Source organism: Pyrgilauda ruficollis, unplaced genomic scaffold, assembly GCF_017590135.1.
Source record: "Pyrgilauda ruficollis isolate IOZ18807 unplaced genomic scaffold, ASM1759013v1 scaffold33, whole genome shotgun sequence".
In the NCBI taxonomy this organism is placed as follows: Eukaryota; Metazoa; Chordata; class Aves; order Passeriformes; family Passeridae; genus Pyrgilauda; species Pyrgilauda ruficollis.
Genome location: NW_024524711.1, coordinates 2,504,451 through 2,792,808, shown reverse-complemented (window position 1 = coordinate 2,792,808; position 288,358 = coordinate 2,504,451). Strand labels below are relative to the sequence as shown.

Genomic DNA, 288,358 nt, shown 5'->3' with positions numbered 1-288,358 from the left:
CTTTTGAAAGAAGCTTGTGTTGAGGTGTGTTCTGTCCTGAAACCTTTTTTAAAAAGTAGGTATTTATAGCAGCCACACTCTCCTCGTTGGTGTCTTTTGGTTTGAGAATTCGGCAAATGAAAAGAAACTAGAAATTTCTCAGATTAGGACTGAGGTGCTGGGTAGTCATAGTGAGTATGGGATGTTTATTTGTTTATTGAGGTGTATTTCTTGCTGTGTGACTGTTGTTTGATATGATGTAACTGACAAAAAGTTTGAAAAGAGGCCTTTGCCAAGAAAGGTTGGACCAAATGTTCCTCAAGGTGCCTTCCTGGTATTCTATGATTTATATAAATCCTCTGGGGATTCTGCCATTGCTAAGGCTGTTGAACCAAGTAAATCTCATTAAGATCTCTCACTGAGTTAAGTGATTCATACTGGCCAATAAAGTAGGAAGAGCTGTGGCAAGTATTACACCAGTGCACTCCCCTGAGTTCACAGGCTAGGCCAAGACTGTGGCATTATCCTTATAGGTACCAACACCAATTGAGTTATAAAAATCCTGTTTAAAGGACCATGTGAGCAAGTCTTGAGAGAATAGTACCAAAGCACAATAGTGAATATTGATATGCAGCACAGCAGACCAGTGACCAGGAAAGTAAATTTTTAGTTCATGATGTTTGACTTTTGGAAGGTACCAATCAAAGTGGCCTTGATACTCCCCAGTCTTCTATTCATTCCTAACTCTGATTAAATAACTCACTGTCATCCCATCTTGTAACGCTGATTTTCTTGTGACTAATAACAAGTGTGATTAACAAGTGTTTCTGTCTTTTCTTTCAGGAAAGAGTAATTAACCATGCAGCTGGCAGCCACGGGGTGTCAGGAATATTCATGAAATATGACATCAGTTCACTTATGGTGACAGTGACAGAAGAACACATGCCTTTTTGGCAGTTCTTAGTGAGGCTCTGTGGCATTATTGGTGGAATTTTTTCAACTACAGGTGATTATCAGTGCATTCCTTCTTAAGTTCTATTGCTTTTTTTTTTTTTTTATCATGGTGATTGCTATGGATGAGTTGCAGGGAGTCCTATTAATAGGTTTAACACTAAGTGCTCGTTTGTGTGCATTGAAATGTGCCATGAAGGCTACTCAGTTTTGGTGTCCCAATATGGCATTTCTGGTGTTCTCAGGGCCTCTTGTTTCCTTTTTGGTAACTACAGCAAAGTTAATTTACTTCTGGAAGAGCAAGGCTACATCTGTCTGTAGATATACAGATACCTATGTATACGTGTATACACACACACACATACTGATATTCTGTGTATTTCCTATTGTTGGGATCCAGTAATTAAGTCAGTGACAAAAGTTGAGATAAAATTTCCATCTGAAGTAATTGGGAAGATTTTCTTTGTCAAAGCACTGCTGGATTTGCTTCATCAAAGAAAGTAAACTAAGTTGAAAAGGCACAATTCACTTACTGGTCAAGTCATAATAGGGAGTCTGGATTACGAGTTATTTCTTTCCTTGGCTCTCATTGGAAGAGAGCTCAGTAAAGAGGCTTCAAACTAAGAGCTGCTTTTCAGAGCAGATATTTCTGTCCCACAGAATGTATTTTCAGCCATGAAAGCTGGCAGAGGGAATTACATTTACTTGGTAGCTTTGCTTTCTTGATGCATTTTAGAATGTTAGAGCTTTCCCCTGCCCTGCCCTTGATATATCCATTCTTCATGTTGATTTCTCAGTGTTTTATGTATGGGTTTACTGCACTGTGTCCTGTCTAAGTATGGTACATTAGCTTTGTTGCAATGCTTCCATAAATAATACATTCTTACTACGACAATTTAACTCTTGTTTGATGTTGCAGGCATTTTACATGGCTTTGGAAGATTTGTGGCAGAAATTATTTTTTGCCGTTTCAGACTGGGCTCTTACAGATCCACATCGGTAAGGAAAGCTTCCTCTGAGTATTTCTCTAAGTGATACAGCTGAGGATGGATGATAAGGACAACTTTGGGACTTGGTCACAGTAGAATTTATGATATTTGCAATAGACCCTCCCCTTGACATGCATATTAGCAGAGATTCGACAGCTTTTAAAAATAGCTGGAAAACTTAAAATGTAAGGAAGTAGAGTTCTCTAACGAACTGAATTAACACAGCTGAGTCTGTTAGATGTCTTACGTTCCCTTCACTGTCCTTACGATATTCTTTTTATTTTCATATTTCTCCAAAAATTACATGTTTCCCAGGTCTGGTCAGTCCCCCTGTCCTGGTTTTGGTTTCACATCTCCTTTTGCTTGGCCTGCACACTGAAGAAGGAGCACTGTGTGCTGGAGGGGTTCAGCGGTGCTCCTTATTGCTCTGCAGGCTACTGCCTAGCAACGTGAAAGAGCTGAGCCTTCACCTTTCCCTTCTTTAGGCAATAAGAGAATTGCTTCTCTAGCAACTACTTGGTTTTATATTACTTTGATTTTTCCCACTTAAGCCTGTAGATACTTTTCAGACCTTTGCCTTTCTCTCAAATTTGGTTGAAGTTTGCCAGCTGGCAAGGTTATGTGAGTGGGGAGAGAGGAAAGAAGGCAGCCAAATTTGTATAATATTTCTGTGAGAGGCTGGGTAAAAGGCATCCAGGAAATGTGCAAGGATAAAGAAATGCATGCTTTTGAGGAGGGAGGGTGGAGATTCTGTTTCTGGTCAAGCCATTAACAACACCTTGTTTTACTTTCGCCAGGTTCCACTTCCTGATGGCCACACAAGCAACCACTTACCTCTAATTACAGACAATAGTACACATTAGCCTCCTGAGAAAATTTTTTTCTTCCTGCCTGATACAGACTTTTTTTATAATAAAGAAAACATTGTGCAATATCCTGAGACAGTGCTGATGGGCAGCAAAAATTGGAGCCTTTACAAAAAAAACCTCCAACAAAACAATTTGTGTAATTTTTTTGTCTTTGAGTTCACATGGACACATAGGAAATTGTGAGACCAGTGAGGTGGATGATCTTCTGGAGAGTGAAGGAGTGTTGCTGCCAATACAGTATTCGTGGTCGAGCTGAACGTCTTTGTGGTGGCTGCCCGTGACCACTGAAGCATCTTCGTGATGCCTGGGAAGGCTGCAGGCCCCAAGGAGAAAAGAGTACAAGTGGGATGTGTGGAAGGGCTGCCAGCAGCCACAAAGGGACAGTAACAGAGCTGGAGTTTCTCCTAAGTGTGCAAATGGAAGATTGGCTTTTCTTGTTTTTTTATCATGCTGGGACTGAGGGCTAAGATTCTTTCATACAGCTGGGGAGCAATCCTAGAAAATCCTGAAGAAGATGGGAACAAGGTGGAGCCCAAGCTGTGATGTTGGTCACAACCACTGCCTTTGTGCAGCCCCACCATTCCTTAGTGGAAGAAACGTGGAGCAGAGGAGTTCCTCTGTTTCCACACAGTCACTGTGCCAGCAGTGAGTGTCACTTCTGGCATTGGTGCAGAAGCGCCCAAGGACTCCAAGAATGCACTTCAGCCTGGACAGATTTTGGACTTGGAATAAGAAGTCCTTTAAGTAAGGCATTTGACTGTGGTCTTGATAGAAGGCAAGACTCCCTAGTAAAAAAGTCAGGACATCTTTGTATCCCTCTTTCTTGGTAAAGAAATTGCTCTGATGGAATCTTTGTTGTAGCTGTGCTGCTCATGTGGGAGCCATGGGAACATCTACGTCCTGGAAATGGGGAGGGGAAGGGAGAAGGGGGCAAGAAGCTGCCAGCTCAGGCTGGATGGGAGGTCTGCTAGGCCAGGCACGGAGTGTGGAGCTGGTGGTAGGTGACTTCAGGGAATCTGAATCATATTGCTGCAGGCAGGTGATGAGACAGGATCTGCAGAACTGATCCTTGCTGTTCATTAAGGTTTTTGTAAATTAAATGAAGAGAGCAATATTGTATTGTAAATAGGCTACTGAGAAAGAATGTTATTAATGCAAATGGTGCTTTGAGAAATGGAACATCGTGTTACTGCTGAACTACTGGTGTACACCTGTGGTTGAACAGTTACTCCACCAGTGTAAAATAATTATTAATACGATTCCTTCTCAGCAAAACTGATTTAATGATATGCTAGAGGATGATGCTGATCCTGGCCTTACTCACCATGGAATTAATATTTTAATTAAGAGGACTAATTACAGAAAAATAAAAATCTCTGTGGCATTGTCAGATTTTGCTGACTTTCATTAATGTACTTTCTAGGACACTTGGACTTTGTTGATGAGCATAGTGTTAATAACACAGCTGATTTCCTATGCAAAGTGAAGGGCTTCCTAAAAAGAAATGGAATAGTAAATAAAATGTGGGAAATAAGGAAAGACTTTTGTTGAATTTGGCTCTTGAGAAAAAAGTTCAAGGAAGCTGGGTCCTTGGGGATGACAGCCAGGTTTGGGGTTTTCTCTTTTGTGCTTTGCTTTTTTAACATTGATTAATTAAACTCCAGCAGCTTGAGAAACTCTTTGGTTCCCATTTCTCTTTGGCATTTCCTTCTGAGGTTTCTTTCCTACTTCTGCTCAGACTGGTTCTGCTTTGGGCTTTTCCTAACACTTGTTTCTTATCTGCCTGGAACAGACTGTACTGGTGGGAGAGACTGATCTCAGTCGATTTTCTGTAGCAGAACGTTAAATGTTTTCTATTCTCACATAAAAGAGCCAAGTGGCTTGATGTGTCTTAAATCCTTGTGTGGCATGTTCATGTTGTTTTATCTAAAAAAAACTTACGTGAGGGCTGGTTGCTAATGGAAGAAAATTTATGATGAGATGTGAGGTGCTGCATTGCGAAGTGAATGCAGGATCAGTTTGACACCCTGTGCTGTTTGCTTTCTCTCCACAGCGAGTTTGGTAGTTGGAGCAGTTCTGCTGACCCTGGTACCACGTGTTGTCAGCGCCTTAACCACCATGTGCAGGGAAGTCCTGGAGAAAATAATAGTTTATTGCAGGGGCTTTCTTTTGGGTAACATTTATTTGCATTATGCAAAAGTGAGTGTAGGATGAAAAAATGGGAGGAATGGGTGTCCCAAGGGAAACAGAAGCCCAGAGGTTAATGTGATGTGTATTTTCTGAAAGGGGGATAGCAGATGAAAATACTTCTTTTTGGGTTAGGAAAGATAGTCAAAATTATGTAATTTTATCCATTGCTCTTACATGATGGTGGAGAGAGAGCCCAGGTGAAGACAGTTTTAACCTTTCTAAGGTGTGTTCACAGCACACCATTTGCACACCAGTGTCTGCCTGGCCAACAACTCTTCCCCACTGCCCGGCAGCGTGGTTTGGGCTGTGTCCTGCTGCTGCCCTGCTCCCCCAGGGAGAGGCTGTGTTAGCACAGCCCTGTCACCATGCCTGCCTCTGAGACCTGGAGTGCTGTGCCTGCTGTTCCCTGGGGCCCTGGAGCCTCACCCCAGTGTTGTGGGAAGCTGGTGCCAGACCCAAGGGGTGTGGAGGGGATGGGAAGAGATACTGCTCCAGTGAGGGTTTTATGGCTCAAGGGGAAGCACCGATCTGGGTTTTTAACAGAACAGACCAACTTTGGCCATGTCACCTGCAAGCCAGCACCACACAGCATTGACAAGAAGTTGCTATAAAATCTCTTGAGTTATGACCATACTTCCTGGGTGTGTTTCACAAGAAGTTTCTGATTAGAGAAAGGAAAAGGCAAGACTAGCCATCCCTGGCACTGCAGGACTCCCTCAGTAAGGGGTTGCTGCTTTATGGTACAGCAGAAGGTGGGATGAGATTTCAGTGTGCAGGGAGGCTCTTGGGGCAGGTACCTGCTCTGTGGACAAGGCAGCAAAAGCAAACTGGGCAGAGGCAGAGACAGGCTGTGATCAAAACCTGCAGCTGTGAGAGAGAACATCAGGGGGAAAATAAATCATGAGCTGGGAGAAGGGGTAAATTAATGTAACTTATAATAATAATAGTGCTTCTAGGGGAGGCTGCTGTGCTCTTGAGTTGTGTATGAGGGGCCCTGGTGGGTGTGGGTAGGCAGCGTGATGGGGAAGCTGTGGGAGTCAGGCTGGCATGGATGCCACTGTACTTTATGGCTGCCATCATCTTACCACCTTTGTTTTGTGCCTTGGTGCCTACTGCAGGACACACCACAAGAACACAGTGAAGTTGGTGTAGGAATGGAAATTTCTCTACTTCAGGCTCTTTTCATTCTTTTCCCTGACTTTTCTAGCAGATGTTCTGGAACTCTTGCTAGTAGAGAGATGGGGAGGAAAAGAATGTCTGCAGCTGGAAAGGGATTAGGTTAAGAGATGTAGCAGGCATTTTTTTAAAAAAGCAAACCCAAGCTGCTTTCCCCTGAAATTCTCATCCTAGAAATAGGTAAGTAATTTGAAAGAAAACTCACCTCTTTCCCTGTCAAAAACCTCTGTGGCAGGGGACCTGTACTGCAGGTATGGGGCTCAGCCTTTCTCTGCAGCCGCTGGCTCTGCCTGGGGGGGCCCTTTGGGGTGGTCCATGGCAGTACAGGGACATGTGCTATGGAACCAGTCCTGCATGGAACTGAGCAACGACCTTCCTTCCTGCCCTGTGCAAGCTCTTTTTCAGCTTTTCAGGGACTGATCTGACAAACCAAGCCCTAAGTAGAGGGGTAGTTGCTTAGGAAGGGTCAGAGGCAGATTATATTTGGTGTATAAATGCAGCTGTGATTAACTGAACAGACAAAACCAAGGTCAGGGAGGCAGCTGTTGCCTTGTCCTTTTGCTAATGAGTTCTCTGTGAGAGGATCTGTTGCTAAGGATGTCTTGTGTAATGGTGCAGTGACACTGAAGCAGGGGGATGTGATCACCTTGCCACATCTCTGGTGGCACTGATGCTACTAAATCTCTTTTCTCCCTGTTTCTTCAGAGGCAGCCAAGTGCTGCTGCTTTCTTCTGGGAAGATGGGAAAGGAGAACAGCTTTTTTGGGGATGCTTGCTAAGACCTCTGTTTTTAAAAGGCACCCCTGAAGCTGGGGTTCATTTGTGCCTTCCTTACTCAGATTGGTGCAAAGATACTTCTTGTAAAGACATTTTTTTTTCTGCCAATGCTCAGTGAATGCAAATTGGGTCTGATATTTGGCTTTGGCAGTGGACCTGCTGGTTAGAGAAAATGTCCATGCTTGCAATACAGAGTTAATGTTTAGCAATTAATGCTTCAAGAAGCCTTAAGGGATTTTGCCTATTGCCTTTTGTGCACTGGCAGGGGTTTCATGGTGCAGGTCTGTCCACCATCTGCCCTTGAACACCTTGCTAGAGCACTGGCATGCATTTGAGCTGAGTTAGTTAAAAGCATGTGAAATACTTCATATTTTCCTTCTGCCATAGCTTAGCATCATTTCCAAAGCATTTCTGGTTGCTGCTGCTCCAGGAGAAAGGCAGTGTTACCTTTTTCTGCCTTCCAGAGGAGTTGGGTAAGAGCTGGTCCATGAATTAATCAGAACACGAACCTTCAAGGCTGAGTAGTGCAGCTTCCGCTGGGTGAGAGCTGAAGGCACGCTCTGGAAACATGTGTCTCTGTGATGCTTCCACTTACCAAAATTCAAGCAAAATCTCATTGTTGCTTGGTTTGGGGTTGTTGGGGTTTTTTGTTGTTTTGCTTTGCATATATATATATATATAAATATTCAGAGTTGCAGGACCAGTAATTTTATTTGTGAAAAATGAAACAGAAAGCCAGACTGGTTTGGGGTCAGGAGGACCCTGGTGTGGTCTGGGCACAAGAGGCCATGGCAAACAGCTGCTGGCCAGCAAGGCAGATTTCAGACTCACAGCAGGACCAGTTGCTCTGCAGCAGCAACTTCTGAGTCCCTGCAGAGCCCAGGTGTTTGTGTCTCTTGCTGGGTTTAGCTGTAATAGCCATAAAAATAGATCTCAAAGGGTTTGGGATTGTTGGGTTTTACCCCTTGAAAATTTTCCTGTAATTATGAGGTGAGAGTGCATTTTGTCACAAGATTGTCTAGTTGTAGAGTGCTCAGCACATAGGACTATTTTGGAAAAGAAAAAAAAAGCAGGGGGAGCTGAGTTTTGACTCATGGATAACACTGAAAATTACTGTTTACCAAAGCTTAATTTCCTGGCTGGTGGTTGGTTATTAAATGTGACTGTGAACAACAGTGGCATTCAAACTGAGCAGGGCCACTGCACAGGGCAGGGTGGCCCCAGCCTCGGGCTCTGCATGCATCAGGTGGTGCTGTGCTTCAGCAGGTAGTGTGGGCTCTAGTGGGCACCTTCCTTGAAGTTTAGAAATTCACTTTGCGAATTTTGAACTTCATTGGAACAATAGGAAGCTCATTAAACCTTTACTTATGCATATGTGGTTTAACAGCATCCTTTGAGTTTTGCTTGAACCTGATGGTGTTTGACTAATGCAAAGGAGTGGTCACTGTAGCAGTCTCTGGAGGTTTGTGGAAGAGAAAATACTTTTTACATGGCTAACATCACCTCAGGGGGAATGGACTGGCTTCCAGTCCTCCACCAGCAGCACCTGAACCCAGCCTCTGCTGCTGCTCCTCCAAGGGCTCATAGCTTTGAGAACAGTTCTGCAGCTTTTAAAAAATACTTATTTCTTGTGATCTCTGAGGATACTGGTATGAAGTTGTAATTTCTGGGCCTCAGCCTTAGTTCAATTGATTCAAAGTCAAAATTGCAGAGCCCAGGAGCCTGGCAGATGGTGGCGGGGGTGGATGTTTCTTGTAATTCCACAGAAAACAGATGTTTTCAAGGCAACTGCAGAGGTGTCGTGGCAAGAAAAAGCAGAAGTGAGACTACCGACCTTACACTGGTGTATTTATAATGAAAAATGCCAGCTGTTTCTGTCGCCGCTCCATGGGGCACTCTCCATGGCCGGCCGCACCTCGCTGTGTGCTCAGGGCACGATGGTGCTGGGCGGGCTGGGCTCTGCCGGGACCCCGAGCCGGGGAGGAGGCGGCGGTGCTGGAGCCGTGTGCCCCTGTGAGCCGCGGCACTGCTCCCCGGTCACTGCGTGGGGCTGACCGGGGCTCTCCCTCCCTGCTGCTTGTGGCTCATCCTTCCCTCAAAAAGGGAGCTTGCCGTGAAGGGCCGTGTGCCCTTCGCAGCCCCGCTAAGCAGCTCTGCAGAGGTGAGGCGGGGCAGGGCCAGCGCGGCCGGGGGTGCCCCAGAGCGGGAGCCGCGGCCGGGGCAGGCCGGGCTGCTCCTGCACGGGAGCTGTTGGCACAGGAGGAGCTGGAGGCTCCCTGTGGGATGCAGCCCCATGTTGCTGGAGGGGATTCCAGCCTGCTCGCTCCTGCCCAGGCATCCTTGAGCACCGGGCACTGTTTGGCCGCGTTTTCTGCCCGACCTCGCTGCTGGGACGGCCCTGACGGGCTCCGTGAGGCGGCGCTGGCAGCGCCAAAGCCGGGCCTCGGCCCCGCAGCACTGCGGGCTCGGCTGCTGAGCACTGACCCTGCCAGCTTCTGCTTGTTGTTTATTTCTGTCTGTCTCTCTGTCTCTCTTTCCCCCCTTGCTTTCTGTCCCGTCCCGCTTTCCTGCAGAATGGTTTCAGTATTCTTCTCGGCTGGGGGGCAGCGGTGTCACAGCCCCCAGCAGAGCCTGCCCCTCTCCCGGGCACAGCTGTGCCGTCAGGAGCCAGGGCCAGGACATGGCGCGGGAAAAACGGGAAAAAATGGTTCAGAAAAGGCAAAACACTAAAATGGCCCCAGGAGATTTTAATTTCTTTCCCTTCTTCTGTCTGCTTTAACTTTTCAGGTCAGTAACATTAATGGGCCGTGGTGAAGTGAAGTAAATAATCACGTACGCCAAAGACAGCGCATTGATTTTTAAGTCTCTCCTCACTAATTAGCGACAGTCTTTGTAGGGACTGACAGCAGCACTTAAACCTCTGGCAGCAGAAAGGCAAAGCAACACAGTAGAAAGGAAAAAAGAAAAGGCCTTTGCTTGCTTTTTGACTTTCATCATGTTTTTACTAGAATCATATTGGTGTAGTTTAAAAAAAACTACTGTTTTTTGAATCTATTGGTGTATCATAAATCTGAATAACTTTAACAAAATTATTCCAGTTTACTGCTCAGTCCAAACAACCTATGTAAAAAGGTAGGTACCAGTCAGCATGGAGGTCACTGCAGGGGAAAAAGTTCTATCACCATTTGATAATTCTTGTAATTCTGCTAAGTGAACGAGGACCAGGGTAAGTATTGAGGAGTCTTGCTGGGGAGCCTAAAGCTCGAGGCACACCTGTCCTCACATCTCCCAGGTGCAGCAAAGAACATTCCTGAAACTCTGTTAGAAATTTCACCTGGGTTCATTTCTAAATTTTTTGGTAAATGAGGTTTTCCTTTGCTAATACAACAATAATTAATACATCTTGTGGTTTCTTTCTCTTAAAATAATGAATTTTAAAATACAGATATGCAATAAGTATGATTCTCCATTTTCATGTGATTGTGCTACTCTGTATTTAGAAACTAATTATTGCAAAGACACATGCCTATCTAACAAAAAAAAAAAAAAAAAAAGAAAAAAAAGTTACCAAATAGTATGGTTGCAAAGACACATGCCTACCTAACAAAAAAAAAAAAAAGAAAAGTTACCAAATAGTATGCTGGCAGCCAGTGAGTTATACCTGTTCAAAGGCCATGAGGAAGACTTTAAGAGAATGTGCAGGTCAGTACAGTCCTGGGATAGGTTCATAATATGGATGAAGAACTAATTGAGACAGAAAGAACAGAATACTTGCTAGATCAGGAAATTTGGTTCTCTTAAGGTAGGTAAGGGGAGCTCTTTCCAGATTTAAAAAAAAAATAGTGACAAAAGTCAGAAAATAAGTGAGAAAAATTGCTCATATGCTTTTCTACTTGCAAGACTAATAGAAAAATATGACTGTCCCTGTCTTTTCCTCATTCACTGAGACTCAGTGTTTACCCTCACTACTTTTCTCATGTCTCTGGTATCTGAAGTGTTCATTGTAAAATGGATTATTTGTCTTGCAAATGCCCACATTTGGGGGTTAAGCCACACCTGAGAGGCCTCATGCTCTCACCTCCTTTGTGTGTCCCAGTTTTGCCCCAAAGTGGTGCATGAAGAAATAACAGGGTAATAATATGGAACACTAGAGGCAGCGTGAGTTCAGAGCAATGCCAAGACATAATACCAGAAGTGCATTAAATCAGGCTGTGCAGCCTCTTGTCAGTGGAACTGACAGGAGCTGCTTGTAAAAGAAATGAGGTTAAAATTAATGACCAGGTGAATCTGCATATGTAATTTATCAGAGCAAGCAACCAGTAAAAAAGAATTACTCTAATTAAAGTCAGTAGCACAGGAGGGGAAGGATACTTTAAAAGAACCCCAACAGTACCCAGTCAAGCACTCAGCTCACTGTGTGTGTTTAGTCTCCTTGTCTTCAGGTTTAAAGCCCAGTACCCTTTAGGGGAGTGAGGGACATGGGGTGACTCACCTGTCCCAGCTCAGGTGTTCACTCACACCACACCATGTGCTTGTTTCCCATGAGCAAACAGGCTCTTGTCTGAAGTAAGGGTTATCTGTTTTCACATGTTGGATGTTATCCTAAGCATGCAAAAAACTGTATCTGGCAGAACTTGTCCTCTCATGTGATCAGCTTCCACTGGTTTTCAAACAGCTCCACTGAAACCAGAGTGAACACAAAGTTATGGGTATTTTTTTCCCCCTTTCCTTACAGTCAGTAGAGATGTTCCTGGGAACAGGTTTCCTTACAGTGCAGGTTTCAGTGGTGCTGTTCCTGCCCTTGGTGGCAGGCGCCAGCTGGGGAGGCAATGCCAGGCCCTGGGCGCTTCTAACAGGAAGCGCCAACACAAGATATTCTGTAAATATTTTCTTGCAGTACTATTTTTAGTATTTGGTGAGGGTGCAGTGGGATCACTGTGCCCTGTGTGAATGAGCACTGTATTGCTAAATAGTCCCAGTGGGTTACCACCATGACAGAATTTTTCTCTCCAGCCACAGATAAATCAGCAGTGGTCAGTTGAGTTGGGTTTGCAGTGAGCTCCTGACTCTCTTTTGGCTGCTGTTTCTTTTGTTCTTTGCCCTCCCTGTAATACAGAATGCATGACCCAATTCAGTCTATGGATCCATGTTATCCAGAGTCTTGGAGAGGTGATGAATGACTGCAGGGACAATACTCCTTACAGGTCACCTCCCATCTCTGGGGAAGGCTGCAGGAACACCACGCAGAAGACAAACAGGGGAAGGGAAAAGGGCTCAAGATGTGCATTGTTACAGAGCAGTGTGCAGCAGGAATGCAGCTGTGTCAATAATACCTACAGAGCCAGGATTTTGCATCATCCTGAAGGAATTAAATGCCACAAAAGCTGCACAGAAAAGCCCCTCCTTAAAAATTCAATGATGAAAAAGTAGACTTACATTATTAACAAAGCACAGTTTTAATAGAAATGTTTAGGCTTGCATTTCAAAATGACTTACAAATAAATTTAATTACAATGCACGTATTCTTTTCTTTAATAAAAAACAACCATATTCATTCTAACATAATATATATTTTCTGAGTTATAAAATCCCATATAAATAGCAAATTCTTCTCAGTACACAGATTACAGGAATTCATAGAAACTGGGATGCATATCTGACAAGAATCCTGAGTATGCATTCCACAACTGGCAGAAAATAGAACAATGCAAGAGTGGGACAAAAGAAATGCTGCTGTCCCAGTATGTAATTTTCTAAAAAAAAAAACCAAAAACCCCAACAAACAAAAAACTGAGAACTTTTTGGTTGCTCAACCTTGTTCAGCTCCCTAGACTCAGGAATGGCTCTGGATGCTCCACTCCCTGAGATTTTTGGGAGCACCCTGTGGATTCTTCTGGATTCTTCAAAAATAGAAAAGAGTGTCTGTCTTCAGGTGGACAGAAATAAGGCACTTCCTTAGAGCAGGTCAGTGTGGGCTGTAAGCAGCAGCTTGGACTTACAGCCAGAAAGCAGCAAAAAGTGACTCTTTTTGAATGATGTGTAGAAACAAATTTGGAAGAGGCAGCCAGTTCTTACACTCCTCAAGGTTCCCCTGATTGTCCCCCAAAACAACATAAATTCAAACAAGAATGAATAAGTGGAAACTTTGCAAGTTAGAAAAATCAAAGCAAAAGTTCCCTTTTCTAGACTGAGGTAAGCAAACAAGCAAGTTGGACTAAGAGCAAGTCATAGCAGCATTTAGATCAGAGCATTGACCCCATGCTTTCTGTTCTCCCTTCCAAGAGAGCTGCTCTAGAGAGCTCGTGACTGGCAGCGTTCCCAGTGCTGCGACTGCATCTCCTGGGAGTGGGCAGACTCAGCGCTGCACGAGGACACCGACGTGCGGAAGCCTCACCGTGTGTTTAACCTGGAGCTATTGTATTATAGTAGCACAATGGGGTTTTTTTCTGGTCATAATGAAAAAAAAATTTCAATTATTCATGGAAGAAACACAGACAATTCTGCCTGCTGTTTTCAAAGAGTAATGCAGTAATTACATATTTCTTTAAATACTGCGTTAGATAAAAGATGACGTTTCTTCATAGGGTCACGAGCTCTGACATTACAAAGCCATGAATCACAGGAGCAAATTCATACATGCAAACTGCAGTAAACACATAGAGGTTTACATTTTGCTTCTTATTAGAGGGTCAACTCATAGAGATAATGAAGTAAATTAGAGCCATTTATAGTCTCCTGGCTTATTCCCAGTTTAACTGGGATCAAAAACTGGATGAACGATGTTATACCGAAGTTGAGCCATAGCTGCAGAGAGCAGAACTTCACAGGTAAACAACAGATCCATGATAGCATTTTAGAATCAGAAATTCCCAACAGTTTTCTGTCCTTTTGAATATTAAAAATAACTTCTTTCTTCTTGGCATTCTATGAATACTCTCATGGTAATTTTCTTCCTGCCTTAGGTTAAAAACAACAGGAAGAAGTTGTAAATATTGCACAGTATGTTAGGATGGAAGACTAGAAAAAAAAATGGCACTTGCAGGGTGACTTTTCAGTCCAAAGAAAAGCTCTTCATTTTTTCTGCTAATTCCTGTCTCATTTCTATGTGTTTTTTCAGGTTTTGCACTTCATGGGGCAGGTTAATGTCCCACACTGACACGCAGGATTGTAGCTCTGGACAAAAAAAAAAAAAAAAAAAGAAAATTTGAAAACTGCAACAGAGATGAGTTATGGCATAATTAGAAATTATTTTGCTTATCTATCTGCTTGTTCTCAATTACTCATAAATTTACACAAAGAAGCATTATCTTTAGGACCCAGAAGATAAATTCCATGACACTTTGTGTGTGAGGTGATGCAGTTATGGGTTACAAGCTGTTTGTACTTGTACAATTATTTGCATTCTAGTTCCTAAATTTAGAGTATCCCATTTAAATTTACTTGAAAAAAAACATTTCTAGTGCCTGTGGGCCTTAAGGAACTGACCTGAGCTACAGCTAATGCCAATACTGAGGTGCCTGCTAAAATTTCATCTCTGTCTTTCCAAGCAGGTATACCCTAAATGCCTATGAGACTCAAACCCCATTCACTGTAAAATAAAAACTGATTTCATAAGCTAGTGAATACACTGAGAAAAGGTTACTTCTACAGTCTCCATTCATGCAAACAACTCTTTATTCATTAAGAATTCACACTGTTTTTGGTGGAATAGGGACAACTGAGAACACTTACATGAGTTGAGGCTTACAAACTAAGGCCCCAAGGATTTTGGAGTCTCTGATTCTTCTCTGTAATTAATGTCACTCTTAAATAAAATAAAAATGCTAACAAGACAATACATGTTCTTATGGTTACAGGAATTTGGGAATACCACAATGTAAACCCAATGCACTAAGTTTGACTAATTTCAGTCAGTTCATCTACACTTGCCCTCCTTAACTGTATACTGCCATTGCCACATTTTTAGGAGTCACTGAAATTGGGATGAGATAAAGATGAGGAAGGGCATTGATCAGAGCATCAGCTTTAACTGTTCTTAGAAAAATCTAAGGATGCAGATCTTTTATCTTCCAGCTCTTTGCTGTCCTAATTGTCAGGAAGCTTTTATCAATGTCTGACCAAAATCTCCCTTGCTGTAACAGAAACCTGTTAGTGCTTATCCTACCCACAGGGAATATGTACAAGTCTTTATTCTCTTGCTCTTCATTTACATATTTGAAGCCTATTGTCATGTCCTCTCTAAGCTTTATTTATATTAACCAATTTAACTCCCTGCAACATTTCCTCACAGGGTGCATTTGTCTCCTCTGGACTATTCCTAATAGTCCAGATCACTCAGCAATAAATGGTGAGGCTCCTCCAGCAGAGACCATATTAGCACCCAGCAGAGTGTAAGAATTAGCTCATGCCTTATAGACACCACTTTCATGGTGTGATGTGAGAGTGGTGTTTGCCTCATCTGCACCCACGTGACAGGGCTGATTCATGACCAGCCTCTGATCAATTCTGACCCATTTTCTGCAGCAGGTGCAGATTCATGACCAGCCTCTGATCAATTCTGACCCATTTTCTGCAGCACTGCTGTTTAAGCTGATCATTTCCTCATGCTGGTACAGCAGATCATTCCTAATTAAATAAAAGGTCTTGCATTTGTCCTTAGAGAATTGTATCCTATTTCCTTCCAGACCATTAGTTCTATTGTCGGGGTCACTTTGAGTTCTAATCCTACCCTCTGGTGAGCTTGTCTTAGCTGTGAGTTGTCTGCAAAACTAAAAAGTACATTCACTATTCTTTCATTCATAGCACTCATGAAAACACCGGGGACTCCTGACCTAGCACAGACATCTCTGGAAATCCATTTGATACATTCTCCAATTAGACAATTACATTTACTCTCCAAATACAGTTTTGCAACAAATCTTATTATATCTTTTGAACAGTGGCTTCCTCAGATCCATTTTTAGAAGTTACTTTCAGTCTGTACAAGCCCAGATATGCGAAAGAAAACAAAAACTATTTAACAGTAGTGTTTCAATAAAATTTTGTCAAATGATGATCAACTCTTCACTCTCAGTGAGTAGTCAAGCACAACAGTGTCTCCTCCACTAATAATACAAGCTAGTAAAACACAATTCAGATACCTTTGTGATATTTGCTGTCTTCGGTGTCACTTTTATAGCAGTATCCCAAAACAAGGACCACATTCTTGAGACTCCCTTTTTCAAAGAAATAAAATGTCACATCTTCATTTCAATGTGAATTTTGTAATTTAAGGACAGAAAGAGTAAATGGCATCAAGGCATAAGAGCGTAAGAGGACAGAAAGCAGAGTTCAATCAATCAGACCCTTTATTCAAAATCATTAACCATGAAAAACCCAGACACAAAGACAATATAGTTCCCATCTCCATTTAATGTCAGGGTTTATCAGGGTTCCAAGGCATAAGCGCAGGATCAGCCGACCAGCCTGCTGAACAAGCCCAAGAACAAAGCACCCCATTATACAGCACAGGCAGAGGTGGTAGAGTCACAGGAAACAGCTGTCACAGCAAAAGGACAGGCTGCAAGTGAAGTCCCAGTGCACAGCAAAACGTACCAGTTCAGTTATGAAAAAAACCAAACCAACAAAATATGACAAAATACTGAGTAAAAACTATGAACTAAAAGTTTTAAATTCATGATGGCATAGGGGTGGGAAGTAAAAATAGGAGACAGATCATAAGAAGATGCCTACTGAATAACACAAAAAGACCTGGAAGATGGTAGTGGTTGGATCACAAAAGGATAAACAGAACGTGCCAGTGTTTCAATATCAACTTCCTGCTTATTTCCAAGACATGTTTGTACATGTCTTGCAAAGATAGACAGAAGCTGTTCCGTGTTCTCCTGCCACAGCTGCTCCCTGTTCCTACTGGCAGCACAATGAGGGTGGAGAGCCCTTGGCTTTCAGCTAGCAGAGGAATACAGGGCCCAGCCCAGATCCCTGGTGAGGACCAGGCCAGGGAAGGAGCAGCCCCCACTGTGCAGACACCCCCACAGCTCACACTGCTTCAGGCACAGAGCCTGATGCTGCCAGGGCAAAGATGAGGAGGGGAGCAGCTTCTGGGGCATGAATAGACTGGAGTATGGCTCAGCTGTGAAAGCTGCAGTTGGGAAGTTTTTTAACATGCCCAGGACTTCTGCAAGGTAGAGAGAGGTTTTTCCTGCCCTGAGGTCAGCACTACATTCTCCTGTGAGAGTGATGTACACCTGGTTATAGTAGATGAGGGATGGTGGGAACCATACATATGCTCCATGCTCAGATTTTTCATAAATTTAATTTTTTTCTATAGCCAGTCCTACCCATACTCCTTACAAAAGTGATTGGAACTTAAGTATAATGTTTCTTATTTAGACCTAGTCCTGTCTTACTATATAGAAATTTAAATTTGCACTTGCAAAATAAACTACAGATTTACATCTAAATTATTCTCTGTGGTAAGTCTCATGCCTATTGAACATCAATGTGTTAGGTGACAGAGTAGGAAAATGATATTGTATTTCCATATTCATATATGAAGTACAGATAAAACTAATGTCTCAAAGTCTGGCAATCTCTTTTTCCTGAAATATTTACCTCTGCTTGACATGACATGTTTTAACCTTAAATGAAACTATTTCACACAAATATTTAAAAAAAATTCCTCTATCTTTTCTTATTTCGTATAAGCAACATGGTACTGTTGAAAAACTGCTCAGCAGCCTCAGTGCCATTTTCAGAGATTCCAGTAGAAACCAAGTCCTTGAATTTAGGAAAAAAACCCCTAGCCCTTATAAATAATTGCTGCAAAAAGATGATCAAAAGGAAAACTACACATCAAACTGCATATATCAATCTTATTTTCTGTTCTTGAGATTTGTGCAAATGCAGCTAAACTGCTGAATATTAATTTTTCTATAAATAAAATATGGATTAAAAATGTTGACGTGACTGATCCTCAAGGCTTTTTAAATCACACTATACTATACAATGTATTTTCCCAATCAATGACAACAGCAAAGCAAAAATTATTATGTTTTCATAGCAACTATTCTTTACAAAATGCTGGAAATAAAATGTCCCTTTATGATACTAACATTGTAGCTATCAGGACTAGATGGAATGATAATGCTGTGCTATAGCTGGCACCACTAACAGCTGGGCTCTGACCAGACTGTAACACTTGCTGTTTCAGGCAAAGGAAAGTCAGAGGAAGGTGAGGTATGTTTGACTCATATGATGTTGCCAGTACTATGACCAGACTGTAGTCTATGGATTCTTCTGGTGCCAGAAAGGAAGAAACAGCCCGCGGAAGAAGTTCCTGATGGCAAGGAGAAAATATCCACAGCCTGCAACTGTGATATTTGCTAGCAGAATTACAGTGTGCTGCTGAATTCACAACAGCTTCAGTGTTTGGTTGTTTGGTTTTTTTTGGACAGCAAACACACTTTAAATAACACTGACAGGGAAACTCCAGAGTTTTTCCAAAACACAGTGGAAAGTGATGGGAATCCACATATTGTGCCACAAAGTACTTTTCGAACTAATGTGTATTTTGACTGTATTCACCACCACAGTACCACAAACTTGAGTCTATATGGCCTTTATTACTTTTGGGAACAGTGCACAGGTGAAGGAAGTTTCGACAGCCAAGGAGTGTCCCTTCCTCAGCTGCATTCCTGTGGCTGTTTGTGGTCACCACTGAAACCTCACAACTCCTGTCTACCTACAGCAGCTCAAAACAACTGCCCCTGGTGACAGCAGCAGCACATCTGTACAAGTCCACACCCCACGTCCAGGTGTGTAGCACTTTACCAGCTCTGCTGTGATCTGCCTGTGACCCAAATCTAAAAGAACCATTCCTGAATGAGGATGGGAGAAGAAAACTAGCCAATAAGCAATGAAAGAAAAATTATTAAAATCCAATATAGTCCACAGAGACAAAAGGAAGAAGCGTAACACTTGAGATGGAGAAAGAACACAGGCAGACCACGAGACAGAGGATGGTGAGAGCTTTGCTGAAGCACAGCACAGGGATGCAGGGAAGGTGGGGAGTTCACATGCAGACCAGTGACAAGTCAGGGAAGAGCTGCTGATTTATGTGGGCACAGGTATTCAGCCTACTGGTGTTCAGTTTACACCCTAGAGTGACACTGATGGAAGATGACAGCCGTGGAGTAGAATGAATGAACAAATCCTGGATAATGCTAATCTGTTCCTGGAACACCCTAACAAGCAGTACAGAGCAAACCTAAACTTAGCAGTGATTTCAAAGTACTCATCACTTGAGGGTTTTACTCACCCAGCTGAGCTGTTATCATGACTCGAACAGAATCACAGAACTTGTCTATGACTCGTACAGGACGACGCGTTGACAAATCGAGCAGCAGGATATGTCCTCCTCCTGTCCCTATCCACAGGGCAGTGTTTTTCTGCAGACAAATGGTCTTCACTCTTCCAGAATAAGCCAGTTTGTGTTTTGATTCCTTATTTAATTTTTCCACTTTGTTCCTATAAGTATGGAAAGAATTTGCATTGGAATTTGGTGGCACCTATTCTGCAGCTACTAAAATGACACTCTGAATACCAGACTTTTAAGCAATCATTCACAAAGCCAAACACAAAACTCTCATGCAAACAAACTGGGATGAAGACTATTGGGCTCCAAAGAGCCATCTGGTCTGCTTCAGAAGACCTTTAAATAGAAGGCAGGAACACTTCTCAGTTCTCTCCCAGTCTGCAGGAGGTTAAGGTCACAGCAAAGCAGGAAAAGCACACCTACACCTGCTCCTAACTTCACCAAAAAAAAGAAATGGATGTGGCACGCTAAGGCAGAGGAACAATTTAAATGCACATGAAAAAGCTGTCACAGTTAATAAAAATCTGATTTCCTACTGAATTTGTGCACTGTAAAAATATTCTTGTTCAGGAGATGCAGGAAGTAACTGGATTAGCCTTAGTACCTGTAGAACAGCAAAAGATTTTCTTATTTCTCGAGCTAAACAAGCCTTCTTGACATCATAGAGAAATTGGGGAAGTACAGTAAGGGTCTTTAAAAAGTGGGATTCTGCATGGAATATTCTGAAGTTCTGGGCCAAAAGACAGGATAGGAAATCCACACTTGCCCAACAAACTGGACAAATGCCTTACTTCTGTCAGGTTAGGGTACCACACTAGGGAAGGCAATCTGATATTCTCCTTCCTATCCACCAGGCCAAAAATCTGAAATAAACCACTTACTTAAGAAAATGTGCACAGTCGATTAATTCACTAAGTTTTTCTGTCTTCTTGTCCCAAATTTCCACAAAATGGCTGTTTTTCTTTGCCAAGTAGATGGATTTGTCTATTGCTATTGAAATAATGTTTGCATCACTGTAAGCATTATGACAGAACCTAGAAGAGAGAAGAACTCCAGTCAGATACATAGAAAATACCTAGTAGAAGAACTTCACTACTTTGAGTGGGATTAGTTTCCCTCTGACTCTTGCAGAATCATTCAGCCTCAAAATCAAATTAGGCTAAGATACAACTGAAAGGCTTTGCTTTAATCTTCCTACAGTTCAACATAAATTCTCATAGTAACAGAGTTAGGCTGATGACATCCTTGGAGGCACATTAATGCTCAAAGTCTATTAATAAATCTTTCTCATCAAACACTGTTTTCCCTACTCAGGAAAAACTCCCCTTAATTTCAGAGTAGGGTTTGTCCATGTGAGAATTACATCAAACACTCCCAAACCCTCAGTCAATAATTTCTAAGTAGTGAGAAGTCAGCAACCAGACGTGATTAAATATATATAGGGCAAAGACATGCACTCTATCATACTGACAAACATGGAAGGACAAATACTATGATAAATATGTATGTATAATTCTAAGTAAAGTAAACAGGGCCTGGACTAGGCCAACTGGAGATGAAAACTGATCAGTTGCATAGATATTGACTTCACCTATCCTTTATGGAGTAAAAATGTATTTCCTTGTTTAAAAGCAGCAACAAATACTTTCAACATTCTCACTGATACTCCATCTGTATTATGGAAAGAAAAGAACAGAAATAAGCCATCTCAAAGAATGAACTCTAGAACAAGACATTACCCCAAAGTACTGTCAGAAACCTTTGATGAAAACAAATCAGCCAAATAATATCACTTATAAAAGTCAGAAACTTACAGTTGACTTGTCTTTGTTTCAATGAGCTTTTGAACAGAGAAGTCACTGGTTAAGGCCATGATTTTTGTCCCACAGCCTCCCCAGATTACATTTTTTTCAGATAAGCATGAGGATTCATTTAAGCACATCAGGGGTGTGCTAACATTTCCTATAGTCAGTATCTTCAAAGGTGTAGCACCCTTACACTGCAAGAAAAAATATATTCTGCATTAGAAACAAGGAGGATGCAGACACTCAGAATCCTGTTAAAACAAGGCCACAGAGCCTGCTGAATTAAATTTACTCATCCAGATTTTCTGATGGCCCAGACCATTTCCAGAATGTTACTGACTGAAAAGCACCTTATTCCCATTATAGATATCCCATAGGAGACAGCCTGAGAAGAACAAAAACAGGCCAGAGCAGGGACTGACACTTTCTGCAACCCCTGGCACAATTCAAGGACTGGCTGGAAAGATACATCTGTGTGTTTGAAGATGTCCTACACTGGACCATATTCTAATTCTGAAATGCACTGCAACTCCATAACTGCTCTAAATGCATATGGTCAGGAACTAAACCTTCAGGGGCCAGATGATATAAACAGCTCCCAGCATTTCTTCATCTGTTCTGTGAGCAGAACTCTGATCTACAGAAAACCTAAACAATATTTTATTTTTTAACACAGCTGTTATATAGCTGTTATACAAATGAGAGGAAAAAGGAGCTATCACAGCAATAAATAAAGGAGGTCAAAACTATTAAGAATATTTTTAACAACAACCAATAATATCAGTCTCTACACAGTTTGCCAGGCCTTTCAAAGGAATTTTCCAAGTCTTAACTCTTTTGTTTATAGCAGTTATTGTAAAGTGTGCAGTTCCTCTCAGACTAAAATAGAAAATTATTTTTAGTTTTAGAGAAGCAATTAATTTTAGTTTTAGAGAAGCAATTAAAAATAAGTGGCATGAAATAAAGCTACTCTTGGTAGCTGCTTTGGATATTACTGATAACTCTGTAGAACAGACAGAAAAGTTGTCTACCTTTACTGCTCTGTCTTCAAAAACTGCCAGTTTGCCATCAGCTGTGCCTACCAAGAAGAAATTCTTCTGTTTGCTGAAATAAAATAAAATAATTAATTCTAGAAGTGTCTTAATCAGGTAAGAAAAATTAAAATGAGAAGTCTCTAGTATTTCAAGTATTCAGTTAAACACTAAAAGCAAACACAACCCCTGTGATCATGAATGTAGTCCCGAGTTGCATTGGGTACAAAATTAAGTGGAAACACAGGCAAAATAAGCAGTTGTCAGAACAAAAGTGCAATGTGTACAGATGTCATTTTCTGAACACCTCAGTTTAGCAGTATTTTCAAAATGTAACCCAAAACATTTAAAATTCATTTATACCTTTGCTTTGAAAGAGAATTACAGTATAAACAAGTGATAGAATCTGACATTTTCTGCAGACGATGCCTTCTTGTTTCATCTTCTGTGTTAACTGCCCACAGAGAACCAGACTGGGTTCCTGCTACAATCCAGTTTTCTTTCTCAGTAGGAAGAGTCACTAAGGCCAAACTTATAATTTTACTGTCTGCAATATCCTGAGTCAGAAAAGAAGAAGAAAAACAACTTGATCATTATTTCAGTAACGGTAAATGCTAGAAATTTCTGATGATAAAAATATAGCATAATCTTCTTGGACTCTGGACAGACCCTTGGCCTAACTTTCCCTTTAAGAAATCTAATTCCCTATTAGCAGAATACATCATCAGCTGGGCCACCTATCTTCCAAGTGCTGGGAAGGACCCCTCAAACAGCACACAGAAAAATCTCTCAGCTGAATACTGACAAAGAAAGGTACTCTATTCTAATCAAGATCTTGAAGCTATCAGAGAATTGAACAAATAGAACTCTTGCAATACTAATTGCTAACAATGAAAATACTGCCCTAATATTTCTTCTTCTCATTTTATTTTTAGAAAAACAACCCACATAATTTATACCAAAGCTACCAATTCAGATGTATCATGGTCAACAGATGGCAGATGGAAATAGAACTGAAAGAACTTTGATGATGAATCATGCTCAGTTCTGGCACACATGTTCATCACAGCACATCAGTCCTGGGTAAAACCTTTCCCTTTTGCTGATGGGATACAACTGAGATGTACAAAATCAAATGAAAGGAACTGAATACAACTGAGATGTACAAAATCAAATGAAAGGAACTGGAGGGCATCACCAAAGAGGCACAAGGAGATGGCATTTGTGGGAAATGAGAAGTTGTTGCTAAGAGACAGCCTGGATTGTAGAAAGGAGGTAGAGATATGAAGGTCTGCCTAACTATTAACTCCTTTCTGTAGTCTCCATGTTAGCAATAATTTCCATCTCAGTAGAAGAAAGTAATCCAGTAGTAGAAAGACAGTATTATGAGAAAGTTCAGGCTGGATAGCAGGAAGAGAGTAAAAAGCAACTGCTTTTCTACTTCATTTCATGGATACAGTGATGACTCACTTATGAGCAATCTTTGTTCTCTCAAAGCTTAGCTTTCCAGAAGTAATATCCTGCTGTAAAAATGCAATTAATTTTTCTGAAATATATCTGTCTGCCAGAAAAAACAGAATAAATGTCAACTTTCCCACATACCTCACACGTGTGCCCATCTGTGTTTAGGTTAACAAATGAAAGTTGTGCCTTTTCTGTGTTCCCATTGCCTATCCAGACTCCTGCCTTCTTGCAGCTTTGATTAGCAGCCACCATGCACTCTGCTGTAGATGTGCTAGGTATGGAGACATATCTCATCAAACAGATAAGCTCTGCAGAATTCAGGATCTCATAAACCTATAAAGAAAGCCACAGCATGCCCGTGGTGACAACAATGGCTTGCACAGCAATAAATAACAAGCAACAGATAACAGCATTTTTTAGATATGGACACAGTATCTCAGCAGCCCTGGCCATTTGTACTGCCACAGAACAGTGTGTAACTGCACTGATACTACTTAACAAAGACTTTTTTGCATAGCTCTAGTAAAGACCAAGAATTAATCTGAATCATGTTTCACTCCAATTGCTACAAAGCAACACAGGGAAAATAGCAAGCTAGAACATGTGGTTGGTAGATTTCAATGGAACAGTTTATTCTGGAAGGTGAGAGCAGGCAATATTTCATGGCAGTTTCCATTCCAGAAAAGAGCAACAGAAAGAAACCTCTGCTTCTCATTAACTTAATGTCTGATTCCTTTTCAGAAACCACAACTTTGTACTGCCATCTATCATAAAAAAGCAAATAAACTAAGTAATACCTGGCAAGATGTTGGTCGTTCCTGAGGGTTTTCCTTTAAACACTTTTTAATTAAGTTTTCAACTTCAGGCCAAGGGGAGCACCCATATTCTTTGACAGGATCTAGAATGTAAAATTACATAACTTATTAACCAGCATTTACCATAGTTCTTACTAACCTTCTTATTTTTAGAATTCATCTAACTTCTTACTGAGCTCTCTAAGAAATATCACATTCTTAGGTAAAATGTCAGCATGAACAGCTTGGAATTGCTCATCTGCCATTATGGGCTAGAAATGCCATGAAATGCTAGAACTAGAGTCCTTTTAATTAATAGCAGTTAAAGGAAATGGATTTTGCTTTATCTTTTTCTTTGATGTCCCTGTGCCTGGGACTGAATCACAGATATACAGGGGCTGTGTTTCCATTAATGCTGACCATTCAAGGCTACAGCACTTCGGTCAACAGTCTTTCAAATTCCTGTAAACACTGTTTTCCACATTTATTCTTCTGAGTATATGGAATACAGATGAACTTCCAATAAAAGATACAGCAAATAGATAAACAACTCCATATAGCAATTACAGGATATGGAAATTTAAATTTCCACTTAGTGCTTGGAATATGTATCCTATGACTACAGCTGCTGAACTCTCTGAGAATAAATCATTCATGATGGTGCCTGTATTGCTTTTCCTTTTAGTTTATCATAATCCACAGCAAATATTCCAGTCCTGCCTCAGACAGAGTAACATTAGTGATGAATACCTGCAAATGAACATATTCAGTGCAGCCAAAGACAGGCACTGTTTGTTTGAGAGATCAGCCAGCTCCTCATAGAAATTATGAGCACAAGTGGAAGGAACTGCACTATCTCCAGAAACTAATACTTCAATTATTCCACAGGGCTTATAATACAGTCAGTACAGCTGCATTTAAGAGATACTTAGTCATCAGTTCCTGGGATATCCTCTTCAGGAAGGGGGCGAAAACTGTCTGAGCTTAGAACTGGACTGTTCTCCTAAAGGAGCAGAAAATGTATGAACACTCTGTCTCTCTTAATAGAGAAGCTATGCCAGACTGAGTGATGCTGTTCTTTCCTAAATGGAGCAAAACACTCCTTAAAGAATGTTTCATGAGTATATCCACTATTGCTGGGCAATCAATAAGAACACCAGACATTCAGCTTGTAGTGCTATAAAAATTCAACAGCTCTCAACACTGGCAGAAGGTGCCCAAGTTATGTTGTCCTGAGTTATATTGTCCAGATGATTACATCATGTCCAGCCTGGCAGCCTGTTCAATCTTCCTTCCAGCAGCCAATAATTACATATTGTAATGCAGAAGGAATATGAAGAATGTTGTATTTTTCTAAGTCTCCTTCTATGATCACTGTTAGATACAACATAACTCATAAGATATGCTATTTCTGGAGGCACGACAAAAGCTAAAACTTTTAGAAACAAGGCATACCTGGTAATTTTCCTTGTATTGCTAATTCATCAAATTCATTTGGAAACTTCAAGCCTTCCATTATTCTACCTCCTCCTGTTAAAATGTCATAAAGCAGCAAGCCAAATGAATAAACATCAGCTTGCTGATTGTAAATAACATTTCCTCTGGCAACCTCTGGCGCTCGAAATCCTGCAAATAAATCATTCATTAATAAGTATGCTTCATATCAAGATGAAGCCAACTTTGTACTTTAAAAAGCAAACAATTATTGATAAAAATGGCTCAGGAAGTGCGAGGAAAAACATCAAACTATTTCTGGGCTGGCAATAGCTTGTATTTGGCAGACCTCCAAAAATATCAGCAGTAAGTATAAAAGAAGGGGACAGTACATCAGTTACAGAGCTCCTGCCCCTTTTCATGTAAAATAATTACTTTATCAATGAGTGCTGAAAATCAAGGGCGAGTCTGCAGTTTTTATTGATGGCCTAACATTTAACACTTGAAGTGACGGTCCCAAGAACAATTTAAAAGACCTAAAGGAACTTCTCAAAGTGCTTGAATTGTTCAGGGCTTTAGAATGGATGCTAATAGGTTCTCTCTAAAGTTGGGGAACAGTGAAGATATTCATTGCCTTTAAAAAAATTAAGACTTATGCACACTTTACTAGAAATTAAAGAAAAATATTTTAGCAGTATAATTTCAATATCACAATAACATTTTTAAAACCAGACAACAAAAAATTATTATGAATGCATGTAGTTTAATTTCTTCTTTTCAAACCTTTAATATACTCCTTGATTCTTCTAAAAGGTCTTAAAACATGAACAGGAGGAATGGCCAAAAGGCATAAATCTGGCATCACAACTTGTAATATGATTAGGACTACTTGTGATTTTTGACTAGAATATAGATTTGAGTTACTACTTACAGACTACATGAAAAATATATTAGCTATTTTTGGACATAATGGACTTTAAATCAAATCCTATTTCCATACCTGGTGTGCCTTCTGAGGTTTTTATTCCCATTCGGCAGCAATACTGGGCAATGCCATAGTCAGCTATTTTTGCAATAACAGCTGAATTGGGATATAAGGTAAAGAGCAACACATTGTGAGGCTTTAAATCACGGTAGATGATCATGGCTGAATGCAGGTACCTAGTAATCAAAAAATATTCACTGAAAGCATTCACTGAAAGTTAGGGATGCATCTGTATACACACACTGAGTGCATTATTCTTGTAACAGTAAATTGTGCTTTCTAACATGAAATTTTGTGTTAAAACCAACATGACACAGCCTTTCTGGATAATGACTTTAGAATTGTTCTGAAATACTATTTACTGTTTACTACTTTACTATTCACATTGCAGTATTTTAGTACCAAGTTTTATCTGAAGAGCCACTGATAGTTTGAAAAATGCATCTTAGAACCTTAAACTTAACCCTCTTGCAGATTTTATCTTTGTAAAGTCACACTGCAATGAGGTGAGGTGAATAAAGGACTTTCAGAACTTGAAAAATGCACTAAATTAATTTATTTGACATTTCAGTAAGAAATCAACAAACAGCTACATGGAAACTGCACCTAGAGTCTTGCAATTTCTCTACTTATATGAGCATCACTCAATAGCAGGAAAAAAACAGGTAATGAAAGTCTGCATTACATAGCAGCCAATCAACCATAAAAATACAAGCATTTGTCTGACCCAGGAAATATTCTGCTTGAGATGTGAGAGAACAGAAGCTTTTCATTTGCAGTATATCATCTTTGAAGCTATATCCTGTTTTTACAGCAATGCAGAAGTCACATTTACCTTAAGCCATCTGCTACATGTAGAGCTATCCTGTGCTGAAGTGTTCTAGTCAAACTTGCATTGTCCTGCTGAAGCAAACGATCAAGAGATCCTTTGAGAGCCAATTCCATCACCAGCATCCGGGGACGGATTGCAGCAGCCAGCAAAGACACTAAACTGGGGTGGTGGAGGTGACAAAGCACTGCAAGCTCCTGTAAATTGTAAAATCAGATGAAATAGTGCAAAAAGCATAATCTCTACAACTGAAGTAAACTGAGGAATGTTTTGGAACGAGGACTTGCAATTTACTTAAACTTTTAAAACTCTTTGCTAGGGCTGGTATTCCAAGAACATCACTACAGAAAAAAAAGACAGGATTTCTTACTTGTCTTAGGAGCCTGAGGGAAGTATGTTTATTGAAAATCTTTACAGCAACCTCTTCACCACCATAGGATGCACGGTACACAGATCCAAACCCACCATCACCTTTTGAACAACAACATTGAAGAGTATTATTAAAAAAGGGATAACGACCATTTCTCAAAAATAATAGCTGAAAGGGTTCAGTTTTAAAACATGTGGAACATTTACTATGTTAAGATTCACGATCAATAAACTAAACACATAAAAACTAGTGTCCTAGTGCACAAATTAATGGAAAATTCAAAACTCAATAACCTGGAATTCAGAATACCTTAAAATAATACATTTCTTCAGAAAATAAATCTCTAAAATCCTTTTCATATGTTGCAGGACTTATTTCAATAAATTTATTTACATAATCACTATAAAAAAAAACACACCCTACAAAATAATGCTTACCCAAGAGAAATTCAGGAGCTTCATCAAATTCCAGGTCATCATTGTTCAACATAATATTTCTAGGCAAATCAGCCAGTATCAGATCAGGAGCAATCTGAGCAATTGGAATGGTCTGTCTTGGTTGATCTGGATTTACCAAAAGGTCACCTAAGAAAAACAAAAGAGAAAATGAAAAAGAAAAAAAAAAGAAGGGTATCAGTGAAAAAGCACTGAAAGGCATGAGGACCTCTGAGAATGTGCAAGATCAATGTACCTAAAATAAGATTAATATATGTGCTTATATATATACATACATATATATGTCTGTATATATATATACACATACGTATGCACACAGACATACATACTAATTAAGTTTGCCATTCAAATTCTTGGCTCTCATGTTTAAGAATTTTCAAGGTTCTATATATGTACCTATCAAATGTGAAGAAAATGGCTGCAATGTAACACTAACCAAGACATCATTTTTCTGTCTGTAAAAAGAAAGAATGCTGTTAGTATGTAGAATGCCATACTGAATATTGTCTTTTAAATTACTGTGCTATGTGATCCAACCACGAGATCAAATATTAGTTTTATTATCTGCTGGATTCATTCCAACATTGAAGCTGCATTATCAGTATTATGACAAAATGATTCTTTCCATTATTGCTATTTTTATATAACTTCACAGAGCAGATGCAATCTGTCTCATATTCTATTCTCATATATACTAGGCAGCTCTGACATAAAAAAACCCCAAGCTGCTTTTGACTTACACTGTCATTTTTTTCTTACAGAAATGAAACATTTTTAAATAACATGAAATACCCAAATGTTATAAAGGGGATGTTGCATATTATTTGTGTAGATACAAGTGTACTTCTATATACCTCAAATGGCATAAATATATACCTTCTTCAGCTTTCCTAAGCAAGTCATCAAGAAGTATTTTTTGGTGTTCTTCACCATCTTGAAAGCTGTACAGAGCCCATTTCTTCAACAGTGTTTCCCCTTCACCACAAACATCTATTTCCAACAAACCTGGAAACCATTCTTCCATAAGAGAATCTATGTGATCCACAACCTGCCCCAAAAGGATGCACCCTTTAAGAAACAAAAAGAAGGATATTACACACCCAGTCTGCCATATTTTTAATTGCAAAGACAAACTCTATATTCCAAAGGCAGAAGCACAACAAACCAAAATGCCAAGCTGCAATCAAACTGGAGCAAAATTCAGGCTCAGGAATAATTAACCTTTTCTGCAAGAAGGTGCTGTAATTTTCAAAAAACTGTCTGGGTTGTTGTCAAATAATGCTGATTCCACTAGACAATAAGCTTCAGGAGACCAGTTCAAGTAGATGCCTTGTCTCCAGTACATTCTGTTTGGACGAAGAGCTCGCTCTAGAAAACACAAAATTAGATTAAAAGTCTGATCTCCAATATGAATGTCAATTTTAAAATATTCAGAATAATTCATGGTACTTTGAATATACAACTATGATTGTAGGGTTATACTTACCCAAATAAGAAACAAAATAAAGGCTACAACTGTGCAGCCAGCACAGCCCCACAAAAACTAAATATATGTCAACTTGTGTTCAGTTCTAGAAGGCATACCCACAAACTGTAAGTATTTAACCAGATGCTAAGTCATGCAGCAGGTAGGCATTACAGAAATGCTTAGGTATGTTCAGGTTCAAGTACAGAATATCTCAAGCAAAATATGAAAAAAAGCTGTGATTTAAATTTTTCCTGTCACACACTCATGAAATAACAGGATGCAACTGGAATTTGATGCTCAGAAGAAACTCAAATGTCAGGACCTCAGGCATTTACAAGTGATATTTGTAGAGTATTATCATGTGAAAGCATGGAATTCTTGGAAAAAAAGTAAAAACATATCCCCTCTTTCTGATAAAAGCAAAGCTTTGAGACTTAAATAAAGGGAGAATTAGTGAACCTGAAGAAAAGCAATTTGTATTTCTGTGTGGAAGACAAATCCCTTCCTGTATTCTTTGTGGAAGCAAATAGCAATAAAGACCCCCTATCTCTAGCATGTGAAAGAGAGAAACAACCTTTGCTTTCTTTTGCACACAACTGCAAGATCAGGCACTATCTGTTCCTGGATACTTCTAAATTACAAAAACGACCACTGTCTTTTTCTTACATTTGTGAAGTGTTCAGAATTTAGGTAAGGCAAAACAGTGTTGGGGACTAAATGTAGGTATTTAACATGCAGGTGTTGGCATTCAAGGCAAACTTGCACACTATTCCTTTTGAAGATAAAGATTTGTACCTCTTCCTGATAGCATGTAAGGAGATATCTCAAGCAACCTGTTGATGAGCCTGGACCAAAATCCCATAGGAAAGTATGGCATCTCATACAGCCTGATGATAATTTCCGAATTTTCACAGTGGGGAAGTTCTATAACAGGTCTGTGATCAGACAAGCTGAAAGAAGAAAGATATTAAGACAGTACTTGATGCTGTAATATATCTGAGTTATGACATATATTACTAATAATGTAAAATGTATTATTTATTAATGAATGTATGATTCAGATGGTCAGGAAGCTAACAGATGGTGTGTTTGTTTATTATGCTTGCTTGTGACAAAGTGAAGTTCTGACTGTAATTTAAACTCAACAGTATCTCACTAATGAATCATTAGATATTTAACGCAAATATGAGAAAAATCTGAGACATACATAAGGCAGGTAAAACATTCAGATAAAATCTTCCTATCCCAGGGCTTTGAAGGACATAAAAATCAATGCAGCCAGCCATGAAACACTCTCTCCACTTGGCAATGTAAACTTTACTAAACACATTAGGGAAATCTGTAACTGAGGCAGAGAAACTGAGTTATCTGAGTTATCTGCTTCAGATAAAACAAAAATACCACATTCAAAGTCATAACACTTTTTTTTGTCACCACATTTAGTATCTACACTTTTTGAAGGAGACAATGCCTCTGAGTAACTTGGTGGTTCTCACTTCATGCAAATAAGTTATGGTTATCTTTTACATTTCAATAAATATCTGTAATGCTGGCACAGTGCTCTAAATTATAACCTCCTAGCTGTAGTCTTGAAGCATGGTTACTGTAAAAGAAGTCCTATCCTCATAAAGTGTTCTATCATTTATAGTTTCCATTTACCCACCATGTTGATACAACATAAGCTTTATCTGCTACAAGATCAGCTTAACATATCTCTTCTGAAAGCATTTACCAAAATGTAATATACAAAGAGTATGTCATGCTTTCATGTACCAAATTGCTCTGATGATCAGTGAACCTAGTCAGCCTGATGGGAGGTTTCAATTTTGATCTATCTCTATGGCTGTCATTTGTGGATGTAGCTCATTGCTTACCTGCTTGGGATTAGTAGCTGGTCCTCCCCTAATGGCAAAGCAATCTGAAACTTTTCCAGAAGCTTAAAGTATTGTGACATATAGATTTTAGGGAATTTGCTCTTCTTCAAAAGGAATTTTTCCACATCTGAACGCCTCACAATTCCCTTAGGGTATTTAGAAGAGCCTTCCACTTTCACCATCAGAATCTTTTAAAAAAAGTGAAACAATTTCAGATGTACATTCATCATTAGATGAAAGTTTCAGAGGTTAGAAAATCTGAATATATATAATAAATTTTGAGAGTGTTTCTAGATCAACATTTCAATGATGGTCTCACTTAAACAGTCAGTCTGCTGCTCTGCCATTCCAACTTCATACCCACTCACTTGTCTCTGCCATCTGTACCTAGCATACAATTACAATTCTTCCCCCCTTCTTAAAGCCTTTAGCCCAAAGTTCCAGCTTTCATCCCAGCCTGTGGCAACATATTGCAGGATTACCTTGCATCCATGGGGTTTTTCTGTTCTACATGTATTCTTGTGTCTGTTGCAGTTTAAATGATATTCAGCATTACAATGTAAGAACAGACAAGCACAGTTGCCCAGAAAGCAACAGAAACAGAAAGAACCAGGTTAAAAAAATGGTGGTCCTTGAGAAAATTCTAGATAATGAAACAATAAAGAAATGGTGAAGAAGGAACACTGAGGAGTTACAGTGGCTTTAGACAGGGGAAAATGTACCATAAACGCATACACAAAAAGCATTCAGTCTGACCTGTGCCATGATTTTACACAGCCACTTCGGATCTACAAAATACAGATCTCTTAGCTGTAGTGCCGGGTCTTGGAAATGAAGGAGAACACCTGCACAAAGAACACAGTAATTAGCAATGCATTGCTCAAGAGCAATATTAAGCAAAGTAAACACTCCACACTGGGCTGTTTTTACTATATGACTTGACATATACAATTTGAATAAATACAGCTATATTGATGTCAATATCTCAGAACAGTAGAGTGCAAGCACAGCATGCTCAGCTTTACCTTTATTTTCAGACTTTTTTGTTAGATTTTTAATCTGACTTGCTTTTTTACTAAGATCTGTGTGGTTTATTATTGAATCTTAGGAAGTCAGTACTGCACTGTGATAAGCTGTTACATGTATTCCTCTAACCACAATTTTATCTGAGTGATTGGAGCAATTGCATCTTCCTTCAGCAACTGTGCTGCCTAACCAGCAGTAGAATGTTTTCAAGGAGGAGTAAAAGAGAGCAAGAGACATAAACTGTTACAGTGCTGATCCTTCATGTCATGGAATTCCCTTCCTAATAATGTGGTTTAACAAACTAATGTTATCCAAGCTTAGACACCTCAGCTTACCATTTTGTGGCTACCTTGTGAAAGATGTAAAATCATCTACAGATCTGTCAGCTACAGATTTGCAACAAATGCTAACAAACACACAATGAAGAGAATATTTTACCTGATTCATTCAGAAAGTGAATTGCATGAGGGAGCTCATTTTCATCCAGCTGTAACTGGCCTTCTTGTACCAGTTCCAGCAAGCGTTTCTGATCAATTACAGGAAATTCCACTGGGACGTTTTTACGTTCCAGCAAAATTCTCTTTTCCAGCTCCAGGTAGCTGTCAGGAATTAGCTGACCAACCACTGGTTGATCTCTGATCTGTAAAATTAGGAATAATAATCTTAAATGTATTAATTTATTCATGTGAAATGAAGAAAATAAAACTATGATATAAAGTGTATGTCCACTCAATAGCAGCAGAAAGGAACAGGAACACTAATTTATTGACTAGCATGGCTTCTGAAGGGTAGATGTAAGTAATTATTCTTTCAGAATTATAATGTCTTTCTATAAATAATTACTCACAGAAGAAAATATTTCCATATTACTTGTATGGAAACATACGTACCTCCTTATATGTACTCCTTTCTTCACACATGCTGACCTACTAGCTTTTTTGAGGAAATGGGAAACAGCTTTCCCAATATTTACAAACTGGCTTCTTAACTGTAATCTTTCTCTCACCAATGTACTGTGATGTTTTTAATGTGTCAAAAATATAATTGGTACCTTGTGCAGATGAAATTAGTACCTTGTGTAATTTCAAAGGCTTCAGAGTACCTGATGACAATGCTGAATACTTAACCAATGTTGTCTAATCTCTAAGCAGATACCTTGTAACATTCCTTTCACAAACTACCTACATCATTTATGGTAATTATCTCATTTCCTTCAGGCCACCTTACATCTGTGTAGAAGTTTAAACATCAGTTGAAGTCATAGTCTCAAGAGATGTAGACATTAAAGGAACAACATTTTTCAAAAAGCAGAACTTCTCTGGGGTATTCAATAAGTGTGGTGAGACACAGAGCCACATAAAAACACCAGCTCAATTCCTGCCTACTGGATGTATGAAAGGAGGAATTAACCCATTCCACTTGAGAGGGCACCTCCTTGCCATTTAGGACTGGTTAGCTGCTCCTTGCACTATGGAAGGAAGGTAGAGAGAATTTGGATATGGCTAAGCTGCTAATTCCTGAGAGAAACAAGAGAGGTGTGTACACTTTAACTCATTTGTAGCACCACTGGTGTGAGGCTAGTCATAAATACATCATTTGCTCTATAAAATCTTCCAACCAGTCAATCAAAAGAAATTTGGGTTCTGGTATGATTTATGAAGCTCTGCCATTGATTTAAGTAGCACAGGATATCACCTTTTCTCTTTAATGTGTTATGACATATAAGAAAAATGTGTTGTTGCATAAATTTAAAAAAATTATATTATTTTTGTTACAGATAAGATCTTGTGTCTCTACAAGCTTCATGCCTGGGCTGGTCTCTTCATTCACACTTAGGGCTTCATGTTGTGGCTAAGAATAGGGCAGGGAATGAGTTGGGATGACTTTGGAGACAACAGAATTACAAGTGCAGATATTCCAATCTAGGAGGATCACTCAGTCCACAGGATCTTCCTTTCCTGCTTTAATTCACTTCCCTCTTTATAGAAATAGTTTCCTGCTATGTAAACTGAAATCAGTTGGTTTTCACAAACCACAACACCATATTTCCTGTCCCCTGAAATCCTGCAATACTTACTGTAATTACGTGATGCAGCCCAAGAAACCAAGGTTTTAATTAAATTTCTTTGTAAGACAAAGATGGCTCATTTTTAATTAAACACTTGATTTATGGCCCTAAGTGCCTGAAAACAAAACTTAGCTTGGATTTTTACTAAGTTGAATTTTTGGGAAGAAAATCAAATTAAAACAAACCTGGTGATTTTCCTTCATTGTTTTGCTGTGTGTAACATTTTATAGAAGGCAAGATGACTTTGCTATCACACAGGAATTTATTTAATTATGTATTAATGTTCAAAAATGTATTCACTTAAGTAAAACAAGGATATTTTCAACATTAAGACACTGTGTATCTTACCTTGAAGTGAAGACTCTCCTTTATGATAATTTTCCGAAGTCTGATAATGGAATCAGATTCTTCTGTAGCATTGACAAAGTGGTAATCCTGGATTGCTGGGAAGCCTCGCTTGTTCAGCAGCTCTCTGGTGATTTTACTCATGCAGGCCTTTCGTTGCATTTCATCAGAAACATCCAGATGAGTGCCAACAAGAATCACAGGGGATGTTGATGCTCGAGCCTGTTAGTGAGATCCACACTGCTGATTAACTCAGTGCTGATTTTAGTGTTTTATATTCACATAAAATGTGAGCAATCTAGTCAAACACTCAGACAGCCATCTATTTCAAAACAGAAATATTAAAAAAATCAGCCGTTCTAAAAGGAAGGAGTGTACATCTGTATTTCATTCTTTGCAGATTAACACTATTGGCAGTAAAATAGAGGGACATTATTTGTTAAGAACATCCAACAAAATGGAAAAGCCAAAAGAAATGGCACTTTGCTAGCTGTCATTGGAACAGGGCAGCAGGGAAACACCAGCAGCAAAGGAGAACACATCAGAAGTGATGTTCAACAACACTATACTGATTGCAATGCTGTGTCCTGTATCACTGCCCAAGGGGAAAAGAGTGGAAAATGACAAGTTCATTAACAGGAACAGTAAACAAAGTCAAACTCCAGTCATGGCTAAGCATCCTATAAAAGAAAAGACAAGTAATGCTCACTCACCATGGAATGGCTCCATAGATAAACACTTAGAAAAAATGACAAATATACAGGCAGATTCTCAGGTCAATTCCCTACCATAGTTCTGGAATAATTTCTATTAATAATAGGATACTAAGCATACACTTAATAGCATAATTTCAAGCCTGTATCTAGTCAGTTTTAAATTAGTCTAATTCTGATTTCCCTAAAATTTATACTGGAGTAAAAGAAAAATGCAAGTTTAACTCATTATTTCTTTAATACTATTCCTTTCTTATTTTTATCAGTAAATTTAAAATATTGCCAGAATATACAAACTATTCTTTTGCACATCACTTTGTATAATTTCAAGTCCAAAATGGTGCTGATCATGTCTTTTTATATCTAAAATTACTGTTATATCCAATACATGATGCATTTCAGCTCTTGTTTAATATTACTATTCTTACTTTTTGAAGATTTTTTTTTTCTTCTTCCCCTATATAAGTATTTATGGTTAATTTGCTGTTCACCTACAGCTCCCTGGAAAGGAGAATTCCATTCTGTATGTCTTACCTTGATGTTAAAAAGCCATGGCTTCATAGCATCCACCTCTGCTTGCCCTTTGCTGAGATCATAAACAGCAAGATATAAAGCCCTCTGGGTCATGAAATGAGGATGGGTACTGTAGAACTCTTCTTGTCCTAATGATCAAAAATTTCCATTGATTAGTACTTCCTTGACTGAAGATCTTCAGATCACAAAAGGCAGAGGAACATGTCCCCAGAGCACGAATTCATAAATTAAATTAATGTTTGCAGAAATTTATATAGATTGACAGGAAACCATAAAAACTACAAATTTTAGGAAGGCACTCTGTGGTAGGCATTGACTGAAGTGTAACGTTAAAACACACACACTGGTTTTATATCAAGTGTAAGATTTAACTGGATAAACACAGTTGCTGCATAGACAACTTACAAGGTTGTGATTCTTTTAAAACTTCAGTACTGAATTTCTCCCTCACTCTTTCCCTTTACTTTCTTCCTTTCCTTTCTCCTATACTTTCAGCAACTTCAAAATAAATTCACATAATTAAGCACTTAAAATTACAACTAAAGCTGGACATCCAGCTTGAGTGGCACTGGTCTGTGCTTATGCATTGTGACAGACTGCATTTAAATGATGATAGATCTTTGTTTAAAAATAAGTTTTCTATAGCCTCAAATAGCCCTGGATTTTAGAAGTGCTTCTGTACTCCCCCAAACTTAGAAAGTTTTCCAGAAACACAAGGTTCAAAGACTCAGGATGAGTCTTTGTTGCTTGTGATCTTACAAACCTGTGACATTGCAGAGCCTAGAGAGACCTGGACTAGAAAATGGAGAGAGTTTAATGAAAGATTCTTCTGGTGATTACAAGCAGTTTCTTACTATTCTGAAATGATTATTTTAAATATTATAGTTGAAATGAGTGGCAAACCACATTTGGTGATAAGAAATTCCTGGGGCTTTGAGGGATTAGCTGCTAATTTACAGAATCCACTGATTTATAAGTGGTCATTGGACTTTGGGTGTACATTTGTGATTCTACTGTCCCCAGTCTGAATTACTACAGGTTGACTCTAAGAATAGGTAATGCATTAAAATGTTAGGAAAGACAATAGTAAAGAAAAATAAACTCAGGAAATACCTCCAAAGTCCCACACATTTAATATAAGCTCCTTCTTCATTTTGCCTTTCCCTTGAATGATCCAGTCTTTTACATCAATGCCTACTGTAGCTTTTGGAGAGCCCAGTTCTGTTCGTTTGCTTTTCATGAGCTGCTGCAGCAGGGTAGTTTTCCCACTGCCAGTGTTTCCAACAATCATGAGCTTCATTCTGTTATAAGGCACAGCCTTCTTCAGTCGCTGCTGAAGAAATCTGGTAGAAAAAGATTTGCAAAAATCACAGAAGTGTGTAACAGAGAAAAAGACCAAGAGAACTCAAGAAGAAAGAAAAATCTAGAACTATTTTCTTCAAATTTTCAATATCTGTTTGATATTACTGTTCTTTTAACTGTCTACTCTAATTTCTGGTTTGAAAGCTAAAGTTTAATTCAGAGTATGTCTTTTTTTTGCTTTGTAACTATCCCAAAATTGTGCTCTGTGCAGTGCACAGAGGAACTGCGGAACACAATGAACATATTACAAATAATTGGCAAGCACCACTTATTGCACAGTTTATGGAAGCATCAAATTCAAGAGGTAATACTAGCATGGTCCAAACCACTCTATTTTATCTGTGTGTGTTATCATAACCTCCCCACAACAGCATGCTGGATTTCATATGACAAACCAGCACGCCTTTTCAAATCAGCATGTTATCTTCTCAATAATTCTCTTTTTTACTGCAAATCCCAAGAAAGCAAACCAGGAATATTCAAGAACAATAGGGCAACAAACCTGATAATGTCTCTGGCTTTGCATCCCACATGTTTGAAGTCCAAATTAAGATGGAGTCCTTCCAAAGGAAGATCCCAGACTTTGGACAGTCTTCCCATTTCATCAGGAAAGAATCTCAAATCAGGATTATGACTTACATCCAGAGAAGTCAAGTTCTCTAGGAAGCCAATCTGAGGAGGAATCTAAATAAAACAACATTTAAAGGGCAATTCAATGTTAAAAAAATGAGGAACACGATCACATTAATTACTTAAGAGAACTAGGTATTATTTTTACAGCTGTAGTTCATTTTTTTTGTAATAAACAGGCCTAATATCCCACAGTAAGAGAAAAAAGGCTTTATAAGTAATTCAGTATACAAACTGATTATATGACACATTACAAGCAGAAAATCTGAATAGCATATAGCAATTTTCCTTCACAGAGAAGGAAATATTTGCACTTACATACCATTGCACTAATACAATGCAATTGTATGAGAGGTGACACAAAAATCAAATGAACATTGAAAAGCTGCATTCAACTGAAAAGCAATTAAATTTTCTTTAGGTAGAATCTTACACTTTACCTCCTTTAACTTGTTGTGGGAGAGGTGTAGCTTTTCTAGTCTAGACCATGCACATGCCTTTTCACTCAAGTCCAAGACATCTATTTGATTATGATTAAATAACAGCTCCCTTAAATTCAGTGATTTCCAGTGCATTGGTCCAGGCAGGCTTGTGATCTTGTTTTGGCTTAAATCTACTGATCTCAAACTAAAAACATGAAAATAAAAAAAGAGAGAGGTTAGCAAATGAAAAAATAAAACCCAGATTAGGTGAAACCAAACCTGTATTAATTTTTAATAAACAAGTGGATTAACTATCAGAAGAGATGGTTTTCTGACTGAAATCCAAATACAAATAGACATACTTGTATGCAAATATATGTATGTGCAGAAATTACACAGTTCACCTAGACCTATTGGACAAGTTTATGTTACTATGAAACATGAAGCACACAAAAATGCATGCAACATCTTCTTCACTTGTCTGAGCTGGGAGATGCAGAACCTGAAAACTGCATTTTTTTCAACACAACCATTAAATCTGAAGCTGTGAATGTTAGCATGCTGAAATTGTGCAATATCATGTTAATTTCATTAATATAAATTCCCAAATCTGTGGATCTGCTCTCTCTGTGGTGCCATCAGCACTCACAACTCCCCACACCTATCACCCCTTCCAAGACCCCACACCTATCACCCCTTTCAAGCACTCCCTCCACAATCTCATTCTAGTGATCTGTTAAGGTCAGCAACTTCTATAAAAAAAAGCAAAAGTCCAATTTCCACATAAGTAATGCTCTGAAGGTATAGCAAAATAAATGTCACATGCATCTTTATCACAAGTCCTTCTGGAGGAAGTGATTTTCTTTGAGAATAAGTATCTCATGTTATTTAGGAAGTGAAAAACTAATCTCAGTAGTCTTGTGCAAAAGTCTGTAGAATTCAAAAAGGAAAAATTACTGATATATTTTTATTGTTGGTTCCAAGGAAATATGAGATTAATTCCAGTATTCTCAGCAAGAATTGTCAGCTTCAGCTGTCAAGGAATATATTTTCAACAGTAACGATTTATATCTGAGGAACAGAATTTTTCAGAATCATGAAGAAAATATGACTAATTTGTCTTCAGTTTGAAAGCTACCATGTTATGGATTTAACCAGTGAGGATTCCCTGAAAAACAGTAAACCATGCAGAATTTTCTGCATAACAACAATTTTGTCATCAGATTTTCTTTATCAATAACTTGACATTAGTATCAATGAATAAAAGAGTAACTTACTGTGGTAGAAGAAGAATTGCTTCTGGAACATTAATAAAACAATTCTGGGATAATTTTAAACTTGTTATGCTGGATGACAAGTCAGGTATCTTTTCTAGAGCAGAAAAAGGGGTTAATCCTATGATTTTAAGAATTGTTTATTTTTAAGACTGGAGTTTAGACAGACTAAAAGGTCAGTCTATCCTTTTCATACAAATATATCACCTACCAAAGGCAGAGTTCAAATCCTTTTTTTTAAAGCTTATTAAAAACTAAAGTCCCAAAATTAATTAATATATTGTCTTTTAACAAATTATACATTGTTATCCTTCATCTCCTGGTGGCATTAAACACCAAAATAATCTTACTTACACTTTACTGTACTGCAAGTATACAAAAGATTCCCATGTGACCTAAGATTTGTTGGGTCTTATTCACTTATTCATCTTTATAAAAATGAATCTAATTGTTCAGCTGTGTTTAATGCAATTCTAAGAGTTAACTTCTGAAAGAGTGTGACACTAATTCCTAAATGGAAGATTTTATGTCTTGAAAGAATAAATTTGAACAGTAATTTATGAACTCTCACAGTATCACTGAAAATCTAATTTGTATAATTTTTATCTTGCATAAATAAGTGCTTTTGACACCGTTACAAAAAATGTGCTAAGCCACACTGACCCACACTCTGGATGGACTCAATTCAGTTCCTTAACACTGGGTTCTAGTGAAGGGGATCTGCCCTGTGCTACCTGAGCTGTGTGCACAAGGTTTAAAGATAAAACACAGGAGCTAGGGGTATAAAACACAGATCTGCTTTTTCTGGACCAGAAGCTGAAAGCGCAGGGGGAGGATTCAGGCTCTCAAACGACACCTGCATGCAGGCAACTGAACCAAACATTCTCTCTTGTTCTGAAGATAATGCTGGATACAGTGTGGCAAATATTTAATTATAGCATCACCACATAGGTTGGAAAAGACCTCTAAGACTATTGTGCCCAACCACTAACCCTACACTGCCAAGTCCACCACTAAAGACCTAAAGGCCACATTCACATATCTTTTAAATACCTCCAGAGATGCTGACTCAACCACTTCTCTGTGCAGCCTATTCCAATGCTTCTTTCACTGAAGAAATTTTCCCTAATACCCAATCTAATCTCCCCAGGCACAACTTGAGGCCATTTTCTCTTATCCTATTGCCTGTTCCTTGGGAGAAGAGACTAACCCCACCTGGCTGCAGCCTCCTTTCAGGCAGCTGTAGAGAGTGCTAAGGTTCACCCCCAGTGCTCCTCATCAGACTTGTGCTCTAGACCCTTCACCAGCTCCTCTGTCCTTATTTGGATTCACTCCAGCAGCTCAACATCTTTCTTGAAGTGAGAGACCCAAAACTGAAGATGTGATTTGAGGTGTGGCCTCACCAGTGCTGAGTACAGGGGGACAATCACTGCCCTGGTCCTGCTGGACACTGCTGCTGCTACAAAGGATGCATCTATGTATTACAGTACAGTATTAAACCTGTATTAGTACTAGATCTGCAAGCTAAATCTCAATAATTTTCTCTTCTTTGAACCTTTCTCAAGAGTGTGTACAATCTCAAGTACACTCAGTCATTTTTACAGCATCCACTCCAAATGCAGGAACAAGAGGAGTTGGATGAGTCAGATCAAATGACTGGAAGCATACTCTACGTTTCAGTGATCAAAAGCTGATGCTTAGGAAACTGTATAAACAAGGACTAGTACATGTGGTATTACTCTTTTCTGTTCTCCCAAGACTCTAAATGTCAGTGGCAGAGGAATTTTGTGACTTGGATTTCTAGAAGGTGAATCCTATTTTCACAGATACTTACCGAGAACATTCATCCTGGCATTGAACTGCTCCAGTTTTGTACAGCCCATGAAGACATTCTCAGCAAGAGATGAAATACTGTTCTTACTAATGTTTAAAATTTTCAGGTCTTTCAAGCATAGGGGTGAACACAAACATGAAATTTTGTTTCTATGATAACAACAAGAAAAAAGACAATCCATGTTTTATTTAGAAACTGTTAATTAAAAGGTGAAAGTAATGTTGATCTGACAAAGTCATCCTTACACCAGTAAAGCAAAAGAAAACTTCATCCACATAAAGATTGAGCAAAACAGCAAAAACACTAGTATATATAGCAACGTGGAATAACATGACTGATATTAAAATTAGTTTAATTAATTTGGAGACCAAGTGTCAAAATGTATTGTAAGGTTTAATTTTCTGATTACATACTGGAGTTCACTTCCATGCAAAGAGGCTTGCAGCATTTGTAAGAGATTCTGTGTACTAAAAACATGTGTTTGCAATATCATAATTACAGAATTGCTAATAACCTACAAAATTTTTTAAAAAAGGATTCCTGTATGGAATGCAATTCAGGATGAGTATATCATTTTACAAAATGTATTCTGGGGAGAAGAACACTAGTAAGAGGAAAGAAAGGTCCCAAAAATACAGAGATAAAAGATCCATCCACTGTTATGCAAGGGTAGTATTCCTAACAAAGTTCACCGTCTCATTTAGCAAGAACTGTAGGAAATGAATGAGACAGTCTCTGCAGTTTACAGAGCTATCACCAATTGCATTCTTAAGAATTCCACATAGGTATGAATTACCTTACTAAGAAATAGGATAATAAGTGCTGGCAAACAAAAAATGACATGTTTTACCTGTTTCTGTGGTTTAAAATATATCCGTACCAATACCTAAAATTACATTACTACTACTTCCAGAAAAGCTTTTATGCATATGAAATACAGTGGAAACTGTATTGTGTATACAGAAAACCTAATTGAATATGTCAGACTACACAGCCCTGTGGATTAATAGTATGGCAGAAAGAAAATGAGCTACAATATATTTAGTATGGTAATGGAACAACACTGCTACTAGATTCTATCAAGGTCCCAAGTCATTCTCACATCTTGTACTTTGCAATCCAACTACAAAAACTGTAGCAATTTGGAAGACAATGGCAGTATTTTACCAGTGACTAAATAATCCTTTACATGCTATAAGGAGTCATCATTCTGCATGACAAATCTACTATTTCCTATTATGTTTGTAATGCTACACTCCATTTTCTCATGCTACTCACCCTTCCAGCAAGAGCTGTTCCAGATTTTCAGCAACACTTGTAAGAAATTCAGGAGTGCATACCAGCTGATTGTACGAAAGGTTAAGTTGCTTTAGAGTTGGACATCTGAGGCAGGGATCCAAAGCAAAGGAAGGCCCAATGTCATTTCGCGAGATGTCGAGATTCGCGATACAATTCATTCTCAGTAAGTACGTCGGGAAAGAAGTAAATCTGTTACTGTGCAAATCCAGGTAAGTCAGGCATTTCAAGTTCTGAAAGAAAAGGATAATTTGTTTGTAAAAAGTTAAAATATGAATTTATATGTTTGCAATTGAGTTATATTTTTATACAAATTATTAATTTATGCATATTTATCTCACATGGAAAAGTAGCAGAAAATAGCAATCACATCAATGTAACCTATAATATTTCTACAAAAAAATAAAGTATAGGGCATTATTCAAAAACAATTAGCTCCATTTCATAAAATTTAAGATATTCATTGCCTGCAGTTCCCTGTTCCATTGCCACTATTATGCTACTTAATATCACACATCTTAAAGCAGTTCTCTGCAGTAAGTTACTTAAAACAACCCCATAAAAACACTTTTATTTCTAATGAACATGAATCCACTGAGAGAAAGTTGAGTAAATGTATGAGGCATGCCAAAATATACACCCATTTTCTTGAGTAATATTGCTATGGATACATTATTACAATATATATGGATTACATTATTAGAGATCAACACTTTATTCTAACTAATTTCAACTTGTGTTACATAAAATTATGCAGAATTACTTCACACAGTTGTTCTGGAATGTTTGTAAGAGCATTTTGGTGGAGCTCCAGTTTCTCAAGGTGTTCCAGATGACTAATTAAGCAGCTGTTCTGGCTGATGGCATCAATGTTCTCCAGCTCATTTGATGAAAGATCTAGTGATTTAATATATTCTTTCTCTGAGATCAGTGAAGAAAGACTGTCTGATGGTCTTATATGTGATGACAATTTTGAGATGCCTTCTATTAAAACAAAAATGTGAAAATACCATGATTTAATTTATCACTTAGGTAAAATTATGATCATTTAGCTTGGGATCTAAAGATGCAGAAGAGAGTGAATTTTGGATATTCGTTAAGATCCAAATTCATGAAGAATTCTATTAAGACACAGAAATTATAAGACAGTAGAGAATGGGAAGAGGTGAATGTTTATGCACTGCACAACAGAAGGAGCTTTTGAAAGCTAAAAGAGGCACTCATGAAATTTCACTGCATACATAAATTATTTGTTGAGTCCAAGAAATAAAAATCTCTATATATGCGTTATTTGTACTTTACTGTAGTATTTCCAAAATGTATCCTCCTCTTAAACAAATATATAATGTGTCTCAAATCTTTGCAGGCTATGCTTGTGAAAGCATTAAAGATGCAAAATCTGTTATACACCTCAAATTGTACAATTTACTTACTGGGGGATTCATCTGAGAGCAGGAGTTTTCGTCTTTGTTTCATTAATGGTTCATAATCTGAGCCAGGACCCTGCAAAATCCAAGAGAAAAAGCATTTAGGAACGTATGCATGTTCTGAAATCATCCAAATTCAGTAAAACTCTTTTTACTGTGATTTCTTTTTATCAGAGCTTATAGGGAGAACACAAAAAAACTATACACTTGAACTCAAAACAACAATAGGTCACATCTTTATAAAACATATCGATCCATGAAATATGAAACAATGGTAGATTTAAAGTGCAATGGAAGTAGTGCATTTCTGGCAACCCAGAATGACTTTCACTAGGGTGCAGTAACAGGATGGAGCAGAGTATTACAAAACAGAACTTTCTCTAGGAAAGCCAGTCTCTCCAGTTTCCCTTTACAGTCAATGGAAAGACACAAGCTCCTTCCAAAGGAACCTTACTTCTAATTCCACCAATTTGTCCTCTAATGTCTTCTTAGGGAATCAGACTCTCTCCATTGATCATTACTGAAGATCAGCTTCACTAAGAGGAAGTTAAGGTTTTGTGACTGGGCCCATGAATCCTGTATTTCCATTTGAACACCAGACTGGAAATTTGAACACTTCAGAAGGGTGTCTACTCTTTATTGATCATAAACTTCTGCTGACATAAACTCATCCACACAGTGCACCACAACAGAAGGAAACACTGAATGGCAACGGTGAGACGAAGCCCATATGGTTACATGACCATTCCTGTGCCTTGATTATTAACAATTTTGGAGTAGGCTACGAAGATGGACTTAAAAACCTGGAATGAGCATGGATCTGACTTACCACAGAGTAGGAATGTCGCGGCAAAGTAGGAGAACCTCTCTGACATGCCATTTCCCTACAATATAAATCAGCAACTGCAATGGAATTGGACTTCTTTTTTGTAAAAAGTGAACCTTCACTTCCTTGAAAACAAGAACAGAAATAGGTAAGAAAATGTATTTAGAGATGAGGCTCAGAATTCAACTGTGCTGCAGATGCTGACATACAAAGTAGAGATGCATTTCAAAAGCATCAATACTGCAAGATCTCACTGGTCAATTCTGTGTGCAATAGGCCAAGAACGCTGTCAGAGTGTTTTAGAGCAGAGGGGCCATACTCACTTGACGTTCTTCAAGTTGGACCTGCAAGTGATTGCAGGACCTGCACTGATGACTTATGACACAACATTTCCATTGGGTTGGGATTGTCATGCATGTTTCATAGCACACGTTTCTGCTACTTCAGTGTAAATAACTTCTTAAAATAGGAAAAAGTTGTATTTCAATACATAAATTTGCATTCCCACATTTATTGAGAATGAAACATCAAATGCCACTCTGGATTTGGTGATTTAGGAGACATTTGGGGAGATATTTGATGTATCTCTTCTCAAAGCTACTTTTAAAACTCCCAAAACCACTCCTGCATTTTTTTATGATAATAAATATTCTACATGGGGCAACAAATAGACCTACAGAAATTAAAAGTGGTGCTGAATGATATAAGGAAAAGAACAAAGCAGAATAAAAAGTTCCTTAGGATTTTCTGATTCCAAAATTCAAATTCTTCATCTGTGTTGATTTTAAGTAACCAGCTGATCTAAAACAAGAGCAACACTTGAACAACAAAAAAGATACGTTAAAAATTAAGGCTATTTTCATTATTAAGTTGCTGGTATTATAGACAGAAGTGCTGTCTTTCTATAAGTTAAAGGCATTTAAATGTCCTGATTACAAAGAATGGTTTATGTTGAACATAAACCTGTCATTTACTCTTTCTGATCAATTATTTATCTTTGGCATAGGGCTTGTTTCACCTACTTTATTTGTTAATAACATAGTCCTCTGTACCAGATCTGGTTGTATGAACTTTGTTTACAGACTACCCAGGGAACACAGGAGTTTCTAGATCACAATACACCTGACTTCATGATGAGACAAACTGGGCTCTTGAAGCTCTTGCTTTTTGTCATACATTATAAAGGCAGCTCAGAAATAGACAGAAAAAGTCAAAATCTAAATTCAGTTGCAAGAATCTTACTCTTTCTCTCTACAAAAAACTGAATGCATGACAAACTAATTCTAAATGTGTAACTGTGTAAAATTCTTCAAGATCTTAGTTTTGTAGATGAAGCACATACTCACCACAAACTATTTTCCAATGTTACCCCAAACAAAATTTTAGATAGAAGTTTTTTTCTGCATGGGAGGTGTTAAGTCTCAAATACAAATAAACAACTGATTTATGGCTATATCTAGCCCTAGTACATTAGATTTGGATTATAAAAAGCAAAAAAAAAGAAAAGAAAAACAATTACCTTCACTATCAATATCATCACTCAAAGGAAAAATACTGTCCACTAATGGGTCAGGTATGAAATTCCAGTCATAGTTTCTGTCCACTCCATCTTCAGGCAAGTTTGGATCAGAGGAGGCTCTTGATCTATCCTCTGAAATGTTCTTCATCTGGAATTTGAGCACCATCCTTGCCAGTGCAGAACCTGCATCTATATGTACAAGAAATGGAAAAGATAAAATAAGCACCAAGAAATCTAAGTAGCTTCAAAAAATAACAGAAACAACTTGATTATTTTCAAGTTTTGCCAAACTTTCTATAGCAATGAAGAGATTCTCAACTGAAAGTCTTCACCTAAAACACATTCATAGTATCATCAAAAGATATTGACACATTTTGTACAGCAATTCCTATATATACTCACTCTGTTTCCTTGTTTGAGTAAGTTTATCTGGGAACAAAGGAATGAGCCAGGAAGGCTCTAATCTGCCAAAACCAAATCCTCCAAGACAAATACTGCTGTTGGTGACATCAAGGCTAAGCTTCTTTAAGAGCAAGCTGATGATCTGGCTATCTCCTCTCTTTATACTGATGGTCAAAGCATTCCGAACATCCTGCTCTCGTGCACCGCTAGCTAATAACAATTCCACCAATTTAGGATTGCTTCCTTTCTCACAAACCTAATAGAGAAAAGCAATTAAAACAAACCAAGAATATGAAGCATTCAAGTAACAGCTCAGACTGCATTAAGACACTTGTCTCAAATTCAGAGTGACTTTATTTTTAGGATTGTGTCTCTTTCTCAATTACGCAATTCCTCACTCCTTGAAGTATATGCCTGCCTATGTGTCTGAGTACCAATCCCAACTTCCACGAAGGCTTTGCCCAATCTCTCAAAAGCTTTAGATCTGCAATTGTAATTTTTGTCATGAGTGCACACAATTTTCAGGCAGAAATGAATGGTAATTTATCCAGTTTGGTTATTGTATGTGGCCTATTGCAACTGCACTTATTTATCTGTTTAGTGGAAAATAGACACGTAGGGGTTATCATCTGGATATTTAATGAACAGGTGACAGTAGTCAGTCTCATCAAGCCTTGCCTAATGATAGTGAGCTCAGCTCTACTGGCTTTAACTACCTGAAAGGAGGGTGTACCCAGGCAACTTCCCCCAGGCAACCAGTGACAGGACAAGAGGACATGGCCTCAAGCTGCTCCAGGGCTGCTCAGGCTGGACATCAGGAAGAGCGTCTTCACTGACAGGGTGGTTAAACATTGAAACCCTAAGTGGTAGAGTCCCCATCCCTGGAAGTGTCCTAGAAACAACTGGATGTGGCATTTAGTGCTCTGGCTTAGTTGACAAGGTGGTTTCAGCCAAAATTTGGACTTCACTGTCATGGAAGTCTTTTCCAACCTTTATGTTTCTATGGTTCAGTCACCTCCTCCCAGTCTCCAAGTCTGCATTGCTACACAGACCAGTGTTGATTGTGAGTATTAAAAACATTTTCCAGAAATACTTTCAGTTACTTCAATAAGTCCACTATGGTTTCCCACACTGATTTGCCTACCTAACACTCTGTGAATGGATGGTCAGGTCCAAACCCAGCTGTGCTGCATCACCCAGAAAGTTCTACCAGCAGAACTGAACACTTACTAATTCCCTTAAGGCAGTATTGGTGGAGTTCTCAGACTATTTAAAACTTTGACACTAAACCAAAATAATGAAGTGATTATGCAAATCACTCAAAAAAAAATTAAATTTAAAGGTGGTCACAGTTAGCAGGAAGCACTGGTGGGCATGTGGGAGCAGCATCTCTGTTCTCTGTGTTCTGCCAAATAAATATTTACATGACAACAGAAACGAACCCAAAAGCACAATTTTTTTAAGGAATAAAATTGTATATATATTTCCATGTATTACCTGATAGATCAAAGAGTTTGTCTTTGTCTTCTTATTAATATCAGCTCCCAGTAGAAGTAAACATTCAGCCATAATAGTATTGTACTCCATACATGCTTTTTCCAGCATTGTATTTTTTAAATCATCATTTTCAGCGATTTTAGCAAAACACCTACAACACAGGCTTTGAAACTGAATGGGAAGACAAACAATAAAAGTTAGGACAATAAAAGTGCCAACATTTTTCAGCTGTGGAACTGTCAGAGAAAGAAGATACCTGTTGATCTCGCTGGTCAGTGAAACACATAGACATCTGGTAGAAAATGACTGTGTCAAATGATTCATTTACTAGCAGCTTTGCAAAACAAGGTGACAAACCAAGAATTGCCAAGATTGCGTGAAATCCCTAAGAACACAAGGAGAACATTGAAAGAAGTACAGGGTTAAAAAGTGTCACTTTAAAACAGGTCATGCAACAAAATCAAATTTCAACCAAAAGATTCGTGCTTTAATTTTTTTATCTTACTTTTAAGCATGTAATAGTCAACAAATAGGAAAAGTTTGGGAGAGAAGGCAGAAATAGCAGGTGTCTCTGTTCATATAGCTCTAGTTACATGCTTGTTTAGCTGACCCACTTAAACAGATATTAACCGACACATTGAAAAGTCAAATATGCACCATAATATCTGACAACATCCTGCCTGGAAGTGACAAATATACTTGTGACTTCCTGAAAATGTAAAGAGGAAACAATCTCCTCTAACGATATGGAATGAAGATACATCCCCTGTTCCAGTGTGTTGCTCTGTAATCCCTGAATTTGAAAAGAACTATTAGACTAAATGAAAAAATTAAGAGGTGTATCTAATAATTAAGAAGAAATACAAAATTATCCCCTGATTTTTCAAGTAAAGTTCACCTAGAAGGATGAACTGGGTAAATTATGGACTCTTTGTCCAAACTCAATTGAAACTAAATCACTTAAAGTAACTTCCTTATTATTGTTTTTATTTCTCTCTACATCGGTTGCTAAACTAAATGTGGAAAGCCTGGGCAAAAAACAGCAGCAAAGAAGGGAGGCTGTATTTGCAATATTTTCATATTCATCTGAAAGAGAAATATAGAAACTCTCACAGAAAACTGATGTTACGTGCAAACCCTATCCCACTAGAAAAATGAAACTGGTAACAAACAGGGAAAACTTCTGAAGCAGAGGAAACAGAACTTCACACAAGGATTAAATGTGTGTTTGCAGACAAAGAACTCTCTTTCCATATACAGATGTGGGTGAAAGCCTGATAGTATTCCAGTAATATCTTTTCTTAAACACAGCATTCCTACACTAAGTTTATTCCTGGTGACAAGGCTGGGAACTAAGTTATCTTCTATGACTTCTCAAAGAAGGGCAATCAGTACTCTAATGATGGTTACTTCACGAAATGGCTACAGATTGACAGAATGATGGATCATGACTGAGAAATTTGTTCTAGTTTGCAGATCTCAGAAGTTTTAGATAAACACTTAATCTATGCTTAGACATTCTAGATTGAATATATGCCTCCAAGAAAACCATTGCTACAACAAATGTCTCTGTTTAATGACAAAGGTTTATACTAATCTAGTAATTTCAATAGAATCAAAATCAAGTAAGTAAAACACAGAATTATACTCAAATATAACTATAAAATATAACTATATTAAAATAATTTTCTATGGTTTTGAGTTTTGTTTTCATCTTCATAGACAGAAATGACACATACATGCATCTGGATTTCAACGACTTCTTTAAATCGTCGCAGAGTAGAAACCAGAACTGCTGACAGGACGTGCATGGTTGCAATGCACAAACTCTTCCGTGTAATCAAAGAGCGTAGAAGACTCAAACCCAAACACTGTATGTCTAGAAGAAAAACAAATCTTATTCAGACACCAATAATTCAGACATTCTGAGAGGAATAAACCTATGATTGAAGTATTCTTTCAATAACGTTCCAGAAAGTTACTTCCACAAGCTATTATAGGGCCAGGCGTAACTACAGGGTGGGTGAATCTGAGGACTGTGCAACACTGCAGCCTTCTCTTGCCTACATCACATCCAGCACTAAAGAGAGCAACAGATCTGGTACAAACCTCCTACCATGCCATTCTCATTTTGCTGACAAAACACCTTCCCTACCTTGTTCATCTGGATACATCTGTAGGGTGTGAAGCACAGTGTCAGTAGCTCCTTGCTGGGTTAAAATTTCCAGTGCACCAGTGCACTCAGCTACAGAACCAAGTAGTTTCAATCCACACTTCTGAATGCTAGGATTTCCAATAAACTAATGGAGAAAGGAAGATAAAATCAGATCAAGATTGTTCTGTTTACAATGGCAACAGAGGGGTAGCTTGTTCTTAAAGCTACTCTGAAATAACAAGTGATTGTTTTTCCTAAGTATGTGAAATTACAGCTGATGTGACAATAAATAACAACAATCACAATTCCAAAAAGATTTTCCTATCAACCATCAGTTTCAGCTGTTCATAGCTTCCCCAGATTTTTATCTTTGATTCTGAAAATATTCCTTAGCTACTTTTCTGATGAAAAATTGTATTTTCTCCCCTCATTCTCACTGATAAGTTTACACCATTTTTCTAGGTCAAGCAGAGGGAGAAAAGGTATTTCCTTTGTGGTTAAAAAGGAAAAAAAAAATGGGGTTTTTTGGTTTTTTTTTGAGAACTGGAAAGTCCCCAGTGTTTCCTTTGCATAGAGTGAGTCTGCTTCAGCCTTTCATTTTTCAGCTTCTTCAAGGCACTGTGATCATTCTATTTTACAGGGGCTGGAAAAAGTTGAACAGTGAAAAGAATGCAGACAACTGAGTTGTCCACTCAGTTCTATGTGTAGCTGAGGTGTAGGCATGAGGACACTTTTCATATATACAGTAGTCTGTTTTAAGAAAAAAGAAATACCAAATAAACTGAATCCTTGAAAAAAACCCTAGCTTTTTTTTTAAAAAAAAATGAAATATCCTTTGGAATTACTGTATAAAGAATCACCTAATACATTCCAGAAAAGAAAGTAAGAAGCAACCCTAAAGGATTAATGAAACTTGGATGTTAAGATTAATTCTATCAAATCAGTAGGAAAATCAATGCAGAACTAAAACTTACAAATGATTCACTGTTTCAAGTGTAAAATAATGACAAAATTAAAATAAAGCTTTAACTATACCCTGTTTAAAGCATTAAGCACCAATGAGTGAGTTCCCTCCAACAGACACTGGCTTTTAATGACTTTTCCTGTAAGTGCAAAAGCAGCATCTCCCACATCTCTGGAAGAACCATTCTGGTGTTCATTTTTTGTACCTGCAACAATGGAAAACAGCCTTCCTCAGAACAGCAGATTTCAAATTCTCCCCACCGTTAACCCAATAATACAATCTAACAATCAAATGAACACTGAGGTGTCTCAGAGAGCACATTTCAGATCTCATGGTACTTTCACAACATTGTACTGCAGAAACTGGAATCCCTCCAGATTTACATTGTAATATGAGTACATTATGCTTGAAAGGAAAATTTCACCACATATTTGCTCACTGCTTACTATGAAAATACAAAACCATGCCAAAGAATCTGTTCTAAGGTACATTGCAATCTATTACTTTTTTGAGCTATGGAGTTCTCTGATACCTACTTCAGAGTGCCTCTTCCTTCTGGTAAGGACACACTGTAGAGAAGCTATAAACTATTTGCCCTTGCTCACTTGGCAGCACATCATGGGACAAATTTTACACACAGATGACATTAAGTGGAATGTGAGCATATACAACAAAAACAGAGGAAGGTCTTTCAGATTTACTCTTCTTGTAGCTTTTGGCACTTGCAGTCAAGTGACACTACAGAAAGTACCCAGAGATCCTTTCAAAGTCACTTCAGCATTCATATTTATTGTGATTATTATTTTTCCCATGAATTACTTTTTTATTCCCCAATTAACCTGCAAGTTCCAACATCCAGTTGGTGCTCTCTGTGTTTGATTGCACTTCAGAAGGGCCTCACTTCCAGGATACTGGCAAGCAAAGCACCTTGCCTCCAGGTTAGAACACATATATCAAATCTAAATCTTGCTCTTCATTGAAAAAATAGGAAAGTATTAGGATTAAAACTCAATTAATAGAAGTAAACTGAAAACCTGCAACCAGTCTGCATATTGATCAGGGTATTATTTTCAGAGTTATTAGTTTTGGAAATGTTCAGCTCAAACTGCTGAGAGATCCTTGCAATAAGTTGCTCTGAAAAAAAAATCAGTACCCATGTCGGTACTCCTACACTCAATATCAGAGGAAAAAAGCAAGATTTACAGCAGTACACTGACAAAAAGAGTGACAACTTTTCCAAAATTCTACTAAAACCATAAAATTAATACAGAACATTTTTCCACTCTGGATTGCTGATAAAGAGGGGTTTTTTTGGAAAGGAATTTCTAATTAAATTAGTCAGTTTGGTTTCTCCTTTTTGATTGAAAATAGTATATAACCATATATTTTACATCTTTAAATATATAGATCACTGTCCAGTTTTTATGTTCCTTCCAAGAGACACTATCAAAACAATTGCATTTTGTGGTACAACAATGTTTGTGTCACTCTCATGATTTGCTCTCACTTAAAGGGCATCGATGGTGCAAACCACAATGACACTGATAGCTCCACACCCATTCCCTGAATTCCTTAGAAGGAATTAGAAGGAGCTAACTCTTCACTGATGAAATCAAGGGGAAATCAGCAGTGACATTTTGGTCTGTTACCTTCAATACCTCAAATCTTTTCTCCCATCTTATATGTTCTTAAAGATTTACAGCTTTTCTCCGCTACAGAACTGCAATAATTTTTTGAAGTTCCATTACAGGCAGTCTCATTAGATAAGAAAGACTAAAACCCAGCTATCTGATGCTATTCTCTGATTTGGTGTATGCCTTTGGATGACTTACTGGGCATCATGAAGTGTAAAAGGACTCGAAGTGCTTCCAGTTGTACAGAGAGTGATTTTTCATGTTTCCTCATGGCTTTTACAACTTCTGATACTGCTACCGTCATTACATCCAGATGAGGGAAACTGAAAATATTGTTCATAAAATAAATAAAGAGAATGCATTTCCAAATTTCACACATATTTGTCCTTAATTAGCACTGTGCAATAACCCTTTGGGACACTGTAAATCTAAAACATAAATTAAACTGTGGTACTTTTCTTCATCATAGCAAACTATTTTAATCCCATTCCATTAATTCAGTCTATGTAAAAAAGCATCCTAGCTAGCAAGAAAGTAATATTAACAAAATACTATTTTAATAATCATGGGTAATTTTGTGGGAAATTTCTTATCTCTCAATGGAATTCAGTGTGGCTAACAGAAGGGGAGACCACCCAGCCACTGTCTATTTGAATCTCACTGCTCAAGAACCATGAAGGCAAGAACATGCAGCTCACTCCCTATACACAGCCACTCAGGCATTTGACTACAGGGCTTACCAAATTCCATGTCTGAAACAGGGCTGTCAGTCTGTGGTCAATTTTATTACCAGTTAACAACTTAAATGTAATCACTCATGGCACAGAATCTCAAAATTCTTCACCATGAAAGTGGACATGCATTTCTAATTTTATTACCTTCCTTCAAAAACGTGATTCAGAATCCTGCAGGCACTTTCGACCATTTCAGGAGAATGTGGATGTTTCCTCATTATATCCAAAACATTCATATGTATGCCTTTTGCCAGTAGTGTCTTCCTAATATTTACTAAAACACAAAAGAGCAAGCATCCTATAAGTAAATCTTTCTTTCTGTATAGTTCTCAAACACAACTTTTTTTCCTCCTTTTTTATTTCAGTGTTTTCGCCTCATGAAATAGATATTACAGTATAAATTAAAATGGGAAACAATTTGAGTTGAAGCTGACTTATGTTTGCATAGCTTAATCAAACACCTTATAATTTCTGACTGCCTAATAAGTTTCTATACATCTGCTATTTTTACTTAGGTAAAGTGAACATATGGGAAGAAAAATGTATAGCCTCACTTACATTTTCAGAAATGTTTATTCTTAGACATTTTCCTTGTAATTGCATTCTGTGATCAAATAGGAAAGCTAGAGCTTAAAACTTAAAAAAATTAGAACATTATTAAAATTATCATAGTAACTACCACCAAATCTTGTTATTCCCAGTTCAGTACTTCAGTACATCCATTTCAGATGGTTAGTTCAAGCAATACTGCATTATGCCAGAAGGTTTTACTAAGCTTCTCTATGTCTATCATTTCTGCTGTAATCGCATCCATTCAGGGGAAAAACAAAAATAGTAATAATAATAATAAAAAAATAAAAAAAATAAAAAAAAAAAAAAAGAAAAAAAAAGAAAAACTTGCTTTAGACTTGTCAGTAACATGTTATGAAAGTACCTGGTATATGACAATAGTATGCATACATTTATGAGATCTATTTCTCAGTATAGATACATATTGATCTCATAAATAATTATAAAACCTTTTCTTTTTTAGGTTTTATGTACTTGGATGGCTCAATAAACTGGTGATAAAACAATGCTTTCTCACCTAGAGAATGGTAATTAACTGCTAGGACTTTTCTTCCTATCTAGCCAGTGATTTTCAATGTGCAGTCTGCAAACCACTTGAGGTCCATAACCATTTCAAAGGATTCTGTGAAAGTTATCTAATAAAAGCAGGCCAACTGTCAGTAGGCTTAAATACTCTACTCAGGGGTCCACATCTCCACTGAAAATTTTTGAGGGGGTCTGCAAACTGAAGAAAGTTAGGAAACCATGTTAGGGACACAATCAGGAGTAAAGCAATCTTGAAAACTGTCATGCACATGCTTAACTTTCTACACAATTTGATCCACTGAAGTCAACAGGACTGTGTTAAGCAAGAAGGTGGTATTTGTTGGGCTGTGGTCCTTATTCATGTGATTTTTCAACAAATGCTGCTCTTGACGAAATTCAAACATGTGATAAATATTTAAACAAGCATACAAAGAGAGCACAGTTTTTTTTCATGGTCCTGCTCCAAAAAGTAGCAATTGCAACACATAATGTGGCAGAGAGCTCTTCATTTCCTCATATTTTTTGATACTAGCTAACAGTAACTTTTTCAAAGCAAGGAGTAAACTTCCAACTCATCACAACAACATAATCTAATCACAGGAAGTACTGTATTCACTCAGCAGTACACTAAATTCTCTTTCATATTTTTGCAAAAACTTTCTGCTGAATGAGAAAGAAAAGATAATTAAAGTCCCTTACCATTTTGTTGTGACAAAATTGCCAAGGTACTAGCAGCTGCCTGAAACACTTCTTTTGAAGAGGAGTGCATCAGCATGGAGAGCATCACTGCTCTGTCTATTGGGAACCTTTCAGAGAGAAACAAATCACTGCACATTGACTGTATTACAGCAGTTACTTCATAACTGCGGTTCAGCTTCTTAAAAAGGTATTACATAACATAATTAAAATTTCAGGTGATTGCTCTTTTGTTTCTAACATGTTTCCAGAGCAACAGCTGACAGAAAACCCTTTTTAACCTATGCAACTTTGTCTAGTCTGAGTCTCACTGAATTCTTTGGAACCATGCTTTCCAAGGGACCTGAGGTCCAGAAAGGAGTATGAACAGGCTTACTAAAATTTTAAGGAACTCTGAGAAATAGTTCAAGTAAAATGGAAATTTGTGTCTTATCCATGCCCAGTAGATTCTCCCTAATGAGGTAGCATTCCCTCTACAATGCCTTTTCATCTGTTTTGTGGGAAAATGAGCACTGCTTTTCTAAACACCTTACATGCTAGGTATCTTAATCTTGTCTCTTTTCCCAATTCTTACATTCTTTATCCTTATTGCAACTGAAGACAAAATTCCTCATGAACTGTAAAAATTAGCTCTAATAGGCCATGTTCTGACCCTTTATGAAAACACTAGCAGATTTTCCTGAGTCAAGGTTAGCACACTTTGGAAGAAACTTTCCCAGGTGTGGTTGATCATCATGCATTTCATCTACTACAAAATTAAACATAATTGAAAAGTGAAACATCAAATGGCTTAATAACAGGCACTCATTTTTTTTTCATTTCCGAAAATCCAGTTTAAGACAACACTGACTGATTATCTCCATCTCCAATCTTCTCATGAAGGTTGCGTTGATACAGAAACAGATTTTTCAAAGCCCAGCACGCAGCCTCCTAAATATAAGCCAAGATAAAAAGATTAAGAAAATATACCTCTAGAAGATTAAAAATATATGAAAAAACTTACATAGTTTGACTGCTTTTCAGTTCACAAAAGAGGTACAAAGTACTTTATGTAAAAATAGAACAAAATGTACACTGTTACATTCTTTATAGCTCACATAGGCCTGAGTTACAAACATGTGTGACAGTCTCATTATTTGATTTGCATTTTGATATCTATTTTAGGACAAGATTAATTTTTCTGCTGATGGGCCTGTCTTTGGCTGTTGGATACAAAGGAGGTATGCAAACAACAATCTTTGCATGGCCAAAGTTTCAGGTATAAGCCTCATCTTAACTACCTACATTTGATCTGAAGAAGTAACTAAAACCTCTAAAGATGAACAAAGAAAGGCAAAAAAGGTAAGATTTATTCTAAATCTAACCCAGATATTAAGGCCTTTTTTTTTGCCTGAGGATATAAATGAGAAAAACATGTTTCTAAACATTTTATTCAATACATAATACAGTCTTTCCATATTCCCATCACCCATAATTTCTCACCAGCACATCTGTATTTTTTCGGTGCAGTTCTAATGCTCTGTAACACGCTTCCAACCAGCATAACTTTTCTTCCTCCTCCTCTTCTTTTCTTTCCTCTAAGTCCCGGTTTAAGAATATTGTTTCAGCTTGAAATATAAAATATTTACAATAAATTCTTACTTTGAAAACAAAACACCTATGTCTTTACCTTTCTGTAGTCATGCAGGCACTCACACTGGCAATGTGTGAAAATCTATGGGAAGATAAGACTTTTCTGGGAAGGGAGAAATCTTTTGATATAAACTCTGAGACAGACTTGAAAATGTCTTCAAGGTTATAAAGGGAGCAAAAAACTTGAGTGTAGTGTAGTAAATGACTCACATACTTACAGATCAGTCTAGGCTTTGGCTCTGAAAAGACCTGCATGTACCTCTTTTTGTTGTGTATTTACAAACACAATATCACAGACATAAAATCTAACTGTGAATCATTTGCATGGAACTACTTATTACAGAGCCATCTACACTCTGGAGCAATGCTGTTTAAAATGAAATGCAAATTGCAGTTGCTAAGACAGAAATAGCTCAGAAAGCGCAACAAAATTTGAAACATATAATTTTCTACCTGTGATTTTTCAGCAATTAAGGGAAAGAAAGAAATACCAACACTGAGCATAATATCTGAGGCATAATGGAATGCATACTGATATCTAATATTTGCTATTTGGGGGACTCTTAAACAGCATTTCTACTGACTTTAATATGGAACAATTACAAGGACAAAGAGGATCAGATTCTTAGCTTTTTCCCACTAGCCAACTAATTTCTGTCTGAACTGTACCCAAGGAAAAGTTTACATCTTTTAATGGATTTCAGAACTCAAGCACAAGCATTGATTTGTTGCTATCAACTGCCACAATATGAGTACTGTCATACCTGGCAAACACAACATCAAATCAGTGTTGTTATCACTGAAGACTTTATGTTAAGAAGGGTTTATCCAAAATTTGTCTATGAATAAAGTTTGCTCTGTTCAGATCTGTCAACATAACTTACCAACTCTGAACACGGTGCAGATGTTGGGCATATGATATGAACACAGTCTTATCATAGTGAAACAGCAAACTTAATCATGTAGGAAATCCAGCTTTGTTGAAGCTGTCCTGCCTGAGGCTTTTGTGTTAAAGAAATGGAGTTTAAAATTATTACACAAACTTACTAGAATGAAAAAACTAACAAGCAGACAGAGATTTACTCACTTAGAAGAGCTAAACAACTGAGAGCTGCAGCTTGTAACTTTGCATTTTCAGGATATGTTGTAACAGCCTTCACAATGACTTCTGGAACCTTATGTAATACAAGGATATTGAAAAAATTTCCTGAAACCAGATAAGATATCAAATTATACAAACACATATCTAGAGCTTTACATGCATTTAATATAAATTTCTCAGCAAACAATGCACAAACTTTGTAACAAATACTGTTTTCCTTACTACAGGGCTTTACACCAAAATTTTATTTGTGGAAAGAAGAGGTTAAGGATAAAAAAAAAGTTGGACCTTTTAATTTTTTTTTTTTACAAGAGGCAGAAGTTTAATGCAAAATGAAACACACACTGTCATCAAAATAAGAAAAATACAGTTGGTGTATTGCTTACAGACTTCCTGCCAGGAAGCAAATGCAGTCCTGGTCCTGAATTCCTGCAATTATTTGATTTATCCTCTGACACAAGCAATTTAACCCTAGTTTACTCTCTCGTCATTAAATAAATCAAGGCCAGCATTATAAATATAGAATAGATTCCTTCTGGAACAGAAGAAAGCCTTTGGATAATAAATATATTTAAAGCATAACAATTATTCTAAGTTGTACAATATTTTGTATTATAGGCTGAATACAAGGCACTCTCCAAAAAGCAAGCAAATTCAAATAACTTCCTTGTTTGGAAGTATGCAGAAAAAAAATAGACCAACACTCACTTTGTCAAATATGGTTTGATAGCTATGGCTTCTATTTTGATATTCAATTTCATTTAAATCTTGATAAGCAAAATTGAGAATTAGAGTAGTAACATGAAAGATCAGTTGTGTGGTTATGTTATATCGCTGTTTCTTAACATATTTTAATGGAAAAGGTATGTTTGTGTAAATGCATTACTTACCTAAAGAAATTAATAAACCTAGGCTATGTGATGAGTAATTCTGTTGGACTTGGGCTGGCCAAACAGGTATCAGCCAGTTAAAGTTCCAAAGACAGTCAAATCTAGGATAGCCATTACCAGATTAGCAAGAATGCATGATGGCGATTTTGGAAGCTAGTACATGCTAACTTTACCATTTCACTGCCAGTTAAGATGGGTTTAGGAAGATAGTGTCCATCAGAATAATCTGGGAAGCAACACTGGCTATACATATAAAAATCTTCCAGACTATTTCCAGGAGCACCTAACAATTTCACATCTGTTCCCATAATTGCATGGTGCTGTGAACACCCCTTCCATAACTCTACTACAGTAGCTCTTTATTAAGATGAAGGGCTCAAAGAGGAAATGGATCTTGTGGCTGCTTTTCTGCCACTCTTTGTTGTTGGTCAGTATAAACACATGGCAAACATCTGATTGAAACCAGGCTGGTTGCACTCACAGCAAGATCAAGGCCTGTCAACTAAGCTCCTGTGTTCCACAAGTGCTTGGTTTCCCTGCCTATCTTCAGTTAGCCTTGCACAGCAAACTGTTCAAGGTCAGTATCACCTCTTGCCAAAAAAACCCTGCAATTACCACCTCAGCATCCACCACATTTCCTTAAAAATCTTATCTGGCTTTGTGAAGGGGAATGGGAAATTGTTCTGGGTTGCACTCAGGTCTGATCTGTATTTTCTACCATATCTGAATGAAGAAGTGGAAACAGTGAAAGGATGGGACCAACTTTTTTATGGGGAGTCATGCACTGATACCAGCATCTGCAGTAGCTTAGACCACCACCTGCAAAAATTGGGAAGTCTAACTCTTGTTTAAGAAGAACCAGCCATGGAGTGAGGGCTGCTCAGGCAGCTGCTCACAGAGAGCTTGCATGCAGCAGGGGGGAAAACATCTTTATTTTCATTTGAACTTCCTACTACGTGGGTCTTGGCAAGTGCTCAAATGGATTTATTACAGTCACAAGTGTGAGAACAGAGCTGCTAAGAGGCACAACTTTTTGCCACTGACATACTTTCTCTTGGTGTGACACTAGCCCATTTTAGCCCAGACAACCAAAGTACTTTTGCTCAAGTCAAGGCAGGTCCAGAACCCAGTGATTTGCTTACTACTGCAGCACAGGGGGGCCCCAAGACAGGCATCATCACTGTCAGGAATGCAGCACAGGTCTCTGGAGATAAATGCACTGCAAGGAGGAAAGCTATTACAGAATACTTTTCAACTAATTCTGTAGCACCAGTTGTTGAAATCTCTAAGTAATTTTCTTCTTTTCTATAGTAACTTTGTACAGAATCAGACCTACTGATTTCCCATTCTCCTATTGTGCTTCTCACCCTTTTTCGTCTCCTTGCTTCCCCCTAACTTGAGTCTTTTATGGCAGCTGCTCATTGTTACTTACGTTTACCACATAAGGACACCATATTGATTGTGGCCAGGGTTTTGCATCATTAGACAAAAGGATCTATGCACCACCCTAAGGATTTACTGGAATAGTAGTTGTTGTCTGTAAACGCTCCCAGTTAACTCCAACTCTTACATAGTCAGAATAAGCTGACTTTACATAAACAACTTTGTGAACTTACCCAATGTAAGCTTGTGCAACAAACAGCAACTCACTTCCTGAACTGCTTCACTACTGGGGAAACTTTCCATCATTTCCACTATAACATTGTAGCAGCGAACATTTCCTGACATGAGTACTTCAACATTGCTGGCTGAAGAAAGAAACAGAAACAAAAACTGCTTCTTAAGAGAGAGAGAAAAAAAAAAGTTGACTGGATTCTAATTCAGACCTTAGTTAAACAGATTTATTTAGAGAACTGTGACTATATTGCAATTTTTACCTTGCATCTTGAAAGAAAAGTGGCTTTATTTCTTGATATGGTTATAAAATGATGATGAACATTTGGAAACTATTCATTAAAACAATGCTTTCTCACCTAGAGAATGATAATTAACTTCTAGGATTTTTCTTCCTATCTAGTCAATGGTTTTCAATGTGCAGTCAAATTCACATTAACATTTTTGGCTTTTTCCCGTTCTGTATCAGGCATGTAACAGAAACCTCCTCCCAAACTAATCTTAGGTAGGTTTTTTCTTAAATGTGAACAAGCTGTTTTATAAATACTATATCAATCTTATAAATGGTGTTTCTAACATGACTGTGATCAAGTACACATTTTACAATATTTCAGTAATATTCCCAGGGCCATAAAATTAAGAAAAAATTTAGAATTTTTTTTCTCATAAAATTTATTCTGTAGTAATTTATTTGATTAAATAATGTATTTCTGAGTTCTCCTTCTTTTTTTAGGGGGCAAGTTAGGAAGTTATTATTTTAATACAAATTAGTTCTACTGTACACCTTTTGTGTACTGAGGGTACTGAAATTTTCATCTAATGTTCCTGCAATATTTTGAAAGCCATTGCACACCCTGTATTTCACAGAATCACAGAAGACTGACATTGGAAGGAACAGCTAAAAGGTCGCTGTGTCCAACCCACATGTTCAAGCAGGGCTGCCTACAGCAGGTTGTCCAAATGGCCTCTGAGTATTTCCAAGGATAGAAACTTCACAGCCCCTCCAAGAAAACTGTGCCAGAGCTTGGTCACTCTCACCCTGTTTACTTTTTATTGCTCAGGCCAGATACAGAAACCAACGGGACAATCATGTGAGCCCATACAGAGACAGAATGTATCCATTCCAACTGAGGACAGAGTGATCCTACATATAGTGATTTCAAGTGAAACAGCATCATGGTATGCAAAACACAGTGTATGAAAGCATTCTTGTAGTATTTCTATCCAGGGTATGAGACAGAATATGAACCCAAGAAATCTTGGCCAAAATCCTGGCCCAAATGAATGAAAGGGAGTCCTGTCACCAGCTCCAGGTGAGTTAGCATTACTCTGCTGAGGTCTATAAATTTGCTTAATTTTTCTTTCAACAGCTTGGCTTCCCTGGATACAACATAAGAGAAATATTCACAACTGTATTATTAAAGATAATTACCCTTTTAAAAAGAGCAGCAAATCTTTAAAATAATACATCTCTAAATATTAAATAATGACAACCTACCAGATGAAAAAGCAAGCTCTGAGTGAGAAGCATTTCTGAAGCACTCTATTTGATAGTGAAGGAAGGTACCTTTCACAATGCTTTAATAGGACAGCCATTTATCATGCCATTCTCAACTGAAAACACACATTCCACAAAACAGTATTGCATCACTCCACAGAAAGTTATGATTTCAAAGGTGATACTTATGAATATAGTAAAATAGATGATTCCAAAATTGATCACTATGGAGATGGCATAATGAACTGCACGTTGAAATCTGCAAGATTCAAGCAATGGCGCATCTCCAGCAAGTCACCATATCCCGGAACAAGTTAGAGAAAAAGAGGTGGAACAGATCTCATTTAATCCTAACGACCAAAACTTGGTCATCTAGGTTCTCTCAAAAATTGATGACAAGATCTGAGCACTCTGTATGGAGACTCACCCCATCTGGTTTAGGGTTAGGTAAATTTCCTCTTGAGGTGACTGTTCCTCCCTACTAAACAGAGCCCAAGCCCGGCTGGCTCCCTGTGCAGGCCATTTAGATGGGTAACATTCTGTGATCCACCACTCCACTCTGGAGGACAGTCAGCAGCAAAGCATTTTTTTCATGCCACAAATACTACTGAGATTAAAGAGTTCTTGTATATCCTTATCCTACAATTTCTTATAACATGAGCCAGAACCAAGTCTAAGTATGTATTAATGAAAGAAGGCCTAGTGAGGTAGTCACTCATTTCATAATAGAGAACTTCAGGGTATGGGGACACATTTGCTAATGGATAAGTAACAGTGTGTACTTAACACTGAATTATCTTCTCAGTGGTGGCATTAAAGGAATATAATTTGTTGAGTTCTTGAGGGATATCACCAACCAAGAGTATGAACACCAGCTTTACTCACTCATGTGTAAGTAGTCTCTGTTCCTCTGGCTATTTTCAGTCTTTCACATTAGAAATGAGAGAAATACCTACTTTAGAGCAGGTCTTTTTCATGCCTTCTCTTGTTGCACTTTGTATAACTATTTACTGCTTTAAAAAGGACTTAAAATGTGGCATCCTCCTCCCTAGAAAACAGCAGTAACTTTTGGGTTAGGGTAAAATTATTTCTGACTCAAGGGATACTAAACTTTTAAAATACTAACTGGAACAGCAAAAATTTTAAGAAACAGGAACTAGATAGCTTGGAGTCTGATGAAATGCGGGACACTTCAGTCTAGTTCTTGTTCAGTGGGCATTCATGGGGCCATCACAGTTCCTATAGAGCCAGACAGGATGTAAAAGCAAGGCTTTGTAAGTAAACACATTTGCAGGAGGTACAACATTATGCACCTCATGAAGGACATGGAGAGCAGAACCCTGCTCTGTGCTTCCCTAAATTTGTCAGCAGGAAGCTGACAAAACCTGCCTCTGGGTCAACAAGATCAGATTGCTGTCAACAAATTGACCCAAATCATCAAACACATTTCTCAGGATCTGATTTTGCATAGAACAGGGAATGCTGTTACAGGAAGACAAGAGATAACAAAGACATTTCCTTCCAGTCTTACTGCACAGCACCTGAGGACACTGTAAGACTACCACATGCACATGTTTGCCATTGCAGCCACCACTAAATTACCACAGCAGGTGTCTGAACTCAGATATTTTTCCCAGGCCTGGCCGCTGAATTTTTAGGGGCAACTTTCCTTTGTGGGACAGACTTTGCCAAAAATATTCTTTACCTGTGACTCGAACTCACTGAAGATTTATTTAGTCAATAAATATATCTTATTTTTCAAGTAATAAAAGATGACAGGGCAGGGTCTTGAAACTTCAGTCTCTACAACCATGATAAGCATCTTTGCTACCACTTACTCCAAGTAGAAGAAAGTATCTTTCTGTTATTTACTAAAGATTTATGCTTTAATGGTTAAATATAAAAAATATCCTGTTTAAAAAAAAAGGTTATTTCCCAAAGAAAACAGGAAGGTGATTTGTCTGGCAACTCCCAACCGGTTCTCAATGAGTTTTTGCAATCACACAAAGATTACTTTTTACAATTACAGAAAGCAGAGCTGATACACACTGTGGGAGAAAAGGAATTGAAAATAACTTCTAATACTTACGCGGACCCGCTAAGGAATGTAATGAATAAAGTGCAGGAAGAATCACCTCTTCTTTCTCTGGAAACTCTTTAAATACTTTCAATATGATCATATGATCTTTGCTTTCAACAAATTCAGTCAGCTGCTCCTCTGGAACTAAATTGAAAGGCAAAAGATACAGTATACTTTGAGGAAATAATCCTTATCCTGGTGCATCATGAGAAAAGACAACTGCTTTTATCAAGTTTCCTTGTATTTATTTTCTATGTTTCACAGAAAGTAAAGTACTCTCCATACATATAATCTTCCATGATTATGGCTTTTTAAATGAACAACTGAGCTTCTTTACACCTTTTTCTAGCTTACACTTTATGTAATTGAGTTCTGACTTCTAAATGCTACTTTGTGAATCTGTATTTTAGAAGTCTTTTAGCCTTTTTCACAGAATGCTAGTCTAAACCAAGTTTTCACAGATAGTCCAAACCAAGACAGTATATAAGTGAGGGAAAAGCTAAGCATACAGTGGGAAAAAAAAAATAAAATTAGGGAATGCCAGTTTGCATACTCTGATTTTATTTAATTTTTTTAATTTAATAATGGACTTTTTTCCATAAAGCCACACTTTAATAACATCTCACTTTAATGGCTTAAGGTTTTTCCCTTCCTGGCCCCTGTTATTCATACTGACATAACTGTGTGGCTGTGCAGTCAAGCAGATAAGGGAACTGACCCAGGATGAGAAAGAGCACCTCTTAAATTTCACAAGCAGAATTGTTTTCTGAATCTGGTTAAAGATAAGGTTATGCAAACATCCACATAACAAAAACTGACAAGGTGGCTCAGAGGTAGAGAAAACAAGGCAGGAGCATCCTAGGAACTTGCCACATTGGTGCTGCCATCAAGAAGAAGGTATGAAGGTCTGTACCTGCAGCCAGATCTGTGAAAATCTGGCACTTACAAAAAATATGCACAGAAAACATAAGTTCAGACTGCTGTGGAGACTGAAGAGAAAATATAGCAGGGCAAAAGGATTTAGGGACAGGAAAAAGAAAAGGAACAGAGAAGATAATTCCAAACACACATGTGCTAGAAAGACTTAAAAAAGCAATATAGAATGGTGCCAAAAAGAACCAATCTGAAGAACTGAAGACTATCTTCAAAGCAAAGAAGTACAGCAGAGTGATAGCATTTCTCAATATTTATTTTGAATCAAGAAACTCAATTCAAAGCAAGGGGACTACAACAAGGGGACTTCTGGCTGAAACATGCACAGTTTCTGAGGTTTCTACAAAAATTCAATACATGGTGACTTCATTTTTCAGCATAAATGGGAATATTGTATGGACACATGATCACTTTTTAGCATTGCCAGGGTAAAAAGCAGACACAGTATTTTTCTAAAGTACAAACATTTGTTTGATTTTAGAATTGTTCACATTACTAAAATTTACCAGTCTTAAATACACAATCCTGTTTTTGAGAATTAAAATCAAATGCCACTATTCTTTATTCCAGTTATTGACCAACATTAAATCTCATCTCTTCAGTTAACTCTGGAGTTAGAAATTAAGGGACATTTTCATTTTTTAAAAGATGTCATATTCATTGCTCTAATTTATAGAATTAGATATTTGTGATATTTCTTGGAAAGTCTGCTTTGTGCTAGCTCATTTAACAGACATAATCCGCAAACCAATCTGGAATGCAAAAATTCATTTACTGCCTTTAAATTAATATCTGTCATCCCTCCCAATCTATACATTTTTCTAACATCATAAACTACAAGATAAAATACCTTTATCAAAAAGTTTGTGTAACACTTTACATCCATGCTGCTGGATCTCTTCATTTTTAGGGAAGGTGTGCATGGCATTAAATACCAAAGAAAACACATCCACCTCTTCTTCCAAGAGCAGGAAAGCAATTATGTCTGAACAGCAGAAGAGATTACATATTGCACTGATTATTTCTCAATATTTTCAATATTTGAAACACCACAAAATCCAAAATTCTTTAATACTGTCCTTAAAGTTTACACTGACAGTTCAAATCTAGTTTTGTATAACCCACGACAAAGTTATCTCTTAAGATAGCATTTTACAATTGTACTGATGGTCTAAAACTTTACCACCAAAAGACAGTTCATAACTACCTGGTAAAAATAAGTTCAAAATAGCACTCTTATTATTTTGTATATATTAAAAATGACAAGTGATTTCATGGAGTAAAACAGAGAGAAAAATCCAGTCTGCCCTGTACAATCACCCACTTTGAATCAGCTCTGTGTTTTAAAGCTTAGATGAAATAGGAAAGTAAAGCACACAATACCTGACATGAGGAGTAGATTTAATGCTTTTAGTCCTATTACAGAAAGATTTATGTTTCCTTTGTGGACTGTAAGCATTTTAAGAATCTGCCTAAAAATTAAAGACAAAAAAAAAAGGGAAAAAAGAGTTATAGCTAAAGAAATATTAACACACACAAATTTTTATCAAACATTTACTTTGAAAACAGAAGTAGTTACAGAAACTAGCAAAACCTTAAAAATCTCTCAATTAAAAAAAAAAAAAAAACAAACCAAAACCAATTTTTATTCAGGTTACATTTTTTCAAGTTACCAATGAAGTAATAATAGAATTTCAGCTATGATCATAGTTCATTAAAATACTGATGTAGAACTTATCCAGTTTTCTTTAATTTTCAGTCAGTTATATGAATTAATTCTGCAGGGTCATTTAGGAGGTTACCCTGCAGAGCACTGGTCTGTGGAGTACCAGAGTGTGGACAGCACAGCACAGCTCTGCTTGCAGCAAGAGCTCAGTTAAACTGAACAACCAAGGGTCTGGTGGGAGAGAAGCAGCACTTTCCCAGCTGAAGAACTTGAACAGCATCTTGATGAACTCTATCCTATGTTTCAGCCTTACAGCACTTATATGATGCTGGACAAACTCCTAAAAATAAACATTTCCTAGACTGCCAGTTGCACACTGTGTACTTTCTGTAAGTCTTTTCTGACTTGTTAAACAGAGAGCCAAACAATGCCAAGTACTGCAAAATTCAGGTCATGTATCAAACTGGGCACAGAAAAATCAGTAGATATTTTCAACATACTTTACTCAAATTAGTATCTGTAAATTAGTGACTAAAAATCTGCAACACCTCTTCAAAAAAAAAAAATTTAAAGCATTGATATCATACTGAATGAAGCCTATATCAAAATGGGGGGGGAGGGAACTGTAATTAAAAACTAAATTAAAATGCATAGACTTACACACAAAAAACTAAAGAAAATTTTTTTTTACTTTTCCTTATTTTAGAGAGCTTGATTCTGCAATTTTAATAATCTTCAAATGTGAATCTTTGCATATATAATATCTAATAAAAATAGACTGTGCAGTATTTTGTAATACTTCAGTTGATATTCTTGACCTGTCTTGAAAAAAATAAGCAGCACTTGAAGTTTCACCCAAATTTCATACCCCAGCCCAGGCAGTGATGTTGTTTTGCCTTGCTGAAGTCTAAATTTATAAGCTCGAACGAATCACTGTTTTCCTTTCATACTACGATGCTGCTAGTTTCTCTCTCCTCTGTTGTAGCACTAGTGTTGTAGCTATGATGACCAAAGTAGGCATGAGAGGCAAAATCTGACGAGAGGTATAACATCAGTTATAGACATACCATCCACTTTCCAAATTTACTTTCAGAGAATTCCCTCCCATATATCCTCCTATTTCAAGTATAACCAAGAAGGATGTAAACCTTTCTAAACTTCTGCTGTTGTAGGAAAGTTCAACATAAGAGATTACAAAACATCTCATGAAGGCTATTTAAGCTTGTGGAAAGAATGCAAATACACTGAAGGAAACTCTCTATCTCTTCACAGTGCTATCACTGTGAACTATTTAATTATTTATTACACTGTCAAAAACACCTAAATCATTAGCAAACTATCATTTGCAAACATAACTGCAGTGAAGTCAAGTTGGATCATAGCTGAGAGACAAAAGAAAGAAATGCTTTTTCTAGTTTAATGTTCCTATTCTCCCAAAATAGTTACACATACAAAAGGAAAAATCTGCAAAAAAAATGACCTTTTCTTCTCTATTGTAACTGCTTCCTGCCTTGCTGTAAACAGCATGTATTCATTATGGTGTTGATTTGCTGCAATTCTAGTACAATCCATGCTCAAGGAACATGAGACATAACTCAGCTGGCTTGCTCTGCCTTTGGCACTGACAGAAATGCCTGAACCCACTCCCCCACTACGCCTCTCCACAGCAAGGAAAACTGTCAACATGTCAGACAGGGATACACAGTTGGCTAAAATGATGGTACTGAGCAGGAATCATGTACAGCAATGCTATCATCAGATCTTTAGTGAAGTTTGAGTTTGAAAAGGATGCCTTGTTAACTGCACACACTGCGTGGGTGCTGAGGAGGCTGTAGCAAAGATCAGTCCCAGAACGTAATTTTTCTGGGACTGAGAATGAGCAGCAATATCTCCAGCTCTCAGGATAACTTTCAGTCAATTAACAAGCTTTTAAGCTGCCAAAGAACCTGTAACCAGCATGTGCAGCTTCAGCTCAGTTATTTCTTGCTCATGAAAAACAACCAAAATCACTTTTGCTTTCCAACAAAAACTGCCAACTCATCTTTCAGGGGAGTTCATTCCCCTACTGACCATGTATTCAAGCCACTATAAAACAAATCCCCACAAAATCAAAATGCATCTTCATGCTATTTTTCAATAGCAACCTTTCAAAGGAAGAGTGTGGTAAGAACTATGGAGGCAGATTCACAGGGTTATAAGGCTGTAAGTGCTTGCTGCTGTCATTATCTGAAGGCAGCAATCTGCCCAAGAGTGAGAACACCAAACCAAGCCCCCAGACCAATCCCCATGTGCATCTACAATTAGCATTTGTGCTACTGGGCAACAATTCAGCCAACCTGTGTGGGTGTTCATCCCAACCAACCACAGACATCCACAAAACACTTGCTTTGAAAGCTGATGAATGAGAGCTGAGCAAGTCCAAATCACAATTTGCTCCATTTACTAAAAAGACAGAAAAAACCATGCCTTCTGAAGGTAATTGTATCCACTGAATTCACAGGTAGTTGAGGTGATCAGTGTAAATACTTACCTTTAGACAATAATAACAGGTGTGACAAAACCTCCTTGATTTACACTACTTTAGGTTTGTGGATATAATTCCTCACATTTGAAAAAATACACACAAACATCCAAGTAATACTGCCTCTGCCAAAAAGGCTACTCAGGACTTTTTTTTGTTTTAATGTGTAAGTGGAATTTTTTATTTTTCAATCCAGGCCCTTTGCTTTTTGTTCTGACACTGAGTGGCACTAAAAAAGGCCTGGCTCAATCTCCTTTACTTTCTGCACCAGGTATTGAAATACATGGAAAAGATCCCTCTTAGTGCCACATTCTGAAGATTGAAGAAATGCACAAAAAAGCTGATGTAATAACTTTATATATTTCATTGCATATATATGCTGCCAAAATGACCAAGCATTCTGGCAGACTCTTTGTATACAAAATACTTACTGGTGAACACCCAGTACTTCCCAGTCCTTCCCAACATCCTTAGGAGCTATGTTTTGTAGAGTACTTGGACAAATTTCTATTAATTTACAAAGAAGTGACCAGCCCATCTGTAAAACAAAAAGGCAGCTATTTTAGAATAGATATTCCGCTTGGAACTTCTACATTGTCTTCTAATATCCTTGGCTTTTGCAAGACAGCTACTCTGTTACCTAGCTAAATCAGTAAGGGAAAATTAATTAACACAAGACAAGTGGCATGGAAAGTTAAAAGATGGAAGTAAAACATATGCTAATGATTCTGATTGCATTGCTTGCAGGAATACATCACTCTCAATCTGCTTCAGCACTGCTTGAGGATAAAGGGCACACAGTTAAATGAGTTGCTGACAGACAGAAAGATATGATGTGATCCATAGTATGTTATCATTGGCCAGGGAAACCCCTGCACTATTGCAAGTGTATTTTAATGAAAAATGTGTGTTTTTGTAACAACTTGCTATTTAATTGCAAATTGTATGGATAAAGTATAAGTTTTTAAAGGCCTTCAATGTTTTAAATGGGGATGAGATACATAAACAATTACTACACATTTCATATTCTTGCCATCAACCCTCAGTAGTGTGTGCTTTCAAAATGTAATGAAGACAGTAGAAGTTTAGAGATCATAGGGAGTGAAAGACAACTAAACCCAATGTATTTGTTCTTAATAACTACCTGTTTCATCCAATGCAAACTCTTTGACTTTCAAATATCTGTAAATAATGCCAAAAGCTAAAAATGCTCCTCTTTGATCTTCTGTATTGGAGAAATCTACTGTTCTATGAATTTTCACAGTCAGATATGACTGAATAGGCTGCAGTAAGGAAGCAGTAAGCAAAATCTGTGCAAAGAAATAACTGATGAAAGAAAATCCCTCTGTATTGAAAGAAAAGTAATGAACTGTGAAATGTCAAAACTCAAGATGAAGCAGATTTTACAGAAAGGAATTATAGCAAGGCATGTCAGTTTCCTTGAGACTATAAGTAAATAAAAAGGTGGAAGCAGGCCTCTGTGCTTTAAGTACAGAGTCAGGGCAGAAGATAATATGTCACAAAGACTCTATACATAACTGGATCACTTTTTCACAGAAGAGTTATGTAAAGCAAGGAGGTCAAGATGGGACAGCCAACAACAGGAATGTAAATGGCTACCTCCAAAGAGTTTAACAGCAAAGTTCATATAAAGTGCATGATCCCTAACCCTGCAATCAGTAAGACTAGAGACATGGAATTACAAGCCTGGTAGTGTAGAGTCACCCACAGGAACAGCAGAAACTTGAATTTAGACGGCTTTCCTGACAGCTCTGTAGAGTGTGCAAAAGGTGATGTAGCTGCCTGGGGACTGGAATTCCACTTTTGTCTTTCACAAACTTGGTTGCAGTGTGAGCACAGCCCATATCTGCAGTACTTTTGCTTCTGTTTCAGTTTAGATTTGCAGAGACAAACATTTTAAGCCAATTACAATCTTAATGTCTGCAGATTGAGCTGGACTATGAGCCAATTTCCACACACTTTAGCAAGCTGCCTTGCCCTGCATGAGACTACAAATCACTTACTATGGATATTCAGGGTGGTCTGTGTAACTGAGTCCTAACTAAATGTAGGTACAATGAATAGTCTTAGTAAACATCAGTCCAAGATGAGGATATGTAATTCCCTAATTTTCCATATTCCAAGCAAAATAGAGTTTAATGGTGATGGTCAATCAGGTACAAATTTCAAAAACATTGTAGAGATGACTATTAATTGATAAATGACTTATTCTTTAGAAAACTTTTTTTAAAAGTCTCACTTTCTAGGAGCATCCTAACTGTTCTTATAAAAATTAGAATCTGATGAAAACTTGTTTAATTACTTTAGAAAATTCCTTTCTGTATTAACTGTTTCTGATGAATTTTATATTCCCATTGAACATTTTTATTTGGATTGTTAGGACTCCAAGTATTGACAAACATTTATCAGAACTATGGGTCCAGAGAAGACCAATGGAAACATCTGACCTGCTGATATGTGGTCTATTTTACAATATTAAAATCACAACCTCAGGTAACAGGGAGCTTATTAGCTGTTTGAAAATTAAGTAAGAAAGCAAGGGTCTTTTAAAAACAGAAATCCTAAAGGTTACAAAGAAGAGAAATAAAGCAAAAAAAGATGTCCTTATGAAGACTTAAACAGGTCCCTATATACAGAAACAGTTGGTAGCAGCAATGGAAGTCATTATTTTAAATCTGACCCTTTTTGTTGCTAGCACACAATTAATTTATATTACATTAGGTCCCAGCATTTACGTAAGACAACAAAGCTCTGCTGACTGCTCTTTACTCAAGTGCACTCATATTTTGCTCTAGAGTTTCTAAGCTGCTCCAATCACTGCCAGAGAAACTGCAGAAAACTACCCTATTTACTTAAAGATATATTTTACTTACAGAAAGTACTGGCTTTCCACACCAGTACCTCCCTATTTCTGAAGGAGCTTGCAGGGTTTATGCCTGCAGTCTGACTTGGGCCAGCTTTGCAATATTGATCTGCTAGGTAAATGAACCCTGTACACGTTAGTGGAACAGCATCTAGGGCTCCAACATCAACCCACAACGCTTTGTAACCAGTTAAGGAGGGGAGGTGAAGAAAATTCTCACCTCAGGTACGTCTCTGACTGTATTTATTCTCTTATAGGAATCAATTTTTTTACAATGCCAAAAGTAAAAGGAGGATAATTAATTATTTATTCAATAAAAAAATCATTAAAAGTGCAAAGAGACTGCACTGAAATCAGGACCTCGTTACTTGACCACTGCTGTAAAGTGAGAATTTATTCACAAAGATTATAAATAAGTAGCAGTGAATGAAGCAAGAAGACACAGCTCTGTTTACATAGTGTGAATGTTTGTAAACATCAGAACTGAATGTCAAAGAAGAGCTGCTCAAGACATTTTATGAGGAATAGATTTGAGATTTGCACTGGCTATGAATTTCCCACTGCAACACAACATAGAAATGCAAAGGAGGTCCAGAACTTCTAAACTGAAACACTGTATGACTGCAAATGTAGGCAGGTAGAAGATTAAAATTAATTTTAAAATTTTGCATTAGAATGAAGTATTTTAAGAGAGTTAAAATGAAAGTTAATCACTATCTTCTTTATGCAGTTCTGAGAGTCTTGCGCTATCATTTCACACCTACTTCTTGTTATGATTGATGTTTTACTTCCAAGTTTAGATTTCTGGGCAGAGGTTTTATAAACTAATGAGCTTTGTCTTGAAAAAAAACTGCTGTTTCATATTGAAAAAAAAAAAAAAAGCATCAAGTGAGTTATACAGAAATCTGAAGCTTATAAACATCCTTTATGCATACCATAGTCAGATATTTAATATATGCCTGCCAGGAAGGAGCTGCTCTGTATGACAAGTCTGGCAGCTGTACCATAAGTATAACATCAAATTGTGCAAGTGCCACACCTAGTCCAAATGGGCCAATGGTAAATTACAGGAGCAGGTAGGCAGAACCTTAAATTGCAGAACTTACTCTTAACTAAAATATTCCCCCCGCCTTTAAAAAACTGTGCTAGCACAAGTCTCAAGGATATGGCTACATATATACGAATTCATAGTATCAAATCGTGCTTTTTGGAAGTTTGTCTAACCATGGCAAAATTCAACACGGACACGTCAAAATTATACTAGATAACACTGGTAATTTAGAACCCTACATTACACAGTATTCGCATGGCTTAATTTTTATTTCCTATTTCGCCTACTTCTGCCGGTAAAAACAGAGACGCAGCCAGTGGCGTCTGCAATAAGTTGGAACGCTGGGTCCCTTTAAATGCCAGCGATGACAGCGTCCTTCTACAGCTCAGAGCACTTCATGAAGCGGCCCGGGAGACGCCCGGCAAGTTAAGGAGAAATCAGCAAGCGGAACAAGAACTCTTATCCCGGGAAGGGCCGCGTGCTCGCTCATCCCGCGGAGCGCGGCCGGAGCGGGGGCAGCGGCCCCGGCCCCGGCCCGCCCGGCCCCTGACCTGCTGCACGCCCGCCGCTCCCGGGTACAGATCCACCACCAGCAGCAGGGGCACGTGGACGTTTTTGCCGCTGAAGAGCCGGGGAGCTGTGGGGGGACAGAGACAGAGAGCCCGCGTTAGCGACCGGCGGCGGGCGGGACAGGGCAAGGCAGGGCAGGGCTCTCACCGCTCTGCCGGGCCGCCAGCTCCAGCAGGTCGCTCAGGGTCTGCACCAGCGTCTCCAGCCGCTTCCTCTCCTGGACGTTCTGGAGCCGGACGACCAGCTTCCTCAGGGCTTGTTCCTCTCCCGCCACCGCCTCCCCCTCCTCGGGGCCGCCGCTGGCCATGGCCGAGCCGCTGCCCTCTCTGTGCCCATCCGCCGCTCGGCGGGACCAGCGCAGGGCTGGGCTGGGCGCTGCGGGCCTGTCCCGCTGTGCCGCAGCCCCGCAGTGCCGCCGCCCGGCCGCCGTCACCCGGCCCTCCCGAGCCGCCCCCGCCGCGGCCTCCGGCCCCTCCCACGGCGCCGCTCCATGGACACGGCCAAGGACCGGCCCCCGCGGGCGGGCGGCCCCCGGTAACCCCTGGGAAACGCCCGAGGGCCTCGCGCAAGCGCCCGGCTAGCAGAAGAGACCCGCGGGCAGCTCCCCCCTCACCGTGATTGACGAAACAGCTGCCCAATAGAGCTGCCGAGGTGGAGCGGGTCCGCCCGGCAGGGCCTCGCTACAAACACCGGCCGAGGGGCGCTGTGGAATGGGTGGTTTTGGCTTCGGGGTTGGGTGAGCTTTGGGGGGCGAGGATTGTGACCCTGTGGGATACCTACACTGAGGTAGTCTGTTCCTGAAAGGCTGTGCCCTGTGGAAGGGTGTGGAGTTGAGCCTTGGAAGAAGGGAGGGGTGAGGTGAAGGTGTTTTAAGACTCATTTCCATCTCTAATTGCCCTACTCTAATTTGTTTGGCAATAAACTAATTTCCCCCAGTTGACTGTTTTGCCTGTAATGGTGATTGGTGAGTGATCTCTTCCTGTCCTTATCTTGACCTATGAGCCTTTTACAATGTTTTCTCTCCCTCTAGATAAGAACGTGAGTTAGAGAGTGGCTTTGCTGAGAAGCTGGTGTCCAGTGGGGTCAACCCACCACAGTCCTTTTTGGCCCCCACCACATTCCTCTTGCCTGACACCACAGATGTCTGAATCTTCAGTGTGCATCTTCGATACACCTTCATAGTAAATACTGTGTGGTTGAAGTCTCTCTGCTTGTTCCAGGTCGTAGCTGGCTTGAAGTCCTGGATCACTTGTGGTTCCTTCAGTAAATAATTTGTTGCAATTGTAGATTCCTGAGCTGGACTTCTTGAGCTTGAGTTAATGTTTCCTCTTCTTTCCACTTATGTTGGCAAAGAATAAAAAAAAACTGTACTAGTGTTTCTGAGGTTCCTGAATAAATACAGGAACTAGCTTTTAGAGATCAGGTGTCTCAAACACTGATCTTTCAACATGTCTCCCAAGGTTCATTCCTCTGCAGGTAGCAGTTCCCTGGAGTGCTCGTTGGAGAGGATGCCAGCTTCTGCTAAGTCTCTGGAAGTCTGGTAGAATTTGGCAAAATTCTTCTGAAGTATATTAATTAGTTAGACAAGAGGAGAATGGAAAGAATGAGGTAGTCTTGGTAAGCATCTATATTGTAGTTTTTCTGGATTTTTCTAGGAAAATCCAGTGAAGACATTAATTTATCTTCACCAGAATGAATAGGGAGAATGGGTTCAAATTCAAAAACAGAAAGTTTAGGTTGAGTACTAGGAAAAAAGTCTTTACTGTGGGGGTGGTGAGGCACTCTAAACAAGCTGCGTGGGGAAGTTATGGATGTCCCATCCCTGGGGATGATCAAAGCCAGGCTGGATGGGGCACTGAGCAACCTGGTCTAGTGGAAAGTATCCCAGCCCACAGAAGGAAGGTTGGAATGAGATGGTCTTCAAAGTCCCCTTCCAACCCAAACCATTGTATGATCTGTAGAAATTATTAGAGATTGTGACTGAGCTGCCTTGTGTTGATGTCTGGCAGGAAAATTGAGGTCTGATAGTAAAGTGTAGTTGTCTGAATGTAATTCTTAGCATGAGAAAAGGGCCAAGGACTTTATCTCTGGAGCTCTTAAATGTTTTTCTGCTCTGGAAGTTTCATATATTTCTGACCTCTTTCTAATGTTCCATCAGTGAGTGTGGATGGCTTACATGAAGACCACAGCAAAGGGCCCCAGATCTTTAGCTAATTTAAACAATTTGTTCTTTTTCTGTGTGTTCATTTCATGCCTTCTGTTCTCTATCAGCTGTAGCATGTTGTGTTGTTTTATGCACATAGTTTGAAAAGACAGAGTCACAGAATTGACTGGGTTGGAGAAGACCTTTGAGATCATTGAGTCCAACCTATGACTAATACCAGCTTTTGAACTAAACCATGGCACTAAGTGTCACATCAAGTCTTTTTCATTTTAAACACCTCCAAGGACAGGGATTCAAATTTCTTTTTGGCCACAGGCTATAATTCCACATCAACAGTCTTCTGGTATGATTTAGCAATTTCCATGGTCTCATCATCCAGTGTAAAATGCATATTGTTATACTCTGTTGAAATCAGTGTAATGTTATGTATGTATGGAGGATGCATTGACTCTTAGAGAAACTAAGTGAACATAATGTTAGATTTGTGTTAGATTTTGTGTTAGACTGTGTTAGATTTTGTATTGTAACACGATGTTACAGAATACTGTAACTGTATTGTGTTTTACCTCCATGTAGAAGTTGATTGGGGTAGGAGCTTTTATCTTACTCTTCTTGGAGTAAGGCTGCAAAGGGGACTCCAAAGGAAGGGGCAAACTGCTAGACAACACACCAGAAGACCCTCAAGAACTTTTTTTGTCTGAGTTATGGCCCATGCCTGGGCCTAAGTCTCATTCCCTTCCTAGGATTTGTTTTAGAAATGAAATACCGGTTGGAACTCCAGGTTGATTTGGGTTGTAAAGGGGCCGTTTTTGCCTTCTGTTCTCAGTCATCTCTGATGTCTCTTCTGAAAATAATTTTCTTGTCTTGGGCCCATTTCCCTCTCTTGGCTACACACATTTTCATGTTTGGAATAAAATTTTCTGCTACATGTTTTAATTCACTCTGTCCTTGACATTAGCCATCTGTGATTGGCTTTTGCTATCAGCTGTGTAGCAGGTCCCTCATTTCTTCACCCTTCCTAGCTTTGGTGTTGACACTTTTAAATGTTCTATGGTTCATAGAGTTATCAGGATGCAGAGAGAGAATTGTGGGTTAGCTGTGAAAGGAGTGTTTGTTGCAGTGTAATACAAGTATTTTTCAGAAGCTGAAACTTCATCTTTTTGACAGGAGAGGGAGGCTGTGTGCAAGGAAAGACTGTAGGCTGTTGTTTCTGCCTTGCTGGAAAGGAAGGTGTTTTTCTGGAACAGCTCTTTTCCCTGGATCCTTGCTAGTTCAGTTGGGCTTTTTGGGGGCTGAACTCTCTTTGGATTTTCATTCTGTTTGGTTTTGTAGGGGGGAATGTATGTGAGAGTGAGTTTGGGTTTTTGTGGGGGAGGTTCCGAATGTTTTATTTGGCTTTGTTTTCTGAGGGTTTTTTTGTTGTTGTTTGTCTTTTGTTGGTTTTTTCCCCCTTCTTCCTGCTCTCCCATTATTTTATTTGCGGTGCTTTACTCCATCTGGTGAGCCTGCAGAAGCTGTATTAGGTATTGCCTGGGGACTCTCCTTTGCAAGCTATTTCTGACAGAGAGCAATGTCAGTCAGGTCCATTTTTTCACAGATTTGTCTCATCATGCTTCCCCCAGAGAGGAGAATGAAAATTTAATTACACAAGACTTTATAACCACCCTTTTTGGTTTTGAAATCCGCTTTGAAGAGCCCATGCATATTTATCACTGAAGGCATAATACTCTGAATAAATATTCTTTCCATTGTTGCATCCCCATTCTGTGTGTTTTAACCCTGCAGCTGGAGAGGGGGTGGTGTTAATTTGAATGACAGAGAGTGCTCAGACAGAACCTGTTCAGAAGTGATATGACAGTTATTTAATTCACCCCTGGACAAAATGCTTATAAATGGACCCTCTGCTTTTATGTTGTAACCAGCAGGGGCTCTGTGGTGTTAATGAATTCATTGCTTCAGAAAACAGTGGCAGAGCAGGTATTCTACCTCAGCCTTTTCAGCTCTCGTTTTAGCTATTGGGGATTTAAATTTTAAAAAGATTAAGTACTGTGCATAGGCCCATACTTGTTCACTGCTCTCTGTGTGAAGGTGCCTCATCTTCACAGCTTCCAAGTGGATGGGCTTGGAGAAGCACAGTCATTGCTGGGGAGGGAACTGGCTGATGGCTGGGCCCAGAGAGTGGTGATACATCCAGGTGGTGGCTGGTCACAAGTGATGTTCCCCAGGAGTCAGTATTTGGACCAGCCCTAATACCTTTATCAATTATATGGACAAGGGGATCTTGTGCTTCCTGTCAGTTTATGACAAGTTGGCACCAGAGTGGGAGTGTTGGTCTTCTGGAGGGTGGGAAGGCTCTGCAGAGGACACTGGACAGGCTGGACAGGATTGATGGGCCAAGAACAATTGTGTGAGGTTCCACAAGGTCATGTGCTGAGTCCTGCACCTTGGTCTCAACAACCCCTCAACAATGGAATGCTGAAGGCTGGGGCACAGTGTTTGGAGATCTACCCAGTGGAAAAGGACCTGGGGGTGCTGGTCAACAGCAGCTGAACATGAGCCAGTGTGTGCCCAAGTGGCCAAGAAGGCCAATGTCATCCTGGCCTGGATCAGAAATATTGTGACCAACAGGACCAGGGCAGCGTTTGCCCTGTACTCAGCCCTGGTGAGGCTGCACCTCAAATCCTGTGTTCAGTTTTGGGCCTCTCACAGCAAGAAAGACATTGAGGTGCTGGAGCAAGTCCCAAGAAGGGCATGGAGCTGGTGAAGGGTCTGGAGCACAAGTCTTACGAGGAGCAGCTGAGGGGGCTGGGGGTGTTCAGCCTGGAGAAAAGGGAGCTCAGGGGAGACCTTATTGATCTCTACAACTGCCTGAAAGGAGGCTGCAGCCAGGTGGGGTTCAATGTCTTCTCCCAAGTAGCAAGTGATAGAAGAAGAGGAAATGTCCTCAAGCTGTGTGATGGGAAGTTTAGGTGGGAAATTGAGAAAAGTTTCTTCCCTGAAAGGGTTGTCCAAGCCCTGGAATGGGCAGTCTAGGGAAGTGGTTAACTCACCATCCCTGGGGATATTTAAAAGACATGTTGATGTGGCCCTTAGGGTCATGGTTAATGGTAGACTTGACAGGGCTGGGTTAATGATTGAACTCAATAGTTTTAAAAGACTTTTCCACTCTAAGTGATTCTATGAAATGTACCTTTCTGAAAGCAGCTGCTCTACTTGCCTTTCAAAAATATTTTCATTATTAATTATTTAAGTATAACAAAAGCAAAATGTTATTTAAAGAAATTTCTGCATATGTTAAATTGGGCTGACACCTAGTGGTGGGAATACTTCTAATACAGTAGTTCATGGCCTGTGGTTCCTTTGGTTCTGTGGGTATTTTAAGTTAAAAAAAGGCAGCTTGAAACTATGCTGTTCTTAGAGGAGGCCAGAGAAGACCTGGATTTCCTCAAAAGAAGGGCTGTCCTTGGAGTTCCTGCCCTTTTTCTTTCCTGAAAATCATCTTCCCTCTGCCTGCTTTTCCCCTCTCATTGTCCTTTGGGGTACACTGCATTGCTGTATACTCTATACGGTCTATATGTTAACAGAGCAGATGAGTACTTCAAAGCCCAAGTAAGCTTTCCTGCTGTTTCCTGCTGAATAGCTGATGATGCACTTTGTGATTCTAAATTAGAAACTGAAGGAGATGTTCAGGATGTTTTCTGCCAGTATCCAGCTGATCAAACAGCTTCTGTTAAAGGGACAAAGCTTTCACTTCATAGAACCATGGAATGGTTTGGGTTGGAAGGAACCTTAAACACCATTAAGTTCTGATCCCCCAGCCATGGGCAGGGACTCCTTGCACTAGACCAGCTTGCTCAGGGCCCTGTCCAACTTGCATATTTCCAGGGATGTGGCATCCACAGCTTCTCTGGGCACCCTGCTCCAGTGCCTCACCCCCTCACATAAAATAATTTCTTCCTAATGTCCGATCTAAGCCTGCCCTCTTTCAGTTTGAAGGCATTCCGCCTTGTTCTGTCACCACATGCTCTTGTGAAAAGTCCCTACACACCTGTAGAACCCCTTCCAGTTATGCTTTGCAACCCTTGCCAAGTCCAGCTCCCATTTCACCTTGGCCTCCTCCCCATCCCTGTACAGCTGGACTGTATCCCAATGCTCTTCCCGGGTTACCTGCTCTTGCCTCCTTTGCCTGTGCACGTACTTTTTGCCCTTTAGCTTGACTAGCAGGTCCAGACTCAGTGATTCCCATCTCTTGCCTTCCTTGCCAAATTTCTTGTGCCTGGGGATCACTAATTTGTGTGCACCATGAAGATGTCCTTAAAAATTTGCCAGCTCTGTTCTGTTCCCTTGACTCCAAAGAAAGATTCCCAGGGGATTGTATTGATGAGTTCCTTGAAGAGCTGGTGTTTACCTTCCTGATCAGGCCTTTAAGGGGAAAAAAAGTCCTCAACTGAAAAATTATAAAGTGAACTTGTGGCTGATCTCTAAGGAGGTGTAATAGAAAGCCTAAATTTCTGGACCACTGGCTTCAAGGTTATGTTAAAGAGAGTTTTGAGGAAGATGGTTAAGAGCCACCCGATCCAGAGTATGTAGCACTTGGCCATGACAACTAGCAAACTGATGTAGGTTTAAAAATGAGGCTCCCACAGCTGAGCATAAAACAGCACTGACTGCTTGAAAAAAGGAGTATGAAACAATCATCACTTTCAGAGTGGCTGAAATACATGGACCTTGGATATGATGGGATATATGAGGCCACTGCTTTATGCAATATAGTGAACTTCATAATGCTAGGTCTACTAGAATGTACTGCCTCTACTCATGCTACTTCCTTATAGCATAGACACTACAATGCCTGCAGAAGTGAATTTGCTCACCAGATAGAGGCCAGCACTGTGTCTGACTTGGGCAGCACTGCTCATCTTGGGATTATTTTACTTCTTATTTAATTTTAAAGTATTTTCTTAATAACTGTAGCTATTACTATACAACACCAGTGGGTTTACAGGGCCATGTATGAGGCATTTTGCTTATGTCTAGGGTTTTGTACATCTTTTCTAATTTAATTTTTATGTGTCTCTTTCATTGTACCATAATGTCTATCTCTCATCAGCTTTTATAAAGAGTACAAATAAAGATGGGGATGCAAATGAGTGTAAATCCCTGATGCAGAATTAAAGAATGTGGCACTAAGGTAAATCATAATCGAGCAATATATTTTTTCCCCTCTCTGTCTATTCAATTATTAGTAGATGGATCACACTGGTTTTAGTAAGGAGGAAGGTTCTTGGCTCTTATATGGACAGTTATTCATATGGCTTAATTATTTACTTTGGCAATTTATAGAAAAAATGTCTTATTGGGTTTGCCAGTGATTAAATATAAACTTTTTAATTCCTACAAAGCTTTTTACGTTTGTTAGATGTTTTTAGTTCTTCCAGAGAATGCATTGTTGTCCAGTACATGTTTTTGCTCTGCTTATAAATCAAAATAATTTTCTTTATAAGAATGAAGAGAAGGCTTCAGGGTGACCTAATTGTAGCCTTCCAGTAGCTGAGGGGAACCTACAAAAAAGTGGGAGAGTGATTTTTTTAAAAGAGTATGTGGTGACAGGACAAGGGGGAATAGCTGAAAACTGAAAGAATGCATACATATAAATTAGATATTAGGAGGAAATTTTTTACTGTGAATGTGGTGAGGCACAGAAACAGGTTACCCAGAGGAGCTTTGGCTGCCCCATCCCTGGAAATGTTCAAGGCCGGGTTGGATGGGGCTCTGAGCAACCTGATCTAGTGAAAGGTGTCCCACAGCAGTGAGGTTGAAATTAGATGGTCTTTAAGGTCCCTTTCCAACCCAAGACATTCTTTGATTCTACGATTTCATTAGTTTAAATGTAAAAATTATTCTAAGTAGCACTCACTGGATTTGCAAGTATCTAAAATGATGACAATTAATCAGAAAATCAGTGCTCCTATGTCTGTCCAAACCTTCTGGTGCTGTATCAAGTAACTGATACAGGATAGCTCAGCTATCCCATAGCAGGTCCTAGCTTACCACTGAAATGGCATAAAATTTCCCATTCCCTTCACCAAGCAGACATTTTTCTGAATCAGTTGTTTATCTATTTATTGCCTTTTTCAAACTAGAAAAAAATTCCAATCTACTAACATTCTCAAAGTAACATAAAAGAGTACTAGCTGATAATGCTCTTAATTAGCCAAGTACTTTTCTTAAAATATTAAAATTGATTTGGCCTTTGTCAACAATGACAGTGGCAAGGCCTGTCCTCATTATTTCCTCAGTTAAAGTAGCAGGAGTAGTGTTAACTTTATTAATTTTCTTGAGAAACTGAGAACTTAAGTGCTTCAAACTTGTTTCTTGTCACTGCAAGAGGCTTCTAATCAATATTTTTTCTCTTCAGAATTGGAACAGCTTTAGTACAAATAAGTTTTACTGCATGAATCTTTTGACAAATTGCCTACTGTATCAAACACAGTAACTATTTTTGCACAGTTTTGTGTACCAGCATGCTGCTCAGATTAAGCAATGCCATTATTCTAGTTTCACAGTAATTCTTAATTTCTATCACCAGTAGCAAATCACGAGTGAAGCAAATAACAGGACTGGAAGGGAATAGTCCTCTGGTTTAACCCTAGTTCATATTTTTCCAAGGATATGTTAGCATCTCTCTTTTCTCCAAAGAAATACTCTGCATATTCTCAGTCCAACTTCTGGCAGATTCTCCCACCATTGTTTTCTACTCCTATTCTTGTCCCTCAGAGGACTTTTCTTATGCCCCAAGACACTTCTTGACTTTGGCATGTTTGTTTCCTCTGGTCCTTCACCAGACTGCTGCAGGCACAAGTGGTGCCTGTCCCAGTCCTAGGACTCATGCCAGGCATCCATGTGGCAAGAAGGTCCAGCCCTACTGCCACATCTGGCTGCAGCGTCAGTCCCCTCCCTCTTCCTGCTTGGCTCAGTGCTTGCCATCCCTGTTGCTGCTCCTGATAGTGATTATCTTGGATCTTCCACAATGCTGATACAAAAAAAAAATATTGTGACACTGTCAAATACTGTGATATATCATTATTAAACTGATTTGAAAAGCATTAAGGTGTATCAACTTCCTAATGGTACAATTCCATCTACTGTGGGTAAATGATTGCAGTATTGAAATTGCATTGCAGTTGCTAGAAAATTACTTCAATCACTTCAGTAAATGCATTGCTGTGTGAACAATATGTTGTGATACTCAATATGCTGTCACTGAGCATGTAAAAAAATTACTTCAATCACTTCAGTGATTGCAATGCATTGCTGTGTGAACAATATGTTGTGATACTCAATATGCTGTCACTGAGCATGTAAACAGAGCACAAGTAGGTAGCTCCTGTACCTGTGGTGATAGACTACAAAGTCTGCTTACACTGGGTGTTCTTATCTTAGCAGTAAGATAAAAACCATAAGCCACAATAAAGTCAGTCAAATATCTCAGTTAATGTTCATTGCAAGTGTGCCAAGTCCTCCAAGCTTTTGCCTCATTCCAGAGAAGGTATGTGTATCAAAGTGCTCATGAGAAAGACAACTGAGCCTTTGGCACCAAGAGTGCAACACCAAGTAGCACAGCTTGCTGTATGTGCAATACTTGCTGTAATGTGCATTTATCTTGGTGTTATCAATATTGGCTGTGGTTGGCTTCCTGGCAGGCTTCCTACCACATCCGTGGGTGATGTTCCAACTCTGGAAATGAAAGGGTACAATTTCATTTCTTTCCCTTGCAGTCTGTTAACAAGAGTACTGAGTACAAAGTCCTTATTATTTTAGTCAGTATTGCAGTGTAATTAAGCCTCCCTCAGAACTGATTTGGCATTCACTTCAGCCACTGAACAGCCCTCTAAGTCAAATCAGGGACTGGTTACCTACAGCAGTAGTGGGTCTGTTCACCAGCCTCCAGTAGTACCTGCTAGAAAGGGAACTGTGCAATAGGGTCTGCATGATTACAGGGAACAAAATATTTATTTGGAATAAATGAGTGGCCCTTTTTCAGTCGTGTTGTTAAAAGAGAAAAAAATTAGCCAGATGTTCACTATGGAAAAATATTAGTTTAAATAAGCTTTGTCCCAGATGAGTTCTTAAATAGAAAGGAAAATGAGGCCTTCACGTGTGTTGGTCATTGCCCTGTGCACCTAAGCAGCGACGCCTCAGGAACAACTGTTCCCAAGCCACTGCTCAAGTCCTGGCCCACGTGATGTGTGTGGGTGGCTGACAAAGAGGTGTGAGGACCAAAGAAGTTTGGAAACTTGGAAACTCAGAGGCTCTGCATTGAGGAGAAGGAGGCAGGCCTGGCTGGGAGAATGTGATTCCTTTCAGACCATGGTCAAGTTGAGGGCCTGACACAGAGGTCACATCACCCTTTCAGTCCTGAGCCTCAGTAGCAGCAGAAGGCCTTAGACCAATGGCCATGCACAATCAAATGCTCCTGCATCTTCTTGCAGTTAAACAGCTCATCAGAGCAGAGAAGGGCAGCTGGCCATGCTTCCTGGTGTGTTAGTAGCTCACTATTCCTTTTTTCTGTGTGATGCTGGTTTAGGCTGCAGCATTGGCTCTGGTGTTCCCCTGCTATGGTTGCAGAGATAGGCTCTGCCCCAAAGTAATGGGTAAGGCCCTACGCAGTTTGCTAAGTTGGTTACTCTGTGGCAAGAAGGAAAGGATGGAGAGTATGGTGTTGAGATGTGTCAGAGCTTGGGAAGCCACAAATCTATTGACACAGACATGGTGATGTGGTATTAGAGAGATCTTGTCCATGCAACCTCTGAAAAGCAATCCCTGCTAGTATCTTACCCCAGTCATTCTGGGGTTTCATTCCAGACTGAGCCACTTGAATTTCTGGGGTATTTAATATGTAGATGAGGTGTCTGGCTACTCCCAGGCTTGCTTCTTAGGTTTATTTTGTAACATGAACACAGCTTGTAAGTACTACAAATTACCTATGGGAGAATGGTTTCATCAATTGAGAGTTCATATGAGTCTTGCAATTGTATGCAAAGTGACTCAACTGTTGCTGGTTCAGAAAGTTTGCAGCTGTTCATGTGAGAATCTCATGTGTCTCATTCAAGGTGAATAAGATTGTGAGTGACAAAGTACCTTGCAGTTATTTTTCTTTTCTTCCTCTAAGGACTGGGAGGAAAGCAGAACTGTTCCTTTCTGCTCCCCTTATCCCCCAAAAGAGCAAGTCTGTATTTGATCTATTTCCTTTTTTTTTTTCCTTTCTTTCCTTAATGCACAAAACTAGGTCATGAAATCCATCTGCAGACTGCTTGGCAAATTTCTTTTAACTAGTTTGAAGAACCAGCCACAGTTTTGATGCAGTCAGTGTCTTTAAACACCACTGGTTTTAGAAGGTGTGTGTTGGTATAGACAAATGCAGCATTGCTTTCTCTTGGATAGTCAGCCAATAGTACCACACAAACCAGCAGTGAATGTCTCAGTCACAAGTACTGTTTAACAGTATTATTTGAGCTGATTTTGTCTTCTGTGTGCAAGAGTCTAATACTAAAGACTCACAGACTTCTGTTACTATTCAAAACATGGTGATTTCCCTGAAGATTTTCTGGGTGGGTATTTGATCTTGGTGTTTAACAGTTTCAGGAGGTCTGGCATCCCCCTCCTTCTATGGTAAAAAGTGAGATTTGGTTCCTGCAAATATACTCTGTAATAAAACTTTCAATTTCTTTATACTTTTTGTAAACAGTGAAGTGGGACTTCCTGTTGATGTATGGCCTCAAGCTTTTGATGAATACTGTCCCAACATATCTATTGGAAAGCTAAGATTAGGCCATATTTAGATGCATTTTGGAGTATAGTGACAGGAGTGACTGCCTGGGTTGTCAATATATTGGCCAGTAGTTGTACTTTCTATAAGATCAATCTTCATAAATACTCTCAGATAATAACTCATTTTTTCTGCACAGAATAACTTGTTCCCAATAAAATTTGTCCAGTGCTGGAGAGAGTCTCATTGACAGCAGCCACCTCACCATAATCCTCTTCTCTCACTGCAAAAAATCTCTTTCCTCAGTTATGGCTCATTTGCAAAGCCCAAATCTCAAATATATCCATTCTATTAAACGAGGTCAGTCCCAACCTCCAGCTGGATAATCTCATTCCTTAGTTGTAGATTAAAAATTCTTGGTCTTTCATTAATTATTTGCATTTCATTTCTGATCCCTCAGGATTCATGCACATTAGGGCTCATGTCCAATCCATGTGCAAAACAGTCGTGTTTCATGAAAAACTGGAACAAAATGGACATGAGCAAAGTTTTGAGCCTAGATGATTAGTGTGAATTATTATTGTTAGGACTACTTTTAAAGTATCAGTGAAGCAAAAACAGTTCAAGTTTTATAAGCTATTAAAATATTTATGAAAAGCACTGGACTGAAAAAAATCCTCTTTTATGCTGACTTTGTGTGTATTAGTGGCTGACAAATTTCAGTAAGTCTTAATCTCCACATATGTTATATTCAAAGATTAAATATTGTTTCTTAATTCTGTGTGGTTTTGTGCCAGTCACCCGAATTGCAGGGTCAGCAGCCACACAACAATACCCAAAATCCTGGTCCAGTCTTGATGATTGGCATTGCTTTTCAGTCTGTCAGAGGTTTCCAAATATATTACTCTGTCCTTAAGTTATTAATTTTTAGTTGGAAGACTCTTTTCATCATTTTTTGTCATGTATTTAATTAAATCCTTGTTTTGTGCATCTCCTTGCAGTTGTATTTTGCTAACCTTTTCCCACAAAATAGTGGAGAGAATGTACTTCTAAATGGATTTGCAATCACTAAGAAGTCTTTGAGGCTGAGAGTTCATTTTAATACTCACAAGCTGAAATTATTTCACTCTTATTGCAAATATATTTCTTCATGTGACTCTATTGCTTGCTGCACTGAAATAATGTTAAAATACCTTGTACTGCTACTATAGCTTTACTTTTCTGCCTTTGATCATAGAGGTTACAAATGTCTGCAGATATCTTATTCCAATTTGATCAATTATGCTTTGACTTAGTCTTTTTATTGGTAAAAAAATTGGGCTTTGAGCTATTTTGAAGTATGTGCACTGGAAGATTTTGGATTTAACAATTTTTGGCATATCCTATTTTCTGCCTGTCTGGAGATTGTTCAAGATTTTTACTGTACAATTAATCAGATTTTGACTTGGGACAGAGTCATAAAGAGAGACTGTGAAACACTTTGTATCACAGTCAACTCCTCCAAAATCTTTTTCATCATTCCACCATAAATGGATTTTTTTGAAAATTAGGTATCTAGGACAAAATATTTGTAGTGGAACATAGATTACAGGAATATCCAAATCTGGATTGTGGCACATGTAGATATTGATCAATTTCCTGTGTCAAAGGCCTTTCAGAATTCAAGATACATAAGTTGTTTTTCCCCTTGTTGACTGATCCATTAGTTCCATTGTAGAAGGCCACTAGGTTAGTCAGGCACTATTTGCCCTTTATGAAGTCAGAAATCCCAGAAAACAAATATACTCTAACTTGCTAGGATTAAATCAATATACAACAGATGTCTTTGCTGCAAATGAAACTTAGCAGAGCACCAGTTGTATGTGTGACTGGTGGGCTATGGGCTAACAGTCTAGATTGTCCAGTCTAGATTGTCCAAATCTCTATAACAATCATATGGTTGTTATACTAAATCGAGTCATTATCACAAAAAAAAGTAATTCAGTCAATATTCAAATATAAGTTTTAAGGTTAGGGCTGCAAGAAGTGTTTAATAGAATACCTATGATGACAGTGATTTGACATTAGCATTGTCTCTGTCAGATTGGTTTTCTTTAGGAATTTTTAAAAATACATAAATCTGCATTTGATGCCAAAATTATTACTGTTCCTCTCTTTTTATTTGCTAATTGAAAAATTCACAGATAGGACTTAAATGTGCCATGCTATCATATCCATATTATCCTCTTACAGCAGAGAGGGTTAACAAAAAGTTCATGTAATTCATGCTCATTCATCAGCCTCACTACACTTGCTGCAATAATCCTTATATTTAAAGGATTTAAAGCTTGTATTTAGCCTGATATTTATTGTTCAATCTTGCATTGTTTTTTCATTCCTCTCTAAACATCAGAGGTAAACCTGAAGTTTTATTTTAAGAGTCATTCTCTTTTGAGATCTTAATTTTCTATTCTACTTGGAAGTAGAAGACCTGGAAGTGTTTATTAGGACAAAAATGCTCACTGTGCACATTGCTTGCAAGAGCTGCTGAAAATAATCAGAGTATTGCTTTGTGAGATTGCTACATAAATATGTTGAACTATCTTTAGCAAATTAAAATCACTGTTTATTTGCAAGAGCTTTCAAGCACCCTGGATTTGCTGACAGGTCTGCATTTCCTGCTGGTGAATACATCTTTGAAAAGTATGAACATGTTTTGGAGATAGTTATCATGAAAATCTAGTGACTGCTGCCATTCCGTGCTAACATGATATTTTACAGGCTTCAATTGCTCTGGCAAACAGTGGAAGCATAAAACTGATGAAGGTAGCAGTCTGAAAATAAAAGAAATGTGTAAATTTTCTGAGAAGAGCTGTTCTCCTGGAGACAGAATAAGCAAAATTTGAGTGGTTGCCAAATTTTAAGCCAACCTAATTCTGCCACAGACCAAAGTAGCCAGCATTTTTGTGAATGGGACATGCCTGTGTGCTGTGGTAGAGTCAGGGAGGTTTTATTAATGTCTTCACAAAAATCTGAAGCCTTTCTGCCTTCTTGTTTATAAAAGTAAGTAATTGGTCTCTTGTTTGATATATTTGCTGATGAAAAAAGACTGCATTAGGGTTTTTTTTCTACACAGAGGACCAAAAATTCAGTTGGTGTTGTATGTTCTTATTTCATTATACACACAGTTGAAAAGTCATTGCATAATTTCAGCTGTAACTTTTTTTTTCTATGGTCTTGAACATCAATACTGTGGCTATGGCTTATCTCATGAATATTTAAATTCTGTGGATGCTACTTGTTCCTCTCTTTGCAGCTGCTGTTTCTGTCCTTAGAGTCCTTTTCAGCGCCTTGTGTAGAAATGCTGCATTTCCCAGGCTTATTCACAGCTCTAAAGCCATCATGCTCCATTGCAAAGCTTAGATGCAATTAACATCATCCTCTCTCAGCAACATCCTCTGCCCATGTGTTTTTCTGTCTTGAACTGTTCACCACTAAATGGATATACTGCTGTATAAATCTATGGTGTACTGACATCTTGAACACTTTATAATTTGTGTTGTTATCTCAAGAATATAGTAAAACTGGAAACATTCTACTTAATATGTGTCTGATTTTGTGATCAAGGAATTGAATGATTCCTGTATGGGGGACAGTTTGCTGAATCCTCATCCAGGCTCTTTGGTCTCAAAGAGAGAACTGGGTTACACATGTGTAAAGCTGTGAATGGCACAAACTGCATAGGGAACTTCTTCCACTCTCATTAGTGCCAGAGTTAATGGGTGTCAAAGCCACCTAGCCCATGGTAGGGTGCAAAATATAATTCGTTATAACATGCTATTCAGCTGTGGAACTGGTCATCACAGGACATTGTGGAAGCTAAAGATGTGTTCCAAAACCGATTGGATTAATTAGTAGAAGAAAAATATCTCAATTACTATTAAGTACAAAAATTCACTTTTGACTCAGAAGTCCCTGAGATGATGATTCCTGGAAGCAGTACTGTAGCTTGCACGGCTCAGATCAAACCTTACCATCTGGCAGGTCTGTTTTTACTCATTTGTGTCGTGCTGTAATCTGACACCCAGGACTCTACTCTGTAAATGCTGGGGAGAAATTTGTCCCAAAATGTCAGTATAGCTGAAGAAATGAAAGGTATCATCACAATGAGAAAAAGTCCCAATGGCTCAGTGAAGTTGAGGGGGAAGAAATAAATATCACAAAGTGGTTGAGATTGGGAGGAACGTCTGGATGTCTTCTGATCCATCCACCCTTAAGCAGGGCCACTTAGAGCTGGTTGCCCAACACTATGACCCTGTATCCAAAGAGGGAGATTCTAGCACCTCTCCAGGCAACAGTACCAGTGCTCAGTCATCTTCGTAGCGCAAAAGTGTTTCCTGATGTCACCTCTGTTTCAGTTTGTGCCCCTTGCCTCTGGTTGTTTCAATGGGCACATCTTGAAAGAGTTTGACTCTGTCCCCTTTTCACACTCCTTTCAGGTCATTTTCTGAAAGCTGCTTTCCTAGCTGGGTGTCCTCTGATATCCTGGTGCATGGGGGTGTCCAGCTGCAGGGCTTTGCACTTCCTATTCAACTTCCTGGCGTTCCTGTTGGCTTGTTTCTCCAGCCTGTTAAGCTCCCTTGGGATGGCAGGATGGCTCTTTGGCCCCTGCTCTCAGTTTTGCAAACTGGCTGAGTGTACACTTTGCACCACCACCTAGTGAAGGTGGTAAACAGGATTAAACCTAGTATTGGCCCCTGGGGTACATTGCCAGTTACTGGCTTCCACTGATCGTTGGCTCTGGACCTGGTCAATCAGTCAGTTTTTGGTCCACCTCCCTGTCTCCTCATCCAGCCTATACTTCAGCAGCTTCCCTGTGAGAACCTTGTGGAAGAGTGTTGGAAAGCCTTACTAAATATCTACTGCTCCACCCTTTTCTACCAGGATAGTAATTTCATCATAGAAGGTTGTCAAGTTTGTCAAGCATGACCTGCATTTGGTGAATCCATGCTGAATCTTCCATATGATTCTGGTCTTTCATGTGCTTGGAAATAGTTTCCAGGATTAGCTACTCCATCACTTTCCAAGGGATCAAGCTGAGTCTGACTGGCCTGTAGTCCCCCGGGTCCTCCTTCTTGAAGATAGGATGACATTTGCTTTTTTCTAGTCTTTGGGCATTCTTCCTAATTTTTGTGGTGAGTCAAGGATTATACAGTAACATTACAATGGCATCAGCTAGTTCCCTCAGGTTCATCATCCGTTCCACCATGGAAGAACTCCATGATGTTTGGGCCATTCAATAAATAAAAGGGAAGTCTAGAAGCAGCTCTGTCTTGTAAGTTGAAGCAGGAAACAAGCAACACTGAAGCAAGTCTAAGAAGTGGGAGATTATTGCTAGTGGTTGAAAATTACTGACACATAACAAATGCGTTCAAGCTGGAGTTGGTAAGTGTGGTGCTTATGCTAAACCACTACTGAAATTAATAAATAGCATCAAAACTATCAGTAGTTCAGCAGGTAGAGTCCCTGGATGTTATTGAAGATATGGGTAGTCAATATAGAAAACTCATTAAACTGGCCTATTTAGCTTGATTTGTATGCATGAATTCTGTTACTGCCAGCTGCAGCAAGTTTTGGCTTTGAAGGATAGCACAATGACATGTTCTGGAGGGAACAGCTACCCTCTTCTGCTCATCAACAGACTTGAAGTGTGGCTCTGGTCTTAAGAGAAAAGGTTTTCATGCTAGAGTCCCTGTCTAAGCTCTTTAATCTTTATTCCCTGCCTAAATCAAACTCAACAGAGTAATCTGTTTGGACAGATGGAGGCAAAGGCTGTCATTTTATACAGTTTCATACTGTTGATATTCTGAGTGTTATTCAGTTTGACCGGCCCACAAACAGCTCACTTTATCTTTCCCATTCCTAAATTCCCCTACCTGAAATTCAGTTTTGTGTGACAGCTCTGACACCACAAAGTTATTCTAATTCCTTTCCTCCAGCTCTTGCTCAGTGTCACAAGAATCCAATACATCTGCAATGTTTCTTAAGAGAAGTACTGCTTCTCTGCTTTCTCAGCTTTACCTTGTGCTACCACAGATGACAGTTCAGCTGACAAAATAAAAATTTGCACTGCCCACTGACTGTGCTAACTCCTGACTTCTGGTAATGGCCATGTTCTTCCAGAAGCTGCAAAAACATAACCACAAGCGTGAAAGTAGTAGGCTGCAAGAATTGGAGTGTGTCCACTGACTCCAAGGTATGTAAGTAAAGGCTTACTTGCCTTAAAGGACTAACTTCTGTGCATATATTTTCAAGATTATTGGAAGAGTGTAGCTTGGAAGAGTGTCTACTGAATATAGTTAAGCTTGAGTATGTAGATATTCACCAGATTAACTACTTTAAGGACTTGTAGCAAAGGAGGAGGAGAATGCTGCCTTGATGCATGACAAAGTGGCATGTTAGCAGCTTTTTTTTTGAGAATGTTGAGCTTGACTAAGATGCTCAAGCTAGTGGAAGCAGAAGCCATGGTCTCCCTGCAGCCTTATCTAGCCAAAGTAGAAGCAGATTAGAAAAAACACAGAGATAACATAGAATTGGACAAAATATCCAAGTCACTCATGCATGAGAAGATTCCTTCTGGATACTGAAGGCAGGTGCAGAGATGAGTCACCTGATACCGAGATGAGGGTAGAATGCAGAAAAGCTGCACTTTTATGTGAGTAGCATTTAGTGATCATCAGCTGGACCCAAGAAAGAAAATGTTTATGTCTTGGGCTTTTGAATGGATACACTGAGAATAACAGTGGCATGGTGGGCACTGATGCTGGCATTTCATTGCATCTGTAAGCTTCTCTTCAATGCAGGATGGAATGTCTTAGAGCTCATCTTTTGAGGTAGAGGTGACTGGATTTGTGCTTAGAGCCCATCTTTTGAGGTAGAGCTGATTGGGATCTGTGATGTAAATTCTAATAATGAATGCTACAACAACTGGAAAGGAGATTCTTTTTCAGAATTAGAGCTTGTTGTTTAGGATGATCTGTTCAAACTGCATGGGTAGATGCTGGCCTCACTGATCTCTCAGCCTGCCTTGGCAGTGCTTAAAATTCAGTTTTCTTAACCACAGATCTGTATAGCAATATCTTCTGCCTCTGAATGTAGGCAGAAATATCATCTCCTCAGGACTGCCAGGATTCTCTACAACTTCCATGGCTGCCAGACTTACTAATGCCAGCTGCAGAGTTTTTAATCTTCAAGGTACAAATTATATCTGGAGCTGAGCATCTGAAACTGTTTTACTCTCCTTGTGACTGCTTCTTTCAGCATGAGAGTTGTATGCAAATGGCTCTTCTCTTCATGGCACTGACCTTTCAATTTGAAATCATAGTAATTTCCTTTGGGAAACTATCCCAGGGGCTGCTGCAGAACTTTTACATGTTTGGGGAAGCAGATCCCACTCCTGGGATTGGGCCTGTTGGTATTCATCCAGCCTCTTAAGGTTTGCCATCATGTAGTCAGCTGACAAATGCACTGGGCAAGGTACTGGGGTGGTCAAGGCTAGTGGGAGTGCCTCAGTGAGTGCTTGTGTGTTTTTATTAGAAGGAGACACAGTGTCTGTCAAGCCTTAGGGTGGTATTTGAACCTTGGGTAGGCTGGTGTGTCTGTGCCTGGGAAAAAGACCTTGGCTTTACCTTCCTGACCTGCTGCAGCTGCTGTATTAATTTCTCTCAGCAGTCTTTCAAGGGTGATGGAGCCTTTGACATTTATTTCTTGGTAGGAACCTCGTGGAAGATAACAAATAGAATTTGGTTCTTGTTGATGGCTCCAATGCAGCTGAGGGGCCCCTAGGTGGTAGGGCCTGACCAACCTTATGTTATATATATTTGGGAAACCCATACCCACCAAACCTGTTCATTGTTGACATACATGGGTTTCTCTTTCTTTTATTAGTGATGGCATAGCTCTGGAGGGCAGTATAGTGTCCTGGGAAATGGGGTGTTAGTGCTATAAGGCAAATGTTCCTTGACATCCAGAAAATTGTGGTCCCACTGTTGTCCATCCTGTGTGTATACATAAGTCATTCCTATCAGAAACGCAATAGTGATGGCTCAGGTGAGCTGGCCTACCACAGCAGTACCATATATCTGAATGGGCAGCTCAGGCCTGTGACCTGGAGTAAAACCTATGATGTGTGAAGCAATTCTTGTGATCCCATATGCAGGAAAAAGCCAGGCCCACAAACTGGAAAGAGAAGACATCAGAGACCCTCTGGAAGAAGTACAAGGAGCAAATGCAGCAGATGTAGAAGAAAGATCAGTGAGAGCAGATGTCATGGTAGAGAGTGCTGCACAAAGGTAGGAGCCATCCTTTAGCATGGCTGTCTGTTTCTCTGCCCTGAGCAGGCAAATGCACACAGTGCACATGCTGTGTTGAAGAAGTGTGCAGGTGAGCACAGAATAGATACTGAGCACTACAAGTGCAGAGTGAACATGACAGAGCAGGTTTGGTCTGTATGGTGCTCTTAGGGCTGCAAAGAGGAAATTGCTGCCTGGGGAGATGTTTGTGGTTGTGTAGATGTAACCTAAGGTAACTGCAATGCAGTTCTTGGTACCTAACCACATCTAGCTTAAATATGCACGTCTAATGAGCTAAAGACATTATTTAAATGCCATTTAAAACCAGGTTTCTACAGAGACTTGCCTTTTACCTCTGGTCATCATAGTGTTCTTCCAAACCAGAAAAAAGATTTTCTATATGTACATTATCATGTACCCACTCAGGCAGTGTTACTAGCCTGGTATGCCAAATCACCTGCAGCCATCACCATTCAACTTCTGAAGAAAGGAGATAAAGTATGTGTACAGGATGAACTGTGTTAACAGACATAGAGATAGATATGTGCAGAGAGAGACCACAGTAACAAGGAACATTTGTTCTGAAAGGAGGTCTTTTTTAGCTCTAGTAATAAAGTTGCATTTTTGTGCTGTGGATGTATTTTGAACTTGTTATGCAAAATCTGCGTTAACAAACCAAATAAACTGGGTCTGCTTTAATAGCTATTAGGTGGAAATTAGTGTCTTTTGGGGAACAATTAGAGCTCCTCCTAGTGCCTTTGGAGCAACATTGTAGAGGAGCTGTACCAATTACACTCAAAATATCTTGCAATTTTCACAGAAATAAAAAGTAATTAACAGCTTGCATTAGTGTTCTCATTATCTAAGTTCTGAACTGCTTCAAGGCTAGGATTTTATTTGGAAAATTATTGGAAAGCTTTCCCTTAAGAACTATTCCCTTTTTCTTTTTACCTCATTGTCTTATATAAACAGATTTTAGAATGGTTGTTTGTGGTACTGTTGCTGGGGAAAATAGTTACATCTTTGGTTTATTGGAGCCAGACAAGACAACTAGGAGAACTGGATAAACCTGTGCATTTTCATGATGAGACTGTTTGAAATTACCCGTCAGCATGTGTAATTAGTTTGTTTATCTTATATTTTCAAAACAAATATATACTCTGAAGGAAATTAGCTAGCTAATTGTGGGTAGAGCCTAAGTTTTGTATGCCAATAAATCAAACTGGGAGGGAATTCTTCTAGCCTATTTTATTTTATATTATTCTTCCTGAACTCTCAATTCTTTTGTAAAGAAAAATTTTACTATAGCAAAGACATATAAATGCTAAGTAGCACTTTTGTAATAGAATAGCATTAATATTTACCATAATCTTTATAAATATAAGGGTTTGTTCAGCCTGGAAAAGGGAAGAAGTTTAGGGATGACTTTATTGTGGCCTTCCTGTACCTGAAGGGAGCATACAAGAAAGATGAAGAGGGACTTTTTACAAGGGCTTGTTGTGACAGGATAAGGGGGAATGGTTCAAACTCAGAGTAGGTTTAGATTAGATATTAGGACAAAATTTTTTATGATGAGGGTGGTGAGGCACTGGAGCATGTTGCCCAGAGAAGTTGTGGATATCTTGTCCCTGGAACCATTCAAGGCTAGGTTCAATGGAGCTCCAAGCAACCCAGCCTAATGGAAAAGTGTCCCTGTCCACAGCAGAGGGGTTGGAACTAGATGATCTTTTAGGTAATTTCCAATCCAAGCCATTCTTTGATTCTATGAAATATACTACAATTTCTATTACACAGTTGAAGCATAATGGCAAATTTAGTTTGAGAAGTTCCACGTGTTCTCTGTCAAACTAGGGGACAGGTAGTTACTGACTTTGCTCATGCTAAAATCACACTGTTGCCAAAAGGTAGCAGCAATTGCTTTAAGACTGATGTGGAATCCTGTTTTAATGAAGTAACATTATGGGCTTAAAGCTGGTGAAAGTATTGATATGTGTCAGCTGAACTGTTCTTGAGCTTGATCAAAAAAACTGGCATTGCATTGGGAACTTTGTCAGATGGTGTAACAGAACTGTCCGGCTTTGGGAAACTGGGATGTTTTGGCAATTGAAATCCATTAAAAAGAGATTAAAAAACCCCAAAGACCTGGAAATTTTTTTGCTTCTTGGAAGTGTTGACTATGGTTTTATCTCCTTGTAGGTATAAATTCAGAATGTCTAGGTAATTAAATGTACTGCTCAAACATTTTCTCTGTGAATTAGTCGCCTTGAACCATGCTTTTCTATTTTCCTGTAGTCTTGAGAGAGCAGTTTTAAAAAGCAGACAATTATTTTATGTTTGAGATAACAGAGGATCCAGGGCTCTTGACAAGCCAGTGGACTCATTAGGACAATAGCAGATCACACTAATGAGTGGGGTACCAGTTCGGAAGTGATGCAGCGCATGGTGCTGCAAGTATGCATGGGATGAAGATTGACTTTGATCGTATTTCAGCTCAGTATTAAAGTGGTCCCACAGACCACTTGGACAGTTTGTGCAGTGCAAAGACTGTGCTTGTGGCACTAAATCAGGCAACCTGTTTTCAGAGGCTGTGATCCTCCTTGCTACTGAAGAAGCATTGTGCCTACCCAGAAGGCAGTGTTGCTAGGTTGCCATGATAAAACATTGCTTATGTAGGGAGATAAAGAATGGGAATTTAAGCCTTAGTCTTTGATTTTCTACCTTTTGAGGCACTCCTAGTCTTTGAAAGGAGCCCAAAATTAAGCAGAATTACCCAGTCCTGGAAACTCAGTGAGAAGAGGAAACATCTACTTTTCAGGGATGGCACATTAATGTTTAGGGCTATGTATGTCAAAGGAGGATTCCTTCACTTGCCAAAATAATCTGTAATGAAACAACATATTTTTCATGGATAGAAAAGTCGACTGTCTAAAAGGCAAGTGGTTTTGTTTGTTAATATGACTTCACCAGGACAGTGAAAAAACCTCAAGTTTCTTTGTAAAGTCAGGTTAAAAGGCAGATTGGTGTAGGGCACAGAAGTATACTTAGCAATAAGCTAATGAAAGCATCATCATTATTAATTGCACTGTTTACATAGAGGATATTGTTCAGTTTGGGTGACTGAACTGAGATATTTCTGAACCTGCTGGGACATAATTTTCTTAAGATGTCATTTGGCTTGCAATAGTCTTATCTGCATCAACAATCACAGCTGAAAAAGGAACCATATATCTCAAGCAGACATTGAATTCCCGTATCAGTTGAATCTGAAGCTGTCACCACTCTAAATATCTTTTTAGTCTTTCTGTTTGAATTGTGGTTAACTGATGACATTATAAAAGCAACCACTTCCAAGTAGATGTAATGACAAATTTCCTAAATTTGGGTATCTGCTTCACTACACTTACTTCTATTTGCATTTCTTCAGGACTTTTTCTGGCTCCTATTACCACTTGAAATGTTTCTGGTGAATCTGTTCTCATGTGTGACTTTTGACTAAGTGAATGGAAATAAAGTGAAGGATCAGCCTTTTACTGTGAAAGACTCTGGTACTTGTGCACATGTTATGTTTGTCTTGCAGAGAATGATTAATTAAATACTAAAAGAAAGCTACACTTTTTCGTTTCAATTTAAGGCCTAGTTCAGGGGTATTCAAAGTATGAAAACTAATGGAGCTTTAGTTGCATATAATATTTTGATATTATGATAGTTGCTCAGATATTGAAGCCTGTACTCTTGCACAGGACTTGCTGGACACAGCAAGATGTTTACCATGCGTTAACACAATATATTCTAAAATACACAATTTCTGTCAGGTAGTATTTTGATTGCATGATTTAACTAATACTCTCCTGCATGCTGTATAAATACTATCCCTGCCAGATCAAATTCAAATCATTAATAGTCACATTGAATTTTGGTTGTTGCTATTAGGTTCAGGTGTTATCAATAGATTGTAAATCTGCTAAATAAATTGTATTGCTAGAACATGGAGTGCAGCTGTTGCTATTCCTTAGATTAATCATACAAAATTACTTTTGCTGATGTACAGGTTACCTGGAACAATCCATTTGGATATTTAATATTCATATTGTCACCCACTTATTGTAGACAAAAAACTACCCATTTTTAGAATTCTGTTCTTGTATTACAAAATACATTTGACTGAACATATTTTGAGAAAATATTTAAACAAAAATACAATTGAGACCCCTGAAATTTAGGTTCTAATTTTTTCCCTTAATTTCTTCCTCCTGTATCCTTTCCTATGCAGATGGTTTCTAGCATAGGTTTTGATAGGATTTGTACAGTTCCTGTCAAAGCCCTGTGATTTACAGCCATGCAAGCATGGCTTCTGAATGCTTTTCTTCCATCCTAACAGGCAGCATACAGCCCTTTTTCTCTTGGTGAATTGCATCTGTTCCGTAATAGATGGAGAGCTGGCAGAAAAAAGGCTGGAGTAGTTATGAAGGTGAGAAAAAACCCGAGAACTATCCTGCCATGATATGCATTTTATATTCCCTGTTCTTTTCTTTCCTTTCAGTTTTGCTACTTTCAGTGTTCCTAAACCAATGCATTAAGAAGCACAAGAGCACAAGGATAAGGTGTGACCTTAGACCTCTTCCCATTAATGTGTAGCATAACTTTGTCATATCTTTTCTTTGCTACTGCTGCTGTCAGACTTATTTCTTAATAGCATACTTCAAAGGCTTAAAGTAATCTAAAATATCTGTCAGTGGCAGAAGAAAACCATTAAACAATAGCAAGCAAAATTCTAAGAGCTATCTTAGGCTAAATGTTACCCACATCAGTTGGTATACTAGAAACCTGATTTGGAATGATCTTGCAGTCTGGATTAGAAAATTATTTTTTCCCCCCCCATTTATTGATCTGGGATGATATGGAGGCATAATTCCTGAGCACTTAAACTAGCTCAGGCTATGACTGTGCATTAAAGTAGGTAATGAGAGATTCTCGTTTTTGGGTTTCTTAAGTTTGTCATTTTAACTTAAACTCCTGAAACCATCTCACCAGGCAACTGGCTTTTTAAAAAGAGCTTGCTCTCCTGCATGGCAATTTCTCCTGCTTCAAGTTACTTGTTCATGTCTGTTATTCTTAAATGCCATGTGATTAATATGAGACATAAAATAAAGGCTTTCTCATAGCCAATTCCTAATAGCTGACAAATAGTACTGAAATGTGTAAATATAAAATGATTGAATTAAGAGAATATTATTACAAAAAAAACCTTGCAGAAATTGTATCACTTACTGGGTTGGTTTCATAGTATGAAAAGCACATGGGACTCCAAATATTGAGAACAGACTGCTCAGAACACCAAGCATTGCTCTGTCAGACTTGGGTCCATCTCTTGGTTCATGTACTACAAAATTTTAATAATGTTCTAATTAGGCTAAGTCAACTGGAGAATTAAACTTTCCTTCTGATATCCAGCTTAAAGGAAAGAAAGACATACTTCTTTAGTAAATACTGTATTTAATCTCCACAGTTCCATGTAGCTCTGAGAATGACTAAGATCACTTGCTTTCATAATGATTATTAATGTTTACTCCAAAGATGGGTTTGCAGATGGGGCCACCATAGTACCAATATAAAACAACTTTTTCAGTGATGACTAATAATATAGGCAAGCTGGGTGGACCTCGTGGGCAGTTTGAAATAAATAATAAGATAGAATTAAAGATCTGCATTTTGTGTATTTAAATTTTATTTGAGACATTAATTTTCCTTTCTTTCTCTTTCTATTACCTTTTATGTCATGTGTATTTTAGGATATTTATAAAAGATAGTGTTAGATAAACATCACAGAAAGTGAGTAAAATATAAATTCAGTTCAATATAAAATACATTTATAATATGCTACATTGTTTTTAAACATATTTCACTGACTATACATTCAGTCAAAAAGCCAGGCAGGCCTCTGGGCACCAAGGAGAAGCATCAGAGTGTGAGCTGCCCTTGCAAATATGGTTGAATTAGGCTAAGCAAATCACTGCTGAGGCAAATGAGCACCAGACTTGGAATACTAATAGAAGCTTCTGGCTGCAGCCTGTAGTTCATCCAGGGAGACATGTAGCTGGGAGAGGGCTAGGAAAAAGCATCATGGCAGGATCTGATGGAAAGGAAAAAGTGAAGGAGTTTCTGTATTGGTACAGATAGTCTAGTTATTTCAGATTGACAAGCCTGGGACCTGTGTCTACCAAGGCTGTAAAAGGAGAAACAACTGCTAAAAAGCAGAGTAAGAGAAAGAATTTTGAAACAAAAAATAAATCCAAACGAAACCCTACCCAATGATGAAAGAACTCACAGAAGAGCAATTGCAGGGCCTAGGACTGAGAACATAAGGTTCACATTGTGTCTAAGTCTTTACTTACCACTCTGAAGGAGCAGACTTGGTTGAAAGATCATGTCAGTTACTTTTTAAACAAAAGAGGTGAAAGAGAAACTGATGCAGCAAACTGAGATGAGGCAAGAGCAATGCCAGATAGTATACTTGGGGTGATGCTGCTACTATTTTTTTCACAATGGGATTAACATACCTTTCACCACTGATTCGTTTTGAGCAGAGCAGACAACCCTGAATGCCATCTGAGTCTGTTTTTCTTGTTTTACAGATGAACTTTCTTGGTATAATAACTCCAAATACTGCTGAGTTTAAGAAAGCCACAAACAGCTATTTGAGGACTTGCTCTCTGCCCCAATAGAGGTACTCAGGTGCTTAAAAACAACAAGTAATGTTTGTAGAACGAGTGCTGGTTTTGGGTGCTGTGTAAGAATCAGTTGAAGCCTGTTGCAAATTTCATTGGGTTTCCCAGAGTTCAAGAAATGTCCTCTGGTGTGAGACCAGCCTCTGATGGTGGAAATTTAAAATGCTGTTTAGGGAGAAAACACAAATCTAGCTGTTTTTTGCCATCCATTCCACTTTACTATCCACATTCATTGTGTGAGGGATGCTGGAGGGGAAAGTCCTGGTCTGTTCCTTCAGTATCTGGTACAACACCTACTTGAACCTTTTGCCTCTACAGCTTTCTATGGCAACAGATTCCACAAGTTCACTACAACCCATGGGAATAAAAAGCAGTTTATACATTTTAAATTGATCCCCTTCTATCTTCAGTGAGTGAACTATAGTTCTGATACTTGAAGGATTTGGTGGAAAGCTTGTGCATGTTACTTTTCCTCTGCTTTGTGACTTTGTAAGCTTTACTTGTATGCCCTCTCAGCATTTTTAGTTCTCCTTGCAAAGCAGCTGACCTCTCCCTGTCATCATTCAAGTTGCCCTTCTGTGCTTCTTCCCTCTCTCTACCATTTCCTTCCTGATGTGTGGAGAGTGGGGTTGCAAATTGTGCTTGAGATGAGAGCTCGGCAAGGTTTTGCAAGGAGGCAGAACGGTGCCCTCTGTTTTGCTCTACTGCCTTCTGGGCTCAGAAGACAAGCTGCATCATCAGCTGTTCAGTGCTGCAATGGGCAAACCCCTGTCCCAGCCATTTTCCTTTGGCGTCTTCCTGATCTTGAGGCCATGTCTTTATGGCACTCCCCAGAAGTGAAATAAGCAAAGACCCCTGGAAATCCCTGACTCCAGCACAGGAATGAATGCTCCTTTTGGAAAGTTGCAAATAGGATTTACTCCTGCCAACCAGAGGCAACCACCCTTTCTCAATAAGGGCTTGGTGACCATAATGATTGCCCATGGATTATGTTGGCTCAGTCACAGGGGTGCAAGGAAAGACTCCCCAGAATCCTGCTTGTGGTGGCTCTTGCCTTGTGGTTGTTCACACTGCTGGGTAGGGAGGGAATTTCTTATTTCTGGCAATGAGTATTTGACTGAACATCAAATCTCACCATTTATTTGGATTTCCATATTTTTCTTTTATGCAATGTTTAGTTCCTTTGCATCATAGGCTGTTTTCTAAATTATAAATTCACTTTAATATCAATTGCTTTTGAAACTTCCATGTTTTGAGAAGCAATCAGTGAGGCTGAAATAGTTTACATGACTGGAAACTGAAACCTAAAGGTACTCGGTCACTGCTGCAAGATTTTCATTAACATTTATCCACAAATAATTATGGATATTTCATTCTGAAAAATAACATTCTTAGAGCTATATTACTGCAAAGCTGTAAAATACACTTCTTTGTACAGACATTTCCAACCCCACATCAAACCAGTCTTTGCTTTAAAGGGTCCCTTCTACAGAAATGGTCCAATTAATACAGCAAATGGCAAAAGACCAGGCAGTATTGGCTCTTGGAAGGTGTAATACAAAGGAAAAGCATATAGGAGCATCCAGTGGGAGACCGAGGCCTGAAGCCCTGGGATGAAGATATGTGGCTGATGTACTCCCTGTGTCACCAGCAAGGCCTCCACGGGACATTTGCCCAAAGGGGATCAGCTACTGCTCCCACAAGACCTTCAGGCCATCCCCTCCTCTCACCAACAGCCTTCCTGAGTTTCCATAAGGCACTTGCATCTTATTGCTTCTGTTTCTCTGTGCTCCCAATGTTCAGATGAGGCACTTAGAAGGCAACATATGATTTTGGGGTGAAATAGACAATGCATATATTGGTGGATTCATGAAGCTTGGTTCATGAAGCTTTATTTCAATGTTTTTCTCCCTTGAAGAAAAATATCAACTTAAAAATGGGAGAAGAAACATGGCTTTTTTTATACCTGTTTTTTCTCTTTGTGTAGTTTACTATTCACAAACTGCAAACATGTTACTTGAGAGTCTATTTTATTTCCTGTGATATTTTTGTAGCTATGTGATGTGAACAGTATTTGTGTCTGTCAGAGCCATGCAGAAGGTAGAAACGCCTGCGAAGGCACAAGGAAGCATCTGGATGCATGGCAGGTGTTGGGTTTACGCCTGAGGCTGACAAGGACTAATTGTCACTAATAGCTGCCTGAAAGAAGCAGAGCAAGCTTACAAAGCATGTAAACTGTAAATTCAGCAAAGTGCTAGCTCTGCATAGCTGGAGAGAATGCAAACCAGACAGAGGGTGTTCCTCTGTGATATCACCTTGTTTGAGTTGTTTGATAAGCCATTCTTCAAAGCAGTGAGTTAGAAATTACCTGCTATAAAAGAGATTGAAACAGCAGGTTGCCTTACAAAAGTCCTATGATTTGAAATAGATCCCTCAGCTTGTCTGCCAGAGCCAGATCTCTGCCTTATGAACACACTGTGAAGTCACCTTTATGGGGTTGGGAGGAGGATTTATGTACCATGAAGATGCTTTTGATCCTGTGGGTAATGTTCTCTGGTCTGAAAGCTTGCTTCCAGGGAGCCTTCGCTGCAGTTTTGGCTGTGAAGAAGATAATCCTAGCGACATTGGTGTAAATGTAATGCTTTGTATGTTCAAACACTGAATGCTTTAAAGCATTTATTAAGGAAGGTGGAGGAAGAAGAGTGAAGATGGGAAGATCAGTACCAGCAACAGATTTAAGTTCTAAGGGCTGTTGCTCCTTTTCTTTCAGAAACCCTCACAATTCTTCAGTTTGTCACAGGGTTTTGATGTCCAGCAGGGGAAATGTGCAGGAGTGTCTCTTCTGCATTGCACAGAATTCTGATCAGCATTTTGAGAACTGTAAGCTGTTAATTGCTATTTCCACTCTCTTCCTTTTATTCCTTATGATAATTTTAGCAACTGCATAGGAATGCTGCATTTCACACAAGAGCTCAGTGTCCCTGGTTTCGAGCCTGCCAGCCACAGCAGCTGTACTGAATGAGGAGAAGGAAAATTAAGGAAAAGGGTATAGATTGTAGGTGTATCATCTCCTTTTTAGTCCCAAAGCCAAGCCAAACTTAGAAGTAGGGCCTTAGCCTGTTGTCTGACTGCCCTTGGGCACTATCTTGAGTCTCAGCCCAGCCCTGGGCGTAGCCAGGGCTCCATACAGAGTCTCTGTGTTAACAACCAGCCAGCACAGCTGGTTTTGAAGGCTGGCAGTTGTGAAGGTAGAGTTTCAAGGCTTCAAATCTTAGTGCTGATTCCTGGTAACAAAAATGTTGTTCTGAACCCAGTTGTTTCTTTTTTAGCCTTTCACTCAAAGCAACTCTTTTAAATGGTGAAGTGAAGCACACAGGAGAAAGATGTCAGGTGCCTCTTACTGGGCATGACAGTGAGATATTCAGTATAATGAGCATGCTCTGTTTTTTCAACAGGACATTCAAACTGCTGGATAGACACTCAAGAATATTTATTTAGGGCTGCTTGATCCTCATGTTTTCACTACTTTACTTCATAGCTAAATATTGTTGTAAATTGCTGCTAAAGGTACACATCTATTCACAATTTCTTGGCTATGCTGCCTCCCAACATGTTTTCAGAGTCATCTTCAGACAGAAATGTAAGTAGGGCAAAAATATCTATATTTAAGAAACACATCCATGTGTATAGACTGAAAATTGTGTCATTGCCAGAAATAAAGCCAGAAAAAAGAAGAATTTTAAAATAAATCTTTCAATATGAAATGTAAGAGAAGTGATTTCTTCAGCTTTGAGGGTGATTGATAATATCATATAAATGCTTACATGTGGGAATGAGAAATTATAAACTGCTCAGTGTTTTAGAAAAAAAGCACAATAGCTTTCAGGTGAAGTTTCCAGCTGGAAGCTGTAATCTAGTAAATGAAGAATAAGAAATTATAAACTACTCAGTGTTTTAGAAAAAAGCACAATAGCTTTCAGGTGAAGTTTCCAGCTGGAAGCTGTAATCTAGTAAATGAAGATTTCCACGTGAGATAAATTTTCTGACATGTGTACACTGTATAGGGACTTAAAATGAGATTAGACAGCTTTCTAAAAAATTATTGTATTCTATCAATTTTAAAATTCTTTTGACTGCTCAATGCAAGGAAGTTTAAAAGAGAAGAATTGCCCCCTCTGGCATTTGTCTGTGTGTTCTATAACTAAAAATGCTCAGTTAACCCACCACACCTGCACATGGCTTCCAGAAGCTGAATTTGACTTGAAAGTCATGGGGCTTTGCATTACAAATTCATTATGTGGAAATAAAATATCAGAATTTCTTGGCATTTTTTAGCTAATTACACCACCTGACACTTTTTCTTAATATATTGCAATTCTAAATCAGCTTTTAATGCTTTTTAATTCATCCCAGTATCTGGCATACACTAGGTTAGTTTTCTTTTTAAAGTTAGAATCTCCATATGGCAGATGTTGATACCAAAATAGCAGCTGTAATACCATATTCTTATATTGAATCAAGAAGGAAAATGCTGTTGAAGTTTAGTAATACTTAAGTGTCAGCATTATTAGCCAGAAAGAATGTTACCTCTTACAGTCAAAACTTCCTAACCACTTTTCTTCAAATTGGTGTTGATGTTTTTCAAGCCTTGAAAGTAATGGATGGTAGCACACAAGGTCTATAGCAGTTTACACATTCAATACCTCTTATGAAACAGTTTCTAGAATTTAGCTAATAAAATTGCTGGCACACTTTTATGTTTGTTTTACTAGCCTACAATGCTGAAGGATAGTTAGGTTTATATTTGCCCTGTATAATTTTGTTCAGATAAAGCCAGTCCCAAAAGAGATTGACTTTTATTGAGACATAGAGTTCTTTTTTACCAAAACTAGTTATGAATTTAATACCATTTGTCACATGAACTTCAGCAATAGATTTTAGTCTAACAGGTAGGTTCAGACACCAGACCATAACAGCAAGAATTCATTTAGGTCCCCCTGGAGAATCTATCTGATACCTTTATCAGGTGACTTTTGTTAGAGAAAGCCAAAGGGTCCTACCACATGCTACAACTAAAGGAACATGCACCTGAATTACAAAACACTATCTCCACTTGTTGTTTCCTTCTCTCTCAGTCATGATGCTTTGAGTCCCATCTGAAGCATATTTGAGCAGCTCTTTTTTCAGTTATATTTGAGAATATATGACAAGTGGGGCATAAAACACACCAATTACTTTTTTTTTTTTTCATTTTGTTCTTTTTGTAGTCAGGCCTTGAGCACCCTCACTGCTGGTGGTTTGTCTGCCTGTGCTGAAGTTTGGTGCCCCTGTGTAATCTTGGTTCAGGTTAATTGTGTTTAGGTGAATTGTGTGAGAAAGAGCTGCTGCAGTCTGGACCTTCATTTCAGCTCAGGCCCCTGCCCTTGTTTGTGTCTGAGCTATGTCACAGCCATGTCCATGTCCCCTGTCACTGCACTTGACTTCTTGGCATGACCTTGGATCAGCATCGTTATCACAAACTTGTCTAGCTATCAGTGACTCTTGGCTGTCTTCATTACTGGTTCACTGGAACTGATCCTGACCCTGGATTGCTGACTTGATCATCCTGCTTAAATTGGTGGATTGACACTTTGGACCCTTGGCTGACTGTAGCTACTTTCACTCAAGCTATTTTACTCATCTTTCTCAAGTACTGGGGGACAGCACCCTTGGCTATGACATTCCTGACTGTGCTCGCTTTGCTCTCGCCCTCCAGTCTAGTCTCCCCTTCCCCAGGGATCTGTTCCTAGAACTTTTCTCAGGGAATAAATGTAATGCCTTTATTTTTAGTTTTCTTTGGTGAATGCTTATCTTATGAAATAACTTAATACTTTCATTTAATGCACTATCTTCTTTGGCTCATTATTGTATCCAAGTGTATTTCTGAATATTTACAAGCCCTGTTGAAAAGCCCAGGGATTTTTTCCTGCAGGATAGCAGGTGTGAGCAAATGTGAAGCTTGAAATATTCATACATATAAGTAGAATCCCTTGAAGCAATTGTGACTTCTTGGTTGAATTTTTTAAATGATCAGTCCCCAGGATGAATTCCTGTTGCAGAACACATCTGGTGTGGCAGTTCACTGTTGTAACACCACTGCTTACAACAGATGTAATCCTCTGTGCAATTGTTTTACTCTAGTTCATCAAATATAGACAGTTTGGGGCCACAACATTCCTCATGACTGAATAAGAAGGAATTAATAAATTACTCTCCTGGCACAGGGAAATTTGAGGGCCCACTGTTACTATTTTCAGGCAAAGCTTATTAATAGAACCTATCTCATGTTGCTTACCTGCAGTCAGGGTGTATTGAGTGGCTTACATGAAATGTCATAAATGGAAAGACACAAGACAAGGGCCAGTACAGACATGCTACTAAATATCTAGAGATTCAGTGCTACCTGGGTTGCCTATTCAACCTGCCTTCATTGATGTGGTGCTCAACACTACATTGACAAAGTCTCTGTCTGAAGGACAAATTAGCCCGAGTAGGGCTCTGTGCTCAGGTGGCAGGGTGTGCCCTGCTCTAGTTCAGATATATGTACTCGAAGCTGCAGCATGTGCTGCAGATGTACTCTCACCTCTTCAGGTGCCAGCCACAGTTAAAGCTGTTCAGTGCTGCCCATTGGAAATAAAACATGGCTATAACTGTTAGACTTCAGTTTGTCATTTGTCTCAGTCTCAATTTTTCCTGAAAATGTCAGTAAATTTTTCCAAAGAGCAGATTATAGAAAAATACGTTGATTTGCCCATGTCAGTAAGCACATACCCCATCCCTAAAATCTTAGGATGGTGAAGACCAGCTAGGTCTTTGCTTTGAACTCATGAAAGATGATCATTGCTGGATAGAAAATGACACAGTCAGCTGAGTTGGAATAGATCCTCAAGGATCATCAGGTCCAACTCCTAGCCCTGCACATGACAACCCAAGAGTCACTCCATGTCCAAGCACTTCTTGAACTCTGTCAGGCTTGGTGCTGTGACCACTCCCCTGGGGGGCCTGTTCCAGTGCCTGACCACCCTCTGGGTGAAGAACCTTCTCCTCATATCCAACCTAAATCTTCCCTAACACAACTTCAGGCCAATCAGCTCTCTCTTTTGAGATTTCAAAAAAGAGACAAAATTTTTTCAGGAGGCAAAAGTGGTTGAGAAAAAAGATTTTAACAGAGACTGGTGAGAGATTCTTAGCTGCTCAGAAGATGAACCTGGTGTGAGTATGCCCTAGTCCAGAAAGTGTGGCCTCAAGCAGGCAATTGTATTGCTCCTGGGCAACAGGTCTGTTTTGGTGCTTTTCATAAATTCATTTGTTTTCTCAAAGGGTGGGTCAAAGTCTCACTAGAATGGAGAGTTCATCCCTTTCATCAATGAAGAGACCTTAAATCAATGGTCCAACACACCAAGGTGACCAATTAGAAAATAAAACTAGAACAGGGTATTGATTCTTAATGTTGCATGAGAAGGGGAGGGGGAACAGAGGTTCCTAGAGAGCAGTGTACCCATACAGGCATCTCAGCACCTGGAATCATCCCCCAGAAGAGCTCCAGCTGCCCACCCAATGTAATAGGGGATAGAGTCAGGTCCCATCCCAGGGTACCAGTCTTGAACTTCTTTCCTCTGAGTCTAAAGAGTTGTGTTCCAAGCATCTTTGTCAGGAAGAGGCTGACAGTAGCAGATTTGATGGCCACAGACAATGTAATACCTGTGAGGAAAGAACATTGCTCGTTCAAAGTCCTCCCCCATACAACAAATCACTGGTCTACTTTAAAAGGTTTATTTGCTTTAGTTAGTAATTCTTCTCCTTGAAGATTTCCCACACCCATGGGGACCCTCTCATCTCCTCTCTTATCCTAGGTCTCAGATACTTTATTTCATATATGTTGATGAACCCTATTACCCAAATCAGTTATGAGTATTTGATGACTAAACATGACTTTTTTTGTCCATTCATGTAACTCCCAAATAACTGATGCAGAAATTTCAAATGGCAGGCACTGATGTATTAGTACTACAGGAAGTTCCAGTGTAATTTGCAGTGCTTCAATGCTGTGCCTCTCTTCCCTAATCATTTTTCATGAATGAATTTGAGGAATCAGCATGCCTGTAAAAAAATAATCTATCTCACAGCCTAGCTACTTTCCCTTCTATTTCCCTGGTGGGGAACAAGGAGGACAGTTTAGCTAACATAACTGCAAACTCCATTTTCCCTATCTCTGTTTTTGCTTAAATGATAAACTTTCAGAACAGGATCTGTTTTCTAATATTGCTATTTGCTCAAAAACCTTACAGTGTTTTGAGGCTCTGCTGGCCCCAAAACACAATGTAATACACACAGCAAGCTTATTAAGGAAAATGGAAAGATCATTGTGATGCTGAAGTAATATTTCCTGTTCAAACAGAATTGTCAGCACACCACTTTGTGCAAAATGTGCTACTTGAGGAACAGGAGGAATGGCATTGCCAGAGAGGTCATTTCTATTGAGAGCTGCAGACAGATTAGTCTGCAGGGACCAAGGTGCATCTGCCTGGAAGGAAGCTGCAGCTGATGAAAGCCATTTCTCATGAGGAGGCTGATCCCTGTAGAGGAGTCAGAGCCCAGCTCATAGCTGTCTTCATGAGAAACAAGCCCATCCTGGCTTCATCTCTTTGTCCCATTACAACGGTTGCAGAAACCCACGCCTGGTTTGGTGGTCCCCTATCCTCTTCCACCAGCAAGGAAGGGCAGGAAAGGGCAGGTAGGAGGCCCAGGATGGCAGGATTTGCATCAGATGCACAGGCCAGGTGGGCTGCCCCTTTCCAATGGGCTCTGAACACATTAAGGGGTGGTACAAGAGCATTGAAGTCTTTACCTACAAATGGCCACTAGGATGGTTGATCTGCTCCCATGTGCTCTACATTGGCTCCAAAAAGAAGACATGTGTGTGCTGGGCCAGCCTGTATCCTCCAGCAATTTCAGCCTTCAGGCATGGGTTGAACTCTCAAGCTGGGAGGGTACTAATAAATGCTGCTCCTGATGCAAGCTATTATCTGAGTTGGAGAAGGCTGGTGATGTTCAGAGAAGGAAGGTTCCAAGTAGAAGGTTCCATTCCCTTGTCCCTGCCTCATAGAAAGACGGGGCTGGAGCACAACTCTAGAGAGCAAAAACCAGCTGTATTGTGCCTCACAAAGGGCCCAACCCACATAAAGGCTTGGGAGAGATCCTACTGGAAAATCCCCTGTAGGCCTGGATGTGGGGTTGACACTTGGAGGCAGATCTAAAAACCACCCATCTGGACTGTGTGTCCCTGCAAAGAAACCTAGAAAAGGTCTCTGCTTCAGCAGAAGATTTTCTGGAAGCTCTTTAATACATAGCTTCACCATCAGATGACAAACACATGATGTTGGGCTCTTAAAGCAATGTCAGTCCCAATAGCAAGAGGGAGTAGAGGGAGGGATTGTGCCACAAACAATTGCTTATTTACTCCACTTCTTTTTCTTCAAATATCATTGATGTTCAGAGTTTTTTGCCTCAAGAGCAGCTTTTCTCCACCTGTCCTTCCCAAATACCGTGCATCCATCCCTGGCCACATTCCAGCAGTGTGCAGCACACCACAAAGTCTCTGTGTCCCTGACAGCAGCCCCTGAAACTGTGCCTGGCAGTGCAGCTGCTCCTCCTGATTGCCAGGCACCGGGCATCACTGAGGGCACCTGAGGGAAGCCTCCGAGTGCCTGCCTTTAGATGCAAGCAAAAATGGGATGGGCTCAATCTGCCTCATATAATTTGTAGCTGTAGAGAGAAGCAGGTGCAGAAAATTTGCATCATTAGTGAAAAGAGTCAGGTACCTTGGAAAGCTGCTCAAAAGAGGTCCTGTGTGTTTAACTCCCATTCTTTCACACAGTGCACCATCAGAAGTGCCTCATACACATACCCAGGGCCATGTGTTGTTAGTGCTATATTGAAAGCAGAGTCCTCACTGAACTTACAGATGCTTTTTAAAAGTCAGTGGCATTGCTTTGTGATGGGTATTAGTGACTGTCCAACACTTCCTACTAAAAATCCGGCCTTCCCAGGGGATTAGCACATCCACATATCAAATCCTTTGAAGTGGTCAAAAATCACTATTAATGCAATTTTCAAGAGTCTTTAATGTTATATTTAATGTTATCACCTTGGCCACTATGCTGCTTGTCAAGGAATTGTTAAAATTTCTAGAGGAAATCTAGAAAATCTAGGAAATTTCTGTTTCTACAGAAAACATCTCACAGAGGATCTATTCTAAAGTGCACAGATTTTAATACTTACAGCAGAACAAAATAGATTAAAAAAACCCCATACAGCTACATTGGTGGAAATGGGACTTTTGAAGTACAGATAGAGAAAGAAATAAGCAAGGAAACAGTACAAATGACAGCAGCTACATCCTCTTTTCCAGCAATGGAAAGTGCTGGTTTTCAACTTCCATGTTCCAGTATGATGCCTGGCATGTGTCAGTAAACTTTAGGCACTCTCTGAATGTATTTTGTCTTTGTACAGGTGTTGTAGTGTGCTTTTATACTTTGTAAAACTTTGTAATAGTTTTGTACAGGGAATTCACATGGTACAATTTCCTTCTCAAAATTGCCTATCCCTCATGGTACAGTCCCCTCAGAAAAAATCCCACTAAACAAGTTTTGATGGATTCATAGTCTGTCAGATCCAAAGGGTCGACCAACTTAATGAGTCAGTGACTGGATTCTTCCTGGTCTGATTCCATTTTCATTTGCAAACTCAGAAAAAGCACTTCTGTACAGTGTTCTGCTCTGAGGCAATGCAGTGTCAGTGCTGCCAGCAAAGCCAGCTTTTAACTTGCAGCTTACAGAATGTGGCTTGCATTTCTTGGAACTTTAATTTGATGGAAATACTTTGCATTGTTGAGGTGAGAGTTTATAAAGTAGCGAATTCATACCAGATCAGATGCTACTTTTCCAGGGATGGAGAATAGCATTTAGTCATAAATAAGCCTGAAAGCCTTTCTGATTTATTTTTCATTAAATGATAGACAACTGACGTTCTGGTCTTATATAATCTGTAGAAAGATTTGGTTTAGAAGTATTGTCCACCTTTTATGGAAATGGGCTCTCATAAATAAAATTTCTTTAGTGAACAATAGAATGAATGAGGTTTGGACCAAAATTAATTGGTGTGCATGTAGTTCTTTTCTTCCTGTATATGTCTTCCATGTACACCAGATGCTAGGTGTGTGCTGGAATAGAGCATTACTCTGATTCCAGAAATCTGAACTGACTGAGAGATGGCCTGTTGTTATTCTGGGCTTACCTGCAGCACTTGAGGAGGTTTTTGTTTGGCAGACAAACAGCTCTGTGTTGGCGTACATCTGTTTGAAGATACAGTGTATGAAGAGCATTCCTGGTACCCTTGGAATCTCATGGGTAGTGTTGTGCCAAGTCCTTGGTTTTCATGCTGCCAGATGTTGTAACTAAGTGATTATAACTTTTACAGGGTAATAATGACTTCATAACGATTGTAAACTGGCAAAGCATCTTTGCAAGTACACAACTGTAAAAAATCTGAACTGTGCAATGATAAAAGTCTGCATCCCACTCCACCCCCACTCCCCATTTTGCACTGCCACTGGCTTTTAGCTGGGCCCTGAATTTTAGAGCAATGTATTTAAATGCACAGCCTGACCCTCACCCCTGGACACCTGCACAGATGACAGTGCACAACTCTCTATTTCATGGCTGTAGACACAGCCATTGGGGCACACTGGATTTAGCAGCACGTTTTCACACGTGTTGCTGCTGCCTGTACCAGAGACTGTTTCAGTCAAATCTCTTTAAATCTTCCTTTCAACAGTCAAAGGAAAGCCAGAAAGGAACTGTTCTCCTGCCAAGAACTGAGTCCCTGCTCTAAAGCATAAAAAAGTTGTAGATTTTAAAAATAGAGAAAAAAAAAAAAACTTTGAGAAATGTGCTTCTTACAATTGCATTTTCTACAGGACTGAAGTGGGTTTGCTGGAATTCATATTTATAGAAAGAAAGAGAGTGAAATTATGCAAACTATGAGCTCAGATGGTTACTTTGGTAAAGTTACCTGCGATTGAAACAGCCCACAGGATGTGATGTCTTAGCAGCCTTAGCTGCACTGTGCCAGTCTGTCAGGAAAAGAATGCCTCATCTCCCAGTTTGTCAGCTTCTTTGTGCCATCAGCCATCATCCATACCCTTCTCCGGTGCTAAGGCTGTAACTCTTCCTACTTTTTAAGCAATTTGTCTCTTAACACTTGACCAGTAGGATTAAATACATGGCACCAGTACATTCCTTATTAATAAATTCTGATGCTATGTTGTATTGTGTTTGTTATATTATATGCCGATTTGGTTTGTCCCTTACACCCCTTTCTGTTGTAAGGGTTCTGCCCTGGTTCTCTCTCTCCTTGATCGCCCTGTCTGTCACCTCTCTCCTCCCTGTTACCCCTAGCAACCATTCTATCCATTCCCTCAGTCCCTCCCTGGTTCCCTGTCTGTCACTCAGTGCCCCAACCCTTCTGTCTAGAATCTTCCATCCTGGGCATCGAGTGATTGGATCAGGGGCCAGGACTCCACCCCTGCTCTTCCCCCATTGGTTTTCCTTGAGTGTCTGTTATCCTCCCACCACTCCCACCTCAATCCTGATTCGCTGGAGACCACCTTTCCTCTCTGTATCCACCCCACTTTAAAAACCCAGGTCGGAGCCCAGTTGGCTTATCTCCAGCCGGTAGCTCCCCTGGACATTAAACCCAGACTGCACTACCGCCGGAGTCCGTCTCTTCATTTGCCTCCTGTGGGTTAGCAGCCCTCTCTCTCTTTACCGCGGATCCTTGTCCCTTAAGGCGAAAGCCTTAGGCGCTCCCCTGACCGAGCCCCGGATCGGGAGAGTGCCCCTGTGCTGCCGGCGGTGCTGGCTGCAGCTAGCCAGGACACACCTTAAGGTCAGCCGCAGCCGCTGCAATGCTACTTTCATTTTGAAAGGATCTTACAGAGGAGGTCAACAGTGATGTCCCAGTTTACAGCTTCAGATAACTGCAGTAGAAGGTAAACAACAGGCTAAGAGTCTCACTGCAGACCAGGACACTCAGGAATAAGAGTACCATATAGCAGCATCCAGTCAAAGAGAGGTTGGGTATATGAGAGATGACTTGTGTTGAGATATTGGAGAAGGATCTAATCAGGATCTGTACATATAAATGAGAACACAAATCAAACATTGGAAGGATTACAAACAACTAAACTGTATTGAGAACTCAGAGACAGGCACATTCAGATAAATTAATGACTATGTCAAGATAGAGAAAATGGCTGGAAAAGGAATGTTATATGGGGACCAGCAAACTATAGAATGTATCTAAAAGTGTCTTCTTTCCAAAGAGACCAAACAACATTGTAGTAGGATGAAGTCTGGAATAAAAAGAAATCTTATAGCAATACACTGCTTATTTCAAATAATTTCTAAACTGTTTTCAGATCCTGTTTTTCTCTTTTAGAGAATTCCTTACAGTCTCAATGTTATATTACCCCTACATACCTGCAAACTCAACAAACTAGTACGATCATGGGTCAGGGTTTGTGTCTTAGCAGGAAGAAATAATTTTAGTAAAAAGTTGTACCCTGCCATGGCACACTGATAATGTAAAATATTGTGTACAGAAGAGGTTTATGAACCTTGAGACTTCAAGCAAACTTAACTTGTAAGAAAAGGTTATGTCATTGCTTTTCCAAGGTTTCAGACATTATGTAAGCTGCTGTTATAAACTGCATTTGATGATATATTTTTTGCATATTCAGCTAGGTGATTTCCCTCAGCCCAGCACAGTAGTATTTCTCAACTCATATAGCAACTCTGTTTGGCAAAATATTGTGGCAAAATAATTGACTATCAAAGCAGTATCAGAGTTTAAGGCATCATAACAGTAACAAATAAGTAATTAGTTTATGAGCCTAAAAACAAAAGGGGTAGGACATTGTATTGCTGAAACCCACATGAGGCTTAAGACCTCATGCCCACTCCCACAGCACCAACTGAGATGGGAAGAATTCTTGGTCTGAGGATTTGCTCCTTGTATTACTTTTTTTTTTTTTTTTTTTTTTTTTTTTTTTTTTTTGGGAAAAATTTTTTTAAATAATATAAGCATCATTGATAAAGCTGATCTTCTTTTGCCACAGAATCACATAATTTTCTGCCTCACTGTCTGTCTAGCCCCACAACTCTTACATTCTTGTCTGCACATCATCCCAATTTCCTTTAAGAATCCATCTTTTCCCTATTGAACCTATAATCTTCTTGAGAGGTGAGAAAGATTTCCTGGGTCCTGACTCCTGGCCTGAAGCAAATCCATGAATCTGGCCTCCCACTTGCTGGGTGAAGCTACTGACCACCAGTCTACCACACAACAGACCTAGAGCTTCTCTCTGTGTGAAATCTTGGCTTGGAGATTTCAGCACTCATCCATCCACCCACTTCTGAGTGTCTGCAAAGACAGGAGCTTACTCCCCCTGTTCTGGTCTGGCAGAGTTCTGGGCACATGTACAAAGTTCTCAGTAATTTTCTGGAAGACATTTTCTGATGTATGCCATGTATCAACAACATAAAAGCAGTAAAATCCTGTGATTATTCCTGCTCTCTATGAAATGCAAAACTGAGTTTTTGAAAGCTGGACAAGGTCTTTGATATACTTCACAACATCCCGGCAAACAATTGTGCGAACACACCTTAACGAGAGAATGAGAAAGTGCTGTGAATCTAAACAGTGTTTCAATTAAATATTCAGTCTCTTGAAAGCATAGCATCATACCTAAAATCCACTCAAATCATTCTTTGAATCTGATGCCTTGGCTTAGATTATTGATAATACCTACTGCATTTTGAATTAATGTGAAATAATTTATAAGTCAGCTTTTATCATGAAATGCAGTACTATAGAGAGATGATCTCAATAATGAAAATATACAAACCAAAGAAATCCTCCATCTTTCTCATGAAGTCAGTCTTCACTGTAATGCATCTCACAGCTGAACTTTTTGTTGTCTTTCTTCAGGGGATCCTTTTAAGAGAGAATCTTGACAGCATGATCTGATGAGAAATTATGTCTGTTAGTGCTTGTGTTGGGCCATCAATTGAAAAAAATAAAAAGCTTTTTGTTAGCTCTCTTGAGTCTCTATTAACTGCAACACACAGAATGCCTCCAGCATCTGCAGTGGCTATTAAAAAGACAGGTTGTTTTTGTGACAGCCAGCTGTTGTGACAGTATTCTGTAAAAGCATTCCTTCTGGCTGGCGAGGGATTTGGTGTGAATGTTTTCTGTTTCATGCACTGTGTCCCACATTTTTATTTGGGGCTTACATAAAAAAACCAAAAAAAACCAAAAACTAGTGAGTGTTGTGCTTGTTAGGCAAGTCTGGAGACTTCTGGAAGATTACAGCTTCTCTCCTGCTTGTGCTGTAGAAATGTAAACCAGTCTGTTCATGGAGAGCTGCTGGACCTGAGGGGACAGTTCCTGGTAACCCACCTATTTGATCAAGGGAAGATGGTTGATGTAAGCTTTTTGGATTTCAGTAAAACTTTTGATACTGCCTCTCATAATATCCTTCTGGACAAAATGTCCAGCATTCAGCAGTTCAACCAGGGAAAGTGCCAGATTCTGCAACTCAGATGGAGCAACCCTGGATGGACAGATTGGAGAATGAGAGGCTGAAGAGCACTGCCACAGAAAAGGACCTGGGGGATCCTGGTCGATGGAAAGTTGCATATGACTTAGCACTCCCTGGCAGCCAGGAGGGCCACCCGTGTCCTGGAGGCATCAGGCACAGCATCACCATCTGGGCAAGGGACGGGATTGTCCCGCTCTGCTCTTTAGTGGGGCAACCTCATCTTGAGTGCTGGGGGCCACTTTGGGCTCCACAATATAAAAAAGACATTAAACTATTAGAGAGTGCCCAAAGATGGTGAAGGACCTTGAGGAGAAGCCGTATGAGGAGCGGCTGAGGTCACTTGGTCTGTCTGAGCAAGGGACGGGATTGTCCCGCTCTGCTCTTTAGTGGGGCAACCTCATCTTGAGTGCTGGGGGCCACTTTGGGCTCCACAATATAAAAAAGACATTAAACTATTAGAGAGTGCCCAAAGATGGTGAAGGACCTTGAGGAGAAGCCGTATGAGGAGCGGCTGAGGTCACTTGGTCTGTTCAGCCTGGAGGAGACTGAGGGGAGACCTCACTGCAGTTACAACTTCCTCATGAGGGGAAGAGGAGGGACAGGGATCTCTTCTCTGTGGTGACAGTGACAGGACCTGAGGGAATGGCCTGAATTTATGTAGGGGAGGTTTATGTTGGATATTGGAAAAAGGTTTTCCCCCAGAGGGTGTCTGGGCACTGGAACAGCTCCCCAGGGCAGTGGTCACAGCGCCAGCCTGACAGAGTTCAACAAGTGTTTGGAGAATGCTCTCAGGCACAAGGGGTGACTCTTGGGAATGGTGCTGTGCAGGGCTGGGAGCTGGGCTTCATGATCCCGGTGGGTCCCTCCCAACTCAGCACATTCTGTGATCCTGTGATAACTTCATTCCTGATGCTATAACCTGGAACTGTTTCTTGCTTTAGTACTGGGTTGGCCCCTATTTGTCTTTACCAAAATAAGGAATGCCTTGTGCCAATCATACCGTTACCCAAATATTGACTAAAAATAACTGAATGTTAACGTGCATTTAATTATTATCTAGTTCAGGCTTCTCCCATGCTCAAACATGCAACCTGACCTACTGTATTTAGAAATCCACTGTCACATGTGTCTCTAACTGGATTATCTATATAGACATTATTATACTTTTACTATAATTCATTTTGCTAACTACAGCTCACTATTTTATTTAGTTGGTATTATCTGGACAAGTATCAGTATGTCACAGCTTGCTTTGACGCAGAGGCAAATCACCAAAGAGGCTGTGTGCAGCTGGCCATGTTGGACTTTGCTCCCCCTTCTAATTTTTAAATTCACATGGCTATGACTAGTACTGCTCACAAGTTGTGGGCTGGTAATTGATCCAGCTAATTACCAAAATTCTCTAGGTACTGGCTGGCCTCATTATGAGAATCTCTACAGAAGACAGTTAAGTCAGAAGGAAAATTTTGTTTTATCCATGTATGTGCCAATATACAAGAAGTACAAATTATAATATAGTGATGTTATGACATATACATTTCCCCAAAAATGCATTGCATCTGGAAGGGCCTTCCATGCACACTGGCAGTAATGCTTGCCTGGGTCCTCCTGGAGCTGGGCACCTCTCCCTGCTGACAGGATCCTCCAGGCTCTGCATCTCGTGAAAAATCCCCAAAAACACTGTTTAAAGGTGGAATTAGCAAAACACGATGCTCTACTTCTCAAACACGAGAACAAGCTCCAAACTCTGCTCCTACATGGTAAGAAACCTGTCCCCCTTTGAACAACAGCTGGCATTCTCCCCTTTTATTTGGAACAGAATCACAGAATTGTTAGGGCTGGAAGGGACCTCTGGAGATCATTCAATGCCCCAGCTAAGACAGGGTTACCTAGAGCAGGTTACATAGGAACACCAGGAAAACCAGGAGAGTTTTCAGTGTCTCCAGGGAGCGAGAGGTCCCTGGGCAGGTGGTTCCAGGGCTCTGGCCAGGCTCTGTGGCAGCAGCGCGGCGCTGGCTCCAGCTCCCCTCCGGGCGGGCAGGGACGGGGGCGGGCAGGCTCGCCCGGAGCCCCTGCAGCGACAGCCAGCCGCTGCGAAGGCATCAGCGCCGAGGGCTCTTCGGAGCTGTGCAGCCCCAGGGCCCTTCCTGTTCAACACCCTGAAAAGAGGGAGAGCAGGGGAGGTCGGGGCAATCAATCCACACTAACGATCTGAAATGGTCCCCGCAACTGGACTCGGAGAGCCGGGAGATCCCAGCACTGAAAACCCGCTACTTCTGTGCTCAGCAGCACAGCCAGCGTCACCCAGTGCTTCAGAGAATGACGAACGCGGAACGCTGTCTCCGTTCAAACGATCCAGTTATTAAATCAACTGCGATCCTTACGCGCGCCCGGCACCCGGACAGCGCTCCCCAGGCAGTGCGGAAACCGCGCGGAGGGCAGGCGGGCAGCCCCGGCCGGCGGCCCCCTGCACCTCATGCAGACGAGGGCTGCCGGCGGCAACAGCTCCGCGGGCTCGGGGACCGGCACCCGGGCTTGCGTGGCGCCCACCCGCCCAGGGCTTCCTTCCCGTCTTCCATCCCGACTTCCTTCCTGGCCCCAGCACACATCGCCAGCCCCGCCGCCCGCGAGTGAGTGCGGCGGGGGCGCTCCGTGCGCAGGCGCTCCGGGCCGCGCCTGCCCCGTACCGCGAACGGCGGGGGGGGCGGCCGAGCCCGCCCCTACGCCCGCCGGGCCGCGCTCGGCGCTGTCCCCGCCTGCCTCCGCCTCCAGCTCCGCCCGGGCGCTGGGAGCGGCGGCAACTTCCCCTCAAGTCCGCCCGGCGGCTGGGGAACGATGCGACCCAGCTGAGCGCGGCCCGAGAGGGGCGGGCGCGCTGAGGACGGGCAGCGTCGGCAGCAGCGGCAGCCCCGCCGCCCTAGTCTGAGTAGCCCGGCAGCCGCCCGCCTCAGCCCCCTGCCCTCCCCCGGTCGGGGCGGGAGCCGCCGCGGCCGTCCCATGTCCCGCAAGGCCAGCGATAATGTGGAGTACACGCTGCGGAGCCTGAGCAACCTGATGGGCGAGAAGAGGCGGCGGCAGGCGGACGGGTCCGCCGGCTCGGGCGCGGCGGCGGGCGAGCGGAGCCTCATCGCCGCCGAGTCCTGTTCCAGCCTCAACAGCGCGGCGTCGGGCGGAGAGCTGGAGCGGGCGGCGCGGCGCCAGTTCCAGCAGGACGAGACCCCCGGCTTCGTCTACGTGGTGTCGGTCTTCTCCGCCCTGGGGGGCTTCCTCTTCGGCTACGACACCGGCGTGGTGTCGGGGGCGCTGCTCCTCCTCAAGAGGGAGCTCAACCTGGACGCGCTCTGGCAGGAGCTGCTCGTCTCCAGCACGGTGGGCGCCGCCGCCCTGTCCGCCCTGGCCGGCGGCGTCCTGAACGGGCTGTGCGGCCGGCGGCCCTGCATCCTGCTGGCCAGCGGCCTCTTCACGGCGGGGTCCGGCGTGCTGGCCGCCGCCCGCGACAAGGAGACGCTGCTGGCGGGACGCGTGGTGGTGGGGCTGGGCATCGGTGAGTGCCGCACCGCCCGCCCGGCTCCCTCTCCCGCGGGGACCCGGCTCTTGCCCGGCGGGGGCAGCGCTCCCCCGGGGCAGGTTTAACCGAGCCGGCAGTCGCCCGTCCCTGCACGCCCGCAAACCCCTTGCGGTGCAGCAGAAGGCGAAGTAGTGCCGGAGTGCCCAAGGCTGGGGAGCTGGCGAGGGGAACGCTTGGCTGAGCGAGGTCCGGGGCGGGGTCCCATGGCCATCGCAGCGCGGTGTGCAGGGGGTCGGTGTCTGTGCTTGCCCTCTTCGATTTTATTACAGGTGGTGTAGTCCTGCCCCGTTGCTGGGATAGTTGTCTGTTTTCTGTACGAGGAGAATGGTCTCGCATCCTTTCTGCGGTTTCATGTTTAGGGTGGTCTGTCAGTGTCTACACCGCACGCCGCAGGCTTTGCATTTGAGGGGGCTCTGGGAAGTCAGGGGCGAGGAGATCATGCCTGTCTTTCTGAACAGTAAATACCTCTCCATTCCCCGCATAGCTTTACTTGGGCACTGAAGGAATGCCTCTGGGGCAAAATAAGGTTGTAAATCTCCCTGGTCTGAATAAGTTAACGCTTGCTTTGGAAGGCTTTGGATTTCATTAATGATATACTAAACGTGAATTGCTGCTCTTGATTTGCCTTCCTATATGGGTTGCAAGCAGTGGATTCTCGTAAAACTTTGTAGTTGTCCCAAGTAACTTGCAGTGATGAGGGCTGTTTTCTCTGACCTATGAGACTGGTTTCTGTGCCGACTATATCCTACATAGCCTTCAAGTTTGAGTTGCTCTTCAGCTTAGGCTGCCACCCTATCTTGCAGTAATTGAATTATACTCATCATCTAAGATGGGCTGTATGAGGTTAATCAGAGTTCTTGGACTATAGTAGGTATAATCTTGCATCCCTTTCTATCTGAAAGCACAAGGACAAATTGAGAACTAAGATTGTTTTCATCTGTGTAGCAAAGTTATGTTTTTTAGCCATTGGATAATTTCCTGAGTCCTCGGGCTTGTTATAGACACACTTTCTCTGATGCAAATCGTGGCCTTATTAAGGAAGAAAAGTTAGTGAGTCATAATGAGGGCTGTCAGAAATAAAATTGTCTCCATCCATGAAAGGGCTCATGCTGGTTTTCCCGTACAGCAACATCTTCAGGTTGCAGTTTTCCTACCTCAAGTTGGATGGTTCTTTTTTTTATTTTTCGTTTTGGATGCTACCTCTCTGCATGTTTGCTGTTTTTTCAAGACTTCAGACTGCAGAATGTTGATAATATTGGTCATAAAGTTCAGGAGGCAAAACTGAATTTGACTATGAGATTGCATGGACAAAGGAATTTTGATGGCAAGATGTAGTACATCTATTTAGTCGTAGATACTAAAAATACCAAATGTGATGTCTTTCTGTGTTTGTAAAGCTTGTCATGTTCCTTTCCTGTAACTGATTGCAATGACAATTTCAGGGGCTGTAGAGAAATGAAATGGATGGATTGTTTGCTTGACTCCTGCGTGTGTGTGTTTCGTAGAGAGATACCTAGACATGTTGGAATTGTCTGACAGTAGTGCCAATAAATGCTATTCAAATTGTTGGTGAGATATGAGACCTGGGACTTAATATAATCAATAAATAACCAGAAATGAAAACTAGGAGTCCTAGATCTCTTGTGTGCCTTGGGGAGAGCAATCTTTCTTTGGCCTGTGTCCACATCAGGGGCAGAGGTGGTGGTTCTGCTGGGACTCTGGAGAGCTAAGTAAGAAAGGAGAAATGTTCTGAGGATTTTGGAGCACAAAGACAATACTTTGTGTTTTAAAAATGTGATGTTTTTGCTTGTTTTTTTTTTTTTTTTTTCAAATTACTGACTGCTCTTCTTTATGTGATGTAGTTTAGGGCCAGAAACAAAGCTTTACCTCAGATTGCTGTAACTGAAGCATGACAAGAGACTCCAGGAATTGCAGAGTCCACCCATAACACGGTTTGTTTTACAAAAGAAAAAACCTGTTGTGGTTCAAAGCTGTTCTCAGATAACAAACTGGAACAGTTTCTACATTAAATCCCCCACCAGAGGGAGCCTGGATAATTTCATGAAGGCATTAGAAATTAGTGCAAGTTTTTTCTTCCCTTTCATCTCTTGGAGACTTCTGACTATCATTTTACTGCCCAAAGTAGGCCAGAGCTTCCTAGTGTTGGTGTGGAAAGTCTTTTCAGTAATGTGACATTTCAGCGATAATATAAACTGCTAAAATGTGGGGGTGCAGTGCTGTAGTGTTACAAATGCTTTCCTACCTGAAAACCAGTAAAAAACTTCTTAACTGTGTATAATTTTATACATTTCTTAGGTATCTTTGCTGTAGCTCTCTGCAAATTGCCCATCAAAAGATCTACTCCAGACACATGTGGGTGTTTTTGCATTTACTAAGTGAATTACTGTGTTATGATCAGTACTGTGGTGCTGTAAAAGCAGATGTGGCGATGTTCCTTCTGCCCTTGCTGGTTGCAGGGTAGATCAGTGTTAATTTTGTCTGTGTGAAAAAATGGCTATTTTTCTTGTGACTGTGATTTATAAAGGAATAAAGTTAAACTTTCAAGGATGAAAACCAGAGGATATATGCTGAAATGAGGAACATCTCTCATTTGTCTGTCTTGTCCATTTTTTACCATTTTCTTTAGAGGTGTTTTGAAATGGAAAAACTGTCCTTTATCTACAGCCATTACAGAATGAGATGTTTCTGGAAATAAAGACTTTTTCTCAAGGACAAGCCTAAAACTTCTTTTATTGTAGATATTGAATAGATTTTTTTGGTGGAAACAGTTATGTTCCCTTTCTGTCCCTCTTCCCACAGTATTAATACAAAATATAGAGAATTCATAAAAAGGGAAAACATGTTCAGCATGAGCTTAGAAAGAATATCCTTAGATCTTTTCAGATGTCAATTTCTAAATACATAGTTCATTACAGTTCCAGACTAAATGGCCTAAGAACAAGGTTATGGCTGTTATTCCCTCCCACTTGCCCATTTCCAAGCAGTTCTGGTTCCCTGGACTCTTTAGGAATTTGTCTGAGCCAGATGTCAGGAATGCAACACTTGGGCAGATATTCGTTACAGCAAATGGGGGCAGCGTGCAAACATTTAGGAAATTGGATTGCATGTGCTTGGTAACACTTACTATGATCTTCGCTAGGTAAAGAAGTCATTGTACAAAGTGCGTTTGGACCTTTGGCATCTGATAATGGTGAAGGCCTCCTCCTGTTGTGTTGGCTACTGTAGTTTAGCTGCTGTGCTTGACAGGAAATCTAGGTTCTTTACTTGGCTCGTATTTGGTCTGTCCCAAAGCCTGAGGTCAGGCCAGAACTGAAACAATAAAAGCAAGAACCAGGTATGACTGGAGATGAGAGTTATTTCTACTGAAAACTTGCTGTCTTGAGAAGGAAGGCAAAGAGTGAGAAGAGTAATCACTGGGGCTAAACCAGAGACCAGAAAGGATAATAATAAACAGCCATGTTTGCAGAATCACTTCTTTCTTGGGCTGTGATCAGTCCAATGTCCTAATTTACCTGAACCCATTGGCCATGGTTTGCCAACAGCTCATCTGTCTGCAATGGGAGTTGTTTATCCTTTTGCCATCTGGGGATGCTGAAGGTTTTAAGCTTACAGCTGGTGTAGGTGGGTGTTGGCATGGTGCTTCAGGGAGTGAGCTGTTCAGGTTACTTTTTCAAGAACACTTGCATACCACCTGTGGAAGGAAAGCAGTTTGAGCAGAGTTCAGGAAGTGACAGCATTAAGCTTGCTCCTCCATAGCTGATCTCTGTCTTGATCTACAATCTTTAGCTGGATAATTAGATCCTCCTGTCTTGTTTGGCAGGCAGAATAAACGGTGCTCAATTAATGATCAGCTTTTCAGGGTTTTGTTTTCTTGCTCAATGTGTGGCTTAGGCATTACTTAATGCACACATTACCCAAGCTCCCATGAAAGCAGAGTTACTTAGGATTACAGAATGTGTGTGTTAGTGAGTCTGCAGTGCAATGGGGACCTGTCTGGTTAGGTGCCTTATCTTCCTGTCTCTCATACATGAGGTTTCTTCGCAATGTAAGCCTACTGCTCAGTGCTTGCTTTGTGCTCAAAATGTCTCTAGTATTTTTTTTAAAGGCTATATTTGAATCTGACATATGTAGTGCTTCTGGTAGCATCTTTTGACTACATATGTAGGTCATTTTCTGAGCAGAGGAAGCAAGACTGTATACAGAATTAGGCAGGAGTGAAAAGTTCTGGCATATGGTTGTGGCTCCCCTGGTGGTGTTGGCTTCTTTTGACAATAAGGTTCAATGCCAAATGACAAAAATAACCAAATAACCAAAGGACTTGCATTGTGTAGTACAAACTCTGTATGATATTTGAAGTGGTTGAATAAAGGTCTGCCATATAATCTGGACTATGCTGTGGAAATACTAGAAAATAAGTGGTATGACATGTTGCCTATGAAAGGTTAGGGTATGTGTGATGGTTTTTATTACTAGTTTTTTGGGTTGGTTTTTTTTTTTTTTTTTTTTTTTTTTTTTTTTTTTTGTTTTTTTTTTTTAATACGACTGAGCTTTTTCAGGTATTTTTCAGTGTATTTTTATCTTGGAGAACCAGATTAATCTTCTCATCCTGTCTCAGCAATCTGATATGGGAAGCTCTGAAGCTTCAGTCTGTTTTTGTAACTGAGTGTCCACCAGCTTTTTTTAAAGGAGTTTATACCTTTTGGTACATTTTGGAGTCACCCTCAATGCCCAAATATGCTGTGCTGCTTCTGACAGATGCTTGTAATTTTCAATCCAGAGGTTCATAGGCTATTTTTACCTCTGGAGACAGTGGTTTGTTAGTATAAGCTGGCAGTAGGGATGGAATGGGATGGAGAGACAAATTTCTGGGTTGTTGCAATTAATTCTTGTGCTGTCATTGCCCACAGATGGTCACCCAAGTTTCCAGGATCTAAAGGTACTGACATGACTGTGTGTGCTCAGGATTGAATCTCTCTATCTTAAGAGCTTAATCTATTCTTGTGCAAAAGCATCTGGAAGGATATATTAGCTTCTGATTGGAGCTGAAATCTTTCAGGGTACCAGGATTAATTTAAGATTAAAAACTGTATATTTTGAAGTCCTCTGATTTTGTATGCCTTGGACAGGATACACAGTACTATGCTCAGTTCACTGTCACGACTGCACTGACTCCATGAATGTTTTGTCTGATGGTATAATACAAAAACCAACAATTTGCACAGGAATGTTGCTACCTTATATTCAGTGACTATTTTAGAATAAAATATTAAGTACACAAAGTTATAGCTAAGAGAATTTTTGAATTTTTGATTCTTCTGGACACTCCTTAAAGTCATAAGGGAGCTGTTTTGGCCTTTTTGCTATTGTTTTTAATTAACTTGAGAAAGAAATTAATTCCCATAGTTCATAAACATTAAATTTGTTTTCTGTCTTTAAAACATGGGAATTTTTCTAAGATAATTTTCCCTGTACTTGGTCAAACTGTTCTATTAAAACATAATCCCTGTTGGATTATAAGAATCTTTGTTTATTTCGGAAAAATATAGAAAGCATCCATTTCATAGGTGACATAAAATTGAAATTATGGTCTTCTTACTCCTGATAAAAAGGCAACTTGAAGGAAGCTTGTAGTGATAAACACAAGTGTTTTCTTACCTTGAAAAATTAATGTGGGCACTGTAGGTGGGCTTATTTTCAGAATGCTTTGTTTGCTACAGGAACAGGAGACCAGTGGCATCCACTTACTGTGAAGTTAGAGACAGCAGATCGTTCAGCTGGAACTCTTGGGTCTGAGTGACTTGTTTGGCTGAAGTTTGCAGCAGTCCTGTCAGCAGAGGCACAAGTCAGGATATCTGAGGACAGTGCAGGCAGCAGATTCGAGGTGCTGGCTGCTGTCTCGTGCTGTGCACTGTCAGAACTGGCACTTCATTTTTGTCTGAGCATACTAGTCTGTACTTTGCCAATTGTATCCTGAGAAGCAATGAAAAAAATGAATCACTGAAAAGGAGATGCTGAAAAGAAGAGGTCTTTTAAATTATGTTTTTCCTTATTTCATTATCAGTAGACTTCAAGATTAATTACAGCAGATGTATGCTCTTAAGTGGAGTTTTATAGAATATATCCTATTTTGAAATACATTGGTTTCTTTTTGAAATAGTATTTTAAGAATCTTAGGGATTATTACCTTCAAATATGGTAAGCTTTTGGGTTGCAAGTCCTGCAGAAGTCCTGAAAATTGGTGATTTCTGCTTAAGATGGTTGGACTCAAAGTGAGAAACTGTGGCTGTGTGGCATGCTGGCACCACAGAGGTATAATGGGCCTGATGGATAGCTTTGTTTGCAAAATTGCTTTATGGGTCTTCATCAGTGGGCTTTCACACCTGACCTGTACAATCCGTGTTTCTGGTGTGAAGCTTGTGAAGAGCATGGGTCTGCAGTGAGCTGCTGGAAGCCTGAAACCAGTGACTGATGAACATCAGGAGGGCAGAGTTCCACCTTTGGGCTTTTCTTTGCAATGATTATGCCTGTGAACAAGTGTCAAGAGAAGCAGTTGTTAACTCTGTTGTAGAGATCTTGTGTAACACAGCTCTGGATGAGTCTGGAGCCATTTGATTACTTTAGCTAAACTCTCTGTAAGTCTTTTAATGCAACTTGGGTGCAAACTCTTCTAAAATGTATTTTGCACATGATCGTTGTAGAAATGAAGGTTTAAAAGCACATGTTCCTGTTCTTTCAATTTCTGATCTTCCTCTGATTTGTTGTCAGATTCAGACTGGTTTTGTAAAGGATTTATTCAAAGTAAATGCATGTTCTGAAGGGGATTTTTTCATAGGTGGTTTCTTATTTTGGCTTTTTATATACCCAGTCACTGAACTTAGGTTTCTTAGCTCAGATAGTCTGTCCCTCCTTCCTTCACAAGTCCCTTCCAGACATGCTGCTGGCACGGATGAAATGCCACACAGTGACCCCAGAGCCCTCTGCCCCATCTAGCTGGCTGTGGATGGGCCACAACACACTTTCAGCCATGGGGTTGGCCAATGTGTTCCCAGTTCCCCCTAGGTTTGGTCTCTTACTCAGTAAGGGTGTCTGCCTCTTCTGCAGCTGGGGACAGCCCTCCTTTTGTGTTCCTCCCTTTCAAACCACAGATTCTTGTTTGAAGTCCCCATGTGTGCCCTAGGGATTGCACCTGGCTTGACTTTCTTTGGACTTCTGCCATCATTTCATATGAGTGTGTGCTAGTGAGCTCAGACACTGAAGCAGTTGTGTAAATTTAATAAATAAATAAAGAGGTGTATGTTTATTGATAAATGCAACTTTTTGCCTTTACCTTGGGCTTGTCCTTTAGTTGTCACTCGGGGGTTTTTCCCCCCTCCTCTGTAGATGGGTTTATTAGTTGTGTGAACTCAGGAGTTGGCAACCCAGCTTCTCTGCCTGAACTTTTCTTCCACTCTCCTCCTTGATTTTTCCAGTGTAATTCAGCAATGGAGCAGCTCTCTAGAGGAGGTTTGTCCTTTGACTAATCTGAATGGCTTCTTGGTTCTCATTAGAGCTGATGTTTTCCAGGACCACCTAGCACTGACCTTGGGGTTCATTCTTTGTGAGTGTTCTACAGCAACAAGCATACTCTACTTCTACTCCTGAGTGACAGGACAACTTTCAGCCAAAAAAAATTTTCCAGGCAGTGTGGAAAACCACAGGAATACCTGATGCTTTTAGCACATGAGCTGTCAGACACTGCAAGGCTGAAGTAAGGATTCCCTTTCTTCTCCCTGAAGGCCTGTGGCAATTGCTTCAGGCATCAGTTCTTGAACTTTCTGGTCTCTTTTCAACACTGTGTTTGGGAAGGTCTGAGTTCCACAAGTCTCATCTCAAGTGGTGGCTTTGAGGAGCTCTCTAATCCAATGAACAGCCAGCCAGGCACATACAGCTGCATGCTCAGTTGTCTCTGAGGCAGGAGTGGTTGTCAATCTCCAGATGATAGACACAAAACCAGGAGATGCCAGAAATGGTGGAGAATCAGCTATGTAAACAAAAATGTGTAGCTAAAATTAAAGTCATCAGGAGATGCAAGAAATGGTGGAGAATCAGCTATGTAAACAAAAATGTGTAGATAAAATTAAAATCACCTTGACATCACCCATATTTTCATAGTCTAGACAAAATTAAATAGTTCTAGAAACTTGGTACTATAAGTGGGAGCCCTATGGCAAGAGTTTTCAAGCTGTTCCCAGAAGTGGGAGTTTCTGCAGGCTAACCTGAAGAAACAAGAAGCAACAGCCCTTTTGTTTCCCTTTTCATTTATTTAGGAGCCTCATGTACATGGTTTTCTGTACTGTTGCTCCCCTTGAAAGGGAAGCAAAACCAGTGACTGTGGCTTTAATGTGCCTATGCATATAATCACTTTGGAAAAAGATAGTTTTCCAGCAGCTGGAAGTATTAGATATGTGTTTGTGTTCAGCCACAGCTCTTCTACTTTGCTGCCTTTCTCTGGAAATACAAGGGCATGCATTCTAAGTTGGAAAGAGCAGAAGAGCCTGCCTGGGGTTACTCAGGTTGTATTGCCCATGCTGTGGGCAATATGGCCTTGTAAATAGGGAATGTGTTCTGGTGAGTGCTGCTCTGAGAAACATCTACTGAATTGATTGCTGGCATGTGCCAGTGGAAGAAGCTTTTTAATTTCTGTTTGCTCATAAGAAATTCTTTCCTGTTCCTTCTCCTAAATACTTTTTCTGTGCAAGAAAGACCAATCTTCCTTTCTTAGTAACATTGGATAGTTCTCTAGATATGTTTTTGTAGTTTTAGCACTCCTGCTCTTGGTTCACCAGATAAGAACTTTGGACTTAGGCCTACGTGAAGGTACCAATAATTTGAACTTTAAATCCATCTTGAACTCACTACACTTCTAATAAATGGGTGGATGTCAAAGTTTCGCATTAGGTTGTTTGTTCTTTTCTGGCTGTCTTCTTTCCTTCAAGTTGAGAGTCATAAAAGCATGAAGGTGACCTTAGTGTCATTAAATAACTTCATGTTGTTAGGACTGATACATTGCTGTTGGAGCAGTGCCATTGTTCATAAGTCATCAATTACATTTTTTCTAATAGAAAAGTGAAATATTGATAGTATTTGAATACTATAGCAATTGCCTTGATTCATGTCCTTCCCTGAGCTGTCTTCTGCAGTTCATCAGATCTTGTTTTGCATTTCTCTCACTTCCAAGGGCAAGAGATGAGCAGATCTAGAAGTACTCCTCCTTTTTCCCTAGTGCAGTACCAGAGCAGGCCTGCTGTGCCCAGAGGATCAGGCAGGGAGGAGGAGCACTGGTGCCATGCTGTTCTCTTGACTTGTGGTGCAGTTTAGCTTCCAAAACAAGACCAGACCAGCTGGTGGAGATGGGCAGCTCCTGTTTGCAGCCCTCTGATTTCCTCCCTTAAATTACCATTCATTCTTGTTCAAAGCTTGTAGTGGTACTACAATACTTGGAATCTGTGATTCTTTGGAGTTTTTAACTACTATTATGAAAATTCAAACACTATGACCCTTTAGGTTTTGCAGCTCTAGCCTTGGAGGAACTTTCAGTACTTAACCTGGAAAAAATAGAGTTGTTGATTTACTCTGTCATAAGCTCACAAAAATTAGTAGGCAGTCAGGATTCAATAATTTCTTTAAGGAAGCGTTAGATGATCCTGATGCTGAATACAACTAACTTCTGAGCATGTTGCAATTTTTTTCTCAGGCTTTTGTAGCATAGGTTTCACATTCCAGCTGTAAAAATTGTCCAAATTCCAATTGTAAAAATTATCAGGAGTTATGAAAGGGGGAAAAAAAAGCTACTATCTTAAAAGTGCCTAAAGAAATTCAGAAGCAAAACCTCTTTATTGAAGCTAATAAATATTCTTAATAAAGTACTCATGAGATTTTTATTGGAAGAGTGGTAGATAACTAAATAAATTATGATGAAAGCCATGACAAGAAGGCTGGAGCAACTTCAGCAATCTAGAAATCTAATGAGCACAGAGCCTACATGAGGTGTTAGAGCCAGGGAATATTTTTACTGCCTCTTTGAACATCTTACTGGAGTGCAGGTAGGAACAGGGAGAGCTGGGAGCCTAAATTCTTGTAGAGCTGGTGGAGGATGGTATACCAGAATCCCAAAGTCGGAGGACTCGAATCAGATTTAGTACTCCCTTTTTCAGTAGGTGATAGTAGGAAAGAAATACCCATTCTTATGGCATTTTTTGTATGTTTAAGGTTCAGGTCAGTATGTTTTATTTGCTGTTCCTTGTTGTATGAAGACCTACTCTGCCTGTTATTTTGAACTTTTCTGCTTGTAGCTGCCTACCTGGGAAGTTTTGTTTACGAGGTTAAGGAGGTAAAAATCATAGGGACCCACCACTAAGTACTTGCTCTCTGATTTGTTTAGTTAATTTATTTGCGGTGTTGGTTGAAGCTCTGATGGAGAGTGTGGAGAGTCTTAACATCTGAGGAAGGCAGTGTGGTAGTGGATGAGCTGCCGCAGGCTGAGCATGGAGGAGGTAGTGGATAAGTGCAAAGCTGTGTGTACTTTAAGCATGCACTTCAGCAGATGTTTGCATACAAGTGACCTTTTTTGTTTGTTCACAGGCCCTTGATTATTGGACTGTTGAGGTCAGTAGTAGCTATGTCAGCACAGGAATGGGGAATCTGCCTGAGGGGAAAAGGTAAGACTGGTTTTATTCACTATGGAGTTCAGCTAAGTCTTTTGCCTGGTAGACTCCCTGCTCCTGCATTAATCATAGGTGCTGCTGACCTCACCAGTCCAATTCACATTGGAACAGCTTGGTACAAATGAAATCCAAAGCCACCTGGGCAATTTCAGGATCCTGAAGATAGAGGTGGAAAAGGCTAAAATGTTGCACATAGGCATTCATGATGTTTTACCCCAAAAATTCAATCACTGTGAGAATATTTTGAGCTTGTACTTGTGTCTGGTTTTGTCCTGTGTGTTGTTCTTGGTTAGGAGGAGAAATAAAGCACAGATCCTTCCTCTTGTAATGATTGACTGGTGTGTTCTTGGAAAAAATCACTGGTGCATTTAGCAGAAACATGGGCACACACTGAGTAGAGCATTACCCAAATAATGTTGACTTTCCTTTAAGTGAGTGGGAATGTACTTTACTAAGTTACTTGAAAATTTGGATGAGAAATCCAAATCCTATTTATCATAAAATTTAACATTGTGTAGGACACAATATTTTTTTGCACCTGTGTGGTCTGTATGATTTCCTCTGTTCATCTTGCCATCCTGCAGGTTTAGGGCTTCACTCTGCTCCTGACCCCAGTCTGCAGGTTTTATGGCTGGGGTACACAAAATATTATCATGTTCAACAGCCTGTGTGCTTCTGAAAAAGCTGGAGTTTCATGGCATATTTTTTAGGTCATGCTTTGTTGTTTCACCTTCTGTTATGTCTCTGATGGCGACTTTAGAATAAGAAGAGATGCTGTTTGTGTTTTGGCTTTGATTCTGCCTACTCTGTCCCCACCTACTCCTTCCCTTCATTCAAAAGCTCTCTGTTGAATCAGTCTGCAGGCCTCTCCTTGATTCAAAGTTAATTGCTTTCCTGACACCTATGTAATATCTGGGCTGTTAATCATTATCCTCTTAGATGTGGAGTGTTTCCTTGCACAGGAGGAAGCAGTACTCCAGGCTTGTTACGCAGAGTGCAGAGAAGGCTTTTCCTCAGAGCTCAAGACCAGCAGTCCTGTCTCCTCTGTAATACCAGCTGGATCTTTAGCAGGATCTGAGCCACCCGTTTAGAACAGTTGTGCTTAATCTATTCAGAAGTTAATTCTCAGTTATTCACCTTGTAATGGTGAAACTTCTAAGGGACTGTGTGCCTGTTTTCTGGTGTTCCTTGTCTAGAATATTAACACGTTTCTGGCTGACTTAATAGAGCCTCTGCTTATATGCTCTCTTTGATCCCTGAGTATGGATTTGTGTGTGGCTGTTTCAGATAGGTTGTTGGGACATCAGTCTCCTTGGCAGCATGCTGGTTGGATGAGCCTGAGCCTGGGCTGCCTGTTAGCCTGTTATCTCAGGCTTTGGTATTCATTCTGCTTTTTTTTCCGGGAAACTCTTCATGGGATACACGGAATGGAACTGTGCTTGTGTGTTAAGTGTGATGGGGACTTCTTGTGAACTACTTTGCTACAGTCAAATTAGTCAGTTTTTCAGTTTTGCTAGCTGCAATGGCTTCTTATCCCCAAGTTTCTCCAGGGAATTTCATTTGGGCTGGGATGTAGGGAAATCAGTCCTTGCACTGGTGCATAGAAGGTGGAACTGGAAGTGTGAGTGCTAAAGCAGCACTGTTTGAACCTCAGTAATTCATCTGCCATACTTGTCTTTCCTGGCCCACGTTGGTGAGAAATGATGTCTGATCCTGGCCTTCTAGACGGCCACCTTGGGAAGTAGGAAGGAATGCAGACATCTGGAGAGTTCCCCATGTGTGTGTATGCACAGAAGGAGTGATTAAATAAAATTATATTGCTGAGTATTTTAATTAGGAGTTGATGGTATTTTTGTGGTGAGAAAAAAGCAGATTGAAGATGGTTATGCAAGAGAATACTGTAAAGTGTACAGATTTTCAGGATTAGTGTGTTTGAGACAGATTCTGCAGCTGTGCTCTGGAGGACGGGAGAAGATATGAAGAATGGCTTTGGGGTATGAGGCCATTCTTTCTGCTTTTAGTGGCTGATACTGCTGACAAATAGAAACACAAACAAAAGAACACTCAGAATAACTGTGGAAAGGAGACAGACTAAAGCAAACGCTTCTCAACCTATTATTGCTTTAGGGATACGTGAAAGGTAGATCTCAAGATGACAAGCAGTAGACATTTAAAGTGCTGAAAGCACACACTGCATTGGAAGCATAGTCCATGAGGAGCTTTTCTAGCTGTTATATTATTGCAGTAGGTTACAAGTGTTAGGGAGGAGGATTCTTTTATTAAGAAGGTTTTATTTGGTGACAGGAAGAGTAGCATTCTGCTAGAGCAGTTTATTCCCAACCTCATTGACAAAAACCTGTCACCAACATGTGTGCTTTGCAATGGATAGTAAAATTTTATGGGGAAAATACTGTGGTTTTATTATTTTCTTACTGTATGCAAGTATAAATAATAGTAACTTGGCAGGTAGGAGTGGGTAGTGACTAATTCAGAGATCTGGTCACCTATGAGCTGTTTTGTACTTCATTGTAGGTTCCTAGTGCTTTTTTAGAAGCTGTCACAACTGGTTCCATTCCTACTCACAGTTACTTTATTAGTGCTCAGTTTAATGATTCTTCCCTAATGGGTAATTAATTCTGCTTTGTGATGTTGCTCTCTTGCAGTATTGTCAGCAGTCCCTACCTTTTGTTTTGGGAAATAAGAAAGAGGAGGTAGGCCAAAAGTGTTTTAAAATGTAAATAAAGTGAATTTTACTTTTGAGTGGAAATTCAATTATATGTAGCTAGGTTTTACCATAATTGATGTTTCAATTAAATCTTGCTATATGAAGATTTTATTAAATACTTTAATTAAAAAATCAGGTGAAATGTGATATAGGGAAAATCAAGATGGGAGATAATAATTACTCGATAGAGTTTCTTTGGAAAGAGTCCTGTGAGGATTCAGACATCCTTCCCTGCTCTGGTCTAAGACTTTTCAGTTATCCTCAAGTATGGAAATTTCTTCATAAATTTTTCTCAGTGAAAGTGGAGTAATGCTGTAATCACAGGGCTTGCAAAGTTTATTTTTCAGAGAGATCCTGGATTTAGTTATTTTTCTCAGTGATAGCTTGTGCATGAAATCTTTTCCCTTAAAGCTTGAACCTTACATGAGAATGTCCTGTCACTTCGAAGGAGAATGTGGCTTCATTTTTAACTGTAAACTTTCCAGTTTTAAGGATGGAATCCACTTCAAAGTGGGAGCAGGTATGAAGGAGTAAAAATTTCCTACTCTCCAGTAGCTGTGCCTCAAGTACAAAAAAGCTGGGTCACTTGGAGGCTGGCAGACAGCAAACTGAAGCAGTGGAGTATTTCATTGCCCAGCTTGTTATCTGACAGCTTTCACTGATTTATTGCAAGTTGTGTAGTGCAAGTCCCAGGAAAAGCAGATTCTATCTTAGAGATACTTGCTGTCTCTGTGTTAATTGGGACTGGGACTGTCAGATATACTTTTTAATTGCAGCACCTAATTTTTCTTAAAATTTCTCATTTTCACTATTCTCTCACTGTATAGGGGTAACACAGCAGACTGACAGATAGGAGAATCAGTGCAGTGCCCTGAGTTGCAGAATGGCACTTCAGATACCCATCTTTATTTCCTCTTAATCTTGAGGTTATCTGAAGTTGTCAAAGTCTTGTATCACTTAATGAGATTTACCAAGAACAATGCAGTGTTTGCCCAGCTTTCTCTGTAGCTCTGACCTGGAGCTCTGCCTGAATCCTCCCCTGCTAATGTGCCTGGAGGATGAAAATAGGGCAGGAAAGAGCTGCTCTGCAGGGGGACCTCAGGAGTTGTATGCAAAGGCTAACAAAGTGCAAAGTAAATGTTGAAGTAAAGCAACTGCTACCAGAATTACATCTGCTGTTTGGAAAATGACTGTCCATCACAATGCATCTAGAGAACTGCAAGTTGTCAAAAACTGAAAGTCATGAGAGCAACATTTCCCAGAAAGCTCTTTGGCAGTCCATTTACCTGACAAAATTTAGCAGTAATTTCTTTCCACCTGCAGCATCCATCCACTCCTGGTTGGCTGAGGCTTCCTCAGCTTTTTGTCCCTTAGATGTTGGTAATGGAGTAGTTGATCTGTTCCTTTTTTCCTTTTAGCACTTGACACTACTGTCTTGCTTTTTTCCCCCTCAAGTGCAGCAGCCTCATTATTCACTTGTAGCTTCTTTTTTTTTTGTCAGTATAAGCCACTGGTGGAAGTAAATACACATCAAAAATGTTTAAAGTAACCGTGTATCCCTTGACAACTTGAATATTACACCATGAGTGCTGCAGTTGTGATAATCTAGGAGAGCAGTCACAAGTCATTTCCATGTGCAAACCTGTGTGACATGAAGAAATTGGCTTATCCCTCTGCTAAGAGCACCCTAATGCAAGATCCTTGAGCTTATAGTTAGAACCCTCTCTGAGACTACCACTTGTCTTGAGAGATCTTTACTTGTGATTCCTCCACAGGATGCTCTTCTATTACAGATATCACACTTAAATATCTAGTGCCAGCTAGATGTTTAAGCGATCTTTACTTGTGATTCCTCCACAGGATGCTCTTCTATTACAGTTGCATTGCAGTGGCACTGAGCAGCTGTTACTGAATTGGTAGCAGGGAAACTCCAGATCATGAAGAGAAGGACACTCCATATCACACTTAAATATCTAGTGCCAGCTAGATGTTTAAGCTGAGCTGCTTCTCTTAAAGGAAAGAAGTGTGCAGCACTGGTTGACTTTCCCATGTGCACTGGGAAAGGCCTTACTCTCCCTGGCATGCAAAATGTGGGTGCTACAGGAGGTGCCTTGAGGAAGAAGTACTGTACTGATTTCTACCATCTCCCACCCTCCAGTACTGCATATTTTCCCATATGTCAAATAGAAAGGAGTTTTGTTATCTCTACATGGATCACTTGTGTTTGTAAACACAAGCTTGGTTGTATATGAATCTGCTAGTGTAGAAAGAAACTGAGCAATTGCTGTGATTCCTATATTTTCATTATAACTGTAGTTATACTTACATTACTGTCATGAGTGCTACTTGCATTATAAAGACGTAATTGAAACTTAGATTTTAAAATCAAGCCTTAGGCTGTAAAAAGCTTACAAGGCTTTTGTTTATTTGTTAGAGTAATAGTTGCAAAGCCATATAACTGGTACCTGTCTTCCTACCAGTCATGTTGTTTTCTGCACAAGTGGATAAATGTAGCAATTTCTATAAAAATATAGTTCTCTCTGTTGATGTTTGCAATGTATTTACCCATGGCAAGCACAAAATTACTGGGAATATACATTAGACAGACAGTATTTTTGAATGGCTTTTCTGAATAGGGGATGAAATCATTCAGTGTTACTTTTTCTCTAAAATGTTCATTTGTATCTCTAAAACACTAAGTTTGCAATGAGATTAGTCTTTCTAATTTTTATTTTTCTGTTAATTAATTGCAAGCTGTAGGTAAGAAAATGTGTTCTTCTGCTCATCTCCATCTGAAGCTTCATGTTTGGAGACAGTTGCTAGATTTTAAACCCAGTGAAAGGTAAAGCAGTTTACAGAGAAGTTAACCAGTTTCACTTGTAGAAAGAGGCGCTGTTAAAAACAATTTAGGTCTTAGTTGGAGAATATAACTATAGCTTTCAGGTATAACCTGAAGACATGCTTTTGGCTGAGTTCAGCTTCCAAAGCTTGTTCATGTTTATATAGATGTCACTTCCCTTAGAATTCTTGTAAGCTGGGTAAAGCATCACTGTAGTAAAATTAGAGAAAAAATGGTATATAAGCAAAAGGGTAAAGTTAGAAAGAAACATTTGTTTTCTGTATAGCTTTCAAACCATTACCCTTGTCCTCTGAAAATAAAATTTCTCTGCACAGAAAATATATGCTAATCCTTGAAGCAATCAACCATTTTCTGGGGTTTTTGGTGTGGGATTGGTTTTTTTCAACCATGTAAATACTGTGTTTATAAAGCTGACTTTCTGGCGTATATGAATGGCTGTGCAGATGAACCCTGTTGGTTTTTTTCAACCATGTAAATACTGTGTTTATAAAGCTGACTTTCTGAATATGAATGGCTATGCAGATGAACCCTAATGAATCTTTCTGGGTCACTATAAAACCACACTTCCCTACTGGAAATTGCAGTTTGTGTGGCTAAGTCAGCAGAAAGAGACAGATTGGCACCCCCAGCCTCTCAGTTAGTGCTTATGGTGATCTGTGCCTCAGGACAATTCTGTGCCAGCCACCAGACCAAAAGCCTCCAGTGGCAGTGGGGATACCGAGATGGGGATACTCATCCAGACCCCCTGCCTTCCTGGGTGGGGAAGCAATTCCTTATCTGTGGCTGGGGCTGCCTCAGGACCTGAGCACCTTGAACTGCTGGTTCTTCCTAGGTGTGAGCAGCACATACAGTGCAGTCTGCTGGTGCTAGAGAATGTCTACAGAAAAGCACTGCTTATCTCAATTAGTATTTATTTAACCTGAAACCACTCTTGAAGCAGATCAAGTAGTGCTTGACTTACGTGTTTATACAAGCTGTCATAAAGAAAACTACTATGTTGTATACATAATTTTCAAGTGAAAATAAAAAAAAAAGCTCTTATTTTCTCAAATGAGAACTTTGTGCCATGTGGTAAAAATAAGTGCTGAGTGGTATAAACATCTAGGCTCCTTTACTCTTTCACAATGAAAGGTCTGCATCTTACAATGCAGTTACAGATTTTTGCAAATAATTCTTGATCAAAATTAATTCAGAAACAGAATGAATTAGAACTTTTTCCTAGTTGCTTTTGGTAGATTTTACTCACTTCTAGAGTTGATAGTTATTCTAGTATTGCTATAATGATTCAAAAATGCATTTCTTAATGATTTCTTGTATCTTTCTGAAATGTGATCTCACAGATATGAGCTACAGGCACAGATTCCCAGTATGGCATTCTCAGTGGGATATTCAGGAACTCAGGCAGCTGGGTGGTGTGTGGCTGGGATTTTCCCAGCCTGGATTAATAGGAGCAGATGGTAGCCATAAAGAATGACTGAACACAGGTAACTAATACCAGGTTGCTGAGGAGTGTAAATTGACATCTGTAGTGCTAGGTGTGGTCATAGGCTTGGACAGTTGCAAAGAACTTTGCTTCACATTTTCTGGATAATTATCTTGATTATTTTGCCTCTGGTTAATTAAATCCCACTCTCTGATTTTGTCACTCAAGATAAATTTCCTCTTAACATGTTTTTTTTTTTTTTTTAATTATTATAACCTTGAATAATCTCAACATAATTTTGAATAGAAAAAGTTATTTGTTTAGGAATAGTTTCTTCCCAAAATGAGCTGTTCCACATATAGAGCTAATATTGAGTTGAATAGGACCCCACAGATGAAGTGGCTCTAACACTTAGAATCATAGAATATCCGCAGTATTTTTTAAATTACTGCCTGTTTGTTATTAAAGATTACTACATTCTTTTTGTAACTTCTCAACTGTTTTCTTTTAATAAACTGAGTAAACTAAGCTTTATTTTAATAAACTTTCACACTGTAGCCTGTAGGTGGTTCTTGTCTGTCTTTCCTCAAGTGTTATGACTCGCTTGTTTCCATTTCACAACCAGAAAATTATTAAAATATTAAAAATATTCCTTGACTTAAAGAAATTCAGTGTAGGAAAATCAGTACTGTGATAAATAGTCCTTTCTTGATTATGCTTTCTTAAATATTCATGTCTCTTTACTATATGTGATTACCTAGGCTGTTCTGAGATGCTGTCCTGGAGATGCCAGAAAAAGGCCTTAACACTTTAATTATGGAGGAATTGCATTCTGTGTTGGCATGTTAATTTTGTTATGCGCTGGATTTACTTCTGTATCTTTTGAACAAGGGAGAGCTTGAAACTTGAAATTACTCTTGTGGAAAGCTGATGCTATCTTCTTGGGGCATTGCATTTACTCTGTGACAGTTGTGGTTGTTTCTTCTGGACACAGTTTGAGGTTTCCTTAAGTGAAGAAGGATTTTGTGGTTTTGATCCATGCTGATAGCACACAAAAGTAAAAAAGCCTTCTTGTGGTCATCAGAAAGAAGGGCTCATTAAGATTTGATTGCTCTATAAATCTGAGACAATATCAACTAGTGAGGAGCTTTATTTGCATTTCTTCAGATTGCTCTAGTCCTTGACTCCTTCACAGATGGATGCCACATAGCAACATAGGGTTTTGAATGCCACATAGCAACATAGGATTTGGTTATAATTAAATTACAATGTTGCTCACACAGATTTGGGCTGGTGGCTAGGTAGGGATGTAAAGGTCTGGAATTTCTTAGTGTATTAGGTGTTCAACAGTACAGGGTTTTTAGTTATGATGAACCAGCTCTCTACAATTCAGTAAACTAGTGTTAAAATACCAGACTTAAATGAAGGCTGCTGATGTTGAACATCCATTCTAGAAGAGATGCCCCTGGGTCTGTCCATTACTGTGATCTGTGTTCTCATGTGGTTTTGGGGCTGCTGGTTTGTCCCACTGCCCTTGTGCATTTCAGTGCTCTCCTGTACTGAGTACAGTTGTGCCACAGCTAAAAAATTGACTTCTACTAATCTGACATAGGGGAGATACTAAATGGGGAAGTGTGCTTCCAGTCATCCTTGAAATAACTTTCAGTAACCAGTTATAAACTGCTGATAATGCCTTTACTAGGTATGTGCAGTAGGTGGGAAGCCAAGATATTGGAGAGGACTTGAGCTTTCACTGTTATTCACACTCAAGCACAAGCTGTGCAATGAATATTTTAACTTTATCTGCTAGGGAGATGGTTAGTGTACTAGAACAGCATTCAAATGCATTGCTTTCTCAAGTATTTCCTATTAGCATGTTTAATAAGGCACTCTGTTATCCCCTTAGGTTGATTGTCATTACTGAAAGCTGAAGTGTTAACTGTAACAGCACAAAAGGACTCTATGAGACTATAAAAAGGCTTCATTTCTGATTAGGTTGAGCAATATAATTGTAATATGTTGTGGAGCTGTCTGTAGAATAGGAGGTAGCTGATTGTTGGCAACCCCTGTATGTATATTTGTGAAAGCTAATGGTCTTTTAAAGTAAGTACCCTTTGCAGTTAAAATGTATCCCCTTTATCAGCAATGGGTTTATTTTGTCCACAAACTATTTAAATAGATTCTTCTTTGATGGTGAAGATTATACAGTTATTGTAGAGCTTTTGAATTCTTTCAGGAAGTTAACCAGCATGTTGCCCCTGTCCTGAGTTTTGCTACTCAGATGTGAGCAATGTTCTAAAATGATCAATTGTCAAGAACGCTGGCTTTGTCAGAGTAAAGCAAAAACCTTAAAGTATAATTTTGTGGGAATACAACTGAAAGAAAATACTTGATGAAAGTCTTTTTGTCTATATAATGTGACATACTTCTGGGTTCAATCATATTTCCAAGGCACTAAATTCAGATTGCATGTCCAGTATCCAAGATGTAAGGTGTTTACTGGATTTCCTGCAAAGTTGCTGTGAGAAAACACTACCTCAGCTGTGGGCTTGCGAGTTTCCCCTTGTCACCTTAGGAATTTGCTGTTATTTATACTCTTGTTGCACCCCCACAAAAAGTTCACCTTGACTTTGTATTCAAATTTTCCTGTAGCATAGCAACCTCTGCTAATATTTAATTCCTAATTCTCTTTGCCATAAACTTGCTTCTTCATCAGGTTGCCCCCATAAATCCCCTGTCTGTGGAATCACTTGCTGCTTGGAATCCTTACCACTAACACAAACCATTATGGGATGTTTTAAGTGAATTTTAAAGTTGGCAGCATTAAAGTTTAAGATTTTAATGAAAATTTGCTCTTGCAAGATATGTGAAGTATCTTACCTTGGTTAAGTACCTCAGTGCAGCTTTATATGTTAGTGAAGGATGTTCTGAGAGGAAACTTTTTAGTTTATGCCTGTTCATTTGGAGCTCCTAAAAACACAAATTTTTATAATAAGTTGTGTATGTTCTTTGTTTTTAATAGAGATTAATTGCTGAGTGCAGTACTCTGAAATAGGATCAGAGATTTCTTTGCACTTTTTTTGTGATTACTTCACATTTTAATTATAGTTTCCACCTGGACAGTCTGGAGTCCCATGGTGGTTCAGGTTACTCCACTGTGATAACTAGTCCTGCCTGGGGGCTGGTACAGTCATCTGATGTCTTTGTGAACTGTTTAAAGGAGATAAGTGGTACAAACTCCTTAAGAGGCAGGTGGATATCCTTCTAGCTGGTTGTATTCCCTGGTTTGCTTGGTTTTCATGCAAAGGGTCAGTAGAAGCTGGTCAGGAGGGACAGAACCATGATACAAAGAGACATCAGTTCCTAGATGTGTCTCCTTAGCACTTCTAGTTAACCATCAGTCCTCTTTATTACTAAGCATGAAAGACTAATTGAGTTGCAGTAAGAACAAAAGTTTGTCAGGAACCCTTCCCTGTGTTTTTGCTGCTCCTGACACTGGTTATTGGCTGATGCCAGTGAAAAGACTGACACATTTCTACTACCTTAGAGCTCTTTTATTGTGCTAGCAGTAAAAGTGCATCTCATTCAATATTCTGTCTCCGGGTTTGTTGCTCATCTGTTGTTCTTATGGCGCACCTTCCCTCCTGTCGGCAGGAGACATGACAGGAGCTGTGGTGGAAGTCCTGGTCTGGACAGGGTCCATTTATGTCTGTCTGATCTTGCACAAAGAAGTCTTTAAAATTATTCAATTTCTTTAGCATTAATGCTCAAATGCATTTTACAAACAATGACTTGGATTCCTTTTTTGGTCCTTGTGTCTTCTACTGTAATCTCATTTCTTAAAATATAATTCTAATTATCATAGTAACTCTCCTTCATTGACCTTCCTATGTCTATTGTCAGTAGGTTTGTTGACTTAATTTCTGAACTTTTTAATGAATTCTTTATGATGCTTACATGTTCATACTGGAAATGCCTTTCTGGATGATAAGGTGACTCTAAGATGTCTTTTCACATTTCTGGTCTATTAATTGTCTTAAAATTGAGCTGTGTACAGACTTGTCTCTGCTTTCTACTGGTAAGTCTGGAGGTTATAGTAGGAGCCCTAGTAATTAGTCTCCTAAGTGATTTTAAGAGTGGAAAAACATTTAATATGATGATTTCAGCCCATTGTGTCATCTGATGTTTCCCGTATAATAATTAGATGCAACTTCTGGTCAAAGTTTAAGGAACCTTCCATTATGTTTTTTCTAAGCTTTATCCTTTAATGAGGTCAGAAAGTTCATGCCTCGGTTACTCAAGTGGATAAAGACTGGACTTCCCTGCTCTCTTTTTTCATATTTCATAGCTGTGGTGCACAATGTAGAGCTTCAGCCTTCTCTGACAGATTTCCAGTTAATTATTTTCATTTTCTATTTCTCATGTCTTGTCACTTATCAGCTCTGCTAGTTAGGTAGTAATATACTTGCCTGCAGCAAGAATCTTTTATTTGGTGTGAGTAATTTAACAGTGAGAGCATATTAGAAAATGTCATCTAAGTGTAAATGAAAGAATTCTCATATGAAGGATGAGGGAAAGATTCCATTGCAGCTATATTTGTTTTGCTAGAAAAGCTGTTCTTTGTTTTCAAATTTCTTTAATATCTGGCTATTAAAATAATTACATAACAAGTACTGGTTATGTATTTTAGAGATTTTTATAGTTGACTAATATTTAATGCACTGCTTCTGACTATGCCTTTTCAGATGAACTTACTCTGCTGTGTTCTGGTGTGTCTTAAATGGAAATCAGAGGAGGAAAGTCTGGAGAACATAGATGCATTCTAAGGCAACTAAAAGGAAATGAGTAATGAGAATAACACTCGAGAATCTAAAATATTATTTCTTTAAAGTATGTGATTTTTTTTTTCTCTTATTTTGATCAGTTTCAGAATAGCTATTTTTTCACTCCTGGTGTTTTTTTCAAGAAGAACTTTGCTTTTGTGTATGAGTGCTTGCTGCATGACAGTCAGATAAACTGGGAAGGCTTTCCTAATTGCCTCCTCCTGTTCCCTGAAACCTCCTGCTGTACTCTTTCAGACCCAGAGTAGCAAAGCGTATGTTTTGATATTGAAATGATAATTGAAAGTATGTAACAAATGCGTCTTCTGAATTGAAGTTTTTGCTTGAATCTTTTGAACCTGTAGGTTTTGGGACACATGGTAGAGGAAGTAAGGTCTAAATAGAAATCAAGAAAGGCTGTTTTAGACAGCAACATTGTGAACACATTTTTCAGGGCAAGAAAGCTGGCATGGAAGCTGCAGAATTAGAGTAATTTTGGTTAGAGATCAATGTGTTGAGATGGTCAAGGCCTAACTGAGCATGGTTCTGGGCAGCCTGCTCTAGCTGCCCCTGCTTGAACAGCAGTTAGACTAGATGATCTTCAAATGTTTCTGGCAATCTAAGCAATTCTGTGTGATTTTGAGCTAATACCCTAAATCCTTAGGTTTCCCTGAGAAATCTTGTGCTATATATTGCAGGTTTGATAATAAATAATTTCAGCTATTGTATTAATGCCAGCTGAATAGCTGATATCACTGGCTAGCTTGTGACAGGACTGTTGGGGTGTGCAAGCTTCCTTTTCTCTGTTTATTCCTGTAGTCATCAGCTTGTGAGAAGAATGCAGCAGGAACAATAAATCTGTTGTCATGATGCCTCTTGTTCAAGACTTTTTACAAATACATGTTAACTTTCATACCACCCCTATGTTAGGCACCAGGTTTTAGTTTCACCTATAAGAGGCAAGTGTTGTAGCTGTGGCTGCCAGTGGTTCTAGCAGCATCTCAGGGCTGGTGGTGTGCTCTGAACATGAGTGAGAGCTGCTGGTCTGGACAATGGTGTGGCTCTGCTTTGTGGATGCCGGAGAAGCATTTTTGGCTTGCATGCTTTGAACAAGATTCCTCTACAGGTCCTGGTAGAATCAGTCTTCATCAAGAGTTGAAAGGGGGTAAAAGATAGCTTTTTCACAAAGCATGTATTGGTTTTGGTTGTGCACATCTTTCTAACTGCTTTCTAGTAAAATCCACATGTAGGTGTTGCCATATTTACTTCTCAAATTAGCTTCTCTACATGATTATGTGTGTCAAAGATACATCTTAACATACAGTCCCAAGCATCCCATGGGAAGATGGCCACACCACAGTGGGGGAACAAGCCTGGGCACTGGAGGAGACGTGCCCAAGGCAGAGGGGTGGCGGGGAGCAGGAAGGCCCAGCCTCACTAGGCCAGGGCTGCCTCAGGGCAGGGCTCTGCCCCTCTGCTCCAGGGGCAGCTGCTGCCTCGCATGGGTGCTCGGTGGCTTTTGTTTGCAGCAAGTGGACACACGCCTGTGCTTTCCCAAAAAGGATTTGCTGTTGTATGTGTGCAGTCTCCATCACTTTAATCATCATTATTTCAAATACTGACATGAAATATGAAAGAGAAACACCCCTAATGGTGGGCTGGGCTTGAAAATTCATTTCTCTGTCAAATACACAGAGGACTATTTGAATGCTTCTTTCCATGGTGCATTCTGGTTGGCTTTGAAAATTGGTTGAATAAATTTTTAATGCTCTTTTTTTTTTCCCCCCTGACATTTTTATTTGGGTTTTTTATTCTGTGCCAGTTGCTCAGTTGATAAAGAAGGAAGCATTGGCATGTCCTGGGAGGCCCTGCTGGGAACTGGGTTACCATGCTGAGAGGCTGCTGTGAGTGTTTACCTATCACAACAAAGGATCTTCTCATGCCATTTTATTATTGAACAATCTGTATTCCTCGCTCGAGGTTTTGGAGGCTCCCAGCAGTTATCTCAGGCTAACCTTGTTGCTAAAGATGATTTTGTGCTCTTAGTTTGGTGGGTCAGCCAGGCTACCTGAAGCCTCTGCCATCCCATGGTGAATCCCTTCTACTGTGACACAAGGCAGGAACCATAGCTGTGCTTCAAGAGCCATGTGCTTGCTTTTAGGTGACCCCATTTCCTGCTGGGGCTGTGGCACTGGTCTGGGCTGGTGTGGGGCTGTCTGTATGGAGCTGGTGGAGCTGCCACAGGCTGGAAGATGTATTGTGTTTGATGGTGCTTGGCTGTGCTCACTGTGTTCAAGTGGTATCTCAGCTGACTTCAGTAAAAATATGGTTTTGAGTGGCTGCTGCCAATGTACTTCTAGTTTTAACTACAAAAGAAATCACTGTTGCTTGTCGGTGGTGGTTCTTGTAAGGAAATAGGGATTTCGACCACCAAAGTGTGTGCTGCACCCAGGTGTGCTCTTTGTGCACTGCTGAACTCTGTTTTTACAATTTGTGTGTGTCCCTTGTGGAAGGAACTGTCTTTTGCACAAATGACTCATTGCCTAGTTAGTAGGAAATAAGACAGAATAAAAAGCAGCTGTGGTTTAATGTTAGTCCTTGTTTCCTTATGGTGATGGAGTTTTTTGCATTGACTCATAGAATGGCTTGGATTGGAAGGAGCCTTAACGACCATCTAAGTTCCAGTCTCTCTGCATGGGCAGGGAGGCCACTCTCTAGATCAGCGTGCTCAGGGCCCAGCCAACCTGTACTTGAAATAGCACATGGAATATTTTGAAACAAAGTCAAGAAACAATTTGTTCTATAGCAGTAATGAAATTACACAATAATAATAATAACAATAATGCTTGGCTTTGTTTTTGTTTCTGGCTGTGGAAACCATGCTGATGTTCGTTTTGAACAGAGTTTTGTGAACACCTGATGTCTTCAGTTAGTCATTTTGACTTATGTGTGCTTACTTGGATCATAGCATCTCTTTCTTTCGAAACTATAGTTTTATCTATCCTTTTATTTAATTTCAGCGTACATGCAATGTGAATTGAAGAAATTTATTCTTTGTATCATTACATTAAACCTTGAAATTCCAATACAGTTGCTAGCAACCATTTGCTTTTTGTATGCTTCTAGAGTTCATTAGTTGCATTTTCATTGTTTTCATCCTTTGAAAGTCAGAAATCAAATTTGTCCAGTTTACTCTGTTTAAGTGTGTGCAAGTTTCGCCTTGAATAGAGTTAATGTTGTAAACACAAAGTCCTAATTTTAACTCCAAAATCTAGCCTGTACTGGCTGTTATGAGGAATAGTAACTCTACTCCAGCTGAAACCAGCACATTATCCACCCCTTATTGCATCTAGATGCAGTGCATTCTTATTACCCGTGAACTCCCTTCCCATTCTTTGATATAATACACAGATATCATTCCCACCATTCTATGGACCACCCCTTGGAATGTCTGTAAAGTGCCCATAAATGTCCATTGAGTTCCTTTAGTCCATGACTTTGGGCTCCATCTGTTGGGGTGGTCAGTCAGGGCAGGAGAGTGGTGTTCTCTGTGGTTACTGGGCACCAAAGCCAGCTCAGTTCGGGTCTCTGCTTGTCGTGCCCAGCCTTGGTCAGCAACTCAGCCCTGTGGAGCTGCTTGCTCACTCCCTGCTGGTAGGGTGAGGGAGAGAACTGGAAGAGTAAAAGTGAGAAAACTCATGGGTTGGAGTAAAGACAGTTTAGTGGCTATAGCAGAAGCCACACACATGAGCAAAGCAAAGCAAGGAACTCATTCACCACGTCCCACAGGCAAGCAGGTGTTGAGCCATTTGCAGGAGAGCAGGGCTCCATCATGTGTTACAGCTTTTGGGAAAGACAGATTCCACAACTCTGAATGTCCCCCCTTTCCTCCTTTTCCCCTATGTTGAGCATGATTCCATGTAGTCTGGAATATCCCTGGGATCAGTTGGGGTCAGCTGTCCTCTCACAACCACTTGTGTGCTCCCAGCCTCGCTGGTGGGGTGGGGTGAGAGGCAGAACAGGCCTTGACTCTGTGTAAGGAATAAAGAAAACATCCCTGAATAGTTAACACTGCTTCCAGTACAAATGTGAAACATAGCTCTATACTAGCTACTATGAACAAAATGAACTCTGTCTCAGCCAAGCCCAAAATAGTATTTTATGATGAAAAAGCAATGTAGTATCTCTTTCAATTTTATAACCATAACTGAATTTATTTTTGTAGGTGTAGCATCTATGACTGTGCCAGTGTACATCGCAGAAGTGGCTCCACCACACTTACGAGGCAGATTAGTCACCATTAACACTCTCTTCATCACTGGAGGGCAGTTTTTCGCAAGCGTTGTCGATGGAATCTTCAGCTACCTCGCCAAGGATGGATGGAGGTTTGTGAGCATTCCTTGCTAAAAGCAAGCTGCTGTAGTCCTGATTTGGTTGACAGCTATTATAATTCTTGTTGGTAAAACAGAATTTACATAGAAAGTGGTAAAACTGTGTACTAAAATGGAACTTCGATATCTTGCCAAAATAGATCCCTACTGCTTTTCCTTAAGTTTAATATTCACAGTATGCACAGGTTTTTTGACTTGGCTAAACTTTAAAGTGGGAGAGTAATAAATATACATCACAAGCATGAATGATTGTCATGATGTTTATGAAGGTAGCTTGCCTTTTGCATTTACAATAATTACATGCTGATTTTTCAAAAGGCAAATTTCCAATAAGTAATATGCTGTATGTGCAAGATAGAGGTGAAGTTTGAGTATTCTTAATCTGAGCAGTGGTAATCTATCAGAATTGAAGGATATTGTAGCATAAATTTATAGTTAAACATTTATGTTATAAAATAATAAAAATCTATTTTCTGGGCTGCACAAACCCAGTTCTCTCATCCTCTTCTATGTCACATGCTCCAGTTGTGCAACTCGTCTTAGTGATCCATGGTTATTCCTGGTTTGTGGCTTTCTCTTGTATTTGTAGTCCTAGTGCAGGAGGTGTGTGGAGTGGTGAAGAGCCATAGTTTCTGCAGCCTGTTGGCACGTGCTGGGTGACTTTTGCAGTAATGCTGTGTTTATGCATGTGCCAAGTACTGCTCTGCTGGATTGAGTGGAGTGAAGAAATAGGCTACCACTTCAGTGATGAGGTATCCAAGTATTCCAGCTGCAATGCTGCAGCTGTTAATTGAGGATGGAGTGCTGTCCTCAGCTAGTTTATTGCAACCTAAGGCTGAGCAGGGAAGAGTACAGATGGTCTGTCACCTGAAAGGAGTGGCCAGCAAACGCGTGGAGAGGAATCACAAATGTCTACCCCTGAGTTATTACACAGAAGAAAAAACATTAAAACAATTACTGTATCTCTTACTGACTGAATGGCTGAGCACTGGAGTGCTGCAACAAACAATAACGAACTTTAATTTTTCCTGGCTCTGCTTATTCTTGGAAATGCTGGATATTAAATTAAAATAAACCAAAGAAAAAAAAATATTTAACATGACCCTTAGGTTAGCTTTATAAACCCTCCTAATGCCATCCTAATAGTATTGCAGCAGTATGTCAGAGAAGGAGAAATGTTACAGCAGACTTATTAAATTTCATGCTGGATTTTTTCAGGTCTGCTAGACATCTGGCTTCAAACACAAAGTCTTGTAATCTGTATAGGAAAGAACTATATTAGATTTCTGAAAGCTGGCTCACTGTGTGAAATGTCTAAAATTGCCTGCTTTTACTCTAAATTGATTATATCAAAATGGCTTGCTCTGAAAATTACACCAACTCTAGAACTTGCAATGGATGTTCCCTCTCAACTAAATGTTTTCCTTCTGGCCTGCTCCTTTTACTGAACTTTGACCAGAATTTTGCAGATTGGAAGCTAACTTCAGTGAGGGAGCACTGTCTGTACGTTTCTTTCTTGTCTTGCCTGTGATAAACAATCCAATAGTCCAACTGGTATGAATCAAGCTTTCAGGAGCCTTGATTGATTTTGCCTCCTAAGATGATTGCAGGCACCCAGCTGCTTAGTTCTGGAGGCTCTGCTGCATTTAAGTGACTGAAGGGCTTTGGAGGAGCAGAAATTTAAGCAATAGGAGTCTGAAGGACTAAATCTGCATACTTAGATGCATGAAAACATACTTCAGCACGCACTTTGATGGGATACAGCAGTTGTTTTTAATCTCTGTGAGTTTGTTTTACTCTTCATTTGAAATAGAAAAGGCTTTCTAAATATCACTCCAATAAAGATATTGAATCTATAATTTAGTGAGCTTCAATGGTCAATGTATTTTGTACACAGCTACCAAAATGTTTGTGAAGAAGGAAAAGTGTAGGAATAAATGAGGCCATTAATGAAGGAGAGCATTAGTGAATGAGGAATGAGAACATTAGTGGATTAGTGACACTATTAGATATGTTGACTGAAGACTACTCAGCTAATAAGCCTTCCACTGACTCTATGGTTTGAATTTATTTTCTTTCTTATGCTTTTCTTTTTTAACTGATAGTGAGCTATATAATTGTTAAAGTGTTACCAAAAAAGAGAGCTGCTAACCGAGCTCTTTCTAGACCAAGTTGTGCTTGTATGACCTTTGGAAATTTTGACTGGTTTTAAGGAGAACTTGAGGGCTCAGCTGGGGGTGGGAAGACTGGTCTGTATGCACATTGTCCTGGGATGGCCATCCTCTTTTCATTGCCTTTTGGGTGTTCTTTTTACCATTCTCCAGTTTTCTGCCTGTTGTACCGCCCCTGTTTTTCGTAATTAAATCGACAAATGCCTCTAAGTATTTTTCCATTTTTACTCAAAATGCATTTGGACTTTGCAAATGCATTTGGTTCATTGCCCCTAACATAAGGTTTTCAGTAATAGTTATTCTCTCCTTCCTACTCAATTAGCAATGTGATGCATGCTTTATAAAAAGATCCAGGTAAGAGGCTGCCGAGTCACCAGTGAAAGCACACATCCTGGGTTATGGAGAGAGGAGCTAGAGGAGAGATTAGCAAATCTCCTTAGTCTCCTGACTGATGTCAAGGTGTGAATTTGTTTATGAGTACAGGCTACCTCAGTATTCAGAGGGACTGGTTTCTGGAGGTGTTTTAATGATTATATCCACTGATGTGAAACCTGTGATAACTGCAATAATGTACAGGTGACACCAGCACTGTTTAAAGTCTTTAATGAAAGTGAAAAGAATCTGGGTGAAGTGTAAACGGGAAAAGGTCAGATTTTAAAAGCAGAACAAAATGATACATTGTTCTGCAATTCTTTTTATTATTTTATTGTTTTACTAAAGAAATATAAAAATGTGGTGGGTATAGACCAGAGCCACCCATGAAAATTGGTGGTGTGCTTGTCTTCCACAGCCTTTTCCCCCACTTTTGATGGAGCAAATAACCCTGCTTGGGTGTTGCCACAGTTGTCAGTGCTGATTCTTGGAACCATAACTGTGCTTTTACCAGTGGTAGTTCTCTGCTGAGTAGAGAAATAGCCTTAATGTTGTACATAGCAACCCTTGGGCATCTAAAATGCAGTTTTAATTTAAAACCTCACACTGCATCTGACTGAAGATTTAAAAGCAGACTTTCTGAAAGATCTCATGTAAGTTGTTGTGCTGGTGAAATGAACTTTTCTCAGTGTTTCTGCTTACAGTCAGAACTTGTCAAAATTAACACTGGCAAATGTGTCTGTGTGTATGTACTATTGACCAAATTATGCATTGTTCTCCTGCTGGTTTTTTTCTTGTTGTTGTTTGTTTGTTTTTAATATGTTGGTGAAATGATTAGCAGGATTTCAATCTCATCTTTGTCATCAACAGTACTTGGCCCACGCATGTGCTTTCTCTTTTTGTTGATTATTGTCACTGAAGGGTTTATCAGTTTCCAAACTAGTGTAATATTTCAGGTGTTTTGTTTAGTCTAACTTAGTGTCCTGAGGACCAGTGGCTAGAATCAGTGATGGCAGAATAGTCACCATGTCCCTGAGATTTCCTGGAAATGAAGGAAAGATCATGTTTTCTAAAATACCTGCAGAGTATGATTCTTCCCCCATTAACTTACAGTGAGAAGGAATATGAGGAGTGGGAGATTTGATCTGTAAATACAGTTTGAGTAGCTGTAACTAAATCTTCTCATAGTGTGTTTTTGTAGGCAAATAGTAGATTTTTATCTATTTTCTGATTTATTTCCAGGTACATGCTGGGCCTGTCGGCTGTACCAGCAGTTATACAGTTTCTTGGGTTTCTGTTTCTTCCCGAAAGTCCCCGCTGGCTCATTCAGAAAGGCCAGACCCAGAGGGCACGGAGAATTCTGTCTCAAATGCGTGGCAACCAGGCAATTGATGAAGAGTATGACAGCATCAAAAACAACATTGAAGAAGAGGAAAAAGAGGTTGGAGCAGGTATGCTGAATACTTGTTGGCCACTCTGTCTATAGATGAGGAGATATAAATCAGAAGAAATGTTGAAGCTGTAGCTTTTGGGAGCTTGATGCTTTTATTTATCTGTATCTGTTTTGCTCTTCGAAGTATTTAATGTACTGGTAGCTTCAAAAATGGAGATATTTCTATGATCCTGCCCTTTCAAATTAGGTTCTGATTTCTTAAGTGAGGGAAAAGTAAAGTTGTGTAGGATTCTAAGTTTACACCACCTACACTTATGTGAGAATTGATTTCAGAAAATGGATCAGTTTAAGAATGTACATCTTCAAGAGTGGAAATAAATAAAATAAAGTTTGGTTTCTTTCATCAGTGGAAAAGGCCAAACAGACACGAGAGAGGTCAGAAGGCATCGTACATGGCTCAGTTATCCAGCAAACTGCATCTTTGAAAAGATGTACAAAACAAGGCCTGTAATACAGAGATTCTTTTTTTGTAAAGGCAACTTCTGAAAGTCCTTTTGATCTGTCCTCAAGAGAATAAGGCACCTAAATCCAGTCCTTTTTTCTAATCTTTTGAATCTTTGTGTCATATTTGCTCAAAACTTTGTGTTCATGTGTGTACTTGTAAAACAAGATTACCATTTGATTGACTTTCTGTACTTTGCATATTTTTTCTTTCCTTTCTGCTGGAAGTGTTGACCTGAGAATGTCAAGTAAGACTCTTAAGTAAGAGTTATCCTTGATAGGAAAATACTGTAACTTCTCATGCTGGTGGAAAGAAAAATGGATGTTACTTTATATCTGTGTAAACTGAGATTCAGCATCTGATAATACCTATTCTCGCTGCCTTATTGAGTTTGTCTTTGAATCTTACAGTAAATAATTATGAGTCTAGAAAAAGTTATTTGACATATAGTTGAAGGATTTTTAAAATATTCATCACTAGTGTGAAGCAGGGCTGGGTTTTTTTTCCTCACATTATGTTTTTGAGGCTTTGAATACCTCTTTTTCCCAGTTCTTTGGGGCTGGGAAATGAAGTCCATTAAAGCTAATTTGCTAAAAAGATGAAGTGGGTATTCATAGAACAGCTTGGGCTTAAGAGTCCTGTGCTTAGGTTCTTCATTCTAATTAGGGATTGGGCTATTCACTTCTGTGGAAAACCACTTAATGTCTAGTACTAAAGTTTAACACTTTGTAGAAATAAAAGGAGCAGGCATTTAGTCTACTCAGCCCCTTGTTTTCCATCACTGGTCTATAGGGTATGACCTTGCTTGTCACTCTTAAATCTTTTGTCACAATGCTTTTTGACAATTGTGAATCAAATGTGGTGTTGTAGGTGCAGTAGGATTGAGTCCATTGTTAAATAAATCCTTTATATATTTGTACTTGGACACTAATTGTGTCATCAATCAATGAGACTGTTGTCAGGGATATGCAGGTCTCTTGGTTTCCCCCCCACACCCCCAAAAACTTAATGTGTTCCTGGAGTTCAGTTAAACCATCACATTTCCTAGGAGAAAGCTTGGTTACAGACAATCAGTGTTTTGCTCTCAGGTAATCTGTAGCTTCAGAGTTGTTACCCAAGGGCATTATAAAAATGATGGTAGTTACAAGTATATGCTGTCCCATTTGTTATAAATGCTTAGCAGACAGGCATTGGACAGCTATGGTCACTTTTGATTTTGATTATAATTGTACTTCATCTCAAGATTTAACTCAAGATCTTCATTGTTATAAAGAGGTACTTTGTATGTCAGCATCAAGATATATATTGCTTTTGTTACCTTTCTGTGACTTATAGGTGGTATTTACAGGTGGTGTTCAATTTGTGTTAAATTGCTTTCACTTCTGTGAGTTGTCTGGATCCCCAGTTTCGAATTTTGCTTGTGTAGTGCAAAAGCACCTTTCTGTTCATGGTTTCACTGGCAGGTTTTCAGGTGTTGACAACTTAAACATGTGCATCTGCAAAGACTTTGCATTTTATTTTGCTATGGGTATATTAGTTTGGGTGGGGGGTTTTTTGTGTTTTTTTTTGGGGAGGGGAGGTTTATCTATATTAATGTGAAACTTTTTTTATTAATTTCTCCTATTTGTGGCAGGCAGTGCTAGTTAATAGCCATGACAGATGACTGTAATTCCTATCAGACATTTTGAACCTCATTCCAGTTTTGCAAAAAACTTTAATAAACTTGAACTGACAGTGTGTGTACATGACATTCAAGGAAAGACGACTTTGCATACTGAAATCATCTGGCTTACTTTTAGGTAGAAGTGCCTTTTCCTTTGCTGTCTTTTTCTTTCTTTAGAAAGGACAGATGTTCTTTTTCGGTGACTGATACACAAGCGTCTTTGCCAGTTCCTTGGGGCATCACTTTCTAAGTGAAACTAAGGCTGCGTTTGACTCCTTCTCTGCAAGGGAGTAACACAATGTAGCCATAACACATTCTCCAGTCCCACACTAAAGAACTGTAATGACTTTTGTAACTGTTTCATCAACTGCTGTCATGACGGAGGAGTGAATCATACCGAAACTTCATCTTGCTTAAGCTACTTTAAAGTTTGGTTTAAATGTGTGTGATAAAACTAGAGAACTTAATTGCATTTTTCACGTGGTCATCAAGCATCTTCTGTCTTCAAAATGACAAAAATGCCTTCAGCAACAAACTTCTGCTTCAGAAGTCCTTTATACAGTTATGGGATACCTGTTCAGTGAATGATTCACATTTCTGTATCCTTTCCAATACATTCAATCAAATCAGTGCTGCTGATACTGATAAGCAGCTTACATTTTAGCATTTTGAGATTGGCATCAGGAAAATAATGTATCTTTTTGACAAATACTTTCCTCATGACTGGTTATGCAAATGACATTTTTTCTGGCAGCCGTGGATACTGCTTTTGTGTGCTCTGTTACGTACTTGCAGTGTGACTTCTGGTGCTGTACCCTTGCATTTTGAGAAGTGGAGGGGAGGGCATTGCACTCTGCAGTAACATTGCAAGACAGGTCAAACCTTGGTCATCATCTAGTCATAATCTGTTAACATCAGCTCTCAGATGCTGTACTGCAAAATCAGGCTGTTGATAGGAAAATTTGAATGAGGAAGATTTTAGAAAAAGAGTGTTTCCCCAAGAGTTGAGGTGCAGAATGACCTTCCCCCTCAAATATGCTGTGGATCTCACAGATTCCCCAGTGCTTGGCTTAGGTTCTGAAGCCTCATGGAGAGAAAAGGGAGAGAATGGTCAGAAGGGGTTTGCAGTTCAGAGAAAGATCAAAAACATTGCTGGGAGAGCATTCTGGCACAACTCTTCCTAGCAAAACAAGTCTGACTCACACTGCTGCTGAATTGTAGTTTTTAGTACAGTTAAGGCAGAGGTTCTGTGCACCTTAGTTAAAAATAGGCAATCAAATCATAGCAATGCAGGTAAGCACTGGCACAGGGGCTTAATTGCAGAATCTAAGATTGTGGAATGGTGAGGGCTGGAAAGGACCTTAAAGTTTATCTAATTTCAATCCCCCTGCCAAGGGCAGGAGACTGTCTACTTGCAGCTTCATCCAGCCTGGTCTTGAACACATTCAGGGATGGGAAATCCAAAACCTCTCTGGGCAGCCTAATCCAGTGCCTGAACACCCCCACAGTAAAGAATTTTCTCTTAATATCTAATCTAACTGTATACTCCTTCATCTTAAGGTTATTCCCCCCATCCTGTCCCTACATGCCCTTTTAGAAAGTCCTTCTCCAGCCTTCTTGTAAGCCCCCTCTACATACTGGAAGGCTGCTCTGTGCAGTCAACTGATTCTCTGGATTCATTCCAGATCCACATCTGGCTTGTGCTGGGAGCCCCAGAGCTGGCTGCAGTACTCCAGGCAGGGTCTCATGAGAGCAGAGTAGAGGGGAAGTGTCCCCTCCCTTGATCGGCTGGTCACATCTCTTTGATGCTGCCCAAGTTGTGGTTGGCTTTCTGGGCTGCTGGCACACACTGTTGATTCATATCCATCTTTTTGTCCACCAGCATCCACAAGTCCTTCTCTCAGGGCTGCTTTCAATCCATTCTCCACCCTGTCTTGTGCTTGAGATTGCTGTGACCCTGCTGCAGCACCTTGCACTTGGCCTCGTTGAACTTCATGGGGTTCTCACACACCCACCTGTAAAGCCTGTCAGGATTCCTCTGGATGATATCCCTTTTCTCCAGAGTGTCAGCTGCACCACACAGCCTTGGTGTTGTTAGCAAACTTGCTGAGGGTGCACTTGATCTCACTGTCCATGTCGCTGTCAGAGCTGTCACCATACTGACCCCTGAGGATTGTCACTCATCACTTCTTTCCACATGGACATTGAGCTGTTGACTGCAAGTCTTTGAGTGTGACCATCCAGCCAATCTTTATCCACTGAGTGGTCCATCCATCATATCCATGTCTCTTCAAGTTTGAGCAAGGGTGTGATGCAGGACCACATCAAATGCTTTGCACAAGGTGGATGATAGTTTTTGCCCTTCCCTTATCCACCACTGCTGAAAGCCCATCCTAGAAGGCCACCAAATTTGTCAGGCCATGGGTATAGATGAAGTAGCTTGTGCTCTTAAGCAAATTACAGTGTGGGATTTGTAATGTTAATTCTAGAACAAGCACTTGGGAGTGAACTTAATGTGCATGAAAATAAAGCTGTCTAGCAGACCTTTTGTAAAAGTTTTACTGGCTGCCAGTCTAGTAGTCACTTCTGACTGGAAAGAAATCATTATAGCATCCAGTTGAGACATTTGAAATAAATTGTTAATTTTCCATATGCCGGACAGTACTACAAAGTTCAATACAAATTGGAGAAAAGTATCAGTTTGTACTGTCTTTCTGGGTGAAAACTGTCTGCAAACTGCATGGGTTTTCCTCCCACCCCTCCATGTAGCTGTCCTCATCTGTGATGTGCCAGGATGCATGGATGGTATTTCACACAAAATCAGAAGTGATGTGTTTGGTATTAACTTAGCATCTTGATGAAATGAGCGTCATTTGCATTAAGACTAGACATTTATTTTTGTGTAGATGAAGGATGTGTAACTGTGAATTGTAATTAGGAGAGAAGTGTAATCTCCCCCAGCCTTATTTTTCCCTCATTTCTCTAATCTGTGAATTAGGGTTGAGATTCTTGACCTTATCTGCTCTGCATGTGGGCCTTTGCCTTTTGTTATCTGGTGTTATGCATGTATGTGTGTCAGCTTCTGATCATGAAGATGTTTTCTTTGCACATGTTACACTTGCTGATTTTGCCATGTAAAACTACTGGGGCTCAGCAGTGCATGGAACCATGCTGCTTCCGTAAAATTCAGTGAGACATTTATAAAATTGATCATTACAATGTAATATTGTTTAACCTTCCTTTCTGTGTCTGTACCAGAATGTTATGTAATGGGCACTGCTTCTAGATTAGACATTTTCCTGTGTTTTCATTATTTTAATGCAGTTTTGTAATAGCTGAGCTTTTTTTGTGGCACCAAGAAAGATGCCACTCTTTCAGTCTTGTAGGCTTGACTCACTTAACTTTGTTTTTGCTGTATTTCCTATTTCAGCAGTGAGTCAGTCTCCTTTTTAACATTTTGTATTTCCCTGTTGGAGATAAATGTGTTATGACAGAAAGGTAAAACCACCTCATTGCTTTTAGGTTTCAGCTTGTAATTTTATCCATTTAACTGAAAGTTAAAATATGACATTATGAGGCAGGAAATCTGGACCCTCAGTCTTTCCTTGTTCCAGTATTTCTATTTCTTGCACCTTTTCTTCTTAAGTAATATTTTAACTTGTCAGTATTCCTGGCTGTGGATTTGGCTGGAACTATTTGATATGCATCTTTCTACAGGGATACTTGGAAGCTTGCAGTGTTTTCATTCTTATTCATACTTCTCTTCTTGCTTCTGGGAGTCCTTTTTATCCCAAGGCCATTGCCTGACATGCTTGATGTTCAAAAAGAGACAGTCATGCCTATTATTATTGGACATCAGCTGGAATCGTATTTAATGAAATGTGGTAATACTCTGTGTGATGCTCTGGTAGGACTGTGCAGATCTCTGAGTAATTCCACTTCCAGGCACTAAAATCCTTATTTGAAGTTAATTCTCCTTTTCTGGTAATCAGTGACTTTTGTTACCTGTAACCATGAAATTAGATGGAAGACTTTGGGACAAGAGGCAACAAAGGACTGGTTAAGGATTTGTTGAAGAGGTCCCCAGATACAAAATGGGTGGTAGTCACGTCAGCCTGAAATTGTTGCTTCTGGCAAACCAAACGCCAGCATCAGTTCCAAGTGGGTTTTGTCTTTAGGTTTGTGGGACACTTGGCTGATGCAAGAGGTACCTGAATGGAATGTCTTTGTCTCATTCTTGTACTTTAACCATTTTATATATAGGAGTATTACTTTGTTCCCTCAAGAACAAAAATTCTTTTTGTGTATGTCTCCATTGGAGTTTGTTTGGAGTCGAACCCATTAAAAAAAAGCATGCCTGGATAATTAAAATTCATACAATGCAGGCAAATAAAACATGGAGACATTTGATCTTGAGAAAGTATACTAACTATATTCAGTGTACAATCAGATAAAGAGGAAAAAACTTTCTACACAACTTGGCAAAGAATGTTGAAATTATGAATTATTGTATGTAACAATTAATAGAGAGAGGTAAGACTTTTGGTTCCCTTTTATCCTTAAAGTCTTTTAAACAACTAACTTATTCTTGGAAATATGACCTTTGGGACATGTAATTTATAAAAAACCATAATTGTTTTTTGCCTTGTACAAAAATGTGACTGCTATATTTTAAAAACAGTAGGTTGTTTCTGGTATCTTAGAGCTCTGCTTATACTTTAAGGATCCTGCTGTGAGCGTGTTTACCTGGCAGGGTGTTTCAAGTTGGCCTTGCTTCAGTGGCTTATAACCAAAACCAATCCCTTAATCTTTCACCTCTGTTTTCAATGTACTGGCATAAAGTGAACATTTAGCTGGAAATGGTGGTTAATGGCCAGTCTGAAAATCACAGATCTGCTGTGTGTTTTGGAACAAGCTCTGCTTTGCCTGAATTCCAGACAGATTTCATGTATGGTAGTCCTAAAGGGCAGGAAAAGTAAAACTTGGTAAAATTTCCTCTAGATATAGGGAAGCACTGATAGGTAGGACACTTTCAGGTTTAGTTTTGTTTAGTTTAGTTTTGTTAGACCCACTATGAAATTTCTGGAAATACACTTAGCTTTTTATAGACAGTGTTAATCAGCTTTTTATTAGGTCACAGATTCTGAAGCCTACAGAAAATTCAAGCTACTAGTCTGGAAAATAAAATTTAAAATACTTCATTCTTACCAGGTCAACAATAGATTTGAGCATTATGAATTTGCTTTAAGCCAAATTACATTATTCACAGATTGAACCTGAATTTGCTGATGTTTGTATAGTTCAGCACTGCTGCTCTTCTAAGCTTGATTGTGGGACTGCATGTCTGGAAACAGTGGTGGAATGCATCACTGAACATTGTGCTGCACTCCATGCTTTGTTCAGGAACAGGTATCTGTTTTGTGAAAAAATAGGTTTCAGAGTGAAAAAATGTTGGAAGAATAAGACTATTAACTAACATCCTTTTGTCAGAGAAGGTGGTTCTTCTAAATCAAAAACTGTCTAAAGAAGAGGGGGTGAATAAGGGTAGTGTGCTTCAGTCAAGTTTAAGGGAATAGGAATTTGTAAATTGTGCTACAAAAAGAAACAAATCCCTATGCTTCTTCCCCCTGCCCCTTGGACAATTTAAAATGGAATAGTTTATTTTTCTTTCCCAATATGAGCAGCCAAAATTAGACATTTTTGGCTGGCTCTCAAGTGTTAAAATTATCTCTGTTTCATGTTTATTGTCTGTTAGGGATAGCTACAGAAATTTATATTTATAGAAAAGTATATATTTCTTTTAATACAAAAGCTGCTTGTTTTTGGAATATAAGCAAGTTGTTCCAACTGACTTGACCAGATCAGTTGCTAGAAGCTAATGGCTTCTGGCTCCAGTTTCCTTCCATATCTTAGAGCTCAGTTCAGTGCTGGAAAGTGATAAGCTAGACACATTTCTTGGATTTTCTAGAAGTAGTGCTTAGTTGTATAACTTGGACTGTTATCAAAAGTCTTCTATATAATAACATAAACTTCAAACAATATTTCTTACATTTACAGTAGTGCCTTCTCAGTCAGAGGAAAACCCCCAAGATAGTGTGGTGTGTGATGCGATTTTGGGAAAGCTGGAGAAAAGATTCCTGCAAAATTGAACTTGAAGGGCTGGGGGTTGGGGGGGTGGGGGGAGAATATTCTTGATCAACAAAAAGAAAAGTGGATGTGTATAACATGAGTAATAGTAAAATAAACAGAAAAAAATTAAGAAGAGTCTGTCAGTGTGCTGGAGGGCAGCTTGGGTGTGAGCTGGGGTGCCAGCAGTGTGGTAGCTTGGTTGTGTTAGAAGTGGGAAGCCAGGGGTTTGAATTTCCTGTGTACTCTTGTGGGAGAGATGGGTACACACTGCCTTCACAGTACATTTGTGTTTTGGGACTTGTTTTATTTCTGGCATGGTTACACTGATGTACTTGTTTCTCATCTGAAATTGTGGATCTGCTTTTTCTATTTATGTATATCTTTCTTAAGGAGTAATAAAATTATGGTGCCTCTAGAGCTGCTAATGGTATTCAAAATCAGCTACTTAGAAAAGGGGAAAAGAAAGGCCTGGTTCTTCATCATTTCTCTGCTGAATCTAGCATCTGCACTGAATACACAATTCTGTGTCGAATGCTCCTGCTTGAGCCTCCTGTTTACATGCAACAGGGATTCAGACAAAATATAGTGTGTGAAAATGTTAATGGGTATAGGAGGAAAGTTTTTTATAGACTGCTGAGGAATATTTTTAACACTTTGCTGAGCTTAGTACTAGGGGTCTTTGAGCTAGCTCTTAGAGCAAGTTCCATAGTAAAAGCTGGAGACAATCTTGGTGCTTCTTTGCTCTCAGACCTTGTAAAGAAATGGAAAATAGATTTAAGGATTTTAATAACAATATTTATATGTAAATGCTCCAGACAGATAGTTGGGCAGTCTTTATCTGTTGGTCCCACTTTAGCCTTTTCAGTAAAATCATTAAAGTTTTGGGGTTTTTTTAATGATGTTGTTTTGTAGTGTTGTATGACTCTTCCTCTGCAGCATTTTTATGTGACAGGCTTTGCACAAAGGTGGGGCTTGGTCCACCCAGCGGATGTTAATGATTCTGCAACAGCAATAATTGTTCTTTGATTCAGTAGTCAGGTGAACACAGTGTTTATACAGCCTGTTTAAATTGAAGTCTTTTTTAATAGGAAGAAACCATTAGAGAGGAAAAAGGGTTATAAACAGTGTTTGTGCTTACTCCTTTTACATAAGGCCATGTTCTGCTCCTACAATACAATAAAGTTCTGTTCTTCCTGGAGACCTTCACCAAGATATTGTCTGCCTGATTTTTGTCCATCCTCATCTTTTCCCTTTTCTTTTAAAATAATAACATTGGGTGGGGTTTTTGTTCTCTCTCTCCTGCTTTCCAGACACTTTGCTCTTCTAGTGAACCTGAAGAGTTTGGTTCAGAATAAGCAGCTGTCCTTGCACACTGCCTGGTAGTTAATCTAAAGTATTCATGCACTGAGCACTTTGGTAAATCTTGTCAACCAGTGTGACATCTACCATAACTGGCATGCTGCCAGATGTGAATTGTGTTTTGTTTGACAGAAGATGGATTTGGGAAAAAACCAAACAAAAGCTTTAATGTTGTTTTTTGCTGTGTCTGTTGCTGCTGTGATTTCCAAACTGCCTGTGCTCCTTTACACAAATATTTTCAAGCTTTCCCTAGGTTAAGAAAGCAAGTTGTTGGGATTCTTCCTTTGGAAAAAATTGAAAAATTGTATGGCTACATGTTGGCTATTTGACTAGAATATGTATTTAGGCCTAGTGCTTTTATCTAGGATATGAGAAACAGATTCTTTCTTTGTATTAATTCTGTTTGTAGTTTGTAGAAGTGGTGAACCAGTTCAGAATTTTGTTTTATTCATAATTTTTTGGGCAAGAAATAGTTAGAATTCTGCTTTCATTTTTGGTCCTTCTGCTTTTCCTTTCGGTGTGCTGTTTGCTTGAGGTTTTTTTTTTCAGTAGTATCCCCATAGCCATGGTGATGCTCAACAACTGTAGAATGCTAGCCTTGCTCTTGAGCCAAATTCCAATGACAGAGCTTTCACTTTGTGTTATTTCACTCCAGAACAGGAAAGGTGAGCACAACCTCTTCCTTTTATCATCTGAATGAATGTGTCTGGGGGCTTACTCTTTTTTGGAGATGTTTCTGTAAGTGAAGTATTTTCTAGGAATTTTTTATACTATTTTCTATTTTGAAATACTACAAGTCTCCTGGAAAATGTCCATCCAGGTTTGAGAGGGCTTATATGGTTGAAATGTGTGTGTGTGTGCACGAGATAATTAATGCTGCATGAATAATTCACAATGAATATTTTTCTAATTAGTTTAGACTTCTTGCCATTTGTACTACGAATTCTTTGGAAATCGTGGCTTTCACAAATATTTAACTGTATTTCAATCATGTTCTAGAAATACCTACACAAACAAAGCTCTGATTAGCTCAGCTAACAATTCAGAAAACAATTACAGAAAAAAAATTAAAAAATCAGTATGACTGATCCCTCTCCACCCCTATTTTCAGGTTTTCCTTTTCCTGAAAAAAACCAAACCAACTTCTCCGCAACAAAAATTCCAGCCCTTCCATCAATAATTCCTTCACCAAAAACCACTGGTCGTTTTTTAACGCTTTTTTTTCCCCCTCAGGAAGCCACTATTCTGTTAAATGTCTTTTTCCTATGAGGAAAGGATCACTCCACTGTTCCTGTAGTGGTCAGTTTGTGTACGATTTTTTTCCTTTGGATAGTTAGAGTAGTCAGAGGTAAATATTGCATTTATGGATAATGGTAGTTTTGAAAAAATTTTGTTGTTGTGTATTTCTGTTTAATAAAAAATAATGTTTTCTAAGCCAGTATAATTTAATATCTATGGATATTCAAATATTTTCCAAAAGTCATATGGAAAATGTTGTTATCTAGTCAAAGTCAGTTATCCTGCAGTGCAGCTGTGGTGATTTATGAATTAATTTTTTTTTCTCCAATATTGTGAATTATATTTAAAATTGTTCTGTAACTTAATGTTGGGGGAACGTGAATTTTTTTTTTCCTTTTCCCATCCACACATAGTGAGTATTCAATTCCTCCCTTAGACAGTGGACTTCAGGCCAAAATTTAGCATTGGTAAACCTTACATGCTGTTATTTTTCCCCACTTTTGTTGCAAGGAGGTGATAGAATTGCTGAGAATTGCTGAGAGCTCAAGTTGCTGTATTGCATGTAACAGCTTAAATATGTCCAGTTGAAGATGCTGCATGTTTACTCTGCCTTTCCTGGTGAAATGATTGGATCCCCTATTTCACATTTTGTTGTAGAGGGTCACAAACCAAGCATCTTTGCTGTGGCACCCATCAGCCTTGTTCTGCTGCTGGCTTTGCAGAGGTGGGCAGGGGCTGGTGGGAGCCCAGTGCTGGTCGTGGGGTGTCTGTGAGCCCCATCCTGTGTGAGCTGGGGCTGTGGGGACTTCAGGAACTTCTTTGCCTTGTAGAACAGCACTTTAGTACTTTACAGAAATAGTTTAGCTATTTCTTTTGGTACTAAAACTGCATTAATATATTTGGGTTTTTATTAGCACTGGATGTCTTTAATTTTTTGGTGTGCATTCTCCTTGGTGTCAGTGGCTTTAAAGAGAACAAAAATACAATTTTCTTCTACGTGTTTTGACCTGTTTCCCATCTCTTATTGAACACAGAAAGGTTTAATTACAATTATTTAATAAAATGGTGCATGATTACTCTGAACATTACTATTAAAGTAAAAGTCGGCAAAAGTATACTTAAAATTGGATTGATTTAAGAACATTAATAATTTAAAAGTAATTCTGTCCTTTTGAGTTTATATAGAGTAGATTGAAGTAATTAATTTTAATATAAATGTTCTATAACTATCTTATCTAACACAAACCACGTGATTTTTCATAGTAGCTGAGGTGGATATAGCTTATGTTAAAAGTATGCAAGTATGGATGTATAAATGAATAAATTATGTCTTATGTAGTGTATGATATAGAAAGTAGATGATTGAGCTAGAAGACTTCATTTTTAGTTAAAGCAAATATACGTTTCTATGGCAATAAAAGCAAATTTAAAATGTAGGTGGTTCTGACTGTTGCTGGTCTAAAATAAAGGTGGCAGTTGCAGAATAGTACATTTCATAGCCAAAAAATTCCAAGATTTTTATTAAAGAAAAATACATCTATATTACCCTATACTTAATTTTAAAATTTTTGGATTGTAAGCTCTTTCTGATATATATACTTTTCCTTCCTTTAATTTTTCCTTTTTTCCACTGTGCATAGTAGCAAAGATATATATATAAAATCTGCATATATGCAAATCTTTTATGAAGTAGATTCTATTAAGTATCTTTAAATGGTGATACTTACTACCTTTGCATCTTTCATAATTTATCGAGACTTTAAATTTTTAGTGCTTGTGATGATTATTTTTAGTAGTACTCAAGAGACAAGAGGCATGAGATTCTTTTATCAGAAGATAAATTAAAGCAGTATTTACCAAAGAACACGAGATTGGTGGGGTGAGTAGGGGATAGCAGGTTGCAGATAAATAGGGTAGAACATAATGAGAAGTGGCAATCCTACTCTAACTGGAGTTCAGGATAAGAATGGAGACACCATTTCATTCCAGACTAGATTGTTCAGGACTTCACATCCATTGAAGCACATTATTAGAACAATCCATTATAGAATACCCAAATACCACCTATTCATGAGTGAGTTGTCTCAAATTAATCATCTTGTCCTATCTGTCACATGTATATCATTCAAGCTGTTTGCTTTTTTTGTGCTCCAAATCTTCCCCAAATCCATAGGCTAGACTGCAGAGAACTCAAGATTCAGTATCTGTGGAATTTTGTCTTTTTCAGAAGGGACTGTGGGCAGCCTAATTCGTATATTAAAGATTATATTTTGCAGCCGAAATTTCTTGTTATTAAAGCATAGTGTGCATACATAAAAAGCAAGTGGTATCTTTTTGGTCACTCACCCATTTTGATTTTTTGTGCCATACCTTGACAGAGCTTTACAAGAATTCAAATTCATTTAGGATGGGAACAAATTCATGCAGGATGGGAACATGTGGTAATAGTCCAAGGTTGAAACTGGATCTTTCAGTTAATGTCAGATTTTGTAAAGTCTTCTTTTGCAACAACAGTCAAGATTTTGTTAAAGTTATAGCCTGGGAATATTTTGTGTGAAAATATCAACCTAAATTTGCAGAGAGTCTGGTATTATCTACGAGGTACACAGTGATTTGCCTCGTCACAGTGGGTGCTCACGTAGCTGTCCTTGATAATTAAAATAACTGGTGTTACCTACTTAAATACAATAGATGAAATATCTTGAAAAGACACAGGGTTTGTGCCACCTGATTGCTGTCTGTGGTACTGGGATAGTGGATTTGTGCTCCAGTTCCTATCCAGCAGGAACAATCAAGACCTAAGCAAAGGGCTTTGGATAGCTGAGCTGCTGGTGGCCAAAGAAGCTGTTGGTTTTGAATGCTTTATCACAGAAAAACAGCCAGTTTTATATTATATAAATCCATGAATAAATGCACCAAATTATGGTTGATGAATGATTCTGTAAGCCTAGAAATAATGTATGTACTCCAAGGCTGCATCATGATAATATATTGACATGCAGTATTAGATGTAAATCCTGGAAATAAACAGAAAGATACATTTTTAAATGTAGCTTCATTTGTTCTGTATTTGAATGCAACTGTAGTGTGACCCAGCAGCATTATAGAGGAGATAGAATTTACATTTTTTGTTATTCAATTATTATTATAAGGCAAATTGTTTGTATTTTACAAATTTGAGATGTTATCACACAGTTTAGTGTTCTGATCCAGGAAACATTCCCTACTGTCTGCAGCCAGGTCTGCTGTGCTGTAAGAGCCTGGCTCAAAACACAAAATCTCATCTGGGCTCTGTCTTTGACAACTCCTCCCAAATGTGGCTGATAGAGGCCAAGATGAAAACATGAATTTTGAAAAACCTTCATGGGTCTTTCATGGATTTAGATGCATTTTACTAGACTGCAATTTATAATAGATATGTTAAGAGATGTGGCATCACAAAAATATTTTAAAATAAGGTCTTCTAATATGCTTTGTTTTTATAATTTTTTTTTCTTATCAGCTGCAACTGGTTTTCAAATTCAACTGAGAGGATTTTTTTAAAAAAATGTAGATTTAATAAGCTTGCACTCTTCTGCCCTGATGATAAACTTATGTTCTTTTCTTCCCTAACTTCAGTAAGAAAAATTAACCTGCAAAACCTATATATACCTTTTCCCTACATGTATTTTGGAACCTGATGAATCTGAAGAGAAGTGTTAAATTTTAGCTGCAGTTTGAAAGCAGATTTCTTTTATCATGACTTGGATAATTTCAGTCTTCTTTTCCTCTTGTGGTTCTTCCTAAAGGTATTCATTTTATTTGGTGATAAAACTTTCCCTCTAACTTTTAAATATTGTTGCAAATTTGAATATTATTTTATGCTGAAATCAGATGTAGAACCAATTTTTTGCTTATATTTTGTAATAATGATATTGCAACATTAGTGATTAATGATATTGAGATATTAGGCAAAATTTGTGAGTTCTAATTGTAAGACATAACAATGGATAACTACTCATCACTTTTGTGTAAATCTGTATGTGTGATAGCGTATGAAAAAGTGTAATATTTTGTTGCCATGGTGATAAATAAGCACAGTAGTTTTTTCAATTTTTTTTTTTTTAGCAGTTTATAATAGTTGAAGTAGCTGCAAGAGAAAAGTGTTATCTGCAACTTGAGTTCCATTGAGAATATAGGTCTTGAATAACATATAAACTTCTTTTATAATAGAAGGTGCCTTTAGGGCCTGAATTGTACTAATGAATTACAGCTAAACTTTACCTGTAGAATAAACTTGGATTTGACATTTAAATTCATACAGGAAGGTTTTAAATTTATTTGTTCAATTGGGAGAAAAAAATTGCTAGTGGCTTACTTAAGATTTAATTACATGGAATACAGACTCATGTTTTTCTTTAGGGAGTGTCTGTGTGGGTTTTTTTCAGTGATTCATTTTACTGAGCAGTGAGAGCAGAGAATGTTTGGTGTAGCCTGTATGGGCTCTATATTTTCCTATGTTATATTTCTTAGTAACAATGTGTAAGAACATCTGTTACTACAGTAACTGCACCACTACTGTGATAATACATCAGCAAAGTTTTTGTGTTCAGTAAAGTAGCCTGTAATTGTGAGCTACTGGGGAGCCTTAAAACCAGAGGATTTTGCCCTTTCTTCTCTTCTTAGAAAAAGCATTTCTTGTTGAACTCTAATGTTGGGAAGCACAGCATGGAACCAAACTCCTTAATATCTCAAGCAAACCACTTTCTCCTATTTTCTTCCATTTGGAGTGTTTTGGACAGGGGCTGTATAAGATGGGCTGGAAATAAAGGTTTCAATTCCTCTTTTCGCTCTTCCCCTGGGTACTAGACAGTGTATAGATAGTGGTTCTTACTCAGTTTCATTCATGAGAGATGAAGATCAGTTTGCAATTTTACAGAATAAATAGTTGAGGCAGTGTGATTTAATTTCTGGTAGAATTGAGAATAGACTCAATGTATCGAGTCTTTTGACTTGAGCACTTTTCTGAGACACAGTATAGTTCATGTACTGTAAGTGTCACCTATGGGATGTGCCTACACCATTTACTATTACTGTTACATGGCATCTTCTAGTGGCAATAAATGTGCTGCTAGATGACTCTTCTTTTCTCATTTACTACAGATGATGAAGGGACTCAGGTGACTGCAGGCACATAGTTGCACATTTGGGTTTTCTTAGTTAACAAAGTGCATGTGTTGGTAGCATCAAAAGAGCATTCAGCAGTAATGTTAGAAGGACATGCAGAGGTGAAGTGTCCACATTTTTATGGAAATGAAAGCATTAAATTCTCTGTAATTCTGCTCATGTGTTTGCTTCTGTAGTCCCATTAGCTGTGTCTTGGTTCAGCAGGAATCAACAGCAAGTACCTAGGAAACAATAGAACTTCTTGAGCATGTATGGTGTTTTACCTAAGTAAATATCACACATATATATATATATATATATATATATATATGTATATGTATACACATACACACACTAGTTTCTGGTGATTTTGGATTTATTATCCATGAAACTGTCTGGCCACATGTAAACTTTTAGTATATTATGCCTACTTAAATGCTGGCTGTTGATTAACTCCCAGTATGGAATGTTAGTGTTTAATTCTATAACTGTTTTTTTTTTTAATCTGAGGTTTTTTCATCTTTTCAGGTGTTCTTATGCATTTAGTCTCGTTGGGTTTTTTTATGCTAGTAACTAAGTTTCCCAAAAGTTATAGCAACTAATTTGGGATTTTTGAACTTTTTTTTTTTTTGTCTCCTGTTAACAAAGTTCTTCAGTCTGTTTCAGAAAATATTTGTTGTTTTGCAATATGATTAGGAAATGCCTCTGTATAAAAGTTATGCATCTCTTGATTTCTGAACAACTGTATTTTCAAAATCCCTCATGCAGTGAAGTTCTACTAATCCCACTTCACAGAGAATGAACAGACAAGGGTCTGGCACTAAAGGAAGTTTCTAAGGGTTGCCTGAAGCTTGTGATGGGATTCCCACAAATCCCCCTGGCAGTACTAGACCATCCTCAAACTTTGAAGCTGGAGTACAGGAGCACGCTGTGTGCACTTTGAGGGGAGGGCAGTGGGTGTGTGCCAGCCGTGGGTGGAAGCTCTTCAGAAGCTCCAGGCATGGATGTTGACAAAGCTGGCTTCATACCAACACTTCTGTCAAATGTGCCCACGTGGGTGCTGCTAAACTAAGCACTGTTCAGGCTGTTATTCCATGGATCTTGAATAGATTCCCACTTCATTCAGGGTGACATTCTCTTGTACATCCTTGTTTGGAGGTTAGTATGGGTAATCTCTGTGCAGGTGAAACTGTAACAAATTGTCTCCGTGTTGTGGTCAGATCCTAGATGCTGTGGGGGATTTCTTTGTGGTCCGTAGGTCTCACACAAGTCTGAAGCAACCACATTGGGTGGGACAGGGGCTGTCTCAGACATCTGCCTCAGATGGCTTTACTGTTGCATTTGACGCTGGTGCTTTGACGTGTGTTCTTTTGCAAGCTTGGGGGCTGTAATGCTGTTCCCAAGTGTTTTAGAAACCTGGCACCATCAGTGGAGCCTGTTCCCGTGCTCTCTGTGTATCAGCTGAGCTGCCCTGCAAAGACACAGTAACACTCTTACAGTCTCTTTAAAAATGAATACTAAATAACACAAAGAAAAAAACTTAAGAAGCAATTGCCAAAAATTGCATTATATGACTAACTAGGTCAATGCATCCCCAAAGACAGATGCAGACAATCACTTGCATTACATCTTGACTGATTCAGAGGTGAAATGTAATTTGTATAAAAGCCTTTCTAGTCAAAACAGGAGTCACAAATTAATCCCTGAAGCCTGTTTGAAATACAGACCTCCTGAATGATGAGTTCTAGGGAATGCTCATTGCCCCATCACTTTTAGTTGGTTCATATTTTCTTCATTTCTTTAACCTGTTTTTATTACTTCTTGAGATTTGCCATTGTTTTTTCATTTCTTTAATTCTTGCGCTACTTTGTCAGGATAGGTATTGCTTGTTTCTTCTACTGCTTCAGTAACCATGACTAATGAATTGGAATCTGCAAGGCATGATTAGGAAAAATTGAGCTGAGACTTGCTACTCACAACTGCAGGTTTGCAAGTTTGGCTGTACCTTAGGGAAATCAGAACTCTGAATTTTGCCCACGCTTACTTTTGGTCTGTATCTGTCATGTCAGCCTACCTTAAATGAATTTTCTTTTCTTTTATAGCTTGTTTACTGGAGGTCAAATCCAGAAGGGTACAGAGCCTTGTGCATTAGTCATTGAGGGCAACCTCCTCAACTTTGCCCCCATGTTAGCAGGAGGTAGTGATCAGCTCTGTGTTTGGGCTGGTTGTTTGATGCTTTCTGTGGTAGCATTGTGCCATCAGGTAACATGTTTGGGGAAATAGTTTGCATTTAGTGGAGTGCACCATTTGTGCATGAGTGATGTGGTGGTGCATCTCAACAGTATCTTACCCCAAGTTAATGTATTTCCCAAAGGATCAGTCTGGGCACTTTGCACATGCTCTGACACTGTTGCCATAATGGAAGAAAAAACTAGGGCTTGTAGAAGCCACAGCTGAAGTTTCCCCAATAACTCTGAGAATCTCAGGAGTCACTGAGTACAAATAACCAGACTCTGAACAAGAGCAGGGAGAAGAGAAGTGCTTTTTCACATGTCAAAAGTGTAGTTTGAATGTCACTGTACTTCTTTTCCCCTCACAAGGTTAAGTTATTTACTGAATCTTTCTGTTCAACCCTTTTTTGGGCTATCCTTGTCCAGAAAGATTTTTTACTTCTGGGTCAAGCAAGACCATATGGCGCTCTTCTTTAGTTTAGCTAGGAGGGATGGGTGAAATGTTCATTCTGAGTACATATTTGTATACATTTACAGGTAAAATTTACCTTTTTTCAATTCTTGGAATTTAATGTGTTCACTGAATGCAAGGAAAATGCTTTTAAAATGCAGTATATGGATTTTTTCTTATGTATAAAATATGAAGTGCACTTCAAGAAGTAACTGAATTATTTGAAAAGTCTTGCATGTATTCGGTTTACTTTTTTCTTCAATGCCAAACCACTGGTATCACAGTGTTGCTCTTTGAGAAAGCAAGAGCAAGCCAAAAAACCCCACACATTTGTGCTCCTCTTATTAACTGAAAAGTTATTATCATGATGGAATTTGGTTTTGTTTTCAGCTCTTTCGTATCTTCATGTGTTTGAGACTTGCCTTCCAGCATGTTCCAAATGTGAACAGTCAAAATTCACTTTTTCAGTGACAGATTAATGTGTTTATTACCTTCTAAGATGTCTTCTTACCTTCTTAAACACATTCTTACATGTGTTTATTACCTTCTCCATATTCTTTCCATCCTTGTAATATAAGGGAAGATGTTGGAGACGCAAATGTTAGATCTGTATCACAGTGCTTGAGACTGGAAGAACTTATTTTGTTTTTAGTGTAAAGACTTTTCTTATTTAAAGTTCTACATAAAATACTGTGTTGTATGTGATGGATACTGGTGGAAGGTTTGAGCACACATGAGTGAGGCATGTGGCAGAAGGTTTTTGGGTGGTTTTGGGGTAAACACTTGGCAGTGGCATAGTATGGCATCTGTAGAAAGCACAGAGGAAAGAGCAGTTGCCTGACTCAGCTGCAAAGCTTCCGGGTGCTGGAGCCAGATCTACCCTTCTGTGTCCTTTTCCAGTAAGGGCAGCATGTGTTGATGTCCTTTGTTGGTATGTGTGTGGGATTATGCCTCTGGTTCATTCCTCTCCCACAAGCTGCTGCTTCCCCAGATCCTTTTGTAGAGGATCTGGTTTATTTTTGAAGAGGATTTGTTGTTTTTATTAATTTTAGGTGGTTTTTGCTGATAGAAATGTTGCTGGATCCCACATCTTTCCAGTGTCTGTTTTGGGTGGTGATTTACGACCTAGCCTCAGTACCTTTAATGGGAAACCTGTGTGCTTTTTTTTAAAATAAGTTATATTGGACCACTTCCATTTTCACATGTTATTTTAAACGTGTAGAATGTAATGTGTTGTGTTTCTGCAAAATGCTCCATTCAGTCACAGGGGTTTCAGTGTCACCTGCATCACCTTATCTGGCAGCTGCTGCCCTGATACACAGAGTGACCTCAGCTGCTGCTGGGTGCTGCCACATCTGGTCTGGAATTGAAAGAGCCAGCATGTCACCTTCAAAGGTCTGCAATGCACCTGGAAGCAGCAGCTGTAAATGCCCTGATATACTTTGAGTCAGTGTGGGAGAATCAGCTATATTTTTGTGGCACAAGTCAACACTTTCTCATAATCTCTTTCATGTGACAGCAGCAAATATTTTTCTTCAAAATTACTGTTTGAAAGCACAGGTTCATGCTTTTTGTCCCAATTCAGTGCTGACTCCTGCTCAGCTGCTTTGGAAGTTTTGAAGGATTTTTTAATACTGAAAATGATTGTTTGCAATATGGAAAAACTTCAAAGACTGTCATCTTCAGCCAGTTGTTGTTAATCGAAGTCATCATTATCTAAAGCCAATAGAGTCCCCTTTCCTGTGGTGTTTCTGAGCACTGACTGGTGAGGGAAGCATTGGATGCACAGGAGCTGAGGCCTCCTGAGCTGCTGTGAAATGGCCAGTGCTCTGCAGGATGCAGCTGGGAAGGGGGAGGTGAGCTGCAACGAAGCAGGGATGCTGCAGGAGACAGTGAGGGTGGGATGCCTGCCTTGAGACTTGCATTTAAATAGTCAGAAGGTGTATGCAGGTCTGACAGAAGAAAATCTGGTGTTGTCACTGAGAGGGAGAAAGTAGAATAATTTGTATTTGATGTGAAGGCTTGTATCTGAAACTATCACATTTGAAATGTACTAAAATAGCAGTCTTCCCTAGAGCTGGGACTATCAAGACACATTGCAGTAACATTGATATGCTAATCTCTTCAGTGTTCACATTGCTGTTGGCTTTGTAAAAATAATGTGTACCTAAATGTGTTTCCATTGGAAAAGATTTTTTCTTTCAATCAAAAGCATACTTTTGGTTTCCAAAAGCTTTCAGTAGCAACATGGTGAACACTTCTTTAAACTGATTTTAAAAAGTAAAAGCCGATTTATTGAATCTTGCCAGACCTCTTCTGAGGAGCCTATACTAAAATTGTAAATTTTTTCATCCTAATTGTATATTGGTTGTCCCTGAAAATCAAGGATGAAAGAAGAGGGCATAGAACATAACCAGCTCTTAAAACTTGTCTTTATTTTTCTGCTGTTGCTTCCCCAACCCAAGTGTTTTCTATCACTATTTACTAGGCTTCTATAAAAAGATGTACAGCCCTAGTATGGGGAATAGGACCTTACAATTCTTCTGCAAAATAAAAAAAATTGTTCTGCAGAAAAAAAGTATTCTTCTGTTTCTTATCAAAAGCTATCAACAGTAATGATGAAGGACATGACGTGGCTCTTGGGTTTTATACTGAACATTCAAAACTAGTAATGAGGAGGAAACTAAAAAAAGACAGGAAAAAACTCTCAAAACTCAGACCTCCAGGGAGCTGCTGCACAATTGAATACATTGTGCTAATATTACAAAAAACAGAATTAATTTTGTCCTATATTTCTTCTAAATTAATTTTAATTAAAATGTAATAGTTCATATGAGCAGCTTATAATTGCTTTTTTCCTAGCGTGGTTTGTACAGAATCATTCCAGCTGCTATGAGTAGAAGATGCATTGACTGCCTCTGCATTAGCATTTTGGCTCTGAGCAGCAGTGTAGCTCTGCAGTGAGTTTCTTCTCATCTCCCATTGCCATCCCCACAAACTTTTTGATCAGATCAAAAAGTGGTGTCAGTTCCCATGGAGTAACTTCCCCCAGGGGAGGTTCAACCACAGGTCTGCTGCAAGCATTCATTCCATGTGCACAGATTCTTTTGGAGATGTGAAGGTTTAAATCAGTGATAAGAGTCTCAGGGCAGCTTCTAACAGTGCATGCATGGCAATGTTCTGCTTAGGGGACTGGCCTAAATCTAGTTAGACATAAAACCTAAAAATGACATGTCATGGGTGTCTCTGGACCTCAGCTTCAAGCAGCTTTGACCTGGTGATCCCTGCTACTGCAGTGCCTTACTTGCTGAGATGGTGGTGATATGGCTTCCAAACTGTGCAATGCCCAGAGGAATTCATTCTCTTTACAAATGTGTGATCTTCTGTGTAAAAATATATTGTGTTGTTTAGTGTACAGGCATGTTGTTACCTGCAAGATAATTGAGAGCAGGGGTTATGTGTATCCTCCTCTTGCCCCAGTCCAACTTAGCACTTCTCCAAGGATGGGAGGATTTCATATTTTCTGTCCCTGAGGAAATTACTTTCCTTTGTGGTGGAATTCCTCTCCAAGTTGCCATGCAATGGCCAAACTTTTCTTGAATCTTGCTTGTAGTTTAGTGTGTCAGATGCAGAGATCAAATTGTGTCTTAGTATTACTCTGCAAGTTTTACAATATTTGATTTAAAATATCCACTATTCCCTTTAGATGACTGTTAAGGTACTTGAGCAGTGATTAGTGTATGCATTTGTTGGCTGGTAGTTATCTCTGGCAAAACACTTGCAGAAATGCATTTATGACTACAGACATATTTTGCTTTTTCTTTCTTCAGTGCTTGTCTGCTGGTGTCTTTTACCTGGCTGTGTAGGTACAAAGTGCATAAAGGTGTACATAGGTGGAGAATGGAAGTGAATTAGCTTCTCAGAGTAGCAGCAGAACCTGCTGATGATCAGCAGTGGTGATTTCTCTCAGTGACTAAGTGACAGCTCAGAAAGCTAGCAAATACAAGGTCAGTGAATGGAGGTGTTTGGAAATCCACTCTAAAACACTGGTGGCCTGAATTCCACTGCTTTTTTCCAGCTTTGCTCTCCCTATGTTTTTGTTTTCAAGTTTTGTTTTACAAGTTCCAAGAATTTTTCTTTTCAGCCTGCTCAAAAGGTTGGTGGCAGCTGCAGAAGGCACAGTTAGGCAATGATGTTCCTGCTGAGAAACATGAAAATATTTTCTGTAGCCATAGAAAGATGCAGATGCTTCTTACATCTGACACTGAAAATTAACTTTCATTGTTTCCTGACCCAATCCAATGCCAACCAGACTGCTGTAACTCACTGGTGATACGAAGCAGTTTTGCCTTTCATGTCATCAGTCTTTGGAGCCTGACAAAATCTAAGTGATTGCCCCCTCCCTTTCTTTTAGTTAAACAGGACCTAGGACTTGATCTTTTTTTTTCCTGTTTATTTTAGTGCTTGTTTTTCATAACAAGTTGTTTTGCCTCTGGAAAGTAGTTAAACATCCTGGAAAAGTAGCTCATCTGCATCGTAGAGGATATGCATATCTGGGTAAAATTCTGTCCCTTCTCTGCACCACAGGTAATCTTTGTGGCTGATCATGGGTGGGAAATCTACAATTTGCCCTGAAACCAAAAAGGTTATCTGAAATTTCACCTATGCTAGTGGTATTTTTTCATTCAAATGTAGACAAAGCACGAGATTCTTGGGACACTGAAATGCTATTTGGTAACCACTAGTTGCTGACCACATACTTCCACTTGGATGCTCAAGAGCATTTGAAGTTTGTCTGCCCCATGTTTGACTTCAGGTAGTGTCATTTCTATTAGAAAATGGCTAAGTTGGAAAGGGTTTAAAAGCAGCATAAAAATCTACTTCACTGAAATTACGAGGAAATATCTCAGAATTCCTGTATCTTCTTGACAAATGGGTTTCAGGTCTCTAAATAATTTAATACAACCTTTCTGATTGTACTTTCAATCTGCTAGATCTGTAAGGCTGCAGAGAAGCCATAAAAACGCCTTTGCCCTGCATGTGTCTACGTTGTAGTGCATACTCAACTGGGGAAATAGATTGAGGATTATCTTACACTCTGCTGGACTTACAGCAGTTTTTTTAAGAATTGCCTCTTAAAATATTTTAAACTTGTAAGGAAACTGCTAATAAAGATGGCATTTACACAATGCCATTCTGTCTTCATCATGCTGAAAATGGCAAGAAAGCTTTCTGCTTCATGTAAGACTATTTGCCTCACATGATGATTGCTTGCAGATTTATTCCATAGTATGTGGGAGACCTTGAACTGTGCATTATGAGTATTTATTAATGATCTTTCTCTATTCCTACCATGTTCCTCATTTTGAGATGAGGGTGAGAAAGCAAAGGGGACCAGAACTCCCTTGGTACAGCACTTAACAATCATAGAATGGTTTGGGTTAGAAGGGACCTGTAGAGATGGTCGAGTTCCAAACTCCTGCTATAGGCAAGGACACCTTCCATTAGACCTGGCTGTTCAACCCCACATCCAGCCTGTCCTTGAACACTTCCAGGGTTGGGTTATCCACAGCTTTTCTGGACAACCTGTTCCACTGCCTCACCACCCTAAGAGTAAACAATTTATTTCTTATATCTAATAGAATTTACCGTCTTGTATTTTAAAACCATCACCTCTTGTCATTATGCAGCAGACCCTGGTACAGTGTCTCTCACTATCTCATAAGCCCCTTTTATGTATTGAAAAGATGAAATAAGCTCTCCTTTATTTCTTTTTTGTATTTCATACCAGTTATGGAAGTTGTTGGTTTAGTATTCTACACATGCTGTTTTCAATATTGATCTGTATCTTCTGCAGAGGTTATAAATTCAGGGTAAAAGCTGTCTGTCAAGAGTGACTGACAGGTTCTTGATTAATGAAGCTTGGTACTGAAATTGAAAAGCATCAGCTCTTGGCAGTATGTAGATGACTGGGTTTTACAGGATTTGTATGTAATGATGCTTTTCAATCACTGTTGTTTAAGATAACCATGAAAAGTGCCAAATTTACTTTTTCATTAGTACTGGTTGTAATAACTAGTACCATCACAGGTACATGCTGTATGTTTCATGTAAAAATCTTGTGGGTGCCCTCTGAAGGTTCTCTAAACCAATCCCTAATCAAAACAGAATAAATTAGAGCAGGTTGTATAGGAACTTTATCAGTGAAGCTTTTGACCATGACCTGTTTGCCTCTCACTTTCTGTGTTTTTTCATTTCCATGTTGTAAAATAGATTTCACATCTGGTCCAAGTTTTCTGCATCCCAACTTACCTGCTGCCTTTTGTCTTATCCTTGGATGCTTCTGAGGAGCCTGGGTTTGTTTTCTCCTTGCCCCTCTGCTAGGTATCTGTAGACAGCAGAACCTTTTCCCTTTACCTTCTCTTTCAAAGTGGAACAATCCCAACTGATTCAACATCTCCTTGTGTGTCCTGTGCTCCAGCCCACCCACTTTGATGGTTCTGCTCCACCTGCTGACAATGCTCCTGCTCCTCCTCCCAGGGTGTGATTGGCCCTCTGTGATGAAAAACGTGGTGTTCTTGAGTGTAATGGTTGCCTTAGAGCCCTTGGTGTTTCTGATAGAAGATGGTTAATACTGAAATGAAATAAATTAGCTAGTACCTTGAGGTAAGGTGTGATCTTAGGCTGCAGTTTGATGAAATATTTAGGCGTTTATCTGTCGTTCTGTCTTCAGTGAAACTCAGCTTTGTGCTCAAGTTCAAATGCTCTCCTTAAAATAAAAAAGCTGAAGCAGCTTCTTAAGGCATACTATTTTCAGCTACACACTGTTTTGCTATGCTGTCAGTCAACTACATATCCATTGATGGTGATATCCTGTTCTTAGGAGGCCAAGGTTATAGCACTTTAGCTTTAACCTACAGTGATCTTTTGATTTTTCTTCTCACTAGGTTTTGGAATTTAGCTGAGCTGTGCTAAAATTACATTGACTTCAAGGCAAGTTTTTATAACCTCTTTAAATGTGGATCTCATCACTGATTTAACTTTTTTCCTTTTATTTTTAATGAAGCTCTTATGATAACAGCATCTGATTTTTAAAAAATGAGAGGATATTTTTAGGTCCCAAGATAATTGGGTTTTAAAACATTTTAAAGGAGATGGTCTAAGCTAAATATGCTATTAATAAAGCAAAATATTAGAGTGGACAACTGATTATATTCATAAATTCCCATGGAGACTTACATTGACCTCCAGGCTCCTTTTTCAGTTCTGTTAAACTTTGCTTTTTCCCCATTCCCTCCTGGGAATGGGTTCCTGAGTCTCATTCTTTTGAAGGGCAAGAAGTATAAATATGTTTCTACTGTTAAACCACTGGCTTCAGGCAGAAATAAAGATATTTCATTTAGAAACAAGGGATAGAGGGGGCAAAATAATATCACTAAACCAAGTTTTTTGGCAGAAACAAATTGCAAAAAATGTAAGGCTTGAAGTGTGTTGTCCAGAAAATAAAATACAATATCTATATAGGTGTTCATACAGTAACAGCTGGGAAGATCAGCTTGAGAGTACACTATTGACTAGGAGGGAACTCTTGAGTCATCAGCTTTTTTTAGTGCTCTTTTAATTGAAAAAGAACAGCAACACACACCCCTGACTGCAGTTCTTTGTTAAGTCTCTTTCCTCAACTTAAATGAAAGAAAAAAAGCCTTCTAATTCCAGATTGCTAAATGCTCTGCCCTGCACTTCACTACTTGATGAGAGAGCGGGGTGGGAAGCTCTTCAGGCTGTTACAACGCTTGGTTTATTTTGGTTGGTGCCTGCGTAATGCTCCTACATCATCCTATCTGTCCTCCTCTGCTTTCTGCAGCTCTGACTGAGGGTCACAAAACTGTTCCCTATGTAAGGCAGGAGTTCTGGAGCAGACCCTAAAAAAGAAATGCTGATTTGCAGGCTGCAGGTATGCACAAATCTGCCTTAGTATCTGTTGCCTTATTTCTAAGGTATTTTCCACAGCCAGAAATAAATCACAATGTGATCCTTGCTTTTCTCTGTTCCCAGCCCAGTTTTCATGTCAGTAAAACAGGAAAACCTCCCCATTGCTCAGTCTCCCACTCCACAGGTCTGACAGTATCACAGTGGGGTCCCTTTTCCCCCATGCAGATTCTTGTTGATCATTGTGGCCACTTCTCTCAGCTCTCTCTGGCATAACGTCAATGACCACTCTTTGTTGTCTATTCTGTTGTGGTTTCTCTAGTTTTAAAGGACTTCATTACAGCAGATTCTGTTTTCTATAGAGAACAAATCATACAGAGCCAAAATGCAGTCCTTTTTTTTGCTTCCCTACTTGCCACTGCTTCTTGTTCTATTCAAAGGTGTTATTAATTGCTGCTGCCTTTGTGCAAGTGCTCAGTCATATAGATTTTCCATCACCAAAGCTTTATATCAAAGAATGTGGTATCAAAGAAAAGATTTTTTCCTTTTACAGATAAAAGAAAATGTCTTTATTTTCAGAACTCCCAAAGACCAACTCAACTTGCTGTCAAAACAAAAAAATCTATATTAGGGTTTCTTTTCACAATGTGTGGATTAAAAAGATCATTTGGAGAGACCATTTATTTGAAATCCAGGTTTCCTGAGCAAACAAAAAAAGCCCTTCCAGTTCACCTAGGCATGGAAAACCTTGCACAACCTAATTCTCTAGAATCTAGGTGGTTATGTCTCATTAGCTTTTGTTTGCTTTTTGACCAGGCTATCTGGCTAGAATAGAATTACAGAATGGTTTGAATTAGAAGGGACTTCAAATATAATTTAGTCCCAACCCCTCTGGCATGGGCAGGGAATCTTCCATAAGACCAAGTTGCTCAAGGCCCCATCCAGCCTGGTCTTGCACATTTCCAGGAATGGGGCATCCACAGCTTCTCTGGGCAACCCCATTCCAGTGTCTCACCACCCTCACAGTAAAATATTTCTTCCTAATATCTAATCTAAATCTCTCCCCTTTTAGTTTGAAACCTTTCCTCTTGGTTCTATCACTATCTGCTCATGCAAAGAATCTTTCTCTCTCTTATTAATAAGCTTTTAGATACTAAAAGGTTGCAATAACATCTCCCCAGAGCTGTTCTTCTCTAGGCTGAACAACCCCACCTCTCTTAGCATGTCTTTGTAGGAGAGCTGCTCCAGCTCTCTGGTCATCTTTGTGCCCTCCTGCTCCTGCTGCTTTGGACCTGCTGTGCTTCAGTGTTTGTCTTGTGTGGGGACCCTGAGCTGGACACAGCACTTCAGGTGGGGTCTCATGTGGGTAGAGTAGAAGGGCAGAATCCCCTCCCTCACCCTGCTGCCCATGCTCTGGATGCAGCCCAGGACACCTTTGTCTTTCTGGGCTGTGTGCACATATTGCCAGGTCACTTTGCAGCTTTTAATCCAGGAGAATCCCTGAGAACTTCTTGGCAGGGCTGCTCCCAATGAGTGCTTCCTCCAGTCTGTATGCATACCATTGGATAGTTTAGTTGTGGAAAGCTGAAAAATGCTAAGACTCAGCTATTAGGCAAACTGACAGTATTTTTTCCTTCTTGGCTGATGGGGATCTGTGCTGTAAATAAAAAAAAAAAAAAAAAAAAAAAAAAAAAAAAAAAAAAAAAAGTCTCAAGCTTTCTCAAAGGGTTAACAAACTATATGAGGTAGTAATTTTCTTGTAGTGCTGGGAGTGGTTCTTCTAATGTTACTGGAAACATTATTAGATAGTGAGGAAGAGCATGGTACTAAAGTAAAATTGGTTTGTATCTTTACAGGGTAATTAATGCAGTTTTGATCTTAAAGCTAATTCTGTTTTCTTTTGATTTGTTAAATTTTACAGAAAGGAAAAATTAATGAAGTTGATACTTCTAGGAAATAATCATGTAATAGGCAAGGGGAGGAAAAGGGTGCTTGTTTTAGTATATTATTCATACACAGGGAATAATACCTAGCTGTACGTGCTTTAGAGTAGGAGTCATAGGTGAAGGGAGATTCTGCAGGAATGTTCTGCAGATGCTGCAGAGAAGGCTGGACTGGAAGCTGTCATTTTGTAAGGAAGGGAAATCCAGAAATAATTCCTATGTTTGTCCTCTGTTATTGAGATCACCAGCTCAAACTTTCTTTGTTTTGGTCCCTACTGTAGACCAGTTCCTTGAAGATTTATCTGAGTGGAAGAGAGGGCATTTGAACAAGAAAGGTCCAGAAAACTAATCTGAATCTTTAGCTTCATTGATGCTAAACTGATGAGCGGCAGTGTTGTTGCTTGGCTAAACCTGCCTTTTTTGGAAATGCAAAGAGTACAGAATGCTGGCAGGAGCCCTATAAGGTTTTAAGCTGTTGCTACAAGCTGTTACCTAGATGAGCTGGCAGAAGATTGTTTGAACCTGCAAATGACTTTGGCAGGGCCCAGTCTCTAACCATAGATTCCTGACTGTGAAATCTGTCCAGTTATTCTACTAATAATTTGAGGGATGGGAAATTACAAGGTTTCCAGGCACCAGATGTCTTCCTGCCTTTGCTGTGGGATTTTTATGTTGGCTTTATGTCTGTACTATAATTTTTTCCCTGAAAGTGAATGCGTTTTTTTTTTTCAGGAGATATTAAGGCTTCATTAATAGTAATTTTTCTACTTTTTAGCTTTCATTATATAAGCTCATTTCAGAACTAGGGTCTTTGTTGTGTTGCCTTTGAAAATCATCTCATCTTTTAGCTGGCTGTAGATCATACCCAAGTTCCTATGATTGCCATACAATCCATTTTGCTCATACAGATGAAAATCAAAACCTTACCAGGTGATTCATAGTTTCCAAGCCTAACTTGTGGGTTATACCTAGTAACAAAGATAACTGCTAAAATATAGGAAGCTGCCATTAAAAGTTTCAGATAACCAGTCATAAAATATAATGTTTGGAGTATCACTCACTTTGAGAAGTAATGTTTTGGCAAGAACAGCTTCTCCTTCCCTGTTTGGCTCTGTGTAAGCTAATAAGGGTTTTTTTGGATGTGAAGCTAAACTTCCCAATTCTATTTTTGCTTTTTGCTTATAAGGATGAGTTCTATTTTGGTAGACAGATTATGCTATGAAATATCTACTTGGATCCCAGCAATCCACTTCGTGTATCACCACTTCAAGTAATGTCACCTTCAGCAGTATCCTTGTTTTTCCATTTTTTTTTATCTCATGTTGTTGTTTTGCAGAGGAAGCTCCAGCTGCCCTTCACTGTAGCATGTTTTGAACCCTTGTAAATATTATGTGTTAAAGAATTTTACTTCAGTTAAATTAATTATCAGAAACAACAGCACAAAAATTCGAACCGAATCTATTCTCATTAAATTCATCAAAGTATTAAGAGGTCTTATCATTCTGACTTCATTTTTATTCACAGATTAGAAGAAGGAAAACAAGCATCTTGGTGTTTTCTCAAGTTCAAATGAAGTGATTCTGATGCAGGAATATGTCCAAATATCTTAGATTAAAAGAAAACAACAACAATTAAGGCAGAAGTATCACTAACCAAAACATTGACTCTTTGGAGACAAATACCTATTTTGTCCTTTGTAAAAATTGCCAATTTTTTTTTTCTGTGGCTTATGTTTAAATCATCTGTTTCCTTCTAGTTCTATGGGCAGTTAAGTTGTCCCATTTTTTAAAGGTGTAATGGTTTTATTGTTTAGTGCTATTTTAATCTATTGTCATAACTAACAGCATATTTAAGGCTTATCAGAAACTACTGAAGTGCCATTTAAGTTTTCAGAAGACTTATTTTCAGAAGAAAAATGTATTTAATTCTTAAAATATTTTTTGGCTTTCGTTTTTCAGTTCAAACTCATTTTCTGTTCTTAAAATCCATATTATGCCTAGAGTTGTTTATTTTTAAGAACACAGTAACGTATGAACTTGACAATATGGATGGAAGGAGTACTGATAAGAAAATGCAAATATAGTATAGCTAGTTTCAGAGCTAGATAGTTTTAATAAAAAGTTTCACACTCATTTGCTGTTATAAGACCAGTTACCTCACAGTCAAAGTCTTTTGGGCTTTTTAGTTGAGTTTGTAAAGCTCCTTTAATAAAGAGATTAGCAATTTCTTTATTTCTTTCATTCAATTTATTGGTTTGTAAACCTGAAGGCTGTGAATTTTATGAAAGAAAATCCTTTAATTTTGTGTATGCCTATTGGTATGTGGGGGTTGCCATGGTACATATTTGGAGCAAAACTTTTTAAACACTGAGTTGAGTATGATAATTTTTAGCATCATTTTTTGGATAAAAATTAATCAGAAGTCTGAAAAATTTGAAGTACTTACTGAATTTAGCTGGACTGGATGTTCTAAAGGTCTAAAGTGTAAAGTTCTGATGTAAAGGTCTAAATTTCACTCTATGGTCTCAGCATTTCTGCAGGGCTGCACTTCATATGCACAAACTGATTTGTGTGATGGAGCTTTGTTGAGAGTTCACGACTCCCTCTGAGTTGCAAACCATTTTTTGAGAGCAGCTGTTTTAATTTCTCGCTATTCATTTTAGTGCCTTCTTCCCAATTGTTTTGCACAATGCTGTATTGTGAATAAAGTTTTATAAACATCTACCAAATAGCTGAGTGGTTCAGGAATTATTAAAAACCTTGCATCAGTTCCTTAGGACATTTCTGCCTCCTTTCCTAACAGTCCCTACTGTAGAGTTCCAGTTTATTCAGTGAGCAGGATCATTGATGTTGGCCTTGAAGATGTAGGTTGTCTAAAATGTCCCTTGAAAATAAAGATAGATTTTGAACTCAGTTAAGAACCGTATACAGAGTTTATGAAGAATGAAAGATGATCTCTCCTAGGCCTTCAGCAGCCTGGATTTACAACAGATACTGCAGAATCAGTTGCCTGATAAGATTTTTAAGTCCCAAGACTCCATGCTCAGGTGTGATGCAGGGTATGAGATCCTTAGGGCTGTTCTTTGTGGGTTAAACTTCGTGGGTGTATGTATTAGTAAATCTTTTTTCTTTCTGAAATTTGAGCTCTGGACTACTCCTAGCTATCAGCTGGCTTTGGGGCTTTTCCACTGAGGAAATGCCACTTTGAGTATGGAATCCTTGTCAGCTCAGTGATGTCATGTGTCTTGCCTGAGATTATCTTATGAGGTCTATGGATTGACTGTATCTGTCACTTGGTTTTACTTGGAGACTTTTTGAGGTGACGATGTGGCTAAGTGGCAGGACATGTGGGACTGTGCACTGTCTGAATGTTAGTGTTACTTGGAAACCAGCTAGAATGTTTGTCAGGCTGTATTCTGCTATTGAATAAGCAAAGTTAACTGATGTTACAATTGAGATATGAATTAGAAATACCATAATTTTAAATGAAAATAAGTTTTTTTTAGGCAGGTCTGATTATCTTTCAGTGAAGAAAATGTTATCTAAAACCTCTTCTTGATTCCAACCCTTGAAACTCTTCATAGCTTGCCAGCTTTCTGAAGCTGAAATGCTGCATGTAAATTGTTCTTCACTAATGGACTCACATAGGGTTTTTTACTTAATCAATACTTCTAATATTTTCTGTACATTCAGGAAACACTGAAAATATAAAAACGTAGATCCTCTTCACCTCTCTTTTTTAAACTTTTCTTTGATGGCAACTATTTTGACTAATTTATATTGTGATTAGATATTGTCAGCGAATATACTAGATGTGACTAGAAGTTTAAAACACAGAATTTTTCACCAGACTGTACTAGTGAAAAAGCACTAAAAGTATTAGTCTGGGTAGAGAGAAGTTTAAGTAAATACTGTGGTCAGGAATGTAAAATTTTTTGCCTATTATCCCATAGCTTTCTACATTATTATTATTTTTCTTTAAATAGGATACTTTTAAAGCCTTAGAGTTTCTCTGTTAGTCAGAAATTTTTGTGATTTTTTTTTTCTTAATTGAGAGAATCTTAAATTCAGCCGTTGCTACCAAAAGTATAGAATGAATATAATTAATTTCTGCTCCCTCCACTGGCCATGGAGCTGAGCAGAGTAAATCTATCCAGTACCTTCAAAGTACCCACACCTGCAACTGGTCTGTGGAAATTGGGTCTTTTGGGGACTAAGGAGAACACTTTATCTCCAATATCCAGACCTGAGTAATGGCATTTCTGAAATAACCTCTCAATAAAAATGGAAGCTTTTAGAAAGGAGACAAGAGTGATATTTTGTGGTAACTTGTGAGTACATTCAGGTGCAGCCGATGTGTAACCTGTCAGTGTGATACAAGGAGAGCTGTACATTTCACACCAGTAGTAGACACTGTACAAAAGTGGTTTCATTTTTTCTTGGGCTTCCTTATAATCCTCTTTGTAGTACAGTGCAGAAAAACAGAACTGAAATGATCATATTGTTCAAAAATAATTGAAATAATACAATTTTGCTTGAAACTAAGGTGCAAAGTCTGCTATGCCTGGCAACGTTGTCTTGATAGCAATCACTTAAGAACTATTATGTATTCTTTTGTTGTTGTCTTGTTTTTTTTTTAAGCTGGACCTGTGATCTGCAGAATGCTAACATACCCTCCAACTCGAAGAGCCTTAATTGTGGGTTGTGGTCTGCAGATGTTTCAACAACTGTCAGGGATTAACACCGTCATGTATGTATTTCCCAATTGCTTCTTTTTATAAAGAATTAGAAAAAAATCAATTAGACCATTAGCAGTTGTAGATGGTCTTCTGGACAAATCTGAAAGGTGAAAAATTGAGTGTGAGCTGGAATGCTGGTTTGAAATCCAGATGTTGACATATTTGGCAACACAGTAAATTGGTACAAGAGGATGTTGGTATAGGGATAAACCTGCCATTTTTATAGACATGAGCATACAAACTGTATTCTGAGAGATGCATTCTTGTGTTAGGGTTTATAGACAAGGCTGTGTATATCTGGACAAGAAAGCACATTTATGGTTTGAATATGTGTGCAAATAAATCGCAGTAAGGTGAGGGTTAGATTAACCATGTTAATGAGGTGCAACATAACTGTGAAGTGCTAAAGGATGCTGAGGGAAGAAACATTTCCTGCTTTTACTTGGTTTTGTTATGTGTATGAAGACTCAGTAAATGTGGAAGTGAAGAATGATGTATTGGGTTTTCTGACAAGCTGTCAGCTCATAACAGGAGTAGCTCTTGACAAATGTACAATACCTACTTTAAGTTAAGATGAAATTATTATTGGGCTGCCCTACATGACTAATCATAATGAATATGGTTGCCATATTGTTTTAAGAGCAAGTATAAAATATGTTGCCATAACATTTTACAGAGAAAACTATGCCTAAGGGAGAATGCATGTTAGGAAATTGTTAAAAGAAACAGCTTCAAGGATAAGGCTTTTAGTGGTATCAAGAGTTACCATATTAAATGTTAGAGTAAACACTTCCATCTGTCATACTGGAAGAAAAAATGCCCCAGACTCAGTATTATTAAACTGCACAGGAGGGAAATCTGTGACTGGTAAAGAAAGACTTCATAAAGTAGGAATTGTAAGCTAGTGTGGGAACACTTGGACACAAAACTGGTAAGTTATGTGTGAAAGCCAGAAGAAAGGCACAGAAAGAGCTTTGATAAATTTTTCAGACACATCAGAAGTAAGAAACCTAACAGTCTCCAGGCCCAGAAAGGATCAAGACATTGGGAGTACACTAGCAGAAGATAAGTGTTTAGCACTAAATCTCACAAAGATGCTTTTTGCATTTGTGTTAATTATAGAGGGTATATGAAGCTTTTTGCACTAGTGCCTACTTAAGATGTCTCAGGTGGTCTGCTTGACACTCAAGTATTAGGAGAAAACATCTAGAGCAAGCTGATTAAAAAATAACAGATTAATCAGGGTACAATTTGCATCCATAATCACTGAATTTGGAAATGTATCATAGTTTACATGAAGCTACAGCCCAGAAAGTTTTATTTTGGTCTCTACAAAAATTAATTAAAACTTCATAGAATCAAATAAGATGTGTGTTAATAAATACGAAAAATGAACATGTAACACACAATATAAAACAATAAAGAAGAGCCAACATGATTGTTGTGGACAAATTATAGCTTGCTTGGAATGAGAGTCATTGGTCATGTTAGAACTGTAAATCCCACATGAATTAAGCATTTTAAGCAACCATGACAGCTGCAGCCAAAGTTTCTTGAAAAAATCATATAGTCATAAAAGTAAGTGAGAAGTCCTGTCAGGTAAATAACTATTTAAGATAGAAGAAAAAAGGATGAGAATAGAAGATCAGTTATCACAAACCAAGAATAGACTCCTACAATGATCTATATGAAGATCTTTGCTGCTTTAATAAATCTGTGAAAGCGGCTAAACAACAAAATAGCAGCTTATATTCATACAGCACCCACAATATAGAGATCCCCCAAATCTATGAACATGAACAGTTGTGGGAAGATAATGCAAGATGACAAATTAGTGGAATGGCAAGTGCATTAACTATACAATGTTATTCAATAATGCCTGCAGGAGGGAACTGGGTAACTAACATGCATGGCAGTCTAAATTGTTACTACTCAAAAAAGAGGGCTTGCAATTGCATTATTGTTCTATACAAACATCATGACGACATCCATGGCCCATCTGGAATAGTACAAACAGTTGCAGATGTCCTTTCTTTTAATAACAGCAAACCAGGTTATGTGTGGGGAAAGAGATACCTGTGTTTGAACAGGATGATTAGAGCTCTGCAGCTTGGAAAAGAAATGAGGTCAGAAGAAATACAAGAGGTATATAAAGCTACTAAAGTTATGGAGAGGATGGGGAGGGCATGATTATTCATCATTTCTTCTAACACATTTTTGGTGACTCCTAGCTCTTACCCAGCAGTAGGTTTAAAATAAGCATTTTTTCATGCAACACATAATTGCATATTGGAACTCATTGCCACAGGATGTTACAGATGCCAAATGTAGAAATACATTTAGAAGTTAATTAGGGAAACTTACATAATAAACATTATTAAAATGTTATGAAATGTGGTGTGCATGCAATCTCTGGCCAAGGACAGTCATTCTCACAGTTTGGATCATAGTACTTCGAGATGCCCTATTAGGCTAGAACAAAAAATTGACAGTTCACAAGGCTTATGACACTGGTAGGTTGACTTTGTTTATTTTAAACTTACTATGTTTTAAAATTTCAAACTGCTTTCTATGTAGGAGGTTTTACAAATAGTTTGGAATTGACCTAATTTGCTTGTGGATGTGTAGGAGGACAGAATTACAACTATAAAACGTGGTTGAATCTTAGCTTTAAAATAATAAAATGCCTATAATAAACACATGAAGGCACTGTTGTTAAAGGACTGGATTGTCAACCATTTGCAATATCCAGTCTCTTTTAATATTCCATTATAACTAAATTTTTAGTTATCAGGTATGCAAGACAAACATTCTCCTGTGAAAGGACATTTTTCAAATACAAGTAAGCAGCTGTCTGTTGATGGCTTGCTTTTATAAAAATTGATAAATGCCTTTTAATGCTGTAATTAGATGGTACCTTAAGGAACTGTCAGATTGTATTAACTCTCTAAGCACTAGTTTTCTCTTCATAATGTTTAGTTGTGTCGTTCTGGAATTGCTATTCTCTTGCAGCATGAAAGCAGGCACTGGTTATGGTTGGAGGGTCTAGTATTGTGTGGACTTTCCTTCAGTGATTTCTCAAAAACAGACATTACAAGTGTTTTGACAGTGGATGTTCACTGTACCTTTGGTGCTACTGTGAATCCTTCTTTGTTGGCCTTTTTTAGGCCATAGAGGAAGAGGCTGATGACCCCAGCTTGCAGTTGCCTTATCACTGAAGGGGTATCGGGGACAGACAAAAGTGATACAGAGACTCCATCATCAGAAGGCATGAAAAAACACTTTATTATTAGAAATCTACAGTTCTTGTAGAAATGATGGTGGACCTAAGACCTGATTGGCCTTTAGGAATCTTCTCTCACACTATCGGTGAACTATGAATAGCACACTCTGGAGAATCATATCTATAAACAATGGTTACAGAAAGAGAGATAATAATTGTTTGAATTCTTCTCTCTAAGTTTCCTACAGCTCCTCACAGCTTCCCAGCATTTTCCTGGGACAGCTGTGTCTCTCTCTGTTCAGAGGATATGTGAATACCACATTGCCTGGCTTTCTGTGGCAGAGAATTTAGCCTCTGGTTGCCCTCTGACCTGTCAACTTAACAGGGCAGCATCCATGACAGCCCCTGACTTGTTCTAATCTTCTGGCTTGAGAGTTTCTGCTCTTTCTGCTATAAAATAATTTGTTTAATCTTGTATTTTACTGTAAGAAAAGTGAGGCTATCAGAGTGAATTTGTGTGTGCTCATTTAAACTCCCATAATCAAATCACAGGGGGACATGAAAACATAAAAAATAACACAATTGTAGAATGATTTAATACTTGCCCAATATATGCTTTACTGAATAACTCATCAATTTTAGAAAAGAAAAGCTTGAATGGAAAGTTATCAGTGTTAGAGGAAGTTTGCAGAGGTCTAAAAATAGTCACTGAGTGTACCCATAGAAGAAGAGATGCTAAAAAGCAAAACTTACCTTCAAAAAGCACAGGGAGATAACAGTAAAAATCTAGAACTTCCATGCTTAATAATTCAGTAATCTGGTATAAATTCTCTGGTTAAAAACTGTATATCAGTAGTGAAGCCAGGGAGAGCAATGAAGTCCATGTGTAGTTGGAGTTCTCTTGAGGATGAGGAGAGGAAAACCAGAAGAATTGCAATAAGAATTGTTGAAGGCTGTGCTGAGCCTTTTCATTGTGTAATAAACTGATCTGATTTCTGCACAGAAATAGTTTCATATCATATTTGAATCACATTTGTTATACACATGAACGTGTATAAAATCCAGCCATGAGGAACCAGAAACTCATCAGGAACAGGATGTTACTGAATTGGTGAGAACAGTATGTGGAGCAACCTCTGCATTGAGGAGGTAGATCTAAAACAGAAGCAAAATGTAAAAATAGGCTAAGGAGGTTGTGACTGTCACAGGAAAAAATTCTAGCATGATAAATTTAGTCAGCAAAAGAATAAAGCTCAGTGAGCTATTGCTTTGATTCCTTTTTTTCCCCCTAAGAACAAGGGTATCACTGATGTCTGATGCAGTGCCTGACGCAGAACAAATGTTTCCTTTTTTTCATGGCTTTTGCCAGCTTAACTGACCTGTTAAAGTCATACCATTTTAGACAAGCATCTCTCACACTGGTGTGAGCAGGTCTGAAATGGTTTAACTTCTCAGTTTCTTATCATTCTAGTGTTTTCTCATCTCAAAAACAGAAGCTCATTGTTTCAAGCTTGGAGCCCAAGTCTAGTTGGCAGGAAACTGAGAAAGACCTCATGAAGGAAGTTATATTCCAGGGGAGTAGTTACTACAAATTAGCTTTTTAATTGTAATCTATCCCAGAATTTGGTTAAATCTGTGAAGCTGAGATATTTTCAAGCCCAAAGTTGCCCATTGTTAAAACCTGGGGGAGGAGGACCATTTTGAGGTAAAACTTGAAATTAATTTTTCCTATTAAAACAAGACAAACAAACAAAGTTTAAAAAAATTGAAGAAGTTCCATTTTTGGGGGGTGAGAGGAGGAGGGGACTGAAAGGATTTGAACTGTTTCACATTGTGTAGTGAAAACCATCAATGGATGTTTTGTCTCTGTGCTCATGTTCCTGCAGAACCAGGACTTCTGAAAACATTTCTGGCAATGTGCAGCCTCATGGCAGTTAAAATACTTCCAAACCATGGGGAAGAAAGGTTTCGGGAAAAAATCCCAAGTTCTCTTGAATAGTAGGCAGTAATTTAGCCATAATTGGAGGCAGTTCAGTATTGTCTTGACAGAATTGCTCGCAGGTGGTATGACCTACACTGCAGATTCTGCTGCTCTTTGAGAGGTTTGTTGTCTGTTCCCAAAGATTGCCTGTGCCCCCTCAAGACTATAAATCTGAGATAAGATTGAAGGAACAGCTGCATCATCTTGATTATTCTTACTCTGACAATACTTTAAGTGGACGTGATGAAAGCCAGACAAAATACTTTGTTCTGCCGTTGAAACACGAAGTTTGATGTGGTGCTAATTTTGTAATTTGCCATTATCTTTTCACATTGTGCTAGAAAAGCTTTCTGCAACAGTAAAGTGCTATAGTGTGTCAACGGGGAAAGTATATGGCCTTCAGCATTTTTGCTAAGCTATTTTGCAGGTGCATATGATCTGTTATTCCTATTTAATGAAATGTTTTTTTTGTTTCTGAGATATCTTTGCATCTCCTAGAAGTTAAGTGAATCCACATATAAAACGTATTGCTGCTTGGATTTGGTCCTCAGATGCTTTTGAGCTCTAACAGTGTTGGTTTTTTAATTTATGCAAGCAAACAAAAGAACCAGAAAAAAGGATGATAAAAAGAAGCATCTTTTTTCAGCTGGCAAGAAATAGGGAGGGGAATAAAATACTACATGGAGAAGGAAAAAAGCTCAGAATAATGAGAGAGGAAAAAGAAGCTGGATAATAGAAGAAAAATACAAAAGAAGAAAAGAGGAGGTTATGTAACAAGTGGAAATTTAGGGTTTGAAGATAAGAATATTAGAACAATTAATATGAAAAGTGAAAAAATATTGTACTGAATATGAATGAGAGAATGCAAGAAAATAGGAGTGGGACTGGGAAAGAAGTCAGGATACTTCTGGAGTTTAATAGAAACCAGAGAGGAGTTTAATGGAAAGCCCATTTCCTGGCAGGTTTAATTGGCAGGTCTGTTGTGCAGCACTTTCAGAGCTGACACATGCGAGCTCCTTGCTGTAGCCTCAGAACCAGCCTGGTACTTCTGCCTAGCATGAGTGTGCAGCTGAATCCCCACAGGGGTGGGGAAAGTCAAGACTCAGAAACTCATCTCTAAATTCCACAATATCTGACATATCTGACTCATTTTTTAAAGATCATTGAATAAATACCTTATTTTGTGAATCACTGCACAAGTAGTAGGAACTTTCTCCACTCTTTCAGCATCAGCAGCAATATAGAGATTTATAATTAATGACTGAATATATTTACAGGTTATGACAGATTTATAATGAATACGCTGGTCATTGAAATGTGGTTTTCCTAGAGCATTGGTTGTTGTTTCAAATATTGGAAAAAAGTTGCTGATATCTGTAAACAGAAGTTCTACTGGAAAAAGTAATGGTGATTCATATTTTTCTTTGACTTTTAGGCATTGACTTTTAATGTTCTGTAGGTTTCTATTGTGTTCTCTGGCTGTGTATTTTAAAGCAAAATCCAGAAAGTAGCATACTGTATTTAAAAAAAAAAAAACAACTGGCAAAACAAAACCCCAGTCTGGCACAATGGTAAATGTCATCCAAGTTGCACAGCAGTTACTGAAGGAGAGTACCTTTTATTGTACTCTTGACTTAAATTCAAATTGGGCACATTAGCTCCCAAGCAGATTGCCATGTGGCATTTATTTTTGGATGGCCACTAACTTGTCACCTCCGTTTTTCTTGAGTACTCTCAGACCCAACTGGCCTTTAAGTCTGACTAAAGGAGGCACTATTGCATTAATGTTCTTTCCAGATACAAACTTTGTAGAATTGTCACGATAATTGAGAAGATTTGGTAATTGACAAGTCTAATTTTCTCTGATGACTCCATGACATTAAACATGACATGCTGCCTGGTTAGGTTTTAATCCTTCAGTATTTTGTTGTTGGTAAACTGTCCAGTTTATATCTTTCTTTTAAATTTTGCATTTTCCTCTTAGGCTTTAGGGGATGTTTAATAAAACAAAAAGAAAATCTATGTTGCACATCCACTTGCTTTTCAGATAATAATACATTAGCGATTTTTTTATTAGGTTTTCATAAATTCTTCCACTAACATTTTTTTGAGAAGTGACCCTTCATTTTACCGTTTTAGCCTTCCTTCATATTGCAAGATGTTTTAGGTAGTACTGTGTGCAAACTCATCATGCTAAATACTTCAGTGGCATATAGATGCTTTTTATATAGACTGCAGATATTTTTGGAAGAACAACTAAACCAAAGTCTAGTCTAGTCAAACACTAGGTGAGGTGAGTCTCCCATGACACCAGCTGTCTTTGTTGTATGTGCTATACAGAAATAATGTGATTAACTTATAACAACTCTTGAGAGGAACAAATTGTAGTTAATAAGCAAAATCATTTCATATTACTCACAGTAAAACATTCTAAATGAGAGTTTATGGAAACTGCCTATATCAGTTTCATAGTACTTGAAAAGGAAAATGAAACTCTGACTCAGGCTTTTTGAAAGTTTTGCATTTTCAGCAACCACTTTTCCATAGGCAGTGTACTGGTGTCACAGTGGAGCTTGTTTCTTTTAAAGTAAAGTGTGCATTGAAAATAAAATATTATTTAAAAAAACCCTGTTTCAAACATCTGGTGGTCACCAAGTTGTACATATTGGACACAAGTTTATTGTGTACAAACAGGCTTATACAGTATTTTTTCCAAGCCCTGTAACATAGGTAATGATTATTAGTATTATAATTATCATTATTTTTAAATTTTAATTATTTTTCCCCCAGTAAAATGGTAGATCTGAACTGAACAATTAGTTTGTGAAAATCTGTCCATTAAGTTTGAAAAATTATCACACAACCTATAGCAGTGACTTTGGAACTGTGGCCAAGGACAAACTCAGATTTGGAGGTGCAAGTGGCTGGAAGCACAGAGCCTTAGGCTGGGCAGAAGCAGTTCTTGTTGGCAGCTGGGATGCTGGTTGTGTGGGTACCAAGAAATGTGAAATTCCCTTTCATCACATGCTCTCAGCAAGAAGCCTGGGCAGTATTTACAGCAGCTGTGACTTGGCAGAGCCAATCCTTTGCATCCCCTCTTTGTTTGCCTTCACCTCTCCATCAGGTTTTGCACTTACCCACAAGCTGCACGGCTGAGTGACCTGCATGCCCCAGAAGGCAGCTCAGTAAACCTGAACATTTTTTAAGGCAGTTATATTGCTAAAGTTTCTGTATCATTTACTGTGTTTTAAAGATAACACCTATGTTTCAGAATTTTTCTTTAAAAATTGAGATGTTTTTCTTAAATATTGTTGTGTATGCTTCTTGGGTGGCCTGCAAAGCCCTGAAAAGCTTAGGGGTTTAATGATGTAGCTCCAAAGGCTGCACTTTATCAGTTGAAATAACTGTGAGAGGGTAATTAGGATACAAGTAAGAAACTGCATCTGAATTAAAAACAAATCACCGGTGTGTCAGTGTTGCTAGCAATAAATCCACACTATGCCAAATTTCCACTAAAAATAAAAAAAAATGAAACTAAAGGCATTTTATCCTGTTGTGCTGCCCTGGTAGTTTAAAAGTTAATTTATCTGAGTCAGTTTAAAAGTATAGATTTGTAATTTGCCATGAAACAAAGAAATTAAAAGTTGAAATTTGGGTTAGTTGGTCAATGCCGTACATCAAGCTCCAAGATTCCCTCTCAGGCTGAAGCTTCTCACTGCTAATGCCATTTCTCTGTGCATTTTGTGTTCTTATTCCTTTTGAAATAGAAAAGGAAAAATCACAGCTTTATGCCACTTAAAAGAAAAAAATAAAGATGCAAAACGAAGCAATGAATCACAATGGAGTAGTTAACTAGATTAAAGCTATAAAATACATACCCTGCTTAAGCTGCTTGCCTTGTTGATCAAACTAACCAGAGGTTTTGGAAGATGGTTTTTGCAGGTACGTCCTTGTTCTAACTATTGGAGATCAAAGGAGAGGTAATTCAGATATAAAAGTTTTGAGGGTTTATTGGAAGATCAAGGAAGTATTTCAAGATGCTATATAATGGGACTAATGGGATGAAATGAAGTAAAATGTAGAATGGTTATTGGAAAACAGTTCAGTGCTTAGAAGTACTATATTGAGTGTCTTGAGGGAAGTAGGAAACAATTGTAGTTTCTAATTGCTTAAACTGTTACAACAATAGAAAAAGTATTGGAAATAATATACTTGGAGGGTCTGGTGTTGAGATTAGTAGACACACAATAGCAGATGGATGTAATTTTATAAGTAAAGGCTAATTTCCTTTAATTTTAACTTTTATACCCCACATCTCATAATTCTCATAATCTATCCATTTAATGTTAAAAAAGTAGAGAACCAAACACAGCCCAGCCCCCACCTAAAACCTAAACTAAAAAAATCCTAGACCTCTGAAAACATTAAATGATATTGAGGTGGATTTATTTGCATTATAATTTTTGTTGGGTTAAAAAATAAACAATGAAAAACCTTCTGAAACTGCACAGGAGGCAGGTTCAGGGTGCTGATGTGAGGCATTGTAAGGGGCTCTTAACCATAGGCTCTCATTCTGTTTTGAAGCACTGGATTGTTTTTTCATTTCATAAATCTTGTAAGTATTACTGATTTTCCTTATTTGTCTTGTGCTGAAAATCTGCTTAGTTGTGGGAGTTTTGTGTTGTTTGGGTTTTTTCACCCCAAATTTGTACCTTTAAATCCGTGAGTTGAAGAATGACCACATGAAATATTTTCCTTATTTACTGTAGTATTTGAGTTCTGTGCTAGGTTACTGGTTAGAAGAATACATACTAAAGAATGGAATAGCAGGAAAGTAAAGTAAATAAAAGTAAACCTCATGGTGTGACAGCTGAAAATTATTTGTCTGGATCCATCTACTGATGGTTTGGTTAATCATTTTTAAAATGTTGCCGCTGTATTAAAAAGGATCTGAGTATTAACTGATACTTATTTAAAAAAAAATTAAATCCTCAACAAAACCCTAATTTAAATGCCTTTAATAAATTGGTATTTTTCAGTGCAATGCTTTCACAGAAGTAAATTCCTTGTAAATTTTGTGTTGACTGTTACTAATACAAAGGCTTGTAATGTCTTCATTTGGAAATCAATGTTTATTTTTACAACATGTTCAAAAATACAAATTCAAAGAACTGTATAGGAGTTAACAAACCAAATTACTGTAAAAGAAATCCTGCTGTCTATCATCTCATGGCATGTGTTTTATTTTTAATGTTGCCTGATCAGCAGAGACTAAGTGCACAAGTGCACAATTTTACCCCCAGTTTTTCATGAATGAAATCTGTGAAAACCCAGTCAGAAGGTTGGACATTTATATAAAAACATTGAAAATCATCTCAGAGTCCTGCTGATTGTACTCTTTGTTTTACCTTACTGTGGTTTTCTTAGGTGATAGTATCTGTTTCTGTAGTTCTTCAGGCTGTGAAAGCATATTTAAAAAAAGGCTGTCATTTTGGAGGTAACTTAAAAGCAAAGTATTTCTTTAAAGAAGAAATGTATTTGAACCCCTGTTTTCTAATATTTCTTTTGGTGTTATTGAAGGATTTGTGTATTTAATAGAAATTTTTCCACATTTTTCTACTGTTGATTTCTACTCTATCATTTTACCTGTAGTGAATTCATAACACTGTTTGATTTCTATGTTGCCTTAGTAATAACTTTCAGGTCACCAATGTTAATTTCACTGCAGGGCCATGCTGGAGAAATTGTATGAGAATGTCTTTGCCTTGCATGTGGTACATACGCAGTGTAGCTGTTAAGTCAGATAAATGCATCTCATTCAGTTTGTTCATATGTAAAGCCAAGTAATGAAATGAAGTCAGAGCAGTGATGCTGTTTTTAAATCATTCATGAATGATTGCTGGAGGAAGTTCCCTAAATAGCACTATTGGTTTGTTTGTTTTAATGTATTATTTGTCTAAACAGCTCCTGGAGCACAGTTTGGTTTCAACAGTTTTTCTTCTGTTAAACATTTCTAATGATCTTGTAAAAATTCATTTTTAATGCAACTGTTGTTTAAGATGCATCATTCTGTTGAACTGTACATTTTTGTTGTCTCTAGCATTTATTTTGAGACCTATCAGGTCTCAAATCAGATACCAACCAATGACAAATTTTTTTTTTTTTTTCTTTTTTTTCAGTAAAGCACAATAGAATAGTAAGGGAAGGACTTGGTTTGTGTTGTAGGTTTGCTCCCTTGGCAAAACCTAGAGGGCACATATTATTCAGATATTGGACTGGGTTTGTTGCAATAAGGAAGTGTCTTCTTCTTGGGAAGTCAGGGAATATAGAAATGTGAAACAATTCCAAGTTCACAATGTAATCAATCTTGAAAAGACACAAAATTAAAGTGTAAAAGGTCACCTGGTTAGGTGCTGCCTGATACAGCAACATGAACAACCTCAGTGAAATATATTACTGATGCCATTCAAACACAGAGTGAGAGATATGATGCCCTTTAGATCTGTTTATTCACCTTTACTTTAAGGGCAGAGAAACCAGTTCTGTAAATTGGATTCTTTGGAGTCTGTCAATAAGAGTTAAGCTGCCACAGGCTAGTCAATATGCCTTGTGCCACAGATTGGAGACCCAAAAAAAAAAAGGTTGAAAGGTTACATGCATTGCAAAAATTTGCTATAAATGAAAATAGTCCAGAAATGTACTGTAAATAAAACATGGTGGTATCTAAAAGTTAATCCAGACCTTGTTACTGGGAGCAGTCTGCAAAACAAAGGGATGGCTGTGGTGAAAATGGGCCATACAGAAGGTGTGATATGGAGCACAGTCACCAGATGAAAAGAAAATAAGAAATCACTGATGAGACTCTTAATTCCTCAGTGTGGTGAGAAAGAAAAATGTCTGTAAGGGCAGTGAGGAGGAGAGTCCAGGGAGGGAGGGGGATATCAGGAGGGGGAACTAAACAACACTTGGGTTCTCATCTTTTGGGGGGGCTGGTTCCTTCCTGGAGAGTCTCCAGCAGTCAGTGCAAGTTGAGTCTAAGCCTGTGTAGGTGAGAGGGGTCTCACCTATGACTGATTAAAATCTTTGGGGATTTTTTCTCGAGTCTTAACAGTTCTGGGAGAATGATTCAGAGAATGATTTTCAAACATTTTCATGAAAGAATAAAATCCTTTTGTGATATTTTATTTCTTTTTAATAGTCACTTGTATACTGCACTTGCCCAAAGCATGTTTTAGAGAGATCTTGAAAATAGGAAAAGAATGTGAGAGCATATTATTATCAGCAACATTTCATATGTTTCACAAGGGAAAATTGGAACAGGGGTGTACTGGACTGCTGGTTAAAACTTCGGCTTGCTGGAGGCCCCTTCCTCATGTAAACTTGAATCTTTTGGTCAGTTAGGAGTGGAAGAGGCTTTTTTTTTTTTTTTAAGAAGAAAGAGGGAGAGCCCTGTTAGAAGCCAGGGGAGGAAACAGAAGCACAACAAAAACAGTTCAGACAATTTGGGCTTTCTTACTCTACTCCCTCTTCTTACTTCCTCGGTTATATAATTTCTATTGGATGTTTACAGACTGGGGAAGGAGAAGAGAAAATGAGCAGCTAAAATTTAATGTTTTCAACTTCAGGTCTTTAAATAATAGATTTAAATGAAAGTACTGAAATTAATTCTTGAAAACAGGAGCTGAAAAAAGCTAAAGTCTTCTGTTACTAAAGGAATACCTATTGCCCCTGCATGTTGGTGCGAGAGGGAAGCAGTTGAAAGTACTGAAAAAAGTATTGAGGGACTTGTTGGTGCTGTCAGGAACACGTTGGCATGTAAGGAATCCAGTAAGATCTACTGAAACTTGGACCAATTTGGCTATTTTTAAACAAAGTTTTCAATGTTGCCTTTTAAAACCTCCTTTATCCTACATATGAACCCTTAATGAAATGGGAGAATTGAAATATGTAACCACAGTGTAATACAGATGGCAGGTGAATTTGGAACAGATGAGATGCAAACTAAAACACTAAGACACTAATACACTAAGCAGCTCTGTGCCATTTGCACAGGAATGAGGGAAGAAAGGGAAGCTAATCAGAATGAGAAGTGTAAATTATGCTTGTTAGGGATGGCACATTCCAGGAATTTTAGATTTTTCGACCATCTTAATATTTGAGAATCAAATTTTGGTTTAGATTGTGACATATGCCTGTAATGTCACTAATTTACAGTGGAAATAAAAGACAAGATACAGTTCATATTTTTTTCTGGTTCATGTAGGAATGAAGAATGACTTATTAGTGAAATGGAACAGCTCTCAAGGGAAAAATGTACTAATTTCAAGTAATCTTTCTTTCTTTTCTATTTCATATAACAGTAGAGAAATTGTGTGTTATTATTTATAGTTTGAATATTATAAAAATATTACAAATCTATTACATCTATTATAGTAGTCCTCTCTATCTTATATGCCTTATTAGTGTTCTGAGTAAGTAAATTAGTGAGGGTTAGCTCACTTGTATTTTTCAGGGCATATAGTCCTATCTCAAATGCTTTTATCTTACTGCAAACCCCAGTTTTTTATGATTCTTGTCACATTGTGGTAAACTAACTCAAGCACTGCCTTAACTCTGAACAGAGGCAGAATCAGAATGTATCATAGTAAAAGAAAGAAAAAAAACCAAAACCAAAACCCTTCCTCCCCATAGATATACATATAGATATCACAATTGGACCTGGAACATGGACTCTGCAAGATACTGTTCAAGTCTCCACAGGTATTTGTATCTCAGTATGTATTGATTTAACATATTTGTTAACTTAAACCAGCTAGAAAATAATGTAAACACATGCCCACATTGCCAAATCTCTTCTCTCCTGCAAACTCTGGTCTGGTCACCTCCTCTTTAAGCACCTCTGAAGAGGATTCTTCTGCCCTACTGTGTCTTCAGTTATGCTTGAGCAGCTGCAGTAGCTTTTCCTTGCATCAACGTAAGAGATGCCACCATCTCTGCAAACTCTTCAGTGCAGAAATGCACGTTAACCAGGCAATAAATATGGGTAAGTGGTTTGAGATTGTGGACTTCTGTCCAGTTTTGGAAATCTTAATTCCCTTAATAGTGTAATATGCTACTGCAGACAGCTGGTGCTGGAGGAAGACTAGCCAGTGCTAGGGAGGGAAATTTAAAAAAGGAAGTACAGAAAGAAGAAGAAAAACACATCAGCTGGGAAAGACAGTGCTTTAAAATGTCCTGTAAAGCCACTGTTGGAAAAAGAACTTAATTCCATGGTTAGAAGCTTGGCTCAATTGCCCATCCTCTCAGCAAAATCTAAGAGCCCTGTCTAGGTTTTGCCTTTTGAAAACTGAACAAGCAGCTCTTGGCCAGCTGTGACAACACTTGAGCCCTCATTTCTGCTATGTTTTGTTAGGATATGCTGAAGGAAATTGTTTTGTAAAGAAAAAAGATTATATTGTATTTCTTTTTTTATTTTGCAGGTTGCTCTAAAAGCTGTGCTTGTTCTGTTTTCTATAAAAAATAAATTTTTTGTTGTTTTTCTGAGGGAATGTTACTCTGAGACTTACTCAGCTGAGGGACAAATGAAACCAGCAGATTCTTGCAAAGAACTTGCTATCTTGCCTCCAGTCCTTCTTACAATGACTTTAAAACCCTGCACTATATGCTTGCAAGAAACTTTAAGCACATTTTCTAATACAGACTTGCAATTTACTGCCCTTAAGTGACACATTTTAGCTTCCTGTAGTGTGCATATTACAACAGTATTCACACAGAGATACAATTTCATACTTTTGAGTTTTTCTAGCTCAGGCAAGAGACTCATCTGGACCTTGGAAATTACCTTGGAAAAAAAAGTGTAGTTCAGCTTCTGTACAGCTCTTGATGATGACTCAGGGGAGTCTCTTAGTGTTCTGAGTGGTATGTGCAGGGTCATGCAGGGTGGCTAGAGCTGTATGACTGTCACTGGCCTGGGCAGCTCCACACTCTTTCTTCTTTCTTCTCTTCCAGTATCAAAGCTGACCTTTTCAATAAATCAACTTTTGGGTACATAATCTTGCAACATAATCTTGCAGTGATTCCATGCTTGCTGCACTGTAAACCATCATGTACAGGAGCATTGAAGTATATTTGCAATGCACCTTCTAAAATTTTTATTTTTGTAAGTGTGTCTTAGGTTCTGTGCATTGGCTTATTGCTTCTTGTTCTCTCTAAATAAAGTTACGAAGAACTTATAAGCAACCAGTATTTATGACACCTCTCTTAAACTAGATGTTCTCTGTAGAGAACCCATTTGGGGATTTATTCTGGTTTCATAAAAGACATTTTCCTTTCCTGACAGCAAAATTCTCTGTCAGGAACAAATTAACTGCCATTCAAGGACTAATCTCTTCCTCCATGGCAGACATTTCTTCCTCTGTGGCACTGCTCTTCAGACTGACTGCTGCAGTCACTGTCATAGATACTCCCCAGAGGTTTCAGACCAGAATCACATCTGCTGCTTTGAGGCACAACTTCATCCTATCTGGTGGGATTTCAGTGCTCATTAGACTAATTAATGATTAAGTGCAGCAATATGACATGGCTTGGCTGTTTTGTCATGTCAGTCAGCTTTCTCAAAAATTCACAGCATCAGCTATTTTCTGAATGATTGGTTTTGTGCAAGATTTTAAATAAGCAGTTTTCTCATGTTGACACTAAAGCCAGAAGTGCACTGCTGTCTGGTATAATCTTGTTTGAGCTGCACAGAGGTATCTAAGCCAGCAAAACCTGTTTGTAGAAGGAAATTTCAGGCAGAAACCTCTCTGTAAGGGAGATCTTTACCAGTGTGAAATTATAGGTATTATGGGGAGAGAGGAGCAAAAGCAGGAGAGTTGGGAGCAAAATGTAATGCTAAAATGGAGTTGCTTTCCTCGGTAAAGCAGAGCAACACACAGCACTGAATCTGCTGCTGCTGCTTCATTGTGGCCCTGTGGTTTTCTCTCAGAACAGGTTATCCACATCTGCTTAGGTACTTATACTGCTTTTCCAGCTTTTTAAGAAAAGGTGCTTTGTAATTCTTTTCAAGATAAAAATACCTAATTATATTGTGTGCATAAGTAATTATTGTTTATATATATTATTAATCTAATTACTGACAACTGTTGTGGATGAGGGGATTGAATGTACCCTCAGTAAATTCACAGACAACATCAAGCTGGGTGGGGATATTATCTGCTGGAGGGCAGGAAGGCTCTGAAGAGGTTCAGGCTGGACATGATGAGGATTATACACTTAGAGACCACTGTGTATGTGAGTCAAATGGAACCCATTGATGGCAGTATGGCACTGTCTTCACTGAAGAAATCAGGGTGATCACAGTGGTGACCCATGTCAAGGGCATAGGTTTCCTAGCTTTTGGAGAAGATGTGTGTGAACAGTGTTTGGAGCAGTGTTTGGAGAACAGTGTGTAACCTGGTGGAAAGAAGGCATAGAGCAAATATTTATCTATCCATCAGGTATTGACCCTGCAGTTTTCTAAACCCATGTTTTCTGTCCATCATGCTTGAAGTCTGACTTGGCTGGGAGAGCGTAACCATTATTTCAGGAGATGCCAACTTACCTGTGGGATCAGATTTCCCCAGCAGTGTTAAGAATGGCTTCTTCTGGTTTCTAATCTTCTGGTAAGGTATCAGCCACCAAAGGGCAATGTGTCAAATAATAGTAGCCATAAAGGCTCTTGCCCAACAAAGTCACCTAATTTTTTTGTGAATTATGCAGTAATTCATTTGGTGCTCTTGTGACACAACTGTTGAGGAAGATTTCTTCCATGACATATCTGCAGGTATCTGTGAAGAACAATTAAGAGAGGCTACAAGGCACAGTTATTTGCTGAGTGCATACTGTTACTTGATACATTTTAAATATGAAATTTTTGAATTTTTCAGCTCACATAGGTTTGCCAGATAAGTATTATTTAAGATTTTTTTCTATGTATTTTTGTATATGTTGTCTCTGTTTTTTTTCCATGCCTCCCCATGTGAGAACATGACTAGCAAAAGTTAACATTCTGTCAGTATTCCTTCTTCAGAAACTACCTTTGTATCATACACTTTTGCCTCTTCTCAAAACTGTGTACGTTCTGTTTTTCTCTGGTCTCCTGTTATGTGGCACTCTTTATGCCTATAATAAATGCTGACAGCTCCCAGCTCAACAGTTATTTCCATCAAATGCAGACTGTTACGTCACTCAGATTTCTGAGTGCCAGTCTGAGATAAGGACTTGAATGAAAAGGCAGCTGGCATAAGGTTTGTGTCTGAAGAAAATGATACTGTGTCTGCTAAGGCAGCAGGAGCATCTAAAGCAAGAGCAGCCTTAACCTTCAAGGGGTGTCCAAATCTCCAGCATTCAAGGACGAAGCACATATCCTCTTGGTTTCTCTCAGTATTCCTAATAAAAATTGTTGTGAGAAGATGAGAGATGGTGCTTGCTTCTTTCCAACATGAAGATGCCATGATGATCCAAGCTTTCAGCACCCTGAACTAGGCTGCTTCAGTGTATCTTGATTATGATCAATCTGTTGAGTTTGGGCTTATTCAACATGCAGGTTTCTGCCAGCCAGAGGTGTCCCTGTGGACAGCTCAGCTTACTGTAGCCATTGGGCTAGGTGTAAAGAGCTTAAAAGCTTTAGGGGTTTCTTTGTACTCTGCTTGTTCTCTGTAAAGGACAGAGCTGCCAGGTAGATATGCTGTGCAGTTGTATAACTGACCACTCAGGCAAACTGATGTTTCCTTTCTCTGTAGTGGCAATCTTCCCAATGCCAATTGGTGTTTCCTCAATCCAGGCCTCTCACCTGTGTTATCTATTGTAACCTCTCAACCTTTAATTTCCTTTTTCCTTGCAAGGCAAGTTCTCTTCCTGAATGCAGTTCTTTAAAACAAGGCACCCTTCTCAAAGCAAAATCTTTGTGAGCAGTTCATGGTGTCAGTGTGCTGACATGGTCTCAAGTCAGGGATTAGTGGTGCTTCCTCATTATCTCATCTCTCCCCATCTGTCAGCATCCATTTGGGGGTTTTTTTGCCTTGTGTTTATATTGCAAGCTTTTTGGGAGAGGTGATTTAATTGTTCTGTTTCTGAACAGCACTTAGCACACTGAGTCCTTCCTGGTGCCGGAGACAGATATTTCAGTAACACAGTCAACCTTTAGGAATGAAGCTATGTGATGTTTTGCTTCCAGTGTAATTTTGCAGACAGTTCTCTTCTAAGTGTAGAATATAATGATCTGATTTCTCCCCTCCTCTTTCCCCATAATGCCCACCAATGAAAAGCTTGTTCTGTCCTTAAGCAGGCTTTCCTTCCAGAAGGAAGGTCGTAGTCTTGCGCTGCTAAATGTCACAGACAGCAGCTTCTGCACTGGCCATAAGTCTTATTTCTCTAACACAGGTAGCTTTCCATTTAAAGGAGAAAAAAAATCCCACATAGATAATCCTTTGTATTTATTGCAATGAGAGAAAGGAGCTTTGCTGATGATATGTGACAGCATTTTTAATAAATGAAGCTCAGATTTTAAATGCTTTGTGAGAAATGGCTAGATGTCACCCATTTTTTACCAGTGCAAGTAAGCTCTGTCATTTGCAGTGTTGGTGTTTGAGGGTACAATTCTAGTTAGAACTTTACTTTCTAACCACAGAATATTTGTATTTTATATTGCAGCATGCTGTATTTTACAGTGAAATATTTATCTTCTGCAAAGAGTGCCAGGCTCTCCCCTGGTCAGGAGCCATGGGCCTGCTGAAGCCCCAGTGGTCACGGACTTTTGCATGCTCTAGAGAGGTGTGGAGAGTCCAAGGCTGAGGCTTGAGGTCAGACTGAGAGGAAAAGGTAAAATCTTAAGGAAAAGAAGGCACATTTAGTATATGTGTTGTAGAACTAGAAAATAAAAGAGCAACTTAGATTTAAGAGATTACTTTTGCAGAAATTTTTCTTCAAGAACTGTGTTAACTTCTCAGCACATTAAAATATGTAAAGAAAATATGTTGTTGCAGGTATGTGATGTTATTAGAAACAAGTTAGGAGGAGCAGTGAGTCTGCATGTGTGGAGAGTCTGGCTACTGCAGATGCACATGTTGTTCTTCTCTTGACAAGGATCCCCAAACAAACTTCAATTTGAGAAAGTTGGTGTTTCCCTCTTAGACACAGCTTACTTGGGTGGATTCTGGGTGTTGTTCTTGATGCAGTAAGTAGATCCTGGGTAGGAATTAAGCCCAAATTAAAAGCCAAAAAGAGTGAAGACAAAAGCAGCAGTCAGGAGGGAAAACCAGACAGAAACACAAGCAAGAAGTTGGATGAATAGTGGGGTTTTAGTGTGCTGGTGTGTCTGTTAACTCCTCTTATCTTGGCCTAGGAAATATTTGAAAAATAAAATTGCATTTTATTATTTGTATTTCTTTGTATCAGATAGTCATACACCATTGCATTTTTTGTGGGATTATTTTGTATTCCACATTTTTAAACTCTGGCTTTTTTATTGTGAGCCAGTCACTGTTTGGCTGACCTTGTGTGTGACTAATACAATGCCATCCATATGATTGTACCTTTTAAAATCTTGTGAACCCTTCCAAATCACAAAAGGTGGATTGTGGCAAAACAACAGCATTCAGATTTAATGGCTGGGAATACAGAGATAACAAAAAGACACAGATTTTCTATGTGCAGAGATGCTTTCCTCTTAGTGGGAATGAGCAGAACAAAGGCAGTGTCATCCTACTAGTCATTCACAGTCACCTGCTGACAAATTTAGCTCTGTTTGACCTTAAAAAAAGAGAAAGGAGAAAAATAGATGAGAAGCCAACTTACTAGGTCCTAGTCCATGAAATACGTCTGTTAACTCTTAAATAAATAAATAAATACATGTTTATATATATATGTATGTATGTATGTAATAAATAGTTTCCTAAGTAATTTGCTCCAAACATTTTAGGTTTTAGGCCATATCTGAGGAAGTTAATAGAGCCAGAAAAAATAGTGCAAAATATTGAAACAGTCTCCCAGCATTTAGGTGAATTATCTTTAGTCAGGATATTCCCATAAAAAGGGAAAAAGCCTATTCGTGGACAACTTTGTTTGAGAAGATTTGTTACTCTTCCCTTGCCTCATAAGCCAAGTGTGTCTGCTCAGTGAACTGCTGCTGTTTCATATTTTTGTAGATCTCTATCTTCCGTTTGCATTTTGGTTCTCCTCCTGTAAATGAAATCTTGCTCAGGACTGCTAATTGTAATGTCCTTAGGCAAGAAGATCTTCCTTTTGTGCCAATGAAACTCATAGACATTTCATTTATGTGATGGGTTTTCTCCTCTTGGCCTTACTGTTCCTGCCCTTCTGGGATTAATTTATCTTGGCCACTTTGAGAAGAAAAGGACTTTTATTGCAGTGTTTTTTCTGGAGTTCTCCTTAGGAGGCCAGCAAAGCCAGTGCAGTGAGATCCACAGTCAGAGTGCTCAGCTGCCTGATGCAGAATGCTTTGTGAAGCAGTGTATCATCTGTCTTGCCTGCCATGATGGCAGTTGTCCTCTGTCACTGAGCTGTCAGGTCAAGATGCTGTTTTTAGCTAAGGTTGCTATTTCTAAAAGGACCTCTGGGAAGGATTGACTGTCTGAAAGCAGATGCCTGTTGCCCTGTAATTGCTACTTCATTAAAATATTTCAGTTACAATTCTTGTATGCCCCTAAGTTCTCTAGGTACCTGACATGGAAACTGTCAACTGTAAAGTAAATTTTTGTTCAATGTGACATGTTAGAGCAAAATCCCAGTTGTGGGATTTGAGTTAAAGCTGTCAAGAAGACTGGCTTCCTCTAGAGTCTTAACCAATGCATCTATATTCTCACTTGAGCTTCTATACAGTTCTATATTTCTATCTCAATAAAAATTTCATTCTGATTTCTAAGTAACCTGTCTAATTAGAAGTGAAAGGTATTTGCCAGATAAGCATTTCAGTAGAGCCTGCTGGGTGAACTGTGAATATAAACTGAATGGAGTTAAACATTGCAGCCTACAAGCACTGAACACATCATCACTGTCATCATCAAAGAGAGAAACAAAGTCCAGAATGAAAAATCAACATTATTTTTTGCGTTTTTGGTAATACATTTTTGCTGGTGGTTTTTTTTTGGGTTTTTTTTTTTTTTTTTTTTTTTTGTTTTTTTGGTTGGTTTTTTTTGGTTGGGTTTTTTTTTGTTTTGTTTGTTTGTTTGTTTTTGTTTGTTTTTAGTTTGTAATCAAAAGCAGGTACAGTAATTAATCTTTTGAATGCACTAGGGCTGAATTACTTCTGCCTCAGGCAACAGTATGCTGTTTGCTACTTACTACATTATTAACATAAGACCTGTAAGATTGTTCTAAACAAACCTTGCCTAGGTTGCCATTTCTTCTTACCTGCTGAGAATGGTTGAATGTTGAAAAATGTGTATAAAAACAATTACTGTGCAAAGCATAATTCATCTCACAGAAAAGGTAATGGCACAATCAGTGTGGCAATAGGACTTTATTCCTCTTTTCTGATTCCATGAATTTGAACATTTGACTTCTCTGGCTTTCTGTATACATTATGTTGTATTTTATATACTTGGTATTGTTAAAAAAAAAAGAAAAAGAAAAAATACAATAACTAGTGTGTTAGAGAAGTCTTGAAAGTGTACTTTTTTTTCCTTCCCCAATCCAGGAATAGCTGAATCATAGGAAGTGTCAAAAGGGAGACCATTAGATCCATTGATAGCAGTAATTACTATTGGCATATGAATACAGGAAAACATAAAGCTGTTTCATTAAATGAACAATTTTGTGGTAGCTGGCCTCAAGGCTAATAAAATGTATTTGTGTAATTATTGCATTTTAAAGGCTTATTTGAGAAGCAGGATAGTGCTGTGCTAAGTGATGTAGAAATGTAAAGCAGAACAGCTCTTTGTTCAAGAGATTACAGTTAGAAATTATTGAATACAGGAGTGCAAGCAAAAAGAGAAAAATTAATTAAAGTGAAGAATAATTAGATAAAATAAAATGGGATAAATAGGATACAGTGCATTGATTTTATAAAGCAAAGTCAAGCCGTAGAACAACAATTCTTTGAACACGTAAGTGGTTTTGATAGAACAAGACAATGTTGAAAATTTCTTTTATCTGGAAAGTTTTGATTTTTTAGTTCAGCTTTAGTTTGAGGATAGGTGGCATTGCTCAATAACTATAAGATGAGTAAAGGTATAAGCAAAAATATTATTACAGAAGGTTGTGAGAAAAAGCTACTGGAAAGACTAATTAACTTCATTTCTTTCACTGTGGTCCTGTTCATACTTTCACCGAGTTTGATACTATCAGAAATCAGATCTTTCATGTTTTAAAATGGTGTTAGAGCTCAAAGAGGGAAACTTCCAACATAATATGCAGCAGACTACCTGCATATTAAAGCTTTTATTTTCAGCACTGTTAAATCTTGGTTTTATTGTAAATATATATATTGAATATATACATTGATATATTGTAGTAGTATTAACATAGGAAATCCCAGGGCCTTCTCATCATACTAAGGTGTGTGTAATAAATCTTTATTTCAGCAGCATATTCTGCTTAACTCCCAATGAGGCCCTTTGTTCTGTACCTGGCTGAGAATTGTAGCACCCTGGGTGTTACTGTTTGGTACATTAAATTCATTTCCAGTAAGGAAATATATGCATCAATGAGTATAAAACAGATTGTGTAGTGAGGATATGATTAGATTAATTTTTCACTGTGTTGTAGCATTAATACACAACTAAAGAAATGTAATCATTCTTCCTTATTGTCTCCATTTCTTTAATTAAGAAAGAATTCCTTCATTTTTCTTCACTTTGCTCTTGTGCTTAGTGTTTGCCAAGTGCAGAGCTTAGTGCTGATGCTATTACTGCAGCCTTTTGAAGCATTTTTCAAGTACTTGTCACTTGAGAATATAAATGCTGAAGTTGTGCTGAGAATTGTTGCACGTTATGTTCAAAGCAGAGCCAGCCCATCCGGTCATTCTCTCCAGAAGAGGCTCCTCATATGGAGAGGAAAATGACCTTGACAGCACTTTCTTAATCAGAGTCTGAAAGGTGACAAAAGACAATTTTAGCTTCTTAACACTTCTAAAGAAAGATCTGGATTTCATTTTCAGTCATTGCCCTGAAGAATAACCTGGCTCTTCATCTCCCCCTTTTGGACATTTCCCCCTGTCCAACGTGTTTCTGAGCTGTAACACAGACCTCCAGTGTACTTGTGCTGAGCAGAAGGAGAACTGATCAACACCTACTTTGTCTCCCTTTTCTTTTCTGGCTGTTTTCGAGTATTATCCACATATGAATCTTCTCATGAGAAGTGTGGAAAGGTATTTAAAACTTTGCAGAGAAGAAACAAATATGAAGAAATTAAATTGCATCTCCAAGGTCACAAAGTCATAGAACTGAGATTAATATTTAGATTTTTTTATCTTGGCATTGAGCTCCCATGATGAATTCTGAAGGACAGAGAACATAAATTTAATGTAGTCAAGCTGTCCTTGCACATAGAATAATTGGTCTGAATTGGATAAGCTGCCAGGGATTTAAAACTTGGCAGCTTAATTAGTTGCAACAAGGAAATGATAAACATGAAAGCGATCTTTACCTGGAGGTAACAAAGCAAGACTGTGGGTGTGGAAAGTATTTGCTCAAAGCAGTTAAACACAAAGACTGTTCTGTATCTACCCTTTATTAGGTGTTTCCAAGTAACAATGATTTATTTCAGAGTGAAGGTAAAATGTCTTTTCAAAAGGGACTCCTAAAAATATCTAGCATGGAATCTTTTCAGCTGTTTATTGACTTTGTGTTGAAATTTTCATTCAACTTTATCTAAAATTGTGTTTTATATGTATTTTCTAGCAGCTTCACTGAATTTTAAATGCAAAGTGTATGTAAATACTGTACATAAGACATAGCAGTAAATGGTGACAGCAAGTTCTCTCCTATGTGGTTAAGTCATATATAACTTTTAAAGAACACCATAAGATGCTCTGTGTAAATTTAGAACAGAATTTCCCTGTTGAATAGGAGTATACAGAGTGTAATACACTCCAGGGATTATCAAACAAATCTGATGTGCAGCATATGGTTCACAGATTAAAAGGTTCCTATTCTGCACTGTAGAGACTCTAGCTCTATTACATTAGCCTTTAGCTCTGTATTACAGGAGTCTTTGCAGTGCTTTATGTAGCTGTAGCAGTTTTGGTGTGGTGCTTAAGCACTGTGTACAGAAGAGAAGAGCAATGTGTTTGTCCCTTTCAACAGGTAGTGCATTCACAGCACACTGGAAATGTATTGTCCTCTGCTAGAGGTTTGTTTCATAGCTGCTTTAGTGATAGTTGTTCTTACCATTTATGAACAGCCACTGGTGCAGGCGTCACCAACTTTGGAGCACTGGTGAAATGTTTTTGCACTCACATAACAAATAAGAAAGTGCCAGCTAAAAGCGAAATCCTTGGAGGAGTGAGTAAATTCAGTTTCCTCAGGTAAAATTGCTGAAAGAAGCTCAGCTTCTGCAAGTGGTTCTCTAGTGGTGCTAAAAGCTTGTTCTGGGTCTTTACAGCTGATATATTTTTCTATTAAAGGTTTTGGACTGGGAATTATACTCCAGTTCTCACCTCTGCTGTAAGCAGAACGTCTCTACAAAGCATAGTCAGGGCACAGAGTGAAACAGCATGGGTAAGAAGAGGTCTAATGGAATTCTGAGGCTAGAGCATCAAAAATTGAGACTGATGCTTTGTTTATTGGCAGAAAAGCAGAAATGCATAGTTGGGATGCTTGCAGATTAATTTTTAATAAGTGAGAGGGAAAGAATGAGGCTATTCTGACAAGTTTTACTGTTGAAACTGAAGAGGAAATTTCAAAAGAATCATCCAAATTCTTCATTTGGATAGATTAATCATTCAGACATCAGAAATTAAATCCTTTGGGGGTTTTGATAGTCATTTATATGCTGTGTTAACATAAATCCTATGGTTTTCCCCACCTGAACATGAAATGAAAAAAGTCTGTGTACATTGGTGATTGTGCCATAAGAAATTTTTTGGGTCTGCCGTGATTTTTTCCTTGCTCTGCTAGAACAGATGGGACAAAGGACAACAAAAAAAAATTGTGTAATACAAGCAGACACTGTTGAATTAATGTTCACGCTGCACATGTTTAAGTTTGCTGTGCAATTACTTTTGTTTTCTAAGCAAGGAGAATATACAAGTCTGTTGAGATCTTGATGATGTGCAGTGTATGTCTGAAATCTATCACAAGGGTAATATTTGATTATATGAATATTAAAACCTGAGACTGGATTTAGAAATTTCAATTAAAGCACCACAAGTGAGTGGCATGGATTTGAAAGACACTGAACACTTGCCATTTCTTAGAAGTTGGATCCAGAAAAATCTAAAAATATTAATTCCTGAATGCAGATTTAGAATGGTCAGTTGAGATTGTCAAAATAGGATATTTTTTGCCAAAACCTGTATTCCTGAAAAGGATCTCATCTGCCACCACAAATATGAGCTCAGATGGAGTCATTCCAGAATTACCCTTTTGGGTTTGTTTTGTAAACAGTCTTGAAATGACTTTTGGTAATATGGGTACAACTGTGCATTTAAGTCCAGGGAAGATTTTTGTGCCAGTTACTTCCCAGAATTTTTTTTTTTTTTGTTTTTGTTTTGTTTTTTTTACACAGGACATATGCTTCAAATTGTTACTAGTAAGGGCATTGTGCCCAGCAGTGACTGCAGCTACAGTGTACTCCTGTGCACATATGCATGCTGCTATTGCTCATTGCTCATCGTGGAGTTTTCCCTGAATGAATGTGGGATTGGTGCCAATAGGTTTTTAAGGGTTGGTTTTTTTTGTGTGTGTGTGTGTGGTGTGTGTGTTTCTGGTGCTGTAACAGACTAATTAAGAATGGAATGAAAGTGTATATTTAATGTAGCATGGTTAAAGAAGGCTTCCACCATTTATTCCAGCATCAGGTGTATGTGTTGGGGTCATCACAGGGCCTTTAGGTGCTCCTCCCTGCCAGTGCAGCAGTGCCAGAGCTGCTGTGGCTGCCTTGCTCTGTGTGGGCACTTCCACCCTGCCCCATGTGCCAGGGCCTTTCCCAGCCTCACCTTGCAGAAGAGTTTTTTCTCACTGAGTCTTTAACTGTTGGCCTTCTCAACTCTCCTGCCCTTTGTCCAACCCTGTGTCCCTAGCAATAGAGTCTGAGATTGGTTGTATTTTTTTCCATTTATTTTCTTTTCAGAAGGACAGTTTGTCAACTCAGTGGCTTTACTTGTGGTTAAATTACTTTTATCTGTTTTGCATCCTCTTGCCAGAAATGCAGCCCATTCTCTGGCCTGTTACGCTGTGCAAGAAAAACATTTTTAATGCAATGTCTTCTAATTAAAATTGAAAAGCATAGAATCACACAATGGTTTGGATTGGAAGGGACCATAAAGACCACCCAGATGCAACCCTCTGCCATGGGCAGGGACGTTTTCCACTAGACCAGGCTGCTCAAAGCCCCACCCAACCTGGCCTTGAGCATTTCCAGGGATGGGGTGTCCACAGCTTCTCTGGGCAGCTGTTCCACTGCCACACCGCTCTCACAGGGAGGAATTTGATCCTAATATCTAATCTAAACCTACCTTTCAAGATCCCATTGCTCTAAGCATGCTGGCTCCTGGCTCTTTTGAGACTACTGTGTCTACAGTCCCATTGTTTGCTGCTGGTCTTGGCTTTATACACAGTGGCTAGCTTTATTTTTCTTTCTTTTTTTTTCGGGTTTTGTTTTTTTACACAGGGGGTGGTTTTTTTTTTTTTTTTTTTTTTTTTTTTTTTTTTTTTTTTTTTTTTTTTTTTAGTGCTGTGTACATTCTGCAAGTCTGTTGATTTTAATGAGGACTGATTTCATTTTTTGGGATCCCAGAGAACTTACAGCAGGCATTAGAATACCCTGGAATATTAAATCTAATTTAAATTTAACTGAAATTGTCAGCATAAATGAATAATTGAACAAAGTATGTTTTGTGGAACACCTGGGGGGATTTTCTTTCCCTGCTTTTATACTCAGTAATTTGCAGACAGCACTTATCTGCACTGAGGCTCTGGAGTGTCATTATTCTGCTCCAGGTAGTACTGGTGGATAGCTGTGACTAGAAGAATAGTCATTCTTCTTCCTCCTCTTTCCCAAAAGCCCCAGTGGTCTCCATTTATAAAATGGGGATGGCAGAGGTGATTTTCTTTCGTAAAGGTTCTGATGAAGAGTTAGGCACTCATATATTGAGCAAAGGCACTAAACACAAGGTGGAAAAGTTGATATTACTTTGCTTTTTGTTGCAGTGCAAAACATACAAATGTTATGGACTCCAACCTATTTTTTCTGTGCTGGAAACTGATCTCTGTTTTAGGAGGAGAAGGAGGATGATAAAGACTTTGTTCCTTCCAGTGCTTTCTTTTAATCTACAGCTCTGCCTATGACTTTTCAGTTTACCTCTTCAATAAGTTCAACCTATCTCTTCTATGGATTTTAACTGCAGAGTTCTGTCTGAAAAATTTACAGAACACTATTTTGCAGACTGATGGTTTGGTATTATTTTATTGCCTAATTTTTTTTTCTTTTCATAAATAGATCCAGCTCTTTGTATTTTACTCTTTTTCTGTTATGAAGAACAAAACAACTTCTGTCCCCTAAAGTTTCAGGTGAGACCTGTGAAGGACTCACATGAGCAGGTGAAATAAGTGAGTGTGAAAAGCACACTGACTGTTGGCAAAGAGGTATCTGGTGCAGAGCAAATAAGTTTAAAAAAAAAAAAAAAGAAAAAGGCTTTTTTTTTCAATCTCACAGCAGATACTGCAACAGTATTTTCATGTGACCCAGTAGGGTCACAGTGTGTGACAGTACTGTGGTAACTTAAGGAAGTTAATTTCTTTCTGTATCTTGGTGATCTTAATCCTCTAAAGGTTTTTAATCCCTGTCAAACACTGGTACACTTATTTTGCTTAATAGCTATGGAGTTTAGTCAGTTTGGACACTAAAAAAATCCTGTGTTTTCTAAATTGCCATAATTATATGGTAATTTTTAAATCATTTTCATGTACCTTATACATGAATAACACATGCTGAATCAGAGGACCTATTGGATGTATATAGTTATCTGTCAAGCAGTACTAAATTCTGTGTTTGTATTACCATAATATATTGATTGTAATAAGTGACATTCACTGTGTCATTTCAGTCTGTGCTGAAAGCATTTATAACACAGTACATTGTTACTGCCAGACAGGGAATTTGAAGGTTTAATTTAGTTTAAGTGTACAGTGGCAGCTCCCCAGTTTGCCTCCCAGGTACTGAAAAATCCATTATAGACGTAGGGATGATATGGCAGCCTTTTCCTTGAAGAGCTCAGGTTTCTGTAAAGAGAGCCTTAAATGTATTCATTACTTTTACAAGAGTTATAAATTCTGTCCAAAAAGGCTGAAATCCTGAGGCAGAAACTTTTTTAGAGTGGACTTAGTGCTTAGTGGGCTGGAGCAGCATCTTGTGGAAGATGGGGACACTCAGAGCAGTGATGGCACCTTATGGACAAACACTGATTTTCCCTGGGAGCTACAAAGCCTGGAGTGGTGGGCACCTTCTCTGCTGCTGAAGATGCCAAGCTGGGAACCCTGATGCATCCTGTAAAATCTGCCTGTAAGATCTGCTGGAAGGGAGGATATTATCCTTTTCTTTAAACATTCGACATTGTCACTTTTAGAACAGCCTGACTCATTAAAAGAAAAAAGGGAGGGAAAGTGGTTTTGGGTGCTTCATTTCCTTCAAAACTGTGCATTTGCAGTATAGAGTCAAAAGATTAGTCTGAGGAGGCTTGAATGTGGATGTGTTTTCGGGTTTATTTTTCTTCAATGTACTGCAGCTTTTGATACAACAATCCATAATGTTGAATTTCTTGATAATTTTGACATCCACAGAAATCAACTATATTAAAAATCTTTCTGTATATATCTAACTCAGTTATTTTGTGTGGCTTTGTATTTGCATGTATTTATTTGCTTTCTAAGATATGGTATTTGCTTAAAAATTCCAAGGATTCACATGTGTTTTAAATTTTCTTTACGTTTTAGAAAATAAACTAGGATTGCACAACTTTGTCACTGAAGCTGTATTTTCCCTGTAGGACTTGCAGTATTAGCTGTGTTTGTATAATATCACAATTTAACCTTTTCCTACCACGTGGGTTTTTTCCCTTGTCATGAAAAACTTGAAAAGACTGATGTTTTGTTACATTAATATACAGGCAGGGCTGCACAGACTTGTGTAAAAAATGAGCATACTAAAACAGGTGAACATAAGCAAATATGTTTAGTAGTTGTTGTATTCTATGTAAGTGCCCTTTTAAATTTTGGAAATTAAGTTGCTATGCCGTAATAACTATGAACATCACTGCTCAACACTTTGGCATTTGGATTTGCAGATTTTAAAGTTCCCTGGTTTGTTTTCCACAGACATGAAATATGCAGTTTATTTATGGATAAACAGCAAGCTTCTATTTGAAAATATATAACCTGTGAGTGCAATAAGCAACCAGAAGGAATGATGGGGGCAAAAAGTTTGTAGGGATTAGGCAGTAGACATCTACATGCTTTTATGTGATTCCTTATTCTTGGCTTTTTTTGACTGTATAGACAGTGCATTATACATTGCTGCTGACAACTGGCAATTTCTGACTTCCCAGTAGAATTGGATTTTAAGAAGAATTAGATGTGTGGAGTTAAATTTGGCTTCCTGAAACCTTGTCTGGTAGAAGTAAATAGGAGTTTCATAGTAGGCGTCAGCAGCCAACACTTGACATTTGTTATTTTCCTACCCTTATGCAGAAAAAGAAATGTGTATTGGGAAATCAGAGACTGGGTCATTTTGGTGGGTGAAACAGTGCAGTACTATGTAAGTTTTGACAGGCAGTTAGCAATTTAATTTAGAGTGCCTTAGGACGCGAGGACGCGTTAATGTTTTGAAGTCTGTCCTTCATGAATCTTCCCTCCCTAAGAACCTTGCTGGGGTCTGAAGTGCGCAGGAGCTGAGCCTGGATGGGTCACTGCAGCCTCTGAGGGCGGGCAGAGGCCGAGCCTGGCTCAAAAGCACGGGTGGGTACCGGGGCCTCCGTCCCAGCAGGCTCGCTCTGGAGGCCCTGGCTGGTTGTGTAGGCATTGCCTCACGTGCGCTGGGGAAGAGGAGCTGAGCAAGGGCGCTGGGGGAATCTCGATGCCCTGTGGGTGGGAGGTAACATCCAGCATAGTCATGGTCAGTTACAGGTGGTACTGTCGCAAATGGTGGCTCAGCATATTGCCCCATCATGGGCTGTTGATTTGAAGTAAAAAGCAGAATGTGCTTGGAATAGAGGAATGGGAGCTGCTAGTATTCCTGAGGCTAGCACATCTAGGCATTTAGACAACAAGGGGACATAAAGCAAGCTACCTATTTGATGCAGTTCGTTTGAGGGGAGGCTCCCCGGGGAGTCCCCAGGGGACTGAGTGTTCACTGGCAGCAGCAGGCAGGCAAGGAGACTCCACACGGCCCCTGAGGGTGCTGATTGATGAGGGTTTATTGGGGGTCCCACCCCCAGGAACAGCATGGTTACTGAGGGAGAAGGGGAAAGGGGGAGGGAGAGCTGGGGGGAGAGAAGGGCCAAGAGGGAATCTGGTCTCCCTGGCACAGCTTAACAGGGAGATTCAAAGTGGGCGCGGAATAAGACTCGGGCCAATGGGATTACAGATACGGGAGGATCACAGGCTAGGAATAAACCGTACATTTTCGAGGGGTGAGACAGAGCATACCATTTAACTAAAATGTAACACCACACTTATTGACCAGAGACAAAAAAAAGAAGCTTTGACATTCTTGATGGTTAATCCTATGTGATAGCCTGTTGACTGCAAGGTGTTTGAGGGCTTGAGTATTCAGTATTTCAGTCAGCACAACTTAATAGAAGCTGCAAAGTGCTCCTACAGCATCAACAAAAGTACTCATGTTTCCTTGGGCATTTATTTAGCTCTCCCTGAGAACATGGGCACAAAGTCTGTGTTCATTTGATTGCTGTGAAAAATGGTAGAAGGCTTCCACTCTCCTCCCTTTTCATTTTGCTCAGTTCAATTTTTTATGAGTTATTGTTGTGTGGAACAATTGATTCCATTTAGAAAGAAGTAGAACATTCTGTCAAATGCTCCTGTTGGGTGCGGATTCACATCCCTGCAGTGTGGTGCTAAGGCATTTCATAGCAATCATTTTTTGGTTAAGTCAAAAGTAATGCCGTGGAGAGGGCTTTGTGCATCTCAGTGGCACTGAAATAAGACTGCAAAACCTAAAACCGAGAGGATGCAAGTGTCACTTGCAACATGTTGGATGCCGTAGATTAGTTCTGTACGACCTTTAAGAGGACTGAAAATCTATTTGATTTCGAGCTTCTTTCCCTAGACAGACTGATAAAATCCTAAAAAGAGCAATGGATGAATACGAAAGGCAGATTAATTTAAATTAAAAATGCAAACCCCATTTGTAGCAGAATATGATTGACCATTGAAAATATAAACAGCCAAGAGAATGGCAGTTCATCTCTTGATGTCCTCCAGTCAAAACTTTAGTCAGGTGCAAGTTATGCCTTGGTTACGCCTGATTTCCCAGGGTGATTGTGTGTCAGTCTTCAACTGCATTATGCAAGAGGTCACACTTGATATTTGTTATCATCTTTTTCAAACTGGATCAGAAACTATAACATAAGCCAAATTGAAATAAACAGTGTTCTTATTTGTTTCTCCCTCCCTTCACAGGTACTACAGTGCTACCATTTTGCAGATGTCAGGAGTGGAAGATGACAGGCTTGCAATCTGGCTGGCTGCACTGACAGCATTTATAAACTTTATTTTTACTCTTGTGGGTGTCTGGCTTGTTGAAAGAATGGGTCGTCGGAAACTTACACTTGGTAGCTTAACAGGTGAGTGTCTCATTAGTGTATTATATTTTCCTCATAATTATTACTTAAAGGAAAATAAAATTTCAAGTGCAGTTTTTTTCAAAGTACTTCTCTTTAAAATTACAGTGTTGATACCATCTCTGAAACCTTACAGGCTTTCAAATCTATTAGTAAAATACCACAGCTAGAGGCTAATTTAAAAGTGACAGCCAGTTGTTTTTTCAGGAGACTTTCTCCTTGAAGCCATGTTTTACAATGTTTTCATTTAGCCTTTTTTTTTTTTTTCCAGTTTAAGGAATCAAATGCCTGGAACATCACAGGTGGTTAGTTTTTAAATCTCATATATAATTTTGGGCTTATTAACTGGGATTCAGAACCATCTGATGAAGGTGTACCAGAGAAAGCATATTGCATAGTCCTTGCAGCACTTTGTAAAAAGTAATGCAGTTCTCTGCATGGTTATCTCAGAGACAGTACAGTAAATACCTTACATACATTAATGTGATTTTAATTCACCTCCAGTATGAGATACACAAAGACAGAATTGTGGTTTTGTACATTTTGTCCAAATACTCAAGCACCATAACTCATCACATAATCTTTTCCTGAAATCAGAGAAAGGCAGAGCAGGCAGCCTTCCTATGTTCAGTGTGTCCTGTTAGGATGGTAATTCCCTGCTTGTTCCTGCCTTCTGTGCTCGTTTTTGCTGAAGTGATCTGTGACCAAACTTGCCTCTGGCTGAATGTCTGGAAGCTTCAGATGGTTTCCAAGAAGACGGTTTTGTAAAGAGAAACTGTTCCAGCTCCTCTTGCAATAGTGTTCACAAGTGTTTAGCTATAAAGGTTTAATGTCTTCATATTTTGTTCTGCTGTTGTTGTCAAGGATCCAAATTTCTAGTTAGTGCAGCGCAGCAGAGAGGGACACCAGCTGCCATGTCACTGGATGTGCAATTCCCAGCTCTCAGCTGAGTCAATCTACACTTGAGTACTTGAATGTGTTTATATAGGCAGAGCAGCAACAACACAGTTACTCAAAGCATGTTTCTCACATTTTAAAGATATGAAGAAAAATCTCAAATTGCTACTTTTAGTCTGTTCCACATCAGTTGCAATACATCTCCCTTAAATGTCCTTCTGTGCCTCCAGACAGTCTGTTGTCTTGTCCTTCTGTGGTGTGGATCTCTCCAGGCCTTGCACTGATGCTTCTGATTCTTGGGTGCTGCCTCTCCTTTAATGCCTATTGAAACAGAGGATTGATTGATTGATTGATTGATTGATGTTTTATTTGGCCCCAAAAGTTTTATAAGTCTGGCCAGCCCCCTTGAAAAGTTTATTGCTTATCTGGACCCAGCTGTATAGCTGTGATAACCAACATGGACTTTTCATATTACCAGAACTCTTTGCTTTTTGGCTCTGCTTAACATATTCAAAGGTTGTACATCTGAAATGTAGATATAAATGTCTCTTACAAAGCATGTTAGTCATGGATCAGAGGAGGATATAGCAATAAGACACAGAATTAACAATGGAGCATAATGCATTTAAAGAGTTATTTGTTAATGATGTTTGGACACAAAGTAATTGTTGAGTAAAAATGGTCTTTTTTTGTGGCTGGTTGCTGGCTGCCTGTCTGCAGTGTCACTTGAGCCAAGCTCTAATGCTTGCTGTGGTTTTATCTTACAGTCCCTCCTTAAGGATAATACAAATAATGACAGTCATGAAATCGTACATGATCCCTCTGAACTAGTTAGAATTTTGTCATGCAACATTTGATTTAGGTAGTGGTGGATATGATGTGTTTTCCTTAGCAAGAGGGCTGCGTAATAGAATGATAATTACTAAATCTACTGATGGATTTGTTTTCCATGTTGAGTTTTCTCTCGGGGTAAACATATCTTACTGCTCTACTTTGGTTTGCATTTCTAAGGACATTACAATTTACACTGAGTTATTGCTGGCAGCTTCTCTGGTCTTTGGGGAAGCCAGGTATGCCCCAGTCTCCCACTGCATAAAATGAAGACAAAACTGCTGCTTTTGCTTGCTGCTGCAAGGATGTGGGGCTTTGTTTTTTTTAATAAAGCCTAATTGATTATATGTTTATTAGATAAAAACCTACAAGTATAATCAGAGAGTAACATTAATACTTTGATTAAAAGCCAATATGCTGTAATTTAATTTTGTAATCTTGTGCAACTTTTCCTGCTTTCTGAAAACATTTGGCAGAGATGTTTTAGATTTCATTATGTCTTTATCATTCTCAAAAGATTAGAAACTTTTGAAAAATGGAACCTTCCAGATGACATTATGAAAAATTATAGTAAATTTCTGAAAAAAAAATCCCACTGTTTTAGTTCTCTTTACTGCAATTACTAATTTGTCTCAGTTTCCTGTCCATTTTATATCTTTCTATGTCTTATCTGTATAATTTCTTTATCTTTCTTCTGCTCTTTTTCTTTAGTTAATTTCTTTCTTCAGAGCTCTTAGTGGGAAAACATGCAGGAACTCTAACAAGTATATTATTCATTTTATTTGTGTTTTCTTCTTTCCCTTCAGAAATTGTCAATTTGAAAGGTACTTGGGCATTGTACGATTTGTATCTCTTAGCAGTGGGGGTCTAAAATATCTTCAGGATATTTCCTTTTTTCTTTTTCCCACCTAAGCTAATGATGTACTGTGATTGTTTGGTTTTGTTCATCAGAGAAAAATGTCCAGAGAATGAAAACATGTTAAACTTCCTTTGCTGAATTTACATATTCAGTACTTTTCCAAAGAAACAAGATATTTACAGAGATACTGGAAGTGAGTGTTAGTATATTTGGTTGACTTAAAAGACAGAGCATATTTAGAACAAATATAAGTAAGATTATAGACCCTTTCTAAATATACTTGCTGTCTGGTTTATGGTATTTTGAAAGTACAGGGCATCTAGTGCAATATGCAGCCTGAAAACTGGGATTATTAGTGTACCTACCAGCCATAGCTAGAAGAGAGCCAAGTATGGAATATCTAATGGTGGGAAGGTGCTTTCTGCACCAATAGTTTGTGACTGAGTTTAAACTCTTAGTTGCCTCAGTTCAGGTCAATGTGTGGTCCAGCCATTCCTCCCTACTGGCTGCTGCACAGGCATATTCACTGATAACATTATTATGTAAATATAAATGTTCAGATGTTATTTTTATCTCTGAGAAAGGTTTTCACATACTTTGGTGTGTTTTTTCACATACTTTTTTCAAATACTTCTGGTATGTTTGCCTGCTAGGAATCTTTTATGCAACACAGATCTCAATGTGTCTTTGTAAGAGGTAAAGTTATATAAGTCTGAGTTTGAGGCAGTTGCAGTAGTATCATGAAGAGTGAGATGTATCAATTTTCATTAAAATGATGCAGTATATTGTGTTTGTGGCAAATAATATGAGTTATGTTCCAGTAATGGCCTGTTGCACAAAATGTGAATCTTTTTTGTCATCTTCCACTTGTCATTTTGTCCAGCTTGTGCACAAGGTATTTGGTGGGGAAATGGAAGCTAAAAGATGGAAGGGGACTTTTTCCCAGCAGATGTTATGTGTGCTCTTTGAAACAAGATATGTTGCACTTTTTTGATGGTGTTCTTATGAAAAGTCAAATTTCCCTAGTTTCACAAAGGGAAGTAGAGTCAATGAAAAAACTGGTGCTACTTTCTGTTATACAGAAAAGCCTGCAAGTCTGGGTGTGGGAGTGGAGAAAAGTATGGTGATTTCAAAGCCACTAATAAATTTTACCTTTGCAACATTATTTTCAACACCAGAAATCATAATACCTGTTCATTCAAGCAGTCATCAATTCCACAGATTAAAAGAGTCTCAACCAACTAATTTAGTATCTGGACATGAAAGCTGGTGCACTTGACTTTAATATCTAACCTAATTTAGGATGTGGGTGTAGCAAAGGGTATTTTTCTAAGGTTCTCATCACAACTCCTTAGGGAATGTTGTACGCATAGTGATGAGAAGCCTTGCTTTTCCCAAGCAGAGTTCAGTTCAATAGAGAACTATTTCATGTGCTCTGGAGAAAAGTGTCACATTGTTCTTTATCTGTATTTTTAGGTACTGCTGTAGCACTCATTATCCTAGCTTCGGGATTTTTGCTATCAGCTCAGGTCTCGCCAAGAATCACACTTAATCCAACAGATCCTTCACATCAAAACTCTACCTGCACAAAATACAGGTGAGATTTCATGGTCATTCATCCAATCTTCTTGAAGATTGTTTCCAGTTAACTTTTACAACCTAGTGTGAGTAATAGACAATTATTCACAAAGCCTAGTACAAGGAACTAAACTAGACAGCTAAATTTAAAATTCTAACTTCCCTCTGTAGAGAAAATGAGACTTTTTGATGAAATTTTCTGAGTATTCCTTTGGAATTTCTTGGACTAAGTAAGGTGGTTAAGTGGCAAATTCCACATATGCCTCTTCTAATATATCGCACCTGCTACAAGTTACAGTGTACACGTCAGGAATATTTTATAAGGAATTTATAAAAATGCTTGCTGTTATTCATCTGCTTGTCATGTATAGCAGCTGTAAACTCTTCAAGAAGATGGGTTCCTTGCCTGTTGTTTTCCTGAGCAGGAAGAAGTAATGTTCAGATAATTGCGTACCAATACACAATTATAATAAATGTGCAGGCTTTGACTGATTTTCCATATGCAGTCATAGTTTCAAATAACATTAATTCTGGGGGTCTAAGAATGTGTCATTTTTATATTTTGTGGGGTTTATTCGCATGTGAGTGCTCTTATGTTCATTTAGCTGACAGACTAGAAAATTTCCTATTCAGAGAAGACTAGTTCAATGGCTGAAGAAAGTCTTAATTATGTTCAAAATCTGTCTTTTGCTAATGGAAATAAATATCAAGAAATGAGAGGTACACTTCTGGATTTGTAGTGATATTGGCTAGAAATAAGGTACATGGCTTTTCTTATGCCAGAGCAATGTCTTAGGTGAAAGATTCTGAGGATCTGAAGATTTATAGAAAACTGGGGAGGGGATGGGAGGTCTTCATTGAGTGTAAACAGTTACAAATAACAACAACACAGGATACTACCAGATATAATGGTTTCTGTATTGAAAGTGTATATTTTTACTTGTTTTCTACTGCAGAGTCAGCTATAATTTGCAATTTTTGAGATGGGCCTGTCTAAAAAATGGGGGCAGTCTGGTTAAAAGAGGTGAAGGGGGAAGATGCTCTCCTTTTGGAACCAGATTATACTAAAAGAAAAATGTGAGAAGGATTTGCCTAGTACTTCAGTTAACTGTTTGGGAAGGATGTCTGGAGAGAGGAGATGCACCCTTTGCAGAACTCATAATTTGTTATTTAATAAAGCTAGAGGTAATGTAACCTGAAACCGTATAAAATTTATGTACAGGAAATATGGAGAGTCCTACTTAAAAAAAGAAGAAAAGTATTCAACAGAATTTTCATGTTCAAGTTAACTACAGCCAGTCAGGAAGGAAATTTTCATGGCTTTCATGGTGTGCACTTTTGGGCAAAAGCATGAAAAATTAAAGCAGATAGTTCTCATAAAGGCATGTTACTTCATGAATTATTGGAATACTTGTAATCTGTTGTGATTGCTGTTTCTGATGTGAAGTGGGCAAAAGCAGATAAGATAAAAATTCAAAGGTTCTGGGAAAAGAGCAATAAAATAATTAAATCTTTTCATTTGAGGGTATTTTTGAAATAGAAGGAGCTCTCTTTGTTTAAAGATCAAAGTGAATGGAGGGGGAAATAATGGGCAACATATCGGAAAGCTTTAGGTGCTTCTGTTTTAATCTTATGCTATACTTTAGTAGAGAGACACAGAAGCCAGGAGAGCTGGAAATAATAAACGGATGCTTTTGCCCACAAAGCAAAATTAGGCTACAGCATCCAGTATTTAAAAGGTTTGTACAAAGGAAATAGGGATTGATATGCCTAATAATAACTTTCACACTTGTATACCTAAAACTGTAAAAGTTTTTATGCCTCAAAACATCACCAAACTGTGATCCAGATGGAGCCAGAGGAAGAATTCATTCAGCATCATGAATATGAGTATAAATTATTTCTGAAGGGTATGACATACAAGCATATATTTGACTTGGAAAAGTGGCTGTTTAAGATCCAATTGTGCCTGCTTTCTATGCACACTGGCAATAAGCTGAATGAAATATAAAATATTGGTTTTTTCATGAGAAAGTAGATGATGTTTTTGGCATTCCACTTGAGTTAGAAGAACTTCAGCATAACATGCATGGTCTTGGAAGGAAGAGGAAATGGGGACTGCAAACCAGAGAAAAGCTGAAGGCTGAGCTTTGTGACTCACCTCTCTCTCCCTTTTGGCCTTGGAGGTATTTCCCGTGGTAGTTACAAAGTTGAATCAAAAAGATTCCCAAATCTGAGGCTTTGGAATAAAAGTCTGCCCTGTATAACATCAGTCTTGCATATTTTCTTTGCTGCTTTAAGAATAATGGCTTTACTGTAGAGATACCCACAGTGTAGGGCAGCAAGTGTTGCTGTAGAGACAGTTACAAATGGAATATCCAATCAAAGTAAAAGGAAGTAAATGATTGGCAGTGGTCCCTTGCTCCTTAACCCATACTTTAGCTTGTTCTAGTAAAATTGCTGGTGTCTCAGATTGCTTAGCCTTGTATCTTGCAAGTATTCAAGAGGTCTCAGAAAGGTTGGGAGAAGCAAAAGGCAGCAGGACTTCAGAAGATGAACACATAATGCCATCTCCTGTAACCGCTTTAAGTATGTGCCTGCACAAATGCAGCTTGTAGTTCTCTTCCTCTTATGGGGACACAGTGCTTCTCTGAGCTGAGGTAAACTTGAAGTCTAAACCTGTTTGCAGCTTGGGCATTTCAGAGTGTGAAATTTCAGAGTTTCCTAAAAATTGTGCTTGTTTGTGTCAAAATGTATTTCTAAGTTATGAAAACATCAGTAGAATTTATTTTGCTGGCAGAAGCTTCACTGGTACTGTGCAGAGTAAAAATGCTTTTTATGTTAGTAAATCCATAAATCCAGTTGGGTTAAAGTGTGAGTGTCCATTAAGGAACCCTTAGAGCTACTACAAGCAGTCTGTTTGCTTGTTGTTCCTTCAGATCCATATGCCTCTGCACAGACGAATTCCTGCTACTAGAATAACAATGAAGATAGAAGGACTAGCAGATAAAGAGCACAGTCATTGTCCTAATTCAAAAAAGCACACAGGGCTGAGCACTGTGTTCTCAAAAAGCAAATGGAGTTACAAGGCACCTATACATGGTTGCAGAAAACAAACCAGTAAGATATGCTATGCATGAAATAAATAGAATAAAGTATTTTCATTTGGTCTGGAGATGTACAATATTATAGTGGAACAGCCAAAAAATAATTCATTAATCTGTGGAAAAAAAAAATTGAATCATGGAAATACCTCAAATTCACCTGGACACTCCAAACACTGTAACTTGTTTTGCCTCCTTACAGCTGGAATGAGTGTGCCTCTCACTGAGGAGAGGCAGGGTGAATGCTCTTCTCTGCACCATCCATTAATCAAATTTCATTTTCACACTCAGCTGTATAAGGTTGTGTAGATATTTGCAGTGTGACCACCTGTTTTATTTGATCTTAATCTCCTCAGCAGCTGTGATTGTACTTATCATCAAGGCCACAGAAATCTGAAAGGTAAATTTAAGAATACAACACAACACCATTCCAAAATTTGTCACCTTAGAAGTGAAAAGATGAACTGTCCATTTCTATAATTATTCCAACTACCAAAACATTCCCATTTTTACTGGGAACTTGCCTGATTCTGGAAAGAGGTTTAGGTTAGGGCATGTGTATTAGCTACCCTCCCACCTTTTCCCAATCTTTAAAGAATCAATGATGTGACTGTTTGGGACATTGAGCCATTTCTGTAAAATGACTGTGGTCCTGCTGCCCTGTATTCTTGCTTGGTTTGTCTCTATTCATGTCTTTCTCTGTCCTTTTTGAAACTTGGTCTGCTCTAGAAGACATAATGCAAACCTGTTCTGCTTAAGCAATATTTTTCATGTCAGTTACTATATGAAAATGATAACTATTGTGTTAAGCTTGGATCAGCCCTCATATCTTAGGGAAATGATACCTGTGCACACAAAGTTTCTCGGAATCCTTCCTGAACAGATTGTCTTCAGACTGATTAAAATAACACGGGCAGTGCCAGCTGTGCTGGGCACACAAGGACTCTGTTGTTCAGTTTTGAACTAGTCACCCCCACGTGGTTCTTGATCCTTTGTACAAACACACACCACCGAGATGAAGGCAACAATATTTAGTACTCCAGCATTTAGTAAAATAGCTAATGGACAGAAATATATGTTTTCTTCATGAATGTAACAGAAGTATGTAATTGTGATCAGTCCTGAAAAACTCAGCTAACCTAGTAATTGAAGCTGGTTTTATTGCGTTTAACAGCCTTAGGATGCATATAGTAGGTGTATTAGGTATTGAACTTTATTTTATTGAGAACTAATTGACAATCTGATTTATCAGCAAACTAGGCATTGCTGTTTTTCATAATGGCACTGTATCATGGAACCAGTATTTGTTAAAATATGACTCTCATTTTCTCTTTCTACTGTCAAAGTGCCTGAGCTACTGGTTTTCTGATAACTGAGAATTGCAGTAATAAATATAGTAATGTGTTTTGGCCATTGAGGTCAGAAAATTATTAATATATAAAGAGATAAACATGTCTGAGAATGCTTTTGCCAGCTCTTATGAAGTATAGTTAAAATTCTAATAGTTCATGTTGCAGAACTGTGAAATGACCTCAACACAGTCTTGAAATTTATTAAGTAAATAATATAGTGATATATTGCTTGGTAAAGATTTTCCCTCTGCTGGCATGTTGGTCCTATCAATCAAAACTTGTAATTTAATTTTAAATTATAAAGGATAGGAAGGAATATGTCAGTTCATGTAGTAAGCATCTTTAAAGTGAGTGAAAAAAACCTTCTCTCATCAATTTAAACAGAAAGATCTGAAAAGAAACTTGCCTGAACTATAATGTCTGAGTGCAATGGAGTTCCTGTAACCATTGTTAAGTTTTCCGCATGCTTTGTCTCAAACTCTGCATTAGTGAGGAAACAAGGTGTTATTCATATAGTAGCCTTTTAACACTTCACATCTCTGCTGGTACTTCTAAGAGTTTGTTGTTTAACAAAACCCAAAACAATGCTTAGGGAATGATTTTTTAAAATGTTCCAAAGTGATGGTGTTACATGTTACAAGGTCTGCAGGTTTTAGTCACACAAGAATGATTTTAATCAAGTTTGAACAGGGCTTCTATCTGATCTGCCTGGAAGCTGAAAATATAGTATCTACCTGCAGGGTCTCTTTGGAAAAATAGTTTTGAAAATAAATTATTCTACAGAGACAGCCACTCTGTCCAAAATAAAGGCAGTGTAAGTCAGTTGTTTCTGTTCCTTATTGTCTCTGTTGCTCAGTTCCAAGAGTAAATCAAGAAGCTCAGTAATTGGAGGCTCTATAAATTCAGAAAAAAAAGATCATCAAAGTCAAGAAGCAATTGATACCTATAAGCAAGTAGATCAGGACATTTCTCATGTGATGCCAGCATTTCAGCACAGTCTGCTGCCAAGGTGCTTGTAGCAGCAGGGGGATAGCCCTGATGATCTGAGGACTAGACAGGGTTTGTAGAGTCATTATCCTCACAGGACTGTGATAGGTGAGGAGAATAGATGACCCTTCACATCCTCACCACATCTAAAGCACAAATAGCAAACAGCAAGAGGCTGAGAACAATTCCTGTGAGGCTGTATAAATTATAGTGGAGGAATGGGAGCCTTTGTGAAGAAGGTTTAAGGAATGTTTGAAGAAAGCTGATGTATTTATATGTGGCTGGCTTATCAGGAAGGGTAAAGATTCAGGGCTGGTCTGAAGCTTTAGGGAGGACACCGAAGAATCATCTCAGTGGAAACAGATGGAGCAGGAGCCTGATTTGAAGATGAGAAAGGGTTGATCATACTTGAACATAACTGTGATTTAGATCTGCTGGAGTATGTGTGTGGTAAATTACAGAACTGCAATTAGCATCCAAGTACTGTGATTAGAAATTATAGCTTTTCCTTACGGACACCACTGAACAGATACATGTGTTACCTAACAGAGTGTTGGTAGAACTCAGCAAATACACTTCTGTTGCTTGGTCTTTTATAATAGCAGGAAAGTGCTCTTGAAGTCCAACTGGATTTTTCTCATTCTTTATTAATTAATTTGTTTCCTACGTCCCAGATACAGCAGCTGGAAGTGGTATCTGCAGTTAGCACACATTTTAACTGCTGAAAGCATCCCCTATATTCTTGTCCAGTCATATGTAACCTGAATTTCGTGCTTCACTTCTGGAACACGGGAACCATCAGAAGTATAAAGAAAGGCTTGATGTCATGCCTGAGGTGCAGTGAAGCCTGTGCAAACAGCACAAGCCCTCAGGTGCAAGCATCAGGCAGTTTTAAACATGGTCCTGGTACCAAACTGAGATGAGTTTGTGGATAAAAATGAAGTAAGCCATTTGTCAAAAAAATCTCTAAGATCCTTAGCTGTATAGCTGGCTGAAAGTATCAAAATCCTAACATGTCAACAGAGCTAATAAGTCTACTGCAGTATTTGTCCAAAAGTCCTCGGCTGGAGTTTTTTGTTGTTGAACTCAAGGCCTTGGCTGTTTGGCTTCATCAGTTGCCCACATCCCTTGGTGAGTGCAGCTGAGCAGGCCTGGCCTGAGCAGTGATGCTCAGCTCAGCTGCCTTGGCCATTTTCTTTCACTCAAGGCTGGAAGAAGAGATATTGTCTTGTATCTTGTAGATAGAATACAAGAACAGAAGCAAGGAAAGCTTGATCCCAGCTTGTTGTTGTTCTGTAAGGAGATGGAAAGGAGCTACACTGCATGCTAAGGCAGGCAGAGACCGTGTACACAGCCAACCTTGAGGGCAAAGAGTGACCTGAGGGGAGAATGAAAGATCCACCTGGCCTAGGATCATGCTTCCAGGGTGGCAAACTGGAAACAGAAGAAAGCAGCACAAACTGGCATTCCTTCCAGCCTGCAATGATTTGCAGCTTATATCCTCTCTGGGTGGGATATGCTAATCCTCAGTAGGTGCTTCAAGACCCTCCTGTCCCTGCATGGAGACTTTCCTGCCTGAGTCAGTTTTTATTGTTCCTGCAGTTCTGTGAGGAAAACCATCTTCAGGAATATGAATATGTTCATCATACAGAGCAAGAGCAGTGGGTTAAAAAATGCACAACAGTGGAATTTACTCTGTGGACAAGACAGGACATGAGCAAAATGTCCTGCATATAATATCTCAGGTTGGTAGGGACCCATGAGGATCATCAGGTCCAATTTGCATGTAGCAGATTGATCAGATTTTCCCATAAAAAGCCATCTTCACATACTCAAGCTGATTGTGCAGCATATACTCAGTGTGAATGATGGATCTGAAAGAAGTGGAAAGAGTCTGTCCACAAAAAGGTCTGTATTTGGGAATATTTTGATGCTCTGAGAGGCTGTTCTGCTATTCATGCAGCAGAATATTATGAAATCAGGTGCTGCATTCTGTACAACTACACAGTCCAGAATCCATCATCAGGTTCAGTTTGAATTTCTGTAGCTGGACAATAGGAACATACTGATACTTTTGTAATTGAATAACAGAATATGGAGAGCAAAGTTGAAAGACCTTTAAAATGTGGCAAAAAATGAAAATTGATGAAATTTTTTGAATTGAGGTTCAGCTTTATAAAGTGAAAATTGTGTGAGAAAAAGAGAAATGGTTCTTGCAGAGCAAAGGCGCTGGGCAAAGGTCTTTTAGTGAACAATAAGTGGCAAGGTAAAACTTGCAGCTCAAATTACAAGACTTCTGAGAATTTTAGCAGAGTCATTACTTACAAGGTCATTTTGGAAATTGAAGGTGCAAAATGTAATGATGAAACAAACATAAGTATGAAATATTCCAAGCAGGGGGGTAAAAGTAATTAGGAAGCTTTCATCAGCACCTGGAGAGTCACTTTGGCAGGTCAGAGATTTTATTCAATATTTTTAGAGACTGCATTATAGCCTAGTAAACTGTACTGTTAGAAAGAAAGAAAACAGTAATTTTGGTATCAAGAAAAATGTACACAGCTAGTCACTTAGTAATTCATCCATATAATGTAAGATCTCTGTGAGAGAGGATGGCATTGTGGCCTTTGTGATCAACCTCTAACCTCAGGAACAGTTAATTGGACAGGCTGATCCAGACAGAGCGTTCTGGAAGTTGCTGCTGCTCAGGCTGGCAAGAAATTGCTATCAAAGAACCTCAAAATTGGTGCTGTCAGTCTTTGAGAGATCAGTTATTGCTGTGTGGTTGGATGAAGGGGACATGTGGTGAGTGTGTTGGCAGATTCAGTGAGGGATCACAGGGTTGGGGATATGTGCTCTGCTGACAGTCTGTCAGCTCCTCAGTAAACACGCTGTGATGTTTGAGCAGGAACCCAGAAATCCCATTCCATGGCAGCTCCCCATAAACTGAGAGGCCAGGCTACTTTGTTCTGTCGAGTTCATGCCACTGATCTGCAGAGAAGCTGGGCATTTTTGGACTTTGGGAGCCTGGGTATTGTTACTCTGCCTCACAGGCTGCAGCATCTGAAGTCCAGACACTTGCCTTCCCTGGGTTGCCTAGGAGCCCAGCTGGCAAGCAGGGAGTGGAACAGGCTCGGTGTAAAACCTTCCTGCTCTAGTGCTGCCTGGTTTCATCAAAATCAGATCACCTCTCCCAGGTATAATTGTCAGTCTTACAGGCCACCAGCCTGCCTGGGAATTTTGAACTGGCTTTTCACAGATGAACTTGTTTTCAAGACACTAGCTCATAAACTTAGCACAAATATAAATGTCTCAGGATAACTAGAGCAAGCATATCTCCTGTTTATGATTGGATGCAAATTTCCTTTCCTACCTAGACATCCGAGAGTACTCTCATATAGAGTTTTCAGGGTCATAACTGATCTCTGGTGTGGATTTGAAGAATTACCAATATTTTGAAGGATTCATCCTCTGACATATATTTTTTTTTAATTTATTTATTTATAGGTGTAGAAGTAGTTTCATGTCAGTAAGTATTACATTGTGCATTTCTTTTCCCGGTATATTCTATATCCTATATTTTTTATATCACTATGAGCATGTATGTCAGAATATGTGCTCAATTTCAAATTGATTAGATAGTTTAGCAGATAATACTGGGGCTAGAGGGAAGAAGAGTATAAACCTGAAACTACTATATATTTTATTTCTAGAGTAAGCAGCCTCAGCACATCGTGTCTCTGATTGTTTTTTAACTGCTTCTCTGAAAAAAAAAAATTCCTCACTTATTTCATGGTGCATCTTCTGTTGTCATTAGACGTAGTAACTCATACAGGTTTCTTTATTGTGTTATGAAGCAATTTTAATGTATATATGCTGGGGTTTTGGAGGAAAAAACACTGGTCTTAATCTTGGAAAAAGCAATGACCATGTACCTCAGTAAAGACAACATAAAATTTTACATCAGTGATAAGACAGGGCACAGAAAAATGCTAAATGTTCTGAATAGCAACTGGCTGCTCGTAGTCTGCTGGGAGTTAGATTTGAAGTGGCTTTAGGTCTTGTGTGTTAGATTTCTGTGTTTCCTCTGGCATAAATCAGTCTTGTCTCTAAAATCTGAAGTCAGAGTCTGATTGTACGGACTCACTATATAGGATGACAGAAAATCCTAGCCCAAACATAAAGGGTTTATAAAGAGCTGTTATTTAACTGTTCAATCTGAAAGACAAACTTCAGAAAAAACATGGAAAGTAGTAATTTTAAGTTATTCAAATTGTTAGGAGTAACTCTGTATAACCTCTGACATTTGGCAGAACATGAAATCCAGCAGCCTTTATTATGCTGAATGCCAGCAGGAAGACCAGTTGGATTTGATGGAGTTAGAGGTCCTTTCCAACCTAAATTATTCTACAATATCCAATAAAGCCAGAGGATCAGCTGAACCAGCAGCTGTGTAGACAAACACTGGAATCAATACTCAGATCTCTCAGGTTTTTTTCTGGATGGGAGTAGGAATAAATAAGATATCTTGTGCTTCCCACTCGACTGGTTGCTGATACCAGCACTACATGGGGTTGTGTGGAGTTATCCAGCAGGATGGAGCAGACAGTGCAAATTCAGCTCTGCTGTTCATCTCTGCATTGATTCTTGTGCAGACACTGAGGGAAACCAGGAGGTGTCCAGTCCCTGTCCTGTCCTCTGCTGGTAACACCATCAAGATGACACTAATCACTGTGTCTTTTTTGAAATTCATGTTGCTTACAGGCACTTTGAAAACATCATTTCAGTGGAAAATGTTCTATAGTTTGAAAATCTTATGTCAAAATCCTGTTTGATTTAATGAGATTCTTTTTAATATAAGAAAATATCTTAATTTTATACATTTTTTTATTATTATTGCATACTTGAACACATTGGTGATTTATAAAAATGTTTTCATTCACTTGCAGTCTTCTGTTCTGTAAACTCTTGGTTACTGCCCATTGATGTACTAATATCAATGTAACAAAATGCAACTAAGTCTCACTACTGTAATTGTGGTATTGGCCTTTCCTTTGAAAATTGCTAACTGCGGAATTACAATTTTCTCATTATCTTTGCAAGAGAAGAAATGTTTACTACAATTAGGTAAAATGATTGACTTTTACCTGGAAGTTTTGTTTCATCTCCAATGTAAAAATATTTTAAATATTTCTATATCTCAATTAAGAGCAGATTTAATGCAGCTTTCCTAGTTAAAAACCCCCCCAACTGTTTAGACTGGAATTTGACCAATCAGTTAAGCAGATGAAGGTGTGTTTAAAATAGATTTATATTCTAAATGTAGACAACATAGAAATTCTGCAGTAATTTAATCATTTAGAAAGAACACAATAGCAAAGAGTACACTTTTCTGAAACTTGGGAGAAATAGGAAAATCCAAATGAATACATTTTCTTAACACAATGCAAGCCCATTTTTTGCCATCTGCCATATGAGTCTGCCTTATAATTCTTTTAGAAACACTATAATACAAAGAGTTTGAATAACTAGATTTTAAGCATATACTTTCAGACTTTTTATGTCCATATAATCTGCTTTGCTGTTTTGGTTTCTTGAGACTTTGTTATAGTTACTTCTACTTTTTCTCATAATGATTAAGTAGTTTAAGCAAGGTATCCCTTAATTCAAAGTCCTTCTTGTGATAAAGATACACACTCAGAAAATATTATTTCCTTGGTTTTGTTGTTACAGGATGTTAAAGGTACTTTGGTCACCTTAATTATATGCTTCCAGATGTTGCATTTCAAAGTGGAATTTTATTTTCAGATTTCCAGGCTCACTCTATGTTTTACAGTAGCTAATTCTTTCTAATTTTTACTGCCTAAAGTTATCCCTTAGATATTCAGGGGCTTTACTGGTGAAAACGTGTCTGAATCTAAAATGGCTTCCAAGGAAAATAAATACCTGTGTAGTTTAACCACAGGAGCAATGAGTGAGTGCTTGCAAGGCTTTGTGCCAGCAGCTTTCAGGTAACTTGCAGTGCATGGGGAGCTTTGGATGCCATTGTAGCTCACATACCTGCATCCCCATCAGGCAGATTTTAGAGAGAGATTTTGGACTGGCTCCTCAGTGAAGTATCTGTAGGGCCCTTGGTGTCTGAGCTGCCAGTAGAGTCAGTGGGGATGTGGTCAGTGCAGCCAAGGGTATCCAGAGAACAGTTTTGCTGTCTAGTCCCTTGAGCAGCTAACAGAATGGCATTGAGGAAACTTTGCCTGAATGTCAGCAACTCCTGCTTGTTGGGACTCCCAAGGAAATCAGAGACATCTGTACAGAGCTGGAAAGTGCATGGGAATAACCTGCAAGAGCACTGCACACTCTGCAGTGACAGGTAAGGGGTAGATGGGATATTTTTGGGCACTAGATGCCTGTATGTGAATTGCCTCCACTGACATAATGACTCCTTCCATCAAATGTAGTGGAAATTCAGGTGCTGAGACACGAGGTATTGTGGTCTCTGACTGACTCACATCCATAGATGCCCACATTCTAGTTTGGTTGTTGGGTGTGGTGTATGATAGGACAAGGGGGAATTACTTCAAACTGAAATACAGTGTTTAGATTAGACATTGGGAAGAAATCCTTTTATTGTGAGGGTAGTAAGTCACTGAAGCAGTTTCCCAGAGAACTTTTGGGTGACTCATTTCTGGAACTATTCAAGGCCAGGTTGGATCAGGCTCTGAGCAGCCTGGTCTAGTAAAAGGTGTCCCAGCCCATGGCAGGGGGTGTTGGAACTTGATGATCTTTAAGGTCCCTTCCATCTCAAACCATTCCGTGATTATATGATGGTTCTTTTTCTTCAACTCCAATCTGTCTTTTTTCAATTTAAATTTATTCTGTGAATGAATTCTCCTACAGCCTGATCAGGTATCACAGGGTAGATGCAGATGGACTACCAAAATGTGTTACAGAAGAGGTTTAAAGCAATATGTGATACTTTTTGGAGAACTTACTGGTCTTGTCTCCAACACTGACAACTTAGCTATGTGCCTTCTAAGATTTAGTAGGAGGTGCTGTTGGTTTTGACATCCTCAAATGAATGAAGTGTTGCTTAAGTACTTATTTTTTTCTCTTTCAGTTATTGCAATGGATGTATGTTAGATCCAGACTGTGGTCTCTGCTACAAATTGAATAAATCAAGTGTTGTTGAGTCCTCATGCATTCCTGTTGACAAACACTCTACAATGAAGGCAGCTTGGGGCAGGTATGTCACTTGTCAAGATTTTTTAGCCTTGTGCTCTACAGAGAGTGTATTTTATGCTATTGAGACAATATGCTAACAATGCTAACAATTTTGCTTTTACAGGAAGTTTTAAATTCTTAAGATGTTCAGGAAGAAGAAAATAACTTGGCATTGTCAAAAATGGGTGATTACTTCCTAACAATAAATTAAAGCCTTGACCCTGATGTGTGCAGCCCTTTTGGTGTAGTCTGTCACTTAGGAAGCATGGCAAAAGTACACTAGAAGTGAGGAAAATTACCTTTTCTTAATGTTTTTCATTCATTTGAAATGGCACATTCCTTAATTATGTACTTAAAGCCCTCTGAAGTAATTTTCTTTTAAAATGCATTAATTAAACCACGCTTTTAATATTGGCCTACCAAAGAGACAATTAGCTCAGCTGAACAAACTAAAATTAGCAAAATCTGAAAAGTTCAAAGTGTCAAAAGCATGGGGTTTGGCCACAGATTTCTGTGGTTCTGTGCCTGAAGGGGGTGTCATGCCATATGTTGCCCTTGATGTAAAAACGTGTGCATTCATAGGTGCAACTGCAAGATATATCACACCTCTTTCTTAAGCAGCACAAAATTTCCTGTGAAGTCACAGCAACCTTCAAGTTTTCTGAAGTACTGACTATTCCTAAGGAAGAGCTTTGTGATTTGGAACACTGTCTTGTAGAGGCTTTATGAATATTTAGTAATGAGTAGGGCTTGGATTAGGGTTTAGAATGGTTCAGAGGCACAAGGGAATTATGTAATTACTTCTGAGAAAACCACCTCAACATAATTCATCTCAGCCACCCACACACCATGAACACACTTAAGGGATAGGCAAAGGTTTGTGTGGTCGTTTGGGCCTCTTTTTTTTTTTATTATTTTTTTATTAACTTTCTTACGTATTTCTCAGAATTTAAACCAAACTGTCTCAAAGGCACTGAGTCATATTGGACAGAGGTTGAAAAGCATGAAAATATCTACTCATTGTAGGATCATTAATTTCAAATTACTCTAAAATTGTCCTAGAAATTAATTACAGGCCTAGAAATTAATTACAGGTGGAGAAAAGAGAAGCTTAAATTTTTTGTAATCCTAATTTAAAAGCGCTGTGATCATTTTGGGGTTATTACAGTTAATAAATAACTGTGAAAACTATAAAATCTCACCTGACCTGCTTGTTCTGTGAGTAACTTCAATGTCACATTATGGAATATACCTTGCATATTGCCTGACACCCTGATGTGATCTGCAGCATGTGGACTCTCATATTTGTAAGGTAACAGATGTCTCTTTATATTCCAAGTCAACATTCATTTCCTATATGTTGTAGCTTTAAGTATCTTGTCTGTAATTAGCAGACTCATACTAGAATGCAGAAAGACATACATGCAAACAAAAACTTGTTATGAATAATTGATAGATAAAATTGAACTTTATTTTATTAGCCAGTGCTATTGTGTAGCGCAGTAAATGTGGTCATAAGCAATTATTTCATATTCATGATTCCATCTCATGTAGACTCTTTGCTGTAGAGCCTACTAGAGCAAATTAGATAGGGAAGAATAAATATTTCCTTTTCATATTGCAAAATGCACACTTTCCTTGTGCAAGAATTCCATACCATGAGGACCCTGCTTAAAATCCTTCAAAAGGAAATGAAACAATTTTGTATATGTTATACTGGTAGTCACCACTGTGAAAGTCCTGCCTAAAGATGGAAAATGAATAAAATATCCACGTTTCTTTTTCTAAATATTCATCACCATTTCTAGTGTTTATTTCATTAATCTCTCTCTTGCCTCTCCCTGGTCTGTGTAGTCAGGCAGTTTTCAAAAAGCTCATTCTTCAGGCTGTGCAATGTCAGGTGGTGCCTTCTGTGCCTTCCAAGCCCTGTGGAAGAGGGAAGCATTTTGCCTTCTTTTCCTTTTGCTCCTTCTCTTCGCAGATATGAGTATTTCTGCTTACTGGCCCAGGGGAATCCCCACAGAGTTTTGTTTCCAAGGGCTCACATTCACACATCACCCTTCAGCTCCATTTGCTCAAATCCTGAGTCTGCTTTACAGCAAAATCAGTCCCACAAATCCATAGGATTTCCCTGCCAAGGGATGATTGCTGCTGGGAAAACAGCACAGTTCCATCCCCAGTTGAGTCTCAGAGCAGCCAGGGGCATCTGTATCTTCCCTGGCAGCACAGGGAGAGCAAGTGCCTGAGACAGACTAACAGCACTGGGGAAGGAAATTGCAGACCTGTCTTTCACAAAGTTACTTTGTCACAAGCTAGATATACAGGGGCTATTACTTTAAAAATATGCATGGCATTATGGTGATCAGAAAGTAGTATAATAATTGGAGAGATGATTTTGTGAGTTTTGGACAGCTGATAGCTGTAATTATCAGCAGCCTCTTTTGTAACTCTTGTGTATCCTGATGGCTTCATGCATCCGGTATTAGATGAATGAGTTTAAATGGCTTAAAACCTCCAGGGTTGCGCTTGGCTCATGGAAAATCTATTTTGCCATTAATTTTGCTCAGGAGAGAAGAAATTTGTTTCTGAGCTATTTGTTTGGGACTTGTTGGACCTCAGATGTCTGAGCATTAGCAGAAGCAGCAGCTCTCATGATGTTGATTAAGGAGTTAGAAAAACAGCTTCTCCTGGACTCAGGCTGCCAGTGTCGTGCAGAGCATTTTACTGCTGCTGTGACCGCATCTTGTTTATGATTTTCCTGCTGGAAAGCTGGGAGCTGCAGCCATCTGAACCCCGACTGTCCTGACATTTACTCAGGGGCTTATCTACTCCTGATGGTAACCTGCCACCAAGGTGAGAGAAGCACTGACAGAGAAGGCCTTGTCATGTATTTTATAAAGTTCTCTGCAGCCATGCAGACTGACAGAAAACTTCTGTTTGTGTATTTATAGCTTTGCACTGTTTTCCACTGTTGGTCCCAAGGTGTTTCAATAGCACTGATGTAGTGGGCAATGCTTTGATTGTTACCGTACAATAGTGTAATACATTTTATTTCCAAGACATTTCCCCAGTGCCAGCCAGGTGTACTGGATACCACCTCCATTGTTAATTGCATTTGTTTGGTTATGGTATGTTCTACATTGAGAAGTTCTGGGGAGGGGAGGGAAGAGAGCAGAGATTTCAGTCTCCTGTGGCTGCCAGCAAGACTGTTTATGTTGCTGTGGTTGTCATAGAAACCCAGGGAGACAATTAAAGCATCCACATATTTTTCAAGAAGAATATAGCATTTGGGTTCTGTTGAATGTTGGAAACTCAGTGGCTGGCAGTGGCCCTGGGGAGAGGGACTGCGCAGGAATAAATCTGACCAAGTCCAAGTCAGAGTCAAGCATGATGGGTGATGTGCAAAGGGTGTGCCTGTAAGATCATGCATGTACCACAAGCAGTAGAGATGTATTTTTCATTATTTAATCAGTTACATAAGTGTGACTGGTATTAGAATAACACAGAGAGGAGTGTCTTGCCCAGGGCACCAGCCCAGGCAGGTGCTTTGCTGCCTTTGGTATTTCTGAACCAGTTAACAAAATAGCTGTTGACATGCAAATCTTTCTGCCTCCAGCTCTGCCCAGGGACACATAAAGGATGGTTCTAAGACAGTGAGCAAGAATATTCTTAAATTATTTACTTTGTAGTAAAAGAAGAAGAGCTGTATCTTTTCCTTCAGTGAGGTCTCAACGGTTCTGCATTGGGACTCTGTTTTCCAAGATTTAGAGAAGTTTTGCATATAGCAGTAGCTCAGAAAGCCTTGCAGTTCAATTCTTCATGAACATTGAATTATGAAATCCCCATGAACTTAATAAAAAGCAAGATCTCACTTGTACAGATGGGGTTGCAATGGGAAGGTTCCCATATGAAGCTCAGGTGGCACAAGAGAGGTCATGGGCAGGGTCCCTCTCTCAGCCAGGACAAAATGTAGAGGTGATTGCTTCCAGGGCTGTGCTTTCTGAACACAACCCAAAATCCAGGGGCTTTCCCCACAACTACAATTACTCCCACAGTACTCAGAGAAATTTCTCTCTTGAAATTTCTCTGTGTGTAATTGCAATCAATACTCTTAAAGGTCAGCCAAGAATGAAGAAACTTTAAATTGCATTACTACCCTTACAGTTGAAAGAACAACTGCAAGGGAAGGAGGTACTTACAGTGCCTTGATGTGACATTAACCTTGACATGAGTATGTTGTCAAGACGACAGCAGGCCCACAACTGAGCTGAAACGCTCTCATGAGCAACTCTGAGCAATCTTCCTCTGGAGAGAATGATGTTGATTTTATACAGTAAACAATTATGAAGAAATAATAACATCACCATCAGATCAGAGACAAGCCTAGAGCCATCCTGTCCACACAATTAGCTGGCAGGTCTCCAGAGTCCCCAAAGGAGAATGATTTGGAACAGAAATCTATAAAGAGAGAGGAGCTGGCTGATTTGCTGTTTTCAGCCATTTTTATTAATTTTGTTAGAGGAACATCTCCGTGCCAGGGGAGTTTAATGTTTCATGGAGAATCCTGCTTTTCTTAATATAAAGAAGCACTCCCCTCTCTGAGGACAGTCACTGCAAAGGCAGGAGAGCAGAAGAGCTCTGTCTTTGGGAAGCTCTGTTTTCCTTTAGCCAGTGCTCTCCTGGGCATCTTCCTTCCCTGTAAAATTAATGGCATGTTAACAGATGCTCAGTAATGCTGTTATGTTTCACTGTGTGCCTGTTGCTCATATCTGCTGGTTTGCTGGGGGGTTTAAATGTGTCTTGGAAACCTGTTTGGGGGAAAAGTGGGTTTGAATTGCCTGTGCAGTGAGAGGAAGCAGGTCAGGCAGGCTGTCAAACCCTCTTTCCCAGCTTCAGAAGTGTGCCTAATGACCTTGGCATTTGAGCCTGGATGCTAACTAGATTCCACTGGTTAGAAAAAATAAATTCATGGGAGTTCATTAGCTGGATTCTCAGACAACAGATTAGGTTGTGTCCAACAGGGGATATGCCCGTGTCTGTCACAGCCTCGAGAGTATTCTGGGGAGCTTTACACTCATGCAGCACTACCTGTTGTCTAATGCATAGCAGATGAGACTCTTAAAATTATTAGAATACTTTTTTTTTTTTGTAAGAACATTAGATTTTTCTAAAAATACCATTTTACTTTTGCCCCTTGTAGATAAAAACAGACATGTGGGTTCATTGTACTTGTTTTGCATCATCAGATACATTTGTAAAAGTTCCTGTGACTGCTTTACTAATATAAAAAGAATGTATGTGCATATTTACACATTTGAAGACTGAGAATCTGTTTTCAGTACGTCATGGGAAGCAGCATTACAGACCTTTGCTGTTACCACAGAAAGATTAGCCCCAGAGCAATCTTTCAGGAATTAAGTATTCTGCTGTCCATAGGTAGACGTGGCTTGTTTTGTCATGCAGAAAGAAATCTTCTATTGCTAGAAGATTTTGTTGCTGAAATGATTATTTGAAGCCTTTCGACAAGGGTCTGCATTGAAAATTCATGCTTAACTCAGCAGTAATTAGAAGAGAAACTAGTATTTCTCTTATCAAGTAGTCAGATCAATAGATGAAGGTTATACATAGGATTATGGTTCTCATATTTACCATGTAAAAATGATAGTAGAGGGAGTAAATGATTCAGGAAAGTAACAGGATCAAGAGAATATTCACATCTGCATGCATGTTGGCAGCACTCAGTAGAGTTGTGGTTATAACCAGTAGTCTTAGAGAAATCTCTTTATGAACAATATGGTAAATGTTGGCTAAATTGAAATATTCATAACCAGTAGGAATCAGAACATAAAATGCCCCCTCTCTGCCTCAATGTTGTTTAGAAAAGAAAATCAAGATATATGCAGGATTGTATTCTGATTATCTTCCCCAGTGCTAGTAAGTATGAAAACCTGGAGCAGCTGGGTGGCAGGGTGCAATCCTGTTTGTCTTGTTTCATTTGGAGTATGTACTTCAGCACAATAATATCTAATATATGTTAGTGAGTTGTGCGAAAACAGAAATTAAAAGAAGATCTGAAACTGATTACAGTCTTTGTCAGCCAAAGTCCAAGGCACGAGGTCTTTCCTGGGAGGAGGTTATCAGACACGTAATCACAGTCTAATGGCTGCATATACCAGTGTGATTTGTAAAAGGGATGTAGAAGAGGAACTTAAGAAATCTCATATGCATATTTTAAAGCCATTTCTGCTAACTGGTAAGAGCAAAGACGAATAATAGAAGGATAAAATAATGTAGAATACTGTGTCCTTAATCCTTGATTAGCCTGTCTTATTGGGGAGCAGGAGTAGGTACTAAAATAAGTGGAATTTTTATGTTCAGATCCTTTCAACCACTCTTCCTGCTCAAATCTTTTAGATATCACACTTTAAAATTATTTTAAAAGAAAATTATTTCATGGTGGAGCTGAAAACCATAATAAGCTCCTTTTAAGCATATATAAAGATGGTGAAATCTATATATGTACTGAAATATTGTAAGGGTGTAATTACATAATTGAGGGTGGAATTTTATTTATAACTTTAATAGGAGATAGTCTTGTCTTTTTTTTAAACTGTTTAACTTGCTAAAGAGAGAAGACATTTTTTTAGTTATTCTTATAACATAATTATATTTTCATTTAATGCCTGTACAAATAAAATACTTTGTATATTGTAGCTGCATTTTAGGTCTAAAATAATGACCAGGGGAACTCAATAATCTAAACTGAAACTGTTTACATTTCTTTCAGTTATTACTTAGGAATTACTATTAATAGCTCTTACACAATATTTCTACTCAACCAGTGGCAAATTCTGGATGTTTGTAAAGCCTTGTTATGAAGTGAATGTGTTCTGACTGGGAAATGCTTAGTTTTTATACTGAAGGCAGAATTTATTTGTTGGAGACACCCAGCACAAAATAGGATTTTAAAGCAGGGCTGGTTAGTTTGAAACATCGTATGTACATTTGTTCTCTACCCATTCCTTTTTATTGCTGCTAAACATGCTTCTGGATCTTACTCCAGGCTACTGGTTAGAAGGCATTCTGGCAGGGAATGCCAGCTGCTATTTGGGTTACTTGGTACAGCTACTTCAGATGCTGGCATTGAGGTAATTGGAATATAAAAACAAAAGTGGCCCTTGAGCTATAACATTATCTATCAAATGCTGGTGTCTGGAAAAAATTGTGTTATTTAAATGAAAAAATATTTGAGTCAGTGTTCTTCATTTTAAATGTGGTCCAAAGAAGAAGATGGTGTGGTGTTCAAAATTTAAATATACATCTGCTGAAGAGGCAAGCCTTCAGCTTTTTTCATCCATTCTCTGGTCAGCTGAAGAGAACTAAAAATACTAAACTAAAAGGAAAATACTCTTGTCCCCTGTTTAAAAAGCATGTTTGCTCCTAGCTGACAAAGGAGATAGGAAAGCAAAGGAGAAAAAAATGCCAGCGTGTACGAGAGAATTGTCAGTCTCCCGTCAGCGTGCTCAGAGCATGAGGATAATTCCTGCAGCTTTTCTCTCTGCCTCATGAAATGCACGTTGGAGAGTCTTTTACTGCCCACAGGAGCTGCTGCTGGTCAGCTTCTGCAGCTGCCCATCCTCCCGGGAGGGGTGCAGAGCCCCCCGTGCCTCCCTCGGGGCAGAGCGCAGCCCAGCCGGGCTCTGCCAGCCGGGGCATCCCAGAGGGACGGGCAGGGAGCTGAGAGGGGGATCTCCCCTCTGCCTTGAGCCCAGCAAAGGCACCTCACTCGTGTTTGGGAGCGTGTGGGTTTTTTGTCTGAGGGGGGAATTTCTAATGGTTGTTTTTCACATTTATTTGGTTACTGACTCTGAAGTTTGAATTTAAATAAAAATAATTTGTGAAGACTGGCTCAGCAGATTCCTTTAGGCTTGTACACTGTGAAATGGATTTACTAAAATTAAGTTTTCTCTGTTTGGAGGGTGGAAAATATTTTGGAAAGACCCATGTGGTAAAGGATTTTTACTGATAAAGACCATTCAACAGGGCTGAACCCAGACTTCCATACAGCAGCTTGTACTTTTAACAGCATCCCTAATGCACATTTTACATCCCTTTATTCCATTATAAATAATGTATAATTATAAGTATAAATTATAAGTGATTCTCCAATAATCACAACATGGGATGCAGTAAAATTTTCATATCTTCACTTCTTAAAAGAATTCAGTTTTTGGGGATTTTTTTTATTTTTTATTTTTTTTGCTTTTGAGGGAAAATAAATCAACACATGTCTGTAGTAGGGCTGTTGAATAACTCAACATGCTTGATGAGTTTAAGTCGTAGAAATTACAGTATGTGCTGTCTGCACGTGTGGTTCATTTCCTTGAGAATGGAGGCAGTAACATCAATCCCTCACTGGCACAAGATGAACTGGAGTTATTGATTCCTTTGATTTAAAGTCGTGACCTTACTTTAACCCAGCTCCTTGGTTAGTACAGGCCAGGGGGTGGGCAGTCTGTGAGGTAGCAGGTCTTACTTCTCAAAGCAGCACTTCGGGCATTTCTTCCTCCTTGCAGGATGCACAGACTCCCTTTTGCCCTGTAGCTTTCCACAGCTGTCACATTGGCTTTGCATAGATCATAGGAAGGGATGAGTTTGAGGTTCTGCGTGATTATTGAGTTCTTCAGACCTGTGATTCAGGTGGGCTGTGTTCCCATTTAGCATATTTTCTTGGAAAAATAACTATTGTTAAAAAGCACTTGTTTATGTAAAACTCTTTTTAGGTGTCAGAGGCCATGGAAGATAGATGGATACTTTGATTTCTGCTTAGTTCTTCAACAGTCACATCCCAGACTATTGAGTTGCATATAAAAATGAAGACTTTGGTACCCAAAGTCCATAAATTTCATAAACCAGAGATAATGAAACCACTTACCATATATGTATTTTATAAAATTCATTAGATGAGGCATGGGTATTGCACCTGCATGCACAAATCACAGCAGAGCTATGTTAAGTGCTCGCTCTCACAAATCAGGCATGAAATAATTATCTTGTTTTAAGTGTTCTTAGAGCCTTAGGGCTCAATTTTCAGCTACAACATTAATGATTTGCAGTGAATTTTAGGGCTGACAGCAGAGGAATCTTCTTTGGAGAGCTCTGTTGGGTGATTTAATTCAGAGCCTCCCCGGTACAGCAGGGATGGGTGTGGATGCAGTGCTTCATTTCTCTTCTGAAACAGGTTTCTCTGAGCTTTTTAGGGCAGAGCTATTGCCACCTACTGGAATCAGGGAAAAGCTCTGCTTAAAAAACACTGTTCCATCATCTATTTAAAACAACGAATGCAAGATCTCAAGTATTGTCTGGTTAGATTTCAGTTGTGATGGCAAACAGTTGCTGGCAGTATTTAAAATGTAATATTTGCGTCTAAATTGCTGTTACAGAAAACGAGTGTCACACTTCAGTAGTTAGATGGAAGGTTATGGTGGTCAAAATGTTACTGTTAGAACTGTTGAAATATAAACTTTATATGTATGTCAATAACTAGAAATCAAACAGAGCAGGGAAATGCTAAGAAGGCATGTAATATTAATCTCTATTTTAAGCTCCTTGTCCTTATGTGGTCTTTTGTCTCAGATTCAAGCAGAAAAGCAAATTTAGAAAGTCCCCCCACCCCCCCTTTCCTTTTGTTTCAGTAAGAATTTCCAAAGGATTGATACTTTATTCTCTCTTCAGCTCCCATTGAAATGTGTGGTTAACTGAGGTTTTAAGGTATTAACAGCGCTATGGAAAATTCATTCTGCACAGTGCTGGTTTGGCTGGGAGGTACAGGGTCTGCTGCCTGGAGTAAGCAATGAACTATCTGTAAGCCTCAGCAGTGTGCTGCAGACACAGAGCAAACCTAGGCTGTGTTCCATCTGTGGTTTGAGTTTGGGGTTTGGGTGGGATTTGCTTTGTTTTTCTCAACTGAACAATAAAATCTTGCTGTTCCTCGCTAACTTCACATACCAGGTTTCAACATGAAAGTACAGTTTTTGTGGTACCTCTGTCTGTCTAAAACTTTGGGGTACTTAAAGTCATAATTTGGGGTACTTAAAGCCAAACTTTATTGTTTTCTAAAGTGTTTGGAAGTTTTCAGAAAAGAAAAAAGATTGTAATATAGAACCTATTTCATTTGGAGAGTGAACTTCCAGTGAATTGTTCTGAGTTACCTTGATACTAAGTTACAATAACCACTTTGATTTCTTTGGTCTTTAATTACCACTTGGAAATGCTTTTGACAATTGTAACTCCAGGGAAGCTTCTGACATGATGACATTCCTTTGACACTACCACTGGCACATGGTGGACAGCACAAGCATCAATAAATGTTACTTGTAATTTTAAGTAAGAATAGGAAGTCTGGATGGAATTTGTTTAAATCAACTTCAGATGTCTAAAATTGTGACCTTGAGCTGTCTTGTAGTTCCTTGACTAATGGAGTAGAAAATGTTCCTTTTTTTTCCTTTGCAGCTGGTCTTTGCCTGTGTTTTAGAGAATAGATTTTCTTATGCCATGCCAGCAGTTCTTGCAGGCTGTTCTGTTAATATTTCTTCAGTTAATACTAAAATGTTGATACTTATTATTATTGAGCTCTACACTTAGCCTTCCCACCAGTATTCATTGGAGCGATCTGTCTTTATTTAGCATTCAAAAGAGGCAACACCTGGGAGAACTGATATTCTGCAGTGATTAGGCAGCTGGTTGTTATTTCTGATATAACCAAAAGAACTTTGGAAATTATAATAATTAAGAAAATTAAATGTAAATTCAGGTGAAAAAACAAATGAGATTAAACATCAGGTGGATATTTATTTTATGGTAAGCCTGCATGAAATTCCAAAGTGCTGTATTTGACATCATAATCTTCAGACCAGTTTGTTTCAGTAATTTTATTATTGAGTGCCAATGCTGCAATCAGAGAGACTAAGTGCTTTTAAATCTGGAAAGAAAAGCTAGAACTTTTCCTGTCTATTGCCCCAGTTCTGTCAGTAGTTTGCAGTCTCCATCCACAAGCTCTCCAACATGTCAGAGCAGGGATGACCCAGAACTTCCACCAAAAACACAGGAGCAGCAGAAGCTGCAGTTCAGGGAAAGACCAGGAGCACTGAGGTACAGCGAGGGGTCTGCACACAAGTGAAATTCTTACTGAGCCAGTTTACCATGGATGTTCAATGCTAGTCTGTCTTTAACAAAAAGTACTTGAATCTCCTACATTTATAAGCATTTTTGTGCTTATAAAAGAACTCCAACAGAATGAAGCCTGCCTGCCTGTGTGGCAGGAATAGAGTGACTAAATCTGTCTGGATTTTGCTAGAATGCCTCGGGCAGTACAAGTTATCTCTGGCAGCCCCCAAGGTGACTGATAGACACTTTCCAGTTAGTGCTCATCTCTGAAATTCCCCAAAGGTTTGCCTTTCAGAAGACATGGCCAAATCATTAACAAGCACTCCCTCCTTTCAGAGAAGTAGGGGAAGCTGGCAATGACTGGATGAAGCCAGACTGGATGTGCATGCTCACTGCTGAAATGGATTGTTCCAAAAGTGAACTATTTCTGTCTAACCACAGAAAAGCCACTAAGCAATCTTTAAAGCCCACTCTGGGGTCACAGGGAGTCCACAAGCGTTTCTCAACCATGATGGCTGCCAGGAGGGAAATAATAGCTCATTCTGTTTCCAGAATGTCTCTGTGATACCTTTTTGCTGGTTGTCATGCAGAGACAGGCTTTGTGCTTATATTTTAAATCTGTGAAATGGCATCTACTTCACAAGCAGTTAAATATTGCCAGATGTCATTTCTTACAAGAGTTTGCCATGTGCCTGTGCCCTTACTGCAGCATGAGATGTTTCTTTCCAGTTTGTACTTGATTGCAGTGAACATGGTTAAAGGGAGCTTTTGTGGCAGCCACCAAGATGGTGGGAGCAGGAATTCTCATGTCCCACTGGCCACTCTGTGTGCAAGTGACATCCCTGAGCCACAGCCCCATCACACACATCACATCTCCATCCAGACTTGCACGTGAATACATGAGCATAAAAGTGTTGTAGCACCCGAATTGTGGGTCTTTCCCTCTGCCATATCATGGAGCTTTTTCCACTCCATCTGGTAGAATGCGGTGGGTTTCTTATATTTTTTTATATTGCTGTCATACTAAAATATCTATTGATCATGGCAAAGGCTTCAAAATGTTGGGTAGTATCACTTCCATCATATTTACTCAAATTTCTAAACATTCTTTGCTGATGTGCACCTTTGGGAAGTTCTTCAAGAGTTGATAATACCTGAAGAAAGAAATAGTGGGAACTGCAGCATTTAACTGAAGTCTTTCAGTATGAGAATTAGGACTGAACTAAACTGTTTATCTCCTACTGCATCTTATTTTGAGGACTGGCTTTTTAAAAACAGCACTGGAATCTGGGAGGCTTCATGACTTACTGAGGGCACTCTGCTGGAGCCCACCTTTTATAAAGCATTTATAAAGTGGCTGGGGTTCTCATGCACATCATTAGTTTGGAAGCTGCAAGAAATAATAGAACTTGTCTTGAAAGAGAATAAAAGATTTAGGGTTAGTAAAGTTGTTCAACAACATGAACAAATAAAAGTTTTGTGATGAGAGGTGAAATCTCAGTGGAGGACTGGGCACAAATGCTTGTAGAGCCAAAAACCTTAGCAACAGGATATGCTGAAGGGACAAACATAAGATTTATATGCATACTAAGAATACTTTCGTAAGAACTGTCAGACAGTTTAGTGGTTGTGAAACAGTCTGTGGTTATTTTTAATTTTTTGAATCAGTGTATTCTACATATGAAAAAGCAGGAAAAGTTACTGAAGATTTCAATCTTTAAAGTACACAGATGTAAATTTTCTGTAAACCTTTGGAGTGTGTCCTTGACGAGGGAAAAAAGGCAGAAATCATACATTGCCTGCTGTTGCCTTCTAAGCCTTACCTGAAATGATTCATTCTGATTGTTGCTTTTTCGTAGACTTTTTTAGCTTGTAAATACACAGAATTATGTTTCAAATTGCAAAAAATATATTCTTGTGTCTTCTCATGAAGACACTGTGACCTATTATCTAGTGATTAAAGTAGTTGAAATGATCACAGGCAGAAATGCATGAAGGACAGTGGCATTCAGCTAAGATGCTTATGTTCAAAACTAATTAAGTTTTTGCATTTTGATCAGCTTTTAATTTGAATTCTGCCCATTAAAATTCTGTACTTATGACTAGGTATTTGTTAAGTGAAGAGTTGATTATGTTTCATGGTTGCATGACCTCTCACAAGTTCCTGTGGTATTAATATAATATTTGAATTATTTATTACTATGAAATCATACAATTTAATTATTACTAATTAATTCTAATATTTGCTGGGGCTAACCAAATGTGTCCAGTCAGAATAAGAATTAGAACTAGGAAAGGACACTGTAGAACACAGAGACATCAGATGTTTCCTGACACTTTTTGTGACCATCTGATACTTTGGAAGAGTAGGAGAAACCTTGGAAAGAAAAATAAGTCAATCTCTGTATAGTGCAATGAAGGTTATTTTGTCTCCTATAACAAAAATCTGGTATGTACTTATTTCTGCTCCCAGTTTTTGAGTGCTCTGTCAGCTGCTGCGAGGTCTGGGCTTTAACACTGGGTAAACATTATTCTGCATTTTCCTGGTTTGAGTCCATTTCACAAGGTAAGGAGCGCACAGAAGATGGTGGGAAGCCTGTTGGACAGAGTTCTGGCAGTAGCAGAGATTTGCCTCTCTCCCCTCCTGGTAGATACGATGAAGAATGAAGCTTGAAACCCTTGGGGTGTGACAGCAGAGGGGGGAATTGTAGCTGACAGCTTGGAGGTAGCCACAGGGACTTGCAAGGTGCCTGTATAGGATAAAAGAAGTCTGAGGTCAATCCCAAACTCCCAATCTTTCACTGGGAGTTTAGAGTTACCTAATCCCACCACAGGTGCTTGCTCAGCCCCACAGCTCAGCAGTGTCCAGCTGGCTCTGTCAGACAGTTGAGTTTCTTCCTTTGGCAACAACACAACAACTTGTTGTCCAACTTGAGAATCCACTGATAGGTGGTTACAAAAGTACTGAAATGTCCAGATCAGCAAACAGTTAAGGACCCCTTTGACGTGATTAATTCTGGGTAACTATTTGTCATGGGGAAAAATTGCTCCTGTTTCCAGGCTGTTGCTCAGTCTATTCAAACTGAATAGCAGCTCCAGCAATCTATTTATCAGGCAAATTCAGATGCAGTTGCAAAGCTGAAATTTCTCAGCTTGTGAAAGTGTTTGAATTCAAACTTAAAGATTCTTATGTAAATAAATAAATACTATAAAAATATTATGTTCATTTGTGACCAGGTAGCCAGGACAGAGGTAAATCAGAACAGTGTGCTGTCTCTTGCAGGTGTGTGTTCTGACATGACTGAGAATCATGGAATCATTTAGATTGGAAAAGGCTCTTAAGATCATCAAGTCTCTAGTTATAATGGATAGATCCTGTAGCAGGGGGGTCAGCATGATAAAGACGTTTTCCATCCCGTGCAGATGTACCAGTCACCACCTGCTGAGGTGCAATTTGCTTTCTTTGCTATGAACTAAACTGTTTTTCCAGGATTTTGAAACATATGCTGGTATTTTTAAAACTCTTTGCCAGTTATAGCAAAAGGCTTCAATAAGTGTCTCAAACTCTGTTTGTATTTTATGCAATGAAGGTTAAGCAATGTGTAGCTGGATCCCATGAAGTTTTATGGCAATAGTTTTTCAAGGCTGCATCTGTTTGTTCTTTTCTGGTTGTCTGGGATTTTGGGGTGGTTTTAGTTTTGGTTTGGGGATTTTTTGGGTTGGTTTTTTTTTTTTTGCTTTTCAGTTGCTGTCATCTGGTGTAAGCTGTGTAAGCTTCATCTGTAAATTTTTAGGTAACATCTGGTTTAATGGATGAATTATTTCTCTGTGTAAACTATAAAGTCAAAGTGATAAATACAAACTTCTCCAGAGAGGTGTGGAACTTCTGAGGCGTGGATGACAGTAGCTAGGGAACTGTGAGAAAGCTTAGAAATTATTGATTCAGACTTTAGTCAGGTTTAAAGTAATCTGTTTGCCTTCAAGTTGAGTTGCAGTTCATTTGATGCTTTAGACAGCATCTTACTGCATGTATAAAAAAGGAGCAGGGATTTTTCCTTAAAGCAGAATATGCTGATTTATAGTGAAATTATTCCTCGGGGTTTAACTGGTTTCTCTGGGTTGTGCTAATGTAACTATTTTGGATGTACATGGGTGAATTTGGGAGGCCACTTGATGGACAGGGTAGAGGTGGTTTCCAGAGCTCTCCTTAGTTACGTGTCTGACTGGCACTAAGTTATTACACAGTTCATCCGGTACCTTGCTAAATTCTGCCCTCTGAGGTAGCTGGGGGTTTGTTCAGACAACTAAATACCTTCAGCAGAAGAGGAGGGGCTTGAACATAGGAGAACTAATCCAAATGTTGAGATTCAGATTCTTCTACAGGATAAGTAATTTGTTGTGGATAAATAATCTTAGTTGTTCCCAAGCATCATCCACAAAAACCTTCCTCCATCCAAACTGCAGCTACTCTAAATTATGTCTCTTGTCCTCTGTCATTTCCATGACAGACTTCAGATGAAAACATGACTCAATGAACTTGGCATAAATTTATATTGTTCAGTGGATTGCCATGATATGAGAGTCAGCACTTTACACAGGAGACTGTAAAAATCTCCTTGAAGGAGATTTTTAGTAAATCAAATATATTTGTTTTACACTTGAGACTTAAATTCGCAAACTGTAGATTATCATCATCCTGATAAACCAGGCACAAAAGGCTGGCATAAGAGCAGTCCTTAAGTAGTTTTACTTGTGTTAGAACAAAAAAATGGGGGATTAGTGAAACTGTGAATTAACTATAAAATCTTTGTGTGCCATCAGCACTTGATGTCAAAGTTTATCTCAGAGCAGAATTTGTAATTTTGAAATATGCTTGTTCTAACAAGCATTTTACAGAGATGGATGATCACATTAGTGTTTTTCTTCACAAATAATATATTTTGCCTGACTTGATTTGAATTTTGACCTTTTTAGATTTTTCATCTAAATCCATTTAAGATGCTTCTGGAGGGCTTAAAAGACAGTGAGAAGTCAGCAGCTTTCATATGAAAAATATACTAACTGTTCACAATGAAACAATTAATTCGAGCAAAAGCTGTATCTTTAGGGCTGGACAGTTCTCATTGCACAGCAAAGCAAAAATTAATGGCTATTTGAGAAGAAAATCAAATTGGTCTCTGTCTTGTGCCTGTGCTGTGTTTTGTCCAGCCATTTCTCACACTGGGGTTTTCAGTGTTGTGCTTGAGAATTATTGTACAGCCAAAATGGCTCAAGTATTACAAAAATTTACATTGATCTTCAAGGGAAATGGTTTTATCCTGTTTCATCCTCCCGTTATTATATTATAATATTTTAGACTCCCCACACTGGCTCTTTTCTTACCTTTATTTATGTGCCATATGAAGGTAATTTAAGGAGATGGGGAGCAAACCTTTAGTTCTTTTGAGCTTCAGACCATATGTGATAGAGGGTGGATTCTGTGATTTTGCAACTGACCATGTAATGCTTGTAATTTGAAAACTTACCAATCTCATTTGTTTTCAGTCGGTTGAATTTTTTGCATCAACTGTTGGTAGGTCAGGCTTTCATTGATTAGAACTAACTACATCTTAAGTAGCCTGTAGAAAACACTTAGCCAAAGAAATTCAGAGTAAAGGTTTTCAGTGTAGCATTTTCATGTGTTTGGTCTGGCAGTAATTTCAGAGGCTGTGAAGTGGGGTGTCTTCACTGGTTGTACCAATGTGACTATCGCCCAGCATATTGGTACCTACAAACTCTTTGCACCGGTACCTGACTGCATCATTTCACTTGTACCATTTACAGGGAATTGCCTGGATGGTCACTCAGAGTGTTGCAGTCAGCAGTTTAATGACCAAGTGGCGCCAGTGACAAGTGGCACTCTTCAGGGGTCAGTACTGGAGCTGGTGCTAAGATCTTTGTTGATGACAGGGACAGTGGGATCGAGTGCACCCTCACCAAGTTTGCAGACAGCACCAAGCTCCAAGCTCTGTGGTGCTGCCAGCACGCTGGGGGAAGGGATGCCATCCAGAGGGGCTTGGCAGCTGGGCCCATGTGAGCCTTATAGAGCCATGGAATCATCAAGATTGGAAGAGCCCTTTAAGATCAAGTCTGACATCAGCCCAGCAGTACCAGTGTAACCACTAAAGCACACCAGCCTCTTAAACTCCTCCAGGGATGGTGATTCCAGCACCCTCTGGGCAACCTATTCCAATGCCTGACCACCCTAACAGGGAAAAAACTACTTCTAAAATCTAACCTGAATCTCCCCTGTCTCAGCTTAAGGCCGTTTCCTTTGATCTTCTTACTTCAGCCACTGTAGAAGGGACCAGCCCTCATCTAACTACAATCTCTTTTTGGGTAGTTGAAGACAGCGATGAGATGCCCCCTGGCACTCCTTGAGACTGAACAAACCCAGCTTCCTCAGCCATTAGTCATAAGATCTGTTTCCTAAACCATTCATGAGCCTTGTTGCCCTCAGCTGGACATGTTCCAGCACCTCAATGTCCTCTTTAAAGTGATGATCCCAGAGCTGAACCCAGGATTCGAGGTGCAGTACAGTTCTGAGTACAGTGGGGTGATAACTGCCCTGCTCCTGCTGGCCACAATATTCTTGACACAGTATTCAAGATGCCACTGGCCTTCTTGGCCACTAACAACAGGGATGTGGAACAGGCTGCCCAGAGAAACTGTGCATGCCCCATCCCTGGAAGTGTTCGGGGACAGTTTAGATAGGGCTCTGAGTAACCTGGTCTAGTGAAAGGTGTCCCTGCCCATGGAAGGTGTGGGTTGGAACTTGATGATCTTTAAGGTCCCTTTCAGATCACACCATTCTATGATTCTTTGATTTTCTTCTGTATTTCAGCTTATGAAGCCATGGGTAGCTGCTCCTCTGCTTCCATCATATATTCCTCCCTTCATGCAGGACAAAATTCAAAATTTTGTCTGGCAATAAACTGTATACTAATTATAAGTATGTTCTTTAGCAAAATAATAGGTCCTATAGAAACAGTGGTACAGTATTAGAATTAGCACAGTAATAGAGCTTGAACAAATCTCCATGCTTGAAGAAGTGTTATTTTTTTAATATTCCCAGCACTGCAAGATGCCAGCAAATGCAGATGTCTTTGCCTTTACTATGTGTATCATGCTGGTTTACAACTGAAGGAAAAGCAAAGCACAGTTTATTACTGCAGTGTTTCTATTTAATCTAGTCTCAAGTGCTGTTTTTCCCATTTCACTGCACTAAATCTGCTTTTTTTGCAACACAATTTCCTCTCTGTTAGGGGCAGACAGCAGAGAATAGATGAGTGGCTCAGTCACAGGAGGCTTCGGAGACATCTGGCTTTCCCTTGTATCATTTGTGTTCCAATCTGTCAAAAGCAGGACACAACTGGGGAAAGATGGCAGGGGAAGGCAACACACTGACCTGCCTGCAGTTGTGTCTGCATGAAGCAGCGTGTTGGTTTGTGCTCGTGGAGATGGATGCAGGATAATAAACCAAGTATGCCTTTGTTTACAGTTTTGTTTGAGAGAAAGCGTGAGGCCCTCTCTGCAGAGCTGCCAATCTGGCTGGGCAGAATGGAGAAATTCATCTCAGCATCAAGACACTTAAAAGTGCTCATCAACTTGTATTCATTACAAACACCTGCAAGTGAAATTCGCGAAACAGCGAAAGAAGCAGAAGTGGTGATGTTGAGGCAGGCTGAAACCGAGCACTCCTGGGTTCTGCAGCGGGCCAGTCTGTATCCAGGCACAAAGGATGTGTCTTGCAGAGGGATGTTCAGCTGATCTGTTTTCTATGTGTTTTCCTCCTCAAGAGTGAAAATTAATCAATGCCCTGGGTAAGATGGCCTTTCCAGGGGAACTGAGCAAGGCAGAGCTGTGGAAGGGTGGAGAGGTGCCCTGGCAGCACTGCCTGCATTGCCAACCCCAAATTAAGGGCTCTGCGTTTCTCACTTGGTCAGGTGCTGCTCAGGTGCAAAGTGGAGCTGTAAATCTTACAGGTTACTGCCATTAAGGAAACATTAGGGTTTTACCAAGGTTTCAGACGTGCATTTTCCCAGTATTTGTAGGGTTAACCTCTCTCTTTTAAATATTTTGGAGCTTTGGATTTCCAGCTGTCCTGAAATTGGGTCTGCGCCTTCACCATGACATCCTGCTTTAAACGTTGTCCTTTCATCAGTGATGACAAAGGGAATATTTCTGCCCTGGGAGTGCTGGGGGGCTGGCCATCAGTGCTTGGCACATTGCTGTTCAACTCTGAAGCATTGCAGGGCGGCTGTTACTCCACCACCCACAACTTGTTGCCCACCTATTGCCTGTTGCAGGCATCTTCATTCTGGTTTCCCTATTGTCAAGAGGGTCATATCCTTCACATAAGTTCTCAACTAATCTGGAAATCATAACCCAGGCAGATGTTCAGCTCTCTGTGATTTCTTCTTTGCAAGTAAATACCACTTTTTGCATACGAAGGAGTAGTGTCTGCTTAAGTCCTCTCTCCCAAAAGAATAGGGTTTTTAATCTCTAGCAATTGAAGTGGTGGCAGCTGAAAAGTTTCACTAGTTACATTTATGACTTGTTCCTTTAAGCAAATGTAAATTTAAAAAAAAAATTAAAACAAAAAATAAAGTTGTGAGTATGCCTTTAAAAATGTTAGATTGTTGGCAGTCGGAGGGAAATACCTGATCTTATACCTATTCCTTGAAATATGGAATTCCCGCATGGTCCATGGAGTAGAAACATATTTTCTTTCAGTAGCTAATTACAAGCACTACCCTTTCCTACTTCACTGTGTGGGAAGGAAAATGCACTCCTCTTTTCTTTATAACTTCACTTGACCTTGGCACACTCCACAGACATTGCTGATTACTCCTGAAGTGTGCCACATGTATTTGGTTCAGCAGTGATCTGAGGACTAACTTCCATCTGGCCTTAAATCCTTGTGTGCAACATCTTTATCTCACTGTCCTGCTGCTGCAGCTGGTTTTGCACTGAGTGATATTCCTGTGAATTGGTCTTGATGGCTTTGGTATCACCATTTTTGTAGTAATGACTGGTTGTTTGAAGGAGATCTATAAATACAAGGTGAGTGTTTAAACTCAGGGATGTTCTGCTGATTACTCTTCCTAAGACCAGGCTTGAGAAAAAACCCCATGTTTCTGAGTGTAGAACTTTGCTCAAAGACCTTGTACATTACTTGCCATGTTTATATTACAATGTCAATTAGTGCCCTGAAAATTCTTTAATAAAAAGGAGTTTTGTTGTTTTTCAGGTGTTCAAATGAATCCACATTCAAAAAAGAAGATTTATATTGGGCATACAATTTCTGCCCCACTCCGTACTCTTGGACAGCACTCCTGGGCCTTATTTTGTATTTGGTTTTCTTTGCACCTGGTAAGAAAATACTTGTTTTTGCATATAAGTTTAAAATGGCAAATAGTGAAGCTACATGTTAAATGTATTTTTGAGTGCAGCCATTAAAATCAGATTGATCTTTTTTTCCTGATTCTTAGGGATGGGTCCGATGCCCTGGACTGTCAATTCTGAAATTTATCCACTTTGGGCTAGAAGTACAGGAAATGCGTGTTCTTCTGGAGTCAACTGGGTTTTCAATGTGCTCGTGTCACTGACATTCCTGCATACAGCTGAATATCTGACATACTATGGTAAGTAGCAGCACGTGTGCAGTACTGCCATTGGCACAGAGACTTTCTCTGGATTCTGGGTCCCTCCACTGGTTTTGCTATGAAGTGTCAAAGCAGTGTTCTCAACTCACTGTGGTTTCATAAGAATAGAGACCTGCTTGGATCATAGGGTTTGGCCTGGATTTCATAAGATGCATTTATTTTTATCCTTGACTGAGAACCCAGACAGTTCATTGAAACAGAGAAGCCGGAAAAAAACACTTTTGATTTAGTGAAATAATGCTGACTCCCACTTAAGGTGACAGCATCTGCAGTTTTCCACTTTATGGTGACATCCAAGGCCAGTATCAGATGGTGCTTGCAGAAATACAGCTTTTGATGAAGTGCTGTCTGTGGGACCCTGTGGAGTGTTTGTCAGGTCACTCCTCAAGTACAAGTTATTTAAATCACATTAATCTGCCAGGGAGCTGATGTGACTTTCACATCCTTACTAGTGCAGAGCCTTTCAGCTCTACTTGTTATTCCTTTGAGCCATCAGTGTAGCAACTCTACGTAAATGTTTGTTGGTCCTGTACTACCTGCTCTGCCCCTCTAGGTATGGTGGATTGTAGGCTGGAACAAGCTCTTTCTCTTAAATGTTTGTTGGTCCTGTACTACCTGCTCTGCCCCTCTATGGTGGATTGTAGGCAGGAACAAGCTCTTTCTCAGTATTAATTGTCACCACAAAGCACTTTTAAATAACAATTAGGTGTAAAAGTCACAAACTTTATTTTGATCCTAAGTCATTTCTTTCACTAGAGCTTTTCATTTTGAGGATTTGTCTTAATGTGTCCTTCACTGTCAAGACAAACCAAGAAAGCTCTTTCCTTTCACACCTGCTTTTTTTATTTGGGCATGTGATTGTCTAACTGCTGTTTATTTTAAGAGCAGAGTGACTTGCCCAGAAAGGATGTGTATTATCTTTCACATGAATTGGAATTGCCTTTGTCAATTTACTTTGGTGAGGAATGAGGCAGTAAAGAGTCCTTCTCCTACACCCACAGCCCCACAGCTCATTGCTGTAACCCTGCCTCTCCAGCCTTTGCTTTCACACTCTCTGTTGAAGCCACAGCCTGCTGCTTCTGTCACTCTCCCTGCTCTGGCACAGAGGAGGGATGGGAACTCTGTAACTGACTGTGACAATGGTTTTACATTGCAGGAGCCTTCTTCCTCTACGCAGGGTTTGCTGCCTTGGGACTGGTTTTCATCTATGGCTGCCTTCCTGAGACTAAAGGGAAAAAACTGGAGGAAATTGAATCTTTGTTTGAAAACAGGCTATGTACATGTGGTATGTCAGATTCTGATGAAGGGAGGTATATCGAATATATTCGGGTGAAGGGAAGTAATTACCATCTTTCTGACAATGATGCTTCTGATGTGGAATAATTTTCAGCTGCTGATGTATTTAATCATTTAAAAGCCTTCTGGGGGAAAAGCAGCTCTCTGATGACCTCACTGCCCTGCTTCTGGTCTGGTTCTCCTTTCTAATGTGTATTTAAAAATGCCTTCATGTTCAAAAATGCTCCATTTGGGAGGAAATTCAATATGCTAGCATTTTCTTGATAACTGAAAGCAATGGCTTCCAAAAGAGATTGAATTCCACAATTATGTGACTTTACCAAGTGTGTGACGCTGCTCCATCCCCAGAGGTTTAGTAGGGTGCCCTGTACCAGATGAATACAGAAGGCTATCCTAGATGGTCAGGGGCTGTCCTTGTCTCCAGTACTGACAAAACCTAAAATGATCGAGTGGCTGATGAGAAAGCAGCTGGCAGCTGTCGGATCCCCATCCCACAGGAGCTGAGGAAGAAGCTCTGCTGTGCAGTATAACAAAGCATGAATGCATAAGCTGCTGTAACAGTAACCATTTAAAAGGTTTAATTGATCAGGAAAGTACAAATACCTGCTGTATCCATCAGAGGGACATTTCCTAAATTTACCCAAAGAGAGAGAATTTCCAAGTAGAGGGCTGTACTCACCTGGATGGGGGGTCACTAGGGTGATGTGTGTCTGTGCTACACAGGTTATCCACCCACTGCTGCTCTTGTGTACGTGCTGCAATTGGGAGTTTATGTTTGTGAGAAAAACTGCCAAAATTAATTATTTGCAGCAGGAAAACAGAGCTCAGTACGTGGCCACTTGTACAAATGTACTGGTATGTATTGCTAGGTACAACATAGAGGCTTCAGCTTAAAAAAAAATATGTTTGTTTTCCTTTTTAGCATTTGAACATATTGGTTTGTGCCTAATTTTGAACACAAAAATACCATTAGCTAAAAGAAAGAGAAGGAGGGGAGAGGGTTTGTGCTGCTAAATGCACAGTGGTCATCCCTCCTGCGCCTTTTGCTTGTGAATAATTATTGCCTTCAGTTTATCTCCATATGTGCCGAGTAAATGACTTCCAGCACATTTTTCTTCAAATTTCCATAGTCAGTTGGTGTCTTGCTGGATCTAAAGAGAAATATTAGCCCTGGGCAGAAGCCTGCATCTCATATTAATTGCCTTACTGAAGCATTGCAAACTTGTCAAGAAAATGTCAGGCACAAAACTAACTTGGCTGCCTTTAGCATGGTAATGAAAATATGAATGGTATTTTATTCACCTGCTGTGATTGCTTGCCTTGGAAAATTGAATTTTATGCAGCTACATAAAAATATTATTTGTTTTTTCTTTATCCTGTCCTCACGGCTTTAAGTCTTCAAAGATATGAGTTTGAAAGCATCAACAATTCAAATTCTTATCTTTGAAACATTTGCTTCCTGGAAGAATGTGGGAAAATTCCTCTGCCCGTGGGCTGATACCCATTTATTTGGTAAAAAATACATTTATTTTTCATTGTGTAAAGGTTAAATAAGTCATTAGGTTCATTAGCTTTTACAGATTTGGTTTGTGGGTTTTTCTTGGGTTGAAAAATGTTTTTAATGTTGGATTGCTATCAAAACCAAGCCTGGACATTTGTTACTAAATTATTTTTATTGGATAAGATGGGGTTTTGTTGTTGTAAAGAACTCTGACATTATGTTATCTAATCTTCTATGGGGGGAATTCTTATTCTCCAGTTATTGACCTTCAGGGATTGGATGTATTTTGAGTTTTTTTCTTTTTTTCTTTTTATTTTTTCTTAATCAGAGAAATATTTTTGGAAAGAAAAAAATTTAAGGAATCCTTCTGTGACTTGACTGGGGCTAAAAGGGAAAAACATAGCAGACAGAGGGAATTTCAGATGAATTTTTGCAAAGAGCAGCTCAACCTTGAATGTCTCCTGTGTGGTGAGAGGGCTGGATTCTCATGCCTTCCATCTTGCCTCCCTTTTAAGCGCACAATGTTTTTATGCTTGAAAGCAGCAGCTGTAGAAAATGCTGGTATCTCCAGAGGTATTTACTGCAAATGCTGAGGTCCTCGGACCTCTCTACAGCTGCCCCTGCTGCGGGATGTCTGCCTTCGGCTGTCACCTCTTTGAAGCCTTCACTGAAGGTGCAGTACCTGACATGAGAAAAAGAGATACTTGGCACAGAGAAGAACAAAATCATTTCAAGGAGACATTAACTTTTTTCCGAAACCAAAACATGGTGTTTGAAGACCCGAATTGGAAGCAGTTTTGTTACCTAGAGCAGTGTGTGAATAGGTGTGTAACAGCCAATCTGTGCTTGCACAGTTTAAGTTGTTTGAGTGGGTATTTTCTGGCTTCTGGGGATGGGGACTTATGGTTCTGATGGTCCCAAAAGCACAAGCCCACACTCACCTTCACACCTGTGAGCATTCCCTTGCTTGGTGTGTCTGGATCGGGAGCAGGCGGGAGCCAGCGTCCCAGCGCCGGCCGTGTCAGTGCTGACCTCACTTGTGTCCACAGGGAGAGGGAAGGTGCAGGGACTGGGCAGAACTGAAGCAAAGTCGCTGGAAAGGTCACTGCCACGGGGTCAGCAGCCTCTTCTGTTTTGCAGGCAGTGCTGGGGCTCTTTAGCAGCAGAAGACATCTCTCTCTGCCAGCCTTGTTCCATGGACCTTCCCAAGGGGCGCTCAGTCGCGTACAGCACTGGGCTCATTGTCTCACACAGGTTCAGTCTTACTGAAAACAGACCCCCGAAGGTTTGTATCCCCTGTCCTTTCTCCCAGGACACAGCAATTGAAACATGCATTTTATTCCTCACTGCTGCTGGCCATGAGGGTACAAAACACATTGGCTTCTTTATTGTCCCTCCCTGTTCTGTGCCTACGGAGAGCGGGGTTTAAGTCTTCCTTTTAGGGTTTCTTCACACCAAGAAAGCATTCCATACCTTACAAACACTGAACCAAGCATCATGTGTATTAAAAATGAGATCAGATACTTCAAATTAATCTTATGCTGTTAGGGTTTTATTTTTAGAATCTGTGAATATGTAGATTTTATGAAGAAAATTAGAAATATGTTTCTATTTTGCAAATATTTTTTATATTTATGAGTATTTTAAGTTTTAAGAGATTTTTGCTGAAGGTAGACTTAGTAACATTCCAGATAAAAGAATAAAAATACAGTGTAACCGAATAATTTCTTATTATAAGAATTTCATTTATGAAGTAGCATAAATAATATGTCTAAGCACAATATTCTTTCATTGAAAGCTTTTTGCAGAAGATGTGAAATTGTTTCTTCACAAGGACTGCACACTTAATTCAGGTATTCTGTGCATCAGGAGTGTTAGAGTAATACTGCTGGTAGAATTGGGCATATTGATTATACACAACAATTTGAGATATTTTAATTCTGAATGATCCACAGACTCTACATGTTGTGAGCTAACACCAGCTATAAAAGAAACAAGTCCTGATGTATTTTTAATATTTTAAAATTTAATTCATGTTAATTTGCATACAGTAGTTTGTTCACCATGCTGAGTAACTTGAGATAATTTGGCACTTTTTTCTTCCCCTTGTCACTTTGTTGATCAAAATAATCTTTTAACAAGAGAACCAAACCTGTTTTGAAAATAGATAGAGTCAAAGCAAGGCCCAGGAGTCATTTGGAGGGCTGGAGTTTCATTGCTGTGTGGGCACCTTGGATCAGTCACTCCTGTAGACATTTCCTTGGGAGGTGCAGTGACAACGCTGGCAGAAATGCTGGGGCAGGAAAGGGTAAATCACAAAGGACCATTGTTCCAACACTAACTTATTTTTGGATGGGTTGATAATGCCACATTCACTGTAGGAGTTAGGGCTGGGAGGGGAGAAGGAGGAAATGATGCATCGAAAGCACCACGAAGTCAAGTTTCAGTGGAGATGGGTGTTGTAGCCAGCAGGAGCAGTCCCTGACTTGTCTCTTGTGGGTGAGGATGATGGGGCGAGGGACTGTGCTTGGCCCTGTGGATGGGAATGGAGGGGCTCTCAGGGGAAGGAGCACTCTGGTGTTGCTCTCCCGTGCCTGTGGGGAGGTGAGGATGTGGCAGTGGAATTGGCAAAGTTGTACGTGTTCCTTGGTGAAATCTCTTTTGCCATTCGTAGTCACTTGGGCTGAGCACTGGGGAGAAGTTTTGACCTTCAGGGGCTGCTACAGACCCTAAGCCAGGGTCTTGCCTTAGGCATGGGAGTGTTGGGTGCAGTCCCACAGGCATTCAGTGGGCCAGGAAAAGACAGACCCTGTACTTCTCCACTTTTTACCCAGCTTTCTGCTTCTTGGTGATGCTCTTCTAACATGGTCATTTTGGAATTTTACTTGCATTGTTGGCTTTGTTGGCTGAACATCACTACTGCAAAAGGGGCAGAATCTTTACAGCAGAGAATGATCTTGGGGTAGAAATCAAGGCAGAAGAGATGGTTCTGCAAAGCACTTTAAAAAGTAAGATATCTGTGCACTTTTTTCTGAGAGAATCAAGCTAACCAAACCCATTCCTCTGCATTGGGAAGAGAATCAAGCTTTGTGTACCAGGCCAGAAGCAGATAATGCCACAATATGTGCTTTATGGCAAAATGTGTTTTTATTGCGGGTAAAATTTACAGCTTACATGTAGCTGCTGCCTATAAAGTGACTCAATTGTTCTCTATTTTAAAGTCATACTTTTGTGCAAAAATCTTAGTGGTTTTCTATCAATCTTCATCACCTTGTGTACAGTACACATACAGTAAGCATAATCCACAGTGGTCTAGATTGTGGCAGTGTTTCAAATGTCAGCACAGTAAAATTCTATTGTTAAAGAAATATTGTTGTTTGTGATACTGGGGGTTAAAATTCCTCAAAGGCAACTATATATAGATTTTAAAAGTCTGGAAAAAAAAGGCAGTTCCTATCTATTTTGTGTATGTTTTCATATAGAGAAGGAGTTTTTTATGTGCCAATAACCATCACTGTAGTGTTTTGTAAATGGGTGTTAATAGTGTTGCAGAGTTCTGTATATGAGAATATACTTTAGCCACAATGACCTGTTAGTGTGAACCGTGGCATGTTTTTAATCTTACACCTCTCATCAGAGGTGCTCACTCGTTGGCTTCAGTAGAGCTCACTCATGCCAGGGGTAGTTTGACAAGAGTCAGGCCTCAACAACACAGACTTCATCTAAATCCCTGTTTTTTCACATTGTCCCTAGACAGTATGTTACATGTGAGTGATCTGGCACATGTAATTTTAAAGCTTCAACTCCAGTTCAGTTACTCTCCTTGATTTTGTTGAGAAAAATTTTGTCAGAATTTGCTTTGGCCTTTCATGACATTTATATAAATAAGGAGCATACCGATGAAATAAGAATATTGTCCACCTATTTCTAAAGGAACCATCTGTTTCTGAAGTGTTAAAATAAAGGCAAATTTCTCTTGCTGCCTTAAACATTGCACAGACTTTGGAGAGGACTGAATGTATGACCATCATCGTGACTTCTGCAGGAGAAACTTCATGGATGCTCAGCAGGAGTGAAACGAGGTGGTTTCATGGTGCTGGGATGCTGCGTCACACTGCGGGCCCTGCCTAGCGCACGCCTGCCTTGTGTTTGATTTCAGGTGTTCCAACAGTCCCTGTGAAACTGATGGGATTAATCATGTGCTTGATACTCTCCATGTGCTCAGTGTCCTGCTGGTCCGGGACGTCACTGGGAAGTGGCACGAGTCATGTCTCTGCTTTCCATTGTGAATCTCACTCCTCTACAAAATGGTTAACCGGATCTTTGTGGGACAAATGCATCTAGAATATCTGAGACATTATTGGGGACCAAGCTGGTAGTAATAATTCCATGCTGAATAATGTGCACATGGTGCCATCAGGCACACTAATCCCTGAGCACGGGTTATGGTATTCAGTACAAAACAGGTTTTGGCAAAACGATTTGCGGGTTGTCCAAGTCATTTCTTAACCATGTCGAAAATGTGCCATTTCCATTTTCAACCGGTCAAGCCTATAATGTATGAAAGTGTTGTACATTTTCTGAAACTTAAGTGATGTAAAATTATTTAATTGACTTATGATTGCTTTAATGAAGTTTGGTCTTTACATAAAAATAAATATCTTCAAAGAATTGTCAGTGCCAGAAGTGTAAATGAACAAAATAAAAGGTGAGATACTTAATTACAGAATTGTTCTCAAGGTTTCATTTGTTTGAGTATTCGGGTCACCTTTTAGAGCGGCAGCTTCGCATTGCTCGGCAAAGTGAGCTCAGATAGGCCACGGACTTGTCTGAAATAAGGGACGGGAAAGAATAGTTTGAATATAATCTTAATATGATATTTTTCAAATCAGAGAATGGTTCTGTGATACCAGGTAAGTGTCCCTTCCTTTCTGGAGGATTTGTGTCAAGAGCTGAATGCAGCTATGCAGAGCTGCCAACTGTCCCAATGTCCCACCGTGGGTTTGCAATGTCCTCTGCCCAAACAGACTGGTTTCCTTACAGCAATTTACACCATCAGACTTGATTATGGACTGGGAAAAGAGCAGGAGTTGCTGTTTTCTAATGGGGAACTCTCCTAATTCTGTGTGTTTTATTAAGAAAATTGCTGGAATCAGTTTAATGGCTAAAAAAAAGCAGCGTGACCGTGACTGCTGTGCTGGGGCTGCCCTGGCTGCACTCCCCAGTGCGACAGAGGAATCGCACCCACGAGAACAAATGGGGATGGTTCTGCTACATCCACCCACCACAGCTGAATCCTGGTGAGATCCAGATCTGGCTCTGACAGAGCTGTAGCCTTTTGGTCCAGGATGCAGAGAGATCACAGCCAATGGGGAGAAGCTGGCACTGGGAGACTGCTTGGCAATCCTGTATCTGTGGCAGTGCATATCTCCAAGAGGGGAGTGAGGCAGCTCAGCACTGCTCAGCTCAGCACAGACAGCTTCTGTTTCTAGGTTTCTGGCTGATAGTGCTTATAAAGGGGATGAGTGACTGCAGTTCATATTATTTGTCACCAAAACTACATGGCAGCTTTGTGGGATAATGAAAATCTGGTGGCTTTGCTGTTAAACACTCAATTTTTTTGCCTTCTGCCATTTCTCTGTGCTCCAGTTACTATTACAAAGCAACTACTGATGGATTGATTTTTGCCAAATGCATTCTCCCATGTGTAGAACTGAACTGCAGACAATTACAGTAGTTTCTCCAAATCTTTGTGAGCATTTTCAGGATCAGGACTGGTTTATGCTCTGTCTGAGCTAAAGTCACCCATGGAGTGCTGTGTGGCCTTTGCTTTATGCAAGGCAAAAGTGCTTCTTTCAAGGCTCCTACAGTTTGTGGGAAGTAAGTGGGGAACTTAAAGGTGAGCTTAAAAAAAAAAAGTCCTTTTTCTCTAATCTCAGTGGTCACCTGCTGAGTTGCTCTGGGCTGGCTGAGACCTGCTGCCAGTTGTCCCCTGAGCTGGTGTCCCTCCAGTTCACCCCTCACCCACACAGAGCTCCCTGCACAAACATACTCAGGTGCTTCAGCTGCTGCAGTTTCACTTCCACTTGACCCAAAATGAGTGGCATCTCAGCTCTTCTCCTGATGGACAGTGTAACACATTCAGCCCATCAAGCAACCAGCTGAACTCTGAGGGAGCCAGTCGACACACTTGCATCAGCAGCTCCACAGTCTCATGCTGGGGCTGTTTGTTAGCTGGTCTCCAGGGCAGGTTTTTACTCCCTTGTTTGATGTGTGCTACTTACCCAGTACTTCCATATGTGTGTGTGTGTGTGTGTGATTGAGAAGGTCTGCATAGACCTGAAGTTTGGAAAGCTTTTGCCTTTTGAGAGTTAACTGCAGAAGTACCAGGAATATTTTCTGCATCTTAATTTTGACAGAAAAAATCTGGAGGGTTGTGTGAATTTAATTTGGTTGGATACTTTTAAAGGAGATGTTGGATCTGGGTTTCAGGAGGATACAAGGATCCATCTGTGTTTCTGATGTGCAAAACCTTTGCCTTAGCTAGCACACTCTGATTCTGGGTGCTGTGATATTCCATGAAAGCCCAGACAGAATCCTTAATACCAAACAGAAAAGCAGGGGGTCATACACAGAGCAGTAAGATGTATTGTGTGCAGGAAGAAAGAGAAGCACACATCCAAAATGACCTACCCACAATCTTGTAACACATTAACACCGGCACCACACAGGGGGACTTAGGTGCCTTTTATTGCAGGTAGACAAGGGCAGGGAAAGGAAAGGCTTCCAAAGCAGCCCTGTTCTGTGGCTCATTCTTCAGAAGATCAGAACACACAGATCCTTACAAACACACAGGAGTTATGCTCAGTGTAAGGAGCGTGGAAGCTGCTGTGCACTGATGCCAAGGGAGCACATCCCTTGAGGGGACTCAGGTGTGAGAAGGGAAAACAAAGGCTCCCCCACTTTCACAAAAGCAGTGAATCACGTGTCCATCCCCACTGGAAAGAGAGTTACTTACAAAATATTAAAGGTGGAGAAAGGGGGCTGGAGTGGTGGGGGAGATCCATGCCTGAGGGAACAGTAAGAGTTTGGGGAGCTATCAGGGAAGCAGTTTGAGATACATGAGCAGTTTGAGGGCAGAGGGGGCTGGATTGGCTGAACTTCATAATCAAGGTGATACGTGGAATAGAGTCTGGATCAGGTTGCCACGGCAACATGAGCAGGAAAAAACACAAAGCAAATCCTGAGCAGAGGCTGGGGGAAGGAAGGGCATAAGGTGTGGAGGATGGTTAGTGGTGTGAGTGTGGGGACATAGTGTATCTGCCACACCACTGTGTGATGTCAGGGGACAGTGTCAAGCTGTCCTGGGTAGAGGGGAGCAAAGTCAGAAGGCAGCAGTGGGCTGAGGATGCAGCTGATTTAAGATCTAAATCTCTCTCTAAAAAACAGAGGATTTTTCCCCAGGACTCAGATTCATAGGCTTAGTCTTCAATTTTAATTTTTTTTTTACACTTCTTGAGTGCTGCAGTGCACTTTGTTAATTGCCTAATCTATCAAAACTGCATATATAGAGAGAATTAGTCCCTATTTCCATGGCCAGCTCTCTGTTCTCAGCTGCATCCACCAACCAGTCTGTGCATGGTGACAAGGCACAGGAACAGGGTCAGGAGCAGGGTGAGCCAAGCCCTGCTCTGCTGGCACATCCTGCCCTTCTCCTTAACATGTGGCATTTTCAGCCTTCCCAGCCCTGCAGCTTTTCCTTTTCAAAACCATTTCCACAGCTGAGGCTGGTGCGACCCCATATCCCCATCCAGCTGTCACCAAATCATACAAACAGATTTTCCACCTGAAGCCTCCACTCAGGGCCACTCAGCATAGCTGTAGTTACAAAGGGGAGGCTGTAGGCAGTCACATAAGGAGCAGTGCTGCAAGTACTAGAGGACTTCTCCATCCCTAAAGTGGCAGTTGTGGCCTGCAGCAGGTGGCCAGGTCCCCACTGGGAAGTGGTCCCTTGGAATAAGCATGAAATTGGTACTTGTTCTAATATATTCATGGTGAGATGGCATCAAAACTGTCTGGCTGCTCCCAGTGAGCTCCTTCATTGTCCAGGATGTCTGATCAGTGTGCTCTGTCACTGGTTTGTCACAAGACGTGACTGCAGTCAGTCAGTCTCATGCTGTATGGCTTCTCCTGTGCCCTCCCTGGTGTTTGAGGTACCCATAACCTGCAGGTTGGCTGAGAGCTGAGGGAGAAGCAGATGCCCCATGCAGCTTTGGAACTAAGCTAGAGCTTATAGTCCCCACTGCTCTCCTCTCATGGGCTGCTAAAAATTATGGGAAAAAAGTCAAGAGCAAGCAAAGTTTTTGTAAGCTGGGTGAAGGCTAACTGCCACCCCCAGCCTGGTACTAGATGAGAGAGCTTTTGTATTCTCTCTATATGTCAAGCTTCCTTGTGGCTGGTGGGATTCACAGGGATACACTGGGGCATTGGGACCCTCACAGTCCCTGGTGGGAGAGTGATGAGTGCCTGTAGTTAGTGCAGCCCAAGGCTGCAGGGCTGCTGCAGGAGCTCTGTGGCTGTGCACTCAGGGATGAGCTGGTGTTGGGGTGAAGTTGGGGTGAAACACTGCTGCTCTTCATTGCTGCACAGAAATGTGGATGAGGAGAGGTGAGAGAGGCAGGAGCTGTGCTCTAAGGAGGTGGAGCAGGGCAGGGCAGCAGCAGCAGCACCCAGCCTCCCTCCCCATACACCTACAGCTCCCCTTCCTCCAGGCCCCTGCCTTGCTCTCAGCACAGGGAGGAAATGGCTCAGGCAGTGGCTGCTTCCATCTGCAGCAGCTGCTGTGAGCAGGCACAGCTTCCCTGGACCCCCTACCTGGCAGGGCTTATTCCCCCAGCCCCAGGCTGGGGGTCTGTGATAGCAGCTGGCCGTGGCCCAAAGTACCCTGCTCCAGCTGGCCCTGCTATGAGTGGGGCTTGCACTGGCAAGCTTGGAGATCCCTGCCAGCTTCAGCTGGTTTGGGGTTCTCCAAAAATTAATTTGTTTGTATGGAGTGAAGCTTCTCTGGAGAGCAAAGCTCCTTACAGACCTCCTGTTTCCCAATAATGACTCCAGCCCAGGAAATGAAATAAATCTTCTGCAATAAGACATATTGGTCTGTCCTATGACGGCCACAGCTCTGGGCCAGGCCAGCACCCATGTGCTGAGTGTGACACTGGCAGTAAATCACAGCACTCTCTCTGCAAATGGGCACAAATAAATGGTTTATTTGGATATGTTTTTTCTCAGCTCTGTTAAATAATTCAACAGGTCTCTTTCAGCCTCCTGCCTTATCTTGAGTCTCTCACTCTCCACCCGCTGTGTTTGGGCCCAAGATCCCCCATCACCTCCCAGAGCAGGTGTGTCAGCACCTCTGCAGCCGTGTGCTGTGTGAGAGCTCACCGCAAGCTGCTCCTTGCACATCCAGAGGGCTGTGGTGTGGAGTCACTGCAGTGTGGCTGGAGAGGGGGACACGTTCACTATTCAGCTCAGAGAGTCAGGAGACCTGCCTGGAGTTCCACATCACCAGCCCTGGAGAAGCAAGCTCTGGTTTGGGTGACTGGGATTGTCACCTCTAAACTGTTAAAGGCTGTCACAGAGAACAGGCTGAAGAAGCATTGCAGAAAGGTCATTGACTTTTGTGAGTACAGAGTAGGCACTGAACGCAGCGTTTAATATTTTTTCCAGGAAACCTCATCCTCCCTCAATCTGCTATCTGTTAAAACCCTTGAAAAGCCAATTCACAGTTTCTACCAGAGAAATAATTACTTGTATGAAGACTTAAGCCTCTCGTTTCCTATAATGATAATCCTTCATGAAAATGAAATAAGAATTTCTACAACATTTGTGGAGGCTCTTGGCAGAACATCCAGCAACAAACTGCCCATTAATGACAAAACTTCTTTTGGTGCTTGCCCAGAAAACCTTACCTTGCAGGTCATTAGAGCTGATTTTGGAGGGAAATTAAGTTACAAGCTGCTTATTAAAACCAATTCTGACTGAAGCTTATGGTAGTATTTTCAGTGAGAGTCTTTCAATCTCTATTTAGAAGCATTTGACTGCCACTGATAAACAAATGCTCCTGGTTTTTTGTTTAATTACAGGTACCCTTCTGTCCTTTTCCCCAGGAAAATTCTACTTATAATTGATTCTTACCAAACAGTTAAAAACATATGTATTTTCATGGCCTCCCTGAAGGCTCAGCATGCTGCCAGGGGGAATGGCATGGATGAAAAAAGGAGAGCCTCTGCCTAAGCTATTACCTCAGAGAAAGCTGGTGGTGCCTGAATGCATTTAGTGAGATGACAATCATTACATTTAGTGAGATGACAATCATTACTGCTGCTGAATTATCAGCTGAAGAAGGCACAGTTTGAGGTTCTTACTTGCTATTAAACCAAACTCAGCTCTTCCCTGAAGTCACAAAAAAATCAAGGGAAAGAAAGCACCTGAGCAGAGTGGCACACTGGTGCTGAGCTAAGGAGAAAGCACAGGACAAAAGTATATTTTAATGCAAAAATAGTAATGTAACTACTTTAAAATACTTCTCTAGTGGCTAAAAAGAGCATGCAGCCTTATTTGTCATCACTGCCAGCACACAAACCACTACAAAGATAATTTTCTTCTGATTGCTTTGCAATTATAGGTAAAAATGGGGATGTAATTTGAATTTATATACTCTCATCCAAAGGCTTTGAAACATACAGTGATTGATATCCCAAGAGGTGAATGATTGCATTAGAGACATATATGCAGCTCTTCTGTACAGCCAGTCAGAGGGTGAGTTTCTGGCACTGAGCAGTGGAATTTCAGTGCAGTCCAGGCTGAAACCCAGCTGGAACTGGACAGATTGTGAGATCTTCTATATCAGTGGCTGAAGTGAAAATAAGCGATATCCACTGAGAGGCTTTTAACGATGATAAATATGAGCAATAACTTAATAAAGAGCATTTGAAACCCCCCACACATACATCCATATGGTGTAACTGTCCCTCTTTTCCCACCTAAGTTCCAACCTGCGTTCTTTGTCCCTTAGGGTCATAGGCGCAGACTGGGAATATGTCAGCTCAGAGGCCAGCTCTGCACATCTGGACTATCTGCCTGAATGTGGGTAGTTCGCTCCAGTGTAAAACTAACCATGGTTTAAAAGTCCCAGCAACAATGCCACCATCAGAGAAACCAGGAGCAGAACTTCCACCACAAGTTAATGGCAGTTCATCTCTATTTGGGTCACCAGCACCTCTCTAACCCGGAAATCAAAGAACTCCTTGGCCATGAGGCAATTTTACATCTGCAGGGGTAGCAAAGCCCTTCTAGCCTAAAGCATACAGCGCCGGAGCTTTCAGGCTATTATGTGCCGCTCTCTGGCCTCTGCCACAGTGTATTGCAGGCTGGCAGACCAAGTGCCTTGGGGACACACCAGCTGTGGGGGAGGCTGGGAAGCTGGACACATGCCACTGGAAGGACTGGCAGGTGTGTACCAGGCGTGAGGGACTGTTGGGAAAAAAACATTCAAGCCAGCATGGGCTGCTGCTGGTGTGGCACAATCTGAATTGACTTTGTCATACTGAGTGAAAAACTATGTTTTACAAACCACAGCTAACAGCCGAGCTTTCAGAAAATCATAGCTGTTATTCAAATAAATTATATCTCCTGTGAAGATGAATATTGCAGCTTAAAAAAAAAAACTTACTAGGGAGTTTGCTTTGACAACAAATTGAGGCAACCTAAAAAAGAAAATCTGCTTATGTCAAGCCTTAGGAAGTGGGCAGTGAATTGGCTAAGTGATAGTTACATGGTTCAGAAGTCTGGCTGTGCAAACCACTTCCTATGTATGCAATTTATACATACAAAAGACAGTGCTATTTTCTTCCAAGTACAGAACAGTCCACTGAAATTTCTGAGCTGCTATTTTAAAAAATAGCACAGCCATAAACCTGCAAACTGTTGAGCAATGTAGACCTTCTTTTAAAAATGGCTTTTAGCTTAAAAAAAAAAAATCAGCAGTAAAACCAGCCACTTTTTTCATGATTAGAACAGAGACAAAGAATGGTGACAAGTCTCATCCAGGCTGGGTGACACTCACCCCTTCTACAAAGCATAGAAAAAACCCTGACCTGGTGGGAATAAGGGCAGTGAATCTTTTAACAGCAGACTCCAAGGGGAAAACACATCATATTAACCTTATAGAGGCAAATCTCCTGTTGTTTAAGGAAGTCTCCAGCATAGTTTTTGCCCAAGTCCAGTTTGTGAAGAAGAGGAGCCCTGCATGCAGCCAGCTAGCTAATGCCAGCACAGGCATTTCTAAATTTTATACACAGGTATATGTATATCTATGTACACACACATACACAGAGTTAAGACAGAGAGATATCTATATAGAAGTGAAGGTGTATGGATCTGTAAGTAGATGCTAGTAACATTGAGTCTCCCTGACACCTTTACCAGGAACTTCTTAGAAGGCAAGAATATAACCTGGAAACAATATTATCAGAAACTTTTATTTGTTGTGGTTTGTAGCTTCACACAAGTACTGAAATGAAGATGCAAGTACTTCAGATTTTCAGTTCGCAGACAGAATACAGAAACACATGGAAGATTTTTTTAGATTAACATCCAGAAAATGAATGAATGGATCTGCTGTGGAAAGAAAATTGAGCATTTAAAAAAATTTAATTAATTAGTTCTTTTTGAATTATATTCTATTCTATGTCTGCAGATGTAAATTTTCTGTTTCTCATTTCTGTGTTTAGTATGAACACATGACAAAGGCAAGTTTTTCTGTTAAAATGGGTGAGAATCACACAATGGCTCTGAACTCAGAGCCACACTAAATATTTTTTGAAATAGAACAACGTCTTCCCATTACTTTAAAAGAAACATAATCAATTCTAAACTACAGAATCCTACACATATATGGTGGGAAACCAATATAATTCCTAATGTTTTTATTTACTAGGCTATTGTAAAATCCTTTGTTAATAGTTGGATATCTATAGGAACCCATACTTTGAGATAGCAGTAGGTAGACAGAAACCCATAATTATTGATAGTTAAAGCCAACAAACAGTAAAAGTATCTTTTGCCTAACCATGCTAGAAAAATCGGAATATGCCAACTGAATGAAATATACTGAGAACAGGACAAAACTATTGTGTTCCTAACGTGGCATTATAATTGATCACTGCTTATCTCTCTCCTTCATTTTATCAATGTAGTTCAGCACCTCTAGAGTCCTCCTGCCAGCCAAGCTCAGGTACTCGGCCTCAGAAGAGAAGGGGTCTGTCCCGGCCGCGCTGCCGGCGCCCGCGGGCTGCTGCCCCTTCTGCACTGGCCCTTGGTGCTCTCCTGCGGTGCCGGCAGCGCTGGGAGGAGGGACCCCGCCTGGGCTGCGGGCGGCGGGGAGGGATCCCCCACAGCTGCACACCCTCAGGGTGCCACACTGGGTGCCCACCTCCACCTTCTCTACGGTCACGGAGCCCTCGGTCTGTGACCAAACGTCGCGCCTGGTGCTGCTACTGACATGCTCCCTCTTAAGGGCGCAGTATGATGGGCCCTGAGATAGAGCTGTGTGGGTTTTATTTTCCTCCTCTGTGGCACAAAAATTAGAATCTCTCTCCTGAAGATTGTTTGCTTCTTTTCCAGGCAAAGTACTGCTGGGCTTCATACCCACACTTTGGGCGTGAGAGCTCTTGGGGGCCTCTCTTCTTGCTGAGGCTGAGAATAGGTTGGCACCATGTGCCTTCAAGGAATGTTCATTCAGATATTCCTTCTTTTTGGCTGTGTCTTCCTCTTCAGACTGTTTGAACAGAATTGTGCAATTGTAACTGTTCAAATAGTTAAGTAACTAAGGCCTAAAGTAATTACTTGCTAATAACTAAGTTAAATAAACAGAAAGCCCAGAACTGTCTCCTTTGGTTGCCTCCTTCTCCAAGGATGGCTCTTGGTGAAGACAAAGTGGCCAATGCAGACCTCCACTCTCACAAGCAATTTATAATCTTACACCACAGCATATTTGTGTTCAAGAATGACTGAAAACAGTGTGTCAAATCATCCTGCTTTACAGGCATGTAATGTAAGGCAGCTATACATACAGGAAGAGCATAGAACGTTGCTTAGACTCTTTCCACAGTCATGCTATGTAATTCCACAAGGCCAGTCATTATCAAGAGAACAGACCACATGTCTGTCAAACTACTTAGGAAAATTTACAGCTCATAATTTCTTGTCCTCATCACACATGAGGTTATCTCATACAAAACAAAATGAAATTCCAGCTACATCCACCCTTAGGTGCACTCAGGCATAGAGATATGATTCAAATAAAGCCCTGCCAGCCCAGAAGGATTTACTCACTGTGTCAGGACTAGAGTTCAAATAGCTCTCAGTCTGCCTTGGAGAGTAACTGTGAGACTGGCTGCTGAATGGTGACTCCACATCTTGAAAAATTAGATGAAAAAGAAAGAAAAGGTTACTCACAGAACAGTCCCCAAAGATCCAACTCTCAAGTATACCGTGTAGAGCTATTTAACATTACTATTTCTGATGCAGTTTTAAGACACTGTTTAAAGAACAAAATGTTAGCAAGGTCAATCTAGTTCACAGCAATAGCCAGTTCTTCTCCGGTCAACACATCTTAACAGAGGTTGTGAGATGGGGCCCCCAAAGCCTCAGCTGTGCTGTTCATCAGCAGCAGAACTGCAGAACCCAAAAGGACGAGGGAATCTGGAGAGCACAGCCTGCAAGAGAGCACAGCAGACTCCACGTGCACACTGGCTGCCATAGAAGTTACATATTTCTTTCTTGGAGGTCCCTGAGAGATCTCTGAAATGCAGCCAGCACAGCTGACCCTACAGCTACTGATGGAGTAGGAAGGATGTAGGATTGCTTTGCTTACTCCCCTCCCTCTGTCCACATGTGGAGTGACAGCATATAGTCTAGTGGAAGAGAATATCTCTTCAAGGAAAAGCAAGCACAGCTAATTCTTAGTTACCAGGTAATGCTAGTTGTCTTTTTACAGTGCTGTGTGAATCAGAAATATAAGCTCTTATTAAAATTAACATCCTAAAAAGATCATTCTCCCTGGCTTTAAAAGTAACTGTTCCAGATTCACATGTAGAGAAAACATTTTTAAGTGATAATGTATAAATAGTACTAACCCATCTCATGAAGATATGAACTCAGTCCAAACTTATACCCTTTCTCTTGTGCTGTTGTGAACTGTTAAAAATAATAAGGTATTAATAGTGAGGGTTCAGCTGGATCAGTATCTCAGGTTAAGAAAGGAACATTCAGTTTCTGTATTACATAAAGGAGTCACTGAACTGTACCTCAAATTATTTTAAGAGGATTTTTACCCCTGAGTAGTACCATATGTAGCTTCTACAGGCAAGACATCTGAAACACTTTTTATATATATACCGGCACAAAGCTCCTTTATAATACTGAAGCATCCTGCATATAAGTCTGGGCATTGCCTGCAGAATCTGATCCTAAGTGTTGATGGGTAATTTACCCAATGTCTTTCAGGCATCAGCTAAAGTGTGAATGAAACCATGTGAACTGTGGACCTGTCTATCTGAACCATGTCACTAGCAGCAGTTCTTTCTGAATTCCTTATATAAACCATGATGAAAAAGAAGCTTCCATGATAGTTAATTCATTAAAGCTATATTCAGTTTCTAACTTCCTTCTCCACCTCAAATGAATCATGCAAACATTGGGTTTGACAAAAAATACATATTTTTAAAAGTTACCTCTTCAAATACAAAGACATGGTTCTGATTCCAGGCTGTTTCTTTCACAGACTTGTTGTCGCTGAGGAATGCAAACACAAGTTCACTGGTAAGTGATTTTTCCCCAGTATTTTTATTTTATTTCTGATTTAAATTCCTGATTGGTGACTTTTCAATTTTTACTTTGTCTTCAGTAACCATTAAATGCTTCCCACTACTGAGATCACTGAACTTATCTCTGAACCTGAGATTTAACACCAAGAATATGTTTTTCACAAACTTCATTTCTGTTGAAATGGAATTGAAGCAATAACAGAAGATAGTGCTGTTTTGTAAAATGGAAGGTACTATGTATCAGTCTTTGAAAAAGAAGTCTTTAGTAAAACACAGAGCACTCACATAGCGCAGAGAAGACACTTGCTCTGTAGCCAGTGGAATGAGACAGAACATTTTAGAGGGCAAGCCAGATCACCAGCTTAACTTCAGGATCTCCAAGCTGCCCCATGAAGCAGTATTTCTGTGTGCTTATTATGGGCAGATGCACAGAGGCATAGTGGGCTTTCCTGTGCATAGATTTATTCACACTGTACAGTACTATTTTCACTAAGAAAACCTGAGTCTAAACAGTAATGCTGTTTAGAATTTTGCCTTCTTGTGCTCTTAGCAGGATTTCTCCAATTCAGCAAAGTCTCTGCAGTTATCACTACTTAATAGATTGGTAATTTCCATAACACTCACCTTTTTTTTCTGGAATAATTCTGCACATTCTCCTTTAAGCTATTCTGCTGATCATGGCGATACGCAAATGTCTCTAAAATTAGAAAAAAAAGTAAGCCTTGATTTTGAAATGCAATAGAATAAACACAATTTCTATAAAAGTTTCTGTCGAGTTTTTAAAATAATTGAAATAGTTGGATTTAAAATTATGTGACTGCATTCTGAAGATTCATTACGTTTTCAGTTGGGGCAGATACATCTCTAGTTATAAGAACAGATGCCTTTAAAAGGAGAATAAAACCCAGAATACAGGTCCTCAAAATATGACACGTACCAATTTTTTCAAGGTTTGCTAGTCCTTCTTTCTGTTCACAGGGCGTGAAATAGTGCTGTCCCTCACGACAGTTCTGCCGGGGTGTTTTATGAAGTGCATTTGTTTCCTTGTAGCTTGTATTTGACACATTGTTACTTTTAAGGAAAACCTGTTCTGGAGCTGTGAAAATGCCTTCAAGGTGTCTGTCTACCAGATCTTCTTTTGTATTGGTTGCAGGATAAAGCCTTCTAGTGTCACACGAATAAATTCTGTTAATTTGATTTCGAACATCAGGAACAGTGAAAAAAAAGTCATTATTGCTTTGGTTAGAAAAAGGATTAAAATGCTTTGTGGAAGGATTATTTTGGATTGGTCGACTCTCATCTTCAAATAGTGCCAGAAAGGAACAACCACTTCCATCTTTCAGTTCTGCGGCTTCTTTCACAGCATCAAATATTGGTTCTTTTATTCCTTCACAGTTTTCTGAGTCGTTATTGGCTATTATAATTGGATTTTTCCTGGCAGAATTCATGTAGTCTGGCCTGGGGGTAGGCAATGAGGTATAACAGGAGTAGAAGAGAAAATCCATTTTGCTGAGTACACAAACAAATCAAATACTGTTAACACAACACTTTATGGTAATTTGATAATAAAAATATCAAAAACTTCACAGCTCATTACACTTGATTTTGTCCTAAATATACAGTATTTCAACTGAAAAAGTGTGTATTTTATTATGTTTTATATCTACTTTATGGTAAGATTGATTTTAAAGGGGTTCTATTTCTTAATATCTCCAAAAATACAAAGCCATGGAGCACATCCTCCTGGACAGAGAGTTGTGATTTATAAAATCAGCCACAGTATGTCACTGCTGCTCCACCAGCTGACCAGAGGCGGCCACATCGGGGAGAAAAAGAAAAAGAGGAAGATAGTTTCTTCCATTCATAAAAGTAGTTTGCTTAAGACTATATTTGTCTTCCATACTGAAAGCCCATAACAAGTGACTTTCATTTGTACCTGAAATCAGAAATCCTGATTCAGCACAGATTTTTTCTGTTCCACTGTCAGGAGGCCAGTCACACATTTTGATATGCCCCTACTTCCTTGCCCCACTTTGAGAGTAGTGGCTTTGAAGATTTTATCATGTAAGCATCATGGACATGAAAGCCATCATGCTTTCACTTACTTGGCTCTTAATCTAACATTTTCACTGTTTTTTTTCCAGGCTGGATCTGCTGACTGAACTTTCAGAAACTCTGAGCAAAAAGTTGAAATTCTTCTGAAGGACAGAGATCTGGCAAAAAAGGCCATTAAAAAAAAAAAAAAAAAAAACCAAACAAACAAAAAAACCCCTCTTTCTTCAAAATGTTCTGAGCAAGGCTATCAGTAGAACTTGAAACTGAAATGTAGTACAGAAAACTCTTACTGGAGAAAATGCCTGTGGTGTTTTGGTCATCAAATACTTGGAACTGGATAAAGATACTATAGAACTTAAATGAGAAACTAGTTTTCTCTAGTTACAGAAACCTCACCAGGACAGTTTTAGAAGGCTAAACACACTAGAGTTTATTTCAGAGGATACTTGGATAGATCTACACAAGGCAAGTAAAACCATTTTGTGAAGCAATTCAGAGAGTCTTTCTCAACTCCAGCTGAATATTTTGTTATGCAAAATAAAATTTAAGAGTAGATGAGGAAATATGACATGAAAACTTTTAATTAATATTTAATAACCTTGAGGTGCCACAGGTCTCAGAATTATGGACATTGATTACATCATCAGTATGTTACATTAAACAACTGCATAAACTGACACTCTACTTTTCACATACAGTGAAAGAAACTCCACAGAAGAATTATGATTTCTTGAGGTATAAGAATTTATGGCTAGAATGAATGAAAACAAAATGAGGACAATACCAAGAAATGGATCTGAAGAGCAGTTGAAAAGGAAATGTTGTTAGTGACCCATGAATAGGTAGAAGATGAGAGGATGTGGCATAAGCAGATGAGTGCAGGCCTGATAGCTGGTAGGGAAATGAGAGATGTAGGTGAGATAAGGTTATATAGGGCTGGTGGAGAAATGAGAGATGTAGGTGAGATAAGGTTATATATTTACAATGTAAATATATTAATTGGGATGTGCAGCAAGGTGAACCCTATGCTCATTTTAGGTTTTACTGGAGAAAGCCAGGAGAAGCTACAAGAAGAGTAGAAGTTAAGGTGGCTGATGTGTTTAGCTATTATTTGGCAAGTGATTTTATGGGTCACTTGACTCCCCAAGCAAACAGGCTGCAGGCACTTCAGGAACAGCAATATACTGTATGGCCTTTTTATGTCTTTAGCCAGCCTAAGCTAGAGATGGGCAGGAACTTTCAACCAAATGGCAGACTTGTGCAACAGAAGGAGTAAAGCAAGATTAGCGGTGTAGGACCTCTAAGTCCAAGGGAGAGCCTCTGGAAAGAAAATTAAAATGTTCAGTACAAATGAGTCTGTCCCTAAACCCTCTGTGATTTGAAAGATTTTTAATCAGTACATACAAAAATATTCTCGATTTCTCTCCATTCTTTTAAAAACAAAGTATATATTCTCATAGAAGTATTATTGAATCAATTATAGGGAAAAAAGAAAGCTATAGTAGGATCACATATGAAAGAGAAGAAAAGAAAATGCTTTGCTCTTGGAATCCCTAGTATAAATAATGCAGGTGCAGATGCTCAATTGCTATTGCATCAAGATTGTCAGAAAAGCACTTGCAACACTGCCCAGAACTAATAACACCTGAGGCAGCTTCCCCCTCCTCCTGGCCTCTTAGTAAATCTGTCCTCTCATTCAAGGTAAATTTAGCAACACTATCATGTCTGTGACATTGAAAAAAATAAATAATGGCTCCAAGTGCCTACTCAAAATTCAGATTTTTCTGCTTTTCAGCAAATTTAAATAGCTTTGTATGTTTAGTATTTCCATTTGTTTTCAATTTCCATTTGAAAAACAGTGAAAAAAAACAAGTAGCAATAAGGTTCTGATTATTTTAGTATTTTTCTTAATTAAACTTGACTGTTATTTTCCTCATTAAAGTAAAATCACTTCCTACCTATCAAATGGCTTGAACAGCTCCTGAGGCACTGTATCAGACTTCCTGAAAAGAAACTGGCTTGGAGGGTTTGTATTCCAAGGGTTTAGATCAAAGCTGTTACCTGGCTGAGAAGACAGTAGAAGCTGTCAAACTGTGAATATACATAATTGTTACAGTCTTTAAAACTTTCATCTTGGTTGAAATATACCTATTTTGCCACTATTTTTATTTCTTTATATCTTTACCCAAAACCAAGCCCAAACCTCCTTACAGCCCAACTGTTGCCAAACAAGCTTTAGCCAACAGATAACTACTTTGAGCATGACAGTAACAGTTTTTTCTCATCCTATTGTCCATTTATCTGGTTCATAGCTGCCCATTTTGGCTCCCGGAATCCCATTGGAAACTTCATCAAAAGCCTTCCTAAAGTCAAGGTAAATAATGCCAGAGCTACTAATTCCATCACAGAAAGCCATTGTGTCCACCAGGCAGAGTATGACCTTGCAAAATCTGATGGCTGTTTGTAGACACCTTCTTGTTCCTCATGTACCTTGGAATTGCCTCTGGGAGCTTAGCTCCTTATTCCTTCCAGGGACAGAGGTGAGAGGATGCTTCCCCAGATCATGCTTACATTTTTGCAGATGGACATAACATTTGTGTATTTCTTCTCACTGGGAAGCTTCTCTGATCACCACAGCCTTACAAGGGTGGTAAATATCTGCCTTGCAGTGATGTCATCCAAGACCCTGAATATACTAGTTTGGACTGTGTCCAGTCTCATATATTTCTATATGTTCAGGTTACAATAGATTCTCTAACTTGTTCCTTCCCTACTGGTTCATTCAACTCCCCCCAGCTCCTAACTGCATTTGAAGATGAGCTAGAGAGCAGATGTTGTCTGGAAAACTTGAAGCAATGTAGTCTTTGAGTACTTCAGGCTTTTCTATGCAATTTTTCACTAGGTCTCAATTCTTTTTAGCAGTGGACAGCATTTTCCTTTGTTTCCTTTCTTTGATGACACACCTAAAGAAGTTCTCCTTGCTGTTCTTCTCACCCATTGTGATTCTCAGCTCTGACCATCCTAATGCCACCCCTCCCAGCTGAGGGGATGCTCCTGTCTTCTCCCTGGGTTGCCCATCCCTCCTTGCTCTCTTCCTTTTTGCATTTGACCTCAGTCAGGGGTTCCCTGATTCAGCCAAACTGGCCTCCAGAATCTAATCATTCTCTTGCACATAGAGGTGGGCTGTCCTTGTGTTTTGAAAACATATTTCTTGGGGTTCTTCGTTCTTCAGGTCAGCTTCCTGTGAGTTTTGGCCTATTCATTCTCTGAACAACCCATCATCTCCCCTTCTGAAACTCCTCAAGCATTTCTTCCTCACTAACCTCAAGACTTCAGAGTACCATTGGTGAGACACATAACTTTTTTTATTATTTCCAATGAATAATATATTTGCTAAAAATAAAGCATATTTGCTATCAATTTTCTAAGGATGATTCTTTTAAGAATCACAAAGTTAACAAAAAGAAAAAATAGTAATATGTGAACGAGTAACTTTCAAGTGTTTCTTAAAAGTAAAGAGTTGAACAGCAGAGCACTGAAAATACTGTAAGAACTATGTTAATCACTGAGACATTAAAAGATAAAAAATTAGGTCATGGGATCACCTGGGATCATGCAACACCCAGTTACACTAACTGTATGTTTAAGAAAGCTGTATTTCTAACTATATTTCAGGTTTCTTTAACCAAATTTACAAGCCAGAAGCAAAAGAAAGCCACCAGTATGTGACTAATTCTCTCTCTGCAAATATCAGCAACACTGAGGGTTCAGTGAACAAAAGTCAAGTTGAGCTTATTTCAGAACAATAAAATAAATATATTTCTATATACATAATATTAATTGCCACCAGCCTACAAAAATGTTGATCAATCATAATTACCACCACCATTATACTAGTTTTACACACCAAATAAATGAAAGTTAGTTTAAAGTAATTCCATGGAGGTAAAACATTAACCAAACCTCGTTTTGCAGCTCCTTTTCATAGATCTGGTCCCAAATGTTGCCCATTAGTTTTGTGTTGAAATTTTCTTCTGAAAGCTGTGTACAGTTAGAGAACTGAAAACCAGAGGAGGACAACGGACAAGCACTAAAAACTCTTGCCGTGTTGTCTTCATTTTCCATACTAGAATCAACATAGCCTAATTCCATTACTTGTGGAATGAGCTAGACAAAACATAACAAAGACATATTTTATTTAGCTAAAACTGTTTTGATTTAAGCATAAAGTTCAAAGTAATCAAGACATTTTGTATCTTTTACATCTCTGCATATAGCTACAAAGAAGAGAAAATGTTCTATATTCTGATATGACTTTTCACTAAAAACTTAAGGCAATAAGAGCTTATTTCAGGGAAACCTGTAAGTAACTACTTAATCTGAAGCATGCACACAAATGCTATCTTGAGGAGAGATGGATATAAATACATTTTTAGCTTTTTTTCAAGAAACATATAAACAGTAGCATGAAAATAATTTATCAATATAGTCTTAAAGAGAAAGAAGAGTTCATGTGTTTCAGTATCCATGAGTTTGTCCACTCTTTGAAAAATCACTTAAAAATACAGTAATTACTGCACATGTTTAGTCTTATGTCATAAGAACAACAATACCTTATGCTGGTATTTTACTTTTTCTGAGAGATGTTGTCTTCTGCTGTCCAAAACTTGCTTTTGTAACCTTGTAAAATGAATAAAAACAGCCTATGAAATGCAAGATCCAAAATATTAAAATATTCTGAATATTAATTTCAAAATAACTTAGGAATATTTTTCCACACATCTTAAAACAGCCTGATTCTTAGGCAGCTATGAGCAGCCTGTCTGTGAGTTGGTCACTTTAGGGTCTCCAAAGCTGGATGGGAAAGCAGTGTAAGTGCGTAATGCTGTTTGAATAACCTGCTCCTTGAGATAAACAGTATAAGTACCTGGCATGAGTACAGACACATAACCATTTTTAAAAAATCTCTCAGCTTCATGTGCAGTTTTTTATTCAGAATTTATTAATTCCTCTCTCACAGTAAGAGTATCACTGGAACAACAGGAGTGGTTGTGAAACTCCACTGTTTACCATGGTATGTTTATGTTTTCTTAATACCCCAAATGTTAAGACTATAATGAAATATCTGTCCCAGAACCTCCCTATTGGGTAACTATTGCCTATTTTTTACAAGTACCTGCTCTGGAGATCATCTAAGTTTGACTTGTGTTGTGTACGTAGGGGTGATGTGGGAAGCTCTAAGTTATGTCTCCTGATAGGTTTTTTTTCATCTTCAGTGATATCAACGTGGACTGGCTTCCTCACGTTCTCTGCAATGAATGTATTTGTTATGTCAGTGCAGGACTTGGAGAAAGCTTTGATTTGAGCTTCGAGAATTTTCATTAGAGTACAAAAGTTGTTGTTTTATATTTCTTAATCCATTTAAAGCCATATTTGTTTCTTTCTTTGCTACTAACAATACAAAAACTCTATTCTAAATTGCACAATAGTATAAAATTACGCAGGTGCTCACCACAGGGAGCACAACATTCCCTGGCCACTTGCTTCCCACTGCCCCACTGGATGGGACTCCTTCCCCTGTGCCTGATGTGAGGAGGTGTAGAATCACCTCAGGGTCCTGGCCAGGCCTGTCCTGGCTACTGCGAACATTCACCCTGGCCTGGCCTGGAACCAGGACACTGCACAAGGCTTTTAATGTGAAGAAGGCAGGAGACAAGGCTGTTTGGTTCCTTTTATGCCCAGACTTTTTATTCAGTCATAATTTTTGTATTAAAGTACAATTTTTACTTTAAAAATAAAACAACATTTACTTGAGGGTTAAGTTGTAAATGGAAGAACAAGCACTAAAATAACAGCAGTAATAGGTAAGAATAACTAATTCTGATGCATCAGAATACCCAAAACTCACCAGTGTTTTCTGTCTTGGTTGATATCTGGTTAACCACATATAGATTGAGAAGATCCAAACTGACTGCTGAACTTTTAGGAGATGATACTTCCAGGAGCTTCATTTTTGACTTAAGTTTCTTTCTTTCAAAGTATTCCTTAATTTTTTAAAGGAGAGAATAACTTTTTGACAGAAGCTTCAACAATGCATTACCAGTATAGGTAATTATTTTGAAATTAGCAAGCAAGACTTAGCAAACTATTCCTAATATAAAAGCACATGGTTAAGCATCTCTGAATTCTCATGCCCCATTTGCTCTGAATTTATTTTTATTGCCTTGAAAAAGAATGCAAATATAATTTAGTCACATTCAAAATAAATCATTGTTATCTTGATGCCAAAAATTTAGTCCTTAAATGCTCATTTGTCAAACTTTGTGTACAACCACTAAAAATATTTCTTAAAATAAAATATACCAAATGTGGCAAGGACAAAGTCTTAAAAACTTTAAAGGGTCTTTTCAGGAAGCATATAAGATAAACAAATAAATCAGCAAGATTATGTATACCAGATGTGCCATCTATAATGACACAAAGAGTTTATTGTTCTCCAAATTTGTCTCTCTTGACAAATAGTCTTCTGACAAAAAGAAAAAAAAAGGAAAAAGTAAAAAAGAAAAGTCTCTAAGATTAGGAATTCAGAAAGAATTTTTGTTAGAAGGAATAAAAAGAGATATGACTGACACTTTGAAGATATCAGAACAATAATATAGGAAACAAACCCCTCCATTTTGCAGAGCCTATTAATAACCATCCTAAAATCGTTAAGTACAGCAGACAAATAAATAAACCCAGTAAGATTTTTTTTTCTAAACAAAAGAATGATATTGAAAACTGAAGGCTATGCCAAAACAAAAAATAGCATTGACTTTTCTTCTGAAATGTAATCTCTGTCATGATTGCAGGTTACATGTAATTAATATACCTAACATGTTTGTTGGTAACAAATTTTTAGTATCATTTATTATTATCTTTATCTTCCCAGGGTAACATTATCTATGGAAAAATCTCTGTTCTTCAGTTAAGATGAATATCTTCAGTGAGGTAAAATCATCCTGTGTACAAATGAACACTTCAAAATTCATTTTACTTTAGAGTCCACACCCCCAAAATGCAACCACTTCCCTTCAGTGTCCCAGAGGTTTTTTCCCCATCACCTCCAAATTACTAAATTACTAATGATTGTATAATAGCAATTAGAAAATTACCAGTGTTTAGTAATTTAGTACTACATTACTAAAAACAATCCTATCTTTTCCTGTTTTCCCTCTCCACTGAAACAAATTACATATCTGTAATATAAATTATGTGGCTTAGACCAGTAATCCCTGAGAAAACAGAGAGCTCACAGGCCTCCAGAAACTGGAGAAACTGGGAAAGCGATGGGGACAAGCTGCTGATTGATCCCACATTCCCATATGTAAATATTTTAATTTGTGTCATTGTCTCTGTACAGTCAGCCTGTTTTTCTTCTACCCCTATATGTCTGTGCACCTGCTCTGGGTGTTTGGGTTATCAGCTTCAGTGGTGGAGCTTTCCTATACTGCCTCTTTCCCTGCTGCTGAGGACAAAACTGACTCCACTTATTATGGTTATAGCCAATTTCTCTTGTTGTTTTTTTTCTCTTTCCTGTTTGAAATGTCTCCTGCTCTGCCAGGGATAAGTTTGATTCCTTTATTTCACTTTCAGACTCAAAATACAAATAAGCTGTCCTCCTTTTGCAAATGCCAGAAGAAGGATTTCAATGAGCCTAACATCCTTTGACGTGGCCCAGAAGAATGGCTGTGTATGTGTGCGTTGGGCCAGCTGACCACGTGCTTTTCACCTGAGGCTTCAAGGAATCCCTTGTGTCCCCACATACCAACACAACATGGTAACAAGAAGTAATCCAGGAAAACCAAAACTGGCCACAGACATGCATTCATTCATTCATTCATTCACACCTTCCCTTCTTGTTGTAATTCAGTTTAGTAAATTTAGAACAAGACTTTTCCCCTAAAAGTCAGGGAAACACATTGTAACTGTTTAGCTACTGTTTTGAATCTCACTTCAAATGCTTTGAAAGTTTTACCTAAGTGAACCCACTGAAGTTTTATACAACAGTATAAAATCCAATATTGCTGAAACTGTTTACCTTTTGTTTTCTCCTTTCTTGCTTTAATATGATTCTGCTTCTGAAAAATGCAAATTATTATTATTTTAATTGCAAAAGTATAATCTTGAGTCATGGCTTGAATTTCTCATCAGTGGTTCTGAGTTTTAGGACACAAATATGTTAATGCTATATGTTATGTTATGTTATGTTATGTTATGTTTTATGTTATGTTATGTTATGTTATGTTACAATGGACCAAACCTCCAGTAAAGTCAACATATCTCTGTTGAAGTAATTTTGACTGATCCCAGTTTACTCCAGTAAGATAGGACCACATTTGATATTAGGAGATCAAACACATTTAACATGATAAAAGAAAATAGAAAAAAGTTTTTAATCATTTGACTTGTAATGCATATTCCATCAACTTGCAATTTCTTAAAACTTAAGAAATCTTTGTCAATATATTATTTCCTCCTAATTTTTTTTTTTTTTTTTGTCATGCTGCAACATAGCTACAAAACTATATTAGCAAACAAAAGGAGCACTATATGAGCTTTTACCTTTTGGGACTTCCCAGAATACTGGGGACCCTTTTGTAAAACAGGAAAGCAAAATAGATTGACACTACAAGTTGCTGTTGTTTGTTCAATATAGGAGACAGTTATACCTCCAACTACTTGCCTCATCTGCCAAACTTAGTCTTATGTGAAATGCCTGTAGGACTTGGTGCATAAAATTGGAAGTCGGGGTCATTGCTCCATGAGCAGAGTGAGCATGGCTGCAGTCCTTAGGTCAGTAAGATCAGGACTTTTTGTGAGGGTTAGAAATGTAGAGTATTCCCTTGGAATTGCCTTTTGCTTAAAGTTAGAGCAAACTTTCCAAAACATATGCATATAACATTGCAGTGGGGAGGAACCCCAGTGATGTGTAGTTTTTCTGACACCTAAAATGTCTGTCACCTAAAAACCCCAGCTTGACCCGAGGAACCCTGACAGATACTACCAGCAGCAGCAAGCAGCAGGTTGATTTGTATTTGCTAAATGTGGCAGTACTGCTACACACTGGGTTTTCTTACAGAGGGTATGGGAGACAGACATTTAGGACAAAGCTAGGGTTGGTGTTTTGGGGTTTTTTCCAAGTGAAGCTCTCCTTTCCTTCTGCTTCACAGAGGCAACATTCAGAAAACTCAACTGGGAAGACTTTCAGATGGGTAGGGTGTTTTTTTTATTTTGATTCTGCATAGTCTGGACGACTACGAAGCTGTGTTCTGCAATGCTGCTTCCCAATGGCTGACAAAATCTGTGAGGTTTGCATTTCTAGTAGATTGGCAGAGGGCACAGCACCCAAAGAAACAGAACATTTTCTTTTTTCTGTCTTTATGATTACAACTCAGTTTGTGATGCTTTACTATTTCAGTGAATCTCAATACCTGTACATCCTCTTTCCCAAATGGTAACCACTGCTTTTCGTGAGGGCGTGAGAAAGGCTCATCCAGCCTCTGTCTGTGGAGAGACACAGAGCCCAAACGTGACCCCCAGCCTGTGGTGGGAGGGCACCTGCACCTTCTCACAGTCTGGCTCCAGAGGGGACTCCAGGGTGTCACACTCCATGGCCTGCTGCTCTGTGAGGGGACACCAGGCCTGAAACACACACACTGTGCCACTACCGTGGAGACGTACTCGTTTGGTCACAAACACCATGGTCTGCCCAGTTTGTGAGGGGAAATGAGGCCTGAAGCACCCACCATGGCTGTGCTCAGTTTGTCAGGGGAAATGAGGCCTGAAGCACCCACCATGGCTGTGCTCAGTTTGTGAGGGGAAATGAGGCCTGAAGCCCACCGTGGCTGTGCTCAGTTTGTGAGGGGACCCCATGGTGGCCACACACAACATGGCAGTGCCTGGTTTGTGAGGGTGCACAGGGTTGTTAAACACACCATGGCGGTGCCCAGTCTGTGAGGGACACTGACACAGCTTGGAGCAGTTTCTGTCGGCTTTGAAGAGTTTCACTTACCGACTGCCACCCACCCAGTTCATGTTCTGCTGCTGAGGAGGCAGGGAGGGAGCGCTGCCCTGGGCGCTGCTGGCACTGTGGGCAGAGGCAATGGCTACCCCGGGATGGTTTGCAGCCGCCCAGCAGGGCCACAGGGCCCTTCTGCGGGGCCTCCTCCTCCCTTCAAGCACCAGGGCAGCTGCTCTCCGTGCCCCAGGCTGGCAGAGGAGAAGGAAGGGGTGGTACAGGGAGTGACAGACAAAGGGGAAGGATGCAGAAAGTCAAGGGAGGCACTATGGGAAGAGGCGATGCTCTTGTTGCTGCTGCCCTTCTTCTGCCCCTGGTGTTTCCATACAGGCTGCTGCCAAAGCCATCGTCCTTTCCCAAAGGAGTCAGGAGCATCTTGTCCCAAGTGAACTGGATTGTCTTTAGCTGTCTCTGCTACAGCCACTGTGATTTTTAGGACAAGAGAGCACTTTCCATCCTACTCTTCCTCAGGTATATTTAGGGGAAGCGATGAGCATTTCCTACAGGTAGATGTTGTTGCCCTTGGTCCTGCCTGATGAGCTGTTGTGTGTAAATGCGACTAACCCTCGAGGAGGGATGCAGAGCCACTCAGGGATTCTTGGCAGCAGCACAGCTCCACTTGCTCCCTTCCCTATTAACTCACCTCCATCGTCTCAGCAAGTGAAGGCACCCATTTACAAAACAATCATCAAAATTCTACATGAATCTTTTCCTGCGGTGTTTCTTTCCTGAGTTATCTTTAGCCTAACATTTTTCAGGGTACTAAAGTTTGATTAGCATTAGTACAACAATGTGAAGAGTGTTCAGAGTAGATATTAGGAGTTTAAAATTAAAAATTAGACAAGATGTTTTTCTTTCTAATACTTCTAATTTGGCTAGGCTGTTTATAGAATCTGATAAGTATGCATAATTGTTTCTTGTAACAACACTAGATTAAAATCTTCACGATAAATTACATCTATATTTTAAGTCTACGTGTCTCTACAGCTAATATGACAGATGACAGACTGAAAATTTATTTAATTTCTTCACTTCAAATAATAACTTTTATTTTCAATTCTATCTAGTGTAAATGTTGAACTTGCTAATACTAAGATGTCGTTTCATGTATAACATAATCAAATCCCTTTTACAATTTATTTTTAATATATATTTTATATATCACCCTTACTCTTACTCTTACTTTTTCACAGTATTGTCTAGATTTAAAGGAAAAAAGTGGGATTTTCTTTATTTTTGACTTATTCTATCTGCAGTTATCCAGGATAAGTTACATGGCAGCTTCAATTAATTATTTTCAATATAATAAATCTTTTCCTCCTCAAATTATTTCTTGCAAATAAAGCTAATGACCTTTCAAACAGTCGTAAAATAAAACATCCGTTCTTTTTTGAGGAGAGCAAAGTAAACAATTAAATAAGACCTGAGATGAATATGATTATATTTCCAATGTTTGCATATTTTGCCTTGACTGTCAACATTTTAAAAGCTTGAAATAATTAATTTGAATTTCTGAATAATTTCAAAAAGTTTTAGGACATAATTATTAATTTTTAAAAGGTCATGAGAGTGAGTTTCATGGAGCTTTGTTGATTCTCTGGGAAGTGAAGTAACTATAGAACAAAGAGGCTTCCTCTATTTGTCAGAGACTGAAGTTTAAGGATTTCCCTTTTTTCTAACTTTTATAGCTACTCTTCAGAATAACTATATCTCATGTTCCTTTGTTAATTAAGTGTTATATGGGATCTTCTTCAGAACAGCTTTCCCACCCTCAGCACCTGAATTTTCCTCTCTGACAAGTTTCTTCACTATCAGATCAGTTCTAGATATAAGAGACATAAAGCAGCCCAAAGCAGGCTAAGAAAGCATTTCTCCAGGGAGGCTGGTGTTGAAATGTTGACTGTGCAACTTTTGGCACCCAGCTTTGAGTAGATCCTTACAGAACTCCTGAATAATAAAATAAGAGAGAGGGAGGTCTTCTGATGGGTGTCTCGAGCATTTAAGTGAGGACCCTGCTCCATGTCCCAACACACCCAGAGAGAAAGCAGCTAATTTAGACACTGAAACTGTGAATTCAAAGTGTGTGCCAGCTCTGTCTGCAGCATTATTGTACCCTGAGGGTTTGAAGATGCTTCTTTCCCTAAACACGCTCCCTTGAGAGAACAGACACTGCTGATGTAAAATCATACTCACCAGAGACAGCAAGAGGGAAACAGAGAGAAGATGCGTTCCTAAGGAATTTCTTAGAACTAACTGCAAATAGTTCTCATGTTTCTTAATGAATCTTCTTTCCAGCAAGTGTCCTACTCTAATGCTCATTATAAAGGAAGGAATTACTAAAGAGATGAACAAAAAAACGAAACCCAAACTGATGATTCTCACAGTTAAGTTTAAATATTTTACAACGTTACTGAATTTTATAAATGTTAACTTTGATTTTTTGTTTGATCTTGATATCCAGCATTAGGTA

At 39.3% G+C, this 288,358-nt stretch overlaps 4 protein-coding genes across 6 annotated transcripts in view; 2 read left to right on the top strand and 2 right to left on the bottom strand.

Moving 5' to 3' along the window:
• Window positions 1–4,464, top strand: part of ERGIC2 (ERGIC and golgi 2) — a 24,097-nt gene extending 19,633 nt beyond the window's left edge. For both annotated transcript variants that reach the window (XM_041474644.1, XM_041474645.1), the window contains exons 12-14: window positions 823–985; window positions 1,850–1,929; window positions 2,717–4,464. In XM_041474644.1, coding sequence (XP_041330578.1) covers window positions 823–985; window positions 1,850–1,929; window positions 2,717–2,782 — 309 coding nt within the window. In that variant the 3' untranslated portion in view covers window positions 2,783–4,464. The remainder of the gene's footprint in view (window positions 1–822; window positions 986–1,849; window positions 1,930–2,716) is intronic.
• Window positions 4,465–12,373: 7,909 nt separating this feature from the next.
• LRRK2 (leucine rich repeat kinase 2) lies at window positions 12,374–75,794 on the bottom strand. The gene is made up of 51 exons (XM_041474588.1): window positions 74,857–75,794; window positions 74,691–74,776; window positions 70,636–70,742; window positions 67,401–67,489; window positions 66,868–67,002; window positions 65,094–65,228; window positions 61,509–61,640; window positions 58,988–59,107; window positions 57,751–57,875; window positions 57,119–57,198; window positions 56,272–56,378; window positions 54,622–54,751; window positions 53,942–54,066; window positions 52,181–52,314; window positions 51,146–51,290; window positions 50,730–50,869; window positions 49,247–49,375; window positions 48,991–49,161; window positions 47,494–47,749; window positions 47,092–47,280; window positions 45,576–45,697; window positions 44,753–44,822; window positions 44,083–44,303; window positions 43,302–43,552; window positions 42,024–42,172; window positions 40,193–40,286; window positions 38,934–39,120; window positions 38,366–38,547; window positions 37,615–37,844; window positions 36,502–36,629; window positions 35,258–35,476; window positions 33,280–33,481; window positions 32,572–32,660; window positions 31,816–32,003; window positions 30,737–30,891; window positions 29,695–29,841; window positions 29,350–29,541; window positions 28,456–28,602; window positions 28,019–28,119; window positions 27,655–27,845; window positions 26,835–26,995; window positions 25,856–26,026; window positions 24,404–24,504; window positions 23,745–23,939; window positions 22,506–22,699; window positions 22,143–22,215; window positions 21,121–21,305; window positions 20,188–20,340; window positions 19,250–19,458; window positions 16,071–16,145; window positions 12,374–14,103 (listed from the first exon to the last, which is right to left on the bottom strand). Exons 1-51 carry the CDS (start codon window positions 75,014–75,016, stop codon window positions 13,982–13,984), a joined length of 7,599 nt encoding a protein of 2,532 aa, XP_041330522.1. The 5' UTR covers window positions 75,017–75,794; the 3' UTR covers window positions 12,374–13,981.
• A 44,338-nt stretch (window positions 75,795–120,132) lies between these two features.
• On the top strand, window positions 120,133–262,612 carry SLC2A13 (solute carrier family 2 member 13). Of its 2 annotated transcripts, XM_041474649.1 has the most exons (11): window positions 120,133–120,944; window positions 147,746–147,905; window positions 151,697–151,905; window positions 185,079–185,187; window positions 217,230–217,393; window positions 221,454–221,574; window positions 234,113–234,238; window positions 254,675–254,796; window positions 254,916–255,068; window positions 256,246–256,374; window positions 258,215–262,612. In XM_041474649.1, exons 1-11 carry the CDS (start codon window positions 120,398–120,400, stop codon window positions 258,262–258,264), a joined length of 1,890 nt encoding a protein of 629 aa, XP_041330583.1. In that variant the 5' UTR covers window positions 120,133–120,397; the 3' UTR covers window positions 258,265–262,612. The 2 variants fall into 2 exon arrangements, with proteins under 2 accessions (XP_041330583.1, XP_041330582.1); XM_041474648.1 differs by having other exon boundaries at window positions 120,138–120,944; window positions 256,246–262,612.
• An 8,425-nt stretch (window positions 262,613–271,037) lies between these two features.
• On the bottom strand, window positions 271,038–281,872 carry CUNH12orf40 (chromosome unknown C12orf40 homolog). The gene is made up of 11 exons (XM_041474678.1): window positions 281,737–281,872; window positions 281,005–281,137; window positions 280,442–280,508; window positions 279,792–279,995; window positions 277,787–277,893; window positions 274,711–275,231; window positions 274,398–274,470; window positions 273,681–273,741; window positions 273,084–273,144; window positions 272,281–272,363; window positions 271,038–271,723 (listed from the first exon to the last, which is right to left on the bottom strand). Exons 1-11 carry the CDS (start codon window positions 281,837–281,839, stop codon window positions 271,106–271,108), a joined length of 2,031 nt encoding a protein of 676 aa, XP_041330612.1. The 5' UTR covers window positions 281,840–281,872; the 3' UTR covers window positions 271,038–271,105.
• Between the last annotated feature and the right edge of the window lie 6,486 nt (window positions 281,873–288,358).

What these genes read in the sequence shown, in the direction of transcription:
- LRRK2 (XM_041474588.1), bottom strand. Translation starts at nt 75,016, where the DNA reads ATGGCCAGCGGCGGCCCCGAGGAGGGGGAGGCGGTGGCGGGAGAGGAA. An exon ending in AAATCTACTCCTCATGTCAG is followed by an intron (nt 67,003 to 67,400) that starts GTATTGTGTGCT and finishes TCTGCTGTTCAG; the next exon opens with ACATAATTGCTTTCCTGCTC. An exon ending in GAAACAAAGACAAGTCAACT is followed by an intron (nt 20,341 to 21,120) that starts GTAAGTTTCTGA and finishes TCTCTCTTCTAG; the next exon opens with GTTCTGTCATAATGCTTACA.
- SLC2A13 (XM_041474648.1), top strand. Translation starts at nt 120,398, where the DNA reads ATGTCCCGCAAGGCCAGCGATAATGTGGAGTACACGCTGCGGAGCCTG. An exon ending in GGTGGTGGGGCTGGGCATCG is followed by an intron (nt 120,945 to 147,745) that starts GTGAGTGCCGCA and finishes TTATTTTTGTAG; the next exon opens with GTGTAGCATCTATGACTGTG. An exon ending in TTTGGTTTTCTTTGCACCTG is followed by an intron (nt 254,797 to 254,915) that starts GTAAGAAAATAC and finishes CCTGATTCTTAG; the next exon opens with GGATGGGTCCGATGCCCTGG.
- CUNH12orf40 (XM_041474678.1), bottom strand. Translation starts at nt 281,839, where the DNA reads ATGAAGCTCCTGGAAGTATCATCTCCTAAAAGTTCAGCAGTCAGTTTG. An exon ending in AAGTAAAATACCAGCATAAG is followed by an intron (nt 279,996 to 280,441) that starts GTATTGTTGTTC and finishes TGTTTTGTCTAG; the next exon opens with CTCATTCCACAAGTAATGGA. An exon ending in AGCAAACCTTGAAAAAATTG is followed by an intron (nt 274,471 to 274,710) that starts GTACGTGTCATA and finishes TTCTAATTTTAG; the next exon opens with AGACATTTGCGTATCGCCAT.